The sequence below is a fragment of the Mauremys mutica genome, chromosome 14 (assembly GCF_020497125.1).
Source record: "Mauremys mutica isolate MM-2020 ecotype Southern chromosome 14, ASM2049712v1, whole genome shotgun sequence".
NCBI lineage: Eukaryota > Metazoa > Chordata > Testudines > Geoemydidae > Mauremys > Mauremys mutica.
Genome location: NC_059085.1, coordinates 17,610,470 through 17,898,827, shown reverse-complemented (window position 1 = coordinate 17,898,827; position 288,358 = coordinate 17,610,470). Strand labels below are relative to the sequence as shown.

Sequence of the window (288,358 nt, the reverse complement as noted above, 5' to 3'; positions counted from 1 at the left end):
GCGGTCACAGTGGTGCACTGTGGGATACCTCCCGGAGGCCAATACAGTCGATTTGTGGCCCTAATCCGATATGGTAATACCGATATTAGCGCTACTCCTCTCGTTGGGGAGGAGTACAGAAACCAGTTTAAAGAGCCCTTTATATCGATATAAAGGGCCTCATAGAGTGAATGGGTGCGGCGTTAAATCGATTTAACGCTCCTAAAATCGGTTTAAATGCGTAGTGTAGACCAGGCCTGAGTCTGAGATGATGAGATTCTCATCCAATAAGGCACTTAGCTGACAGTCCTTTTCTTAAGTCTTGTATGCACAAAAAAATTGTATTGCTTTTAGTATCCTGGTATAGTTGAAGAGGTCAACGCCATTAACGTGGATACAGTTATATCATTATAAAGGAGCTTTATGCCAGGATAGCTATTCCTTTATGGGAAGAGTAGCAGCAATACAGGTATAAGAGAACTTTATGCCAACATAAAGAAGTGTTCATTAGAGTTTATAACAGAAGAACAATATAGATTAAAATACTCACCTCTAAGTAACAGTTATATCGTTACAACTTTCAAGTGCAGATTAGTCCTTAGGTGTTACTCCTGCTAATGGTCTGAAGCAATTCGGTGACCAAACAGTATTCATTAATGCATGATCAGGTACCCTGCACTTTTTGGGTATGTCTACACTGCAACGTAGGCCCAGGGTTAGTAGAACTTGAGTTAGTAGACCCTGGGTTTGTTAATCTAGGGCTTGAACATCTACTGTCATTTATAACCCCAAGTTAGGAACTGTTGAACCCTGGGTCCCAACCTGGGGCTCCAGTGTGTACACTGCATTACGTGGGCCCGAGTCCAACCACCCATATGCCAAACTTCCTAGCGCTGTCCAAATATGGTGGCTCTTATCCTTTATTCATTGTGTAGTGTGGAAAACCATGACTGTTCACCAAATTTGACTGGCCAGAAGACAAAGTCAGCTTGTGGGATAGTTTGATGGATTTCCAGAGCACAAGTCCAGTGGGACAGCATCTACTACAAAGCAACAGAGTTTGAACCCTGGGTCCCATCTTGACTCAAGCTTGGACCCTCCACCTCCCTGGGGTCCTGAGAACCTGGGCCCAAGTTCTGGGTTAGTGCAATTTCTGTATAGATGGAAGGCGGGGGAGTTAGGCCTGAGCCTGAGCTCAAGCTTACATGATCATCAATTTGAAGAATCAAACTGATTTGGTTGAGAAGTGGTTGCATTTCAGTGCTAAGTGAAATTATACATCTATAAGGTATAAATCAGTTGGTCAAATGCTTTGGGATCCTGAGGGAAGAAAGCTGCTATATAGATGTATATTTTTGTCATTAGCCATTTCACTCACAGATATTTATCTGTTCACAGGGTTCACAACCTAGTTTTTCTGTCAAGCAGAAATAAATGTGTGGGCTACCTTCAGTGATATTCTTCCTATGTTTATTACCCACTGTCAGTGTGGGTGGTATTGGAGGAGCAATGGTGGCTTGCCAGTTTCTGTGGGTCATGTTTTGCACATGGTCAAACTGCAGACTCAGGACTTTCTAAAGAATTACAGCATAATCATCTTCTGTACAGATGCTCACAAAACCTGAGCCATTTTAGTCAGTCAGTAAGGGCCCATTAAATTCTTTGAGAACTGCAGGAGGAGGAAATGCACAAATTGAAACTAAAAATGCCAACTCAATAGAATCAGTGCACAAAAAGTCAGCCATGCATACGCAGGCCATATATCATAGGCCTGAGGTAAGTGATGTGCCACCTCTTCAGTAATAGGGTTTTATGAAGTGTTTGGGTCAACCTTCATTATTCTTTAGGGGTGGTTGCTTGTGATGTCAGAGAAAATTATGCTGGTCTCCTTCAAGTACTGTTTTTCATCAGTCTTCAGGAAAACCTTAGGAAAGAATATCTGCATTGTGATGCCAGGTGGATGATTGAGGTTTAAATTCTCAATCCTAGTTTTAGCCTCCAGTTTGAGATTCAGCCAGGTTAGGGATAGAAGTCTCCATGCGCCCTTGGTTGATTAGGCAGAAACATTGCCTAGGGCTGGGATTTTCAAAGAAGACTAAGGGGATCTGGGCACCTAATTCCCTCAGGCTTCTATGAAAACCCCAGCCTGAGGTGCAAAGTTACATTCCAGATCAGGATCTGAGCTTTTCCAAAAAGACTGAGCATGTTCAGATCTGGAGTTTTAGCTTGGCCCATTACAGCAATAGACATACAGTGAAGTAAAGTTCGACATCATTTGCCTTACGTGGAGGAACTTCAACCAACATTTTTAAAATTTATTAGTATGAGGTGAGCAAAGGTTTTGAACTGACAGCATTTGTATATTCCACACATTATACAAGTTCCTACAAAAAGACTTTTCTTTCTTTAGTTACAAATATTTAGAGTCCTTGTAGGGACTATGAGCTAGCAAAATGTCCCCATGTTGTTTATGCGTGTTATAGTCATTAGCTCCTGATCTGAAACCTTTCAAGTAGCTTTTCGGAAAGCTAACCTTTGTTTTGACTGCATCAGAGGTGCTTTTTCATCACTGAGATCTTGTGGCATTGTAGAACTTATATGTTACATACACATAATACTAAAAGCATTGTATACATGCAAAATATATACTCACATCATATATACGTTAAACAATTAATGTAGAGCCAAACCCTGAATCCCTTAAATCAAGCAAAACTCTCCTTCAGGTGGGAATCTTGACTGAATAGAAATGAATAAAGATTTCAGCATTTGGCTCAGTGAGTTTAATATGAAAATATTCCAAATGCTAACAATTCCCCAATATATTTGTAAATGTTAATGTTCTAACAATTACACTTTATATATAACTAGATGAAAAACACAAATTCTTTACATTAAATGGGTGATTCTTACACCAAATGTATAGGAGAAAATATACTGAATATGGGTTCTTATAGAAAAATATATTTATACCTTGAATTATTTACCATGCTTTCAAGGAAAGACTCCTAAATGATTCCTTTACATTTTAGTTCCCAACCAACCAACCTATGTCAATGTATACAGAAGTAATGGAGATAGTTTGACCATAATACTCATACCGTACTGTATTTTTGCATTACAAGAATTGTCACTTAATGCTAGTCATGTGACACTCTTATTGTAAGTTTGTGACTACACCGGATCTTGGCTGGATCCAAGAAATCTACAAGGTAGAGGAAGAATGGTTAAAGTAACAGTAAGGGGACTAAAACCCTTTCTACAATAGTGTATAATAGGGCAAAAATAAATAGTAAGGATACCATGATTTTGCTACATATAGATGTTGGAGAGACGAGTATTTGGTCACTATTGATAAGTTACTAGAAAGAAATCTATCATTTATATCACTGTTTCCAGATGTATAGTAACATATATATTCATCTTGTCACATTGCTGTATAAATAGATGAGGTAAAACAACGTGGCATTTGTTGTACTTCAATTACTTCCTTGTATAATGTCAAGAAGTAAAAGCTAACAAACCATAACTTTTCCTGACATTTCCTCCCTCCAGTGACCAGTGATGGATTTGCCCTGAAAAAGCATTCATCATTTTACAGAACAGCATAGACTGATTTTTTTAGTTAATGTTTAAATAGAAAAGCTCAGCTCTTATCTACAAAGATATCAACCCTGGCAGAAAGCATTTGGTGCATTTCCAAAGAGGCAGGTGTTGGGAGACACACAGAGTAGACATTGTGTTACCTCTTACCTGCCACAAGTCAGTCTAGCAGGGTGATTATAAAAGTAACAAACATTCCATTAGGACTCAGTCCTGCAAGGTGCTGAGCACTTTTGTGATGTACCGGACACCCTTAACTCTGTTAAAGCCAGTGGGAGTTGACAGCACTCAGCTGCTGAGAGTGCAGGAAAATACCCTATGCAGCAAAGAACATAAGCGTTTCCTTAAGCTTCACTGAGCACGTGGTCAAGTGCTTTGCTAAATAGGGTTGGATTTTTTTTTATTGCTAGTTATTTTTGCTTTTGAAGTTTTCCCATGGAGAAAGTAACTCCCCATACCAAGAAAAACACAGGAACAAAATGGCAGAGTTGTCATGGATACCCCAAGTTTCTCATAGATAAATGAATACACAAAATTGGGAGATGAAATGCTGAATATACCTTCTCCCTGCACTAGTCTTTTCTGATAACTACCCCTTTTTGTCTCAGACACACATATCATCAATGGGTACCACAGGGTATTTGCTAAATTACACAGAAGGAGATGAAAATACCCTTTATATGGTCTGTGCTTTTTTGGGGGGGGGGTGTAGAGTCCAGAGAAAAGCCACAGCATTAAGAGATTTTATAAACCCTTCATTTTCCCTTACATAGTTTATATCTCCACAAAAGAACTGTGTGTTCCATCCATTTAAAATTAAGCAACTCATTTAAGAGTTAGGTAGTAGGTTGTGTACTAGCAATTATATGGGTGAAATGCAGTGCATTGGACAGAATTAATGTTATCATTAGCTTCTCTTGCAGCTGCTAGTAGCACGTCATGTGCATGATGCATTCAGAGATTGTGACTAGGACATAAACAGGAAAAAATCTAAACAAACATTATGAATGTCACCCATTTTTCTTGTCCAGATCAAAGGAATATGTCATTCCTATTGCAGTGAATACAGCAGGCACAGTCAGTATATTTGCTATTGGCAAACACAATGATCTCCAGAATGCAAATTTGCTACAAATCTCAAGATGAAAACCTCTCACCAACATATTGGTTTGAATGTACAAAAAATCATTTAAAAAGGTGGGTTATTTGAATTTACATTTAAAGATACAAAGACAAAGCAAACCACAGGAATACTTTGTCTCTCTACTAATTTTAACTTTTAGGTCAATGGCTGGTCAATAGAATCAGCACCGTGAACTCATACTTCCAAGGCCAGATTAAGGCAATCTGGTGCCTCCATGTAACCCACTGGTTAACTTACATTGTGACCCCCTTCTCTACACTCAATGCAAAGGGAATGCAAGGGAATGCAAAGGCAATGCAAACTTACTGTTCCCACATATATAGTCTCCACAGCATGAGCCAGACAACTTTCTATTCTGGATGTTCAGCCTAGACTGTTGGCTATGACATAGCTCCTCTGTGACCCTGCCTCTGCTCTATGGCTCCTCTCCCAGAGTGGCTGGCACCGTGGCAGCAAGACCCCTGGTGACATGGGAACTGCAAGAGTAGCAGCAGAATCTCCTCCCACAGAGACAACAGTGGTGCCTCATTATGTAACCCAGCCGCTACCATGTATTTGCTTGAGGAAGTTGGTGGGCTCTCTGGGACTGCTGCACTCTTCTCCTCCTGCCAAACACAGAGGAGTTGGATGGTATTGGTGCAGCTCCTCCAAAGCTCTGCATCTTGGAGTACATGGGGGCGAGTCTCCATGGTTCTTGAAGCATACATGGAGCTGTTCGCTCCTGTAAGAGTATCACTTCAGGCTGTCTACAGACTCAAGCAGATATCATTGCACCAGTTACACTTGGGTCATGGTTCAACCTGTAGTAGAAAGAGAGCCTGAAACATGAGGCTTGGTATAAGAGGCCCAATATGAGGCTTGAGGCATGAACTAAAGTAGTGGTCAAGCCTTGCTAATATAAAGCCAACTGAGCAAAAGTCAGGTGGTGCGCAGAAGGCAGGCCCTGTTATAAAACATGCCAGCTTGCAAGTTCACAGAAACTGGCAAGAACAGGGCTGGTATTGCAAAACCACACACATTCCTGAGAAGTACTAGGCAAAGGACACTCACACAAACAATCCAGAAGGGTGGTACCAGAACACCCTGATACCAAGTATGGTACAAACACACTCCCTGAAGATGAATCAAGGACACACTGACCCCCTTGTAAAGATAAGATCAGATAACAGCATGATGGAGAGAGACGTTTTGATGAAATCAACATGTACAATGTAAAGGGTGGTAACTACATCAGAGGGGCAATACGGAAATTGTTTCTATCGATGTATAAGGGGGGGTCTCAGTGGGAATGTCTTTGGCCAGCCAAGGGGGCAACGGAAAGTCCCGCCATTCACTGAGCTGAATCCATTGTCATGGGCATACACATATTAAGTGTACTTGTAGCACGTATAGGGTGCTAATACCATGCTTTGTCGACAAAAAAACTGGCCAGGTGCCTTCACTACTAAAACAAGTCTTGTGGTCTTATTGGGTGGTTCCATTGGAGCCTGCTGTATGAGCTATCCAGCCAGAGTCAATGAAGCATGCAGAGCGAACACACACACACACACAGCCAATGACTAACTACACAACCTATTCTTTGCATCCATGAGAACACTTTTTAAAATGATTGCTGAGTTTCTGATGGAATCACATGACTTCAGGAGCTAAGCCCATAGTGCAGATCCCTTAATTATCCACCTCCTTTTTGTCTATTTACTTCACAAGATACAGAAATCTGTCAATGAATCAATTCAGTTTCCATAAATTAAATGATCATACTACGATCTAAAGTTACTGTATTATGATATGTCTGAGCAATGGAATTGAAAAGATAGGTTGTGACCAGAACACTGCAAAATATTCATAATGCAATGAAAGATTTGAAGGTTACTTGAAAATTCTGATGTGTACATATTGTTTTGAATTTTTTAAAAAGTGACATTTTCACTGAAAATTTCTTTGAATTACCTATTTCTAGGAGAAAATAAGCCTATTTTTGGGTTTGCATGATTTTGATGTAAAGCTATTTAACACTGAAAAGAAAGTTAAATTTGACCACATGGAAACTAAAACAGAATCATAAATAGCATTGTGAATTTTGCACAATTCTAGTTAGAATGTTTTCAATACAAATATACATTCTCAAACAAGTTTTGCCTTCTCCACACTATGAACAGCTATAGAAACTAATGCTAGAATTATAATTAACTAAAAAGTAATCCTACATGGAATTAAACAAAAGTCAACTTCCCAAGAGCTGTAGAATTGACTAGATGCTTGCTTAAAATACAAAGTATCAAGCTGAAATCAGTACAACACTGTTGACTATTTAAATTTAAGGCGGGGGTGGTGAATGAATTAAAAACATGTTTTCTACAATATATCTTTCAACGCTTGTTAAAGACGAAGAAATGAAAGATGTAAAAAGTATTCCAGACATCCAGCTGATCTTGACAAGCTAGGAAGCATTAAAATATTATCCTTTTTATTAATATAGCCACAACTAGATTGAAATAAAATGAAGAGCTTTCAGAAGAGAAGGGGTGGGGAACCCATCCTGGGATTGGAAAGCCAAGAGGAGATTACTTACTTCTATTGATTCTAGTATTACAAAAAAGATTTATTTTTGCCTATGCTACCCTTTTTAGTGTCCCTGTGAGCTCAGTCTATTATCAATTACATGAAAATACAGATGTTATGAAACTGCTTTAAGGAGGAGAGTTTTCAGAGCTACAGAAAGAATTTTAAAAGTCTTCAAATCTCATATTTACTTCACAGACAAGGTCAGCTCCCAGACTGCTGCACTGGGCAACACAGTATGGGGAGGAGGTGAGCAGCCCTCAGTGGTGAAAGAATAGGTTAAGGACTATTTAGAAAAGCTGGACATGCACAAGTGCATGGGTCCAGATCTAATGCATCCAAGGGTGCTGAGGGAATTGGATGATGTGATTGCAGAGCCATTGGCCATTATCTTTGAAAATTTGTGGTGATCAGAGGAGGTCCCGGATGACTGGAAAAAGGCAAATATAGTGCCCATATTTTAAAAAGGGAAGAGAACCTGAGGAACTACAGACCGGTCAGCCTCATTTCAGTCCTTGGCAAAATCATGGAGCAGGTCCTCAAGGAATCCATTTTGAAGCACTTGGAGGAGAGGAAGGTGACCAGGAACAGTCAACATAGATTCACCAAGGGCAAGTCATGCCTGACCAACCTGATTGCCTTCTATGATGAGATAACTGGCTCTGTGGATATGGGGAAAGCACTGGATGTGATATATCTTGACTTTAGCAAAGCTTTTTGTACAGTCTCCCACAGCGTGAATGCAATGTTTTCTCCAAGCTCACCAAGGAGCTATGGGAGATTGAGAAACAGTTTTGACTGGAGAATAAGTTGCTGGCTATGTGCAGAGTACATCAAGAACAGCAGGAAAAAAAATCCTTCCCATTTGGAGCAGAAAGTGGAATGCAGCAGCTCAAACATCATCAAGCCTCAGACAGGTAATAGACAGCTAGCTCAGGTTTTGACCACAATAAGTGAGAAGTAGCTGGGAAAATACTTCAGTCACCTAGCAAATGCCATGACTGCCTCACTGGTCAAGAGTGCCCATTAGTCCTCAGAGCAATGCACAGTTCTATACTTGGATGCCCATGTTAAAGCAAAGCCCGAAATCATTTATTCCATCTTCAGCTGGCAAGAGATTTGTGTCTACTCCTTTTGGACACAGCCCTGGCTATAGTAATCCACGTCTGCAGAATACTGTAACACCGTCTACGTAGGGCTAGCAGTGAGAGCTGCAGCCAGTCACACCATAGCTTGTTTTCCAAGAGCAATAGATAGAGAGCATAAGATCCCTAGAGTGCATGTGCATCTACACGACACTAGCTCCCCATTCAGCTTCAACCCTATGGGTGACACAGACAATCAATAATTCAAGGCCCTAGATACCATAATAGTGCCCTAGCAATACAAATATACAGGGCCGATGCAACCATTAAGGTGACCTAGGCGGTCACCTAGGGCGCTAGGATTTGGGGGGCGCCTTTTTCTTCGGCAGCGACCACGGCGGACGTATCTTCATCTGCCCCGGTTGCCACCGGGGGGCACCTCAGGGCGGAGGGGGGAGCTGGCGTGGGGGGGGCACAAGGTGGAAGTTTCGCCTAGGGCCTGCACCGGCCCTGCAAATATACACGTATAAAGAAAACATAGAAACAATACTCAATCACACGTTCTTTCTTTCTGAGTCTTGGAAACAGTGTCCCAGCTGGGGAAAAGTGATAAATTGAGGGTTATTAGTATTTATTATTTGTATTACCATAACACTGAGCCCTAGTCAAGAACCAGGATTCCATTGTGCTGGCCATTAAGTATCATTATTCTTTTAACTCTTTGCTCCCTATTTTAAACATCTACAGTTTAACAGCAATACTCATGCTGGTTAATTCTTTATTCAGGCCTCTCCATCTCACCATTCTGCAACTATGCTGCCACAGAAAAGTTTAGCTCCCAAGACAGAGAAGAGTTCTGACTCTCTAAAACGGTATTGTTCACACTGAAGACTTTTGGAATGGATAAAGCAGTTTGGAAGGGGAAAAAAACATAAAGAGCAAAATTCTGTTCTCACCTACACTTGTATAGTACCCAGAGTAATTGAATCAATGTCACTGGACTTATTCAAAATATTCAACAGGCTAATTCATTATGTGATTGTAATATGGATGCTAATAAAACAGAACCATTTCTCTTCTCACATCAGTGTTATGTGCATACCCATGCCCAAACTGTCTACATTACAAGACCCTTGCTTATTGCTTGGGCACAGACTTCATGAATTTGTGGTATTTTAAACAAACTAGAGAGAAAAATAATTTTGTTTCAGACGTTCATGGCAGCTGGACATTTATATCCTATTGACATTTTGTTCCAATATGGCACTATATTAAAATAAAGACATTCACAAACAAAACCCAGACTGTTTTAGCGGGTGTCTATTGTTCCTAGAACATCCTTATTCTGAGTTCAAGTAAAAAATGTCTTATTTTGCCTTCTGATAAGCTTAGATTTGTTTATGAGGCTAATTATGATCAGATTAAACAGTTGGCAAAAAAACCATAAACTTTAAATATTTAACAGTGATGCTGTTTTTGTTAGTGGACTAAAGACAGAGGACCTGCCTCACTGGGTGATAAACCTGCAGCACACTTGCTGTAATAAAGTCAATATTAGAGCTATAGCATTCTCAGTTTGAGTAAAAATTTATGAATTTACTTCGACTATATTCACAAACCTTCATATTCATCATTTATGAACATTTGTACAAATGATTTTCTGCAATACATGGCTGAATAAAAGTTTGCCTAAGGGGTTATATTAAGCATTCAGGCACCCATCTTGAAATCTTGCTAGTTTGTTTTAAATTTCCATCACTCCTGTTTATAAAAACTTAATTTGCCTAATCAGGGACCTGCACGTGGTTGATGTGACTAAAAGTCAAATGCTACATAGTCAACATGAATAGTTTACAAACACCTTGAGTTTGAAACATGCTTACTGAAATATTTCTCAAGACAATTCCGGGCACCTAACATGTTCATTAAAACAAGCCTGTTAGAAGGTAGTTCACAAACGAAAGGGCAACATTAGCGCTAGTGGCAGTCTAAGGCGATAGTAAAGTTCACTTATTTTAAATTAAATGTTAAAACATTTCTGAAATTACTTAAAATAGCCATAACAGTAAACAAGTGCCTTATAGCCTTATAATAACTGAATTTTCAAACATGTTAAACTGGAGCGAAGATTAAGAATACTCACTGGTAATTTAAGGTAACATTACAGGAAATTTAAAATTATCCCAGAAATAAACATAATAAACAGAAGAATCTCAGTGTTAAGGTTGAACTTAAAAGAAACAAACATCTTAAAGGCAGAGAAATTCATAGGTAGGGCATCCAAACAACCTTAACTCCTATCTGTAGTTATACTGCTGGGGTTTGTGTGTGTGCATGCCTGCGTGCATGTGTGTGATGAATCTGATGTTTCTTTAAAAAAAAATTATCTACATCAGAAATGTAAGGTAAAACCACAATATTAAAATGCCTAAACACTGGGATGTTTATTGGATGATATCTACAAAGCCAGGTTAAAATTGTTTGGTTACCTAAATGTGCATTTCTATACCTTCATGTTTGGATTTCTTGTAAGTTTATCCTTAACTGAATTTCCTGGGTTTACAATGCCTCTTTCAGAGAAAATGTCAACTTCCATGGAATGTATTTGATCCTAATTTATTAATATATATTCAGTCTTAATTCCATTTTAATGCTGTTTTTGTCTGGGAATTCCTGGTTTTTTAAACAATTTCACACTGGAATACTAACCAAGAAAGTCAAAGAATGTTACCATGTGATAGTTCTCATTTGAACATGGGAAGACTCAAACTTTAACTTCTAAATCCAGATTCACTGGTATCCTCTGGCTGCCCAACTCCATTCTGAAACAGAACAAAATAGCCAGACCGTAATGGCCAGTTAAACTGAGTTAACAGCTGCTTTGCATCACCTGAGCACCAAAGTGTACACCCCAGTTTCTATGATTCCTCCTGTTCTGTACATTGCCCTGTGCACACAGTTCTCTCTCTAGCACACAACTATATTCTCCTGCACACATACAAACCCAAATACCTCTCTCCTGGCTCCTACGTTGTCCTGCAGGTACACAGCCTTAATTTTACCCTAAGTAAAAAGGTAAAAATGCCTTCACAGGAGATAGCAATCCCCCTATACTCCTGGGACAGTGTGGATGAGCTCTCTCTGCCAAGGACAGTGTGTGACCTCAGTCCCAAACCCTCTTGAAAATGGGTACATACTCAAATGGCTGAGCATGCCTCCACCGCCCCTGCCCATGGTACCATGAGTTTGGGGGGAGGGGGGAATTCACACTCCTAGCTCACAGCGTAGACATAGTCTATGAGACGTTTGAAAACTACATCAATGTATTAAGATTAGGAGAAAAAAAATGATAGTAGATACTAAATTTCTTGAAGGATCCATTTTAATTCATTTTAACTCAAACTAATTGAAATATTTTGTAAATTCTCAGAATATTCATTCTATACTCAAGAAGTGCATTAATATTGGGCAAGATATGCTATATGTTTCATACATAGCTAAATGTTTACTTTTAGTGCAAAACCCAGCTCAGCTCTATGGCACAACACTTTTGGTAATAGATAACTGTACAGAATTGTAATTGATTGTCACTTATAATGAACCGCAATAATACCATTTACCTTTTTGACAACAATTATTCAGTTTCAAGGATGTTATTTTTTTTAAAGGTTGTCAATATATAGGGTATTTCTGATACTTTACTGAACATGTTCTCATGATCTTCGTGTGAAAACAGAAGAAACAGAAATGGATTTTATAGTGATAAAATTATATATGGATAATAATGCTCAAAGCATATATTTAAATGGCATATAACATGGAAATGAGGATTCAGTCAACTGAACTGAGTGTTCAATCAAAAGTCATATGTAATTATAGTATCTAATTTGAAATTTTTAAAATTTGAGGAACTTGATTTTACCTTACAAAAACATGTGAGAAGCAATGGAAATGTATTGTAAATGTCAGCATCATATTTGATCGTGCGTAGGTGACCTTAAAATGCCATCTTATCCACTTTAATTTAACAAGTGGATTTCCTAAACTATCAAATATTTGATATAAAACAATATATATTGAACCACTGGAACAAATAGCTAAAAAATATTTTAGTTGTCATGCTTGAAAAAAGACTACAATAGATGTAAAGGGGAGAGTGGACTTTTTCCACTAAACTTTATGTCTTGCATGTAAGGAAAATTCTGCCTCACCATTTCATCAGGAAACTTTCAGACTCCTTGAAAAGCTGATTTTTCTGATCAGTGGGCCGGTTTCTATAACAGTGCATAGAGGTCACACACAAAAATCCTGTTAACAATGGAGTCCAACATTCAGCTGAAAATTTTGAGCTGATGATATTATGTATGTTTGCAGGATTGGGGCCAGACAGTGTGCTGGCACAAAAGTTCACTTCCATGGTCAACTGCAGGATCAGGGCACTCATTCCAAACTTTATTAATACTTTGTACTTTTACAGTGCCTTCCATCAATGGGAGATGGCTGTATTGACATAATATCCAGTGCTTCTTTTGGTTTTTACTTCCTTTAAATAGAACCTGAACTCTGAACTACCTGGATTTCAGTCACTGGTGTTTTAAATCTTAAACTTACAGTTAAGGTTTCTTTCTCCCTTAAAAATACTGATTTTATTCACAACTTAAAATGCATCTTAAAGTAGTATTTAAGCATAGAAGTTGCCTTTGGTTTGGGGCCTTTACAATACTAGTCATTCAATTATACCGTCCAATGCCTATTGCTGTCGTACTGTTTTTAAATTAATCAGATTCACTTTTAAACCAGTGAGAATGTGGCCACATACAAATACAGACAGAAACATCAATCATAGATATATTCTGCAATTCTCATCAGCCTTAACACAAAATGTGTGGCCATCTACAGTATTTACATTGTAATAACACAGATTTCCAGCTCACTTGGATGCTGCTTTTTTCTTTAGAAATACAAAGAAAGATGTTTTAGATGATCTGATTGCTCACATGGGTCAATGCTGTCTAATGGTTATGGAGGGGAGGCAGAGCACTCCTTCATTTTTTCCCTTCTGTCTGTCATAAAAATCACATTGTGATGATGGGCAAGTCACTTAAGCTTAGTTCGTGCAATCTGTCATATGTGTATTATACTCACTGGTATACTAATGCTCAGTGCATTAACATTTGCAAAATGCTGCTCTTCAGATTCTTGCATGAAAAGCACTACATAGGTGCAACATATTATTTACCTAGGAATGTACATAGGTTATCTGGTTAAGCAGAAGATCTGGTTAAACAGAAATACAGAGAATATTATGTAGGGGTGTGTAAGGAAGCACATAACATTTATAGTTACAGAAGTTACTTGCACTGTACAGATATAGTGAAACTCATCTTCACATCCTCTCAAGTACTTATTCAGGGTATTCTGAGGCACCAGCTTAAAAAAGAACTTTCCGTAAATAAGGATATTCTCACAAACAGTGTAAGGTATTACCCAGAAGTATAGAAGTAATATTACTAGGGCTTTACTAAATTCAAGGTCCATTTTGGTCAATTTCACGGTTATAGGCTTTTTTAAATTAAAAACTTCATTATCTCAGCTATTTAAATCTGAAATTTCAGCATGTTGTAATTGTAGGACTCCTGACCCAAAGAGTAGTTGTGGGAGGGGCGAGATCATAAGGTTATTGTAGGGGGGTTGCGGTACTGCTACCTTTATTTCTGCGCTGCTGCTGGTGGCTGCAGCGCTGCCTTCAGAGCTGGGCAGCTGGAGAGCACAGAAGTAAGGATGGCATGGTATGGTATTGCCAACCTTACTTCTGTGCTGCTTCATTTTCTTTATGAACGCAGGTATTGAAAAGTGTCTTGGTTGAAGAAATGTGTCGTTTGAGGGCAAATTATATTTAAGATTAGAGGAAAAACATACAATTCCAGACACAAGGCAGAATGCTCAGCTAAGCACTCTCCATATTGTACCTACTCTGTTGCTTCATAATCTCTGAATTTTGTAGACAATACATGCACTGCAGTACAGTGTGTTTGGATAATTACCAATACTACTTGATTGCTATTTAACATCTGATGTTAATTATTCCAGATTATTCCTGATCGCTGGCAAGGGAGTAAAGCCTGAAGATGAGTAAGTCTGCAGAGAAAGAGCATCAAAGGACTTAGATGACAAAACTTCCTTTTTACTGAAAGAGAAGACACCATTCCAAATCCTTAAATTCCTTCTTTCTGATTCACTTTCTAAATATTGAAGGGAAGTACATAAAAGAATAATCTTAAAATAGAAGGTTGAAGACATGCTCACTTTCAAATATTATAAAACTACACAGAAGCATAAGGCCCAATTTTATGCCTCTGGAATTCAGTAGCAAACCTCTCACTGACTTTAATGAGAACAGGATCAAAACACATATTGAGAAGATCCGGAAAGAGTCAGAAGAGCAGCAATCTATAATTTAACATCAGATATTGCTGGAATTACCACTTAGACTTTCAAATGATGCTTACTGCATAAGGCATCCAGGAACTTTACAGACATCCTCATTTTACCTTTTTTATTGGTTCCACAGTTGCTATTTTAAGTATCTCTCTATATCCGCATGAAGTTTTAAACAGGATGAACGAATGGCTACACGCTTTTGCTTTTGTTGCAAAATGAAACACAAGGAACAAGTAGGTGTGTGGAGGGGGAGCAGATTATAAGAAGTGCTGGCCAATATTGTGTATGCCATGCTGAAATGCTATGATATTATCATTTGTCACTCTAGCCTACTTCACACTACCTAGTAACGGGTGAGTCAGTTTGGATAAAACAAAAACTGCTCCAAATTCAAAATACACACTGAGCCTGAGGCTATTTTTTCTAATATTAAATAGGTTCTGTGAATTTTACAGCAAGCAGGGGAGATGGAGAGTTTCATTGGCATGAAACACAGTCACATCCAAGACTAGACTTGGAAGTTCCAAAGTAACACAAACCATGTTGGTTTTCATTACAAATTCTGAGCCAACAGGAAGGAGACAGGACTAGAAATCTCATGAGAAATTAGAGAACTGAAAAATAAATTACTTTTCTCTCTTGTCGTACAGACATGCGATTTTGTGATCATGAAATTCATTTTCATTCATTTTTCACCATTGGCCTTGTTTGACATTGAAGCATGCACACATTCATATTTTTTCATGTTTTATGCTGAAAATTGATGTTTTTCTGTCTGAACAAAATTGCTAAAATGTTGAGATTTTTGTCATCAAAAGCAGAACAATCTCCAAGTCAAATTATATTCATTTTCACTTCAAAAGCCATGCAAGGTTATTCCTAAAAGTTATTCTATTTTCAAAAATTTGAAATGGAATGTGAAAATCCCAAATTTCAAATACTGATGAAAATGTTTTACACAACACACTATGAAAGCCTGTTAGATTTTGAGAGGCTCAAAAATGATAGTTTATATATAAGATATGGAGAGACAGCCAGACTTCTGGGTGCTTAGTTGAATCCAACATTCAACTCTTCTGAGATTTCCTCAACATCCCTTAAAGTGGGTAGCAGAACTGAAACAAAAGTTTAAAGGTGCTTTTCTGAAAAAACACATTCTCTTCTAACTCTGGAGTCTTGTTTAAATATCTTAATAAAAATAATTACATTTGACCTATAATCTACATAGCATCAGCATTCTGTGCAGAAGCATTTCTTTTAATAGTGTTGTGTTGTTTCAAGTCTACAATTTTAATTTTATTTTTCTTTTGGTAGCTATCACGACTATGGAGGGTTTTCAAGAATCCTGAAAGAAACTTGAATTCTGTAAAAATATAAAATATATTACTCTGTACCAACCACAAGAATGATAATAATTTTCAGATCCATTATAATGCTCCATCTAAAATGTTTACAATGTTTTATATGTAGGTTTGCAGATTAAAATTATTTTTAAAAAAATCAATGGGCTATATTGGTTTATTTTTAAGCCTTTATTTTTATGGATTTTCACAGTTGCAAGAAAATATGGAAGTCAGAATTATTTCATGACAGTGGACACCGACATTCAGAAAGTTAAATTTATAACCATTAAAATACAAATTTGTCTATATCACGTCAAAATATAAAAAATAAATATTCTTAAACTAATACATTCTCAAGCAGCATTTTATTACTTTGCCTATCTGTAAATTTCAATCATCTGAGAAAATATTTGTTGATTTGTGTGTGTATGGTGCAATCAACGTTTACTGTTTTTAAAAATAAATTAAATTCTTCCAAGTCTATTGATCTATAGCTATGAGAGACTACAGAATTTAATCTGCCAGTCAAGAATTTTACTGTGGAAAAAAAAATACTCCATGAGTTCTGCTGGATTCCTAGCATTTCCTATTTGGTTAGATTTACTCTTTTGTTAGTAAGCACCAATTTGTCCTGTGTGATTGGAATACTACAGGAGCAACAACATCCCATATTTGCACCTTTATTTATTATTGTGCAGTTCAGAATATGTACTTTTTGTAGCAGTACAATACTTGGAAAAGACACTTCGAGTTTTGAAATTCTGTTGCCTCGCGAACAGAATATGGCAAGAGTTTGAGATAACATTGCACAAGAGTATAGGTCAGGAAATACCTAAATGAAATCAAAAGGGGCAGTTTTAGTTAGAATGTAGTTACTCTAACTGGAATTTGACTAGGACACCCATACTCTTGTGACAAGTATCATGGAAGCTTTAATGGCCACAGGTAGTCGTCATGAGTTGACTTTGGGTTTAGTTAAAAAAAACGGCAACTAGAGCAAACACATTACTAGCTCATTGGATCAGCAAAGTAAATCAGAGGTAATACCAAACCAAATTGAAGTACAAAAAACAAATATTTCTAAGTACCCCAGCATTATACCCTCCATTGCCCTGAATTGGAAAAGGAGCAAGCCACCAGTTCCATAGGTATTTACTCATGCAATGTCCACATAAAATATATGAATATGAAATTTAATCTGAGTACATCAGACTCTTCCACTAGGATTCAAAAGACCTCAATTTAAAAGACAACATACCCCAGTTACAATCTATTAAGGAATTCTTCTATGTCCCATTCTAGCAGATATTAAATAACTGATGTCACCTGTTCTTCAGATGGAAGGTTAACTACAGTTTCCTCTAAATACAAACAAACAAAATGTATCACTAAGAAAGTTGGTCAAAAACTGCAAAAAAAAGTCCATCTTCAGTCACTATAGAAATAGCAGCCACCTTTTACTTTGTATCATTTCACTGGTGTTTTTTTTCTTTTTCAAATGATCATTTTTCCCTTCAATTATTACAACAAAAGCTCCTTTCAAGTTAAAGAAAATTATGCTATTTTCTTCTTGGAGCAAGCAGCACTTTGACAAAAAGTAGCAGTGATACTAAACATTGCCCATGATTGTTATGGAAATACATTTCTCTGTAGCCTGTTGTCATGGCAGCTGAAGATCAAGGCATGAATGCTACATACAGTAATTTATATTGAATAGAAAGAATGTTTGGGGGAAACATTTAAATGTATAATCTGATATTTGAAACCATAGTCTGATTTAGAAGACTGGTTAGAAGAAAAAATTTGAGACATTGTGGATTTCAATCAATATTTAGTTCATTATTTATTTATGTTCACTGAGTTCCTTTTTTAGTGCACTGGTAATTTTATTTCTCAGGCACTCTGAATCTTCCAGTATTTTTTTTACCCTGGCATTAATCCAGCTTCAGCAATGTTCCTGACCACACAAAAGGGAACCACAAGCTGATATTTTGTTTCTTTTTAGTTAACTAGTATTAATTGCATAAGGCTAAAATGTCATTGTACTGCAATTGCCCACTGTTTCATAAAATGGTTCAGCTTTTAGTTCTCACTACGAAACATTACGTTCAGAATGTTTGTTCAGCCATTTGCTTCTAAAACACTATCAACAGAGCAAATACTGTATATCAAAACATTTCATATGATGTTGCATCCCTTGGAGACTTTACAAAGAAACTGTGTGGAAGTAGTGCAACTAGGGTGACCAGACAGCAAATGTGAAAAATTGGGACAGCAGGTGTGTGTGCAGGGGGGGAGGGTGTAATAGGAGTCTATATAAGAAAAAAACCCAAAAATCAGGACTGGCCCTATAAAATTGGGACATCTGGTCACCCTAGGTGCAACAAAATAGTTTCCGCACTTAGGCAATGTTGGTGAAATAAGCGTTCTTGGTGGCATGTAACATTGTTCAGTGTTGTGGAAAACTCTAGAACAGGATCTAATCACGAGCTATCTGTACAAGAAGAATGGATTAAACAGAGACCATCTCAGGACTTCAGATTTTCTTATTTTTGTCTGTGTTTCAGCATTATTATTTTTGTAGTTTGTCCATTTTACTTTATTAATTTAACCAAAACCAGAGTCTGACCCAAATATTTACCCTCAAACATATACAAATTTTGGGTGCTTGGAAATCTGCATCCTGATCCAGATGTTCCCATTTGGGGCCCATTTTTGTTTTATAAGCATAACTATGAATTTGCACTGAATTAGTTTTGCCTTGCAACATAAGATCATAATGAAGGATGGACATTCTTTTTCAGATAAACAAGAAAGAAGTCTGAAGAAAACGGTTGGTGGGGAAGACAGAGCAGAGGAGGTAAAGGAGCCTTTGAACTTGGCAAGATCAGCTGGGAAGTGGAGTCCAGAGTGAAGGATACTCCATTGCAAAAGCTCAGCGACCAAATGATGCAATAGTGTTTGCCATGTTTGTATCATGGAGTTATGATTATGCAATAAAGGACAAGAAGCAAACATGACAGAAAGGAAGTAACGTTCCAATTATTATGGGCTCTACAATCCATTTAAGGACAAAGTGGCCTTCCAGCACTTCAAAGTTACTTATCAGTGCATTATTCTATTCTTATGGTGACCTCATCACCTTAGTATCTCAGCCCTTTCCAGTAAAGTACCAAAAGAGTGAATAATGGGTGTCACATGTGGTTTGTGCTCTCTCCTCTTCTCACCGGGGGGAAAACTGTGTGCGGTATAGTGTTTTTTCTTTTGATGAGTTGGTCTATCTTTTTAATATAAAAGATATATAGAACATGTTTTGTGTTTATATTATTGAAAGCAAAGCCAAAGAAGTGGACTTTGCACTTGGAATGAGGAATGGTGAGGTTTATGATTGTCTTGAGTTACTACAGGAGTTTGTTCTACAATCTTGGACCAGTCCCCTAAAAAGTTCTGCCTTCTGCACAGACAAGCTTCACCTCTGCGATGGGCATCTCCATTGTGCCCACAGAGCAGAACTGTGGGCCACCATCATCCTGGACTTTTAGGTGACATCCTGGCCCAAGCCATTCAGTGCCTTGAAAATAAGGACCAAAGACCCTGAACTAAACTTGATATGCTATGGGAACCCAGTGTAGAGGGTGAAAGACAGATTTGATGTGCTCACAGCAACCTGTATGGAGGAGATGTTAGATACTAGTAGAAGTTTCCTTAGGGCTCACAAGTTCATATGCAGATACACAGCACTGCCATAGTCCAGCTGAGAGGTGATGTAGGCATGTAGCACGTTGGCCAAGTGTGATGTTTCCTATCCAACCAAAGACAATAGAAAGCATTAGCTCATATAGCTGCATCAATGAGTATGTGAGAGTTTGATATCAATGAGGAATCCAAGAGCACTTCTAAAACTGCAGACTGAATTGATCAATTGGAGGTGTGTCTTCAAACAAAGGAGAGTCACCATGGTTGTGAATTCCTCAAAGTGCTTTCCTCTCTGAACCAGCACAAACCTGTCTTGTTTGGGTTCATCTTCAACAACCTGCTCTTCATCCATGAGCTAAACTCTTCCAAGCACTGGGTCATTTTGGTAGCAAGAGTGATGAAGGATAGACAGAGCAATGCATCTGCAATACTTTTGGCACCTGAGTGCATTATCTTACCAGGTCTCCTAGTGTCTATATGCAGATATTCAATAGGACAAGATAAAGAACTGATCCTTAATAGACTCCACAAGTGAAAGTTCCACTGGAGAAGATGCAGTTTCCCATTACTATATTTTGGGTAAATCCTTCCAAGAAAAACTCAAACCATTTTAAAGCAGTCCTCTGGACCCTGTACCTCCCTTGACCAGTCTCTTATTGTTTGTTGTATTGGTGTAGATGGAATCAATGGGCCCCAACAGTAAAAGGTGTTACTATGTCCCTGTCACCGTCCAACATTAAACAGCTTTGAACAAGGTCCAAGGTTTGGTATACAGAAACCTGAGGCCTGCTTAGTACCATGACAAACACCACTAAAAATTGTTTTAACCTTTTATTACAGACACAGAAAAGAAGGAAAAAAACAGAAATGGCATTTTAAACAAGATTAAAGTATGGCTTTGATGTTAACAAGTGAGAGTTCTACTGTCGCAAAACTCTTTCCCATGTGCCCCCAGACACCACCAACACACTCTTATCAACCTCCTAGCTCCAGTCTGTACCCACTGCATTCCACTCCTCCCCCGTCCCTGTCCAGCCCTGGGGGCTCCCAGTACCCACGGCACTCCACACCCGTCCCTCTGCAGTTTAGTCCTGCTGAAGTACAGTACCCGCTGCACTGTACTCCAAAGGAGAAGGTTGGATAGGATACCTGCACATACACAAATCTTTAACCATCCTGGGATCCTACCCCTTCCTGGGACACTCCCTTCCCCCATCCCCCTCAGTGCTGTTTGTTTTTTGTTTTGTTTTTTGGTCTCTCTCCTCCTATTGTTGTCTTTTAATAAAATAATTGTTTTGGTTTGAAAGCAATCTTTATTCCATTAACTGAAAGCAAACAGAGCCCTGCAAAGCAATAGGCAATTTTCTTAAACCTTCATAGTGCATCATCTGCACCAATCACAATCACCTCCTAGCATTACAAGCACTGCACTCCTGAGCGTAGCAACAAATATTAGTGGCTTTCAGCTTCAAATTGCTGCCTCAAGGCATCCCTGATCTTTATGGCCCTGTGCTGCACCCCTCTAATAGCCCCAGTCTCTGGCAGTTCAAATGCAGCCTTCAGGTGCTGAGCCTCAGCAGTTCAGCCCTGAGTGAAGCTTTCACCCTTCCCTTCACAAATATGGAGCATACAGCATGCTGCTGTAAGCATAGGAATATTGTCATTGGCCAGGTCCAGCCTCCCATATAGGCAGTGCCAGCGGCCCTGAAACGGCCAAAAGCACACACAAGAGTCATTTTGCACTTGCTCAGCCTGTTGAACCGGTCGGTGCCGATGTCAAGGTTCCCAGTCTATGGCTTCTTAAGCCACGGCATTAAGAGATAGGCAGGGTCTCTCAGGATCACAATGGGCATTTCGACTTCCCCTATGGTAATCTTCTGGTCTGGGAAGAAAGCCCCTGCTTGCAGCTTCCTGAACAGGCCAGTGTTCCAAAAGATGCGTGTGTCATGCACCTTTCCAGACCAGCCTGCGTTAATGTCTGTGAAACGCCCCTGGTGATCCACAAGCGCCTGGAGAACCATTGAAAAATACCCTTTCCAATTAATGGACTTGGTTGCTAGGTGGTCTGGTGCGAGAATTGGAATATGCGTGCCATCTATCGTCCCTCCGCAGTTAGGGAAGCCCTTTTGCCATCCACAATGTCACACACGTTGCTCAGAGTCAGTCTTTCAGAGCTGGATGCGATTAATTGCCCTGCATACTTCTGTCAACATGAGTCCAACAGTCAACTTTCCCACTCTGAACTGGTTAGCAACCGATCAGTAGCAGTCTGGAGTAGCCAGCTTCCATAGTGCAATTGCCATGCACTTCTCCAACGGCAGAGCAGCTCTCATTCTTGTGTCCTTGTGCCACAGGGCTGGGGTGAGCTCATCACACCGTCCCATGAATGTGGTTTTCCTCATCCAAAAGTTCTGCAGCCACTGCTCGTCATCTCAGGTGTGCATGACAATGTGATCCCACCACTCAGTGCTTGTTTTCCCGAGCCCAAAAGCGGTGTTCCACTGTGGTCAGCACCTCCGTGAATGCCACAAGCAATCTCGTGTCATAGCTACTACGCGTGGCGAGATCAATGTCAAACTGCTCTTGCCTTTGTAGTTTAAGGAATAACTCCACTGCCATTCATGACGTGTTAGTGAGAGCAAGTAGCATATTGGTCAACAGTGCAGGATCCATTCCTGCAGCCCAAAGAAGAAGAGCAGAGCACGCAGTACACAAACCGTTGAAAGATGGCAACAAATGCAGACAGAAGCACAGGGATTGCTGGGATGCAAAGCAATGCATCTTGAAACATTGGGACACGACCCAGGATGCCCCATGACCCCCCTCCGCCTTCCCACAACTCTTAGCGGCAGAAGAGGAAGACATGCTCTGTGGGATAGCTGCTCAGAGTGCACCGCTCCGAATCCCGCTGCAAGTGCAAACACACAACAGTGGTTTCCCTTCAGCACTCTCTGAGCAGCACTGTAACTCTGCCAGTGTAGACATACCCTAAGGAAAGAAAGAACTTTGACACCAAGAGACACTTTCTGGCAGCTGAAAAGTAGCATGGCAACACGGGAATTATTAAAGAGAAAGTTCTTAGGATAGAAACTGAAGAAAAGGTGTTCAGGATGAGACAGTTTGGGCCTGAAAGCAGAGAGGGAAAGATGTCTGAAGAATTATAGCCAAGACCAAATGAAACTCACCTGCTCTAGGATCTTTAGGAGGAAAAAAACATTTTTATTTTTTTAAGCTTTATTGTGTTCTTCCTGGCTAAAAGATACACCAAAGAAGGTTTTGAGAGTATTTAATTAAAGCAAAAATATATAGTATTAAAAGCAAGATTTTTTAAATAGGGATGATCTTAAATCTTTGTGTAGAATGCACAGAGTATCTTACTAGTGCATTAAAGAAAAATAGCATACAGTAGTTAGTCAAAACAATGCAATAAAACAGCTGCTTCTTTTTACTGGAAAATTATTGACAATGTTTTTCAAAACCACTACATTTGCAAACATTTTCAAATTCTCCCAATCCATGGTAAAAATCACCCATGCTCATAAATATGGCACTTAGTATACCATAACGTTTATATAAACTTTATTAAACTCTTATTCATGTGGCATTTCTGGCAATCAAACTGGGTCCCTGAAGAGATATGCACATATTTTGTCATGGTGGTTTGTTACAATCCTGGATGAGCTCTTCCTGTGGGACGCTCACCAGACTGATGTCCTAGACCCAAACATTGAGTCCCATGTACTCTTGGTTTTCCAGGGCTGGGCAATTTAGACACTCTCTCTCTGGTTCTGGGCATCTAGATACACAGAGTGTCTGGCCTCCCTCTTGGCTGTGAGGACCATGTAGTCCAATTACCTGGGTCCTAAACAAGCACCAGATCTCGCAAGCCTCCCCATCCCCAGTACCTGTTGCATGCACTGAGTTCCACCGGAGCGGTGGATATTCTGGTTTACTATTTGTCCTCTCAGGGACTACATGAGAGCGTAAGTAACATATGCATGCTTTACTTTTAGCCAGCACATGAGATATACAAATCTATGGAAAAACAACAAAACCTGTATACAAATCCCTGCCTCAGTTTCCTTACCACTTCAAAAGTCTTTTCAGATTCAGTCTGTGTCTTTTCAGGGGCTCTAGGAATCCTCCTGCACAGTTTTGTCTGCTTCTGGTCCACTTCCCACCTCCATCCCACTTGCCAGAGCAAGTCATTTTTATAAAACTGCAGACCCCTTTGTAAGGTGACCACCTCAGTGACTTCGAGTCCTTTCTCAGGTGTTCCTTGGTTATCAATCCACCTGGAGGAACAGTTTCCCTGGGTGTTAGGCAGCTCATTGTCCCACCAAAGCAAGTTATTTAATTGTTGATGGTCCTTTTCCATTCAGTGGCAGAGACCCAGGTGCCAATCCCCCACCCCTTAACACAAGAGGTATGAAGCAAGGATATAATGAAAGAAAACCATAAGGGCAAAAACATACACAGAGTTCATAAAATCAGACTGGAATTTGTAATTTAACTTAGATTCCCAAACTCTCATAAAGGTGACATAGATATCACAAGATGTCCATTGCAATGAGCTTGTTTGGCACTGTAATTTGCTCTAGTAATTGTTTCATATTACCATTAAAAATTGACTCCATGGAATAAAAAAAATATTACTTAGACATTAGAATCTCACATAATTCTGGCATCACCACAACATGTTTTCCATGGACTTGCATTAGAATGGCATATTCAAAGACATGAATTAATATTGATTTGTCATTGTAACCTCACATAATAATGGTATGGTAATGGCATTATAATTAGTAGATCATAAAATTACATTAAAATCATTTTGGCATTGTTAATTCACATTGTAATGGCATCAAAGTGGCACTGCAATAGATTCCATTCTGCATACAGTTCAACTGAAACTGTTTTGGCATTGTAATATCAAACACTAATGGCATGGTAATGGGATCATATTATAGTCTCTATAGGCCTGCTCTGAAATTCTTCTGCAATTATAATTTTACATTGTAATGCCATCATAACAGGGTTTCACAGCACCTTGCATCAGAGCAGCCTTGAACCTAGATTGAACCTATTACTGCCATAATGGATATGTCTAAGTGACTTCCTTCAAGTCAAGAAAAAAGTTTAGCATGGTTCTTTGTAGCTCAGGCTTTTGGGGCAAACAGTACCTGTGGACCACAAGCCTATTTCTCAGCTCAGGAGACATAAACAAAAGTGTGCCCATGCTTATGAACAGTTACCGCAAATGTGAAAGTTGGCGGCTAGCTAGGGCACTTAGCCATGTTTGTATGCATGTTTAATTGCATGTTAAAAATTGCATCCTATAGCAGCTGCACTTTTTCCCCACAGACAGACTGTGGCCTCTACTTTTTGGCCAATAATAAATTTAAGTACCAAACAAGGGGATCTGTTAATTGGCTAGGTATGTTTGGATTGTCAGACTCCTCATTATAGATACATTGGCAATGGAAGTAGGCAAATCTAGACATTGGTGGCATGTATTTCACATAAACAGGAAGTGCAGCGACTAGACTGGTCTATTTACTTACGTCTAACAACGGGCCAAGGAGACTGTCTACACATTTCAATTTAGATTTTATTTAGGCTCAAGTTTGGGTTTGGCCTTAGGTTTGATTGCACTAAAATCTTATCTGTATTGAATGATATCAGCCCAAACTGGTAGGAATCTCATAAGGATTCGCTGATTTTATGGTTAAGGCCCTTTGTAAATTACGAGTTTTGTGGAGTTTTTAAATCATGGCAGCATCTCGGGTAAATTCTACCCTCACCATTGAGGCCACAGCTACTCATAAGGGAGAGTCAGTAGACTGGTCCTATTCCAAGAAGTGGGTGGGGAGGCGGCAGGCTAGTCTCCATCTCAGGGAAGGGGGGGTGGGGGTCACTATATGGCATTGGCCACCTGGATGACCTCCATCCCAAACTGCTGCTGCAGCCGCCAACCCCACCTCACAGCAGCTCCCAGCAGGCCTGGGCTAGACACTGCAGGAGCTGAAATTGGCATCTACCACTTGAGCACAAGAAGGTGGGTGGGGGTGCCCAGCCCCAACACGGGGATTGCAGTGAGACACCCCATCCCCCTCATACACTCACCTGTGCGCCAAACCATCAAATTAAAAATATTTACAAATGCAATTAAAAAACCCAACCATGTCAGACTAAAGAAAGGAACCATAAAAATAAGTCAGATTCCTCATTTTTCTCTAAACTTCACTGTGAGCAAACACCTCTCTCTTCCTTAGTCTTTCAGCTTCTCCTCTTGCATTCATCTGCTGCAGCCTGGTAGCTGCACAACGCATTGGGAGCAGACAACCGTCCATGGCCACTAGAGTCTGAAGTGGTTTGGGGTGTTGGTCCCAAAATTCTTTACCTTTCAACATTTCTCCTTAGAGGTTATGGTTTTTTTTTAAACGGATGTCTGTATAAAACTATACACACAAAAGTAAGATTGACCAAGACTAAAAACAGAGACACCATGGAATTAAAAATAAATGGATTGTTTATGATATCTAGATTTACACTTACAAGCTAAACTATAAGATATGCACATAGAAAAATATGCGTGTACAAAAGGCTGAAGGTCAGCCAAAAGTCTGGCCTCTTTTATACAAGTGTAAGCACTTCAAGGCCTTTTACCCATACCTTTTTCACTCATTCAATTTACAGCGTATATTAGGTCATGATTGTTAAGTCTGTTTAAATTGCAGTGATCTCCCCACTGAACAGGCTTTTCCCTGATATGATAATAAATGGTCACACAAACATATTCAACACTCAACATTTTCTCTTTATAATGAGAATGTATTAATGGCAAAATGCCAGTCAAAGGAAAATAATTCTTCCCTTTAGACTAAATAAATGTATTTTAAAAGGTACTAAGACAGCAAAATTAATTTTGAAGTGATCAATTCCTGAATTTTAAATGAATACAATTATGTAATCATTAAATTATTTAATGGGCTTCATTAGGCTTATTTCTGGTTTTGATGTCACATTTTTCATTCCAATTAACTCAGCAGTTAAGATTAATTTCCTATTACTAGTAAAAGTAAAGATCAGAGCCAAGATTCACACTGCCTGACTTTGCATAATACCATGCAGTGTTTAAATTGATCCTTTCATCAGCATGAATACTGATTCACTGTGTCAATACTACTATTGCAAGTTCTAGGTAATAACATTACCATCTACTGTGTTTAAAAGAGTCAAACTATGTGGCAAACCTTGTCTGGCAGCAATGCACTAAGATGTCCTAGCTTCAAAAGCATGTTTGGTATTCTGCAGGCAGGCAGATGACAGAGGGCTTCTTTATAGAGACAATGTGTTGTCTCTAAGAAATTCATAGACCACCTTTATGCTGGTGTATCTGTCATATTATTTCTGAATATTACCAACCGCTCACTAATCCTTTCCTGTCACAGAGTAGGTGCCAGTATGCTGGTTCACACTAAGGTAAGAATTAACAAGAAAATGTAAATAAGACAACATTTTGGGAAGGGGAGCAAGTTTCATTATAGATAGTGAGCAAGGTGACTAGTGCCATGAATTCTGAGCATCTAACAGCTTTATCCACTGTAATATTCAACATGGCAATAGAAACAGTCTTCGTATAGTAATCTGTTTTGTGTGTCTAATGTGAAAAAAAGATTGCCAGAAACCATCAAAATTAAATAAAACAGAATCATTTTGTCATCTAAATTCTACACATAGTTTTAAAGAGATGCAATCTGAAATCTGTTATGAAACACAGATTAGATCTATAAACAATGCAGGGTCCCTAAATCAAATAATCCACTTCAGCAGAATACAAACTTTGACAGACGCTTCCCATATGCATATTTTAGATAAATGTTATTACTGCACAGAGATTGCCTATTATACACATATCCAAGCTGTACACTTATTTCATCTCTTATCTAGTAAAGTGAATTATCCTTGTCTTCTTCTGTTTGAAAAGGTAGCCACCTGTTGTCAACAGTATAACACAAGTGAGAACACCAGAAAACTGAGTTTTTACATGAAAGGCTTGTTTAACCCCACTCTTGGGGCCTGAACCTGCAAGGTGCTGAGCCCCTTCAGCTCACATTTAAGTCACATTTGGTTGATTTCAAAAGGGCCAAACTCAGAAGCAATGTATAGGAAATCTTAAATGGAGCCATCCTAAGAGTGACTCCTATCCACATACACGCATCCTCTTAATAGGTAAGAGACTTTAAGTGGGCCTATGTTACTGTTAGTTATTCTTCCATCACCCTACATATCACTTATGAATTTGGTCCAAAAGAATCATAGCGTGACAGAAATGTAGGGCTGAAAGGGACCTCGAGGGGTCATCTAGTCCAGCTCACTGCATGGAGGCAGGACCAAGTCAACCTAGACTATCCCTGACAGGTGTCTATCTAACCTGTTCTTAAAACGTTCCAGGGATGGGGATTCCACAACATCCCTTAGAGACTTATTCCAGTGTTTAACTATCCGTATAGTTAGAAAGTTTTTCCTAATATCTAACCTAAAATCACCCTTGCTACAGATTAAGCCAATTACTTCTTAGCTGACCTTCAGTGGCCATGGAGAACAATTGATCACCATCTTCTTTATAACAGTCCTCAATCTATTTGAGGACTGTTATTGGTTCCCTCCACAGTCTTCTTTTCTGAAGTGTTCTTTTAAACCTTTCCATATGTCAGGTTTTCTGCATCTTATCCTTTTCATTGCTCTTCTCTGGACTCTCTCCAGTTTGTCCAGATCTTTCTTAAAATGTGATGCCCCAAAATGGAAACGGTACTGCAACTGGGGCCTCACTAGTGCCAGACAAAGATAGACAAGTCTTACATAAGATACTCCTGTTAATACACCCCAGAATCATATTACCCTTTTTAGCACCTGCCTCAACTGACTCGTATTCAATTTGTGGTCCACTATAAACCACCCCCGCATAGTTTTCAGCAGTACTACCACCTAGCCAGTTATTCCCCATTTTGTAGTTGTGCGTTTGATTTTTCCTTCTTAAGTGCAGTAGTTTGCCCTTGTTTTTATTGATTTTCATCTTGTTGGATTCAGACCAAATTCTCTAATATGTCAACAGTGTTATGAATTCTAATCCTATCCTCCAAATTGCTTGCAACCCCTCCCAGTTGGTGTCATCCTGAAATTTTAGAAGCATACTCTCCACTCCATTATCCAACTCATTCATGAAAATATTGACTAGTATTGGACCCAGCACTAACCCCTGTGAGACCTCACTAGATACATCCCCCAGTTTGACAGCAAAACCATTTATAACTACTCTGAGTATGGTCTTTCAATTAGTTTTGTACACATCTTATAATAATTTTATCTAGACCACATTTCCCTAGTTTACTTATGAGAATGTTGTGTGGGATTGAGTCAAAAGTCTTCCTAAAAATCAAGAATTTGAGGTGCCCAATCTCTCTCTGGAAGCACATTGCATCTGGCTAAGGAAGTAAGATATTAATACTGAACCAAGCTGTTCAATAACTAATTCCTGTTTCCACTGTGTTGGTATTTGACATAGAGTAATAGCTTTCCATTTGTTTTCCTGCAGTGTTAAGAACATCATTGCAACACTGTTTATAAAATCAGTGGAAAATAGTTGTACTGAAAAATTCTTACACAGCATGGTTTCGGTATCTGAGATATTTGAACAACATCTTCCATGAGTTTTGAAGAATATGGAAGGTGAGAAATAAAATTCACAATAAATTGAAATACCTCCAATCCTATCCCTATCCACAGATACAACCCCTTATCTATCATTCTGACACTAGTATAAATTCTCCTCTCAAGAGCCCAAACTCCATCCTCAGATACACCAATATAACTCCACTCCAAGTTATGGGGTTGCACAAGTATAATCTAGGACAGGAGTTGCTCCAGAGACTGAAGAATTCTAGAATACCAGCTGCACCCAAGTAAAAGGGGCATGATGCTGCTGCCATGATGCTGCAGTTGTGCCCTCTGTCCCTGCCATCCTGTCCAAAGGAGAAGGCCTAAAGACAGTACAGGACAGTAGTGCTACAAACCTTATGGAAAGGAAATACTGTCTGCACTGAGAAATGTCAAGAAGGCAACATGTTCAAGAGGCTGAGATTGGGAGGAAGAGCAGAAACAATGGGAGAGGATACCCCTTTCTGATTGTTAGTGTGATGACTGGTGCTTGATGGAAGCATTGCCTAGTGATTAGGGGGTCAGTTTCTCTTTAATTCAGAGGGGGGTTGGTAGAGGAGCCTGGGCCCTCCCACTCCACCGGGCTCCAGCCCAGGGCCCTGCAAGGGTTACTGAAGGCCACACGCCCAAGAGCGCATTATAGCTGCACTCCCTGGGCCACTTCGTCTCCCCCCACTCTATAGCCCAAGCTCTGCAGCGTGTAGTCAAAGTTACTGAAGAAAAGGTATTAACTGCACCGTTAGTCTTTCTGGGCCTAGCAGGTATGTTCCTCTTCCCAAAGGAGCTGCCAGTGTCCCTTCACAGGAGCTTCCAGGGCAGGTCCTTGTCCCGGCCTTGTCAGCCCTCTTTGAGCTGTCTGGCTTCCTTTTAAGCCCCACCTCCACCCAGAGCATGCTTTGTATGTGCGGCTAGGTGGGGTTGTCTGTGCTCAGAGTTTCTCTAACCCTTTCAGTCCTAGTGTGGGGTTTATACACCCGGTCACAGTTAGTATGACTTTTCTTCACTGTCACTAGACCCAACTCGAAATACCACCAATCTTCAGTACCAATCCTGACTCAGGGTGAACGCTACACAGTTCAATTTTGATCCAGCCCAGACAATGAAGTCCTTTACACATCTGCACTAGACAGATACTGGCCGGCATAGATCATGCACACTAATTAGAGCTGACTGAAAAACAGAAAAGTCCCAAGTAGTAGGACATTTGTTTTTGCCCTGAATTGGGACATAAAAGGAGAAGTATAAACTTTTCTTGGAACAAAATGTTCAGAAAAATTGTAGATTTGGAAGATATTTTGTTTTAACATTTTGGATCAAAACGTCTCAACATTCCTGAAATGAAACCTTTCAGGTTAGAAGATTAAACTCTGCATCTGCCTGAGCCACCCCACTGCCTAATGGGAGATGTTGTTTCAAATCCCTCATTACTATGTTCTCCTCTCCTCTATGAGATGTACTGCCAAGCCAGACTACCTCTCCCAGGATGCATTGCACAGCCTTTGTGGCCAAGTTTCTGTCACGCTTCATGAGGATTTGTAGACCACAAATAACAAAAGGAAAGGTTCTATAGTCATTAAGCCATCTGGACACTATATTTGTTCTTCTCTAGTGGTCCAGTGATGTGTTCTGCACCCTTTCCTACCACACCATGCTGGCTTGACAATATGTTCTGTGCTTCCCCAAAAACCTCTGTAGCTTCCTCCTCAGGTGTTTGTTGGTTCTCTTGAAGCCTCCCTGATGACCCAGCGATGTGTCCAGGTCCTCTTAACCAGTCCATTTATAGCATGCATCTCTTTCAGATCATCAGTTCCACCCTTTCTGTTTGGAAAGGGCATTGGATAAGAGGACAATGAACATTTGAGGATTTATTTTTAGCCAACATGCAGTAATAGCGGTGGTATAGGATTGGAAAACTTAAAAACGTATGAAATCTAACAGTCTAATAACTGTTGCCCCTAGAAGCAGCAAAGAATCCTGTGGCACCTTATAGACTAACAGACGTTTTGGAGCATGAGCTTTCGTGGGTGAATACCCACTTCATCGGATGCAAGTTGCCCCTAGCTAATTGCTGCTTTTTGCTGCTGCTATTTTTACCAGGATTTTTTTGTGCTTTTAGTTGTTCTGATAACTCTTTTTTGTTTTATGAGAGGTACTGAACCTGACTGGATTTTATTGGAAGAGGAAGAAGTGGTAAATATATAGACAGTAACATGTCCCTTACACTCTAATAAATATTTTACTAAATTGACAGATCAGCGATATTTAAAAAAAATATTTGTACCCATTGATTTGTTCAAATATAATCCCTGTTTAAGGGCCTGGCCTTATTCTGGTGTCAGTCCTTCTGATGGGCTGGTTTGTTCCTGTTGATCCAGATATGGCCACATAGTGATAGGGGATGGATGTTGCTACTAATTTTGTTGCACTTTATTCTTTGGCAGCTGCCAAGACTGCCAAACCAACTGTTCTTTTCAGACAGGTTGGTGCTATTTTAGTTCTGACTAACACCAAATACACACGTAAAGAAGGATGGCTGACTTGGTTAGATTTGTTTATACTGTACAGCACCATGGCATGCAGCACTGTTGCTGGACCAAAACAGAACATGTAAAAAATAAATTTGACAGCCATGATATTTTCTAACTGTAGTTCACATGAAGCCTAATAAATCATCATGCAGAGTTTGTTGTATAATAACTTCTATTTCTCAAACTAGCTGATCTGGAGCACTGCTAAATAGGCTCAATTCAAATATGCTCTTTAGAGCTACAAATAAAGGGCATCCAAAAGGAAAAGGACCATGCACAGGCAGGTGATGAATTATCAAGTAAAGATGTCTCATCTCCATGTTTTTCAGCTATAGTAATTGAGCTTTTCAAAAATGTTATTTTATAGTCATTTGGGGCCTGATCCTCAGAGGTGACAAGCATCTCAATGCAACTACTTTAAAGACAGTCGGAAGATGCAGCTTCTCAGCATGCCTTAGAAGCAGGCCCTAAAATTAAAGGTGACCAGAAACTAATAGGATGAATACATGATGTCCATTTCTCTAGTAATTCTATCACCTTTATATGAAGGATAGTGGATAGAGATGCATCATCCACAATATTCAATTCATTGTAAAGAGAAGTAAATTCAGGGGGAGTGAAAACTCCCTGTTGCTGGGAGATTACTCCTATGCTTTTTTCATTCTCTCTCTTCGGACTCCTAAAGACAAATATGAAAGGCATACTACATGTGAAAGAGGGAAGGAAAATGAGCTGTAAACCCATAAGCAGCCACGTGGTTTTCCAACAAGAAAATATTTTTTTCTGGCTATTTAGTATTAGTTTTGGGCAGGAGGGTGATTAAATGTATACCCTGCAGTCTAAGGGCTAATGTAGAATCCACGGGAGTGCAACTCCCTCTTCCCTGCTAAAAGAAAGGGCAGGTCTCAGGGTTCCCAAAAAACAAGAAAAACAAAGTTTATGGGAGAAATGGGAGAAGGAGATGGGGGAGACAGAGCTAGATAGACAAAATGGAAAAGGAGCATATTTGGCTGCAAAATAGGAGGTCAAAAATCTAGCAAATATCCAACTGCCACTGTCACTTCCGAGCACTCCAAGATTTAAGTTGACTATCACAAACTTCCAAAATATCACTGATTCATTTTAACATCAATTGTTTTTTCTAGAGCTGTTGAAAGTAGTTTTTTGTCAACATCAGTATGTTACATGCATGTCAAAGTCGCCTGACTCCTCTCTGTCTTCTTATGATTCAACAACTGCATAGGACATATGCAGTATGGTGCGCATACACATATACACAGTGCCTGAGAGCTGCATACAAAAAGAAGTATGTCCTCCTCTCTTCTTTTGAAATCAGCCACATATCCCAAATAACTAGCAAGAAGCAAATAGCTGAGTAAACAATAAAGATGTATGCAATTGTGTTTTCCATATCTTTCCCATCTCTAGCATCCTCCCCCTCACCCCCAAATATACCAATGACTTTAATTAAGGTGGGTGGAACAAAGAGAAAGATCTATCCATGGCACAGTTTTTTGGTTTAAAACGAAAACAGAGATGAGATTATCTCCACTCTTTCTTGTATCCCTGCTTGTCTCCTTCACTCTAATGAATTGTGTTAAACACAAGTGAAAATGCTTCCTTTCAACCCAGCAAGTCACTTTATGCAGCTAGTGAGCATCCCATTCAATAATTTTTATAAATCAAGCATCCCAAAACATTTTCCCCTTGGGGTCCCCATAGGGTTTCAGACTGTAGTTTATTCCTACTACCATTATTATATATACCATGAAAGAAAGAAAAAGGGGGTGACACACATGCAGTATGTGGTGTGCACTGATTAAGCTGTCTTCTAAATGTCAACTGCATGTGATTTTGGGTATCATGAATTCACACTTGTTAAGTCCAGAAAAAAATCTTTGTTGAGCTGCAATGGGTCAATAGCTGGCAGCAATATACACTGGAACCTGTTTTTGCAATTCTCCTTAGTATACCTGATATGATTCTGAAATACTGTATGTTCCCAGTTAAATCTAATGCTAAAAGGGGGGAGGAGGAAAACAGTGCCTCTCTCTTTCAATTACTTACAAAACTTTGGGTGTCAAACAGCCAGAATGAATGTTGTATAGGTTGGGAATCATCTCTGTGGCTGCATTTTCAGAATGTGTACCTTTTAAAGTTTCTTATCTCACATGTCATGTTGTTTTTGCCAGTCATGTCATGTTACATTACACAACATAAAATGATGTGGCTGATGCAACCTGATGTGATGTGTCATAATACAAACTAGCACCAAGAAGTCTGAAAAGGCACTTTCAGGAGACGTGCTCTCAAAATCTTGATTACAGATAGCACCGATTGCAGGGAGAAAGGGGGAGATTCTTTTTCAGAGTTTATACCTGAAAAAAGGCCAATAATTAACATTATGTATTCACAGCTCTGATCAGTACGTGGCTCATTAGGTCAAAAGGTTTGCTGGCAATTGCAATTAAAAGCAGGCACCTCATAACTGTCTAGCTTACAATACATTTCAGAAGGTGTTGAACAGAGACAGAAGAGTACTGGGGAAACATGGCAGATGTTGTACTGATCACTCTGATCCAGAGACCATAGTGCTGCCCATATTACACCTTAGCATACACAGGTGCCTAAACATACTGAACATTTGACAAATGAATAGGTCACAGATCAGTCAATTACTGCCTCAAGACAGGTATTTGGAAAAAAATTAAAGAAATAAATGTAAAGTACCTTAGGAAAGTGAAACAAGGAATGCTGCAGTCTCAGTGATATTAGGCTCCACTTCAAAGCTTCACAATTGAAAGATATGTGAAATATTCAAAGGTGTAAAATTGGCTTTGGCAAATTTGTTCAGTCAGGATGTATAAGGAAGCAAAATGTACTATTATATCCCTAACTTCTTCCCATCAAGGATTTCCCTTGAGTGTCCGTGTACTTAGTTCTGCAGATAGCATTTGTGAAATTATTGGACTTTCACATCCCTAGAGATAAATTACTAGTGTATGTTCAATGATATTTCCTTCACATTTCTAAAGTAGAGGAGTCACATTACAAAAGCTACTCAGGAACTCCAGATGAATCTCAAAGATCTCACTCACTGCTGTCTTCCTGAAGAGAGAAAATGTCTTACTAGACAAACAAGGATAATTTTTTTCCTGCCTTGGTTTTGTATCAATAATGGATTCCATTATTCCTGCCACACGTAAAGTAAGGCAATTTAAAGGGGATTTCTGACAATGAAAGAATGGAATAGAACAAACACCATAAAATGTCCAAAATAGTACCTAAGGTCAGCAGTTAGTACCGCTGCCCACCTACTGCAAGACTGAGCAGAGCTATCATGTCACTCTCATATTTGGATTAAATTATGGGGATTATGGGGTAAAGTGAAATTTTAATCTGTACTTAGAAATGATTCCACATATTGTAGACTAATGACACTTCAATAATTGGCAGAGGATCTTTTTACTAAAGGCCAGGCAGCTAGCATGGGACTAAAACATTCAGCAGTACAGAGTGACAATATAACAAGTGCTTGTGTCATTCACAATAAGGGAAATTAGAAGTACAAGCACAAATGTTCTGTGGGAGGGTCACAGTCAGATAAAAGATGCATTTCTTAGTCCAGTTGACAAAATAGCCAGGATACCAAGGGTCAGAGTAAACATGACAGTACTCCAAAGGTCAGCCACCCCAATAAAATTAAGCCATGACTTTGAGTGTAGAAATATTTCGTTTTCTCTAATGAATGTTCAATACAAAAATGAGATGTGGGGAATCTGAGATCAATAACTGTATTTTATAATATAGAAGCTGGAAAGACAATTTGCATTTGAGAGGATAACAATCCCTTTAACTATATGAGTATCTTCCCCTGGGGGATGGTCCCTAGAAAGGGTTTTAATTGAGTTTACACTTTTACACCGCCTACTCTATCCATGGAGGGAGTCTACTAATGATTGTTTGGACCCTTTGCAGTGGTTAGTGTCTTATGCCTCACAAGTTTAGATAAATTAGATAATTAGGGTTTGTGGGGAAAGCTTGCTAATGACTGAAGCAGCTATTGAACCAGCTATTTATTACTCTTACATCCAGCTCAGTTTCACCTGCATGTCTTTAAATCTGAAATTAAGTGTATGTAGATCATTGTATGCCAATGGGCATTTTGGTTTCGCTGTGCTGTTTGCAGTTTCCATGCATGGGAACAATGATTAATGCCAAACCTGGAGGTTCAGGAGGTACTGGGTACAATGCCAAATGGAGATTGTTGAGTTTGTAACTCATTAAATCTATGTCTCTAAGCAGAAGTGGGTATGTTTTATAGCCAAACACAAAAGCACTTGAAAGAGGCAAGAGAGCACATTGACACATAAGATTATAAGCTGTAAAGGCTAGAAAGCAGCCTGTGCTAAATCAACTCTTCTTTGGACAGTGCAGAATCTGTCTGTCTGTCTCTCTTTCATACCTTGCAGGCTACTGCCTTCCAGAAGAGTTCCTTCTGTTGACCGAAGGAGGGGAGCAGCTCCTTTAGGGCACAAGGCAAAGGACTGGGTTTTTTGAGTGGATAGCCAGAGAATGGGTTACCTAGGGAGGTGGTGGGATCTCCTTCCTTAGAGGTTTGTCAGGCTTGACAAAGCCCTGGCTGGGGATGATTTAGTTGGGAATTGGTCCTGCTTTGAGCAGGGGGTTGAACTAGATGACTTCCTGAGGTCCCTTCCAACCCTGATATTCTATGAGTCTATGATTTTTTTTATTGTTCCGTGGGCAGCATTTATGAAGTTTGGAGACAACTGTAATAACTATCTATGCAGCCTTCCACCTTGTTAGCCACAGAGAGGTAGTAGGCTGTAAAGGGCTTAGGAAGGTAAATCCCCCTTTTTTCAAAATAGGATCTCCCATATTATGTATCATGATTGACCAAGAAAATGGCTGATATGCCCCCAAACCTTATCACAAAGACACACATTCAGCACAAGAGATGGATTTAAGAGCAGGAAGGAATTAATGGACAGATGAGGAACAAGTGCTCCGTTAAACTTAGAGATGGTAAATAATTTTTTTGGAGCCAAAATATTGATTCATCAAAACAAACTCTTCTTGGGAAATTTGACAAATTTTGTTTTAAAAAAAATTTCGAGCTATTTTCTTAATGAAAAATTCCATTTTTTGTTTTGAAGCAACTTTGTTTTGAAATGTAAGTTAATTTTTTTAATAGCACAAAAACTGGTCACAATCTTAACAAAATATTTTGCTTGACCCAATCATCAAAAGGGTTTCCTGGATTTTCAATTCATAAAAATTTGAGATTTCAACTTTATCATAATTTGGGATGGGAAAATTAAAAAAAATCTAACAATGTTCACAGGACAAGAACATCATATCCTGTTCTGCTCTAGTTAAATCATTTACATGGAGAGGCCCTTTGAAGAAAGCTCATGTTGAAACCTATTTCTTGATTTTGAGGAAAATACTTCTGGTGCAGGAGGGTTCTTGCTGGCCATTGCCTGTTACTGGAAGAACTCGATGAGGTGAGGAACTCTGGGGTGGCTAAGCTTATTTAGTAAACATTTGCTCTTTGACAAGATCGGATAAGCCTCTTTTTAATTTCAGTGTCAAATGCTTGCTGGTAACCTGAAAATGGGCAGGAAAGGGTGCTGGGCCGGGGGGGGATCATGCCCAGGAGCTTAGATAGATACTTAATAAGACCAACCTGTATGACTAAGCACTTCTATGAGAATAGGAACTGTATGTAAAGACAATCTCTATTAAAGTCACCTTATGGTGGAAGAAACCTAGAATCCAGTAAGAGTAGTGATAGCATAATGATCTCAGGAGCCGGTTCTTAGAAATGATGCAAGGTAGAGCAAAATAAGGAGTGAGCAGTATATTGAGAAATTGGCTATTCTTTCCTGCTCTAAGGCTAGTACAATTGTCGGACAAGAACACCAGCAGTAAGGTTTTGGCACTATGTCAGGTTTTCTATGGGTTGAGTATGTGTATATAACCTGTCCTTCCCTAGGGTCTGCACCTTCATGTAGTGGAAAGGCTTGTGTGTTCCAATGACTATGAGAGTTATGGAAGGTCCACCCAAACAAGATTAGTCATGGGGCAGGGACTAGATCTGGTTGGAAGTCTTCCAAATGAACTAGTTTTTAACAATTTGAGGCCAGATTCTGGTTCTATTCAGCATGAGTGATGGTATAAGAATACAGCTCTAGATTCTTATGACATAAAAGTTAAAAACATAATACCCATTTGGTAACTGGACTCACCACTAGAAGTATCAGCATTCAGGGTTCAGAACCTGAATAGGTTGATTAATAGATTTTAAGGTCAAAAGGGATCATGGACCTCCTGGATAGTACAGGCCATAGAGCTTCCCTGAAATAATTTCTATTTGAGGCCCAGGGGATCTCGAACTTCATTGCACTGTGATGCCCTTCTGACAACAAAAATTACTACATGACCCAGGAGACGGGGACAAAGCCTGAGACCCACCGCCCTGCGCAGGGGAGCCAAAGCCTGAGAACTGCCGCCCTGGGCCAAAGCCCTTAGGCTTTAACCCAGGAGGTGGGGCTCGGGCTTCAGCTTCAGCTCTGGGCCATAGCAAGTCTAACACCAGCCCTGGCAAGCCCGTTAAAACAGGGTGACGACCCACTTTGGGGTCCTCAACCACAGTCTGAGACCTGCTGAGCATACCTTTTAGAAAAGCATCCAATCTTGATTTTAAAATTGCCAGTGATAGAGATTCCACCACAATTCTTCAAAAATTGTTCCAATGATTAGTTACCCTCTCTGCCTTATTTCTAATCTCAATTTGTCTAGCTTCAACTTCCAAGCATTTGATCTTTGTCTGCTAGATTTAATCCATAAACCTAATCTACCATAACATTTGAGAGAGTTAAGATTGCTACACACATTAGACACAAAACCAAGGATATTAGAAGTTAAACCACCTTCCTTACCCCCTCAACCTACCTTTCAAGACACACCTTTACCAAACTGCCTCCTCCCAATGCAATTAGTTAAAGATGTTTGCTGAGACACTTGTGCTGGGAGGGTGTAACAGAAGGCTGGCATTCCTGGAGAGCACAGTTTAGGCTATGGTGTGCAATAGAAGTGGCAGAGTCTGGATGACAGTTTGCACAATTAGGGGTCTTAACTTCTCTTTACTTCTGTATCAGGTATGTTTTATGTAGCTACCTTGAGTGTTTCACAGTGAAGTTCATGTGTTCAGTTCCTCTGGGTTTTTTTGGTTTGGTTTTTATATATATGCAGGTAAGGTGGATTGGCTGAAGGACGCAATTCCTAGAAGCGAGCCACAAGTGCAACAGCTGACAGAGAAGGTTTTCTCCTATGGATACCCACTGTACATATATTGTTAGTTATGAGGGAAAAAAAGCTAAAAGTGACCCTCAATCCTATTTTTTATTTTTGTGTGTATATGTATTTTAGACTCAAATTCACCAATATGTAGATTTTTTTTTAAATAAAAAGATATCCATGACAAATTTCAACCATGGCACAATTTCAAGTAGTACTTGTTAAACATTCATGAAAATAAAACTACACATAGCATTCAAAGGACATACAAATTGTGATCGTTTGGGGCTACAATCCATAGAATTTATTAATTCTGATTGATATTGTGAACTTGTATAGTTTGTTGTGAGTGCATATGTGTATGTGGATCCCCCACTGCTGACAGGTTCTGTAGCAGACAAAGATACAATGGGAATTACTTAAGGTTAACTTGGTACTTAAACCTCACAAAAGGTTATGTTAAAAAAGCAGCTCATGCCTTGGAAATCCAGTTTAGCTGAAGGGGCGTGGAGGAAGCAGGAGCAATGGAAAGTTAACCAAAAGACAGAAGAAAGGAAGCCAGGCAGGTTTAAATAATAGGACACACAGGAACAGGGAAGACAGACAGGAAGATGAAGCATGGAGTAGGAGACAGAAAGGTCATAGAAGCTGAATAAGAGGCTCCATGAGGGAGAGAGACCAGCTAACATTGCAACAGCCTGTATGGGGATGGGACACCCTGCCTACTTGCCTTCTAGGGCCCAGATGGTTCCCCAAGGACACAAAAGGGAAGGATGAGCTAGAAAGGGACATTTTCAGTTTCAGACGTTTATTGTTTTGTATGATCTGTACTCTCATGTGACTTACATACATGTTACATAAAACACCAATAAGGTCTTAGAATGTTCAAAGAATAAGTATGTTGACTATTTCACAGCTACGGCATGCCCTTGAGAAACTGCAAACCAGAAACTTCACATGTTCTGGGTGGAATTCTGGGACGGGGTGTGTTTAAGTAACAGGGAGTCTGAAGGGTCAGCGCTGAACCCAGCAGTGCCGGGCAGCTGGACAGCGAGTTCCTACATTCAAAGTGGGGGGTGCCAGATAGAAGGTCTATGTGCTGAGAGTGTGCCTAGGCATCCTGAGATTGGGGTAGTGTCTAGGCTCTCTTTAAGCTCCAGAAGCTTGAAACATCTTGGATCCAGAGCAATCGAGGCTTAGATCACAGTGCTCCTAATGGGTGGCCATGAAGGGACACAAACTAACACGGACATTTCGCAGTGAAAGGCCACCTACATTGAGAAAAATAAATAGAAGTTTAGGCCTCATTTTAAGCCCATTTCAGAATTCAGCCTCAGCTATGGAGTGTGACAGTACCTCCATAATATTGTGATTAATTGGGGCTATAAATAGAAAATAAAAGCTATTGGACTGAATGGGGTTCTCTAAAGAGGGAACAAATCCTACTTTACTCATACTTATCACTTTGTACAATGCCTGCCATTTTCACCTGGTCACCACCTTTTCTTGCTGTTACAACTATAGCTCTCATTGTAGCTTGAACCAACTCAAATTAGGTATTGTTTATGGGTTGATACATGTCAGAATCTAAAAGGAAACTGTTCACAGAGCAGAGAGATGCACATACACCATTTGAACATCCTTGTCCCAGCCAGCCTCTTGCTCTCTCCTTTTCCATGGAACAAGTTTTCCACTCATCCCAGCCTCCCTTTTATACCCCCAATAGTCCTCTGTAGGTTTTTCAGCAATCAATGGCTGCCTGTTCCCGCATTTTACATCATCAGGGAGTCACCAGACTGCTATAAGAGAAAGTTTATCATTTCCAATCCTTGCCCCCAGAAGTCAGTAGAACTGTGGGTGCTTGGGCCTACTCCTAAATAGTGTTTAGAGGGCATACATTGGAGATGAAACATATTGCTCACCAGGAATGTCAAAACAGATTTTAGCCCCAGAATACTAGGATCTCCAGAGCCAACATGATATATAGTTGAGTTTTTCCACTACTGACTGGGGAATTTTTTAATATTCCAAAAAAAGTGACTTTTTAAAATTTTTTAAAAAGTATAGAGAGTTTACACACACAATTTGCAGATTTACTCACCTCACTCATGTCACTTTCATATAATGTAAAATGGATTCTTATTTGAAGCAGGTGACCATTCAAGTTGCAGAAATATTGAAAAGATTTTAGATCCTGCACAGAACTACTCTGATCCCCTCCCCCCCAGCTGACCTCATTTAGCAGAGTGGAAGCCTGCTTTTCCTAGTCTATTAACACTTCAATAAAATCCTCCATTTATAGTTAACTGAAATAGTATTCACATTTAGACCTGAATATTAATTGACTGATAATGAGATGATAAAGCTGCTTTTCTCTTCAGGTGTACCAATCAATTTCAATGGAACCGAAAAAGTGTGTTTTTTTTCTTATTGCATCCAAAATTAAAAAGTGATTTATATTTTCTAATAAAGTGCTTTTCATTGATCTCCTTCAAAAATGTATGGTTTCTTTTGCACCCATTTAAATTATAATAGTTTCCATTTATATAAGAATGATTTTCCAATATATTTTTCGCTCAAATTGATTAGCTGTAATATGGCTTTGTAGGATAAAAACCTTACTGAAGGATTCTCTTTACTTTTAATAAACTAAAATATCCAGACAGCAAAATGATTCATTTTCAACACAATGGTGTCAGAGTAAATTTTTTAAGTTTTCTTAAGCTTTTGCATTTGCACAAATAGTTTTCCATTATTTGCCAACATAGCTGCAGGTTATTGTGAACAAGTTTTTTTGGGGTGGCACCAGTAACAAATTCCAGCTTGGGACAGCTCATAGAATACTGTTACCTACTGAAATCTTCTGGCAGATATTTGAGTTAGTTGAGCAATTAGATTTCACTTTAATTTAGTATTTTTCATGATTACTTATCACTTGGAAGGGAAGCTATATTTTGAATGTGTTCAGAGTTAGGAATAGGTGTTGTGAGATCAGGGGAGCGGTTGTTCATCTCTATGCCGGAAGACCCCAAGTTTTCTGTGAAGATGAGAAATTGAAGAATCTCCATCTAAGAGATGGATAGTGGTTATTTGTATTAATTACCTTTTTGAAACAGACCATATGCTTGTTTTCCTATCCAGAGGTTAAATTGTAGGCTGTGTTATTTTGTTCAGCTATGGATTGTGCTCATACCATGGTTTTGAATTTTAGTTCTTTACCACTTATTAGGATCTTGATTCTGCAGTCCCTCAGTGGAGATTATTATTTGCATTACTGTCAGGCCTGGGAGCCCTAGTGATGGAAAGGAACCCCATTGTGCTAAAACTCTTTACAAACAACAAAAAGACAACCCCCACCCTACAAAGCTTACAATATAAGTATAAGAGAAGATGATATCTCTTGCAATTTTATCGCAAGTCTTATGATATTTGGTGTTTTTCATAAAGCTCTACCTCCTTCGGTATTGTGATATGAGAGGGCCAAATTCAATCTCGGTGTAAGTTTAGAGCAGCGCTGAATCTGGCCCAGCTTCCATAGTGTGTTGAAAGAATAAGAGCAAACTTTAGCTCAGTAGAAAGTAAGCATTCAGCCTGATGTTCAAAGCATTTGTTGCACAACTACCACAAACATTAATAGTCGTTAGACATTTAAGTCACAACATCGAAAGCATTCCACCAAATGCCAGAATAGATAAGGACTGGAATCCTTAATCTGTCTCTCTTATGAGAATTGGAGAGGTGTGTACAACTGAGCTATGAGGACCGAATGACAGCAGGTACACAAAGTCTAATAATGACTTCTGTAGAATTACCTTAGAAATAATTTTCCTATTATGGTAGCCCCTAGGAAACCATGGATCAGGGGCCTATGTCTTATTTATGGTTTTCAACCTTTTTTCATTTGCAGACCTTTAAAAGATTTCAAATGGAAGTGTGGATCCCTTTGGAAATTTTAGACATAGCATGTGGACCCCAGGTTGAAAACCACTGATCTATGTGCTGCATTGGAAAACATCCTAAAACAAACAAAAAAAACCCTCTGAACAAGGACCCTGCTCTTAAGACAGTTCTCTAAATTGTTTCCAATGAATACAAATACATTGTGAGTAGTTGACCTCCTAAGTCTAACTTCACTGAGTTTCTGTGGACTTTTCTAAGTTCTTAATGAAGACAGTGGATAGAATAAAAAGTGACTATCCAATAACATTGATTGATAGTTCATTAAGAACTGGATGGACAAGAAAGAAGTGACTATTATAGAGACCAGCAATGTATGGATAAAACAAAAATATTCTAAACACTTAAATTCAACATTACAACTTTCATTTAATAGGGATGTAAGATATAGTAAATGATTAGTGCTGCTTCCTGCTAGACAGAAAGCAAGTCTGCCTTTAAGGTTTCATGACTTTTAGAGTTCTCTAGCTGTACTTAAACACACTTATGAATAAGTCATCAGTATTTTTCCTCTGTGGTATACATTTATTTCATGAGAGGAATTTTTAGCTTCTTGATGATATCGTCTAGCCATACCATATTACCGTATATTTAGAAGTAATTAGTTTTCTGACTGCAGTACAAGAGGGTGTGATGCATTTAAGTTAAAATTGATTTTTTAAAATCTACTGTATGTTTCCACTGTTGGAAATAAAGTTACTTTTCTTCAAACTTGTTAAGGATATTCTTTAAGTCAGAAAAAGATCTTATTATGGATGATGTTTGACATAATTTGGAACTTTTTTTTTATGCCAGAACAGAGCACTCTCTGCTAGATATGACTACATAGAAAGCTAAAGGTATGCAATATAGACAAAAACAACTATGAGTGCTTGTGGCATCTTAAGTGGGCTTTAGCCCACGAAAGCTTATGTCCAAATAAATTTATTAGTCTAAGGTGCCACAAGCACTCCTCATTGTTTTTGCTGATACAGACTAACACGGCTGCTACTCTGAAATATAGACAAAGGCAACCTAAATCTTTGGCCTTCTGTGCACTCCCAGGAGTGCTACGACCAAAAGGCAATGCTGTACTTCCTGAAGAGACAGCACAACTGCAAATCCCCATCTTAAAACATTATAGCATTATTGATTAAGTTTCCACAAACTGCAGTGGTTCTTTTAGATTAGACAGAGGGAGAAAACGGAGCAACCCACTGATTTTAGAGATAGCCTGTATCTTGCTGAAGGGCTCTAAACAGGGTGCCACTGTCAAGGCCAGTTCAGTGCATCTTACCTTTGATTAGGATCTATTGTACTTGTTTCTGTTATTCCTGAGAGTCAGTGGTGCCCTCTTGCAATCTTTCAGGTATTAAGATTTAAAACTGCTGTTTTAAATCATTATCCAAGAGCTCAGTGATTAGAGATGGATTCCCACCCCACCCCAAACACACCCCAAATCCTGTAGGTCTAAATACATCCCTCTAACATTTGGAGCTATAAAATGTGGCCCAAATTAGGCAATAAAGATTAGAAAACAGAAAATATTATGTAATACAAATACTGGAATAATGTTAAATGGTTGGGATAATCAACTTAAAAATGCTGCATTTTCTAACTTCATAATTCACATTAATAAAAAAACCAAAACTATTTTACTTTGCATAAGAGTATAGACTTGATTTTAAATGTACAGGTAGAGCTGGAATAATCGTGTAAGAATACCTTTTCTATTTGGTACTAGTACAAAGGTGTCTCCACATTTTCTAGTCGATCTTCGGTCTCTTAATTCCTTTTACATCACTGCCCTCTAGTGTTACCTTAAGTTATAGAGAAAATTTTTCTTATACAATTGATGCATTGTTTTGCTTCAGTGACTAAACACATTCCTAAAATTGCAACATTTATTTGCTCTCTGTAAATAGCTTTGTATGCATAAAACATTCCATGGATAAAGGAGACAGTGATGCAGATTTCTCCTTCATACACTCCATGTTTATTTGGTATTATACTTAATTACAAAATATTTGTAACTGTAGATGGGAAGAATTGTTCCTAATTTCAAAATTATGATACATCAAATCACACAAATTCCAATCCAGATCACTGATTTACATCATTCATTCTCCACTCTTGCCATCTATATGGATGTCAGAATGTGAGATTTGTGTACAAAATAGGCAGTTTTGTTTCCATGATCTGCAGGAACACACCATTTCTTCTGCCATGGAATGAAAACTTTAAAAAAAAAAAATGCGTAGTGTGAGGGTATCACTTAACTTAGATTCTAGATAAATGGCTTGTAGTGAACTATATGCCAGTAATGAAGGATCAGAATAGTGGTCTCATATGAGAGAGTGCATATGACACTGCATTTGATAAACTTAGATTTAAAAGATATGTCAAAAATATCAAGAGAGCATTCAGTAAATATTTCTGTCGGTGAAAAAGAGCAGATCAAGGAACAATCAGTATGTAAGGCAGATTGTCCACAGTGATACAGGCCAGACCATTTTTAGGATCATTTATGGTCTTCATACTTATGTTCTTTAACATCCATGACTATGCCCTCACAACAATTCAGTGACGTGGGAGAAGCAATTTGCTCAAGAATGGCAGTACAAATAACTCAAGTCTTCACAATCTCTTCATCCAAGTAATGACTAACAATGATTTAAAAAGCCCCCCCACACACACTCTAAGAAAACAGCATGTTACCAGGCAATGAAGCAAGTTCTTTGCTACACATCTGCTCTGTCATTTTATCAAGAAATGGTAAGTTAGACACTGACTGGATAGCTGAAACTATTTTAAAAATTAATGTTATAATTGCCAGCTTTAATAGGACTGGAACTAAACAAGCAACTCAAAAGTAAAAGTAGTGTATTATAAATGGAGAGTGCGTGGGCATGATGTTGGAGAACAGGTTACTGGCCAGCAATTGCACAATAGCTCTTTGACGTCACTGTGCATGAGAGCTTTTGAATCTGAAGATCTCTGTTCAGAAGTTTATGCACACCCATTGACTTATGAGATTCTAACGTCAATGTAATGTCCCATTATTTTTGTATTTGCTACAAAGTATTTGGAAAAACATACACACACACACCCTAGACATTCTAGTCAACTGTGTTTTCAGTGTTTCCATGAGCTAATCTAACATTGTCTGCTAGAAACATCTAGGTTTAAATGAACTATTCAATAAGCTATAGGTTCATACTTGGATAAGAGAAAACATTGTTTATCTGCTATCTCTCATTCACTGGCAATAAAGCACTTTGCAAGGTGCTCTGCATAAATGGCCAAATCCTCAGTTAGCATAGTGAGAGGAGATGCATTATGTACTCCTGACTGAGTCTTCCCACTTAAACCAAGACATGTAAATTCACCACTACTAGTGTTATTTGGCCAAAATAAGGCTCAGTAACAGATTGCTGAATTATGGTTTTATCCTGCCAGCACTTAGCACCTCCAAAGAGTGCCAAGCCCCTCCAGTATCTATTGCCTGCACTGGTATTTGAGGGTGGGCTGAATTAAGCAGATGCTCAACAAATCTTTTGGATCCTTGGGATTTTTTGTTGTTGCTGTTTTGATGTAATAAAATCATCTACGTCCAAGACTGCTCTAAAGCAACAATTCTACCATCTACTGAGCTCCTAGAGTGGTTAACTGCTGATACACAAAACAGCTCAGTGCTAATCCTAAAGTACTGGAGGCAGATGCCCAAGTCACCACATGGTATAGCCAGGGAGGTCTTTCAGGAGAGGTCTTCTCCTGCTATTTCTTCTTCACCTCAGGGTTAATACAGTCAGTTTAGACAGCAGGGTCACAGTTTAATAGGAGACTTAACAAAAGTTTTAGTGTTACACATCTTTAACTAAGCATGGAGAGCACAGAGCACATTTGGGAAAGGGCAGTTAGGTTTTGTTCTGGTCCAGCAAGAGCTCTCTCCTATTCTAGATGTTCTATGTGTGCAGTTGGTTAATTACAATTGTGTCTGCAACACTGTGGCAGCAGTCAGGAAAGCTGGCAGGGCCTGGAGCCATTATTAAGACTGCTAAGCTGTAGGCTTTTTGATTGCATTAAAAAGAATGTGAAATTCTCACTGTGTGGTAGTACAGTAGCATTGCCACATCATTCATTCTAAATGATCAGTGTGCCATACCATCTCTTACAGATAAAGTACAAAGTGCAGCACTGTATTGTTTAGGGGTACAACATGTGACTTAGGAGAAGGGGTCAATTAGGTGGGAATGGGCTGTACAAGCAATAGTGGTGTGTACATGCAATATATACAGAATATTTTCATCTCAAGGTGCACTATAACTTACGCAGTTAATTTAATAACTATTTTATTTTTGCCTTGTGACTTTGTGCTTAAGAAAAAAAGCTAGGCTGACAGCCCAGGTGACTGCAGTGATATTTAACTAGAGAAAATTTCTTAGAAGAGCTTGCACAACTATTGCCATCCACTTCATCCGTTCCCTCAGGAAACCATCCAGAAGAGTAAAAGTGTGTAAGAGCTTGGAACACCTATGCAGTCCTCGCACACACTGCAAAGACTGTGAATAAGGGCACCAATCAGTATCACTAGCGAAGGAAATTCTGAGGTGAGGATATCCTTCCAGTAGAAATTACACCAACAGCAGACGGCTTTCAGGTGATCAAATTCAATCCAAGTTACCAGTGAACTTGTGACATAGCATTACTAATGCCCTGAACCATCAAGGCAGCCTGCTTCAGGAGAGGGAGAAATGTGCTCACTGTGAATAAGGTATATAAACAAATATTCTTAAGGCACTGGATTGGAATTCAGGAAATCAGAATTCTTGTTCTAACAGACTTCTTGGGTGAGCTTGGGAAAGTCATTTAATCTCTGTGCCTCTGTTTTCCATTAGTAAAATGGGGACAATATTTCCTCACTTGCAGGAACGTTGTGAGGAGTCACTCTATCAATACTGGGAGAGGTGCTTAGATACACTGTGATGATGTTACCAGAAGTACCCAAATAAATGAAGAGTAAAATTCACATTCCTAGTGTGAAAGAATTCAATTCTGCAGTTCTACTGACTTTAAATTTTCCACATTTTATCTATTTTACAAAGTTATCTTGCTGCTTAGTGAAGCCCTAATCCAAGTAAATCAAGTTTATTAAGGGGAAGTTGAATCAAGCCCTCGGTCAGCATACTGCTAATTACACTGGGTATGACTATACTACCCCTGATTTTTAAATGGTTTAAAAGTTAATTTAGCAGTAAAATATTGCCCCTAGGGGACAGGATTTACTGCATCAGTTCAAAAGTGGTCCTATATTTCAAGGAAATTGTAACCAGGACCAAAAAAAGTGGATCATACATGATATCTATTTTTCCATCTAATTAAAAACCTATTTCAATTAAGATTCGCAAATTCTTTTGTAACAGTTTGAATTGCTACATACATCTGACATGAACCCAGAACAGCAAGGTCATGAAGTTAAGCTGCATAACAGAACATACCTTGTACTTCTCCACTCACATACACCACTTCAACTATTATATACTGTAGCCCACATATTAATCTTAACTCTGACCCTCCACTTCCAGATTATCCTGCTCCCACTAATAATTGTGGACACATGATTTAATAGTTGGCTGTGTTAGGAGGGATATTTTGATAAAGGATTGAGGATGGAAGAGGGGTGAAAGGTTGGCATTCTGGGAGAATAGGAGGCGAGGGTAGGCAGATGTAAGATTGAGGCTTGTTGTCTATAGCATGCACTCAGAACGGTCATCAGGAAATCAGGACTAGAAGCAGAGGGGCAAGTAAGCCGGTACGGCGTACCAGTAACAAAGTGGCCACGGGTACAGGTACAAAGCTGATGTTAAAGCGCTGCCAGCAGGGCCACTGGGGGTGTGCGGGGGAGGAGCACAGCAAAAGGGGCAGCTGCCCCAGGGCCCAACAATTTAAAAGGCCCAGGGCTCCCAGCAGCAGCCAGAGCCCCGGGCCCTATAAATCACTGCCAGAGCCCCAGGTGGCACAGGCTCAGCAGCAGTGAAGGGCTGGCTGGGGGGGGCTGGCTGGGGGAGGCTGGCCTCAGCCCCACCCCTGCCATCTGAGCCCTTCCCCCACCCCCACACCTTGCCCAAGACCCCAGCCTCTGTGTTATTCACCCCTGACTGGAAGGGACCTCGAGAGATCTTCTAGTCCAGTCCCCTGCACTCTAGGCAGGACTAAGTATTACCTAGACCAGCTCTGACAGTTGTTTGTCTGTCCCACTCATAAAAATCTCCAGTGACGGAGATTCCACAATCTCCCTAAGCGATTTATTCCAGTGGTTAACTACCCTGACAGTTAGGAAGTTTTTCTTAATGTCTAACCTAAACTGTCTTTGCTGCAATTTAAGCCAATTGCTTTATGTCCTATCCTCAGCAGTTAAAGAGAACAGTTTTTCTCCCTCCTCCTTGTAACAAACTATAATGTACTTGAAAATTTATATCCCCTCAATCTTGTCTTATCCAGACTAAACAAACCCAATTTTTCCCCAATCTTCCTTTATAAATCATGTTTTCTAGACCTTTAATCATTTGTGTTGCTCTTCTCTGGACTTTCTCCAATTTGTCCACATCTTTCCTGAAATGTGGCACCCAGAACTGGACACAATATTCCAGTGGAGACCTAATCAGCGTGGAATAGAGCTGAAAAATTACTTTTCATATCTTACTTACAACACTCCTGCTAAAGATCCCAGAATGAGGTTTGTTTTTTTGGTTGGTTTTTTTTGGGCAACAGTGTTACACCATTGCCTCATATTTAGCTTGTGATCCACTATGATCCCCACATCCCTTTCTGCAGTACTTCTTCCTAGGCAGTCATGGGTAAGTCCATGTTTCTGAATGAAACATGAGGGCATATGAAATGTTTAAGCCTCTTAATATTATATCTCATTTTTGTGTGGATTTGTGTCAGCTATAGTGCATGTGTACCAGCTAGAATGGCTTCACAACTGAAGTTTAATGCATTTTTGGGGTAGAGGCAGACTTGTTGGGAGTAGAAGTGCTATTACGATGAATACGTTACCATGGACCCTTCTCTACTGTATCAAATTTGACACAAAAGATTAGTTCCTGATGCAGAAGGCTCTGTGTGCCCCTACCTCTTCATCAACTGAGGATTATGTTTACCCAGCCTCCCCTCCCAGGTTTGTAAATTCATGTACTATGCCCACCATTACAATATGAATAGCAGCTACCAATAACCCTAAGGCCACAAGAAGAGTTGAGGGACTTCTCCAGGTCAAGAAGTTTCTCTATTTCAGATGACAGAGCATTAACCCAAGTTGGTTTGGGTGCTTTTTTGTATTTTATGACAGTACCCCTTATATCAGCAGTGAAAGAGATTTGACCCAGGCACTCTCCAAACTGAACTTTTAGGGTTAGATCTGTCAGTTACGTAACTTGATAAAACATCCAGGAAACAAACAAATCATGTTGTAATCTTGCCATTTGAGTGAGTATTATTTAAATGAGATCTTATAGCACAGTAAGAACAGAATTGCTCCTGTTTGTGGTTTAACTCAGAGTTAATTTTTTGTAGCCTCTGAGTGTTGTGTAAGAAACCTGGTGGATTTAAGTTAAAAGTTAACATAGTGGCATGTTGGAGCTTGCATGGCCTTAGTGGGGGGTTGAGAAAGAATCTACTGATAAGCGTAAAAGAGCTTGCATGTATTTCCATACATTTTGGACATTCTCCCCTCATAGCAAACAAATTCAATCTCTTTCAGAAAGGATTCCAACTTGCATCTGAAGAAGTGGGTATTCACCCACGAAAGCTCATGCTGCAAAACGTCTGTTAGTCTATAAGGTGCCACAGGATTCTTTGATGCCTAACTTTGCAGTCTTCACTCAGTCGAATACCTGTAACTTTAACTAAAAGGCTAAGGGGGAATTTTGCTTAAGTGAGGCCTGTAGGATTGGTCCACATTTATCAACATGATTTCAGAAAGTTTCTAGACCAGCTGCTAAATTTGAACAGTTATTTGGAATCCAGAATGCCTCTGTTTCATTACTGTTTGTCACCAGCACCAAAGCAGAAAGGGGAAGAATTATCTGTTGCTAGCATGAAAAACTTAAACTTCACTAATTCAACCCCTCCCTTTTGCATCTTTTAATGGACTTGATTACTCAGCATAACATTAATTAAAACAAATAAGATTTTCAGCAGAAAATAATTTTCTGTTTTGGGAAAACACATCTTTCCTTGTACTATTTCTGATTGAGAATGCTACATTTCCTATTCTTTAAGAATAGAGTGTAAAATATTTTCCTCCTTTAGAGAATTCATGTGCAACAAAGCTCATGCTCTTGCCAAAGAATCATGCTGTTTGCACCAATGTAAAAAACAACTCAGGCAGTACTTGCTTAAAATCTAGAGCTAACCCACTTTTACATAGCTCAAAACAATGGACCTGACCTCCTTGGCTTCACCAGCTTTATGAAAGTAACTACAGTGCAACCATGCTAATGCATGTAAGACTGGACTTAACACTGAGGCCCCAAATGCTTTTATTTACCACAATGTTTGTTGGTACGTAATATGGTCTTTCCATGACTGCAGGTTACCAACTTGCATAAGTCACCCATGTGGTCCGATTTTTCTCCCACTTATGTCAGGGAAAACTAGGAGTCAAATGAAGTTACGCATAAGTGAGATCAGTTTCAAAATACATAAATCATAGATTTTAAGGCCAGATGGGACTATTAGATCAAGACAGAAATCTGATCTTTAAGACATTACTACTGTACAGTAAAACAATTTTAAATTCAGTACCCTATGCATTTTTACACCATTTGTTTTCTACCTCCATATATGGCAGGGCTTATGCCACTTGCTATTCACTCTTACAGAGAGTAGATCCCACTTCAGAATGAGGGGGAAAATAATAAAAAAGATAAAATAAAAAACACACACACACACCGCTATTCTATCGGAGCTATGACTCTCCCAAAGTGAGATATTTCATTACTAAGGACACTGCAGTTGAATCTCTTCTAATGATGTTCCAAACTGAGATAAATATTTTTCAAACCTTAGTGCTGGCCTTTGAGTGTTTAAACAGCAAGTAGCCAAGCATACATGTATCTCTTCTGGAGCGTTAAGAGATTTCTTCATTTGCAATGGACTAAATTTGGTGTGCAAATCCTACTCCAACTAGAATTTGTTCAGGATCACCAGAAAGCTAGGTTTCCTCACTGCCCAATAATTTCTTTCAAGAAATTAAAGGATTAATTTCTTTGCTGAAACCAATGATTATGTCCCCCCCATAAAATTTTATTTTAAAAGCATTTATATGAGCTAGTCACCTTTTAATAGATTTTTGTTCTTGAGTTATTAGCATTACAAATATACATAGCAATCAAGCAACAAAGTGAAGGCCTATCATCATCACAAAAGTAGTCATCCAGGTGTGTAGGTGTATGAATTTTGCAGAGTACAACCAAAAATCTGTTATCCCAACTCTGCTGGGTCCGGTTACAAAAGCTTTAGATAAACGTTTTCAGCAGAAATTCTAACTATTGAATGACTACTTATATAAATGCTTGAATTTCATGCAAATACTACAGAAAAGATATCCTGAATCCTTAACATAAAAACCTGAATTTGAGCCAGAGTTACACCTCTCCATGCAACAGAACGGAATCTTACAAGTACCTTTACATGCCCAGACAAAACAAATGTCTTTTCAGGTACCGAATACATGAATTTCTCAAATGATCCAGAGACCAAGAATTATTCTCAAGAATTTCTTTTCAAATTATGAATAAGAAAACTGCAGTTTATGGACAATTCCTAAACAGAAGAGGAAAATTTGTTTAAAGGTTACTATAAAAGAAAAAAATCATGTTACTCAAGTTAACAGTTACAGTACAAGTGCTAAGGAACGGCAATATGCTATTTAATCTATAGATTAATTTTTAACTGTCATCCTTCCCCCTCAGCCAAATACAGAGATAGTTAACATGGCTGGAAAAAGCTTTTCTTCTGTAGTTAAACAGTCTTGCTGAAAAACACAAATAAAGTTTTGAGAATTTGGATGCATTTCAAATATAGAAAAGCATTCAAATGCAGGAGACTACGAAATTATACTCCATTTTTTTAACTAGTGAAAGCAGAATCAGATACCATCAGTTATAAAAATGAGTTGTAAATAGCCGCATGTGCCAGCTTGATAAATTGTTATTGCTTTGAAATGTGATTAAAATTTCATATAATCCACCAAATACTGTTAGAATTAGTTAACATTTCCAAGACATCATGTCTGAATTTTTCCAAATAAAATCAGAGGCATTGTTTCATATACAATACAATCATATTATAAACTAATAAAATTGCTATTTAAACTGAAAATAGTCATGTGAAACAAACTATTTCATAAACATAGGATTTGAATGTGGAATGGTTTTGATCAGTTGGAGTCTATTGATGTCAATGTGAATTTGCTTCAGACCTGCCAGTCTCCAGAAAGTGCCATTGATTGTTGATTAGTTCCTATCCCATAGAAGTACGCAGTTTTCCTTGAGTATTCATGAGGGAAGAGCTCTATTTTCTCAGTATTTAATCTAGTTAGATGACAGAATTTTACATCCATTAGTGATGCACAGTGGGTATTTCCAGGAAGATTCCTTGAGGTTCTTTACGAAAGATTTTATCCAGAAGAAATCCTCTTCCCCCGTCCTCCTCCATCGACCCCTCAGTTTGTAGGGAAATAAGATGACAGAATCTGTGTGCTCCAGCCAGAAAAATCAGTAAATAAATTGCTTACTTCATAGTTACGTTCTGTGTGTGGAGCACAGTACTTTCCAATTTCAGCTTGTTATATCAGAAGCACCATCCTTAACAGATGAGTTATGGAGGTCATTTGCAGTTGTTTCAGAACCTGTGTCCTGATTCTTATCTTCCCCTTCAGGTTGTTCTCCTGGCTTCTGAGCAGATTCCACCACTGTTGTACTCTTACTGGTATTGCAGCCCATCTTGGTATTATGTTCCCAAAGCAAGTTAAGTAAGTGATGTTTCTGTATGAAAGTCTGTAGCCGAGATCTTATACAATCCCTGTGCTGTAGGGCTGAAGAAGGAAGAGAACTCAAAGCTAAATAGCCCTTCCTATTGCATTGTTAAGAGCAAGAATGTTTGGTTTCTGTGACAACCTACCAGTTCTGCCAATCAAGCACTGTATAATAAAGGCCTATAGCATATTGCAGCCAGCAGAACACAGGTTTGCAAGCTAAGAAGCTCTTTCATTAGCTCTTGTTCTAGCCCAGTAACTCACGTTTATCTTGCCCAAAGAATTCGGTTTAATTTTAACTTTAAAAATACCCTGGAGCTTAGTTGCCAGGAAATATTGGCAGGTTGCAGGAAAGAAACCTATGCTGTCACAGCAACAGATTTGTCCTACCTAGTAAATATTTACAGCTTTATATTCTGATATTATCTGTAGTCTGCCACATTATTATGAGGTGTTTATTTTGTACACAGTATGTGTCTAATGTTGAATCAACAAAAAGCCTATTCAGAGATGTGATTTAACAGTCTGAATACAAGACTTGGAACTAGGAATTATTGAGTTCCACTCCTACCATTGATTCAGACTTTATCCCCTTGGAGAAACTAGCAAGAAGTGTACCCCAAACTGGTAAATTAGGATACTACTTATATTCATGGAGTGTTATAGAAATAATTCACCATTTGCAAAGCACTTTTAGAATAAATATAACTATAAATAAGGGTTCAATATTGTGATTCATTGAGTGCCCTCACCTCTTGTTTGTCTGTCTAGAGATTTGGCCTTCAGGGGCTTGAGTGGATACCTTGGATGAAATCCTACCACTACTGAATCCAATGGGACTTTTTGCCATTGATTTCAATGAACCAGGGTTGAGTGGATAGGGCACTCATTCAAAGACCTCCTGGAAGCAATAGGTACATCTGGGTGGGGAGGAATAGCTCAGTGGTTTGAGCATTGGCCTGCTAAACCCAGGGTTGTGAGTTCAATCCTTGAGGGATCTGGGGTTTAAAAAAAAAAAAAAAAAAGTCTGTCAGGGGATTTGTGCTGCTTTGAGCAGCGAGGGGACTAAATCTCCTGGAGGTCCCTTCCAAACCTGAGACTCTATGATTACACTACTGCTGTAGTGCAGACACTTACTACAGTGATAGATGGGGTTTTTCCATTGCTGTAGTAAATCCATCGTTTCGAGATGCAGGAGAGGTGCCTCTTCCGGGGGCTTAGGTCAGCTTAACAACATCTCTCAGCCACACCTGGAGTCATAGGCCTGGTCTACACTGAAAAGTTATATTGTCATAGTTATGTCAGTCAGGGGTGTGAAAAACCACATCCCTAATCAACATATCTACATTGGGGGATTTGTCAGTGGAAGATAGGTTCCATCAAAACAGCTAATTTCATTTGTGGAGGTGGCATTCCTGCACTGACAAAAACCCCATGTCTAGACCAAGGGCGCTACAGTAACTACGCCTCTGTAGCACCATAGTGCAGACACTTCTGACAGTGAAGGAAGGGACTTTTTCGTCCACCTCCATGAGCGACTGTTGTTAGGTCCACAAAAGCAATCTTCCGTCAGCCTAGCTCTGTCTGCACTGGGGTTGGCATAGCTGTAACATTCAGGAGTGAAGTGCTGTAGCTATGCTGACCTAACTTTTAAATGCAGGCAAGGCCTTAGTCTCCAACAGGTGCCAAGGAATGATTCAGTTGTATACAATTTTAAAATGCCAACCAGCATTCTATCCCAGCAGTTCTGAGTAGGCAAGAGTGGCATATAATTAGCTTATAGTAGATGGATGATAGTAATGATCCATCCACTACTAATTACAAGCTAGTAATGCCACAGAGTACATTAAGACATATTTGGTTTGTTTCCTCTAGGAAAAAAGAGGACTTTTGAAACTGTTCAAGTAAATATATAGTGTAGCACTGCAAATAGCTATGCCAAGTACACTAGAGCGTCAAAGTACAGCTGTATAATAGGATAGCATGCAAGAGTAGTAAGTCTCATAATTGTACAAAAGTTCTATAGACTCCCACAGAGGTTCATTTGGTTAAGAATATAGTAAGAGACCGCATCTCTCCTGTACAATGGTTAGCTAGGAATATGGGCGTATTGTGCAACAGTGACAATTCTCAAGAATGTTGGGGATGCAAGGTCTGATGGATAATGTGGAAAAGAGGTGCAGACCTGGCTAGAAGTAGTAGTACATAAGGCAAATTTACATCCCAAAGACAGAAATCCCAGCCAGTGGAACTGCAAGAGGGGAAGTTAGGAGAGGGTTTTCCCTTGTTGATTAGAATCTGACAAGTGCTGATTCTAGGGAGATTAGGAGAAAAAAAACCCAAAACAACAAGCTTAGGAGGAAGGGAGTGAGGAAGTTTCTTTGCCAAGCTCTAGCTCTGAAGGCCCTGGTTTCCTCTCACAAGCAGATTTAAGGCCCTACAACACCCAGAAGCAACAGCAGAGTGCAAGACTGGGGGTCATCACCAGCACACCTAAAAATCACCACCCAAAGCTTTTCTTCCCTAATGAATACAGTCCATGTTTATTGCCACTTTGCCTTGGGAGGACCAGAAGGGAAGGTTTTAGAATAATTATTATCTTCTTTCCCCTGGCATTAGTCAAGATGGGGAGCCTTTTAAAGTAGCTCACTCAGGATAAGCATCACAGGTTCCATATTTCCCAGCCCCTTGTTTGCCAGTCCATGTGTGTGGATTTTAGATCCCTGTCTTCCACAAGACTTGTACTATATGTGGAAATAACTTGACAAGAGATGGGCATGAATCAAAGTTTATGAAAGTATCAGAGGGGTAGCCACGTCTGACGAAGTGGGTGTTCACCCATGAAAGCTTTGTCACTTTTTAAAGTTTATGGAAGTTCAGATTGGGATCCAACAACCTGGGTATCTGGATCGAAGGTTCTGTGCTATATTTTCTCCTCAGTGTAAAACACTCTACTATCTTCAAGCAGAGGCAGTCTGAACCAACTCTGCAACTACCACTCAAAACAATCCCCCTAATAAAGATTTCTCAGCTACAGTGGCAGAGGAAAAGTGAGGTCTCTTGGCCTGTATCACAGTCACAGGATAGGAATGTTAAAAACCATTGCAGCAATAGGTCAGATTTGGAATGCTTTGTCCACTATTGAGCCATATGTATGTTTTAAAAAACTTTTGCACATAGCTGGAATAGTCAGACTTATTTTGAAATATTATCTAGTCAATAGCTATAAATGTCTATGTAATATTTTTAAAGGGCTTAGGAACGAATACACTAAGAATAAAATTACTTGAGAGCAGGCCTCTCCAATATGAATTCTGAATGTTCAGTCCTCCAACTTACAACTTGGCAGCTGGCTAAATTTTCCTCTGCCAGAATTTGCTGCCTAGCATTACTATGACCTACATTGTTTATACTTATTAGAACTCAGCTGTCAGACATGAATACATTTGCACACAACTTCCCTGAGAAGTCTTTATTCCTGAGAATTTTCTCTTTCCCAGGGTGTGTGTGTGTGGGGGGGGGGGGTTTCAAGTGAAACTGTTCTTATGAGATAAATACTCTTCTTAGTTAAGATAGGGAATTTAGTGCATTGCTTTTTGAATATCAGTTAGAATGCAGGAGTCCCATGAAACCACCGACTTCTGTGTAGTCAACAAACTATACAAACAAAGATTTAGTCCTTGGGGATGTTGTACTAGTCATTTAACTAATCAAACTGACCCTCCCTCAGTGCCATGGGAGAAAAAAAAACAACAGATACTCGTAATTATGATGGTACAATATGCTTTGTAACATGCTGCAACACTGAGTATTCTCATCTTTGTTTCTTCTGGTGTTTGTAAAGCACAGTTGCTAAGTAATTTTTCTATCCATTTAAGCACACAAAGGAGATAAACATTCTCTTAGATCTGTAGTCAAATAAAAATGGGGAGGTGGTGTTCTCAACTGACCATGAAATGTGGATTCTCATTTGTTCGACTATTATGCATTTCCTTTCAAAACTGGAACTACAGGATGGAAAATTAGTTATGTTGCTATGGAAACAAGAATTGGCTGAAGCCAACCAGAGCCTGGCTGTTGCTGAGAGAGTTGTTGGTAACACATCAATAGATGAAAGGCTGTTTCTGTAATATGCAGCAGGAGCAGGGGAAAAGAAGCCAAAAGCTTTAGGTTAGTGAAACAAAAACACATTCAGATAACAAAAAAAATAACCAAAACTTCAGAAAATTCCTGACAGAAGGGCAATAAACATCAGTGGGACAGACAGCAAATATCATTTTAGGTCACTTACATAAAACAGGATAATGCTGCTTTCTTTAGTGGAAAGGTTTAACAAAAAAGTCATCTCCTCCAAAAAGGGACTGCAATGGAACAAGTAAAACATCTTTTCCCTATCCCCACGTTGGACCCACAAGAGACGATAAGGAATTTCAGGTGCTAGGGAAGAATCCTTAAGTGCTAACTTTCTCAAGTGAGAGACTTTAGAATATGGGTGAGAAAGGAGTAATCCTTGTAAGAATGGTCATCTATGAAGTCCTAACCTGCAAAAAGGAAGGAATAAAACATGCTAGCAATGAGAAATTAAAGGAGATATTCCCAAGGAGTACTGTGTGCTAAAAAGTTGCCAAAGTCAGATTTGCTGATCATAAACGTTGCAGAAACAGTGTGTGGTCAGACAAAGATACTCTTTTAGAAAATTGCCTTAGGAAGCAGAATACTGCAGACATCTTGGGGTCTTTTATCTCAATATGCTATTTTTTCCCCACTCCTGTTTCAATAGACCCCTCCAGCCAACCCACCCTCTTATTTTAGTGCTGCAGAGTATGTATAAGAATTGAGACCCAAACTTTTAAAGAGACCTCTGATTCTGAGTGCCCCATTTCCTGGGTGCCCGATTTCAAACAACAAAACATGATCATCAGTTGCTGAGGTTTCAAAATGCACCAAAATATGTCTAAAGTCAAAGGGAATTGCACACACTGTAGAGAGGGCAAATCTTAGTCTTGCTGAAAGTGCCTGCACCTCTCATAGCCAATCTTATAGTAATATGGAAGTTATCATTATGTGGAATTTGAATTTTCTGAAGTAACTTCAATTTCCCTAAATCCAGTAATCTCTAACTATTCTACTTCATGCCTCAAAGAACTGAGATCAAAAGGTCTCTAAAGGGTGGGAGAGAAGAAGAAGAATGGAAATGCATGCTGAAGCTAGATTTCAAAGCAACATAGGCCTATTCTTTCCCTGCAAGGGGAATGGAGCTCTGCCTAGAAGATGGATCTGAGGGTCTAGCTTGTAGGGCCTCCATCATTAGGAAGGCTTGGAGCCAGGTGTGCCTCACTTCTAGGGTGACCAGATGTTCCAATGTTATCCAGACCCTCCCAATATTAGGGGTTTTGTCTTATGTAGGACTATCACCCTCCCCCTTCCCATCCCAATTTTTCACACTTGCTATCTGGTCACCCTATTCTCTTCAGGCCTAATATGTAATATGCTAAGTGGTTATCTGGGAAGTAGCTTTCTCCATGGCACAAACATTATGTGCCTTCAGCTCCAGGAAGATGTTGCACAAAATACACAACTTTATCCAGATCTCTTGATCAGAACTGGGTCAGAGGCAGGGCAGCAATCTTAATACAATGGCACATGCACTACCTAAACTACAGCAAGTTTATATAGGAATGGAGCAAAAGGTTTTACTTGCTACAGCTAAGCATGGAAAAAGAAGAATTGAGGTAGCTGGAAGTGACATAGCCTCTTATAACCTTTGCTCTGAGTGTTCAATGCCATGATGGAGTGTTCATGCAGTCCAAATGGGTTTTTCTATTCATCCTGAAACTTAGAAGCCTGAGAAGTCTCTCCTCCCCTCCTCACCTAACCACTGCTCCCAGAGAAGGAATATGTTGAGGACAGTTTGAAGGATGTATTTTTTTAAAATTAATTAAAACAAAGTAATTTTAAAAGACTCAGTAAGAACAATTCCTGCATAAACCATTTATACTAATATTTTAATCTAGAAGTTCCATGAAATACAATGGGGACAATTTTTTTTTTTATAATGGCTAAAAGTTTTGGACTCTGGCTTCAAAATTCTGCTGAAGTGTAAATGTAAACAATGGCAAGTGAGAACTAAGATCAGTGTCATCTCAAGGAAGGACCTAGAAACCTGTATTTTCTATTATCTAGAGATTAAAACTAAGTAGTTATGTTTTCTCACTTTTTTTTTTAATAAAGATTACTGATGGCTAAGCAAGGAGTATCGTACAACACTGAAGTATTAATGTTGTTAAAGGAAGAACTAGTGTTCAGTCACCACCTAGTGGGGAGCCTTGGGAGAGCATTCCACAAATCCTGAAGTGACTGGAAAAACATACCCAAACCATAATTCACCTACAAGCCAACCTAGTCACATCTTTCAGCTTGTAGCTAGAAGTCAAATATCAGCACTTATGAAATAGTCATGAGGGGAAAGGTCATTTTTGATATGAACATGTCGTCAAATGCAAAGGAGGCAGCCTGGCTAAGTGGATAGGGCACTGGTCTGGGAGTCCAGAAACCCGGATTCTATTTCTGGTTCCACTGTTGATTTATCACGTGACATTGGGCAAGTTGCAACATGCGTGCCTGCATTTCCCTACCTCTGTCCCAATACAAGACCTCTAGCAACAGATATAAATAGGAAAAATTCCTTACATAAGGTCAGTCTGCTAGCTTGAGGACACAAGTTGCAGACTAGCCAGCTTGTAAAGTGCAGTCAGTACCTAGGCAGCTAAATCCTAATGCTTACACCTACAAGTGTAGGTATAAAACTGATAAAATTGGAGGTAATTTTTCAAAAATCAGACCCATTATAGATGAATATGCACTGCAGGGAAGTGAAGTGATATATTCATTGCTTTGTTTTATAATTCAGCCAATGGATCTCAACCAATTGGATGAGTTAATTGGCTGAGCATTAACTTGACATCACTGTCACCTTCCACTTAACTATAAACAAAATTTTCTTCCACTTAAACAGGAGAAACAGTGAAAGCTCCACAAAGGAAACAAGTCTGATATGTGTTGATATCATGTATGTGTTCCTACTAAATGCAAGATAATTACATGCAATATTACTGGCAGTGAGACAGGAGCACTTACTATTTTGATTGTGGCCTTTTGCTGAGTCAATGTGGTAATGGTGCTGCTTTGATTCCCTTTCCAACATACAAATTAGTGCTCCTCTAATTTACACAAAAGGGGTGCTGCGTCTAGAGAATTTTAAAGCCCTAACTACATAACAAGTATAATACTCTTTCTTCCGCCTCCCTCAAAAGGATAGATAACTAGACAGGAATAAGAGCAAACTGACTACTGAGGGCCTTTCAAGGGCAACCTATGACCTTGGTATCTACAACACAACATTCTGAACCACAGAGAAGGAACCAGGAGACGGCTCGATATCTAGTTGGCAGCCGGTATCAAGTGGAATGCCCCAGAGGTCGGTCCTGGGGCCGGTTTTGTTCAACATCTTTATTAATGATCTGGATGATGAGATGAACTGCACCCTCAGCAAGTTTGCTGATGACACTAAGCTGTGGGGAGAGGTAGATATGCTGGAGGGTAGGGATAGGGTCCAGCGTGACCTAGACAAATTGGAGGATTGGGCCAAAAGAAGTCTTATTCGGTTCAACAAGGACTAGTGCAGAGTCCTGCACTTAGGACAGAACAATCCCATGCACCGCTACAGGCTGGGGACCGACTGGCTAAGCAGCAGTTCTGCAGAAAAGGACCTGGGGATTACAGTGGACGAGAAGCTGCATACGAGTCAGCAGTGTGCCCTTGTTGCCAAGAAGGCTAATGGCATATTGGGCTGCATTAGTAGGAGCATTGCCAGCAGATTGAGGGAAGTGATTATTCCCCTCTATTCGGCACTGGTGAGGCCACATCTGGAGTATTGTGTCCAGTTTTGGCCCCCCCACTACAGAAAGGTTGTGGACAAATTGGAGAGAGTCCAGGAGAGGGCAACAAAAATGATCAGGGGGCTGGGGCCCAACTTATGAGGAGAGGCTGAGGGAGTTGGGCTTGTTTAGTCTCCAGAAGAGAAGAGAGGGGGGATTTGATAGCAGCCTTCAACTACCTGAAGGGAGGGTGCAAAGAAGATGGATCTAGACTGTCATCTGGCACCACTGAGAACAGAACAGGAAGCAGTGGTCTCAAGTTGCAGTGGGGAAGGTCTAGGTTGAATATTAGGAAACACTATTTCACTAGGAGGGTGGTGAAGCACTGGAATGGGTTACCTAGGGAGGTGGTGGAATCTCCTTCCTTAGAGGTTTTTAAAGTCTGGCTTGACAAAGCCCTGGCTGGGATGATTTACTTGGGGTTGGTCCTGCTTTGAGCAGGGGATTGGACTAGATGACCTCCTGAGGTCTCTTCCACCCCTAATCTTCTATGAGTCTGTGACATTAAAGGTTCAAAGGAGGTGGTGTTAATGAGTGCAGGAAGAAAAACAAGGCATGAAACATCTAGTGAGAGCGGACTATAGGAGCACTCACCCCTGGAATGGGCAGTGCTCAATTTGTAGTGAGAAAGGTGCCACGGCTCAAGCGATAACTGATGCAGCAAGCCCAGAGGTGCCGGGGCTCATCTCTGGCACAAATTAAGCATAGGAAGGGGTATAAATCGGGGAACAAGCCAGTCAGCAAGGCCAATAAAGGGTTAAGTTGGTGAACACCACAGTTGCAGCCCGGGCACTGATGTCTAGGGCCACAACCAAAATGTCACGAGGGGAGGGGAGGCTAGTGCCCCCAAAATGGAAATATTGGGGGGGGGTCTGATCCGTTTCCACTCCTGTGTGTCATTCTGTGTAAGCTGCCCACATACACAGAGGATGAAATTAAAGCGCAGGTTGGAGTGGCGGCCACAATGCCTGGCAGCCCATGGAACACTTGACACCCAGCTGCCCTCCATAGTAAAGAACCTAGCACAACAGGGCTTCTAGATCCTCTTTTACTGAAACAGGGAACTCAAGGCTCACCCTGTGATAGCAATATTCTATTAAGCATTCGCACAAACGTAGCAAAATAAAAGCATAGAGAAGGATTCAAGAGTAGCAAGAACCCTAAGTTGCATCTGATGGATAATTAGTAAGGGACAGCATCTCAGTTAGACCACCAGGTATACAGTTTTGGGTAGTGTTGCTTAAGATGCCTAAAACATTCTGCTAAAACCCTATTTCATTTCCAAAATTATCTTGTGAGCAACATTTTCACAGAGGCCTCAGCCCAGCATTCAATCTTGCATCTGCACTCAACTACATACTCACTTTTGTAGCTGCACTCAACTAGGTTACAAAAGACAAGCAACTAGTTTAAAAGATAAGTATGTGCACCTTCAAATGAGGTATCCTTTCACCAACAATTGAATGGAGGTGCAATATCATTTGTGTCTGGGTCTACTGGAGCGTATCAGTGAGAGTTAAAGAAGTATTAAAGTAATGTGTAGTTCAGTACAATAGATGCAGCTCTGAGGACTTGCTGGAATGCTTCATGTGTTGTTTCTACTTTCTGTATGTTCAGCCATACCACCTTACGGTATAATGACAACACTTTCTACAGTGTTTCTTGCTGCAGTTTCATAACTATTTTACATAAACTGGTCTTTGACCATATCTGTGTGGCTCCTACTATTAATATCAGCATGCATTGCAGAGTCAGTTGAAGGCTCTGCGCACACCCTGTACGTCCTTATGCTCCCCACCTGTAGGTATAAAGGGATGCATGGTCCCAGCTGTCGCTCAGTTCCTTCTTGGTTGCCAGTGGCAACCAACTGGAAATCTGTGCTGCCCTGCTCCTTCTTGTCAGACTTTAGTTTAATACAATCCCTTATCCCAGTCACCCACCCCCTTAATTTAGGATACTTAGGTACATCATTTATTGGGTCTTTTCAATGACGAGAGAAAACTTACTCAGTAAAACACCAGAGCATCCCTGCCTCATACCCAGCCCAAAAGGCTCAGGCTTCAAGCACTATGCGGCTTGTAACAGAAGGATTATAAAAAATGAACAGGTCAGACGGCTCTCTCCTAGACAGTGGCACATCCTTTATGGTTGCCTGCTGAATGATGTCTATATAAAATGAAGTGGAAATCTTTTTCACAAGGACCTTACAAGAGAGGCTAGACCCTTTGGAAGTTTCTGGCCCAAATATCTTGAACCATTAAACAGCAACTAAAACATTTTATCAGGTCTGCCATAGTGAACTTAACAATCTTAAACAGGGGGCTAGTGTTCTAAAACTATTTATTTGTTCATTTTTCTCACCCTACAATTAAAGTTTTAGAAGACTGATGCATGTTTGTCCACTGGTGAGAGTACTGCCTCCCGCTGGAGACATAAACATACTGCTGACTGACCTTATGGGATGCCTGTTTGACCTTATGGATAATTGTTCTCATGCCATTTTCCTTCAAGCCTGCATTTTTAATGACCATTTCCAGAAGAATTGCTGAAATACGGGCCTTAATGGCACATTCACTTTGTCTAGTGTTCTATAGGGATAAAGTGGTGCTAAGACATCACCCTATAGTCACTTCAATAACGGTCACTCATCCATCTGAGCCATTCCCCAACCTCCAATCTCCCCTCTAACCTTGGAGAGCAACACTGACATTCCCAGTGTCCTTTATTGTTTACACAGAACCAAAACCTTGAAGCAATCACCCCAAGTATTTTTAACTTATGACAGTAAGGCTCCATGCAGAGGTTAAGTGGATCAGATAGTGCATTCATGAGTTTTTACACAGTAGCAGGGCTACTCTCTCCAGTAGGAATTAGGGCCCATTAAACTAAGGCTAAAGTTGCTTCCTCAGCATGCCTGAGAAACATTCCCATAAGAGATACACAAAAAGCAGCTATGTTGACCTCCAGCTCCATGCTTACTCAGCACTACTCCCTTGAATTAGCTGCAAGAGCTGATAGATTCAGGAGAACAATCCTCTAATCTTTATTTAGATAAAGCCCTTCAACTCTCCTGTTGGTCACAAACTGCTAGTCATCAGCTGTGGGATCTTCATGGGCAAATACTCTAAGGAAGATTTATTGCCCACCTTGTACAGCAACTATAGTTCAAAATGGTTTTGATTGTGTGGGTGCTATAGCCTGCCTTCCTTTCTCACTATTTCAGAGTAATCGGCTTTGCAAGTCTGAATCAGTTATGCCTGAGGGGATTCTGCACCAAAAAAATTTAAATTCTGCACACAATATTTTAAAATGCTGCAAGTTTTATTTTTGTCAATAAATAAATGCAGAGACTCCAGCACGGCAGTGAGGAGCAATGGCCACTGGCTACACAAAGATGAGAGATCACCCTGCAGCCTCCCCACTTCCCAGGACATGGACTCAGTGGTAAGGCTACACCTGACCTGACACAGCACAAGGCCCGAAATACCCTAGGGCCCTGCCCCTTTGCACCAGGTGTGGACCAGGCAGGATCCAAGGGGCTCATTGGGCAGGGGGGGGGGAATCCAGGTGTGGGGTGAGAGGATTCTGTGTGGGACAGTCTGGATGCAGGCAGCTCAGTGGGAGGTCTAGGTGTGTGTGTGGGGGGGCGGAATCTGGATGCACAGAGGCTCATTGGGTGCAAGGGCAATAGGATGCTGCAGGGGCTTCCAGGTGAAAGTGGTTGGGGCTCAGTGGAGGGGTCTGGGTGCTGGGGCTTGGTAGGGAGGGGATCTGGATGCAGCTACCTGGGGGGCTCAGTGGCATGGGGCAACTTGCTGGGGGTCAGGGGTTGGGAGGCTGGATGTGGGGGCTCAGGAGGGTGGGGCACATCAGGATGTGGGTTTGAGTGCAGGGAGCTTAGTGGGGGTGGTCTGAGTGCCGAGGGCTCTAGATGCAGGGGTTGAGATTCAGTGGGGTGGGATTTGGGTATGGAAGTCTAGGGGGCTCTGGCTGTATGGGGTGAGGCTTGGTGGGTGTGTCTGGGAGGTCTGGATGCATGGGGTTTGGGCAGATGGGAAAGCAGCTCCCTGTATAGTGGACCCCTCCTCCCTCAGCTGAGGAGCAATGGGGGCAGGAAGCAGGGGGAAGATGCTGAGGGGAGGTTTCTGGGTGTGGGTCTGATAGCCCCAGCCACTCCTTGCAGGGGAAGAGGAAATCCCATTCTCTCCTGCCTCCAGCCCCCTAGAACTGGCAGCTGATTCTGGCTCAGGTTGGAGCCATTGGCTGGGGTATCCCCCGCCTTGCAGTGATTTACTTCTCTGCTGTTGCTCCAGGTGCCTGAAACGATGTACCTGCATGGCTAGGAAGTGGTGCATAACAGCTCCTGCTGCTTCCCTGTCAGAATGTCATTTTTCTGCAGGGAAGCAAAGAAATCTGATGGGGACATGAATTCTGCACACACACAGTGGCACAGAATTCCCCCCCCCCCGGCATAATCAGTAAGGAAACAGAGTGGTGTTCAGGCTATTTCTCCCTTTATACTCTTGGCTGGGAAGCATGAGGGCATACAGGAGGTATGCATGCCTACCCCTACAGAGATTTCTTGACAGAACTCCAAATTTGCATGCATGAACACCAACTTCTTTGGCTATCCCTCAATGCCAGGATGATATCTGCCAAGGAGGTTCATTGGTGAATTTAAGTGGCTGAGTAACCCAATTCTTGCCCTGCAGATTTTCCTACAAAAGTGACAAGAGTAATCTTGAAGACAACAGTTGTTGGCTAGAGTGTTGTGCCCTTTCTTTCCTCGCTTCTCTCTCATGAGAGCATCTGTTTTCCTCAAAGTGAGCTGTGGCTTGGTGTATGGTGGGGAATCAGTATGTTCTGTACTAAATCCTCCCAGGTTGTTCAGTTGATGCCTCCTTTTTAAAAAAAAAAAGGTACATTCAGTATGTCTTTGAAATGCTTCCGCTGCCCTCCACGAGCCCTTCTTCCCTGACTTAACTAAGAGCAGAGTACTTGCTTTGGGAGGCAAGTGTCAGGCCTATATACACGGTGGCCAGCCTAGAAGAGTTGATATTTCAAGACCTGTGCTTCTATGCTGCTGATGTTGGCTGCAGAGAGAATGCGGATGTTAGTGCTTGAACACCAACAGTGTTCTCCCCAAATGAGATTAATAGGCAGCAGGTTTAAAACAAGCAAAAAGTATTTTTCCACACACAATGCACAGTCATCCTGTGGAACTCCTTGCCAGAGGATGTTGTGAAGGCCAGGATTATAACAGGGTTCAAAAAAGAACTAGATAAATTCATGGAGGATAGCTTTATCAATGGCTAGTAGCCAGGTTGGGCAGGGATGCTATCCCTACCCTCTGTTTGCCAGAAGCTAGGAATGGGTGACAGGGGATGCATCACTTGATGATTACCTGTTCTGTTCATTCCCTCTGGGGCATTTGACATTGACCACTGTTGGAAGACAGGATACTGGGCTAGGTGGACCTTTGGTCTGACCCAATATTGCCGTTCTTATGCAAGATGGATAAAACATCTCACAGAACCATAACAATTGTACAAGGGAAGCAGCCATTCTTTCCCCAGTTTGTTGTGTTAAGTTTCAAGTCCTTATGTGAAAACTTGTTTAATTTAATAATGTTCACACTCCTTGTAGCAGGCTGAAAAAAGAAAGCCTTTGTTCCTCTCATTTTTGGATAGGAGATGGTCAGGGTTAATTTGGACACTAGTAGGTTGCAATTTATGAACTTAACAAAATAAGATGGTGAACAGCCAAACAGGAAGTATCCAACCATCTAAGCAAGTCTTTGTATCCTCACTTTAGCAACAGAATGCTGCACTATCAAATATGTCTGTTTCTATACACTAGGGAAATGGAACCACAACAATCTGTTCTAACTTTAGAAACACAAGCTGTGTTTTACCACCTAAAAAAATAAATCTATCAAATTGATAAATACAATATGGTGCTTCACAAACATGCTTACCCCCTATTAGTTTGAAAGGTTTAGATTTTAATTAAAATATATGTATATGTTCAAAGCCCAGTACAGACATTAGCTAATAGTCAGACCTCCCTCACAGAATTTATCAATCAACACCATTTTATGAATTGGAAACTGAGGCAGAAAGATGCAGTGTCTTACCCCAAGCCACAGAGCAAGTCAGTGAGAGCATAGTTAGAAATAAGGAACTCCTGAATCCCAATCTTGTTCTCATTCCTCCAGACCACAAGGAATATGGTCAGATATCTAGTGCGTAAATATGCAGTGTAGATACTCAATAGTTTGAACTGAGACTGATAAACATTTTCTGTTGCATTAAATTTCTCCTTAAAATGGCCCTTAAGGTCTCAATGAGCTGTTTGTCTGAAAGATAAGTTACATCCAGGGATCTCTCTATGCTCTATAATCCATGCTCCAATAAGAAAATAGCATTAGACTCAAGGCCAGCTCCAGGTACCAGCACAGCAAGCGCTTGGGGTGGCCAAGGGTAAGGGGCAGCATGTCGGGATCTTCGGCAGCAATTTGCCAGCGGGTCCCTCTCAGAGGGAAGGACCTGCCACTGAATTGCCACCGATCGCAACCATGGCTTTTCCCTCCTCCTCCCTTCATTGCTTGAGGCAGCAAAAACCCTGGAGCCAGCCCTGATTAGGGATATATTACCAACTACCTGACCAGGATGGTGATTGTGACTGAAATGCTCAGCGAGATTAGAGAAGCTATTAAAATAAAACAACCTCAATAATAAAGGGGGATTTCAACTTCATGTCACCTCAGGACAGGATGCAGGAATAAAGTTTCTTCACACCTTAAATGACTACTTCTTGGAGCAGTTAGCCCTGGAACCCACAAGAGGAGAGGCAATTCCTGATTTAGTCCTACGTGGAGCACAGGATCTGGTCCAAGAGGTGAATATAACTGGACCACTTGGTAATAGTGACTGTAATATAATTAAGTTTACCATCTCTGTGGCAGGAAAAACACCACAGCAGCCCAACACTGTAGCATTTAATTTCAGAAAGGGGGACTACACAAAAATGAGGCGGTTAGTCAAACCGAAATTAAAAGATACAGTGCCAAAAGTGAAATCCCTGCAAGCTGAATGGAAACTTTTAAAAAGACATCATAAGATGCTAAACTTAAATGTATACCCCAAATTAAAAAAAACATAGTAATAAACTCTGGCAAACCTATCATTTAAATCAGCTTCTGTACCAAATGACTGGAGGATAGCTAGTGTGATGCCAATTTTTAAAAGGGCTCCAGAGGTGATCCTAGCAATTACAGGCCAGTAAGCCTGACTTCACTACTGGGCAAACTGGTTGAAATGATAGTAAAGAACAAAATTGTCAGACAGATTAACATAATTTGTTGGGGGAAGAGTCAACATGTTTTTTGTAAAGGGAAATCATGCCTCACCAGTCTATAGAATTCTTTGAGAGGGTCAACAAGCATGTGAACAAGGGGGATCCAGTGGATATAGTGTACTTAGATTTTCAGAAAGCTTTTGACAAGGTCCCTCAAAGGCTCTTAAAGTAAGTGGTCACGGGATAGAGGAAAGGTCCTTTCATTGATTGGTAACTGGTTAAAAAGATAGGAAACAGAGTAGGAGTAAGTGATCAGTTTTCAGAAGGGAGAGAGGTAAATAATGGCATCCCCCAGGGGTCTGTACTGGGCCCAGTCCTATTCAACATATCATAAATGAACTGGAAAAAAGGGGTAAAACAGTGAGGAGGCAAAACTGGCAGATGATAGAAACTACTGAAGAAAATAAAGTCTCAAGCAGACTGCGAAGAGCTACGAAAGGATCTCAAAACTGGGTGATGGGCAACAAAATGGCATACAAAATTCAATGTTAATAAATGCAAAGTAATGCACATTGGAAAACATAATCCCAACTATACATATAAAATGATGGGTCTAAATTATCTGTTACTAACAAAGAAAGATCTTTGAGTCATTGTGACTAGTTCTCTGGGAAAAAAAATCCATTCAATGTGCAGCAGCAGTCAAAAAACCAACAGAATGTGGGGAATCATTAAGAAAGGGATAAAGACGACAGAAAATATCATATTGCTGCTATTCAAGTCCATGGCATGCCCACATCTAGAATACTGCATGCAGATATGGTCACCCCATCTCAAAAAAGATATGTTGGCATTGGAAAATGTTTAGAAAAGGGCAACAAAAGTGATTAGGGATATGGAATGTCTGCCATGTGAGGAGAGATTAAGACTGGTACTTTTCAGCTCGGAAGAGAGACAGCTAATGGGGGATATGATAGAGGTCTATAAAATCATGACTGGTGTGGAGAAAGTAAATAAGGAGGTGTTATTTTCTCCTCCTAACATAAGAGCTAGGGGGGGGTCACCAAATGAAATTAATAAGCAGCAGGTTTAAAACAGGAAGTATTTTTCCCACATAATGCAGTCAACCTGTGGAACTCCTTCCCAGAGTATGTTGTCAAGGCCAAGAGTAACAGGGTTCAAAAAAGAACTAGATACGTTCATGGAGGATTGCTCCATTAATGGCTATTAGCCAGGATGGACAGGGATGGTGTCCCTAGCCTCCATTTGCCAGAAGCTGGGAATGGGCAACAGGGGATGGATCACTTGATTATTACCTGTTCCATTCATTCCTTCTGGGGCACCTGAAACTGGCCACTCTCGGAAGACTGGATACTGGGCTAGATCAGTGGCTCCCAAACTTTAATCACCTGTGAACCCCTTTCACTGAGGTGTCACATGTTGCAAACCCCCTCCTAAAAAAAAAATTAATATTTCCAGGGATTTTCTTCTTCACCTGAGTAAAAATTATAAAAGCAGTGATCTTGGAAATATAAAATTTGTTTTTAGGACATGCTTATTACACACTATTTATCATTACATTATGAAAACAGCAACTCTTCCAAGATCTCACTTTTGTAGCTTGTATCACTTTGAATAAGTCTGTTATAAGACAAGGCTCCTATGTTTCATCAAGGATTATCAGATGTGAAACAGAATGAAGGTATTTAAGAAGCCAACTCAAAGAGTTCCTCCTACACAAGCATTCATGTTTTAAGGCAAAAAAAAATGTTACAACAAAGCTTAAACTTGTTCTTAATTTTTAAGACAATACTAGCTGCCTATTTATTTAATAACAGCAAAAAATATCCACCTCCCTTTCCTATAAGGGAGTCTTCCTGTAGCTGTCTACTCCCTTATGTTGTAGCTTGACATATCATGTATTCAGGCTGGGCTGGGCTGCAAGGCCAGAACTGTTTCTCACTGATCCAGTGCAAGGCGAGTTCTACAAGCCTGCTGCACCTTTCAGTAGCTCAGAGAGACGTTCCCTCTAAAATATGCCTACTAGAAGGCACTGCACAAAGCTCAAATGGTGTTCATTAGGGAACAGCATGCTTGATCAGTCCTCCTTCCTGATGCTTATGAGTGAGACAGCAGGAGGCCCTGAGCAGCCTCCCCTATCCACCCAGCTGCCTATATTATGGGGATGTAGCACTCAAGTGGTTAGAGAAGGGATCTTGGAATCAAAATGTAATTTTAATACATCTATAAAACAGCACTGTAAGCACCACTGGTATAGGGCTATCCAACTGGATTCTACCCATCTTGTCTCTCACAAACAAGAAGAAAGATCCATAAATTAACTTGCTACTGTTCTGTTGTAGATCCTGAAGGCAGAATCTACTTATTCCATACATTAAAGGAAAAGTACTATTTTGGTCTGTAAATTTGGTTTGAAAGATATGAGCAGTAACAAAGGGCTACCTACTTGCAGTCAGAGTGTACACCAGCTTCTCCACGTAGATAAGTCCTTGAAGTGATGCTGTCCGGTCAGCTCTACAGATTTTCAGACATCTATGGGTCTACAGAGAAGACCCTGAGTCTATGGGGGAAACCCTCTGTCCTCTCATTCCCACCACTCCTGGGGATAGCAAGCCAATCAGAGCTGCTACAGGCTGACAAACCCTCAGGCTGTATAGTGTACAGAGCTCTATCCCCTCTCCCCACCCCAACATAAACAAAAGACTGAGGCTAGTGAATAGCTCAGCCTGTTGCTACCTACTGGCTCTGCAGCTCTTTGTGGGCTCCACGCCCCTCCTCCCCCCCCCACCCTTTTGCCCCTAAGGCAGAGCTCTCCATCTTACCTTGGGAGTCTTCTAGGAAAGGCCTTGACGGCCTATTCTACATACCAGTTTCAAGATCCTCTCTTCCTTCCTGGATTTAAGGGGTATGTAGTTGCTCTCTCCCCCACCAATGTCCAATATTCAAAAGGTTGGAGGCCTAACATTCCCCAGCTCCAGAGAGATGGCTCTAGGATCATCAGGGAATGTGCACTGCTCCTTCACCCAGAAAGGCCCAGCCCCATAGGCAGATTGAGCTCAGTGACCTATTATAATGCTGCTGGCCTAGAGTAACACCTACCAACTGGGGAAAGGCCCTATCAGCAGAGACCCTGCCCATAGGATGCAGCTTCCCCAGGGCCAGCTAGGCAGGAGCTGGCTGAGCTCAGTTTGTCCTCCAATCCTACAGAAAGGATGCCGAGATGTTCAAGACAAGGGGACACAGCCCCATCACGGCCATCTCCCTGCTACCAATCCTCCAAACACTGGAGATGGAGGGGCAGCTGGGCATCCTCTGAGGACAGAATGAAAAAGGGAAAGGCAATCGGGGCTTTCCTCAGATTCTTAAGGTAAGAGAAATAACTGGGTCTGGGGGTTCAGTACCACCAGCACATGAGGGAGGAAAGGGAGGCAACAGAAGACAACTGGGGTTCCTCCACAGCAGCCTATTCAGGGGAAGCTGAGGACGCTGGGAGCCTCAGCTTCTGATATGGGCCTTATATGCCCTCCTGGGTGTGTGCAGTGGGGGGCTTCTGTCTGATGTGGGTGGAGATAGTGACAGGAGCAGACATAAGCGCAGGATGTTTATTGGAGAGATGGGGCTCATTAATATATGCAAACCCCATCCTTTCTTTGGGGTTTGCCTATAAACAGTAGGGCCTGTGATGTGTATTCCCTTTGCTCATGCATCTTGAACTATTGCTGTAGGTGATGGGAGGTGTGTATTGAATGACTAGTGTAAAAAGAGATGTGATCAGAATGGGTACATGTAGAAGCAAGTGTGAACATGGGGTGTATAGAATGAGTGGCTACATGTTTTCAGTGTCTGATGCAGAATAGGATCAGTGGAGTAGGCTTTGTTTGGGGGAATGTGTGTAATGACCATTAGTAGAGAGACAGATGAGTGGAAGTGGGTGTGGAATGAATGCTAGTTCAGATGCATGTAATGGGTGTAAGTAGGACAAATAGGCAATGAGTGTAAACTTGGGTGTATATGCAAATGTAAGTAACTTAGATCATACTGCAGCTCCCCCCCCACACACTTTGTGAATGTTGGCAGGTGTGGTGATGGATTGACTTTAATCTTGAAGACAACCTCCTCCCCCTCCAAAACAAACAAAACCAACAAAAAAACACAACTTGTGCCTTCTATGGACAAGCCTTTGATTCCAGATTAGTTTTTGGAAGTTATTCCCAATTCACATTTTTCCCCACTGAATTTTAATGCATATGTTACAAGGATAATAACTAGGGCTGGTATTAAGCATTCAAAATCTGCATAGTTTTTTTTAAGTAATAAATTTGATTGTACTTAAAATCTCTCTTTAAATAACTTTGCCATAGTATTCCCTATATTTAGTCTAAAGAATATCAAATTATATAGTTCCAATTTGCTCTTTTGCAAGAGACTTGTTTTAGGTTGCTTTTCTTCAAGTATTTTTGGTGTGGTCTCCAAAAGGAATCTGTATTTTGTCCAGAAGATTGCACTGGGTTTGTTTAGTCTGGAGACAAGAACACTGAGGGGGAAACAGGATAACAGTTTTCAAGTGCATAAAAGGTTACAAGGAGGAGGGTGAAAAATGATTCTCTTTAATCTGAGGATGGGACAAGAAGCAATGGGCTTAAATTGTAGCCAGGGAGGATTAGGTTGGACATTAGGAAAATCTTCTTAACAGTCAGGGTAGCTAAACATTGGAACAAGTTGCCTAGGGAGGTTGTGGAATTGCTGTCATTAGACGTTTAAGATCAAGTTAGACAAACATCAGGAACAGTCTAGTCCAATGGTTCTCAAACTGGGGTCTGCGAGGGTACTCCAGGGGGTCTGAGAGTCATATCTGGGGCCACTACTCTTGTAGTGAATTAGACTTTCATACTTGGAAATGCTTCTCTCCTGACTGTGGAGAGTTACAGTTTTAAAGCCAACACAAATAGTACCTTATAATATTTGTATCCCATGTTATAAGTGAAATTAATATATACAACAACTTGCAAGCATTTCATAGAGTCTTAAAATAGTTATTAGATTTATAAAAATGTTTTAATAGTTACACAGGTGAGCCAGACTGGTTTCCAGCTATGAATTTATCAGCATTCAATGAGGCCTTGGGGGACTTGGCATGAGCTGGCACCTGGTTTGCCAGCATCATAGCATTATTTTGCTACACAGGAGATAACTTTCATACTAGCAGAAATATGAAGTAGTTTGGCAACTGATTGTCTCAACTCATCTTCATTATACTTGCTTTACATACGTGTAAAACAATGGACAATTCTGTCCTAAACATAAGCTGAATCAAAGGGGAAGGGCTCCACTGACAAAATTGTGAGAAAGCTTGCTCCTATTGCTGCAGTACCCATATGTAAATGGAATTTGATAAAGCAAAAACTAAGTCAGTACATAATTATGTTTTTCAGTTGCAGATGAAAGTAACCTTGGACAACACTAAGGCAAGTGTGTTTTGGTAATATCTATTAGTCTTCCTGATAATGCCGCTAAACAAGAGCATTGAATGCATACAAAGCATCCAGAAATTGTTATATTAGGACATATTTCAGCATCTATTTAATACTATATTTGATATATAGTAGCAAGGGTGGCACCTGAGCCATCAAACTCAGAAAAGAAAACCAGAAACAGAAAACTGTTTTAAGTATGGATTGCTAGGATTTTATGACTTTCCTGCTAGCAGGGACTGTCCTTCGACAGAATCTAGAAACACAGTCTCGCTCCAAATTTTGCTAATAGCCAGGAAAATATGAAGGGGAAAGAAACGCTCTTAAACATTTTCAATATATATTGTTTAAATTGTACAGTAACTTTTCAGCATCAGCTCCAACCCATTAAATGCAATGCACGGGAGCATACTCCCTTCAGATAATCACTTCATTTCTTATTTTGATATAGAAAATCTAAATAGTAACATACTAGAGTTTGACAGGCCAAGCTTAACAATATGCCTGGATAGGCTAACTGGAGACTACACCTGGGACCTTTGGATCTAGAAGCACGAGCTCTACTTCTTGATCAAGAAAACCCCAAGACCAGAACCATGAACCAGCTACCTTTTAGTCAGCACAGGAAATGCCCCTGCTCTCACATCATGCAGAATGGCCTGCAAGTCCAGTTATCACTTAGATGAGTTACCAGAACAATTACAGGATCAGGCTCATCCAAATGAATTTTGGAATATACATTTGAAAATAAAAAAATCTACATCTTACACATGCATTAAACATGAAATATAAACAGTTCAACCTAAATACCTAATTATTCTTTCATGAGTCAGGCCTTGAGGAAGAACAATGCTATCATGTGTAAAGACAAACCTATTCCTCCAGTTGTTTGTCATGCTTATTGGACATAATAAACTTGGTGTGCTGCAGGCTATAATTAATCTCTACTAAATCAACACCCCTCCTATGATAGCTTGTCTACTGAGCTGTCTAGTGACTCTTAAGTCTTTGGTAGATAAATAGTGATTTGTTATAATCAGGCAGCTTGTCTTTCCATCTCATTTTCAATAAGATAGAGTAGCTTTTCTATATATCTTGTCCTAGTCTCACAGTCTTTATCACCACCCACTGTCCCATAACATTGGCTTACTGTCACTGCTCTGTAACAGAGTTCTGCAATCAACTTCCTGCATGGGTTTGAACAATTTTAGATTCTTCTGAATCCGATTATTCTGTTCTGTCTGGATTGCTCAGTGTGTTTTTAACTAGAGGAGGCTAGGTAATGGCAATGCTCCTTAGCTCTCCATTGTGAGATCTTAATAAGAGAGGATTTGGAGTGGGGGGGGAAGAGATGGAGGAGCACAGAAGTAGTCTTATGACCAGTCTATAATCTCAGTTTCTGTAATTTTTTTTTTTAAAAAGGGATGTTATTGAATAATGTATTGTAGTTGTTTCTCCTCCAGTGAGAGGAATTGGTCAAGAAGAATTTGATATTTTTCCAGGAGTATATTATACCTATTAAACTTTATAAAATAAAACATACTAAGTTGAAACTTTAGCAATGAACTATTGGTGAACCCTTCTTTAGGCTGTATAAGCCTCTCAATATTATTTGTATTCTGATATGGCCTAGAAGCCCTAGTCACGATTCAGGACTAAAATACCCACAAGGAGCTTACATTCTAACTACCAGACAAGGTACAATAGGTTGATACACACAGATGTAAAACAATGAAACTACACTGTCAATATGTATCAGAGAGGTAGCCGTGTTAGTCTGGTTCTTTAAAAGCAGCAAAGAATCCTGTGGCACCTTATAGACTAACAGACGTTTTGCAGCATGAGCTTTCGTGGGTGAATGCTCACTTCGTCGGATGCAAGACGATAAACAGATGATAAACAGAGACCTCAGTTCACCAGCAGCCTAACCATTGGCAAACTTTTTGGAGGCATTGTAACAGGGTTTACTTACCAGTAGAGATCCCCTTCTTGCTATGACTAGGGATTAGGTCTGTCTAGACTGATACCCTCTTCTGTCAGTCACTTACACCATAGCCCCTCTTGTTCACAAGTTGCAATGCTGCTGCTGCTTCTTCATGTTGTTCCTCCAGCCAGATCACTATATGCATTTCCCTGCTAGGGTACCAAAAAAACCTCACAAGATCTGCTGTCCTGGTGAGCCTTCTTAGTCAAGACAGTGCAGTTTATCCAATGATTAGTAGGGGAACCCAAGCCCATGTACTACTCCAGGTTCCAGCCCAAGGACTCTACAATCAGCATCCAAAATCTATATGGTTTTAACCCTAACAGCCATTTCCTTGACTTTCTTCCTACTGTTCTCTGCAGGTGCTCTTCACAACCATCCATTCAGGTAAACAGCTACTCTTTATACCAGTCTCCCAGGTCTTCTAACTTGCCCTGATTTCCTCTTTCTCTCCTGATTTTCACATAGCAGTTCACGGTGCTCCCTTCCTGACTTTATACAAGCCCTGCCTGCTTTTGACCAGATGGGCTCCATCTTCAATTAGTGCTTCTCCCTTCCCGGATGCAGACTACCAGGTTAATTAGCCTATTCTGAGTCACCTTCACACATTCGGGATGACATGGAGTAAACAGCCCATCACAGGCAGGATGGAAAAGGAAAGCTTAATTTGAAAGAGGATAATGGAGTAGGTGTAAATATGTTTACAGGGAGCACCTATCAAGTGTGAGGGGCAGCGTGGGAGAAAGCACAAATCTAACAAGTGGACGATACATCAGCATTCTGGGCAAGACTGCATTTGTCAAAGCCAGAGAAAAGTATGTTGAAGTAATCAAGACATGAGATGATGAAAACCTTGGAGGAGAGTTGTGGCTGGATAAGAAAGGCCTTATCTTAGAGATGTTATGCAGAAAAATCAGCAAGATTTAGATATAGCCTGGATGTGAGGATCTTTCCTGGTGAGAGGTCTGAGTTGAAAATGATGCTCAGGTTATGGCCATGAATGAAAGGCAAGATGTTGTTGTTGTCCACAGGGACCAAGAAAGGAGGTAAGAGGGAGGGGAAATGCAGAGCTCTGTTTTAACCACATTGATCTTGACCTGGGCGCTAAACGTCCACAAAGAAACATTAGAGCTGAGAGAAGAGTTGAGGGAGGGGGCTGTCCATGAATATTCATTCAAATTTAAGAAATAATTTCTATTTGTCTGGAGAGAGTATCTTGTTAGATTTCCATGACACTCCAGTGGTCAAGCTTTACTAGCATGAAAATTCACAAAATGCAAGATGAATGCTAAAACATCCGCCAAAATCAAATTTTAAATTATGGATTTGACTGCAATATTCTAAATTTGTTCAGTGCTGGCTAGTTACATAAGTCACACATTCAGGAAACAGAAACAATAGCATGTAACTTATGCAAGTAACCAATAAAGCACACATTTAAAAGTTCAGATATTGAAGGTTTGCAATGTACTGTTTGCTAGCTAACAGATAAATTTGGGAATTTGCTCATGAATATTTTGCAAAGAGAAAAAGTGATTTTCAGTGTCTAATTTATTCTTTATTAAGAATATTGATATGTCATATATATTTCTCACCAATCCACTAGCAAACACATTTCAAATATTTGCTATCAGCAAATCAAGATTCAAAAGATACTTTAATTTATTCAGTGCATAAGGAATCAGTTTGAGGAATTCATAATTTCCTAGATTGTTAACTTCAGTGCAGAAACTATGGGTAAAATCCTGGTGTCACTGAAGTCATTAGGAGTTTTTCCATTTATTTCAGCAGGATCAGGAGTTCACCCTGTGTCTTTACATAGCATCTGGCATAATAGAACCCCAACCATAATTGGAGTGCCTGGGTGCCACTATAATATAAATCTTTAATAATCTGCTCGTGGTTAGTTTATCAGCAGAAAGTGAGGCTATATTTTTTAAATAGTCTCTTCAAATTATTCACTCAGGTGAATAAAATATTCTCAGGTTTACTATTATTATATGAAATATAATAAAAGCTACAATCAAAATAACTGAATAAAATACATATGCACCTTATTTTTTTAATTATGGTTGTTTGCCAACTCTCTAATTCACACTGGGTCTCCTCATCATTAGTGAGAAATAAGCACAGTTCCATGTATGTAGTTTTCTTGGTATGTCACAGTGTATTATATTTGTGTTTATTACTAAATGTGGCCCGTAAGCTACACAAGAGGCCAGATCTTTTGCTATGTCTAATGGGGGTGGAGAGGTAGGAAAGGAACTGGCTTTGAGACACTTTTCTGCTCCTCCGATGCTGGGGTTAGTTCAGTCTTGGTATAACTTAAAACTGCCTAATGGCTAGACTAACAGTTCCCTAAAATTCCTCAATTTTGTTAAATCAGTATAACTTTTGTTTAGACAAAAGCCTGTAGCAGAGTAGCTGCCCCACTCTGTGTAGAAGGGATTAAAAAAAGCCAGAGAGGCTGTGCAGAGCCCTAGCCAATCATGGAAGGGCTTATTGGGAGCCAATCAGGTGGAGGCTTGAAAACAGCCTATTAGGGCCAGGCTGAGCCCTATAAGAGGGCTGCAGGGCAGAAAAGAATTTAGTTGTTCTGCCACCCTGAGAAGTGGCTTTTATAGAAACACTTAAGACAGAGCAGTGCTGGGCAGGGTTAGCAGAGGCTGGAAGAATTCAGGGCTGATGACTGCCAGACTGGGGCTCTGACACAAAAGGGGTGGGGGCTATGGGGAAGTGGCCTGCTGAAGTAGGCAGTAGAGAAGAGTTGGAGAATGGCAGTAAGCAGCTGCAGCTAGAACAGCAGTGTGCAAATTTTTTGGCCCGAAGGCCACATCTGGCAATAGAAGTTGTATAGCAGGCCATGAATGCTCACAAAATTGTGGTGTGGGAGGGAGCAAGAGTTCTGGCTGGGGCCAGCAATGAGGAGTTCAGGGTATGGGAGAGGGCTCTGACTGGGGGTGTGGGCTCTATGGAGGGACTGGGGATGAGGTGTTTGGGATGTAAGATAGTGCTCTGGGCTGGCACTGAGGGGTTTGGTGGGAGGGGGATGAGGCAGCGATGCAGGCTCTGGCTGAGGATGAGGGGTTTGGGGTGCAGGTGCATACTCTGGGCTGGGATCAAGGGGTTTGGGGGATGGGTGAGGGATCAGGGATGTGGGGGGAGGCTTAGGGGTGCAAAATCTGGGTGGTGCTTACCTGAACCGGTGAGATTATAGCCCTTACTCTTTAACCTCAAGCAGTGGCATGTCCCTCCTATGTGGAGGCATGGCTAGGCAGTTCTGCTGCTACCCTGTCTGCAGGCACTGCCCTCACAGCTCCCCCTGGCTGCAGTTCCTGACCACTGGGAGCTATAGGGATGGTGCTTGAGGTGGGGGCAGCATGCAGAGTGGAGGCCCCTGGCTGCCCTTACGCATAGGAGCTGGAGGGGGGGGGGCATGCTGCTGCTTCCAGGAGCTGCATGGAGTGGCCCCAGAGCCTGTTCCCGGGTGGGACCTTGAGGGCTGGATTAAAATGGTTGTGCTAGAGGGTTCCTGGGCTGGGGCCCAGTGTAGTGGGCAGGCCTGTGCTCTCTCTTCTACCCCCTTGCCAGTGGTGAGAATGACTAAGCCAGACTGCAGTTTGCCCTTGGAGGAAGGGGCTAGACTGAGGACTGCAGTGAGCCACTGAGGCAAGCGATAGACCCACAAGCTGCTGATTCCCTATAAGGGTGGGGAGAGCCAGCGGACTGGGCACAGCCAGAGGGCTTTGTCCAGAAGCAGATGTCGCAGTCTGGGAGTGACGGGGGTCCGACAGTGGAGACTGAGAGTAACGCTGGGCGAGACACCACTAGTGAAGGTGCTCTGCTGAAAGAGCTAATTCCTAAACCAACCAGCAGGAGGCGCCGCTGTGGTAAGTCTGCACCCCGTTCCAAAGCCTTACACGTTTTTTTGACTTTTCAGAGTTATTTGAAAGTTTCCTTTAGATAATACTATCTGCTTAGTCCCAGTTAGGTTGTTAAATTCATTGAGGTGAATAGGCTAGGAGAAGAGCTCACACCTCAGATTAGGAGGACCAACACCTATGCCACCAGCTATTACTTTGCCAAAAACTGTCTTTGGCCACACTGGATTAACAATACATCTATTTACACTGACAACTGTTTCTTATTGTAGCCAATCTTGATCCAATCTAATGTCAAGTTAAATTAAATATTTATTAAACTACATGTTTTATTTAAGTAGTTTCTTGTCTTTATTATGGAAGGCATATTACTGGCTCATCTCAAGGTGAATGGCCACGACTATGTGCAGTTAAGTTTCCATGTAATATATAGTCGCACTTATGATATTTCATGGTGTGTGCAAAACTTGATTTCTTTCCTTTTCTTAATTGCTGGGCATGGAAAATGTGCTGCAAGAGTCTCTGTGCACTAAAACTGCTTGGCACCTTCCTGGTATATACTACACTTAAACTACAAGTCTTAACTTGTTTCTGAAATGGTACTGAACAAGGTTTGTCTCCACCTACACAGTTATAATGAAACTGTCTAGCACTATTGCTGACACCAGGTATGAGCAAGGGGAGATCTTCCTACTTTAGGCAGGACCAAAGATGTTAAGTGACTGGCCCAAAGTTAGTCAGCTAGTCAATATCAGAGCCAGGATTGGACAATAGGAGTTCCTTCCCTTAGTCCTGTGCTTAATTCACAAGAATGCACTTGATCAGTTCTCATATTTGCATCAATGTAAATCAGAAGCTTCACTGAAGTCAGCTAAGTATCGGTGTAAGACTGACATGAAAGCACAATCAGATCCGCTACAGCGCATAAGAACCAAATTCTTAATAAAATGATTCTATATATGAAAAACAAAGTGCATGAATTTAAATATTTAAGGGCCAGATTTTCAATGGATTTCTTAGTGAGTAAATGATACAAAAAACCTATTTATCAATCCAAATGGAAGTGACCACATTTGGATGTACAGACACCAAACTGGATACAGCCACTACTTGCATATGTAAATTTGGGATCAGGATTTTAGTACAATGGGAGCTAGTTTTGCAGATTTTTTTTTGAAGCTTTGGTTTGAAAGGTTTGACCAATATCCAAATAAAGAAAATACATTAAAAAGCTACGTTTTTAACACACTTTCGTTCTGTGTATGTATCACAAGGGTTTCATCAAAGAGCAAAACCATTTTATTTGTATGGCTAGTTTTTGCTATATATACCTATTTTTAATTGCAGAATATCTGGGAGATTATAGCCCTTACTCTTGAACCCTGAAACAACTTCACAATTATTTTTAAAAGCAAAAGTTTCATATTCATTCAATCTATCGAGTATGTTGACTGATGCATACTCTTGCAGGAAAGAGTAATGTGATAGTTTATCCACTTAAATACCACAAGGGGGCAGCAAGAGCTCTTAAGTATTCAGCAGTTGAAGCAGCAAAAAGTTAAGAGGAACCTTATGTTTCAGATTCTGAGGGTTGAGTCATGCAGTGCTTAATTTGTGCCAGGGCTTGCAAGGGCTGAGCCCCAGCATCTCTGGGCTTGGCAGTTCATAGCCCCAGCCCCTCTGGGCTTGCCATATCAGTTATGAAAGTACAAAAATTGCTTGAGCCTCATCACCAAATTGTTTGAGCCCTAGCACCTCTTTCATTACAAATTAAGCACTGGAATCATGATGATTACTACTCAATCATGATCTAGTATATGAAATAGCATCAGATAAATGGTTCTCTTTCTGTAGAAAGTAATCCCAAACCTTCACATTTATACTTGGAGTGACAAGCTTGTTGTATTAGAATATATGACATTGCATCAACAATTTTCAGAATGTTGATTTCACTGTTAAAGTCTAATAGAAGGATTAATGGGAATGAAGAAACATTATTATAATTGAATAGACAATTATGCAGCAAGCTTTATGTCAGTATGTCTGTGATCATAAGGCAAAACAGGAAAATCCTTACCTGAGACCATTTTAACTGACTTATGTGCTGAGGGCTGTACCCACTTGTGGTTATGCCACTTATAATAGATGATGCTACCCCCATTAACAGGAATATCACTGTTTTCAGTCCCAGGGTCAGTTTTGTCCCATTTTTTGTGAACTCCAGTCTAGCCACCTAGAAGAGCCATCCAACCTGGTGAAATTGATAGTTGGCTAAGTATATTTGCATTTCAAGAATCTGCCCCCTCCAGGCTTGTCCCACACTGACACCTTGTCCTACCTGCCTGAGCTTCTAGACCCTGATCCAGCAAACCACTTACGCACATGCTTAAAGTTAAGCATGGCCAATGCGGCTAGCAGCAAATATCTTCTCTAGGTAACTGGGCTGGAGTTACAAAAACTAAACCAAAAATCAGTGTTCTGTCCTAAAATGTAAGTCAATGGAGTTTATACTTCTGCTTAGATTTAACCATGTGCTTATTCATTTACTGAATGAAGGCCACAGCAAGACTATACCCTTTCTATGAGCCCTCTCCCTATTAAAATCACACCATTCATTCTATTTTTAATATAATGAAAGCTTCTGGCCCTTATGGTTACTGAGAAGTTTGAAAACATGACCCAATTGTACTGTAAAGCTTCAAAAACCAGAAGATAAATAAGCCTAGAAGGTATAGGGTTTTTTATTCTCAAGTCATGATTGTAGGGGGTGGGCTTGATTAATCATTTTTGCTTGAATTTAGCAATATTGCATTAAAATCAACAGGAGTATTTTGATTTGGCCATGTACCGATCCTCTGCACGGGGTGATTTTCACCATATAGGAGTAATGTCCTAAGAATCTCACTTTCTATAAGGGTCTGATCCAAAGCCCATTGGATTACTTCAGTCTACTTTAAAGTTCTTTAAAAAAGAGACTTTGCTAGCTTTATGTGGTTCAAAATTTAGCCAATAAAATGTTAATGTAACTTTTAATGCATCAAGGAAGATAGGGTTGTCTTCAAAGAAATACATTTCCCGACTGTCTTGTTTAAAAAGCAAATATTGTAGCACAAAAACTGACTCTAAACAAAAGTGAAATTGACTTTATTTTCACATTTCAGTTGGGAGAATGAAAATAAACAGTGGGCATAAATATTGAAAAGTTAGATTTTTAAAGAGTATTCCCTTTAGTAGTGTAAGATACAATTAGCAATATAGGCAAGACATCTGTTTGCTTTGGTAATAAGAATTTGAAGAATAAGTCATAAGAAGGTCATCTTTTGATATACCACTGAAATGTTTAAATTATTGATTGAAGGCACAAAAATTTAAAATAGGATTATAGTTACTAGCTAAAAGATGGTAAAATTACCCATTTTGCCTGTGTGCAACAATAGGGTCAGAGAAAACTTGTGTCTAGGTGCCTACAGCTCTGGTTGCCAAAAATAGTTGCTAGCACTATTTATTTTCTCAGGGTCAAGTTATTAAGGTCATAATATACATTTGAGTTACACTAGTAGTGATCTAATTTCACTACATGCAATTAAATTAAATCCATCTAATCTGCTCCAATATATTTATGCCTTAGGAAGCAAGAATTTATTAAATTGGTTCTGTGGCATATAATTTCCTTTCTGTAATGTCATATTTTCCTAATTTATATAATCAGGAAATTATACATTTATGTCCATCTCTATAATTTGCTCATCTCTTAGGCACAGTAAATCAACAATTATTCATTAATTAAATAATGCTTATACTGGCATATGTGGTAGAGTGTGACAGCAAATAGTAGATGAGTTCTGAATATGAAATTACAAAATTACAAAAAAAAAAAGTTGGGATTTTCAGGAGAGATTAAGAGTTGCAGCTGTAGAGAATGGCAATGCTGATGAGTTTATGAAGTTATTTGTAATGCCACATTTTCAAAAAGGTACAGGTGATTTTTCACCTATAGTTTGGGTGCAAGTGATATAGTTTTGGAGCCAGATAGTCACCTGGAAGTCAGTGGAACTACACAGACTAATACCAGCCAAGCTCCAGCCATTGATGTTTAAATACCATATTTGTAGACACATGTGTTCTTCATTATATCCAGATTTGTCATTTCCCTCAGTGGGGCTTCCCTCTGCTTGCAGCTCCAGGAGCCTGGACTTGTCAGTCATCAAGAGGTTTGGACTCTCCTGGGAAAATTCCCAGTTCAGTATATCTCCTGGCAGTTTCAAGAGTGTGCAGACCTCCTGCTGTCTGGAGTTACAGCTAGGAAAGCATTTAGTTACTTGAAGCTTTGCCACTCCAATCCCAGGCATTTTTCTTGGCGGTTTCTGGCCTTTTAGAAATACTTGGCTCCCTAGCCTGCAGTAGCTCTCAACACGTGCTGGGATTCAAATGACAATTCAGTCAATCAAGAGAGAGACAGAAAAGACCTCCTGCTTAATTGCCCTCACTCTTACTCTTACGTGCCTGCGGATGCTCCACCGAAGCCGCGGGACCAGCGGACCCTCCGCAGGCATGCCTGCGGGAGGTCCACCGGAGCCGCCTGCCACCCTCCCGGCGACCGGCAGAGCGCCCCTGGCGGCATGCCGCCCCAAGCACACGCTTGGTGTGCTGGGGCCTGGAGCCGCCCCTGACTCTTACTTAGAAAGAAACCTTATGACTGCTACTGCTCCAAGTAAGCTCTCACATCCATGAGAAACTCTTTTCAGCAATCCCTTTGCTAGTTCCTGCTTAAAGCTAAAGTGCAGCAGCTCCCTAGCATGAGGTAGAATGGAAGGCATAGCTAGGGCAGAGGGTAGCAGCCAGAATGCAATTCCAGCAGAAGGTCCCTCCATCATTTAATTTCCATTTATAAGCCTATCTCCAGATAATCTTTTACCACCTTTTGCACCTTCAGCCACAGTTTGCTGGTCAGCTCTCTTCCTAATCCCATCCCCTTCCACAACTATTACATGCTCTTCAGACACCATGATTTTTAACCAGAGAGTACTCTATATGGCCACTAATGGACTCTAGGGACTGATCCAAAGCCCAGTGACTACTGGGAACCTTTCTCTTGACTTCAGACCAAGACAGTGGTCCTCTTTAACACATGACTTCAAATGATGGTGAGCCAGTGGTTCCTGGAAATCATAGTACATTGGTTCTACCATAAAATGTGATATCAAACCTTTGAACCAATGTTATACAAATTTGTCCACCTCCAACCCATACAAAAAAGGAAGGGATTCAAAACACCCTGAACTACCAGTTGAAGACTGAAACCATTGTCTAAGTCCTAGAGGACCAGAATTGTAGGTTCCTTCATCAAGAAAATAACAAAGCATTTTTAGCGTTTATGAAGATGAACTTCCTATTCAGAGCATCAAGCTTCCAAATGGGGGTATTTGTAGTTCATCATCCAGGCAATGAGTGAGCAAAATAGAAAGTCACTATTTCCGTGTTCCTAATCTTCAATTGCACTAGTGACTCATATGTTATGCCATTCTGGGCCAGTATTTTTAGTTTAAGGCTCTACCATTCTGCCTGGCTACAGTTCTGAGAGCATTTACCAAAATTATAATGATGCTGACGGCCACATTACAGAAATGGGACAACTGGCTGACTAATAGCAATTTGAAATTATAAAATAATACATGCTTTCTCTCCCTATGTAAGTTTGTTCATCTATCTATTTTGCTTTGAGGGATGGGTGAGTGGAGTGCTGGTTCATTTCTTTTGAGAGATAAGAAATCATTGGAAAAACTTGCTGTGTTATTTCCCAAAATATTGTATGGAAGGAGCAGCTGATATTGTGGGAGTGGGATTAGGAAGTAAATAGGGGAAATTCATCAGGACTAGTAAATAGCAGAGAGTTTACAAGCTTAGAAACTTTACTGATTATTAGCAGTGCTCTTTTTGGACATAGGATTAAAACCTTGGGGCCCAGGTACCAAATGAAAAAGAACTACTGAAGTAGGGGTATCCAAGTATCACATTTAAAATTTGTCATAAATTAACACACAAACAAGTATCTTTCTTAGTTTAAAATGAAGTGGAAACAGGAGTGCAATTTTCTTACTGAACCTAAAAGTCAGGCCCAGCCCCAGCGCACCCCTGCTGCGGGGAAGTAACGGTTAACGGAGAGCGCCTCTGAGCCGCGCCACAGAATTGCAGCGTCACGCAGGAAGGGTTTGCTCCGCCGCACGCAGCCTGTCTCCGCTGCAGCTGAATTCCTCAGGCAGCGGGGTGCCCCGGGCTTTCTAGCCACGGGAGAGTTTTATGAGGAAAACTGGGCGGAGGGGGGGTCGGTATTTAACGGGCCTGCACGTGAGCCGAAGGGGTCCTTCCCCCAGGGGATAACCCCGTCCCCTCTCCCCGCACGCTGGCACAGCAGGTGCGAGCCACGGCAGCCGGGCTGGGACCGGCGGGTGGAAAGGAGGCCGCGGCTGCAAGAGGGCGCCACTGCCCGCCGGAGCGCTCCGCGCGCCCCTTAGCTTTCCCCAGCAGCGGGGCCTGCCCAGCATCCAGGTCTCTGCGGGAAGCGCCAGAGTAAACGCGCCCGGGATTGGCTTCTGTCAGAGAAGGGGGCCATATTGGATCAGCTCATCGCTGCTCTCACGCACCATTTTATCAGCCGCTGATTCTTTCATCGGCCTGGACGCTCCCGCCCCGCCCCCTCCCCGCCCAGGGCGGCTCCCCCCCGCCCCTGCGGGCTGTAGACGCGTGAGGAGAAGGTGCCTCGAGGCAGGAGCCTCGCGCGCTCCTCCCAGCCCCACGCCGCCTCTCGCGCACACTCCTCCCCTCCTCACACCCCTCGCTCGCTCACGCCTCCCCGGCTCGCAGACCCGCTCTCCTCCCTGCCCCCCCCTCCCGCCCCGGCCGAGGCACCGTGTCAGCCGGCGGAGGCGGCCCTGGCCGGGCGGCCAATCAGCGAGTGGGTGACAAATATGCAAATGTGCCCCCCCCAGCCCGTCCCCTCGGGTTCGCTGGGGCTGGTGGGGTCGCGGCGCGGAGCTAGTGAAACTTCGCCAATCGCCCTCCTGTTTCCCTGCCCGGGCGGGGGAAGAGCAAATCACGCCGCGCCGCCTCCTCCCGCTCCTCCTCCCGGGCCTGTGCCAGCCGCCCGGTAAGTGGTGCCCCCAGCCAGCGGTTTCCTGCGCGCCCCGCGGGGCCAGGGCGGCAGGGGGATTCCCCGAGGGGGGAGGGGAGCCGCCGCCGCCCCGTTGCCCCGGAGCCTGGCCGAGGCAGGGAGCTGTCAGGCGCGGGGCAGCTCTCCCCACGCGTGCCGGCCGGGCGGCCGCTGCCGCGTAATGGCGAACCCGGCGGTGAGTGCGTGCGAGGGGACTGGCTGCTCCCCGCCGCCCCCGGAGCAGGCCGCGCTTCAGGTGCCGGAGACACGGGCTGGCCCTGGCTCCCCGCCGCCCACGCGAGGGGACGGCGCGGCTGGGCCTGCTCTCGCCCTGCCTCGGCTGAGCCTGCTTCCGCCCCTCGCACCCACCAGGCGCCCCCGGCCGCGCCTGGGCCGGAGCGGGGTGGGTTGGAGCCGGGCCCCAGCATACGGGAGGTCGGCGGGGGCTGGTTCCCCAGCGGGCAGGAAGGCGGCGGCGGAGGAGGGCGAGGGATTGGCGCTGGCTGCCCATCCGGCAAGTGGGCGAGGCGGCTGGGGGGAGACTGGCGAGGTTGGCGCTGCTGCCCGCCGAGAGGGCGGGGGCGGGGCGGTGCAGGCAGAGAGGGAGGCTGAGGTTGGAGCTGGCTGCCCCCTGGGCCGGGGAGGGGAAGCGAGCGGAACGGAGCTGGCTGCATGTTGGCCAAGGGGGCGTGTTGGAGCTGGCTGCCTATGAGGCAGAGAAGGGGGTGTGCGTTGGGGTGCGGGCCGCGGACCTGGCTTCTCCACCAGGCAGGGAGGCCAGGGCGGGGACGGGGACGAGGGGGACGGGAAGCTGCTTTTCCCCTTGGCAGATTAAAAGGGGTTTGGACTGCAGATTGGGGGGGGGTTGCTAATAGGCAAGGTGGGGGTGTAAGCTGGGTTCCTGGGATGGCAGGGTCAGGGTGGTCGTCTTGAGGCTGTCTCCCTCCTGGGTGTGTTAGATGGATTGGAACAATATATGTCAGGAGAGTGTCTCTCTGCTGAAGGCAAGAGGCTTGTGACAGCTTTCTGCTGAGGCAAAGGGACCTACTGCAAGCAGCATGGTGTGGAAGAAAACCTATTTTCCCAGACAGGTTGGTGGGAGGGGAGGAGAGAAAGAGAACATTCAAGAAGTCTCTCTTTGCAAAGGTGACATCAAGGCCTTCATCTCTTAGGAAGGTTTTCACCCTCCTTATTCACTTTTGCATGCAGAAGACCATATCCACATTAACTAAAAACTTTAATGAAAGCTATATCACCTCACCATGAGGAGATACAGACAGATCTGGTGTCTCCTGCAGAGGAGAGACTGAAGAGCCTTGGGCCAGCAGGCATGGTTGCTGGGGAGAAAATGGAGACTGGACTGAAAAAAGGGAAGGATTAATAAATATAATGCTGCAACAGCCATGATAGTGCTAGAAAGGGTTCTGACCTCCTCTGCCCCTTTTCTTTGAGGTCTTGTGACATTGCTTTTAAAAGTAGTTGTCTCTGAGCCTCCACCACAAGAAAAGTAGGCTTGTCTGTCATAGGAGGTTTCTGTACCTCATTTCACTTCTGTGCCAGTCCAGAAACACCAGTTTGTTAGGTGCAAGCTTTATCCCCCCTATTTAATTTAATGTAATAGTAGTCACAACTGAAAACTTCTGAGCAGAAAGACTATGTTGGACTTCGTAGGTAAATAGTTTCTACTTCCTTTAATATCTTTGAGCAGTTACAGAGTTTCTATCTAGCAAGGGTTGTGAATTTTGGTTTATAGCTATAGGTGAAATAGCCTATATTATATTTGTGCTGACTTCCTTCAAGTGGTAAACAAAATATTACAACCTATGTGTTTTACTTCAGACTTTGATAATTACCTAAGTGGGAGAGCAAAATAATATCCTGCTTATTTCCTGATAGTCATATGGTCTCCACCCAAAAAGGCAACCTGATATGTTCCTGCTTGTAGACATCTGCTAATTCTTTAACTGTCCAGACACACCTGCTTGATGGGGCTGCAAAACACCACTGACTTAAATTCCTTTTTTAACACATGAAGAACATAAAAAATAAATTCTTACTCTGACACAAGCAATTCACAGAGCTGTGCTTTTGACAGTCATGGATATCATAACAATTAACCATCCACAGGAAAAATACTTCTTCATAGTGAAACTATTACTTATAGGATATCTTCAACAAAAGCTTGTCAGCAACAATCAATATTTTGCCATTCCAGGAACATCACAATATGCGGTTTGCCAATTGTGCATTGCATGATGTTGGAAACAAATTGGAAAATAGTATGCCAAACTTACCTTCATTAATTTGAGTATAAAGATATACTCAAAGGTGCTAAGATCATTAAGTTAGTCAGTGTTGCTTAAGTTGTTAGTATTCAGTCACATATATAGTATGTCAGCAAATGGTTTGGTATGTAAGCTCCTAATAGATCTTCACAGTGGAGAGTAGCCCAGCTTGCCTCCCAAAGACCTGTTGGACTCCTGTCCATCATTATTATGACTAAAGAGATCTGATTTTTAAAAGATGCTGAGTAGCTTCAGCTCCCACTGACTTCAACATGAGCAGTGGATGCTGAGGGCTTCTGAAAATCAAGCCATGAGTTCCTAGTCATTTTTGATTAGGTAAATGATGAAAGCTCAGAGTGGGGGAAAATATGTTTTTAGTGATTGTTTCTGTAAAGTGCTCTGATTTGGACCATCACACAGGGATTATGAAAGCCTTAAAGCAGACCTTGTTCATGTGTTTCCTTTCTATAAGATAGACAAGAGCCAGTGACTGAGAGAGATTAAAAATGAAACTGACACAATTTTATTATACTGCTCTACTCCTGTGACATTAGGAAATAGGTATGTTTTAATTTCAGCATGCTTCCAGCCCTCCACCCCAGTGTGCACTAACAATTTTTTATTTTGTATTATTCATTTAACATTTTGCTACAAACTTCATTTAATGTAAACTACAATTCATACTTAAAATATTATAAAATGAATAGGTCAGCCACACAACTTTTGCAGAGCTTATCAGGTAGGATTCCTTAATGTGTTGCCTTGTCTCCCATATATCAGGCCTGCTGTATAAGTCCTTGTGTCTATCTCAAGTAAATGTTTAGACTCTGGAGTACTGCATTATTTTGGAAGGAACGATGAACAGAAGTTAGAGCAGAGGGACGAGAATGCAGTGTTCTAGTTTGGTCCTGCACAGTTCTGGGTCACAGTAATAGTTGTGCTTCCTATGCTACCCACAAACTGAGTAGTGAGTAAATTTTCTTTGCTCTTCTTACTTTTTATAGATTGTTTCATTCAGTTTATTTCTCTGATCATTCCTGTTACAGTCACAGTCCCTTTCAGACTAAGGAGCAGACTACTCAATAAACTCAAGGAAATCTCATTCTCTTTCAGGCTCAGATTTCATTCTGTTTTCCCCTTTCTCCCAATCAGCCTCTTTCCTGGACTAGAGGCAGGGCTTTCAGGAACTTGAAGGAACTGAAGTCACCTTAATGGATGTACCTACCCAAAGCCCACTCGTGGGATTTTGTGAGTCCAGAGTTTCTAAGACCTGACAGCTGGATTCCTACTGTCATTTGAACTCCCTGAGGGGCATCTCTCTTGTTCAGCAAGAGGAAGGAGTGAAGACTTTTCTTTACCTTCACCATGTTGAATTTGCGGGGATGCAATAATCACAATATGGGTTGCTAGCACTTAATTCAAATATGATCAGAGTGTGCTGATCATTTTTTATTTCTCTGGCCAGTTCTCATATAGGCAAGAGAGAACTTGTTTGGCCATTGGCCATCTTAATGTAGAGACTCTTCTTTTTAATGTAAATTCTGGGTATTTCTCTTTTTGTGCAACATTCTGATAACAAATACATAAAAAAGCTAGATGCTTTTGCCATCTAAAAAGATCACATGTTGGAGGAACTTGTAGAATATTGAACTGTAAAACACAAACAAAAATAAATTGTGGTATTAGAGCAATGTGGCAAATGAAAGCACACATTAGGCATTTAAGCATTTTAATCTAGAACATACACAGAGAGATGTAAATGTTTAGAAATGCTGAGTTTATTTTATTGTATTTGTATACTTTCAGCACGGTGCATGTGCAGCTAGATACACAACTACATTTAGTGAGAGCTCATTTAAGGTGTTGCAGCATTTGAGACTAAAGTTCTCGTTTTCATGTTGCGCTGCCGCCATGCTTCATTTATGAAACTGGAGGGAACATACTTGGGGTGAGAAGGTGGTTCTGTCCTCAGTTTCACTCAGTTCTTGGCTTGTTTGACAACAAAGGTGCCAGCGTGATGTGGACAACAGTTATACTGAGACCTCCAACTTGATTCAGCCTGCACAACAAACAGATGTCTGATACTAATATCTTAGGCTACTATGTATAACTTTGCGTGAATTTGTAGATCGTAACTTTGATATGCATTGATTTAGTTTTATTTTGTTTTAAAGGCCAGAAGGGATGTTGGTGATCATCTAGTTTGACCTCAAAAACACTGACACTTGCGGACTGTTAATTTATTAAATTAACCATTTCAAAGTTTGTACCTACATAAAAAATAGCAGAGTCTATCACAAGATGAGGCCATCCCATTCACTTCTTGTGGCCAAATACCAACTTTGACTGTGCTTTATCTAGCTAATAGAAAATTTACTAACAATGAGTACCAATTTGATCTCCTCCTTCAATGTGGTGTTAACTACTCTCCTTTATGTAACATGAGGAATAAAAACAGTTTTCTGTCCTTAATATATTAGAAGTTTAGATAGTCTTCCAAAGTTCATTCTAAAAAATTGCATAGGCTTTTACTAGTAAATAAACTTTAAAATAATTATATGAGATTATTAAATTTAAACACATTACTGAACGTCATAAGAGAAAAAGCCTCTGAAGACTTTCTGTTACATATAATGGCACAATAGGCTACCCCTTTAATAATATGAATAATGTGAACTTGCTGTCATTTCTGTACGGGGTGGGTTGATTTACATTGCCAATTTGAATCAATTTAAATGAACATGCAGAAAACCTTGATTTAAATAATCAATTTTAATCATGTTTCGCATGCACTTTTTCATTATTTCCCTGAAGAAAGGTTGATTCTCACTGGCCGGCAACCATTAAAACATGTTGATTGCAACTAAATGTAGCCTTTACACTAAATTTAATGCTGCTTTTTGCCAACCAGGGATACACTATATCTATATACATTTATTTAAACAATTACATAGCTTAACTTACATTTATTTAGGTTCTTCATTCTTACCTTTTAATTCTTAGAAAATAGTGAATGATGCATTTCTTATTTACTAGATTTAATTTTTTACTTGCAATTTGTGTCATGCTCTAATTGGATGGAAATTCAAATTCAATTTTAAATGCACAGAAATGGCATTTTAAATGCAATACTACTTTAAGTGTGCTGCATACATAAGGGAAAAACAGTTTATCAAAATGTGTTTTGCCTTGAAAACAAATTGATTTATTAAACAAAGGAAGTATTTTCTGTAGTTACTGAATTTAACTGACCGTGGCTGATCACCATGTCCTTAAGATTTTAGAACTAGTAGATCTCATGTTCTCGTATGTTTTCAACTCCCAGTTGGCTTCTCAGCTTTGAAGGAGGTAGTCATTGAACTAAACTAGTTGAATAAAATGAAATAAAGTATTCTCTCTGCACCTTCAGAAGAGGCTATTGCTATCCAAAAACTGGTTTAGCACTTCTGCAAACTCTTGTTCCAGGTGCTAAATCAGTGACTTACACCAGTTCAGTGGTTTGACTTTCTTTAAAATTTAGCAGCAAACATATCACATATTTTGTATTTAGTTTAAATTATTTTAGTAGATTATAGTGAGTTAAGGCCTTATTAATATAAGTTGTCAATTTAAAATTACATTTTAAATTGGTAATTTAAAAAAAATCTAATTTAAATTAAAACTTTTTTTTAAATCATTAGACATTTTTAACCACTATATTATTGAAAATGAATTTAGGCCTGGTTCTCTTCTCATATTGTAGTACCTTAGGGTTAATGCCATTGAAGTCAGTGGAATTAAACTGTAGGTAAAACCAGGGTAAAGGTGAAAAGCATCAGGCATTGGGTCTGTGTTTCTTGATGTCTGCAATGTACAGTCTTTCAAAATATTTATCACCACTTTTCGGAAGTCACAAAATTTAGTCCCTAATCTAGATCTTTTGTCTTCTGAGAAATTTGCAATTATAATCCTCAGAACCCACTTGTGAAATAGGTATGTGTTGCCAGTTTAGGGTGACCAGATGAAAATTCCAAAATATCGGGACCGCCGCAGGGGGAGCGCCTTTTCAATTGTTACACTCACCCGTCCGAGTCGTCGATCTTCGGCGGCACTTCAGCGGAGGGTCCTTCAGTTGCCAATGGTGTTTGGCGGCATTTCGGTGGCGGGTAATAAACCTTGCTGCCAAAGAAGGAAGTACTTGCTGCCGAAATGCCGCCGAAGATTGTCGGCGACTGAGGGACCCGCCGCCAAAGTGAGTGTAACAATTGAAAAGGCACTTCCCCTGCCAGTCACTGCCGCCTAAGCAACGGGGGGGGGGTTCCCAAAACAAAATATCAGGACACATGGCGTCCTGACTGTGCTTCAGTTGGGACGCAGGACAAACTGCTCGATATCGGGACAGTCCCGATTTTATCGGGCTGTCTGGTCACCCTATGCCAGTTTACTGATGGGTGGCAGTGAAACAGGTTGTGACAAAAGGTGTTGATGCTGAAATGGGATAAGAGCTCAAGTGTTCCTATCTTTTCACTGATGTGCTCAGATGACTAGAATTCAAGAAAGCATTCTGAATCCACTGTCTCTGCTGAAACTATAATTGTGAAAGATAATAAAATTCTCAATAAGATACTTGCAGCTTAAGATACTGTCACTTTGAATTTATTTTGTTTTTAAGTTAGAAAAGAGCCAATCTCTTAAGGAAGCCTAAAACTTTTCTGCAATGCATTGTTTGGGACTCATGTATGTCACATCTGTATTAGAGCACTATTATAATGTTGGAGAAGTTTTATGTGCTCTTCATCTCAAAGATGTGGGACTTTCCTTGTGAATAAATGTAATGATGAGAGGGAAGCCTGAAACTGCACTTGTTCTGCACATTATATAGGGTAATATCTGGAGGAATATCTGTGGCACCTTAATTTGAGCTTCATTGAGGCTTGAAATTCTGTTTTTTTTCTGAATTTGCACAGAAAATTACTTACGCTTATGTGCAAACAGTTTTCAGTGCTGTCAGTCTTTGTTCAAATCAGCCTTAGTCAACAGCAAAATAAATATGGCCTCTGCTTTGAGCTTTGTTTACACCCTTGTGCACGTAATAAAATTATCACAGCTTAGAAAACCACCACACAACCTGGTGGCTGGCAGTGGCTCACCAGGACAGTCATGAAACTGGAATACCAGAGTTATTGAAGGTCAAGATTAATGTGTATTAGTAGAGTTGTATGATGAAAGAAGGTTAGATTGTGAAATGGGTTAGTAGCTCATTATTTTATCTCTGGAGATCTGTAATGAAATCTTGTTTTAGGCCACAAGAGAAAATGAGAGAGTGCTTTTACCTGGTTCTTAGTGAATATTTGTCCATATCACACAGCTTCCACGTAATTGTTCAGGAAAAATCTTGGACTGCAGAAATGGGGGTACTGCAGGTCAGGTTTGAGGTGCATTGGCAGAACTTGTGACAAAACTTGAATGATGCTTTGAATCTGTTTCGGGTGTAGCAAAGCTTCTGTAGCTGTCTCCTAAGTTATCACTTATTTTTATAAATACTAAAAACTTACGGAAAGCATTTTATATTTAATCCTAAATAAAAGCAAATGAACCTTTTACCTCCTTCCCCAAATTAAAATGTTTTCCTAATCTTATGATAGGTCTTGGTTTCCACACAGGTCACTTAAAGAATATATTTCATTCTGATCTTCCAAGGGAAAAGCATATTCTTCATATTGGCATGTTAAGATAAGCTATATTTGGGTGAGGAAATGAAGAACTTTGGTTCACTTTCAGTTGTAAAGTGAACCAGGATTCACTATATGGAGTCCTGAAACTTGTCATAATGACTACAGAACCCTTCATAGATAATTTTTGGAAACGCCAGATAAAAGTAATCTTGAAAGAGCAGAATGAGATAATATTTTGCTCCCTTTTCCAGTAATCTTTCCATTGAAATTTTGGACCCCGACAATCTTTCTCCCATGGAGAAGTTTTGGAGTAGCATGTTTCCTTGTTCTCAGAGCAGAATATTCAAGACTGTGTAACTTCTTCTTTCTCAACTTGCCAAAATCAACTTTGCTGATAAGGTGCAACACACACCTGTGTTGGTACCAGTGCTTTCAAAGAAATATTCCAATCCAGCAAGTTTTTTCTACAACGTTGGGGTAGTCTCATTTGAAATCAAACCTTCTGTTGTATACAAGAAGCTCTTGGTCATACACACATACAAGTAAATAGTGTAACTCACCAGTTTTCTATTATCAGGGGTTTTATGTGATATCACAATTTGTTACAATTGGAGCAGAGTGGTTATCCCAAATAAACTGAAATAAATAGTGTATTCCATTTTTTACTAATGTATATGGAGAGTCTAAATTGAATAAAGGTAGATTATTTTTGTTTATGGTTCCAAAGGATTTTTTTGAAATGGTGATACTTTGGCTCCATCAAGAGTGAGTTAGGGATTTTCAGAGTTATACAGTTTGTAATATAGGTATGTGTACATATATGCAGAGGAAGATTTTTTTTTTATTTTTGATATTTTACAAAATACTGGTCTCCTTGTTTGGGTAATAGCAGATCATTTTTTAAAGGTGTTGCCTCTAGGATAGCTTTGTTCAAACCAGCCATGTTTGGAAAAAATCTTCATTCCAGTTCATGTTGATAAAATTGGTCCTTACAATTTATATACAACATATTAACCCCATCCACACATTTCAGGGCAAACAGTAGAAACCACAGAAGCTTTACTGAACCACTTTTGAGTTGATGCATCATGTAACTACTTATAAGTTTGGCAAAATAACTAATTGACATCACAAAGTAAAGAAATACTGCTTAAATAAATGAGAAATACGAGAACGGGCAGCATCCCATTTTTTCTTTGACTGTGACTAAGCTGTGTGCATGCAACTTTCTGTAGTTTTGCATAGATATTTTATTTTTATGAACGTATTGGTGTAATTGTCATTGAGCTATCTGTTTGCATGGGTAACACTTTTTAATGCATTAATAATGCCTTATTTTTCTCATTACTTCATCTTTTATGTTTCTTTTTTCTTTTTAACACAAGATTCTTCAAAGCTACAAATACTCCATCGTTGTCTTAATATCGGAGGCTGGTCAAGCAAGTGGTCTCTCTTGGCTTGAGGAGTGAGAATCCTCTTTTTCTGGGTCTGAGTTATTGACAGAATCAGTTTGAGGAAGAATTTGTGATTGACAGCTATGTTTCAGATAACAAAACATTTAAGCAAGCTGATGTTTGCCACAGTTGGTAAGTGCAGAAATCAGTTTTCTGTAATTGTGATATTTTTAATTTGTAAACTAGTGGGACAGGCAGTGTTTGATTCCAAGATCATAATTTATTTTTTCCAGATTAAATTAAATAACGTTGAAAATAAAATACCATTAATCTGTGTATTGCAAAACCTTATGCTATAATTTAGCCTGTTTGTAGTACTACTTAACCAATTAACTCTTCATTATTCAGAAAAGTTGTTTGTATATTTAGTAATAGTTGACTGTTAAATTCTAGAAGTATGGGTTCTCAACTTGATTGACAGATTAGAAGAGAGGTTTTTGAATCTCTGAGGGGATCTCAGATTTTTTTCTGTTGTGATATGAAATCGCAGTATAAGAAGAAAATCTAAAGGAAACTTTTGTGGATATTTCTGTACAAAATTCATACATATCACCTAAGACAGTAGAGGACAGGTTAGAGGATGTTTCAGACGGGTGTCAAACTGTTTTAGACACAACCAATTTCTCTTTTTGCATCAATTAGAAATCAATTTTTAGGGTTCAAGAATTCCTAATGTAGAACAGCCTGTAAGTAGGCTAGGCATACTTCAGTCTACCAACTTTAGAATGAGTTTACAAGTTATTAAATGAGAAAAGAAGGGCAGATATTGCAGCATGTATCTCAAGAGTGTGTACTAAATATACTTTTAACATGAAGTTACCAGCTTATGGCAAACAGTTATCCTGATAACTGTGTTGTGCATTGTTTGGAAGAAACAACTCATTTTCCATGTATCCTGATTAAAACACTGTGAAGTTTCAAAAAATAAAATGATGTAAAATTAAGAACACTACTTCACTAATAAATTTGTGAGGGTACGTTAATGAAAGATCTCCTGAGAAACTTTCCTGAGAAGGCTTGTATTTAACAGAATTTAAGGCTGCTCTATCTGCCTACGAAAAGGATCATGTTTTTGTATGGGGAAATCTATCTATAAAAGCATATTGATATAGAATGCAAATCCACTTATTTCCCCCCTTTTCCTTCCCACGCAGCATTGGGGAAGGGGGATGGTATGCTTCATTGTGTTTTCTCTCTTCCAGGGATCCCAGAAGCTTTTACTTCTCCCCTCACCCCTCCCCTTCCCTGCAGTGTGTTTGCACATTTGGTGCCTCTTCTAGGCTCTGTGGGCTCCACTCCCCGCTATGTCCAATGGGGGATTGGAGCATGACTGTCGAGTAAGTGCACTTCCCCCAATTCAGCAATATTACTTCATATTGGCAAATACATCTGTTAAGCCCTGGTGTGTAATCACAGCAACCTTCGGCTTCCCCTTCTGCTCTCAGCTGAATATTTTAATGTATAAGTATTGGCAAGTTTAAACACGTTTTATTCAGTCTTGAAAATTATCATACTTTTTATATTCAGTACTTATAAATAGTTATAAACATTTTAAAATTCCAGCACGAAATCTGTCTACATCTCTATTGCAGTGATGGTCCTTCTCCCTTTCAATTTGTCCTTTTCCAGTCATGCTAAAAAAATAAAATAAAAACAAACAAACTAACTAACTTATCTTAGGTAAGTGAGCAAACAGAAATTTGCAAAATTGCTTTAAAAATCTTCCTTATTTATGAATACGTGGAGATTCTCATGTTTCCCAAGTGATCTGTGCCATAGATGTACTCAGTAGCTGAATTATCGGATGCTAAGATATGACTTTGAAGTGTGATTGTGATTGGTCTTTTGTTACTGTGTTTTACTTTCAGATCGCTAATGATAATGAGCTACCTGTTTTGGGGTAGGCATCACCCTGAGTTACTTGACCCTTCACAAAGGATATGCACTCTTAATTCATGGGTAAGGGTTCTTTTGATTTTTGACTTTTGTCATTTTGTCAAGTATCTTACAGAATGAAAAAAATTCAGTAAGAACATTTCACTTTCAACAATTTATTTTTCAGATTCTTCTGGGTTAATCAGAGAGTTTACATCATAGCGTCATCTAAGAGTTTGTATTAGCTTGTAATTTTGAAGCTATTTTGACTAATAAAAGCACATTTTAGGAACAGAATAATCTCTTAACAAGTATCAGTATCTTAACCCGGCCACTCCATGTTGATGATTTTTAGAGCTAGAGGAACTGAATGATTACGTTTATGTATATATTCAAAAGTTGATTATAAGACTACTTTTATGGAGTATAAAATAAACCTATTTTTACTCTGGGAAAATAGTGTGCATTTTCAATGTAGAGTTTTCAGGTGGATGGATATTCTGTTCAACAGAAGAGGTTTTTTATACACTTTCATCCTCCAGGCAAAGAGGGAAAGACTGAGAACTTCATGAGTCTTTCTGTTTTTATTTTGATACACTCTTTAATGCTTTGAACAAATATCATCTGAAACATACTGCATGCATATTTTCATTCACTTATTAAGCAGCGTATACCTGCATATAATAGTAAAATATCCGACTTTAGAGAGAATCTGAGATGCTTTTCAAATGGATACCCATATTCAAGTTTTGTTGTTTTTCTCTAAACAAACATCCACCATTTTCATATGTAAGAGACTGGTCATACTATGCTGGATTTAAAAAAAAACCACACAACTTTTCAGCATATTATGAAGGCACCATTTGCAGCTCCATGTTTGAGGTTGAATTAAGTAGCAGTGATTCTACCTACCCCTTAGTGTATATATAATACAGTGTATCCACCCCAAAATTTCAGCACTTTTTGAATATACAATAATTTTCTGATAATTTACAAATAAATCCATTAATTTGAGTTAAAATTTATTTTAAAATAGGTCCTTTAAGAACTGTAGCAACTGGCCTCAAAGCTCTTTTGTCCCTAATGATATTAGTAACACATCTTCAGCTTCCCTTCTAGCTAAAACTAAAATGTGTGTATGCTTCATAGATTGCATTTGAAGGAATAGCTTTTGGATTAATAGTAATTTTTTGCCATACTCTTCATAACTGAAAGTTTCTTGTTCAGCAGAGGCTGACAAATGATCTGCTACAGAGAATTCCATGAAGTGCCCTCTTGAAATTGCTGCCATGTCTGATTGTTCTCAGTTGGACTGAGGCCAAGCTGCACTCATCAGAAAAGATAGTGGCCCTCTCTGCTATTAGGGGCCACTATCTTCCCTGTTTTGGGAAGCTTAGCTTTACTCACATTGAGAGTAATAGAAGATGTGTCCTCTTTCCAAATGGCCATTTTTTGTGTAATTACCTGAAGTAGGATATCATCTGTCAGTCTCTGCGGACTGAAACTAAGTTATGAAGAATGTCAAACATTTACCATTAATCCTAAATTTTGCTGTCAAAAACCTATCTGTTGCACCAGATGATGTCAGCAGAGAAATTAGGGCAGAAGGGAAAAACTAGGGCTTCAGAGTACAGGGGGTTGTGGGGAGTGCAGGATGGAGCAGTGACTTTGGGCGTGATGTGCAGGAGGGAGAGAGAAACGGGGGGTATGCTTTGTGCTGCAGGGAGTTGTAAATCCATCTCAACTAGCCAGCACACACTGACTGCTTTGTGCTGCTCCGTAGAAGCATAAAGCAGCCAAGGCATCCTGGTGAATATGTTCCTAAAAGTTACTTTTTTTTTTTCCTTTTTTTCTTAATGAATTAATTTATTTTAAAGCATTAAGGTTGATTCTTCCATTCTTCATATTACAGGAAATATCCCATGTAAACATTTTCTTTTGGGGTTTGAATTCAGTGTTCATGTCTGAAATTTTTAATTAAAAAGTAAATTCCCAAGCACAAATTGTATATTAACTTAATCTTAGTATATGTGATATAAGGATGATTTAATATTCCAAAATAAGCATTATAAATGCAGAAAAATCCATATTAATGTATATCTGGACTTTTTCAATTTAATCTTAAAGTATGGAAATGCACAGGTGGGATAACCAAGTAACCTAACTTTGGCCTGTAATTATGCCATTAAGGGGGAAAAAATCAGTTGAATCTGTCTGACTACAGATGATAAAATGCTTTAGTCATAATATATGGTTATTGCATGGTGGTGTGGCAGGGCAGAGTTTATCTAACAGTGGGGTAACCTAACTGCATTTCTGTATCTTAACACATCAACAACATATTAAAAAATCTTAGCATAAGATTTCATTTTAACTATGAATTTCCATGGTGTGGAATATGTTTCAGGGACAGTTATACCATCCCGGTTGTTTTTTTGTAACTGTACAATACCTATATATACACTCAACTTTCAGTCCATGTTAGTATAATTTTTCTCTGGAAACAAAGGAGCAATAACTTTTACATTATCATTCTAGTTCTTCAAATGAAGAGAACCTTAACTAAGATGAAAATAACACAAAAAATAAGAATGTGAATGGGCTCAGATCCTGGAGAGAGAATGTCTGGATTTAGTTCTATTATGCAAGAGAAAACTACAAAAGCTTTTAAAATATCAGTTTATTCCTGCACATATAATTTAGGTTCATCTTTGCTATTGTCTACATCTCTGGTATTGTATACTTTTTTTGTCCAACCAGTGACTAAGGCAGTGGTTCTCAACCTTCATTCATTTGCGGACCCCCTAAAAAATTTCTAATGGAGATGCTGACCTGTGTGGAAATCTTAGATATAGCTTTCTGACTCCCAGAGTCTGGGGACCACAGGTTGAGAACCACTGAACAAAGGGATTTGATAATCAAGAACGTACATAGCACATGAAAATGTGTCATTTAACTTAGTAAGATGTAACAAGAATACCTCTGCACTTTCTTTGGCAAACCTCTGCCCAGTTAGAAGCAAGTCTCTTCTACTGTTTTGTAGGACAATTCTTAAGTCTAAGAAAATTAACTTTTATTCCTCCCTCCCGCCCCTCCCCCCCCAAGTCCCACCCCCAAACTTCAGCTCTTCCTTCCTGGCTATAGTTCCCAGTGCTTTACATCAGATACTACTGCTATCTTGCTTTCTGCCCGGTTTCCACTGCTGTCACATTTGCTCATCACAATGAAATGCATTTTTTTCTATATGCAGAAAGACTTTCTCTGAATTTAGAGCTAGAAGCATTTTTTGTAAAAACTTTCAAGAGTTGAATGGATCAGGGTCAAATTTCTTTGCAATTAGAATAGAATGAGTCAAGAAGTTCCCTCCCTGCTAGACAGGTAAAGGTACATATGTATTTTGTGTATAATATATAAACTTTTCCTTTAATTTGATCTTTTATAGTCTTAGAGAAATAAACAAACTCCCATCTTTTACAAGCATTTTGAATTTTGTTGCATCATGTCCGTAACTGAGCTTTCTTTTTTTAACCCTCTTTGGCCTTCTGAATGGACACTAACCCTAAAGTGGATGATGATGTCTCAAATTTCCACATGAAAGCAGTCACTGATGACTGAGGTTTTATCACTTCTGGCAGGAAGTGGTTGTACTTTTCAACAATCTGCCCTCTCAGTGTGGAGCAGTGATTTATTTACAATAGGCAAAAGTGATGACATTGTGTTTGGATATTGAGCTGCATGTTTACTTGACATCTACTAGCCGAAGGACTGAGCCTACTAGTCAGGAAGAATAATAGCTCCTTTGTCCCCAAAACCCACTGTCTCTTCAATTAAAGAAATCTAACTGTTCCGTAGTCTGTATAGTGTCCTGTATTTAATTGTGACGCTGTCCATCAACTTTCCATTTAATAAATTTTTAAAAGCATAACTTGCTGTCTCTTGCCTTTTTACACTCTTTTCCTTCTTGGTTTCACTCTTTTTTTCATTCCCCCGCCCCCCACCTGCCCCCCCATCTTTCCTCTTTTTTTCTTTTTCCCCATATTTCACCACTGTTTTCCTCTTCATTCTATTTCCTGCCACCGCGCCTTCCCCCAACAACCTCTCTAGCTTTTATGTCTATTTCTTTGCTAATTCATTCCATTAATCCTTAATCCCATCCTTTCTCACACACTTTCTTACAGAATCTACAGGACACTTAAATCAGAGAGCTACACATACCAACCAAAGACTGATCAGGGGCAATGCCAGGTAAAAAGCCAAGCTTCCACAACTGCTGGGAAAATGGTAGTTACTGTTTTCCTACCAGGTTTCTAGCCATCCATATACCCCGCTTAGGATGTCTAGCTTTTCATAGCTTCTGACTAGTTGGGGTATGATTCATTTGAATCCTAACCACTAACCCCTCTGACTGATGTAATGAAGAAAGTGTACCCTCTCTCTGTGTTAGCCCTTCCTTCTCTTCTCTGTGAGGTATGCGTGTGAAAAAGTTACTTTACCTCAACTTCAGTCCAGTCTGGATCCTCCTGCTTCGTTTTGATAATTTTCCACCTCTTACTGCGCACAGCTTTTTTTACAAGCAGCAGACTGAAACTGTCCTCCTCATTACCAGTTTTATTACTGCTCAAATGGTTCTGAAAATCAGCAGTGAAAACTAACCTAAACTGCAGTGAAAATATGGCCAAGTGCTGCAGAGGGATTGTGGGCAGGCTGAGAGGAACAGCACTGCATTGCTTTATACCCTGTTTTTAATGGGAAAATTTTGTAGTGGTTTTATTTTCTTGACAACTAAGTGTTAACACACTCATTTGATTTTAAATGGAAGCTCAGGTTGTGCAGAAATTTATGGCATCGCCACCCCCACCTAAGACATTTTTCTGCTCGCTTTAGGACCTATTTGAAGGATTCATATTTTTTTTAATCTGAGGGTTTAATTTCTGATTTGAAGTAGATCTCTTATGCATTACTAAAACCTGAATAGATTAAAGGTTAGGTACTTTGTTGAATGACCAGTGATTGAGACAAAAAAGTAAGGGTGGGAGGTGGTTCCTATCACAAAGAATTTACATATTACATTTTAGGTGTGATGTCATGACTGAAGATGTCCAATCATAGAATCATAGCATGTTTCAACTGAGAAAAGACAAGGGTTATTGCAGATAGTGTCCTGGTTATTCATTTTAGGCAAAGCGGAGTAATTCTGGAATAAAGTTGCATTTGTTTCAGATCAGAGTATCCACTTAGAATTATTCTGGAATGGCTGTGCTGGTCAGTTTCCCCATGGAGCTAAGTCCTAAATACCAAGCTTGTGAGATTGCAAGAAATGAGAGAAATAAAGTAAGAACAGGACACACATTGCTCATTGTATTTGTATTGTATTGCTTACACTGAAAAAAATTCTGGAACTATTGTAGATTAATTTGAGTTAAAATGCCACTTCTTGATTTAAAAAATGAAACATAGTTGAGAGAAACCTGAAATGATGAATTTATCAAATGTAGATTATACTAGCTAGTAAGAGGTAATGACCTCTTAAAAAAAACTAACAAGAATGTATTCATCTTCTTGGCTGGTCACCACTTGTATCAGTGGCTTCATACAGGCAGTTCATTAATGTTTAAGTGTCCAAAACAGAAAAACCTCAACTTTATAAAAGGACCTTGCCATCTGAAACTTGTGATAAGATTTGGGTTTTTTCTTCAAATTAACATTAAACCTTGTGCAATAATGCACCATTATGGATAAGAATTAAAACCTATAAAGTCATGGAATTCAGTGAGGCTTCCAGATAAAATTTTACTTTGTCACAAAATTTTACGTCTGAATATACATAAGGGTGGCAAATTAGATTTGATCTGGAAGCCTCACTGAATTCAAGTTGCCTTAAATCTGGAAGTTAAGTTTTCTTTCAAAACACTGAGTGATCATATGGTGCAGTAAACATATAGTTTTGGAAGAAAAAATGGAAGAAAAAGTTAAAGTAAAGGAACTTGGAGATAAAAGAACAGGTACCAATTCATTCTAACTGTATCTTACACATTCTGCCTGTTCAAGCTATTACTGCAGTTTCAATCATTTGACATGCTGAAGGCTAGACTCCCTACTCTGTTTAAAATGGGGGTATGCTAGAAGGACATCTTCCATGAGGGCTACTTGGCTATGAAACTTGCGTCCCACTTGATCTTGCAGAATCTCTATTTGTTAACCCAGGCATGCAGCCCTAAATATGAGGATTAGATTTCTAAACTCCTTCCTTTTACAATTTCCATGTAACTTATCTGTAACAGGTCGGCAGTGTTTCCTAACACACTACCTTGTTAGCAGGGAGGGAAACAGACAGCTAAAAAAGGCTAAGTAGTGCTAACACAGTGTTGCAGTTGCATCACTAGCCACATGTTTCTGACAGAGCAGGAGGTTGGCAAAACAGTTTGGTTTGCACAAACACCAAAACAAGTTTGGAAAATGTCTTAGTGTGAATGGTAGTGTTCCAAAGCAGAATATCATTAAACTTTCCAAACAAATTTGCATTTGTGCTAAATTGAACATGGTGGATGGTAGATTTTTTTTATATATTTAGTACAAACCATGGCTAGCTTTATCTAACTACAGTTACACACAGCTTTTTGTGGGCTCTACCATGGAGTCTTACACAGTTTCTTCCTCAAGGGTGCATAGTGTTTAAGCATTCAGGTAGACAAAATATTGGTGTAGATGGAGAACATCAGAACTGTCAACTACGTATGTGACCTGGGGGGACAATTTGTGCCCACTCATCCAATTGATGAAAGATGGTGGTTTGAGATCTGTGGAAATACAAAAGGACTATGTATGTGCAAGTAATACTTATTACAGTATTTTGTATTTTCACTCTAATCTGTGGTCTGACATTCATTTGTAAACAATGGACTTCGCTTTTTTCTTCACTCCCTGCCTTTGAAGGGGAATTTAGTACTTGCTTTAGATAATAATTGGAAATCAGAAGGATATATTTTCATTTAAAACATTTTCAATTGTGCAGGCATTTAAAACTGATTTTTATTTTTTTTTAAACATAGGGGTCCTTGATGGACAGACAGCTAATAAAATATAGTAAACCTGCCCATTGATTTAATGGGTCTCCTCTGAACCAGACCTATTTACCACTAGCTACAGTACTTGTACGTTATATTTAATCAAACTTGATTATGTTCTCCTGCTTTAGTTTCTTCTACTCCTCCTTGATCAAAGGGGATGATACAATTTGTTTTATGCTATATGCCTATGAAAGTGGGAAATATGACTACTAGCAATGCTTTTTAAAAATATGCTGTTTATTACACATTTTGCTTATCACAAATGAAGAGAAATATCAGTCTTCATAATTTTTCACTTCAAAATACTGAAGTGTGTGCTATATTTTTCTGTTAGCATAAGTGATGTGAAATCTGGTAGAGCAGGGGTAGGCAACGTATGGCACGTGTGCCGAAGGCAGCACGCAAGTTGATTTTCAGTGGCACTCTCACTGCCCGGTTTCTGGCCACCAGTCTGGGGGCTCTGCATTTTAATTTATTTTAAATGAAGCTTCTTAAACATTTTAAAAACCTTATTTACTTTACATACGAAAATACTTTAGTTATATATTATAGACTTAGAGACCTTCTAAAAACGTTAAAATGTACTACTGGCATGCAAAACCTTAAATAGAGTGAATGAATGAAGACTCGGCACACCACTTCTGAAAGGTTGCCGACCCCTATGGTAGAGGAAAGTATATTTAGCTTTTCTTCCAAAGCACAACTGATTAGAATGATGAAGAGAATATACTCTGGTCTTCTGGGGCATTTAGATAGTCCCACCTTTATTTCCCTTTTCCTTTCCACTTATTTTCTGAAGATGTTCTGGTTCCTTGCATGTTCTTTTTATTTATGTGGGGAAATGCATGATTAGGGCTTGCTGATGTTGACATTGCCTAAAGAAGTAGACCAACTAGAAATAGTGAAGTACCTCAGATGTGTAAGGTTCATGTATCAGTACAAACCCTAATTTACAAAATAATTGTGGGTTGAACAGTTTATAACCTCGAACACCTCAAAATCATAATTTAATTTGCAGAACGGTGCACTGCCTCATTTTCTTCTTGTCCTTCAAAACACTGCAGAGCGATTTTTAATGTATTGAACACATCAGAATTTGAAGGGATGTCAACTTTTTCTTTGTTAGCATCACTTTGTGATAAAGAAAAAATCCAAAATCAAGAAAACTCCAAAATATGTCTTGATCTGGCTCCAAATGTTGGCTGCCATATCACTAAAAGAGAGCTGTTTGATATTGACAACACCATCAGAATTGTCTTGTCTTATGGTTTTAATCCTGTCAAATGGACAGATCTGTCTGATTAACCAGCATTAGAGCAGAACAATGACCAGTATATGATTGCAATTATTGACAAATATTTCTGGCAACTTGGAAGTTTAAATAACCTGATTTTAAATCGGGTGGGCAATAATTTTCGCAGGGGGGCCACTCCATGAATTTTGGTAAGTCGTCATGGGCTGCACATTTCTACTATATTAATGGAGGGCGTGTGGGGTCTGGGAGGGAGTTTGGGTGCAGGAGGGGGTTCTGAACTGAGGTTGGGGTGCAGGAGGGGGTGCGAAGTGCAGGCTCTGGCCGGAAGGTGCTTACCACAGGCGGCTTCTGGCCGGCTGCTGCTGGCATGTCTCTGTGTGCCCCTTGGGGGGAGGGATGCAGCAGGTCTCTGCGCTGCCCCTGCAGCTCCCATTGGCCGGAAACTGTGAGGACAGTGCTTGCGGGTGCAGGCAGCGCATGGAGCTGTCTCCTCCTCCTCCTCTCCCCCCCCCCTCCGCCAGGGACTTGCAGAGACATGCCAGCAGCAGCTGGCTGCTTCCGGGAGTGGCGTGGAGCCACGGCAGGCAGGCAGCCTGCCTGAGTGCCCTGCTGCGCCACGGGACTTTTAGCGGCCCGGAGGTCATGAGGGGGCAGAGGATGCCAGACAGAAATGTTAGACAGGCTGGATCCGGCTCATGGGCCATATTTAAATTGTAAACAAAATACATATACAGTTTGGAATGGATGGGGGAGAAGCCTTTTATGACTCATTTCCATCACTTCGCGTATTTGGTATCAGTTCCTGTTCAGACTTCTTTCATACCTACACACAATATAGGGCTCTGTCCAGAAGGAAAAATTTTTCAACCTTCTAGGATGTCCCTAGGAAGACCACAAAACTTGCTATGCAGAGGTCATATCCAGGGAGTCGGTCACTAGAGGGGAGAGCTTTGGAGGAGCATGCATAAGTTTTAGCAATGGTGGATTTCAAGAGTTAAAATTTTTTCTTCCATCTGAATGTTATTGTTTGTTGTGTATGAGACAGGAAAGACTGTTAGAAGACCAATGCATATTTTAAAGTGATTTCTTCAGTATTCTTGAAGACTAAGTTTTCTGATTATCTAGGAAGTCAAACTATCACATATAGCAGTAATAGAACATATTTTCATTCAAGCTTGCATATTGGATGTTGTGTTGAACAGAAATATGAATGTTGTATTTCAGGGGCCTTGTGACTAGCTCAGTTTTGCCAATTAATTTCTAGCCAATTCTGTTCTAAAGCTTGATGAGTTGCTCTTTTTCCTTTGGTATATACATACTCTCTCCCCAAGATTTTCTTTGAGTTCTATCCTGCCAGTGGTGATTGCCCTCTGTATTTGTTGATTTCAGTGGGAATTTGACCTCATGAAAAGAAAGTTTTCATTCCAAATACAGTAAAAGTTGTTTAATAGTTATGCCTTTGTGGATTCTACTGTGTCTTGGTTAAGTGGGTTTAAATGAAATTAATCTAAACATAACTTAATGTTTCTTGTAACTTGTTCTGTTCAGCTGAATAATAATTACCATTTACCCACCTCTTATTTATATACAAAGGAACAGGTTTTCACAATTGCTTACACACAGTTTGCATGTGTAAGTGCAGTAATTGTGCATATTATGCATGTGTTCACTTCTAAAAATTGTACAGTTTTCTATTTCTTTAAAGTCAAAATGAGTCTAATTGCTCACTTCTGTTTATATAAATATAGAGTAAAATTGACAAACTAATACCAAGAGGAGGAGGAAATGAAAACTAAATAAAACAAAACTCCAGAAAAGTAAGTTTAAAGTCATTGCTCTTCTTTTTTCCCTAGGATATTTGTACAGTTTAAGACATACATTTCTTCAGAAGCACTAATGGATGTTGACATGTATTGGATAAGGTGGTGACCACTGGAAGTAATCTGTTGCTGCTCACTGCAGAGAGGCTAAATTGACTCCATTTGGAGTTCAGAGACGAAGCAGTGTGGACGTATCAAGATGACTGATCCTATGATGGATTTTTTTGATGATGCCAACCTTTTTAGCGAGACGTTGGAAGGTTTGTCCGATGATGCTTTTGTACAACCTGGACCTGTTTCACTTGTTGATGAATTGAACTTGGGTGCAGAATTTGAGCCTTTGCACATAGACTCATTGAACCATGTGCAAGATACTCAAACTCAACAAAAGATGAGTGAATTTGAGCAGTTAAATCAGTATGATTCACTGAAACTTCAAGTCAATCAGGCTTTCAGCAGCCCAGCTGACAGTGTTTTATCGCCACGCTCTCAATTTAATTGCTCACCAATCCATCCACAAAACCAATCCAACGGAATGTTTCCTGATGTGGCTGATGGTAGTCCTATGTGGGGTCATCAAACTACCACAACTGTTCCAAATCAAAATGGGTCCCCTTTTCACCAAGGACATTCTCAGTCTATGCAGCAAACTAAAAGTTTTGTAGCACACCATGACTTTGCCTTATTTCAGGCCAACGAACAACAGCATCAGTGTGCCTCACTACAGTCGCAACAAAGCAGAAACAACATTAACGCAGGGCAAGATGCTCTGAATCCGCCAACAAACTTTATGGAGGTTAACGTATCTGCTTCACGCAGAGTCAGTGTTACCCATCCACCTCAAATTGCTAATCCATCAACTTCACAGCAGCCTCTTTCTGTTCAACAGTTTTCTCAAAATGCCAGTGCTTCAATACGTTTTTGTGGGAATCAAGAAGGAAACTTTGATGGACAATCTCCAACTATGACTCCTTGCTCTGTTAATAATACACAGCAGTTTTCTTCTCCATATTCTTACTCTAATAACCACATTTCTCCTACAAGCCTTCTACAGTCTTCTACCGCTCTTTCTACTAGCCAACAAACACATCCTTTATCTGATTATACTGGAAGTGATGCCTTTACATCTCAAACAGGGACCAAGCAAGAAACCACCGAGCACCTCTTGAATCCTAACACACCTTTGAATTCAAATAGTTTCCAAATGTTGCATTCAGCACATCCTCAGGGCAGCTTCAGTAGTTCAAAACTCTCTCCTGTGAACATTAATTTTCCAGCCTCTGCGGGTTCTGCTTCTCAGATAAGCCATTTCGGTGATCCTATAGAAAGCAATGGTTTTTCATCTTTGGATGAGAACTTACTTCATCAAGTTGAGTCTCAAGCTGAACCATTTACAGGACTTGATCCAGAGGACCTCCTTCAGGAAGACCTCCTACCCCAATTTGATGACTCAGCATTTGTTCAGGACACTTCAAGCCACATATTAGACCATGACCTAAACCACCATATTACCCCACAGCAAATAACACAGTCATCCGATAATGCTCGGACACAGTCTCAAAGTCAGATGCATCCCTGGCATTCTACAGTTTCTAATCGGCATCTACAAGACAGAAATCGTATAGTCTTGCAAGGGCAGGTATGTAGCCCTTTTTTGGGAGGGTGTGGCGTAATTGCTCCAGTGAACTTAATCATGTTGGTAAGTATTCATTCTTTGTCCACAGGTAACTCTAAAATCTCTGATCTGTTGTTGGTCATTTGTTAGTAAAGAAAAAGTAACTCTTCTATCCTTGAAAAGAAATTACAGCCTGTATCTCTAAAAAAGATACTCCTGTCTAAATGGATAAATATCTCTAATTTAGATTTCTTAAGTACTAAAATGGTTAATACAGAATTAGTTTTAGAAATACTACTACAGTATTCGCCTGGAACTAAGAACCTTATGTGTAACTGCTGCGGTCTACATCTTATTTTTGCTGCGGTAAGAATTTACTAATGTGTACTAGGTACAAATACACTTTAAGAAGTTATATGTAGTTTAGTTTTCATAAGAGATTGAAGTATAGCTTTAAGAGTCTGAGGGACTATTTTTCTCACAGTATAATGCAGGTTTTTACTTTTACTACCTGCAGTGTAACCAGAGTTGTATATGTTCCCTACTAGGTAAGTTTTTCACTATGTTGAGTGAGTAGAAAGACAAGGAGCTGTCCTTAAAGCTGTAATGCTTGTTGAATTTTAGGGGAATGGAAAAAAATGCTGCTTCATTAAAAGCCTGAAGAACTAAGAAAAAAAACTTTGTTTTACCTAACCTTTCAATACCAGAAATGCTAAATCCTGTGTTATTGCCTTTTGTTGATAGTTTCTGTGGAGGACACGAGAAGTGGATTAGCTTTCTTAGCCCTTAATTGAACGAGTGGCTGTGTTGAGTCTTTTTTAAAGTGATCTTCATTTTCACCTGTTTGTCAGTTGTGTGCTTATGTTAAATAGGTATTTGATGAAAATTACTGAGTAAAAATCACTTCCATTTTTTATTTTAGTCAGCTTGTTCTTGTGATTTCATACATTTACTAGTTCTCAAGTTATCCATTCCAGTAAAACAAACACAGAAAACCAGGATAAGAAAGATCTGAATTCATGTAAATCAGTGCAATGCGTCCTGTTAACCCAACGTTTTAGAAAACTCCACTCTCTAGCTTGTAGCACCAAAGGTGTGCACTCACCTCACCCCACTGAACTCAGAGGTGTGATCTTGAAAGGCTGTGAGCCATTTAAACTCAGATTTGTAAGGTCAGAATGGACCACTATGATCTAGTCTGAACTCCTGGATAACACAGGCCTACACCACACCCAGTAACTTCTGCATCAAGCCCACAAGTTCTCTTTGAGCTACTGCATGCCTTTTAGAAAGATATTCAGTCTTGGTGGTGGTGAACCACCGCCTCACCATGTATGTTGTTCCAAAAGTTAATTATCGTCACTGGGTTTTTTTGTGTGTTCTTATTTCTAGTTTGAATTTATCTAGGACTACGTTCAGCTTGCAACTGTTTAATCTCCTGATGCCTTTCTCTGTACTATCAGAAATCCCTGCCTCCTGTAGCTGCTCGTAGACTATGATCAAGTCACCTCTGAACCTTCTCTTGGATATACACTATAGATTGAGCTTTAGTTTCTCCATATAAGGCATGTTTTCCAGACCTTAAATCATTCTTGTAGCTCTCTTCTGAAAGCTTTCCAATTTAATATCTTTTTTTTTGAACATTTAACATCCTTTTTCATTCCAGTAATGGTTTCACTAATGCCAGATATACAAGTGATACCACTTCCTTAATCCTACTTGATATTCCCCTACTTATACATTCAAGAATCCCATTTGCTCTTTTAGCTACAGCATTGCACTGGGAGCTTATGTTCAACTGGTTACCTACCATAATCCCTTACCCCTCTTCTCAAGTCCTTTTAAGAACCCCTGTTTTTCCAGGATATAGTTCTCCATCTTATAAGTGTGACCTACATTCTTTGGTTTTTAAACGTTTGACCTTGCTTTTGGCTATATTAAAAGGTATGTTGTTCAAATGAGTTCACCTTACCAAGCAGTCCAAGTCAGTCTATGTAACTGACCTGTCCTTATCATTTACCACTTCATCAAGTTTTGTATCTTCTGCAGATTTTACCATAATATTTTATATTCAAGATGTTGACTAGTATAAGGCTGAGAACAGATCCCTGCAAGACTCTAGTAGAAACACCCACTTTGAATGATGATTCCCCATTTACAGTAACTTTTTTGCAATCTTTCAGTTAACAAATTCTTAATCCATTGAATATGTGCTGCATTGATTTTGTGCATAATGTAATGTTATCAGAATGGCATGTAGCGTTAACACAGTTACCGTGATCAACCAAACTTGTGATCCCTTAAAAAAAAGTTTGACACTCACTTTCCATAAAACCATGGTGATTGGCATTCAGAATACTACCATCCTTTTAATTCTTTGCTGATTGTCAATGTAAGAATGGCCATACTTGGTCAGACCAATGGTCCATCTAGCCCAGTGTCCTGTCATCCAGGAGTGGCCAATGCCAGATGCTTCATACGGAATTAACAGAACAAGCAATCATTGAGCAATCCATCCCCTGTTGTCCACTTCCAGCTTCTGGCAATGAGAGGCTAGGGACACCCAGAGCATCGGATTGCATCCCTGACCATCTTGGCTTATAGTCATTGATGATCTATCCTCCATGAACTTACTTAATTTTGTTTTTGAACACCATTATAGTTTTGACTTCCACAACATCCCCTGGCAATGAGTTCCACAAGTCAATTGTGCATTGGGTAAAGAAGTACTTTCCTATGTTTCTTTTAAACCTGCTGCCTATTAATTTCATTTGATGACCCCTGGTTCTTGTGTTATGTGAAGGAGTAAATAATACTACTTTGTTCACTTTCTCCACGTTCATGATTTTATAGACCTATATTCTATCCCCTCTCTTTTCCAAGCTGAAATGTCTGTCTTTTTAATTTCTCCTCATATGGAAGCTGTTCCATACTCTGTCATTTTTGTTGCCCTTATCTATAGCTTTTCCAGTTCTAATTGATCTTTTTTGAGAAGGGGTGACCAGAACTGCATGCAGTATTGGAGCTGTGGGTTTATTATGGATTGCTATAGTGGCATCATTATATTTTTTTCTTTTGATTCCTTTTCTAATGGTTCCTAACCTTCTGTTAGCTTTTTTTTTTTTTTTGACTGCCGTTGCACATTGAGCGGATATTTTCAGAGAACTATCCACAGTGACTCCAAGATCTTTCTTGAGTGGTAACAGTAGTGGGGATTATGTTTTCCAATGTGCATAGAAAACATAATCCCTACTACTTTGCATTTATCAGCATTAAATTTCATGTGCTGTTTTGTTGCTAATCACCCAGTTTCATGAGATCCCCTGGTAACTCTTTGAAGTCTGGTTTGGATTTAACTATCTTGAGTAAGTTTGTATAGGCTTCCAATTTTGCCATCTTGTTGTTTACCCCTTTTTCCAGATCATTTATGAATATGTGGAACCGCACTGGTGCCAGTACAGATTCGTAGGGGGGCACTTCTCCCCAGCCACTATTTACCTTTGACCATATCAGCCTGAGGCATCTTTGTTTGAAAATTTTGGTTAACGTTATTAGCCATAAGCAATCTTTTTTTCCTCTTTAAAAAGAGAGAAAATAAATTAAATGTTTAAAAAACCCTACATTCCAGCACTGTTATGAAATTAAATCAGAAAAGTAAGGAAGTGAAAAATCCTAAGCCAATTTTAACTTGTCTGGACATAAAAATATGATGCGTGTACAATATAAGTAGTCAAGCAAATTAGCATGGCTTGATTTGGGAACATAGGAAAGTGCTATACTCGAACAGACCTGTGATCTGTTTAGTCAGCTATGTGGTTTCCCAATGATGGCCAGAACTTCAGAAGAAGGAGCAAGTCTACATAACAGACAACTATGCAGTGACATGCCCGTAAGGGAAGTTTTGTTTTTTAACCTCAGGAGCTTAGTGACTGATGGGCATGAAGTTTGTCGTATAACACTTTCAGTTCCTTACTTTGTTGTGTTAAATGCATTATCTTAACACAGGTTTTTTTTGCATTTAATTATTTAACATGGAAGGAGGAAAATATATTTACTTAAGGAATGCATATACATCTCTTGTAATTTACTCTTTGTGGGAGCTCCCACAATAAAACACTAATTTACTTCAAGATTATTAGCTTGACGCTTAAAATAAAACTACACGTTAAACTGTGGGGGTTTCTGTGTCTTATTTTGGTTACTGCTGTCTGTACTGCTTGGAAAGAGGGACTGCACAAGAGCAGTCGTAAGGCTGAATGGTGATCCTTCTTCACTACTGGGTATTTGAGAGGGAGCGGTGTTTTAATTGGTGCCGAGAGAGTTTTGTTACAGTAGTGTAGACTGTATTAACTAAGCAGTTCCACGGCATTTTACCTTGAAATCACAACAGTATCTGACAGGTCCATAGAACTTGAAATAAGCAAGCTTTATGTGGATTTAGTAAAGGAGAGTTGGAAAGTGAAGTCCATTCCCTGTCCTCATCTAGACATAAGGCTCTGACCCTAGCCCTCTCCTAAGCCACTATTACAACTTGTAAATTAGAATAACCACTTTGTGCAATTGTAGTGGGTTTTGGGGTCACTGAAATTCTTTAACTACAGATTCCTTGGCTTGTCCTCTAGTCTACCCCCTTGTAGTCTCTCTCTGCCACCCTAACAGAAACCCTCTTTGCGGTGTGCAGGAAGTACACAGATTCCTGTGCATAGTAGGCCTGGGCTATCTCCCATGTAGCCCTCAAGTACAGATTAAGTCATCGAGATTGCCATATGCTGGCCCTCTTTACCATGTGTGAATTTTACCCTATAAGGTTAGACACTTGTGGGGCTTCTCTGTACCACTAGGATTGAGAGGGATTTTGAAAAATACTGATGTAGTACTTACCTATTTTAGGTATTTACAAGGCACCTACTGCCTTGATATCTAATCCGCTGTTCTCATATTAGAGGAACTCAGTGAGCTGAAGCCTTCCAGTTACAGGGAATCTCTTTGGTAGGGGGAAAAGGTGCTCTCAGTGGCCTCTGAAAATACCCAAATCAATTAAAAGATAGAGCATGCAGTTTAACTCTTTACCTGATTGCCTGCAGTTGAGGGACAGAGACCTTGCACAGATAATCTCTTTTTGTGTGAACAGGAATTTCCAACTCAAACTACTACAACAAAATTTTGCATCCTGTATGCCCTTTTAATCCTGCGATCCCACGTTCACAGTGATACCCTCTGTGCATTAATGTGTTCCTTCCTGTTGACCGTATTCAAAGTGTAAAAAATTAGACATGAAGTATTGTCATGCCATGGAATTGCTTTTTATGTGTAGGAGATTCTGGTTCCTTTTTTCTTTAAAAAAAATCTAATTTACTTTATAAAAATAAGGAACCTCCTCTCGCACTTTTTTAGGGGCAAGAACACACCAAAAACACTGAGGTTCTCTCTTGCACAGTTTGGGATGGATATGAGTGACCGGTGTTACAGGTCCCTGTGTGCCATGGAGTCTAACTAGAGGATTTTGAGAGTGGGTCAGACCAAGAAAAAGTGAGGGGTAAGGGTTGTTGGATTCTTTAGGGGGGAGGGATAGCTCAGTGGTTTGAGCATTGGCCTGTTAAACCCAGGGTTGTGAGTTCAATCCTTGAGGAGGCCACTTAGGGATCTGGGGCAAAAATTGGTCCTGCTAGTGAAGGCAGGGGGCTGGACTCGATGACCTTTCAAGGTCCCTTTCAGTTCTAGGAGATTGGTATATCTCCAATTATTACCTTTTATTACCTTCAGTTACCTTTCATACTTTGCAGAAGAAAGCGTTTACCTGTTATACTGCATCCATGAGAATAATGCTTGGGGCAGTATCTGTACTGGAAAAAAGAATAGTGTTAGAAAATATGTTCAATAACATGATGTTAAAAAATTGTGGATGAAGGACAATTGTATTAAATAATATGGTTAACCACCATCAGCTGATGCATTTTTAAACATGGCTTTCCTTGTCCATAAATTCAAAATTGTGTTTACCACATTGTTTAACGTGTTTCAAGCACAATATCTTTTCCCAAATCGATGAGGTCTCGAAAAATCAATTTGATCTTGCCATATTGGCAGCTGTGACCCTCCTCAATGCACAGCCTATTTACTGTGCATCAAGAAAAATATTTGAACCACAATAAATAAACTGGTGAACAAAAAATCGTGTTCAGCAGTCTTCAGGCTGTTTTTTAGTGTAAAGAAATGTGCTACATTAAACTCCCAATGCAATAAAACAGTTTATGAAAATAAGATTTATTTAGTCTAGCTTCAAGTGTTTCATTGTTTGTCCTGATTAAGCAGTCAAGTAGGAAGTCAACTACAATAAAAGCTCTGTTATCCGACATGTTGGGGAAATGGGGAGTACCAGTTAATTGAATATTCTGGTTAACTGAGAGTTAGTTATTTTTTTATATTTTTTTTACCAATGGAATACTAATTTTCAAGGAACTAGAATACAATAAAATGAATCAAGTACAAAATAGTGTACAGGTACTCACCAATCCAATAGTAGTAGTACTGCACTGCAGAGTGGTTGGTCTCTTGAAGCACTTAGGTGTATGAAGTTTTCCATACAGTAGGTTATCTTATGACACTACATATCACTATGGGCAGTGCATGGTGTACACCCAGATCACTAAAAATACACTTCACACTAAAACTATACTGAACATAATTTAATCTTTGATTCAGAAGACACTTCAGGATCTTGGGGTGCCTCGGTGTTGTTATTATCAACACCAATTATCATAGTAGATGTAGAAGGTGTAGGAGATTGGACTGAATTTGTAATGACCCTGTGACACACACTGGAAGCTGCTTTTTTGAATAAATCCCTGATACCAGCTTGCTTGCTTGTCTTCTGCCTCTTTTGCATAAAAGTAGAATGCAGAATGTGCAGTTGAATAACATGCTGGGCAGTATACTAGTCCCCAGGGCTGGCTCCAGGGGTTTTGCTGCCCCAAGCAGGCCCCCCCCTCAAAAAAAAAAAAAAAAAAAAAAAAGGGCAATCTGCGGCAATTCAGCTGGAGGTCCTTCGCTCCAAGCGGAAGCAAGGGACCCTCCGCCGAATACCTGGACGTGCCGCCCCTTTCCAGAGTGGCTGCCCCAAGCACGTGCTTGCTAAGCTGGTGCCTGGAGCCGGCCCTGCTAGTCCTGGTTACTAGACTGAAGATTAGTATTCAGAGATATCAGAAATACTGGTTAATTGAGTGCTGGATAATAGAGCCTTTACTGTATCATTTCAAACTATTCTGTATCCATCTGACAATCTGTATTATCTATTGATTGGAAGAAGTCAACAGATTTTAATAGACAGATGACCAATTTGCTATTGTGGCAATAACTACAATAGTATTCACATTTTGTTATGTTTAAAATTTATTTTTTTTAATTTAATAGTTTCTATAGATACCCTATTGAGAATCCTGTGGACTTGAGTCCCTTTTAATAATGCATATAATAGCTACCTAAGGGTAATATTCCTTTAAGTTATAGAGAGACCACCTCTAGTTCCAACTTCATGTGTGCTAAATCCAGCAGGGGTGCCAGTAGTGACTATGGCTTTTTTTAATGTGTACATCTATCCACCAAGAACTGGGACTGAAGCAACCAAACCTTTTCAGATAGGCTACCAAATGGGCTTCAAAGAGAAGTGTTTTAAATCAGTGGTTCTCAACCTGGGGGCCCATGAGCAGATTTCAAGGGGTCCACCAACCAGGGCCAGCATTAGACTCTCTGGGGCCCGGGGCAGAAAGCTGAAGCCCCACTGCATGGCGCTGAAGCCCAGGGCCCTGAGCCCCGCCACCCGGGGCTGAAGCCAAAGCCTGAGCATGGGGCCCCAGTCAATTGCCATTCTTGCTACTCACTAATGTTAGCCCTGGCTTTTATATATAGAAAAACAGTTGTGACGCAGGTGGGCAGTGGGGTTTTTATAGCATGTTGGGGGGTCCTCGGAAAGAAGAAGGTTGAGAACCTCTGCTTTAAATCATTGTTTAGAGAGGTTCAAGACACCCACCCTATTAGTGAAAAAGTCCATATGCTGCTATCAGTCCTCTGAGTTAGAAAGTCCTTGTCTTTTGTGTAAGTTTTTAATTGCAGACTTACATTTTCACATGCAGAACAATTAACCCTAAGGAACTGTCTTAATAAAGTGTGAGTGTGTGTATTTGCTTGTGTTTCTGAGCTACCTCTGTAAAACAACAGTTGCCTGTTTTAGAACTTCTATGCCTGAGGATAAATAGTTTTTTAAAAACTGTTTCTTATGGACTTATAAAGTGCTCCTTTGGCAATGCTGCACAGCCAGCAAACTCTGGTTTTATCACAAGTTTGGAAATATTTGGTGTTTTTCTTAGTCTAGCTACTGCAGTCCTGTGATTTATGTGAGAATCTCTGATTTTGTTTTTAAAGCAAGTTTTTAGTTCCCTCAGTTGAGAAGAAAATCTTGAAAACATTGTGAGTGTACTCTCAAAAGGCAAATAAAAAAGCCGCCAACATTTATTGCTTTTTAACATTCTCATAGGTTTTTAATTCAGTCCCATGATTTGTTGGGACCTGAGTCATGAATTTAATAGTTTGGGGTTTGCAAAACTGTATGCAGTATGTATCAACTGATATTTTTACCTTGTCACATTTTGGTCTTTGTAGACGAGCCAAGGGTTGATTTTAAATGAGAATGGATTAAATACCCTCTCTGCACACAGAGGTGGTTAGTCCAAATTGAGTTTTGCAGTGTAATGAGGTGTCACAAATCTCCTCCCCTACCCCTACCCCACCGGTGTATAGTCTATCAAGGGCACCCCTCTCAGGCTTCTGGCTCCCTGTCTGTCACCTCGCTTGGGCAGAGTCTCACATTTGTCTCCCTCCTGACCAGGGTATTTCCAGGTTGCACAGCTCCCTGATGATGCTATGAACTCTCCAGAAAAGTCAATCTGTTTAAGAAGGTCTGCTTCACCTTTTCCCCCTCAGCAGTGGCACACAGTGCTATTGCCAATAGTTATAAGTTACCCTACAGCACTTCCTGTGGAAGCCTGTTTATTCTTAAGGTAAAAGCATTATAGAAAACACATCAAAAACAATAAAAGAACCTATATGGCTGCTAATACATTTTTACCAAAGATCACCCCCATTTTCTTCAACATGGGATCTGGCATGTCAGTCCTTCCAACCTTTCCCTAAGGTTTGGGGCCCTCTGTCAACTGGAAGTCCTGACCATTTGCTGGGGATCAGAACAAAAAGCCCTGATCCTGGTTAAAGCCAGGCTATATATCTAAAAATCCTTTCTTTGGATTCTCCAGGGACCAACAGACAGATTGGGTCTTTCAGCTGTCCTGTTGTAACAGGTTATCAACAGACAAACGGTCCCCCTCTCAGGGCAAAGCTTAAAAGGCTGAGACCATTGCGGTTTGCAGTCCCCTCCTCCCTAGTACTTCCTATGAATTCCACTTAACCCATTTTGTTCCAAAAGTTCAATTGTTGGCTATATTGTTCAGTCTAGTCCTTTGAAGTTCACATTATCTCCCTGAGATTGCATTAATCCTTGTTCCTCCTAATGAATCATAGAATATTAGGGTTGGAAGAGACTTCAGAAGGTCATCTAGTCCAACCCCTGCTCAAAGCAGGACCAATACCAACTAAATCATCCCAACCAGGGCTTTGTCAAGCCAGGCCTTAAATACCTCTAAGGATGGAGATTCCACCACCTCCCTAGGTAACCCATTCCAGTGCTTCACCGCCCTCCTAATGAAATAGTTTTTCCTAAGCTCCATCCTCTTTGGAACCCCCCTTCAGGTAGTTGAAGGCTGCTATCAAATCCCCCCTCACTCTCTCTCCTGTAGAATAAACAAGCCCAATTCCCTCAGCCTCTCCTCATAAGTCATGTGCCACAGCCCCCTGATCATTTTTATTGCCCTCTGCTGGACTCTCTCCAATTTGTCCAAATCCTTTCTGTAGTGGGGGGCCCGAAACTGGATGCAGTACTCCAGATGTGGCCTCACCAGTGCCAAATAGAGGGGAATAATCACTTCCCTCGATTTGCTGGCAATGCTCCTACTCATCAAGATCCATACAATCCCACAGTAGTACACAAATATTTGTGTTTTCAATACAATGGACACTAAAGGCATTAAACTTTAATTCAGTAAAGTTTAACTTAATTCTGTAAGGTTTACCCAGAATAGTGCAGGATACTATCATATCTGTCATGAGGAAACTGGCATTGCTACCGATTGTGGCATACTGTTCTATTGATAAATAGAGGAATTCAGTTGCTAGTGTTGCAAAAGTATGAAACTTCTTTTTTTAAAAATAAAAATGAAACACTTTCCAGAGCTGCGATACCATCTGGTAAGCCTGGTATGTAAACAAGACAAGTAATATAAATGGTCATGCTACTTTTAAGTGGAAATTTAATTTAGAGGGTGTGGCAGGCGGAAAATAGGTGAGCAATCTATTCTCTAATTGTCAACTTTGTATTTCAAAATTGAAGTAACCAGTGTCAAATATATGCCTATATAAGCATTATAAATGTTAGAAGACATATGGCTAAATGTACAGTCACTATTATTTTGCCATTTTAGATTCCTCTTACCGATGCACTTTTTTTTTAATAGACTCTTTAATTTGAGGCAACAAGCCGAACAGTGTCTATGAGGAAAGTGACAAATTGTTTTTCATGTTAGGGAAAAATGTTTTACAAAATTGTGCTTCACTTTGTCCTTCACCTTACTTACCATTTCCATTTGTGACATGATATTAAAAAATGAAAGTATTTTTGGTGCAGCATAGTTCATTTTTGTGTTTTTGTTTGCTACTTCATTATTTCATTCTCTGCTTATGTTTGTTCGCATTTCTTTTACCACAACATTCTTTAAAAAAAAAATCTTGCTGTTCGTAAATGTTGTTATAGATCCGATACATACTGTATGTGCACATGTCTAGGCTACGTAGTGGTTTGATCAGCTAAGATGAAATATAGGTATTTTCTTAAGATTTTGATCATTTTTGGTAAACATACTAGTTTAAAAGTGGCTGTTTTTTGGTCGCTTCCGTCAGTTCTGTCTTAGCAAAAAGCCTCTATAACCTGGAGATGCATGGAATGGCAGTCAGCGGTGAAATATGATCCTAGTTATTACTCTGCATACTGTACTGCAAAGGAAGTAGAGCTCTGAGCTCCCTGCCAGGAGAATGAGTAACAGAAACCAGAGTTGTTAACAGTAGCTTTCAGGCTATTGGCCTCCAGTGTGCATACTTAAGGTGAAGGGTGAACAGGAAGTGGATTCCAGGAAAAGGGGGGTGGAGTTGCGAGAAATTCATGGATTAGTCCAGAATGTGAGGAGCATGTAGGATCCAAGCCAAACTGAACAGTAGGTCTAACGAAATTCTTCCTGCTGCTAAGTCTTATTACTGTTGTATGCTTCAGACTCTTAAGAATACTCAATCTTTGAATGAGACATCAGTTACAATACAGTGTTTTGAAACGGACATAATTAGAGCAAAGGTTTTGAGGCCTACTGAACATTTAGCTCATTTTCATTGAGAACAAAGCACTTCACCTCACGTATACCTTGTCAGCCTTGCCCTGAACTTTGGAATGAAACTAGCAAAACCAAATGTTATGAAAATATTTTTACACAATATACAGTGTATGTGCAATCTGAACATAGATGCATAATACTGATTCTGACTTTTCTTTAACAGGGCAGACTTTTGTTTTCTTCAAAAATAAACTGGTTATCTAATATTCATTGCAAAAGAACCACGAGACATATTCTGACAGAAAGATAACCATTTACAGTTCTTTTAAAATAAATATCTAATAAAATTTTCCCTTATCGAATAGTGAGTGAAATTTATGAAGATACTTCAGGTTTTCTGTTGTCAGATATTACAATATACTATATTAAAACTAATAAGATTGTAGCTGAAATGCCCAATGTTTAATTCTTTATTTTATAGTTACGTAGAATGTATTGTCCAAGAGAAGCTTGTTTTATGAGTTTCTCTTGATATCCTGCTCTCAGAAGACCATTTCTCTTTGGAATTGGAGTAGATTTGGGTAGGGGGTCTGTTGTGTGCCTCCTTATATATTATTTAAATGAGTTATGGAATGCCAAAGTATTTTTTCCAGAGACTTTTTTCCATAGGTGGTGAGTGAATATGCTAATTTTGAATATTGAGAAAACTACCAGTTGGCTTGATTATTTTCACAAGTTTTAATAGTTTTGTGAAGGTGGGTGGAAAAAATACCATGTCAGACTGATTTTTTTTTTTAATAAAGCATTTTATTAACTGTAGCTATTAGATGAAGCCTGTAATTTAGGGGAAAAAACCTTATTAAGTAGGTATAGGTTTGGATTTAGCTTTTAAAATTGATTTTTAAATTAGGGAAAATAGAGGAACTTAATGTGGTTTATCATTTGAAAATGCTCATTTCAAATGAAATATGTTCACAGCAGTGTTACTTGCGTATATTTTATTTCAATACACATTAGTTCTTAAAACATGCCATGGTCACTAGAACTTAGTCATGTGCAGTTTAAAAGCTGGTATAATCTAGAATGTTTTATGGTCGTGATATTTTCTGTAGGTGCTATAATTTAATCGCAGCAAGAACAATGCAATATTATCTTTAACCATAAATTTTATAGTCTTCAATTGTGCATATTTTATTATAGGTCAAACAGTTTTTCCACAATCATCAATCAATATCACTTTGTATTTTCTTCTTATTGCATTGGAGTGCTTTAACTGAGTTAGTGCAAATTTTGTTGAATTCTCCCACTGCATTACTTTTGTAATGTTTTAGGAGTTCATAAGATGGTGTAACATCTGTTGTAATAAGTTCAGCCTGACAACTGGAGAATGAATTTGTGGCATTTTAGTCCATGAATGCAAGAGATCATCTTGGAATTTCAGAACATTTGTATCTTAAAAACTTAAAATGTAAGGCTCAAAACTTCATTTTCATAATTTTAAATATATCTGCAAAGGTGTTGCAAAATATTAAACATTGGAATTACCACAGTGTACCTTAATAACAAAGAGCATTAAATCCTCTAGAAAGTTTTGGTTTGCTAATATCCTTTTTCTTAACTTTGAAAATATTTACACAAATGGAATTGAACTATGGATTTTCAAACCTATCCACTGTAGTCTGAGATGCTGGAAATGTATGAGGAATCGTATGTTTTTTACCTTTTAGGGAAATTTTTTTTTTACGAAAGTATACTAGAATTTGATAAAAAGAACTTTTAGTTTTGACTTAAATAATTTTCCATTTCATAATTTTAGGATCTCAGATTGCCTAATATTTATTAAGCTATTTTGGTGGTCTTGTTGATTTTATTAACTAACAAAACAGAAAAGGTTTTAATATATTTAGATTTCATATTAATTTTTAAGCACTGTCAGTCTAAAGAAAAGTAGGCTTGCACTATTGTAATTGTGTTCCACATAAAAACAAATGTAGACAGATACTGTAAAATACACATTTTTCAGTGAGCATATGGCCATTGCACACTTAATTTTATACTTGTAAGCATTTTCATGGAAGTATGCTGCCACCGCTATTGTTAATGGACTGATTACATGTGTTAAAGGAGGGGAATACAGACGTAGTAGCAAAGGAAGGTTTTTATCTAATCAGCAGTATTGATACACATGGATGAAATAGAATAAAGTGGTGGTAGTTTTAACTTCAGATTTTTTCTTTTCTGGCTAAAAGTCAGATACTCTAAGTTTACTGTTGTAACTAATATATTCAGTGAATTAAAAATCTCATTGCAATTTTGAGACTGGCTAGGAAACTAAAATTGTATTTGTGCTGGTGAGCACAAGATCTTAACTGTACTTGCTTGCTCTCTTGTTACTAAGCAACAGATGACACTGCATTTGTAAAATGAATTTGTCATGCCCTTATTGAAAAAAGTGAATGAAATTCCAAGATTTGTAGACCCTGCTTTTGGTGAGGTATACATTAGTGCATGCATATATATATATAATGTTAATATCAAAGAGTGACATCCATTCCATCTGCATAAAACCTAAGAAATTGGGCTTTATACAGCAGGGTTACAGAGGTGTCATCTACACACACAGCAATCCAGAGCACAGAACTTGAGTCTTGTTCTGGGATAGCAGCTACAACCCCTTAGTATTAGTTCCTTGGAGTCTTGGGGCCAGTGGATTCAAGTAAATGTAGCTCCACCATTTGCTCTTATCCATGGTGCACAGCTATTCCTGTATGGCTATTCCATTCATAGACCCCCTGCATAGTACCAGTCTATGGATGGAGGAGTTCAGAACTCGTTTTGTTCTTCTTAACCATAGGTGATATCCACCCTGAAGAGCTCAGACAAGAGAATAATATACGGCAATGGTGTAATACCTGTGGTAGGCCAGTGAGCTGCTCCTTTGATGAGCACAAATGTTGAAGATATGGCCAAAAGCTAGTGTGATCCTGGGATATAAATATGAAGGGGAATATCAAGTAGGAGTAGGGAGGATATATTACTGCTGTGTTTGACACTGGTTGAACTGGTTAATTCTGTGCCCAGTTCTGGTGCCCACAATTCAAGAAGGATGTTGATAAATTACAGAGAGCTCAGAAGAGCTATGAAAATCATTAAAGGATTAGAAAACATGCCTTATAGTGATAGACTTAATGAGCACAACCTAGTTAGTGTAACAAAGAAGGTTAAGGGGTGACTTGATTATAGACTATAAGCACCTATCTATATGGAGAAACAACTCTTTAATAATGGGCTCTTCAGTCAAAGCAGAGGGGTATAACATGATCTAATGGTTGGAAGCTGGTGCTAGACAAATTCAGAATGGACATGAGGTGTAAATTATTAACAGTTGGGGAAATTAATCCTTGGGACAATTTACCATCACTAATAGTTCTCCATCACTGACCATTTTTAAATCAAGATTGGATTTTTTAAAAAAGATTCTCTATGAATTACTGTATATACTCGTTGATAAGCCGAACATTTTTTGTAAAAAATGTGATGCATCAAGGAGCGGGGGTCAGCTTATAAACGGGTCTACACCAAAATTTGATGATTTTAAACTCTATGGAATCATTGAATTGAATATCTAATACATTGTTGTTTTGTTTACTTGGAGCTCCCTGTGGCTGCGGTTCGCTGTTCCCAGCCAGTGGGAGCTGTGGGAAGCCACTTCCCACAGCTCCCATTGTCTGGGAATGGCGAACTACGGCCACAGGGAGCTGAGGAGCTCCATGACTGCAGACGCTCCAAGTAAACAAGTCATCCCGACCCACCAGTGGCTTACACTGACGGGCCAGGAGCCAAAGTTTTCCAACCCCTGAAATATAGGGTTGGCTTATGAAAGTGTCATACAGTTTTTGCTATTTTTACCTATCAATTTTGGGGGGGGGGTCGGCTTATAAATGGACGGGCTAATGAACGAGTATGTATGGTATGTTGGGAAAGTTCAATGGCCTGTGTGATATAGGAGGCCAGACTAGATGATCACAATGGTCCCATCTGATCTTGGAATCTATACAGTAAGTGCTGTCAAATATCCAAAATACACAAATGAGGGGGGGGGAAGTGAGACATTTTCTAATATTATTAATTATATATAGTACACTTTTAGTCCGTATATTCAGCCCATACTCTGTCACAGAAATATCAATAACTTGAAATCATCCTTACAGGGTAGGTGAAACAAGTATCTTTCTATAGTTTTTATGTGGAACATAGTTACAATAGTGCAAGCCTTCTATTATTCAATTTATGAAGCTCTGATAATTCTGCAAGCATCAGAGGGGTAGCCGTGTTAGTCTGGATCTGTAAGAAGCGACAAAGAGTCCTGTGGCACCTTATAGACTAACAGAAGTATTGTAGCATAAGCTGCTCCAATACTTCTGTTAGTCTATAAGGTGCCACAGGACTTTGTCGCTTTAAAATTCAGAAACATTTTGAAATCATGAAATGCCTGGAAAAAAAAGAAAAAATTAATAATACTGCAGACAGTTAGAATCTATGTGGTATACTGTGTATTTCATGTGTCCCTAATTCATCTGCTATTGTATTTATGTAGTTTCCTTTTCTGCCTTAGTATTTTATATGGAAAATGTTGTTTGCTATTGTGCAGTGTTCGTCAGGGAAGTGGCAAAGACCGTTGGAGTTGTAATATCTTTCTATGAGGATCATTCTTTATAGCATCTCCTTTAGTGTTAGATTTATGCAGTTGGCACTATATTACTGTTGCTACTTATCCATCTTTGGATAGAATTAAGGTGTTTGAATCAGTCCTTTATTATTTTTGTTTAATTTTAACTAGCAGTAATGGTTGATTGTAATGATTATCTAAGTCCTTTTGAGATTGTTCTGGTTGTCAAACATGATTAGGTTATTCTGTTTTGATTTTGTAAATTGGTGTATTTTTTTCTCAAAATATTTTCTGGTTTAGGTTTATTTTGAATATCTTTGTTTCTTGGGTAATTGCAAGATCCGTTAGCTGTATTTAGAATTCATGTATACCAAATACAATAGTGAAACAAACTCAAGAATTAATTAGCAGATGGCAGGCATGGAAGGAGTCTTTTGTCAAGACATGTTTGCAGAGTTATCACATATGCCAGTGAGCGTAGACCAATTGCCCAAAAAGAATAATTTAGAAAATAGCCTTTAATTGTTGTTGCAGAAGAGAGCCACAAAGGTACAACTGAATGTATAAATATTATTAGATGCAACAGATGTCTGGCTAACAACATTCAGAAAAATATCAAGTAATTCAGTTATCTGAAAAGTGCTAACCTAGTGATAAAATCATGTGCTAATTATGCAAGTTCAGTAGCTGGAAGAAGAGCTGTCTAGCTAGAGAAGAAACAAAGACAAGCATATCTTGGATTTTTATCTAAATGGAGCGACCCATTGAATGTGGTGTCCATTTGACCCATCTGTGTGTCAGTCCACTCAGATGCAAAAAGGACAGAAGTAGAATGAGTAGGAATCTGAATCAGGTGCCCACTAAACTATTTTCTGCAACATTACTTCTGAGACTTCAAGTCTACAAGCAGCTTCCACTTAATTCCTCCTTTCCTCCCCATCGCTCCTCCTTCCCTCTCCCCCCCCCCCCCACTTGCTAGGGAAGTATGTCTTCTATTTTACAAAATGTGGAATTTTCCTTTTAAACATTCAACTGTTCCAACACTCAGGTGGGAAATATTCACTCCTGAGCAAGTCACTAATTTAGAAGTCTGATACACCTCCACTTCGATATAACACGAACCGATATAACACAAATTCGGATAGAACGCGGTAAAGCAGTGCTCCAGGGGGCGGGGGCTGTGCACTCCGGTGGATCAAAGCAAGTTCAATATAACGTGGTTTCACCTATAACACAATAAGATTTTTTGGCTCACAAGGACAGCATTATATCGAGGTAGAGTTGTATTTCAAGACATGCAAGAAGGCTAGAAACCAGAACATTGTATTAAAAAAGGAAGATTCTGAATCTCTTATGGTATTTGATTCTTGCTCTGAAAGTTTCTGTGATATGACGTAAAAATCAGATCATTAAGTACAGAAAAACTACTTGAGGGCACTTGCAGGCTTCTAAAATGTACTTGTTACAATTTTTCTTTCCCTCTAAAGTTTATAGTTTGACTCATGATAGCTGAGACACATCGCCTTTCAGGTGGAGGGATATGAAAAATACAAACATTTCAAACTCTAAAATTTTTCCATTTATAAAAATAATCTGTGGCATATTCAGAATTACATGACTCTATGGTGTAGTTCATACAGTGTAGTTTCTGGCAGTTGTATTGGATAACCTGCATACATCATTGTTTCACTGTGTGTGTCAAGGTTTCCTCCCCCACTCTGAACTTTAGGGTACAGATGTGGGGACCTGCATGGACCCTTCTAAACTTAATTCCTAGCTTAGATCTGGTAACACTGCCACCAGCCAGAAATCAGTGTCTGGCACACTTTCTGTCCCCCCAAAACCTTCCCTGGGGAACACAGATCCAAACCCCTTAGATCTTAACACAAGGAGAAATTAACCATTTCCCCCTCCTTTTCCTCCCACCAGCTCCTGGTGAGTCCAGACCCAATTCCCTGGATCTTACAACAAAGAAAAATCAATCAGGTTCTTAAAAAAGAAAGGTAAAAATCATCTCTGTAAAATCAGGATGGAAAATACTTTACAGGGTACTTAAATTTATATAGCCCAGAGAAAACCCCCTCTAGCCTCAGGTACAAAGTTACAGCAAACAGAGGTAAAATCCTCTCAGCAAAAAGGAACATTTACAGGTTGAGAAAACAAACACAAGACTAACACGCCTTGCCTGTGCTACTTACAAGTTTGAAACGTAAGACTGATTCAGAAAGATTTGGAGAGCCTGGATTGATGTCTGGTCCCTCTCAGTCCCGAGAACGAACAACCCCCAAAACAAAGAGTACAAAACAAAGAACTCCCTCCACCAAGATTTGAAAGTATCTTGTCCCCCTATTGGTCCTCTGGTGAGGTGTCAGCCAGATTTACTGAGCTTCTTAACCCTTTACAGGTAAAAAAGACATTAACCCTTAACTATCTGTTTATGACCATGTGAGAGTAAGATGGCTGTTCCAAGCTCATGTCAATAAAATTATACCATATATACACATCTGTATGTAGGGAGATAATTAACTACAAAATTACCCTCATCGCAAAATCTGTCCTTGTGCGCTAGCGCTCTTGGTTTTTCTTAAACAAGATAACTTGTGATTTTCTGTGCTTCAGGTCTTGACTCAACTCTTAAGTGTTTTTACAAGAAATTGAGGCAAAAAGATATTTTTTGGGGATCATTGTACAAGTCTAGGGAACAAAGAAGTGACTGGATGTTAAGTGTCTTTCTTCCAAAGCAAATATTTTCTTGATTAAGCAGTCAGCAACTTTCTGTCTGAGATTATATAGGGAATTTAAGGGGACCATAAGCCGCTACAGATCTTGGGCATGCTCCATGTACCCCACTGAGTGACATCTAAAATTTCTGGATAGCAGATCACCAGGCTATAGGGTTATATCCTTATGTTCAGTATAGGTAATTCAAGTCTTCCTTAGTAGCACCTTGGATTCAAAGTGCTCACCACCTTTTAATAGAAGAACAAAGTAATTGTGGAAACAACAGCTTGTTAAAATCCTGCTATGAAAGGAAAGACTTGTACACTGAAAATTCAGAACTCTCATACACAGAACAGTGCCCAAAAAACTTAAAGATGAAGGTCATCTAGCAACGGCCTTCTCTGAAATGTTTTTCAAAACTCAAGAATGTGACTGCTGCTTTCCCCTATACGAAGCACTGTCACTCTCAGCTATCACGCTCAGCCAGCAAACAGGATCTTGCAAGTCAGGGGTCATAGGATCCTTTTGTTCAAGGATGAATCTGGGGCCATTGTTCCTCGAAACCACAAATTTATGGCGCATGTTCCTGTTAGTTTAAAATGAGAGTCACACAGAGGCGAAACAGATGTTTCTTCTTCAAGTGCTTGCTCATATCGATTCCAATTAGGTGTGTGCGTGCCGCGTGCACGTTCGTCGGAAGATTTTTACCCTAGCAACACTCGGTGGGTCGGCTGGGTCGCCCCCTGGAGTGGTGCCGTTATGACGCCGGATATATACCCCTGCCGACCCAACGGCCCTTCAGTTCCTTCTTACCACCTGTGTCGGTCGTTGGAACAGTGGAGCTGATCTCCACTTCCCTAGCTACTCATAGTTTTCTTACTAATTGTTGTGTATATAGTTATAATCTCTATAGTTGTAGTTAGTTTTAGTAGTTCTATAATATAGTTAGTGTATATAGTTACGAGGGGTTCGGGGATTAGCCCCTTCCCTGCACCCGGTACCGGGGCTCATGCCCGGTTCACCGGGCTTAAACCGTGCTTGGCCTACCACAAGCCGATGCCAACGGGAGATCCCCACGACTCCTGCCTTAAGTGCCTCGGGGAATCCCATGTCTCAGATAAGTGCCGGATCTGTAAGGCCTTTAAGCCGAGGACGAAGAAGGGGCAGGACTTTCGTCTCAAACAGCTCCTGATGGAGGCAGCTCTTACTGAACCGCCCTCGGCACCGAGCACTGGACAGTCCACATCAGGGAGAAGTGCTCTTTCGGCTCCGGATTGCCCCGGTACCGCTAAGGCCCCTCGGCACTGACCGTCGCCGGCACCATTCCCTCTCCCCGCGGGTCAAGAAACATAAGACTCCTGCTGCTTTGGTGCCGCCTGCACCACAGTCGGAGCACCTGCCTAAATCGGACCGCCCAGCACCGACGCCTGCCGCGGCACCGCCAGCTTTGGCACCGTCAATTCCAGTCCCGCAAGGGCCGTCGATACCGGTGCCTGAAGGCTCCCCGGCGCACGCCGTGGTCGAGCTCACTATTCCCTCCACGCTGGAGACCTTTTCCACGGCGAGGGAGCTAATCGCGCTGACAGAGTCTGCACTGCCTCAACCCCCGGCACTGCCGGTGCGGGTCATACAGTCAATTGGCAAGCCTGCCCTGCTGAGGCCACCCTCTCTCGGCACCGCTGAGAGGCACCGATCATGATCTCGGTCCCACCAGCGTTCTCGGTCCCGTCGCTGATCCAGGAATGTAACTTAGATGTTTCTTAGAAACAACTGACACATACTTTGCATCCCTTAAAGTTGTTGGCATTCTTCCTACTTTAAAAGAAAATAATCAATTTCTATTACAAAAAGTGGCAGCTGTTGACTTGTGACTTTGCATTTGTTTGTGGTATTTTCCCTTCATGTTTTGCAGATTGAAATATCAGTCTTCAAAATAAACTCAGTATTCAAGACCTTTTTTCACAAACAACCTACATTGATTTAGTTGGGGATTGGTCCTGTTTTGAGCAGGGGGTGGGACTAGATGACCTCCTGAGGTCCCTTCCAACCCTGATATTCTATGATTGGTAGTGACAAGAGCCTCTGCCTGTAGTTGTTGGGGTGGGTGGAAGAAAGGGAATTCTAACCATAGCTAGCATATGGTTATTGAAACAAACCTGAAATGATTTTGTACATAAGCACTCTCTTACTGGAGAAGTAGAACATTATCTTTGAATTTGAGCATTGTTTTTATGCTTATATGTTCAGAACATCATGCTGTAAAACAGGGAATACTTGTTCTTATCTACAATTTAAAAAAAAACCTTTAAGAACTGCTTTAGAATATGGCACCAGTTGTTTCAGGCAATGGAATATATTTAAGTATAATTCAAATATTCAGAAAAAGATAATTCAACTTATTGTAAATAATCTCACTAGAAAAAACAGTTGTCATGCTTTCCATGACTTACTCCATACTCTCTTTGGCTTAGATTGTCACTGGTCTAAAAGGAATAAGAACATAGTTCTAAAAGAGATTTTGCACCTTCTTAGTTGGGTTCCTTTTTCTTTACTAGATTGTGGAAGCTACAGCTACTGTGGGTTACATTGCTCTGTCAACTTGCTTTAGAAATTCTATTAAATCACTGAAATAGGTGGTGAAGAGTAACCTTAGTACTTATGAGCCTTGAAAGCAGCTGCCAGCTGCTGCAGCTAAAGAACACCTACTGTCAAAGAGGAGGCAGGTAAACTAAGGTAGAGGAATGCGTAAATAATCATTATAATTATGTTAAACTGGATGAAGGTAAAGGAGAAGGGGTTTGAAGTCCTCCCTTCCTGGCAGTCTAAGAGCTGAACCCAAGACAATTGGATGGTTTTTGCTTCCTAGATAGGCCCATGCTTTAAGAACTGTGCACACTTTCCTACTTGCAAAACACCCAGTATATGCTTGCAATTCAGGATTGTCATATGCAATAGTGTATGGAAATACATTGCAGGTGCGTGCCACTCCATTACACAGAGTTTGTGCAGTTTTCAGTATGTGCATATATGTGAAACTCATTCTTGTGAGAATGTTTTGTGTTTCTAAATATTTAGGCCATCATTTTTTCACCCAAATACTTTTTCCTGACTGAACCATAGATCTGAATGCTTTGAGGTTGGAGGTAAGGAATTCTCAGAGTTCCTTTACCACTTGCTCCTCTTGTTTGTCTAACAGAGCCCAGGTCTGCTGACCTTCATGGCACTGTGAAGGATTGTGGAGGGAAAGAAAATTCAATGGCCTCAGTCCAGTGCTTAGTAAAGGTATTGGTCCTGAAAATATTTATTTTGGTCTGTCAGTGTCTGACAGGGTGGACTAGGCTCAGAGGCCCTCCTCCTCAGAGGCCTCAGGATCCTGCCACATGCATCCCAGGAAAGGAGCAGTGGAGCTAAGTCTTCCGAGTAGCCTAGAGAGGCTGTGAAGGGCTAGCCAATCGTGGCCCAATAGGTCCATATGAAAAGGAGCTGCAGTGCCAGTGACAGGCAGTTCCCCGCTGGAGCCACAGGAGTGAAAATGGTGCTCCTGGCTGGACAAAGGGAACTGCAGCAGCACCACAGACACTCCGTGCTGGCAGAGACCAGGGGAGTGAGGAAAGAGCTTCTGGCTGGCTGCTGGGTGAAGCAGGGTGCAGGCTGGGGCCATAGGGAAATGGCCCAGGGAACTGAAAACAGTTTTGTTAAAGGGACATGATGGTGCATAGCTGCTATTCTTAGGATCCCTGGGCTGAGACCTGGAGTAGTGGGTGGGCCTGGGTCCCCTCCACAGGTCACTGGGGAATTGGCCTACAGTTGGACAGCAGTAAACCCCCAGAAAGGGATCTGAACTACTTAGTGGCCCAGCTGGAGAGCTAGGGCTGTCAGGGCCCGGAGAGGATGAAACCATTACCTCCAGGGAGGAAGTCCTGGGGATATGGCCCAATACCACAGTTGGGACTGTTTTTAAAGATTTTAGACGCACCCGACCAGAAGGGGGCACTCGTGAAAGGTGTGTGCTACCCCATTACACAATGTTTCTAGTGTTGGTAGGCCATGGGATGTGTATTCTGCATTTCAATTCTGGGATGCTTTTAGAAGAAAGCGTTAGAGTGAAAGATTTATACTCTTGTCATGCCAACAGCTTAGCATACTCAGAGGCAATTTAGCACATTACTTTCTAGTTTGGGTGGGTTATCCAGATAAAGGATGCTAAAATTACATTCTTCTTTGAGTGCCGGTCCCTATGGATATTCACTTTGTGGATACTCCTGTGCTCTGTGTCCGCAAATTTTTCAATAGCAGTGTCTGCTGGTTCCAAGCCTTCACCCGGCGCTGCCTCATACTTTCAACCAAGGAGTAGTGTGGACCGATCACCCTTCCAGCTGCTTACAGCTGCTTGCGGTCTGAGTTAATGCCCCTCTGAGTCTGTAGCTTTATAGCTCTACTTATTCTACCTGTACTATATTGTAAATAGTTTATTATTTTAGTAGGTAATATATAGCTTATAGTTAGTGGGACACTTGGTATGCTCAAGGCCCCAGGCTTCAAGCCCTGCCTGGTGGGTCTTTCTGGTAAGTGACCCACACAAGAGCTGCCTGCGCTGCTCAGGAAATTACACAGTCTGTTGAAGTGTGAGATTTGCCATTCCTTTCCCTCATGTACTAGGCAGTCATGGGAGGTCAGATTCCATAGGTACCTGATGGAGATCTCCATGAAGCCCTGGTCTGATCTGGAACCCTCCTGCTCTTTTTTGTTAGCTGGAGCCTTTGGGCAGTGCTCTTCCAACACAGGCACCTTTGAGCTTGGGACCCTAAGAACCAAGGACTCCATGAAACGAAAACACGAAGAGATGGTGAAACATCCTCGGGAGAGAGACACCCTCATAAGGAGAGACAACAGTCACTTCTTACATCCTGAAAGAAAAGGACTGCCTTGCCAACTCCCTTGGTACTGGGTGAGACTCCATGCCCCGGAGCAGGTGCCTCTGTAGCTCATGGGGAACTTGGACTGACAAAGATGATACTGGGAGATTCCAGTGCTCTGAAAATGTCCACAAAGGTGCAAAGGGACAGGAAGACGCATTCACCTTCCCCACTGGTGGTATAAGCCTGCACCAGCAGACTACCTGAAGACTCCTGTTAGCTCTCCTTCAGCCAGATCTCATTACACCCTTCTCAGGAACCTGATGATCTACACTGCTCCAGAGTCAATGATCCTGTTAGGCCAGGTTCTAGTGACACGTCATTATGCCATTTGTATATCATTCACCAGGACTGACCACTAGCCAGAGTGTGGATGCCCCAGGATCATTGGAACACTATTCGTCAAGGCACGCCTTTGGCCACACTACCTCAAGACAAACCATACTGATGGGTTCTGCCTATATAGTCAGGTAACTCTTACTCTGTGGATGAACAGAAGGTCCCCATGGTCTTGAGAAGGAACATTAACGTGGACAGTGCTTCCAGAGTCTCCTGGACACCCTGGGTCCATACTGTGGAGCTAGAGACCACTGGTATTCCCCTGCCCTTGGGGCCCACTTCGATACAGTGTGATCCCACTGGCCATACTGGAGTTCTTGAAATCCAAACTCTCGAGCCCCAGACTAAGAAACCTGGATCACCGCTTCAGACAGAAGTTGCCTCCAAGAGAGGAGCCTCAGCCTCCTGAGAGCAGAAATGGTCAGCACCGCTGGATCTGCCAACAAAGTCATCTTCAGTTCTGGATGAGGTGGTAGCGCTGGCCTCCCCGCTCCTCTCCAGAGAGGTATAGGTAGCAATCCCCTTCTTACTAGACCAGTGCCGCTCCTTGAGACTTCAGGTAAACAGTTTCCCCTCACTAGGATAGAGTAGAATTTACACCTGCAACATCTATAGAGTTGATTGGAGCCAGTGTAGACATGAGTGCAGCCAGAGCCTAATTAGTGAAGATTCCTTGTGATGAGATCTCATATTTGACTTCATTTCAATCCTCAGTCGACAGTCTGATCCTGCTTGTTTTTGCTATGTCACATGGCCACATATGACTGTGTGACCCCTTTGCAAGACTCCACCCTTACGATCTCTAAGCTTGGCTGAGGAAGGTATGCGCTCAGAGCAGAGACTCCCTGAACAAAAGAGTTTTACGTTCTCACAGTGTCCTCATGTCACTTATCTGGTGGGAGAACAGGGACAAGGTTTGTGTAAGGGTTCCCTTTATTCCTGTCCCTCCCACAAAGACACTCGTTACAGATCTCTGTCTCCTGGGCTGGGATGCGCACCTGCAGAGCCACCTGGACTCTGCAAGAGTTCACATTCCACATCAACCTACTCAAAGTTCAGTTAACTCATGAAACATGCTGGAGGTTCTTGTCCTTCATTTGTTCCAAGTCAAGTTAGACAACATGACCACTGTTTATTATATAAACAAACAGTAGGAAGCAAGGTATGCCTCATTTTGCAGGGAAGAGATCAAGTTTGTTTACCTGCCGCATCCGCAGGTTTGGCCGATCGTAGCGCCCACCAGCCGCGGTTTGCTGCTGCAGGCCAATAGGGGCTGCGGGAAGCGACGCGGGCTGAGGGACGTGCTGGCCACCCTTCCCGCAGCCCCCATTGGCCTGAAGCCACGATCGGCCAAACCTGCAGATGCGACAGGTAAACAGCCCAGCCCACCAGGGGCTTTCCCTGAACAAGTGGCGAACCAGCTTAGAGAACCACTGCTTTAGATGATCTCCAAAGTTGTTTGACTCCATTGCTGAGAGAATGAAGGCACAGAAAATATCTTCCCAAAGACTCTTGAAATGGATTTCCAGTTGTGTCCTCTTTGGCTTTGAGTTTATGGAAGCCTTTCCTCCTCAATCTGTCAGCGCCCAAGCTGCCTTGGTGGCTTCCCTGCAAGGAATCCCACTCTCGTAGATCTGTAGAGAGGCTGCTTTGGGTTCTATTCACACATCAACTAGGCACTATGCCTTGATTCAAGCCACGGCTGGGGATGCAGTGGTGTGCAAGCTGTGGTGCAGAGCACGTCCTTGCACCCACCTGCTCAATTAACACTGCTTGGGAGTCACCCACAGTGAATACCCTTGGGGACCAGCACTCAAAGGAAAGTTACTTACCTTATAGTTACAGTTACTTACCTTATAGTAACTGAAGTTCTTAGAGATATGTGGTCTCTATGGGTATACGTGTCCTGCCTTCCTTGCCTTATGCTTGGATCCTTTTGGATTTGCAGTAGAGTAGGAACTGGAGAGGCGGTAGGTCTGCACTGCCTGTTATGCCGTCTGCCTTCAGTTGAAAGCACAAGGAGGCGAAGGGCAAAGGTGTGGACCAACAGACACTGCTACTGAAAAGTTTCTGGTCCCCTGAAAACAGAGTGTATGTGCACCCCCAGTGAATACCCAAAAGGACCACACATCTCAAAGAACTCCAGTTACTAGATCCTCTAAAGAAGGGTTAGTTACCTTTATATCTTAACAATCACAGTAAAATATATTAGAATTAATTTTCTGGTTGTGGGAGGGATGCAAGATAATCAGAATGTGATTTTAATATCTGAGATGTCATGACCTGTCGTGATTTGAAATAAATGATGCATGCTGTTGGTATGCTGGGAAATGCCATTTTTCTAGCAATATCCAACAATACTTTTGTAATTCTAATGGTTCAGAGAGATTAGACTTTACGATTCAGTGGTCCCATGGTCTAGCAATGCTTTCTTGGCTCCAATCCAGGATTAATTGTAGCAAATCCTATATTTCAGACTAGAGTAAAAATTATCCATTTACTCTACATTTTACTTAAACTGCTGATTGTAGAGATGTGGTGGTGATCGGACAAATCTGTGACTCACTTAATTTGCTCAAAAAATGAATAGGAAAATTAAGTGATGAGGGAGAAGAGAGATAGACGGTATGTCTATGTAGCACCTGGCCTGTGCCAGCTATCTTGGGCTTGGGCTGTGGGGCCGTTTCATTGCTGTGTAGCCTTCCACAGGAGTCCCAGAGCTTGGGCTGTAGCCCACGCCCAGAAATATACACAGCAATGAAACAGTCCTGAGCCCTGCCATCTGTGGGTGTCTATACCACACAGACTGTACTTGTTGTGTAGACATACCCAGAGAATTAAAATGTGTATTTCTAAAGTGCTTTTTACAGTAATAAAATCAGAACTGGTTTTAATCTGTTTTTCATTCTAATAAGTATACCCTTGGAAAACACCCTATTTCATAACATCCATTTCATGAGAGTGGGGTTCTAATGTAGATTTCCTTTCTCTCTCTGGAAATAAGTCAACTAACCAATCATTTCCCTACAAATTCAGTAAAACGTATTTAGTTTTCTACTGTGAATCTTGTCTACACTAGGGAACTTATATGTTACAGATATGGGTGTTGGCAACATGTGCTGCTCACTCGTGCTGAAAATGGGTTAACTACAAATGTAGACACGCTTAAACTAAACTTAGAACAGTTTCAGAAACCATAGTTGAACCTTGCTTATAGCATGCTTATAGAAGGCAGAGGCATATATGTCCATGTACTTTTTGCTCTGCCTAAAACCTAATTGGCAATCTGTTGCTGACTCGTTAGCTATTCTGTCATCTTGCCACCTGTTGGTAACAATACGTGTTGACCCATAGGACTCCACAGCCAACATGATGAAAGCACTGACTCTGGTCTTGCTTCTTACGTTATCAGCCTGATGCAATTCAGATTGCCTTATTAGTGCAGCATGGAGATTAATTTATGCTAAGCCCTTCTCCCTTTGCTTCCAAGACATGCCTCCCGAACACATTTCTGTTGATCCCTCCCCTGAATCCACTTTGAGTCCTTCACCATACTTCCTTTGATACCTGTTATTGTTCCTGAAGTCCTTGGATGCCTCCTACTTCCATGGGCTTTTCCTGCAGTCCAGAGGTCTCAAACCTTCATGAGGCTTTACAAGAGATCTTGGTGTAATCCCCTCCTGTATTGACTCTCATCCCTACTGCTGCCACCTCTAGTTCCAGACCAGTCCCTTTTTGCTGGATTTTAATGATCCTCAATTCTCTTCCTTAGGCCTCTGGCCCACCTCCCACACACCATGCCCTCTGGTAGGAAAGTGGTGGACAGGGAGTGGGGGAATCTCTCATGTTCCTTGGGGTATATTTGTTACAAATAAGAAAATTCTAGTGTCCTATGGAAAGGTAGGTTTGATAGAAATATTTTTAAAATGCTTAAAATTATTCAGTACCCATGGAAATTTCATTACCTCTGCTTATGGATGGCTTTCAGTTCAGTTCCTGGCAGACTGTCGTCATCTTGGAAAAGAGGCACAAGTTTGAATGAAATGAAGTGGAACAAGTTTTTCCTGTTAATTTTAAATGGAAAAAGCAGTGTTCTGTGCAAGCTGCTTTTAAGTGTAGTACCTATTTAATAGTTGTTTGGAACATGGGGTAAATAAAAGTTTTGTTTTAAACTCATTTGCTTTTCCTTCCCAGTTTATTATGTAGAAAGGCTATGTTATGTGTTCATGAAGGTAGTAATCTGCTCTCTTGTTATCCAAGATTGCTGAAATTCAAATCGTGAATTCTGGCTGTGACCATTGGTTTTAAGGAATACAGTAGAACCTCAGAGTTACAAACTGACCAGTCATCCACAATCTCATTTGGAACTGGAAGTACGCAATCAGACAGCAGCAGAAACAGGGGAAAAAGCAAATACAGTACAGTACTGTGTTAAATGTAAACTACTAAAAAATAAAATAAAGGGACAATTAAAAAAAGATTTGACAAGGTAAGGAAACTTTCTGTGCTTGTTTCATTTAAATTAAGATGGTTAAAAGTAGCATTTTTCTTCTGCATAGTAAAGTTTTCAAAGCTGTATTAAGTCAATGTTCAGTTGTAAACTTTTGAAAGAACAACTGTAATGTTTTGTTCAGAGTTACGAACATTTCAGGGTTACCAACATTTACTTCCATTTCCAAGGTGTTCCTAACTCTGAGATTCTACTGTATAAAGAAAAGGCTACCACACCTGCCTTTAATTCAAAGGCAGATTAAGTAGCCTCTTTGTTATATGTGTAGTTAACATATAAAAATAGCTTTTCTGGGACAGTTCTCCAACTAAGAAGGCTTCCAGCCCATAGACACCCAAATGTTTTGTGCATTTTGTTGAATGTAAGGTTATTCTTGATAAGCATTTATTCATTATAAAGGCTTCAACATAGGTAGCTTTCATGATAGCTGTCTTCTGTTGGCGGGGGGGGGATCCACCAAACCCTATATTCTTAACATTTATTATTCTCTGACACAAGTTGTACAAACACTTGTGAGAAACAACAATGGATATTAACATTCAGGCATGCATACTGTCCAGTTTTGGGTGAGACTGCCTCAGCTGTATCACACTGTTCTTGGATATTTTGCAATCCTAAATAACTGATTCACTTTAAGGAATGATTCCATCTTCCAAAACTTTTTTTTAAAATACATTATCAGTTCTGTTTGTGTCTTTGTTTTCCAAGTCAGATGGATGTGGCTGTTTTTATAAGTGTAGATCATGCAAACTTAGCCTGAGATCTGAATGTCAAGCTAAGTTCTTTGATTCTCAAAGTGTCATCACGTGCCCTAAATTTTTTCCCAATTATGCTGTAATGATTCCTGGGCAATCCAGTTGCCTTCAATGGAATTTTATAGGTAGAAGTTGTTAAACAATATTGTTCACAAAGTAGTTCATCAAACAGAATTTAGCTCTCACTCTCAGCTCTGGTGTCCTGCAGCCATACTGTAAGTAAAAAAAAGAAATAAAATCTTATTTTTGTCAGTAAAATCGACAGCGGTGACTGAGTGCATTTAAGGTACTGCCTGTGTCAGTAGTATCACTTCTACAGGCCTGTCCCAGTTGTTCTTTGCATGCAAGTGCACACACACAGTTGCAGAGGGGAGATGCGGCGGCAGAGCGAGGCAAGCTTTTGCTGATTCTGCACTGCATGGAGGTACTTACCCTTGCATGCATTGCTACAGCAGCAGAATTTGCTCCCCCTTCCATAGCAGTTGGAGAGAACAGACAGTAGGGGGCCAACACGAAAGGGAGAACAGAGTAGGCAGTGTAGTTTAGTCCCTTCCATGACTGTGGGCCAGGCCATCACTTAGAGTCCGTATGTGTTGACACTAGGAAGCACAGGCTGTTTGGTTGGGATGTAGAGTGAAGTAAAGGGGGTAGCGGGGTTTATTTGTTGTGTTCAGTTTTGGTGGTGGTGGGGGAGTTGTTTTGTATTTTGGTGGTTTTTTTCCTCAACGGCCTCAATTAGGGTTACCAGATAGCAACTGTGGGGAAAAAAGGGACAGAGGGTGGGGGATAATAGGCATCTATATTAAAAAAAAAAAAAGTCCCAGAAAATGGGGCTGTCCCTTTAAAAACGGGACATCTGGTCACCCTAGCCTTAATACAGAAATCCCCCTTTACGCTCATTACCTATGACCTTTGTTGTAGAAGAGTACAGAAATGAAGGAGAAAGGAATAGGAGGATTTTAGTAACCAGAGAAAATGGGGGAACTCCAGTGGAGGGGAGAGAGTAAAGGTCCTGTTGCCTCTCTGATGTCGAGAAGTGGGGTATTAGGCGAAACCTGGTATTCTGTCAGGGAGGGGGGAACTCTGCTGGTTCTCCCCTTACCACTGCTCTTAAGGAAAATATTGGAAAACATTGGCCTAGTTGATAGAGCACTAGATTGGGACTCATGAGAGGTGGGTTATATTCCGAGTTTTGCTACTGGCCTGCTTTGAGATCTTAAGCAAGTCACTTAACTGCTGGATGCCTCAGTTTCCCTATTTGTAAAATAAGAGTAGTGGGGCGTACCTCCTTTGTTAAAATGCTTTGAGGTCTGCAGATGAAAAATATAAGCTAGTTTGTATTTATTCACCTCCACTGAATGCAGAGGATCGGCTTTCTCCTCACCCCCCACCCCCTCAATGCTACTCTCCCTTTTCCTACCAAGAAGCCCAATAACACAAGTGCACACAAGAAATCCTGTTCAGGGATGGGTAGCCTTTTTATGCCCCAAATTTAGATATTCAAGTTCCATTATGCTGTGATTCACCAGAATATATACATAACGTGCCCGGCAGCTGACAGTGTACAAATCCTTAGGACTCTTGTGGAGTTTTCCCAATAATCCTGACAATATTTTTAAAATACTAGTAGCTATGGTCAACATTGTTTAAAATAACATGCTTTCCTCCCTCCCTCCCACCCTCCAAAAAAACCTTTGTGTATTAAATCAGTGATGGCTAAAACACCAGGGGTCGTGAGAAATCATCCAGGTTGGCAGAGAACCGACAACATGCCCTGTAAACCTCTCAAACTCGTAATTTCGTACCCATCTACGTGGGCCTCCAACTCTCTACCCAATCCTGTTGGGGGGACAAAGGTGTGTGTCCCATGTGCGTTGCTACTTGCTTCCCATATGAGTGGAAGCCAGTAATAGGTCTGTTTCCCTTTCTCTTCCCTTCCTTAAGTTCCCTATTCCACACTTGGAATGTCTTCCAGTGGGGGTGCTGAAGTGGTTCTTTGTGAGTGGTGGGTTGGATGAGAGTGAATCCGGCTGCGTTCTTCTATTCCATGATCACCCTAAAGCTAAGCGCCCAAAATGGAGTGAGAACACTAGCAGGTGGAACAATAAAGAATGGGATTAAAGGCCACCTCTGTTAGCCACAGCAGTGGTAGCCAAAAGCATGAATGACAGGGAACTAGCTGGAGACCTGGGAGAAGGCGGGGTGGGGGGAGTTCTTTTCTGCTTAATATGGGGCTATTTCCAAGTAGGATTGTATCCATTCAATACTTGTTCTTGCAGCCTGTCCATTTAAAATTATTTAGAAATTAATCAGCTCTTTCAGTGGGACTGTCTTCCTTGCTCTTCCTTCCTTCCTTCATTGGTAAAGCAGAGTGTCCTTTATTCATTTCACTTTGCATTCTATTTGAAATCTGATTTCTTCTTTGTTTTGGGTCATAGTTGTAAGAATTTATAATTGGTTAACATTTAGGGTGTTGCTAGTGTTCCAGGCTTGGAGGCAAACAGAGGCCCTGTGTTCTGTTTGGGCCTTTGTTTTTTTTCTTCATCTCTGTGGTTCTGGAAGTAAGTGCTAATACTTGGCTTCCTTTTGACTCAGACACTTAAAGGTAACAGAGCTTGTTCCTTTCCACTTTGGCCTTCTGAATTAATCTTTTTGTCTTTAGAGAAACAAGGTGGGTGAGGTAAAATCTTTTATGGGACCAACTTCTGTTGGTGAAAGAGACAAGCTGTCGAGCTTACACAGAGCTCTTTCTCGGGCGTTGGAACTTGCACCTAGCTCTTCTTCAGGTCAGACCTGGGAAAGAGCTCTGTGTAATCTCGACAGCTTGTCTCTTTCACCAACAGAAGTTGGTCCAAGAAAAGCTGTTACCTCACCCACCTTGTGTTTCTTATATCCTGGGAGTAACATGACTACAACAACTCAGCCTTTACAGGCAGACTTCTTTTGTTTGAGGTTGGTAGGAAATATTACTTTAAAGAAGTCTTAGGGGCCTAACTTAGGCCCTCGTGTTGCAGAGACACGCATGTACTTCACATTGGGCACATAAGTAGTCCGGTTGAGTTAATACAATTAAAGTTAGGCATCTCCGTTATTTTTTTTTTTTCAGGATTAGGGCCCTAGAATGTTGACATTGGAAGCAGTAGTAGCTGGAACTGACACATTTAGAACTGTGTACTACCACTGCAGTATTATAAATTAATTTTTGTAATTTGCCCCGAGTCCTTAGACAAGCTCTGGAGAAATACAAATACAAATATTAACCACACACAGAACTCTCATTAGCAACGAATAAAGGTTGTGTATAGTCCCAGGTCTGAGTGTGTGGGTACAAGACTTTCTGAAATAGAAAAGACGATGGCCAACACAAGTGTTTCTGGAGGGGCACAATTTAATTACAAAAGAGCTATCATAGTATGCGGTCTGAATTTGCACATAGAAAAGGCAGTCTCCATACTTCTCTGCAATAATTTAATATCAGAACAATATGGTGATATCTTTTATTGCTTCATTTTTTTAAAAAATTAGTCAGCCATTGAAATATTACAATAAACTAAATTGCACTCGTCATAAGTGAGCAAAGGACAGTGTGCAATTTATTACCAACGTGTTTTGTGTGTGTGTTCACACTAATATACAAAATTTAGTAAATTTCCATGGTTCTCTAAGACATTGGTGCAAATTAGTGAGTCTCCAATGTGCAGGAAAGATGGAGAGAAATAAAGGGCAGAAAGCAAAGTTGGAATCTACTGAGAATGAGCTGAAGAACAAGGATATTAAAATGTAGTGCTACTAAGTGATGCTGATATTTTAGCCACTTAGTCAAAATAACGTACTGGAGAAATGTTGGCGCTTAATACTTTACTGCTCCTTTGTTTATGATGCAGTTAAATTGCTTTTTGTCAAGACTATAAGCAAACTATTGGATAAAAATCAAGCAGCACAGTTTGATCACTTGTATGTCAGCGCACAATAATATCTTGAGAGCTGAAACAGCAATTTAGGAGATTTCATACTTGAAAATTCAAGTTCTCTCTTTGTATAAGCCCTATTGTACTTTAGAGCCAAGGAACTTATGGCTATCAAAGGTTGGCTTAGAAATATGGCATTTGTTTGCCTTGCCTATCCAGGTTGATACCATTGCTTGTTTTGTTGTTGTTTTTTGATTTTTTATTATTTATTCAGTGGATTGAATATAAAGATGAACATAGGAAGAGGAATAGAAATAAGTTCAGCCACCGTAAGCCCAATTGTTATGTATAGGGGTGGTGACTTGCATTTTCATGTCATAGGATCATGACTTATATCAGAGAAGATAAAAATTATTTAAGTTGATTTTTATTAGAATCAGATTTTTTTAATTTAAATACATTTTTCTTTTTAGAAATAAGCCCATTTAAAATTAAATTAACCTATATTCCATGTAAATTTACCATAATCTATATGTCAAACCAACTCTCGTTCCAGGTGTTTAGCCAGTAACTTCTACCAGTTCAGTGAGGTAGTAAACCAGCTTTTGACCACAGCAGGTTCTTTTGCAACTGCAGAGAGGGATTTTCTTCTTTTCAGTTTATTCAGCTAGTTCAGGTCAATGACTAGTTCATTCAAAGTTGAGAAACCTATCGGGAATTGAAAAAACAGGAACGCTTATTTTCCTCTTCCAATCAGTGAATAAAAACTGAGATATATATACTTGTCCTAAAATCTCGAAGGACATGGTGACCAGAAACAATCTGCAATTCACTAATTACAGATAATACTTCGTTTGTTTAATAAATCAGTTAGTTTTAAATGCAAAACCTGTTTGATAAACTTACATAAGAAAAAAGTATCCAAAATATTTAAGTAGTTTTATTTAACCAATAAAAAAAATTAAATGTTGTTATTGTGCATTTTAATTGTATTCCAATTTTTACCCAGTTGTAGTTTGACACAAATCACATGTAAAACAGTATCATCTAGTAAATAAGAAATGTCATTCACTATTTTCTAACGTAATTTAAGAAGTAAAAATTAAGAATCTGAATAAATGTATGTGTAACACAAGTCTTCTCTCTAGTCAGGCAAGTGCTCACCTCTTGCCTGGGTGCCTAATATTCTTGAAGATAATGGAAATCCTGTGAACGTCCTAACAGTGGTCTTGGTTAGGTGAGAATTTTTTATCCACCCATTCACAGCAGCTCTCTGCTCTTAAGAAGAATGACAGTTTGTGGTGCCTCTACGGGGATAAGCACTATATACCTCTGTTAGGATATCTTGGTAACTTCCAGGAACAATTCTGGCCTAAATCATTCAGCAGCCCTAGCAGATAAGGGCAACTTTATATGATTGCTCTAAAGAAGCACTAAACACTCAAGTTGAAGCAAGGAACAACTTTACTTAAAAGTAATTTAGCGAACTACAATGACAATGCAATAGACTAAAATAGAATACCTACTGTAATGACTGCAACAAATCAATAAGGTGGCATTGCAATAGGTTCAGCTAATGGTGGCAACTTACAAACATTAAAGTAAACTTATGCCTGTGCTGTAGGATGTAGTGCTTTATGTAAAAACAAAACTTAAATTTACACAAGAATATTCACCATTAATATTATACAAACTCATCCCCTCCTGCAGTGTGCACTCCCCTTTAATTTTAAAATCCCAGGTACTTCCTTGCGATGGCATACTTGATGAATGGGAGTTCAATGGAAAGCACTAGGAGTTTCTGCCATAGCAGAGAGAGTCCAGGTAACTGGGGTGAGACATTTTTGTTTAGAGCAGGTTAAAATTGACACAGTGGTAGCTGGTAATCATCAAGTTATAAAACAGCCACCATCTCTATCACCAGTTGCTTTTCTTATAAGCTCCTTGCTCTTTACCTCCGGTGCCCTGGAAAGAGGTACTTTCCCTAGCACAAGAACTTTCACATCAGATCACCAAGGTCTCCCTAAACAAGGATAATCTCTGGGGTGCTCGTACTTTCCACAGTTGCCTGGGTTGCACAGTTCAGGATCTGCCGGTATGATCACTTCCTGGCTCAGCTGCTGAGAAGGAATAAATGTGCTAGAGCTCGATGCTAGCAGGCATGCAGGTGCAGCGTGGCCTTAATACTGGTCGTGTAGTCTCAGCTGGAACGTCTGGGCAGCCTAGTCTCCCAAATCTCTTGATCTAAACACAGACAACTAGATCCTATCCCGCCGGACCTCTAAATTTGGTGAAGTAGCACCGCTGGCTCCAGGCCTAGCCTCCCCTTCTCATGAACCTCCAGCTCCTCTTTTTCAGTCACTTCGTCTTTCTCAGCTTTCTTGCCCCTCCAGCTTCCTTTAGCCAGCCCTCCAGGCTACCAGTAGGATCTCCTGTCTTTCAACTTCGGCCCAGATACAGGATCACAGAGCCAACGTCAAAATGTCCCAGAGAGTGCCAAATACTACATCATGGGATGTATAGTCCTTTCAGTGCATAGCCCTTCTGATTGAACTGGAAGTTTTGTACTCCTTTGGAGGTAATACACAGTGCAAAGAGGACTAATCAGAACAACCCTGGTCAGGTTCAGAAGTCCCCATATGGGAAGGGCCTACATATGTTAAGCTATATATATAATTGCCTAAATAAATGTGTAGATATAGTGTATCTGCCTAGTTAACAAAAAGAAGGTACCAAATTGAGTGTAAAGACTATATTTAGTTGTAAATCAAAATGTTTGTTTGATTAAAACCATCAACTGTTTCTATTTTAGCAGACTTCAAAAGCCACTTAACTTTAGATTACAAATTCTTCAGAATTTAATTTCTGAATAAAATTTTACAATTCATATTATCTAAATATATATTCCCTTAAGAAAATCTACTATTGGAACTGCAACTGTAAAGTCCCCTGAATCATATCACGTGTAATACTAATACTTGGGAATATTAAAAAAAAAAAAAAAAAGCCACACTTTGTTACATATTTTGGTTGACCCCACAGATTTTTAGTGTCTTCACCAGTACTAGATTATAAAGAGATGATTATTCTGGTGATTGTAATGTAAAAAAAATGTTTTGGTACATTCTCATGCATAAAATTCCCTAGTAGTATCTTCTCAAAGATGCACATACTTCCACTACTATTGGAAGGAATTATATAAAACATTGAGAAGCAAATATGTAACCCCATAGTCTCCTTTCCTCTAGAGTGGATAGGATTATAATAAGGTTGTTATTTGGACATGTTAATCCATAAGTGAAGATTCATTTTGGGTACTTAGTAGGGGGAGGTTTATACAATGAAGCCATTGACACACAATTCACTAGGTCAGTAGCCAGAAGACTCATTACCAGCACTTGAAGTGCATGTAGGTTGTTGGTTAGTCAGGAGATGGATATATGAAGTCTTGAATTTACACACATGCAGACTTCGGAATTACACCACACTGAGGCTATGTCTACCACTTATGTTGGTATAACTGATTCACACCCTGAATGACATAAGTGTGGTGTGGACAGCGCTGTGGCAGGAGAGCTACCATCACTCATCGGAGGTGGATTAATTAAGTCGACGGCAGAGCTCTCTAGTTGGCTTTGAGCAGCTACAGGAGAGAGATTGAGCAGCACAGCTGCAGCAATGCAGCTTTGTCACTTAAGCTGTCTAGTGTAGCAACAGCCTTAGATAAATGGCAGCAGCTCATATGTCTCAAGTGCAAGTCCTGACTGTCTCTAAATGACATGGAAGAGGCTTTTATAATATAATTAGTGTGGTTCTGTTTCTGGAGCAGGTAGGGCAGAATTTGGGGAGCAAGTTCCGGGAAATGCACACTCACTGTGGCAAACCCATCTCATTATGGGGCTGTGTCTGTGTTGCTGTGCAGTGTAGGTTTGGGTAGGGGATTCATTGCTACATAATTCCACTAGCTGCTGTTCTCCACATAGTGGGGACACAAACAGTGTGGAGACTATTCAAGCTATGAATTTGGAGTAGTGACCATTGAATATTTCCTCTTCCATCATAGGGGGAAATTCCTCCATCCCCAAGTCCAGATGAACTCCCCAGTTTAGACTGTGCTGGGGCTAGGATTTGGGCCTTAGAGTAGTTCTTACTGTTCTTGTTTCAGAATGCCTTCCAGTTACTCCTGGGGAATTCTGCACAGTGCAGAATTTGTGCAGAATTAATGTTCTGTGCAGAACTTCATGTTTCCCTGCAGAATTGGGTTTGCACAGGTGCTGGTGGCTTTTAGGGGCTGCTGGACTCTACAGAGCCTAGCTCTCCAGCTCGCAGTGAGTGCAGCACCCAGCAAATGGTTATAATACAAAACAATAAAATTCTTTACCTGGGTCTACTCTTACTAATACTTATCTTTTCTATCTAATAAAGTAGGTTTCTTCCTCCTGATCCCCACCCCCAAGTTCAGTCTGTTCCAGACCTGGCTGGCTTCTTGGCAACCAAGACCCCATTTTTCTTGAGAGGACATTGCTCTTTGAGATGTCGTCTCCAGTGAAAGGATACAGAGGGTCTTTCTCCTTCTATTATATTGAAATAGTCATAGGGGTTTGCCCTATCTATGAATGGAAACCAGTCCTGTAATATTCCTTTTTTTTTTTTATTTTTATTCAAGGGTTTTGGATTGTTTGGTGGTTTTCCATTGAAAGATTTGGGATTGAGCAAGGCTCAGCAATTGAGCCTTGCATTGCATCCCCAGCTAGACAAGACAGTATGAGAACTCTCCTGCCTGAATGGGCCACCACTGATGTATACTATCCCCGATGATCAATTTTTACCCCAAGTCCATAAAGCATAGGTTCAATATAAATACATTATTGTACATACATCTCACAATGATTGAGTCTCGACAAATTATGAGCTTTCTGTAGATGTCTTACATGTTACTCTTTATGGATAAACATCTTTTCAGATGTGTTTGGTGTGGTGAGTCCAGTCTGACTTGAGAGCTGTTTGCAAACAACGAGGGGGAGCTCTTTCCTTAGGGATTGCTGTGTCATAGAGAAAAACAAAACAAACCAAAAAATACCCACAGATACCTACCGCTAGTGTGGTCAAGGGGCAGTGTCTTGGTGAGGCTTGCTGCCAACACAGTGCTACTGGGAAGGAAGAGATTTGTATCACAGTACTGGTCCCTGGACTGTATTCAGGAAGTTGGTTGCTCTTGCGTTAGTTTGGTATCTTGTAAGATGTTTAGTGTGGTGAGTTTGTCCAGTCTGAGTTGAGAGCTGTTTGTAAACAACAAGGCTCTTTGCCTAGGAGTCTGGTGTCATAAACGTAATTTATGTCATAATTGACGTAAAGTCTAGTAGCTCAGGGACAGCATGCCAGAGCTTCTTGGCCACTTCAGAGGGCTGATGTTCACTGCCTCTCTTCTGAAGGCTGTGAGGTGGATCATAGGAAAGGAAGTCTTCACTCCACCCTCAACTTTGTTCTGCCCTGTGAATAGTTACTCTCGCTGAGTCTGCTGCTGCTAAAGGCTTTCCCACGCAGCTGCAGCAGTATGAAATTGTCATGATTCTTGACAATTTCATTGCTGTTCACAGGATCTTGAATAGCAGCAGGGGAACTGACTAGAGCCTTGTTAATTTCACACTGCTGCTGCTTGGCAAAGCTATTAGCACCAGCAGATAACCTGGAGCTGTCTTTTTGCAGACTCAAGAAGACAATGCTGCTTCAGTTTGGAAGATTATTTTTGCAACTTTAAGAGCTGGAAAGGTATTTTTCAAATAAATCATAAGTTCTAAATACATCCCCTCTCCCTTGCACATTTGCAAGAGAAATCTTTCTCTCTGACCACTGGAAAGTCAAGGAGTAACATTTTAAGCCTTGGACAAAGAGAGATCCCCATCTAGAGTGCTATTATCAGCCACAAAAGTAGTAGTAAATTTTTGGTTTGTCACAAAGCCTTATAAGTGCTGGATAATTTTTTCAAGTTCTGTGTATTATGTTCATTGAATTCAAAGTAGTTAAAAGCTGCAATATTGAAATTACAGAAAATTAAATGGCTAATAGGATGAATACATAAAAAATGTAACTAGTTTTGCTTTTGAGTTTGTTTTATTTATATTTTCTTTTATTTTTAAATTTGGTTGCAAAGTTCATGCAAACTTTTTTTTATTTTGGGGAGTGAGGGTGTGTGTTTGTGGTGTTGTCACCATCACTCCCATGCCCCCTCTCGCCCCCTGGCAATATATTTCAGTATTCATCTTTTTTTGATTTTGGTGTCCATCAGAGTGATGACTCTCTCAATGAAGGCTTATATTCTGATTTATTGTGACCTTTATTTAACTGAGGAGAACTGACTGGTGTTTTTCTTCATTCTCATAATGCCTGTTCCAGATTGGCCAGAGATGTTGCCCTAGAACAGTAAAGTGTTCCTACTGTTCTCTAGCTACTACGCTTGCTGCTTGTGTAGTGTTCTTAGGGTGACCAGATGTCCCGATTATATAGGGACAGTCCCGATTTTTGGGTCTTTTTCTTATATAGGCTCCTATTACCCCCCACCCCCGTCCCGATTTTTCATACTTGCTGTCTGGTCACCCTAAGTGTTTTCTACAAGCCTGGGATGCAAGAAACACTCCGTGATAAAATACACATTGAACTGCCATCAACATCAGTAGCCAACTTCATTGGATCAAATCCTAAAATTTTACTGAGAACCCAGTAGCAAGAATGTTGTGCCAAGACAATTAAAAATAGACTGAAAAACATATTTGGTACAATGTATTTTACCTAATTTGTAAAATAACATACCTTTATTAATGTTAAATTCATTGTAATTTGTATTACTGTATGTATTACAACTATAATGCACAAGCACTTTGTAATTTTATTTATTTAAAACCTCCAAATAATTTAAGACTCAAGGGAAGGTATTAGATTTAAACAACAAGCACACAGAGACATTTTATTTAAATCAAAATAATATTGTTGACAAAAGCAGTAACTTACTTATGTCTATACCACTTGTATTCTCAACAGATAGGGAAGTTAATTCTGAAGTAAATAACCCATTTGTGAATTAAAGTATACTATTAATAAAATTGAAGGCCTAAGCAATGTAAACTCTTAAAAGCTCAGTCATTGTAGTATCATGGGGGTTTTTCATTTAAATGTTCACTATAAAGTGTGATTGTCATTTACTGTTTTCATGATAAATAGTGTTTGGAAAAATGACAACCCCGCCTGATATGATTTGGGGGGGGTTGAGGGAGGGAGATTTTTTTTGACTGTGAAAAGAACAGAATTGCCAGGGGACAGGGAGTAATTATCATGTTCTATATTTTAAATAACCTTTACAAAAATCAATGTACCTACTCACCTAGTTTGGCGGAAATGAGGCTAAATATTAGAAAGATACAAGATGCCTTAGTGTGGCATTTTAATTTTGAATGCTAAAATCAAAATGTAAAATATTCCATCTATGTTAAACAAAATTATAAACCTTTGAGTAAATAGGAGTACATTATAGCATATGTTCCATCTAACTGGAGACTCTCCAGCTCAAAATATTCTTTATTTCTCCATGGGGGGGGGGAAAGAAACAGCAGCAAGAAAAGGAATGCTTCCATTTTGTGATGTAGTGATTTGTTCTGTATGAAATCTCGGTAGTAAAATACTCTCAATGTCTAAAATAAGGCTTAGTGCACAGTCTACTTTGCCTATGTTTTATCCTCTGGGCTAAATTTGTTACAACGTCTTGATATTGAGCTCTGTAAAATATTTTGTTCTCCAGACTTATTTAAGATTTTGATTATTTCAGATAACGTTGACAGAAATATAAAATTGCAGCCGTGGCCTTGGAAGTGATAGTTTACAAGATTGTTTCTACCTATGTAAAATACAATCTTTTCATTACTGTAGGAGGTGGAAGAGTAAGAGTTAACTACTGTACCACATGTAGGGAAGAGCAGTCCATTGGGGGTTAAATTGCAGAGTCTAATGGAATAATAACTGGTAGCACCATCTGCTGGCCTACTTCCGCAGAAGGAGTCAGTATTTTTAACGACATCTCTAATATTCATGCTGATGCATTTTGATGCTTTGTGCATTCATTTCTTTCTGTGCTTTGTTGGAATCTGGCTATCTGCTTACAGCTGTTGTTGAAATTCTGCTCTTTAGGGGAGATGGTAGTCTTTATCATACCTGAGTAGGATGAACAGTGGATGTATACTTCTCAAGGAAGAAATATGTTGATAAATCACAATGTGTATTTGTGGAGGGTTGTGCATATCTTGGCTGCAGCTTGCTAAATAGGCCATTTAGCAATCTTCTTTCAATGCTTTTTTCTTGAGCCCTGCCTGGGGTGGTGAAAAAGCAGAGGGCAAGCCTTTGTCTGACGCCAAAAATGTCTTCAGTGAAGAGGCCAAGAGGAAGGGTAAGTGAAAGCCTGAATGAGTGGGAGGAGGAGGGGTTCTTTGGGCTAAAAGGCTAATGGGATTGAATAACCTTCCTTATTACTGGCTGCTGCTGCGGGAGTCGTGCTGCATCGCCATCTTGAGCTTGTTGCTGTTTTCTCGGGTCTTGGTTATTTGTTATAGCCTGTAGGCCTTAAGGTGGCATTTTAGCGAGCGATCCTAAACCCTGTGTCCTTCTCAGTGCTGCAGCACTGCTATTAAGCCTTTGATGAGGCACGTATAGAAAAATTATTCAGTGAAGCGCACTGGATTTGGCCTGAAAATGTGTTTGGAAATTCCTGGTGTCTTTTCCCCATGCTGTAGTGAGAGGCACATTTACGGGTGAGAACATAACAGAACTGTTATCTGCTATTTTTTGTCTGTTTGAATAGGAAATTCTTTACATTCCTTAAGGTTAAACAACATGCCTTCTAGTTGATTTCAAATAGACTGCTAATTTGAATGTAGAATTCCTAGTTCTAGCATAAACAATTCTGCATAGATATAACAGTGACAAAGGGGGAAAAAAGTGAAAGTTAACTCCTTCAAGTAACAGTATAACATGTAATTTTAAATAAATTAAATATATGCTTCCTAAATACTTTACTGATATAGAAAACTGCATAATCTGTGTTTGTTCTTTTTGAAAGCCTTGATTTGTTCAAATATCTGTTCTTGTTGGTCGTAAAATAGTGCTGTTGATTTTATATTTAACTGTAGGATAATTATTCCTGTTTTGATACTACTTTCAGAGGTATATTGATGCTATACCTTTATTAGTTGCTTACTCTTTCAAGTTTTGTGAAGCAAATAGCTAGGGAAAATCTCTTCTAAATCCATAAAATGTTTTCAAAGGCTACGAACTGGAGCATCTAATTACAGAGGTTGCTAAGGAAGGCTGTGAGAACTTTAGAAAATCTGTTTCTCATTGATTTTTCTGTACGTAGAACCAGCTTAAATGTAACAATTGATGTACTTTATTCTGGAACCCACGCTATAGTGGAGTAATACGCAATCATTTTTCTTGTTTGTTGCATTTATATGTATTCTTGACTGCTGTAGAACTCAGTGAACAATATTTGCAAATTTATTTTGAAATATGTTTATTTTCTTAAAATAATGTTTTTATTCTTCCAGCCTCCCTCCTCCAAGAAGACTGATGTTTCAGGGACATATACTAAATTGCAGAATACCCAGGTGAGGGCAATGTCTGAAAAGAAACAGAAGAAAAAAATAGAATCGGAAAGTAAGCAGGAGAAGGCTAATCGCATAATATCGGAGGCAATCGCAAAAGCAAAAGAGAGAGGGGAGAGAAACATTCCACGAGTAATGAGCCCTGAAAACTTCCCCAGTGTTTCGGCTGAAGGAAGAGAGGAAAAGAAAGGTAGAAAAATTAAATCGAAACCAAAGGACAAGGAGAGCAAAAAAACTAAAACTGGTTCCTCATCCAAAATTAAAGACAAAACAAAAATTGGGTAAGTAGGCTAAAATTTCCTTTTAACTCCCTTCAAATTGCAAACATTTGACTGGAACAGAAACTGCTTATTAATCATAGATATTCATCTTCTAAATATCTTGAACCCATCTGTTTTTGTTTATTAAGTTGCCTTTTGGTTTGAGTTTTAAAAGTTTATTTGATGTATTATCAATGCTATTTTTTATCAGTCTCAGTATTTCTTTTGAGATGAGAGCCATGATACTATATAGAGAGAAACGGGACATCTAATTAGCATATTAGCAAACAATCATTAATGCAGATGCCTGAGAAACTGTGGTGTAGACAAGAAGAGGCCACAACGTAACAGAGAATTTGCGATCATATTTTGATTTTTTTTTTAATTACTATGTATTCTACATCCATGCAAACTTGTTCTGTCATCCCTTGAAATTTTGCAAGTTTAGCAGGGTCAATATGTGTCAATACTTTGATGGGAAGACTGCACGGGACATTTAAGGTGTTGTTGAAAGTGCTGCTAGGGCTTCAGTAGGTGGCACTCCTCCCTCTGATTTACTACTGACCCAGTTCTCCATTATGGTCTTAAAAGACAATGTATAATTTGAGGTATTAACTTTCAAACAAAGCTTAAACAGAAGTCATGACCATTTGTGTTTTTTCCCCAAAAATATGCTCTTTTTTTGTAAGAATGGTGATATTAAATCAACGTCTTTATCTGTGCTTGAATACTCAGATGATAGATATGGAAATGTCTTTTTTAGGTCATCCAGTTAATCTCCCTGAAAATGTAAAGTTAATCCCTGTTGTACATTTTCTAGAATTTTGTGCCATCTAGTTCTTAAATGTTCCAGTTACCTTGGGAGGCTATTCCACAACATAATGAATAACATTCTGATGAAACTTTACCTGATTTTTTTCAACCTAAATTTTCTTGGGCTTAATCTCTTCCCCGAATTTCTTGGTGAACCGCACTGAATAATTCCCTTTCTTTTTGATGCCCACTATTACCCTGGTCTCTTTCGGCATCATTGCTTTCCAGGTTTCTCCCATCTGTTCAATAACTTGTGTGTTGAATCATTTTTTCAGGCTGTATGAACTCTCAGCTTTCCAAGTTGAATCACATTCTGTTGTGTTTTGCCCTTATTTTTAATCTCTTGGTAGCTTTTTCTGTAGTTCTCTTTTCACTAGTATTAGCAACTCCTTCCAGTTTAATATTATCAGTGAATATCATTAGCATGCTGTTGGTTTAATGATCCAAAAGGGGGAGTAATGTATTTAATAAGACCTTATCTAAAACTAATCCGTATGGTATACCACACTAGACTTATTGTATAAATCAAAATAAATAAATGTTGTCATTACCCTTTGTTTACAGTTCTTCAGTCAGTTTTCAGTTCACGTAATATTGTTCTATCCATGACAATATGGATTCATTTTCAAGTAAGCGTTCATGACAAGTAAAATACAAATATACAGTACTTTTCATGAACTACAATATGTAGTACTCAAAATTATAATACATTTAATTTGGTCATTTTGGGTCCAATTCAGAGAATATTGAAGTCATCAGACTCCCATTTACTCCAGTAGGCTTTTAGTAATTGGGCATTTAAAAATGAAAAAGCAATTTGTCTAACTACGCTTTACAGTTTAGAAACTTTCTCTTTATCATTAAGGAATCTGGTAGCCTCAGCATGTTTATTAATTGCAGCCACAAATAGTTTAATTATTTTATGGAGCTAGTTAGTTTCCTATATTATTCTGTTGTGTAGCATTACCGTGTGCTGTTAAAGACCTGTGTTGTACTCCGAAGATGGCTGTGTTTTACTGGTGGATGGAGTGATGTCTGTATAATTTGCTTGTGGAGCACTTTCTGATCCTTCTGGGTGAAATGAAAGTTGCTGTTGTATGAAGACTAACTTAATGTGAATAAAGTAAAAACATTCAGAATTAAAACTAAACCATGGATACAGTTTCATCTTGTTAAAATTTCAGCCTTTTTTTTTTTTTTTTGGTCTTTACTTTGAGCAGTTTCTCATACTTCTGTTCTTCCCAGCTGGCTTTTGATATTTGGCAGTGGGGTAGACTTCAGGCTACAGAAGTGTCATTTCTTTATCTCATGAATTCCATGTTGATTTTGCTGAGATATAAAATGTTAAAAATCATCATTCTTCTTTGAGTAGTGTCCCTATGGATGCTCCACTGTAAGTGCGCTTGCGTCCCTATGCTGCTGATTGGAGAATTTTGGTAGCAACACATGTGCGGGACGAACGGACACTTATCTCCCCTTGTGTCCCGCCACAAGGCTAACTAGTGTGTGTGGGCTAACCCCCCTCAGTTCCTTCCTGCTGGTCGGGAAGAGCCAGGTTGTTCTCCCTTTGCGCAGAAGCACTTAAGTTACAGAACTGGTGCGTTTTCCCACAAGATCACACTATCAGCAGCCTACCTTCCCAGAATTTAAAACTTGGTAGTTGACTGTCTCACTCGCAAGTTCCCTTGTGACCATGAATGGGAGATAAACCTAGAAGTACTTTACAACCCATTCATGCAGTGGGGGCCATTTACCTGAACAAGAAATGTCCATGCAACTGCTGCAGAGCAGAGATAGGACAGCACTCTCTGGGCGACAGCCTCCTTCTTCCATGGCACAAGAATTTCTCTGTGCCTTTCCCCCGCTTCTCCTTCTGTTGAAAGTCTTTTTAATAATAAAAAGAGAAGGTGCTCATGTCATACTGATTTCTCCCACCTGTCCGAGACAGACCTGATTCCCTTACTTGTCACAAGTTGTGACGTGCCTGCTGATCTTCCTTCAACCCACTCCATTTATCTTATCGCAGAACAAAGGACTTACTCTGTATCCCAACCTGGGAATACTCTGCCTCAAGACTTGGCTCCAGCGCATAGAAAGCTCCTGCTTGGAGGAGGTACAGGAAGTGTTACTAAACAGTAGAAAATCCACGGCACGTCGTACTTGCCAGCAAAAGTGGTTGAGGTTTCAGATTTGGTGCAATTCCTGACACATTTCCCCAACATCTGCGACTCTGCCAGGGGTCCTAGGCTATGTACTGACTCTCAAAAAATCAGGACTATCTCTTCACTCGCTCAGAGTTCAGCTATAGCAGCCTTCCATCAACAAGTAGAGGGATACCCAGTGCTCTCACACCCAACCACAAAGGGGTATAGTAAACCTTTTTCCCCAACCCTGACATCTCACCCTACATGGGACCTAAACCTAGTGTTGAAAAGCCTGACTAGACCCTCCTTTTGAACCAATGGCTACTTGTTCGTTCACACACCTGCCAGTGAAAATGGCCTTCCTGGTGGCAATCACCTTGGCGAGGAGAATAAGGGAAATAGCGGCTCTAGTGACACCTCTTCCCTATACAATATTCTTTCAGGACAAGGTCACACTCAGACTGCACCTGACGTTCATTCTCAAGGTGATGTTTCCTTTTCACATAAACCAACTGATTCACCTTCTGACTCTTTTTACCCCTGGCCTCACCGTGATAACAGGGAGGCTATACTGTACATATGCTAGACGTCAGGAGAGCCCTGGCCTTTTACCTGAATAGGACAAAGGCTTTTAGGAAGTCTCCTAAACTTTTCCTTTCTGTTGCGGAGTGATCCAGGAGCTCAGCAATATCATCTCCAAATGGGTCTCTAATTGTATTAAACAATGTTATCAGGTTTGCAACGTGACACCTCCAGCTGATATTCACACTCACTCCATGAGATTGGTCCCCTGCCACCTTCCTCAAGAATGTCCCTATCTCAAAAATCTGCAGAGTGGCAACCTGAGCGTCAGTCCATACCTTTGCAGACCGTTATGTGATTACTGGGGACTCTGAGTCAGATGCCATCTCTGGCTCCACATTATTGTCATCTGTAACTGATTTGACACTGAAGCCCCAGCCCTCCAGTGGGGATACTGCTCGGGAGTCACCTACAGTGGAGCACCCACAGGGACACTACTCGAAGAAGAAATTACTCATCTTCATCAGTAACAATGGTTCTTCAAGACGTGTGTCCCTATGGGAGCGTCACAACCCACCCTCCTCCCCTCTACTTCAGAATTCTTGACAAGGACTCTGCGGTAGAGAAGGCACGGAGGGGAATTACCCCGTGCATGGTGGTTTAACCTGGTGGCGAGGCATGAGGGGATACACAGCATGTGTGGGCCGAATGGACACTGCTGCGAAAGTTTTCTGGCAGCATTGCAGGGATACAAGGGCACCTGCAGTGGAGCAGCTATAGGGACACACATCTCAAAGAATCATCGGTACTGCACAAGGTGAGTAACTTCTTTCCCTTCTCTCACTTGTACTCCTCAGAAAAAATATTGGCAGTGCTCCAAAATAACACACAAATTTCAAGGCTGGGATTTTGCTGCTGCTGCTGCAGCAGAAGCACATTCTATACTGGGAAAACCTGGGAGCAGCTGCATCAGGGGCAGTGGTGGGCGGAGAAGAGAGCTGGGTTAGATTCCCCAGCACTGCATCTAGCATGTGCATGCCACCTGAGGCAGGAGCCCCCCAGTTCCTGCAAAGAGAGAGCCTGCGCCTCAGTAGCACACCCTCCCCCCACTCCCATCCCACTCCCACCCAGATGCTGCATATTGCCTTACTGGCGGTTTCCACTCTGTGATAAGTTTCTCCTGCTGCTAATAAATGTCTAATAACTGAAATGGTAGCATTGTATGCTGCAACGATGAAGGTTTAAGGTTCAAGCCTGTTGATAATAGATGATGAGGGATTGTTACAGTTACATGTATAGTATTTGTAGATTTGCACAGGCAGATGTAAATATGGCTTTTCCTAACTTTGAAGTGCTTAATTTTGCAACCAAAATTGTGTTCTTTTAACATATTTTATAATATGTAATATATAAATAAAATATAAAATAAAAATAGTGATAAATGTTTGGCAAAGATCTGACGTGGCAATTTTAAACACGGGGAATTTTTAAGTGAATCATAATTCCCTAAATTATATGGGTTCATAATGGAAATCCTGATTAGGTCCCTTGTCAGCAGTGGAACAATTGTTCCTATTATCATAAAAAAAATAGTATCTAGCATAGAGCTAATAAAATGACTATTCTTAAAATATTTTCCTAAAAGCAGTTAGTTATAGGACCAAAATTCTGTTTCTAATGTAATTCAAATTTTTATTAGATGAAAAGTGAGGCTGGAGAGTAGATAATAACTTCATGTTGATAGTATTATCTATTTTTAACTTTATTTTAATCTTATTAAAAAATTAAATCCTGTAATTAACAAAATCGTGCTTGAAAAGTTTAATCAACATAGGGACATTTAAGAATCAGGAGGGTTTGTTAGCAAAACATACAATTTTTTTAAAAAAAAAATCATGTTCCATTAAAGCCAACTCAAGCTCATGCACTATCCCATGTAAGATCTTCAGGGCAGGATTGGTGTCTTCCTGTGTTTTTGTACAGTGATGAGCACATTATAGGCATTCCTACAAAATAAACAGAAGGATGGGATTTGCAGAGTGGCCCCAGTTAGAGGAAAGTCCAGTGGGAGCTGGGCACCTAATTCCTGTAAGCCCGTTTTGAAATTTCCAGCTAAATAATAATAATATAATTAATAATCAGGCTTCATAGGACTACTCACTGTATTAAGTACTATGGTGTCATGTGATATGTTTGGAGAGGTAGGTGCATAGTTGGGGGAAAAAGAAGCCTGAAATATTATGAAAACTTTTGGTTTTCTCTTAGGAATAAAGATTTTCCTAATATATCCAGATCTTCCAAAAATTGGGAGAGAACATTGATATTAAATTTCTCTCACTGGGATTTCAAACTTCATTATTTTTGGGGGAACTTGGGAGACAAAAATACATGTTTTCTGTGACAAGGCCCTCACCCCCCCTAAAATCCAAACATACTAAATAAAGACTTACAATGTGAAGAAACCAAGAAATAAAATAATTTATCTCCTGGGGTAGGGGCGGTCTGCCATCTACTATGGGATGCACTGGAGACTACTCCCCTAACAAATAAACATAAATAAATAAAAATGCAATTGACATTTTAATGTCAATAAAGGTAAATAGCAGTGGCAGGAACTGACTGGGTCATGTGTATTTAATAAGTTGTAATTGTTTTTTTTAAAAAGCAGTTCCACTTTGAAAAATCGTTCCCAAAAAAAGACATTGTGAGGATCCCATGTTTGTTTCTCAATTATTTCTAGATCAAATAGTCTCAATTTACAAATAAAAAATATTTTTATCGAACTACCGGAGATGCAAATTCAGTGTGTCAAACTGGGTCTGTTTTTCCTAATACTGAGTGGCTCATAAAAAGTTCTGAGGGTCATATTCTGTCTTGAGTGACTCTTGTGCAATGCCATGATGGTTAATGAGTTTCCCCAGGTATAACTAATGGGAATTTACTAATCATTGTGATGTGCAAAAAGGAATAAGCTCCAGGTCACGCTTTCTCCAGATTTGGGGAACAGTCTGTTTTTCTTTTTAAATATTAAACATACACCTCTACCTCGATATAACGTAACCTGATAATAACATGAATTCGGATATAACGTGGTAAAGCAGTGCTCCGGGGGGGGGAGGGGGAGGGAGGGAGCTGCGCGCTCCGGCGGATCAAAGCAAGTTCGATATAACATGGTTTCACCTATAACGCGGTAAGATTTTTTGGCTCCTGAGGACAGTGTTATATCGGGGTAGAGGTGTAATTTGGGATGTCATTTGAGGCTTAATGTAGACATTATAAATCTTTCTTAACAGCCTCTGGAACAGCTTCAGAGTTCAACAGTGTGAATTTTTCTAACTTTAAAGCCTTTTTACCAGTGTTGGATATATATATTTTAAGGATCTACCTGTAGACCAGCGGTTCTCAGACTGTGGGTTTGTAACCTCAAAGTGGGCCGTGACCTCATTTTAATGGGGCTACCAGGGCTGGCGTGGCCCCTCCCCTTCCCCCCCACACACGGGTGGTGGGACTTGGGCAGGCTCAGGCTTCTATACGACCCTCCTGGGGTTGTATAGCAATTTTTATTGTTAGAAGGGGGTCACAGTACAATGAAGTTTGAGAACCCCTGCTCCTAGGCTGATTATATCCCCTTTAAAGTAGGGGAATAAAGAGCCTGATCCAGTGCCCACATTGAAGTCAGTGGAAGGACTCCCATTAAGTTCAGTGGGCATTGAATCAGGTTCTAAATCAATTACATTCTGTGTCTAGTTAATTGGATAAATGTTACTTGAGTAAGTAACATTTGTTACTGTAATACAGTATCCACAGGAGTACATGAGAGTTTACTAATTTAGGATAACCAAATTAATTTGGTTGATGATCTTCAAATAAATTGTTTTATGGCTTGGTTATGGAAGCTAATTAATTAGCACTGAATTGACATGCTTATTTTACAGTAACAATCTGATGACTGCAAAACCATTTCCGTATACTAGGTTTTCAGCAAGGTGTTTGATAAGGATTTAATTAAATTTCCCTTTTGCTCTGACTTCACATCTATTTATTATGGGCTTCCCTGCTGATTAAATGTGGAATTCCAATATGGAGACAATAAACATTAATGTCAATAAGTGCATTTTAAAGAATCCTTGATGATCGTCTAGATTTCGGTCAGAGATGTAGTGAATTCCACGCATTATTTGCTTTTAAAAAAAGACCTGACGCTTAGATTTTGTAACTCCATTACAGATAGGCACTCATACATATAGTTAAAGTTTAGATAGCATGGGAGGCTAATGAAAAGCTCTTCAATGATGATGTGATGAGGTACAGGGCAAGACCATTAAGTTAAATTCCTCCAAAAATGTTGAAGTTCCCTTCATCATCATATTGTACATGTAATTTTGTACAGTTCTTTTTAACTGTCACATCCAGCACAGTAATTCTTATCTTCAAAATTTCCCTCTGTTATAATAAATTGTGCATTGTTGTGTGCCCTAAAAAGAACTAATGGGGATTTTGCCTTATTCATTATTAACCCTTCAAATATATCATAAATTATACAGCCATTCCTATGTGGTCCAACCCAAACGTAAAACATTATCACCCCATAAAAGTAAAAGAAAAAAAATTATGTTTGTCACCTGGAGGGATGCCATAGATGTATTCTGACTTCACTGGTAGAACATTCCTGAATCACAGACCTTTGACAGAAAATCTTAGGTCTTTCATTCTCTGGATATAATACTATATGAGTTGTTAGTTTTAGTCTTGTTTAAGCTGGTATATCAAAATGGGATGTGAAGAAACACATGGTCGTTCTAATACTCTGATCCAATATTTAAGGGTTTAAATACTAATAAGAATTTGAAGTGGATATGCTGGATAACTGGCAGCCATTGTGGAGTTCCTGGAGTATGGACATGTGTAAGCATGCCTTCTGTATTCTGCTACAGTTGCCACTTGGGATGATATTCATTAGCAGTCTCACATAAAGTATGTTACAGTTATCCGGCCAAATTGTCCCCATATAAGGTCCATGTACAACAGAAGAGATCACAATTGCTCATGTGTCTGCTAAATCCTGACATTCCATTTTTGGCTCATGGTCAGAAATGGCCCTCAAGTTTCATCCTTCTTGTACAGTGGTCTCCAAAGTGGGAGCAGCGCCGCTTCAGCAGTTCAGGATTCTTCTTCTTTGGCAGTTCGGGGCTGAGTCAGAGTGGCTTTTTTTTTTCTTTTCTTGGGGTGGCAAAAATGGTAGAGCCGGCCCTGTGGCGTGGCAGGGGGTGTGTGCTCAAATTTTTTTGATGGGATGCACGATCAAAAAAAGTTTGGAGACCACTGTTCCAGAAGAACCTTCCTGCCACACTTACTGAGTCATCTCCCTCCACCCAGACCACTAGTTCTTTCAGCAGTAGGCAGGGGATGAGGAACCTTTGACCGCCTCTGCCAAGTATGGGTTGGAGAAAGAGACCATACCTTTGTTGAACAACAAGCAACTCCCAAAATAAACAAATAACCAAAGCAGGACGTGAACCACAGGCATGGTGTTATAAAATCCAAGTGACTTAGGACTTGTTTCTAGCAAGCTCTCTGACAGTCATCCCACATAGTAGCTGCACTGCTCATTTTACAGGAGAGTTAATGCGCATGTGAAGGAATGCCATGCTAGAAGATGTTTCTTCTATGTGTTTAGTCATTTCTTTAGAAAATTTACTGGAGTTTGTAGGATTCCTGTTTTTCAACCAATGCCTAGGCTTCTGACTGCCACCAGGGCAAACTGATTGTTTATGAATTCGAGCCTGCATCCCTTACTACTCTTCTCTTCTTCTATCCCAAATGTTTCTATATGAAAATGGTGAACAAGAGCAAATCATCTCTGTGTCACTTCTGTGAAGAGAAAAGAAACAAGTGATTAAAATTAGTTGCAGAATGTTAGGTTTCCATGGAAGTACAAAAATATAATGTTCTTATATCTAAGAGTCTGCTGAAAAACATGATGTGGCTACAAAATAAGAGTGGTTGTTAAGACTATGTAGATAAATGTATAAAAATATTAAATCTGTTTTGACACTGCTCTGTGATGTGTGTGTTATCCTATGTGCTACTAGCCCAATTACACACACAATTTAAATGGCCCCCAAAGCCCTGGCAGATGCTGACGGATTCACAAAGAAAAACACTTCTGTGTTTTTGAACCAGATCTGGCCCCCACCTGGCTCCTTCCTTCTTGGTGGTTTGGCAGCACAACTCCAATAGAGCTTCACTATCCAGGGATCCCCATGGTTGCTGCTTCCCAGACCACTCCAACATCTCACTGTACAAACAAAACCCATCCGCACTCCCAGTCTCCTCATCTATCCACAGAGAGGTCTCCTTGGAGTCTATATGCGATGGGGGGACAGTGTCCAGGTGACAGTTGTCACACATCCCATTTCAGCACAGCATCGGGAGATCAGCGTGCGGAGTGTCTCTTCCACGTGTAAATCTAAAGGGGAAAATCTGGGTTATTGAAATTGATGGGATTATTTGTGGAGCAAGGTGCCACTCAACATGAGGCTGGCAGAATTAGATGTTTATACTGTTCTGACCTCATGGATTTCCCCAGCTACTGTTACATTCTTTACAATCCTAGATCATCTAGACTAGGAGACTAGGATTTAAAGGAGTGATGTTGCCCCATGTTATAACATATTTTAGAAGTCTAATGTGGACAAGCCTGCCTTCAGCATGATAAAATGGTCTAGTTAAAGCCTGGGGAGGGGAGGGGGGAGTCGAGGCTTTAACTCAGTGGCTCTTAACCTTTCCAGACTACTGTACCCCCTTCAGGAGTCTGATTTGTCTTGCATACCCCCAAGTTTCAGCTAACTTAAAAACTACTTGCTTACAAAATCAGACATAAAAATACAAAAGTATCGCAGCACACTGTTACTGAAAAATTTCTTAATTTATCATTTTTACTATATAATTATAAATCAATAGAATATAAATATTGTACTTACATGATGTGTATAGTATATAGAGCAGTTTAAAGAAGTAATTGTATGACATTTTAGTTTGTACTGCCTTCACTAGTGCTTTTTAAGTAGCTTGTTGTAAAACTAGGCAAATATCTAGATGAATAGATGTACCCTTGGAAGACCTTTGTCTACCCCCAGGGGTATATGTACCCCTGATTGAGAACCACTGCTTTAACTTAACCAGTTAAGCAGTGTGACTTGTCTACACTATACTTCTAAAACATGCTAGTTAACGTGCCAATATCATACCTTTAAGTTCTAGTCTAGACTAGGCCATACGTTGCAGTGATCAAGTCAAACACTTTTCCATAAAACAGACACCATTAGGCAATCAACCAGGAAACCTGAATAAACAAGTTTGGGTGATCCATGGAGGTCTGAAGGATTGTGCTTGAAGGGAAAATGAAGCTGGAATACAGTGGAAAAGTCAGTTCATCATAGGATGAAAGTACCTTGTTCAGCTTCTCAAGTTTGAATAAATGCTAATAGACAATCGTTTGCTTTCTTCTCCCTTTGTGAATACTAACTACTTTTGAAGACAGAATATGAAAATCAGTGTGTTCATTCTTTAAAATGTATTCCTTGTGATAATGAAAAACAACATTTTTTGGACATAAGAATTAACAGAGAGAATATATGACGGGGCAGCGGTGTGAGGAAGCCATGAGCCAATTTCTGTCCCACAGACATGTGCAAGCAATTCCCCGTGAACTTAGAATTGCCCAGCCTATGTTTACTGCCACTTAATTTAAGCGTACGTTTCAGTTTCTACTAGAAATCAAAATTGTATAGCAGAAAGAAAACTTCTTGTTAAAAGACCTTTTTCCCCCTCCCAGTAAGCATACTTGCTTTTGTTGGTTGGATGTTAATAATTGGTGAAAAATGGTGGCCTCTTTTTGAAATGCAATAGTGCTATATATTTTGGGAACTATTGCATTGTCATTAACAGTAGTAGTGAATTGGTAGTTCATGATTTCGGGGTTTGTATTTTCTCTGTGGACCATTGGAGATGTAATGTATTTGCTATGATCAGCCTGTCTTATTTTGCACTTTTCCTAGGAGGAAACTTGAGGCTGAAGACTAGTCAGTCAGTCCTTTTTCTTATTACTTTTTACTTTCTTCAGGTGCACATTCTGTCAGGCTGCTTTGATGTAAAATAATTGTACTGGCTGTAAAGAAAGGCCAAAGTCTTATCTTTAGTTAGAGCCATGAAGTGGGAGAAGATATTTGTATGCTAAAGCAATTTTCTCACTATTAACATAGTATGCAATTATCAAATCTATATTATGTAAAGTATATATTTAAGGACATCATTTTATCCATGATTCTTTGATTGTAATCACTCTGTGATTATTCCTCTGAATACACTTGAAGAGTAGCACTTGTCAGATTTCAAAGATGAAATAAAACCATGTATTTTGTCACCCTATCATTAAAAACAAATAATGATATTAATGATATTGCCCCTCTCAGTGTGACTTCAGAATTTGAACTAAGAAATAATTAGTATTTTTCCTGTAGAATTATAATTTGCCCCACAGCTCTGGTCCTCAGCCGTGTTTACTGATGAAACCATTGTTGATAAACCTAGGCTTCACTAATTTTTGCTTTTGTGAAATTGCAAAAAGTCAAAGTTTGCAGTTTTATATTTTTACCATCTAATAATTTACTTGAAGCTATGAATTTTGCATAATATATGATTGGCTTTTAAATTATGTAATGTATAACTATTGTTGTCAAACTAAAGTTTCTTGTATGAGTAAATATATCAGAAGTTCCATGTTTCACAGAGAGAGAGAAATTATTGCATCTAGGGGGTACTGTAATTTGGAGGAGATAGGTATGGTAAATTGTATCTCTGCATGCATAGTTAAAAGGACCCTGTCAACTCAGCCCCACATTTTCCTATCATAAATTTATTTTTAAACATTTAAATTAAAATATTAACACTGTTGAGGAATGCATGAGAGATTTGCCTTGTAGCGAGAAATACAGATGTTTCCACTAGGCTTTTGGGGATTTAATCAGTAGTAGTCTAACTATTATAAAGTTGCATCCTTGTTATTTAGTGATAACGAAGAGTCCAGTCCTGTGCTCCCACTGAAGTCAGTGGCAAAATCAGTAGAATTATGCCTATGTCTCTGCTTCTTGTTTGTGATATGGTGGAACTCTATGGTACTGGTAGTAAAAAGAGTAAGGAAATTAAAGTTGTTTTGTCCTGGACAGTGTCCCAGACATTAAATACAAAATGCACAATAGTGTACAAACATGTATGCCCAATCTTAACATTGTCTTACTTTTGTTTTGAAACAGCAAGCTTATAATCACATTGGGTAAAAAGCAGAAGAGAAAGAATGAGTCTTCAGATGAAATGTCTGATACTAAGCAGACTCCACAGCGGTCATTTAAAGATGAGGACTCTCAGGTCAGTATTCATAATTTTTCTTTTTTTCCTTTTGAAGATTTTTCTGCACCATTATAGATTTAAACTCCAAAATATTAAACATTTTTACATTAGTGATACTTATTCGTGAAGGCAGAGGGTTTTTTATTGCTATTGAGTTTATATAAATTGATGTTTGACTCTGTGGTTTCTGCTCTTAAATGAGTAGAACGTGGGACCAAATGTCTGCAAACCAATGATTCAGATACTCTTCCTTGCACAAGAGATAAATTGCTCATTATGGCAAAAGTGTTATAATACACTAAGCTGTGTTGAGGTAGTGATTATAGTTATATGATGTCTAAATTTCAACACAAATGTGTAGAAACGTTTATATAAATATAATTAACTTATTCTAGTCTTCTATTATCAGGTCATTGTAAACATCAGCATAAAATTTGTGATGATGCCAAGCATCACACTTCATCTTAGGAATACAAAGATACCAGATAGCTTTTAACAAGAAACACAACACCAAACTTCAGATTGTAAGGTTGCTGTGAGGTTTATGGATATAAGGTGGCATAAAAATGATTATCATTACAAATTTATTAATGTTATTTATTAGGGCTGATGATTAATTGAAATTCACTCACGTGATTAACTCAAAAAATTAATAGCAATTAAAAAAATTAATCGCAGTTTTACTCGCACTGTTAAACAGTAGAATACCAATTGAAATGTATTAAATATTTGTGGATGTTTTTCTACATTTTCAAATATATTGATTTCAATTACAACACAGAATACAAAGTGTACACTGCTCACTTTATATTATTGTTTTAATACAAATATTTGCACTGTAAATATGGCAAACAAAAGAAATAGTATTTTTCATTCACCTCATACAAGTACTGTATTACAATCTCTTTATCACATAAGTGCAGTTGACAAATGTAGATTTATTTTTTTGTTACATAACTGCACTCAAAAACAAAACAATTTAAATCTTTAGAGCCTACAAGTCCACTCAGGCCTACTTCTTGTTCAGCCAATTGTTAAGACAGACAAGTTTGTTTCCATTTGCGGGAGATAATCCTGTCCACTTCTTATTTACAGTGTCACCTGAAAGTGAGAACAGGAGTTCGCATGGCACTTATGCTAAACTTCCATATGCCCCTTCATGCTTCAACCACCATTCCAGACTACATGCTTCCATGCTGATGATGCTCGTTAAAAAAATAATGCATTAATTAAATTTGTGACTGAACTCCTTGGGGGAGAATTGTATGTCTCCTACTCTGTTTTACCTGCATTCTGCCATATATTTCATGTTATAGCAGTCTCAGACGATGACCCAGCACATGTTTTTCATTTTAAGAACACTTTTCACTGCAGATTTAACAAAACACAAAGAAGGTACCAATGTGAGATTTCCAAAAATAGCTACATCACTCGATCCAAGGTTTAAGAATCTGAAGTGCCTTTCAAAATCTGAGAGGAACGAGATGTGGCGCATGCTTTCAGAAGTCTTAAAAGACCAACACTCCAATATGGAAACTACAGAACCCGAACCACCAAAAAAAGAAAATCAACCTTTCTGCTGGTGGCATCTGACTCATGATGATGAAAATGAACATGCCTTGGTCCGCACTGCTTTGGATGTTTATCGAGCAGAACCCGTCATCAGCATGTTTTCTGGAATTGTGGTTGGAGCATGAAGAGACGTGAATCTTTAGTGCATCTGGCACGTAAATATCTTGCAATGCTGGCTACAACAGTGCTGTGCGTATGCCTGTTCTCACTGTCAAATGATATTGTAAACAAGAAGCAGGCAGCATTATCTCCTGCAAATGTAAACAAACTTGTTTGTCTGAGCAATTGGCTGAACAAGAAGTAGGACTGAGTGAACTTTTAGGCTCTAAAGTTTTACATGGTTTGTTTTATTTTTGAATGCAGGTTTTTTGTACATAATTGTACTTTTGTAAGTTCATGATAAAGAGATTGCACTACAGTACTTTTATCAGGTGAATTCAAAAATATTTGCACTGTAAAAATCAAAATAAAGTGTCAAAGAATCAAAAATTCTGTGTTGTAATTGAAATCAATGTATTACAAAATGTTGAAAATGTCCCAGACTAATTGAATAAATGGTATTCTATGATTGTTTAACAGGGTGATTAATTACGATTAATTTTCTTAATCATTTGCCAGCCTTATTATTTATATACCTTGACTGGCAAGGTCTAGCAAAACTTTTGCAGGCATGCTGCAGAAGAGTATAAACACCTCCTAACAAAAGGAAGTTAAAAACAACATAGGCTTGTGTGAAACCATAGATGTAGCAATCCTAAGGTGATGAGTCCTTATCTAGATCAAAATTCTCACTGGTGTTAGTTTTAAGAAGAAAAAATGTTGTACAGGATGGCATATATTGAGCTGATGATAGTCTGTTTAGTTTTAATATTAAGATAATAAGACTACTATTCTAAATAGTACCTATGATCAATAAAATTAATTCTCTACCAGCTTTTCAGATATTTTAATATTCCAAGTAGTGATGTCATCATTTTTTATTAATTTGTAGCTCTTTATTTTACACTAAATGCCATTTTCTTTTCTTGGTCTGTGGACATTAATTGTTGTCACAGAACAGTCAGTCACCAGGTGTAAATTAAGCAATATGTTAAATATTCTGTGCTGGGAGGTCCTTCAGATCCTAAGCATTGATCTTCTGCCTAGGCTATGCATTTTTGTCCTGAAGACTTCACTGCTAGGAGTTGATCCTTTTCATTGAGTTGCTGCAAGACCACAAATTGCACAGGAATGTCAGGCAAACCCAGAAAAAGTAGAAGGCAGAAGTATACTCCTCTTGGTAATCCTCCATCATTGAATGCAATGATAGAGGTTTCTTCAGCAACCTACAGTGAAGTATATCTACAAAGTAGCCACAGGCCATGCAAGGAAATGCCCAAGCTTTTCTCATCCATGGAAGAACAGAACTTACTGGGCTTTCATTATCTAGGTGATGCTGGAGGAGAATTAGCTAGTAGTGCTTCCAAAACTTTGCCTGGAGTGGAAGAATAGGAGAATGAGGAAGCAGACAAACTAGGGAAGTGTTAAACTATCTGGAGTTGTCAGGAGTTAAATGTGTGCTGTGCTGTACAAAAGAAGCAAATTTTTCTCTTTCTGACTATCTGTTTCTGCCTCATAAGCCAGTTGGGCAAAATTTTGGACAAGAGCTCAGACTGATAGGAGCCTGTGAGGTATCCTCCCATCAACAACCAGCCTTGATCCAGTTTTCCCTGTAGCAGTCCCTTTTAGCCATTTCTGCCTACTTCCTTTCCCTCCCTGTCTGTGATTACCGTTAGGTCTAAAGCCATCTTACGTTCATGGTACAAACTGCATCATAGTAAATAAAAATGTCCATATCTGCTGATGGTTTTCTGTGGTAGATTTTACACACTGGTGTAATCATGCCCCAGAATGCAGAGAGGCTCTAACCAGGCATCTTCAGTTAACAAGTATAGGACAGGAATATTCTTCAGTTCTGGAAGTTCTCCACTGAGAGAAATTTTTCTGCCTCCCAGACATGAAGGACTAGCTGGGGAAGAAAAAACAACAACAACAACAAAAATCTAGCCCCAGATAAGCTGCGACTTGACAGATGAGAGAAGTTGCACCCCATTTGAACCTACCTTCCCTGAGGTGTATCCTAAGGAAGAGACCCTAGGAACCAGTTGACAACTGATCTGACAACCTCCATGGCAGGAATACCTTCAGAACTCCTTCTCCTTCCCTTATGGCCCACCACAGTGGGCCTTCTGGAATCTAAGGTCCTGTATGGAGACTATTCCTTTAGTAGGTATCCTCACAAAAGAGGAACTGCCAAGAGGTGCAGTCACCTGTACCTCAAGACCACCTTCCTCAAGAGGACCCTCAAAAGTTGAGGAAAAGGCAGTGCCATCTAACAAGTTCCTCTTCCTCACCAGACAAGGCAGGTAGCCTCTTCCCCCGTCCTTTGCAATTGATGTCAGTCTTCCAAGAGCTCTTGAAGGTGATAGTCAAATCCTTATAAATCTCCTTGGAAGAGGCCCAGGAACCACAACATGTCCTGGCAGATCTCCTACACACTTCTCCCAAAGGCGAGATAGCCTTATCTAGAAATGATGTTCTTCTGTTACTATCCCAAATAATATTGCAGACACCAGACACTATACTGCTTACTTGCAAGAGGGTGGACAAGAAGTACTGTGTACCTGCCAGTGGCTCTGAATATCTTTTTTTCCACCTCATCCTGAATTCCTTAGTGGTTGATGTCGCAAATGAGAGAAACAGAGTTTGAGTGTCTCGACCTTTCTGAAAAAAGCTGTTCTTTGGCAGTGTTACAATTCATGGTAGCTAAATATGACTACGCAGATTTCAGCAAGTTCTCTTTTATTAATTATTTGCCGTAAAACCAGAAGGACCTAGTTCCAGGCTCTTGTCACTGAAGATCAGAGGATTGCCAAACCGTCTTTGCAAGCTTCTTTGGATGCAGCTGATATAGCTATGTACCATGCTTCATGACTACAGTCCTCCTTCCCCAGGGAAGTCCAGAATATAGTGGAAGAACTTCCATTCAAAGACCCCAAGCTCTTCAGTGACAACACGGATGAACCATTTCATTCATTAAGAATTCTAGAGCAACCCGCTGATCGCTGGGCAACCAGGAAAAAATTTAGCAGGTCACACAGCCCAATCGTCTTAGACGATCCCCTGCCAAACTTGCCAGAGAACTGTAGAACCACCCAAGAAGAGGCCCAGATGCCACAAGAAAGGACCTTCTGTTGTCACCTCTCAGTTGGCAACTTATTCTGAACAACCATTTTGATCCTTCTTTCCAGTCGTGCACCACTCCACCAGACATCCTACAAGACATCATCTTTATTTCAGTCTTTCTTGAAGCATATCACAACAGACACAGGGATTCCAGAAGTCATGACATCAGGCTGTGCCATTCATTTCAGCTCCATCCCCTTTACCCACTATCTCTCCTTGCTCTATCTTTTCAGGGACCCTTCTCATGAGGCTCTCCTAAGGCAGGACGTACAACCCTCCTGCTCTTGGGGGCAACTGAATCAGTTTCCCTCTTTTTTCTTCTGGATAGTTCTCCAGATATTTCTACTTCAGGTACTTTGTGGTACCTAAGAAAAAAGGAGGATGGAGACGAATCCTGGACTCTCAACACATTTATTCAAATACAGAGGTTCAAGATGGTAACTATAGCACAATAATATAATCATTCGATCCAGGAGAGTGATTTGTGGCCCTTGGCCTTCATATTTACATATGGTAGTGCATATTTATATATGGTAGTGCATCCGGCTCACAGATGCTTTCTACAGTTCATCATCGGCAACAACCACTATCAGTATTGAGTACTTTCCTTCAGCCATCTGGCCACCTGGAGTCTTTACAAAGGTCGTCTTGGTTGTCACAGTCAATCTGCGGCAAATAGGAATAGTCATCTTCCCCCTCAGGATGACTGGTTCTTCAATGGTCATTCCTTCCCTGAGGTTGTCTGAAACCAACAAAGTCCTAGTCATCATCCACTCCTTGCGCCTTTGACTCAGTGCATAAAAGTCTACCTGTCAGTAGCAGTTGGTCTTAAAACTGACTGTATTAGGGCTACTGTGGTATCATTTCAATTGTAGCAGGTAATAGCATAGTAATAGTAGTTAGCTACCTGGAGTTCTGTTTTATGCAGCAGTAATCTCTTCACCTTGTCATTCCCAGTGAGTACCGGTACTTCAGTTCTTGTGGAATGGGAACTCTTCAGCCCACCTTCTTGGATGTGGAACTGCTAGCTAAATGCAAACACATGCAGGAAAATGCAGATGCCACCTGAAAGAATACATAGAGATTACCTGCTAGTAAATGTGGCTTTTTAAGAATGTTGCCGCTGCATACTCTCACTGCTTATCCACCTTTCTTCTTTTCTCTGTGTTCTACTTTGATAAGGACTTGGACTTTACAGAAAAATGGAAGCAGTTGGAGACCACATGGCCTCTTATAACATTGGTTCTAAATGTTTGGCAATCTGAGGTTACATGAGAGTTTCCAATTGGCATTGCGTTTTTACTGTTGGAGTAGGCTTTCTCTTTCTTCTTTAGATCCTTTGAAGTGTTTCAGTGATGTATCTTGTAGTAGTTCAGCTCATTGTTTCTGTACAGTTGGTTGCTTCCAAAATAGATGAAATCTTCTTAAGAGGTGGTTTTCAGTGTATGTGCATATCTGGAATAAAAATTATAACTCCTTTGCTTTAAGACTTATTTATTATATAAAAAAAAATCTCTCCTTGGAGATATGCATCATTTGTGTCTTAGGGCAGTTTCATCTGCAAAGGTTCAGTCAATGATCATAAAGTGTCATCCAGTGAAATGTAATCTCTGTGTATCCAAAGGTATTTTTTTTTCATGATTTGATTATAGTGTCAGAAAATAGCAATAAAAAAGAGTTGACCCCTTCTAGTATTTTGCAAATATTCTTTATGACCCTTATATATATATATATATATATATATATAATATATATATATATATATATATATATATATATATATATATATATATATATATATATATATATATATGTATATATTGTGTGTGTGTGTATGTATATATATGTGTGTGTGTATGTATATATACACACACTAGAGAAACCAAATAGCTTCAGTTTCCCAGAATGGCTCCCTATAGGTTTAGTTGAAAGCCTGTCTTAAATAACGCTCACCGGTAATGAGTGATTGAATGAACCTTTTCTCAGTGATTTGTCACAATGTGGAAATCTGATCAGTACAATCTCTAGTTTTTGGAAAGCCTGAATACACCTGCCTTATTAACTGTATCCTTTAACTACAGAAAGATAAACCCAAGGGAAACATTACTTGTACTGGACAGGAAGTTGACTCTTCTGTAGTTACTTATATTCGCTGAGATCTCCTTTTGAAATATCATTAAATGTTTATTAGTCTGCTGCTATCCTGTCACTACCCCATGCAAACCTGCAAGGCTGTTCAGCCTCATTTTTTCATTTAGCTTTCAGATTTTAACATGTGATTTTTGTCTTGCAGATGGTTTTCTGTTGTTACATTCTGGGATGATTTTTTTTGAATCATGTTGTTTAATTCAGTTGACATGTTTAGTTTCCCAGCTGACTTCTGTATTAACTGTGTCCAACAAAGAAGACAACACTACATTAGCTAAAATGTGCCACATTTTTTTTTAAATTTAAGACAGACTAATGATTTAAGACTAATTATATACACACATTTCTCAGTCCATGTATCTTAAACATACATGGTTTGTCTCTGAAAAGCCCACTGTTACTAATACATTTTTAGGAAACTTATGTCACCCTATGATGCTTCCTGTGACCTGTCCGTAACTTTGCTTAAAAAAAAACAACTTTGTCATTGACTAGATCAGTTTTTTGTTAAATTCTAGCTAATATTTTCTGATTGAAGACTAGGATCTGTGTTTTTAATCCATCTTTTTTTCTTATTCATATGGCCCTTCACTTTTTTTCTTATCTCTAAGCCTGTGCTCTGATCCACTGTGGTTTGCATTTAGTCAGCAGTTGCCCTTGCCTTCATCTGTTCCTTTATATTGCAAGTGTTCTAGGATTTGAAATGTCTGACTGAATGGTTGACCTTTTATCTAGCTCTCTTAACTTCTTTAAATCCCCCTCCAGTTTCTTTTTTCATACCGATAAGCTGACATTTTTTCTATAACTGCCTACATTTTCTCCTGAAATGCCCTCCTTTCAGAGAGAGCTGACTACTGTGTTTTATTAATTATGATGTAGCATTTGGATATTTTGACAAGGACCACCTAATATAGAGAGAGAGCGCCATTCCAATAGGCTTGTGTATAATTATTTTCACTTATATGCTCTCCCTGTTTAGCAAAGTCTGTGATAATTATATTCATTTTTATTGTGTGTGTTCATGCTGATGATGATTTCTGTTCGATAACTTTCCAAAGCAGTGCAGACCGACGCATGTTCGTTTTCATCTTCTGAGTCATATATCACCAGCAGAAGGATTTTCTTTTTTTGGTGGTTTGAGTTCTGTAGTTTCCTCATCAGTGTGTTGCTCTTTTAAGACCTCTGAAAGCATACTCCACATCCTGTCCTTCTCAGATTTTGGAAGGCACTTCAGATTCTTAAATCTGCGGTCGAGTGCTGTAGCTATCTTTAGAAATCTCACATTGGTACCTTCTTTGCGTTTTGTCAAATCTGCATTGAAAGTGTTCTTAAAACGAACAATGAGCTGGGTCATCATCCAAGATTGCTGTAACATGAAATATATGGCAGAATGCAGGTAAAACACAAAGCAGGAGACGTACAATTCTCCCCCAACGAGTTCAGTCACAAATTTAATTAATACATTATTTTTTTAATGAGTGTCATCAGCATGGACGCATGTCCTCTGGAATGGTGGCCAAAGGATGAAGGGGCATACGAATCTTTTGCATATCATGTAAATAGCTTGCAGTGCCGGCTACAAAAGTGCCATGCGAATGTCTGTTCTCACTTTCAGGTGACATTGTAAATAAGAAGAGGGTAGCATTATCTCCCGTAAATGTAAACAAACTTGTTCTCTTAGTGATTGGCTGCACAAGAAGTAGGCCTGAGTGGACTTGTAGGCTGTAAAGATTTACATTGTTTTGTTTTTGAGTGCAATTATGTAACAAAAAGTAATCTACATGTGTAAAGTGCGCTTTTACGATAGAGATTGCACAACAGTACTTGTATAAGGTGAATTGAGGTGAATTTTATAGTTTTTGCAATATTTGTAATAAAAATAATATGAAGTGAGCACTGTACACTTGTATTCTGTGTTGTAATTAAAATCAATATATTTGAAAATGTAGAAAAACATCCAAAATATTTACTAGATTTCAGTTGGTATTCTATTTTTTAACAATGCGATTAAAACTGCGATTAGTCATGATTAATTTTTTTGAGTTAATCGCGTGAGTTAACTGCTATTAATCAACAGCTCTAATAGCAACACTGTTGATCAAATTGATAATTTTTAGAAAATACAGTTTGTCTCATGTTTACTATACCTGTCTTGTCTTAGCGTTACTTCATTTTTCTTTTCTGTTTCAGAGTGGTAGCCATGTTAGTCTGTATCAGCAAAAAGAACGAGAAGTACTTGTGGCACCTTAGAGACTAACAGATTTATTTGGGCATAAGCTTTCGTGGGCTAGAACCCACTCCTAGCCCAGAAAAGCTTATGCCCAAATAAATTTGTTAGTCTCTAAAGTGCCACCGAGGACTCCTCATTGTTTTTGCTGATACAGACTAACACGTCTGAAATCATTCATTTGTCTAGGGTCTTTCTTAATTTCTGAGAGTCTTTGTGATACTGGTTTATACAAAAATGACTTTTTATTTCATAGAGGAGTCACTTTAGCATATTGTGTAAATCTTCACTTTATAGGTTATTGATTTAGATAGATTAATAGCACACAGTGGTCTTTTGTAGTTATCCTTATGAAATTGCTGTGGGAAAAATTACAGTGCATTCATGAAACAAAATAGCTGTCACTTGAATTTTGTTCCTAAATACCCAGAAAACATTACTCCAGTTTGGCTTCTGAGCTGTAAATACAGACAAAGCCACTTAATTACTTTTATATTTTATTTTATATATAGTGTAAAGAAACATTAACAAGATTTATAGGTCCAAAATGTGGCCTAGCATCTCCACACCCTGTTATTTTTATACAGTTAATTTTTTCTTTAAATGTGTACATTTATCAAAATTACTGCTCACTAAGTTTTCTCTAGTAATATATACTGTAGCTGAATGATTGTTTTTAACAAATGTTCAATATAAGCAGTTCTTGCTAGAAAGAATTATCAGTAAAAATATTATTTTGATATTACTGTATTGCAGAAGAGAAGATCAAATCGTCAGGTTAAAAGAAAAAAGTATGCTGAAGAAGGAGAAGGAAAACAGTCAGAGGAAGAGGCTAAAGTTTCTGTGAAAATCAAAAAGAGTTCTGCTCCTTTGCCTGCTGAGCAACCCTTACAGTTATTTGTGGTAAGTAAAAATCCAGACCTGTGAGTAGTGTGACTCTTCCAACTAACTTTACTATATCACGGGTAAAGCTCATTACTATATCACGGGTTAGCCTTATTTGGCAGACTTAGGTCAGTTACCCAGTAATTATGATGCACAGTAGCAGTTGCCCAGGTTCCACACAGTTATCCTCTCCTTTCCAATTTTCAGGTCATCTGGTGTCTGACATAAATGCTACTTTTTTGGAAGGCTGCAGCAAAAACAGTTCGTCCATTATTGAGAACGGGGTTAGAGAAAATTAAATTGTTTTGCCAGTGTTACAAAATTATTGTAACTGTTTCATTGAGAAGTTATGGCACCTCATGCTTTTGAGTAGGGCCTTGAAACATGGTAGGTGGTGTATCCTATGGTCAGAGAAATGCCTTTACCTGTTCTTTTGAAAATCCACCCCAATTTAGCCAAATTATAAGCCTCTGAAAATTACCATTTCCACATGCTCCAAAGAGGTTTGTTAGAAAATGGCAGCAAAATTCTCTGGACAGTGCATCTCCACTGAGCATGCTCCACATGTACAGAACTGCCATGTTCCAGCCCAGAGCTGAATTGGACTTTTCCTCCAGTTGCTCCTTCTGGCTGTTGATGACTTCTGTGACTGTGGGCACCAGAGCTGAGAATAAGGAGACTTTCTCTCTTGTGTTCTCAATACTCCCCCTGTTGGAACCTAGGCAGCAAGGAAGAGACAGAAACCAACTTTCATGCTTTCATTGGGTTCAGTAATGGGGGAGGGGCAAGGAGGGAGGGAAGAGCTGTCCATTGGTGGACAGGTACAAGGGACAAGAGAAGGAAAATAGCAACATATTTGTGGGATGGACAGGGAGTAGAGGGAAGAATGGTACAATCTGGGCCAGGGTTTCTGAACCTGGGGAGTCACGACCCAAAATGGGGTTGCATGTGTGTCAAAGGGTCGCATAGGAGGCCTGGGGAATGGGTATCTGGGGGCAGGTCCCCTCTTTGGGGAGGGAGTTGCAGAGCCTACCCCTCATTCATTCCGCAGTGGCAGTTCCCGACATGAGGGGCTGGCTGGGCTCTGCTCCCCACTTAGGGAATTTTGCAATATGGTGCATGGGGTTGCAGTGCTGCTCAGGTTTGGCTCAGATGTCCTGCTGGCATGATGTAGAGTGAGGGAGAAAATTAGAGTAAGTGGTGCTGAGTCAGAGGGGCCCCTCCAAACCTGAGGGGTGCTGCAACCCCAGAGGTCACAGTGCCTGGAACAGGGAGGTGAACCCAGGTAGCCCCAATGGACAGGAGCTGCCGCTACAGTGTGCAAGTTGTAGTTATGTAGTACTTGTTACATTAATGTGGATATTATATATTGTGGATAAGAAATATTTAGTAAGCCACAAGTGTTTTGCACTAAAGCTATTTAATGCATCGTGACAGGCCATCGAGGTTTACAAATGAATCCTGAGCCCAAAAGGATTGAGAACCTGTGGCCTAGGCAGGGACAGGAGCAGAGTGGGACTGTTATATGCAAAGAGTAATAGAAGAGGGAGTGACAAGAACTGAAGGGAATATGCTGTTGAGGGACATTCCTGGAGACAGGCAGAAGGTGTCAGACAGGTAGGCTAAGAGGATCTGTAACAACTAGATACATCATTCCCTCCCAAAACCTGGAATAGAGTCCCAGTGTGCCTTTGATGTCAGCAAATATCCTTGAAACTCATTGATCAAGTGTGTGTTTATCTTCCCTCCCTGGCAGGCCTACATAGACTTTAATAGCCCACTTTTCCACTAGATCAAATGGTATAGAGGTCTTTGCTGTGGTTAAAGGACACGAGTACAAGAATGGCCTACGGGGTAAGACCAATGGTCCCTCTATCCCAGTATCCTGTCTCCGATAGTGGCTGCCGTCAGATGCTTCAGAGGGAATGAATTAGAACAGGGCAATTTTGAGTGATTTGTCACCTGTCATCCAGACCCAACTTATGACAGCTGGAAATCTAGGGACACCTGGAGCATTGGGTTACATCTCTGACCATCTTGTATAGCCATTGATGGACCTGGTCTCCATGAACATATCTAATTCTTTGTTGAACCCAATTATACTTCTCGCCTTCACAACATCCCTTGGCAACATGTTCCACAGGTTGACTGTGCATTGTGTGAAGTACTTCCTTATGTTTGTTTTAAACCTACTGCTTATTAATTTTATTGAGTGGCCCATGATTCTTGTGAAAGGGTAAATAACACTTCCCTAGTCACTTTCTCCATACCATTCATGATTTTATAGAGCTCTATAGTACAGCCCCTTAGTCATCTCTTGACTAAGATGAACAGACCTAGTCTTTTTAATCTCTCCTTGTATGGAAGCTGTTCCATATCCCGAACCATTTTTGTTGCCCTTTTCTGTACCTTTTCCAATTGTAATATATCTTTTTTTGAGATGGGGTGACAAGAACTGCATGAAGTATTCAAGGTGTGGGCATACCATGCATTTATATAGTGGCATTATGATATTTTCTGTTTTATTGTATATCCCTTCATTATTTTATTATCTATCCCTTCTGTTTTATTATCTATCTACCTAATGGTTCCTAACATTCTGTTAGCTTTTTTTAATTGCCGATGCACATTGAGCAGATGTTTGTAGGGAACTATCTACAATGACTCCAAGGTCTTTAAGTGGTAACAGCTAATTTAGACCCCATCATATTGTATGTATAGTGGAGATTATTTTTCCAGTGTGCACTACTTTGCACTTAGTGACATTGAATTTCTTCTGCCATTTTGTCACCCAGTTTAGTGAGATACCTTTGTAACTCTTTGAAGTCAGCTTTAGACTTAACTTTCTTGAGTAATTTTATATCGTCTGCCCTTACTGTTCACCTCTTTTTCTAGATCATTTATGAAGATGTTGAACAGCACAGATCCCAATATCGATTAGTGGGGGACCACACTATTTATCTTTCTCCCTTACGAATACTAACCGTTTATTCCTACCCTTCATTTCCTGCCAGTTCCAGTTCTGCTGATGGCCCATGTTGGGGTCAGTCTGATACCATATTATGGAATTTTTGTTTTTTGAATTTGCTTAAAAAAAACAAACCCACTCTTTGGCAAGGGGTTGTGTGGAAAAAAATATGTGTTCATTAAATTAAAAATTGTCTTATGCATTTGCACAAGGGGGCAGAATTATGGCAACCTTTGTTCTGATCTTGCTGAACTTCTGAGTGGTGGACTTTGAAACCTTAACTTTGTTTTAACATTGTTTTTTTTGTTTATATGTGTTTTTGTTTTGTATGTAATAACTTAAGGCTTGAGATATGGAATATTTTTCTACAAATTGGGGCAATTGCAAGACATTTTTCCTTTGTCTTTTATAAACTGCACACACCCACACACTTACGCCTGTCTCCCACCTTTTTTTCTCTTTTTGTACCTTTTTTGCCTTTTCTCCCTTTTCTTTCCCTTGCCAAGTTTCATAGCTTTTTTTTTAAACTTTGTTTTCACTTCTTTATGCTTGTTTTTGTCCCTGGTTTTCTATTTCACCGACTTGGCAGAGTTGGCAGAACTGCAGCGCTTTTACACATGACTGATTGAAGAGGAAAACTGACTAGCATCCTAACCACTTTTTCCTGTCAGTCCTCTTACTGTCCATGTAAAGACTCTTTTCAGCTACCAAGAGCAGGCTGCTAAGGAAAATGGTGTGTATGTTCACCATAACAGATTAACTTTTGTCAAAGTTAGACTCAGGACTCACAGTTTGTCAGACCACTCTGTTTTATTAGCACAGCGCTTCTGCTAATAACACCCAGATAATGTGAGCCCCATGCAAGACACAAACTATCTTATTTATACAGATAAAAGGATGAGAAACTTAACAAGATAACAAAGGAAGCAGAATCAGATAAGTTTACCTGGGTTAGGCATGCATATTTTATTCCCTTACTAACTACTACCCATCTTCTGTTAATGTTTTGCCATTAGCACCATTGTTTATGCCTAATGTTTCTTTTCCTGGCACCTGTATTTCAACATTTCTTATTTCTGCTTAAAGGTACATACAACATTTCTTTAATCCATTCTTATTTTTACAATATAATTTATTCTACTTTCACAATCCCTCCTTTTGGTCAAGCTTACGCCATGACCAAAATTTTACTGGGTTTTACACATTAACCGTTTTTTTTTTAATCTCTTTGTTCATTAGCAATATTTAAAATTATTGTATTAGCACTCTGTTCTGGGGCAGTTACCTGAGTAGCATGCCTTATACAATTTTGGGTACAACAGGAGACTAACTGAAAACATACAAAAATTATTAGGATTTCAAACAGGATAGTTAGGGCTTCCTGAAACAACCAGTTTCCTATACCACAGAATACTTAGCCACTTCCATAAAGAACTTGGCTTTTTATGGGGAATATATGCGATTTGTTCTAAGTGGCTAGCGTGATCTATTACCTTATTGGTATCGTCAGGTATAAACACACAACATTGTTTTTTTTTAATGAGAGCACAGGTCCCTCCTTTGGCCGCCAGCACTATGTACAATGCCTGACGTTTTTGGAGGGCCACCTGTCGGACCGCCCCTGTTTCTTTGGCCAGGGCTCTTAAAACTTTCTCCAGTTTTATTTGCCATTATTTTAACTACTTCTTTTAACCTCAGGAGCCTTTTTGCCCGGTGTATTACTCCCCCAAGTGGGTTAAAGGAACTGCCAATAGTCTCTTCCCAGGTGTCATTACTGTTCCATATTGTATTAAACGGACGAGGTCCTCCAGTGAAGTCTGGGGAATTGAGTGGGATAGCCAGGACAGGAACATCAGTTTGACAGTGGGCTGGGATGTGGCTGCAGACCCAGCATTTAGAAATATTAAGGGTCTGAGCTATCCACACTTGCTGCTGGATAAAAGAATTGTCATTGTGGACTCCCCCGACCTTCAGACACCAACAGCCGAGGAACAGGCACCACATGTTGGAGGCAGGGCCCTTCTGGTTCTGACAACCTCAACTGAGGGAACTGTAGTCAGTTTTATGTCCACCAGGCAGCAGGCGCTAGGCTCACTACTGCTTTTTCTTGGGCCTTGCTTTAGGTAGTCGTCTGCTTCTGGCAACCCTTACGAGAACGTAGATTGTAAGGTATTGCAGGCTGTTCCTCTACGTCATCTTCTGGAGTCAAAATTGACTCTGCGTGGTCCTGAGGTGATGATTGGTTCGCTGGGGTGGTGCATTCTTACACGGCAAAGCATGTATTCATGCTGCAGATGCCAGACAGTTTAACAGCAGTTTGGGTAGTAAGCAGTGCCTGATGATTCTTTGATACTCTTTAAGTCTTTTTGCTTCTTTTCTTGACTCTGGCTATAACAATGGCCTTCACACCTTATCTTTTCCTGATGCATTCATTCCTCATTCACACAAACAGATTGAGAATACAAACAGTAGTATTTTATATTGAGCAAAAAGGCATTGCAAATTAAACCTTGCTAAGTTTTACAATTAACCAAGACAATTTACATTGAGACCCAGGCCTTCAATGTTTCTCTAATTTACTTAACATAGACACAATAGAGAATCCTGTCTCTTACTACCTAAATCTTAAAACAAAGAGTTAGAGAGGGCCCAATTTGTAATGCATATGGGAAAACAGAATCTTATAGTCCCAGAGGGTCATTTCTTTCTGCTATTCAAAAAGGGTGGCTGGTAGGATGAAATCAAATTATACATTATAAAGTCCAGCTCCTACATATCCCCCTTTTGACACTAAGATTATCAATCGCCAGTGTCACTTCTTATGTAGTAAAATACTGGGAGGTGATTTGGGCCTGTGGCTTTAGCTTTGCATACATTTGTTTTATTTACCAGCATATTTTAAACATTTTAATTAAACACATACAATTTAAAACCAAAAACAATTAGGGGTAGTAACATTAGTATGCCAGTAGTTGTGGGAGACCATCCAGATAATATGAATGGTTCTGTTTCCCACATTGTTTTGTTTGTTTGTTTTTAGGAACTATGTTACCTTTTTAAACAGATAATGGGTAACTGTTTGCCATTGAATGCCAAGACTGATAGAGAACTCAGCTAAATTAGTGCTTACAGTAAGCTGAGACTTTTTGGTTGTGGCAAATAGTAAATGTGATTATTGGTAAACACAGTACTTACATTACATGTACATTTGTCTACTGGTGGGTTGCTAACACTTTTATTCTTTTAAAACACTTCTTTCCAAGAATTAACACACACATTGCCCGTTATACAATACTTTGGCCTAATTATTAATTGTATCCCACATACAGGATCCTAGTGAGATGCCTTTACTACAGGGCTTTGGAGCAACAGGCATGGATAAGCATACCCACTTTTGAGGAGTTCACTTGGTACAACCTCTAGTGTCCAATAGTTTCCCTTCCTCCCCAGCCCACTGGCTTGAGGTTTGAGGTAGCCAGAAGGATCCCAGGTGCAATCTGTGGAGTGGGCTAACTTTTCATTTTTTTTGCTTCCAGAGCCTGTTGGTGTGCAATTTTAACAACAATTTCTTCACTTAACAAATTTTGTCTTACCGTACTGGAGACATACTGCATCCAGTTATATTGATAGGTATTAAACAATAATCTTTTCCTTTGATTTAACAGATGCATCAAAACCTTAATATTTTCTGATATTACCCAAAACATCTTATGTTCTAAATATCTGCATTTTAGTACATTTCATAGCTATTGCAGTATTTTTTTTTTTTTATTTTAACTTATTTGTTTTTGTAATAGGTTGTTCTGTAGCTGGTATTAGCTTTTTCTGATTTTCTGAAAGACAAAAATAACATTTTTCTACCCCTTTCAGGGTGGCATTGATTGTTGCTTAAAATATTCCTTTCTTTTACAAATACCCTTGCTGATTGCAGGCAAAACAGAGGAATTACCCCCATATTTTCCTGTGGTTTTTTTGTTCTATAGGCAGGCCAGGTTTTAATGGGTTCTACTTTTTAAGAGTTATGGGGAAATTATTCCACTGTTGAGGTATACCACCTCATGAATTTAATAACTAAAGTTTTTCTTCTTATATAGCAGACCAAGTTTGTAATGTTTTTCCTGCTGTGTTAAGCTTTAAGTTTATTCACAGGTAATAGCTGAGAAGCATTATTACCATATTACCTTCAAGGTTTTTTTCAAAAATCATACACACTATACGTTGTTACAGGGGTACTTACTAACATTAAATTTATTTCAATGTTTAATATTCACAATAACATTTAGCATCAAATCTCTTAAAGGGATCTTGTTATACCATGTCTTTTATTTAGGCAATTTCTTCTGTGCTGGGAGTTTTTACCTTCCTTTATCAGTTAGGTAATTTGCATTAACACAGGCTTGGCTTGTGGATTCAAAGCCATTAGCAGAGCTCAGAGACTTTGTCTTAAAAGGGACACAATTAACTTCCACCAGAGTTTTAATTTCTTTCCACTTTCAACTCCTGCTTACAAAACACACAGAGATCTGAAAAAGAAAACAGTCTATTGCGGCTCTTTTTGGAGCCCTAATAGGATTTTAATTCAGTAGCATATTTCATTTGTATTTCTTTTACCCCTTTTTACAATATACACTGCACATGTCCTAGGGAAAAAGCACATTCCTTCTATATTACAACTTTTTTTTTAAACATTAGCCATATCAATTTTTACATACGATGTAACTGTTTTTTTTTTCTTACAGAGTTTTCATGTACCCTTATCAAAAGTGACAGTCTGATTACACAGAGCCATTTTAAGGCTCAGTGTTTTTAACATTGCTTCTTTTTGTTTTGTGCACCTCACCTCTGCTGTTGCTTCAGAGGGGCACTGTTAAAATATTTTTTTTTTAATTCTTTCACTACAGCTCTTATCTGCTATTGTTACCAAAAAAAAACAAAAACAACCAACCAAACAAAAAGACTCCAGAATCTCTCCCTATTCTCCTGATTTTGACTGCCCTATTGCAGCCATGACTTGGTTTTTATTTAAAAAACATTTTAAATTTTATAAAGAATCAAGTTACCCCTTAAGGGTTAAATGCTAAATCCCAAAGCCAAACAACACTAATTACCTGTGTCTTGCAAAAAGGTCTGTCGGTTTTGCAACTTTGAATTAAGAGTCAAATGAATTTTTAGTGGCATTAAAAACAAAAACAAAACTAATTTATCTTACACCTACAAAACAGGAGTTTTACAAACCAGATGTGCTGGTTTAGATTCTTAGAACTTTACATATTTTCACAGACAACTAGATACATACACATTTTCTTTTCCTTAACATTCCTTTGCACTGCTTTGTTTTTACATAGCTCTATATATATTTGGATTATTTACAGGCATTCTTTTGGAAAAGGACCCATTTTCCCTTCAGAATGGCTGCAAAGAAACCAAGAATTCTCTCTCTTTAACGTGGTCCTTTTTAACATTTTCACAAAGTTTAACTGCTTAATTCTCTCCAGCCCTTGTAGAGTTAACTTTTCACTCTCTTTCCTTAAATCACTCGTTTATCTCCCAAAATAACACCTTTATCACCTCAGATTTCACCATTTTAAGTATTGTTCCAGGGGTTCATGCCTGCACTTACTGCTTTTCTTACTCCTTACACTATGCCCTTAGGGCTTCCAACCTGTTTTTCAGTTTTTTTTTTTATCTGTTGCTTGCCTGCTTTTCTGGGCCCGATCCTGCTTTTTGTCCTTTTTACAATGAGATGGGAGTATTAAGGGGGTTGGATCGATCCGGGGTGGGTTTTTTTGAGAACGGGGTAAAGGGGAGCGCTCGGTCTGGTGGTGGGAGAGGAGGCTTTTAATAAAGCTTTCAACTTATTATTTGAATATTTGAGAGAGGCGAGTTTTTTATTTTGTCCAGCTACGATTTGCCTCTTCCCACCACTGAATGAAACAATTAACCTCTTCTTTAGCCAATTTAGTTTTAGGTTGGCCGAGTTTGTCCTTTAAGACGTCCACTCGGTCTTTGTTCCAAGATTTTAACAGTGGCCACTGAGTTTTGGGATCCCCCTGAGTTAGCCTAGACCATTTTTCCAGAAATTTACAGGAGTCCGGACCCTTCTTACAGGAGTCTGGACCCATCCTAAATACATAAAATGAGCCGGCGTTCGTTTAGGGAACTGTCCCTACTTAGACATCTGGTTACCCATACAGGAGGACTTCACACACCAATCGCACAAGAAGGAAATTCGGGTTTGTCAGAGCAATGCCCAGTGCAACACACAAAAGGAGCCCACAGGCTACTGCCTCAATTGCCCTTGCTTTCACACCCAGGGATTTACCCAAAGTGTGGTGCGGCTGCAATTGTGCAGATTCCATTCACTCAGACCGCAGGGACAGGAACCCCTTGGTTGGCCGATCCCCGGACGGAGATGGCACCCAGACTCAAACACTCCACAGGAAGACGGATAGACACAGAGACAGAACAGTCCTCAGTCCGGACAAAACACAGAAATAATTACCTGACCAGATTCCTGATGTCAGATCCCGGGATCCCTACCAGAACAGAGTGGGAACCAACAGGTTCAATGGCGTAGACTTCACTGTGGTCGTGCACCTTTCCGTTCTGGTGGAGGACCGCTCGGGCCAAATGCCCAGGTGCCGGCTTCCACGGTCGTCCTACAAAAACAGTCAGGAATCACACAGCCCCAGTGAAGACGGTTGCCATCTCGGTGGAACCTCCAAATTGTCAAAGTTAGACTCAGGACTCACAGTTTGTCAGACTACTCTGTTTTATTAGCACAGCGCTTCTGCTAATAACACCCAGATAATGTGAGCCCCATGCAAGACACAAACTATCTTATTTATACAGATAAAAGGATGAGAAACTTAACAAGATAACAAAGGAAGCAGAATCAGATAAGTTTACCTGGGTTAGGCATGCATATTTTATTCCCTTACTAACTACTACCCATCTTCTGTTAATGTTTTGCCATTAGCACCATTGTTTATGCCTAATGTTTCTTTTCCTGGCACCTGTATTTCAACATTTCTTATTTCTGCTTAAAGGTACATACAACATTTCTTTAATCCATTCTTATTTTTACAATATAATTTATTCTACTTTCACACTTTCCATCTCACTATATATAAATTTTGCTGTACAAGCAACCTGAGAAAGATAAGTTACCTTTCCTCTTCAGATGCTGTGGAGTAAGCCGCAAAGGTAACAAGTAACAGCTAGTTCCACGTGCAAAGTGATGAAGTGCTGCTACTTCTGTTTCTTGCAGGTTTGTCAGTCCTGGCTTACTGAGGGCTTGATCTGACGCCCATTGAAGCCAATGGAAATATCCCAATTGACTTCAGTTGGCTTTCTATCAGGACTTCAGTGTTCTTGGAGTAATTGTTCCTATAGGTGCTCCACATGTCTGTGTGCCTCTGATCAGAGATGTTGGATAGCAGCGTCCATATAGCCCATGTCTGCACTTTGTATACCCTCATACCCCAATCTGAGAGCATATTAAGCAAGGCTAACCCACTGCTGCTCCTGTTCCTTCTTCACTGCAAAATCCAGCCTAATGCAAGGACTCCAAAGTAGAGGAGAAGGAGGGCAGGTAGTAGAGTACTTGTAGGGACAAAACATCTTGAAGAACTCCAGTTACTGTACAAGTAAGTAGTCTTTCCTTCGAGTAATTGTCCCTAAGGGTGCTCCATTTAAGGTAGCTCCTATACAGTGTCTGTCAGGGGTAGGCAACCTATGGCACAGGTGCCGAAGTTGGCATGCGAGCTGATTTTCAGTTGCACTCACACTGCCTGGGTCCTGGCCACCAGTCCGGGGGGCTCTGCATTTTAATTTAATTTTAAATGAAGCTTCTTAAACATTTTAAAAGCCTTATTTACTTTACATACAACAATAGTTTAGTTATATATTATAGACTTATAGAAAGATGCCTTCTAAAATCATTAAAATGTATGACTGGCACACAAAACCTTAAATTAGAATGAATAAATGAAGACTCGGCACAGCACTTCTGAAAGGTTGCTGACCCCTGGTCTATGTTAAGGGGGCAGGTGCTGAGGAAGCCTGTCTAGTACAGACTAGAGAAAGGCCATCACGAAGGCTGCATCTGACGTATAAGCATTATGCTAGGGCGGAGTGCTGAGAAAAGCTGTGTTTCTAGCTCTTATGATTCACAAGGCATAGGACCTTAAACCTGTCACTGTTCCAAGCACTTTGCCTATCCAGATCTTCAGAGCAATGTAACTATGGAGGGAATTTGCCTATCAAGCACTTCAGACCAGTGTAACTATGAAGGAAAATTCCATGGTTTGAGGGGAAGGAAGGACATTTTTGTGGAAAGGGGTTTTTAAAAAAAACTGAACTGTTCAAAAGATGAAGCAGTTTGGAGTCCAGCAACTCCTCACTTAGTCATCCCGGTTAACATTGTTTTGTTGTTACGTTGTTGATCAATTAGAGAACTTGCTCGTTTAAAGTTGTGCAATGCTCCCTTATAACGTTGTTTGGCAGCTGCCTGCTTTGTCCACTGCTTGGAGAAAGAGCAGCCAGTTGCAGCTAGCTGGTGGGGCTTGGAACCAGGTTGGACCGGCAGTCCTCCTATCAGCTCCCCGCTCCCCTAAGTTCCCTGGTCAGCAGCCGCCCAGCAGGCTACTATTTGCCAGCAGTTCAGCTGTCCCTCCCCGCACTGCCATGTGCTGCTCCTACATTAACAACAATGTGTTTACCCTTGAGGGCTCAGCCGAGTACTAGTTCATCATTTAGCAGTAAGGCATTCTCTGGGAAATATCCCACCCTCTTCCACCCTCTAACTTCACCCCCTCTACCAAGCTTCACAATCGTCATTGCTGTGCACAGTATTAAATTGTTTGTTTAAAACTTATTGTGTGTGTGTGTGTGTGTGTGTGTGTGTAATATAGGTTTTATGTCCAGTGAAAAAAAATTCCTTGGAACCTAACCCCCTTATTTACATTAATTCTTATGGGGAAATTGGATTTGCTTAACAGCATTTTGCTTAAAGTCGCATTTTTCAGGAACATAACTACAGTGTTAAGCGAGGAGTTACTGTATTAGAAGTAGTCCTGGCAGAAATGAATTTGTGGGTGGGACTGCAGGTGGAGGTGCAGGATGATAGCAATTTGCAGCATAATCCTGCAATTTATTTATATAGGTTTAATTCTTGTTAATGTGTGGTGATATTGAACTATCAAAGTAAATTCAGAGTTTTTTGACAGTGTGAACACTGCCTGTTAATGGGCTGTTCAATTTCTAAAATATTTTCTTTTGAAATTTAAAAATAAAAAGTATATCAAATGAGAGGTTATACGTGTTCACTTAAGATACAAGTATGTAGAAGTCATTATCAATGTATGTATTTTTTGTTATGGGATATTCCCTATATATTTGTAATTAATTATTATCTTTTCTTAAATTGAGAGAGTTTTTTGTAAAGATTGATGTCTGGGGAGCCTCAGTTGGCAAATTGTGGATGGAAAACTTGACACCTTAATACAAGATGTTTGTTAATGAAAAATATGTGCCTGCTGCTTATTCTGTGTCAGAAAACATCCTCTATGTGATATACTGGGATCGCAGAAATCTGTTTGCCATGGAAAATATGGAATTTGCGTTTTTACAGTAAATCTTTAGTTTTTACATTTTGTGAAAAAATAAAAATGTATACAGTAGAAACCTGTTTTATCTGAACCTCCGTTATCCGGCTGTCCATATTAACCGAACCAGGGCTGTCAGCCTGAGCCCGGGGCTGCAGACTTGGGCTTGAGCTCCGGACAGTGTCTGAGCCTTGCTGCCGGGCGGACAGCCCAAGCCATGTTAGCTGAAAATACAGCATGGAGACATAGAAGTATTTGGTATATATAAGAAATACAAATCACAATTCTGTTAATTTTATTTTATTATAATGATAGATGGCACTGGTAGGCTTCAGACTTGCTTAAAAATTTAAATATATCAATAACACATTATGTTCAACTGATACCTGTATGAATTGTGGCTGGGAAATTCAAGTTCAGCATTTCATTTTAGTCATGGAAAAACATGGATTTTTATGGGTTTTTTATAGGCAATTTTTTTTATATATATAATGGAAAACTAGGATCCCTGGTGATATCAGTTTGATGTTGAAATAATAATTTTGATGACTCAAAGAGAGGGGTATGATTTTAGAAAGTAAACAGTAGAAAAGACCTCATGCCCTATTTTCATTCTCAGATTCTAAAAAAGCTAAGGAAGAAAAGACAAACATTCTAGAGATAATTCTGCCTTCTGTACTACCATGATTTTTAACTCTCCATGAGACGTCAACATATGCTTATGTGGTCTCTAATACTCAAACATTGTTGCTTCCAGATGACCTTTCTATGAGGATAAGAAGTAACCCAACAAATACTTATTGAGATGTTTTTGAAAAAATTGCTTTATAAGATATCTTATGTAGGATATATTGTGCTGAATAATGCCACATCTCACCTATAATAAAGTAATATTATAAACCAAACCATCTTAACCTTCAAGCAAAACAATTAGAAATTAAAATATGGTTATTATTAAAATACACTTTATATAAATGCAGTTGGCATCTTGCTAAGCTTTCATGAATGCTATCAGCTAAATGGCCAACTAACACTTATCCTTCTTTGACAAAAATATTAGCCATCATAATTAAGTTACAGTTAAAGATTAGTACCTATTAAAAATTGTGACATCTTACATACTGTGTAGAAAGGAAGTTTATTAAAAGGTTCTGTATTCAGTTCAATCTAGCATTTTCATGAATATATAGAACCCAGAGGGGCTTTGGTTACTGTTTTTGAGCTTCACAGAAATAGGCATTTGAAACTATTTTATACTTCAACTGAAAGAAAAAATAGTGTGATGGATCAGCAAAATGCTAGACATGTTGGAACTTTAGCATTACATCCTTAAATTTTTGACCAACAAAGCACCACTGCAGGCAGAGCTTCAGAGTCTCAATGAATGGATGAGATGATGGTGTAGAGAGGAAGGGTTTAGATTTATTAGGAACTGGGAAAACTGTTGGGATGGGGGAGCCTATACAGGAAGGATGGGCTCCACCTAAACCAAAGTGGATCCAGACTACTGGCACTTAACATTAAAAAGATTGCAGAGCAGTTTTTAAACTAACAAATGGGGAAAAGTCAATTGCTGCAGCGCAGCACGTGGATTGGACAGAGACATCTCTTAGAGGAGAGTCTATTGATAGATATTCTCTAGATTCTAGTCAGAAGGAGAGGATGGAAGAGGATAAAGTATGGGCCCAATCAGACAAGAAACATACACGTAAAAAAGAATCTGGCACATCAGAAAAGGGCAGACAAATAAACAGTGACAAGTTTTTAAAGTGCTTGTACACAAATGCTAGAAGTCTAAATAATAAGATGGGTGAACTAGAGTGCCTCCTGTTAAAGGAGGATATTGATATAATAGACATCACAGAAACCTGATGGAGTGGGGACAGTCAATGGGACACAATCATTCCGGGGTACAAAATATATCGGAAGGACAGAACAGGTTCTCTGGGGGTGTGGGGGGAGAGTGGCACTATATGTGAAAGAAAATGTAGAATCAAATGAAGTAAAAATCTTAAATGAATCCACATGTTCCATAGAATCTCTATGGATAGTAATTCCATGCTCTAATAAGAATATAACAGTAGGGATCTATTATCGACCACCTGACCAGGACAGTGATAGTGATGATGAAATGCTAAGGGAGATTAGAGAGGCTATCAAAATAAAGAACTCGATAATAGTGGGGGATTTCAATTATCCCCGTATTGACTGCCTACATGTCACCTCAGGATGAAATGCAGAGACAAAATTTCTCAGTACTTTAAATGACTGCTTCTTGGAGCAGCTGGTACACAAGGCACGTCTCCCACAAGGGGAGAGGCAATTCTCGATTTAGTCCTGAGTGGAGCTCAGGATCTGGTCCAAGAGGTAATTATATCAGGACCACTTGGAAATAGTGACCATAAAATAATAACATTTAACATTCCTGTGGTGGGAAGAAGACCTCAACAGCCTAACACTGTGGCATTTAATTTCAGAAAGGGGAACTATGCAAAAATGAGGAGATTAGTTAAATAGAAATTAAAAGGTACAGTGACTAAAGTGAAATCCCTGCAAGCAGCATGGACACTTTTCAAAGACACCATAATAGAGGCCCAGCTTAAATGTATACCTTAAATTAGAAAACACAGTAAAAGAACTAAAAAAGAGCCATTGTGGCTTAACAACCATGTAAAAGAAGCAGTGAGAGATAAAAAGGCATCTTTTAAAAAGTGGAGGTCAGATCCTGGTGAGGTAAATAGAAAGGAGTATAGACACTGCCAAATTGAGTGTAAAAATGAAATAAGAAATGCCAAAAAGGAGTTTGAAGAACAGCTAGACAAAAACTCAAAAGGTAATAACAAAATGTTTTTTAAATACATCAGAAGCAGGAAGCCTGCTAAACAACCAGCGGGGCCCCTGGACGATCGAGATACAAAAGGAGCACTTAAAGACGATAAAGTCATTGCAGAGAAACTAAACAAATTCTTTGCTTCAGTCTTCACGGCTGAGGATGTTAGGGAGATTCCCAAACCTGAGCCGTCCTTTGTAGATGACAAATCTGAGGAATTGTCTCAGATTGAAGTGTCACTAGAGGAGGTTTTGGAATTAATTGATAAACTTAACAGTAAAAAGTCATCGGGACCAGATGGCATTCACCCAAGAGTTCTGAAAGAACTCAAATGTGAAAATGCGGAACTGTGAACTATCGTTTGTAACCTATCCTTTAAATCAGCCTCTGTACCCAATGACTGGAAGATAGCTAATGTAACACCAATATTTAAAAAGATGTCTAGAGGTGATCCTGGCAGTTACAGTCCGGTAAGTCTAATGTCAGTACCGGGCAAATTAGTTGAAACAATAGTAAAGAATAAAATTATCAGACACATAGAAGAACATAACTTGTTGGGCAAAAGTCAACATGGTTTCTGTAAAGGGAAATCATGTCTTACTAATCTATTAGATTTCTTTGAAGGGGTCAACAAACGTGTACAAGGGGGATCCAGTGGACATAGTGTACTTAGATTTCCAGATAGCCTTTGACAAGGTCCCTCACCAAAGTCTCTTACGTAAGTTAAGTTATCATGGGATAAGAGGGAAGATCCTTTCATGGATTGAGAACTGGTTAAAAGACAGGGAACAAAGGGTAGGAATAAATGGTAAATTTTCAGAATGGAGAGGGGTAACTAGTGGTGTTCCCCAAGGGTCAGTCCTAGGACCAATCCTATTCAACTTATTCAGAAATGATCTGGAGAAAGGAGTAAACAATGAGGTGACAAAGTTTGCAGATGATACTAAACTGCTCAAGATAGTTAAGACCAAAGCAGACTGTGAAGAACTTCAAAAAGATCTCACAAAACTAAGTGATTGGGCAACAAAATGGCAAATGAAATTTAATGTGGATAAATATAAAGTAATGCACATTGGAAAAAATAACCCCAACTATACATACAATATGATGGGGGCTAATTTAGCTACAACAAATCAGAAAAGAGATCTTGGAGTCATTGTGGATAGTTCTCTGAAGATGTCCACGCAGTGTGCAGTGGCAGTCAAAAAAAGTAAACAGGATGTTAGGAATCAAAAAGGGATAGAGAATAAGACGGAGAATATTTTATTGCCCTTATATAAATCCATGGTATGCCCACATCTTGAGTACTGCGTACAGACGTGGTCTCCTCATCTCAAAAAAGATATACTGGCATTAGAAAAAGTTCAGAGATGGGCAACTGAAATGATTAGGGGTTTGGAGAGGGTCCGATATGAGGAGAGATTAAAGAAGTTAGGACTTTTCAGCTTGGAAAAGAGGAGACTAAGGGTGGATATGATAGAAGGATATAAAATCATGAGTGATGTGGAGAAAGTGAATAAGGAAAAGTTATTTACTTTTTTCTATAGTATAAGAACTAGGGGCCACCAAATGAAATTAATGGGCAGCAGATTTAAAACAAATAAAAGGAAGTTCTTTCTCACACAGCACACAGTCAACCTGTGGAACTCCTTGCCTGAGGAGGCTGTGAAGGCTAGGACTATAACAGGGTTTAAAAGAGAACTAGAGAAATTCATGGAGGTTAAGTCCATTAATGGCTATTAGCCAGGATAGGTAACGAATGGTGTCCCTAGCCTTTGTTTGTCAAAGGGTGGAGATGGATGGCAGGAGAGATGGCAGGGGCACCTGGCATTGGCCACTGTCGGTAGACAGGATACTGGGCTGGATGCACCTTTGGTCTGACCCAGTATGGCCATTCTTATGTTCTTATGCTCTGATTATACATGGTACAGAAAATGGATTGAATTTACCTCACCAAAGTAAAAGGTACAAGGATTACTTTAGAATACATTTTTTAAAAATACTCATTTTGTGTTCATCTGGATTTTTTTTTTTAAATAAACAAAGTGACAAGTTAATAACCAGTCAAGGGAAAGATTTATTGAAAGATTTTTGTCACTGGCTGAAAGGAAACAGAAGGTTTATATACATTAAAGACAAGAGAAAAAGAAACTGTTTTTGCAGTACATGCTGGCCTTTTAACATACCACTGCATTCCCCAGGCTTTTTCAGCCTTCCACGTCTCTAAAGAGATTGCCTAGTACTGAGTGTAATCATTTAATTATTTTTCCACATTTTTTAGGAGAACCCAAGTGAAGAAGATGCAGCAATTGTAGATAAAATTTTATCCTCCAGGATAGTGAAGAAAGAAGTGAGTAATTGTGACTAAAATGAGGGTGGTGTGTGCACGAGGGAGTTATTTATTCTAAGATGTGCTTTAAATGTCCATGAGTCTAAAAAATCTTGAATTTATTTTCTTAGATATCTGCTGGAATGACAATGGAAGAAGAAGAATTTTTTGTAAAATACAAGAACTAGTAAGTATTATAGTTGTTTGTACAAGTTGGCTATTTAAAAAGCAAAAGAAGTCTTCTAGTTAGATATTATCCCATTTATGTATTATAGGTTGCATCAGTTAGAAACATTTTAAAAAACATTTAGGGCCAGATTTTGCCACTTTCCCTCATGTTGAGTTGTTTTTTTTTCTTTGCAAGTACTCCCATTCATTTAAAAAAATGTAAATTGCTATGTTTTATTCAGTTCTTACATTAACTGTCTATGCACAAATTATAAGTAGTGCTTGTACCTATAATATAACCAGCTTAGTAGTAGTGGTAATGTTGTCTAGAAATGACAACTTTTAAAAGATAATTATTTTTAAAAATTTCAATCTCTGACGACAGAGTGAGTTTTCATATATGTCAGATTTAGCAAGAGGTGCTTACCTGATGTTAAATTTAATTTAGTTGGTTTTATATTAAGTAAATCTGAAGCTATTTGTCCTCCCAAAACCCATCTGTCTTTGTCGCTCAGCACTTGACAATTGGTAAGAATTTTATTCAGAGATATTAAGTAACTGCTAAGAGTATAGATTGGATTCATAGAGGCACAATGAACATCATTTTGTTTGCTTTTTTCAAATTCAGATAAAATGGCATTCTTAGTTATTTAAATAAAAAAATGAAAATTTAAATATTCATTAAGTGCCAAGTATTCCTGAATATCAGCTTTCATTAAGAAAAATGTTTCTAGCTCTTCTAGTTGTGGAGAAGACATAAATATGTGAACAGAAGGTATACCACAAGAGTGTTGTCTTCCTGAGTTTGTAGGAAGCCTGAAATAAGCTTTAGGATATGTGAAGTGCTGCATCATGTTAAATAAGGCCTTTCTGTACTACATATTTTTGCTCCCACAGAATTTGGGAATTCAGGGAATTCAGCATTTTTGCTGCAGAAGTTCCCACAGTGTGTTTACCTGTGGCTTTGCCCTGCTGAGTCCTGTCAGCAGTTGCCTGTTGATTTCCAGCTTTCCCTGTAACAGGTTGTTAATTGGATACAGTGTATATTCCTTACCCGTTTCCTTGGAGCCATGCAACAAGGAGTTGGGGAACCCTGTCTGAACTTCAGCTTGCAGCCATAGAACAAAGGTTTACCAGAAGTGTAGACTAGTGAGGTGTAGGCTGCCACTAGGGAAAACAAAGAGAGGAGCAACTGAAGCTAGCTACAAGCTCCCCCTTTTCCTGGCACACTTGAGGTGGGGAGGATGTTCTGAACTGGATCACCTGGATGCCATCACAATTGTTGAGGCCCGTGGAGACAGGTTGCCGAGAAAACTTGGGGGAAAGTATTATAAAACATAATAATTGCTAAAAATAGTAACTGATAAATTCTACATTAGTATTTTCAACTATGAATCAGAAGGGTGTGTTAGGAGTGGGAGTACAGGAATGAAAGGCAATTCCTGGACATAGAATAAATTAACATTGCCATCAAATCTACGGGTCTTGTGGTAGAATTTATGCAGGCTTGCCACGGAGTTTGTTCTTGTAACAAAGTAAAAGGAGTTCTGCCCATAGGAAACAAAATCATATAACAGAGTAGCAGCCGTGTTAGTCAGTATCCACAAAAAGAACAGGAGTACTTGTGGCACCTTAGAGACTAACAAATTTATTTGAGCATAAGCTTTCGTGGGCTACAGCCCACTTCATCGGATGTATGGACTGGAACATGCAGCAAGAAGATATCTATACATACAGAGAACATATTTCCCCATGTTAAGTATCCTCACACCTTCTATGGATCATCTCGATTATCACTTCAAAAGTTTTTTTGTTTGTTTGTTTTTTCTCCTGCTGCTGATAGCTCATCTCAGTTGATTGGCCTCTTACAGTTGGTATGGCTACTTCCACCTTTTCATGTTCTCTGTATGTATAAATGTCTTCTTGCTGTATGTTCCAGTCTATGCAGCCGATGAAGTGTTTATGCTCAAATAAATTTGTTAGTCTCTATGGTGCCACAAGTAAAATCATATAAAGTGTACAAAAGTTTATCCAGCACGATCAACTTGAATCCAAAATGGAAAATAGTAGACGTTGATGATGAAAAAAAGCCTTCTTTCATATATTCCCCTTTCCTCTCATCACTAAGATCTTTAAGTTGTAAAGACTTAAGCGCCCGTTTAATTTTATCCATATGAATAATCTCGTCATATTGTTACTCCTCAGTATAAAACTCCAGAATTGGGGCCCAGATGTTCTGCGGTTTAAAAGTTTTCTCATTAAAAGAACTGAAACTTACTCAGCGAGATCTTTTTTATTAATAAGCTATTATCTTATCGCTGTATGAACAAAGGCCCTGATCTTGCAATGTGAGGCATGTGGGTGAACTGCTGCAGCTGTATGGAGCCCCGTTAACTTCACTGGGATTCCATGCGCTTGCTGAGATCAGTCCATATGCAACACATTACAGAATTAGGGCCTAAAATGTCTTTTGAGCTCTATAGCAGTGGTCTCCAAACTTTTTTGATCGTGCACCCCTATCAGTAAAAAATTTTTGAGCACACACCCACTACCGTGCCGCAGGGCCGGTTCTACCATTTTTGCTGCCCCAAGCAACAACAACAACAAAAAAAAGCCACTCAGACTTACCACCGAACTGCCAAAGCGCAAAAAAAAAAAAATGCCATCCGAACTGCCGAAGCGGCACTCCTCCTGCCGTGCACCCTGAAGGATTCTCTTGCACACCCCATGGGGTGCCGCATCCCACTTTGGAGACTACTCCTCTAGAGAGGGAAAAGGTGTTTGATATGTTATTCATTAAGGGTACTGTAACCACATGGGGTCAATCTAAAGTGCATGTATGTCGAAGGAAGGGGAATAAACTTATTGAACAAAATGGTAGAACATATTGTGCACATAAAAATGTATGGAAAGACACATGGCTGTCCTCTTTCAATGATTGCATATTGTGGGAACTGTAGGATAAAATAAGTATAAAAACTTTTCTTGTAATAATATATTAACTTAATGTTTTGTAATTTTAGCTCCTATCTTCACTGTGAATGGGCCACAGAACAGCAGCTTTTGAAAGATAAAAGAATCCAGCAGAAAATTAAACGGTTCAAGCTGAGGCAAGCACAGAGAGCCCACTTTTTTGCAGATGTAAGAAAAATACACAGTAAATTAGACTTTTGCTTGCCAAAAGCTTTGCAAATTCATTCTTTGCATTTATTTTGAATTACGTGATTGAATTTTAATGCTAAATGAAAAGAGGGTCTTGGATTTTTCTCTCTTTTTAAATTTATTTGATGCAAAAGAATGTCATCTGTAGTTATTTGAGTACTTGTGTCTTTTAAAGTCAGGATTAATTGTGTAACTTTGTGATCATGAGACAGTGATACTGTTGATGACTGACTGACAGACAGGCAGAGTATGGATAGGACTGTATAGTGCAAACTTCCTGACAGTTATGTCAGTGTACTTCAATCCTAAATTACAACACTTCTGTTCTTGAGCTAGGTCTCTTTGTGGCATCAGTTGTCTATCTAATTGTTGGTTGATGTTGTTTTTATTGTTGTTTTCGTTATTGTAGGGCCTGGGAGTCTAGTCATGGACCAGAACTCCATGGTCCTGGCTAGGCTCTGTACAGACACAGAACAAAAAGACAGTTACTACCCCAAAGGGCTTACAATCTAAGTATAAGATAAGAGACAACAGATGGATGTAGACAGACTGAGGGAGAACAAGGAAAGAGACTAAATTGGTCAGCATGATAGGCTGTGCTCTCTGCAGACCAGCAGCCTACCCATTGTCAAGTTTTCAGTAGGTATCACAGCAGAGCAGTGGTTTTGAGGTGGATAATGTGGACAAAAGCTCACGGGCATTAGATTGAGACTGCTTACTCATATTTATACCTAAAGAGGTAAAAGCTGGTGTATTAAATCACAGCAGCACTGGTCTCCTCTCCACATAACCCCAGACTACTATTTATATTACTCTTGAATTGCAGATGGAAGAAGAACCTTTTAATCCTGACTATGTTGAAGTGGACCGGGTGCTAGAAGTCTCCTTTTGTGAAGATAAGGACACTGGTGAGGTAAATATTTGACCAAACGTAACTTGGAGTAAGCCATGAACACAAATTCTCTGTGTTTTGTGGTTGTATCACCTGTTTTTGTTTTAGTGGAGTGCAGAATAAAATCTTAATGATGTGAGTTTCGTCAGTGGTTTTGATTGAAATATTGGTGTGTGTGTCACTCCTTTTGTTCAATATGTATTTTGAGCCCTCTGAGGAAAATAGGAACTCTACAGAATTCAGTGTCTTTTCATTTTTGTAGTATTAATAAAAATAATAATAGAAACCTAGGTATACTAGATATTTAGAGAAGAATAAAAGACAAAATTAATGTCCTAAAAACTTAGTCAAAATAGAAGCATGAGATGACAAAAACAGAGAAGTGTGTAAAGGGAATGGAGGACATTAAATTGAGCTATAAGAGTCACATATTCATAGTTTGTTTGTTTTTTTAAGGCCAGAGAAGACATTATCACCATCTAGTCTGACCTCCTGCAAAACTCAAGACATAAAATTCACCCAATAATTTCTGCATCAAGTCCGTAGTACACAAATTGCTAATATTAAGGATTTCTTTTCCTGCAGCCTGTTATTTACTACCTAGTAAAATGGTGTTCATTGCCATATGAAGACAGCACCTGGGAGTTAAAAGAAGATGTAGATCAGGCAAAAATAGAAGAATTTGAACAACTGCAAGCTTCCAGGCCTGACTCAAGGAGATTGGTAAAAATATACCTAATTTGTCAAATAGGATTTTTCCCTTCCAGCTTTGAAGCTTCGCCTGTTTGTATTAAAATATAGTACAAGTTTAACTGAAAATCTGTAAGGTGTACTGAAAATACTCTAACGAGTTTATGCAGTAAACTCTTTGCAGCACAGCTCTCTCTTTTATATGTTATGGTCACAGATGTGGTATATTCGGCATCAGGGAGAGTCTAGAACTGTCTGCCTGCACTTAAGGAGGCAGAACTAAAACTGGCTGGGTCATCAAGGACTGGTCCATCCACTTCCTGCCAGTGACAGACATTTCTTTTTCTGCCTCCAAAGCTGCAGATAGGGCGAAGACCTACTGTAATAGGTCTGTGAACCTTATTACCCGAAGAAGACATTCTCAGTTAATTATGGATACAGTAGATCCTCAGAGTTAAGAACACCTCGGGAATGGAGGTTGTTCATAACTTTGAAATGTCCTTAACTCTGAACAAAACATTATGGTTATTCTTTCAAAAGTTTACAATTGAACATTGACTTAATACAACTTTGAAACTTTACTGTGCAGAAGAATGCTGCTTTCCTTTTATTTTTGTAGTAGTTTACGTTAAACAGGACCATTCTGTATTTGCTTTTTTGCCAGAGGGGGGAGGGAGGTGTCTTGCTGCTGCCTGATAGCGTACTTCTGGTTCTAAATGAAGTGTGTGGTTGACTGGTCAGTTCATAACTCTGGTATTTGTAACTCTGAGGTTCTACTGTAAATATTCCTATTCTCATTTACTGTCTGCATATATAGCTGTTAGTAAAATACTTAACTTTATTAATCAGAAGAAATTACAGAAGTATTCTGATAATTTTCTGCAAAGCTTTAAAATAAGAGATGAGTAATACAAAGTAAATTACCATTGTAGAACTTACAAAGGTGAGTAAACTTACAAACTTACAAAGATTAAACACTTTTGTAGCGAAATTCACTACTAAAATGAACAGAGAGATAATTAGGTTTTGCATTTCCACGCCAGAGCAAATATGCAAGCATAACTGTCACAATATACTCCATAGCTATTTCCTGACTTATTTTCTCCTCTTGATAATAATTGAACAAATGAAAAACTTAATAGAAAATTATGTACAACAAATAAATTACTTTTGTTGAAAGAGAAGCCATATATGTCATTGTCACAATGTACCATAAAAAGCATATATAGTAAAACTCTGGTGGTATTTTATGGCAAAATAAATAATCAGCAGGTGGGAAGGGCGCATGACTTTTTGTACAATCAGGTTTTTTGTTGCTTAATGTGCAGGCTTTGCATTTTGTTTCTTTATTTCTGAAGGCCATCTTAGCCTCCTTTTGCTAGTATCCTGCTCAGTTCTTCTGGTACTTGTTTAAAATGTCACCATTTTCCAGAAGTGTTTTATGTATCTGTTACCTAATTATTTTGGGAGGTAGGATGGGGAGACAGAGCAAACTTATGGAAGTGGCACCTGAACAAACATTTAGTAGGCCTTTTCAGTCTGCCAAGACTGTATCTTTTTTCCTTCCTGTAACATTCAAAGCAATCTTTTTACCATTAGCATTTATTTCTAAAAAGTCAGTTACATTTGATTTTAATTTATATGCTTTTCAAATTATTAATAAAGCATTTCTCATGATCTCTAGGCATATGTGTAATAAATAAATGTAAATTCACGTTCATGAACTAATGTAATCAGCAGAGAGTAACAATAACAAGAAACTTCACAACCACAGAAAAACAAGCAAACTCAGAATCCAGCCATGTTTTGGAAACAGGAAAATATTTATGCTTAGTTAAAATATTTTTGTTTTTCCTTTAAGGACCGACCTCCTCCTAATTCCTGGAAGAAGATAGAACAGTCCAGAGAATATAAAAATGGCAACCAGCTCAGGGAATACCAACTGGAAGGACTCAACTGGCTCCTTTTCAACTGGTACAATAGGTAAGGGCACTAAACATTTTGATGTAAATTTCAACATGTGTTATAGGTAAAATGGATTGTAATATTATAGTGAAGAAATAGTGCCTTAGTTTCATTTGCATTGACTTTTCTGTATTTAAATGAAAAGGTTAAACCTAGAAAAATACTTAAGGGGGCTTTTGATTGAAATTTGGTATACAGGTTGTCAGCCTGGATATGTGCATCCTTTTGCAAGTCTTTGAGATTTTATTTTAACTAAAAATCAAACAAACAAAAAGTTCTATTAATATTCTTTTGCTTAACTAAACCCCAGACACAGCACTTTACTGGAAGCTGGATCCTGAAAGACAGAGAAGTGCAAAGGTCACCAGTGCATCATTTATGCAGGGAAGACAAAAGGGTCAGACCTTTGCTTATTGGAGTACCAGAGAAAGGGGAAGTAAAAACCATTAGAAGGGGGAGGAGGTTGGGGGCAAGCCAAGACTGATCCAGAAATAAGTCACTAGCAGGATTTTGAACATTTATAGCACAGAATGGACCAGAAGGGAGCCGTGGAAGGAACATGTGGGGGTCTCTATACTGCTGGCTTCTGCGCCTCAAAAAAAATAAAGCACACATAAGGACAAACAGGTTGAAGAAAGAACATAAGGAAATGCATATATTTATAGCATTCCAGGAGCTTAGACATAGGGATGTTACACATATTAATAAGCTAGCACTGGGGGGGGGGGGGGGCTTAAACCTGTTGTTTTGGTTGTAGTGGCCAAAATTTGGAGATGGGGATATCATAGGTCCAATATCTGGGTGCAGATGGGATCTTCCAAGCATGGCACTCACCCCTCCCACATGTGCTGGGTCCTCCACAGAATATGCACAGAGCCAGGAGCTGATGTAGAATCACAGGACCTCACCTCCAGTAGATCCAGGGAGTCTGTGGTTTGTACCCCAAATCCCTACTCCTACTGGGAGGACGGTGGTTAGGCTGACACTGCCATGAGAGAGAAAATTGGAGAAAACTCTGCAAGAGGAATCTTGTGGAGTTTTCCTCCTCCCTAACTGCCTCTTGGGTTTTTACATCAAAAGGTACAGTTGGACCTCTGGGTGGGTACCCAGTTTCGTGCTTTTATTACATTTGGAGGAATACCATTGAGCCTATTCTGTACTATCTCCGTTTTGATTATATGTTTTAGACTTATATTTTTATTAACTTTTAATTGTTTTCAGATATTGTCCTTTTGAGTAAAAGAGCAACATTTATGGTTCCCTCTAGCCTAATAAATATATTTGTAATTTCAGACGAAACTGCATTTTAGCAGATGAAATGGGTCTTGGCAAAACCATCCAGTCAATTACATTCCTCTATGAAATCCTCCTGACTGGTATACGAGGGCCTTTCCTGATCATAGCTCCACTTTCCACTATAACCAATTGGGAAAGAGAATTTCGCACGTGGACTGATCTTAATGTCGTGGTATATCATGGGAGCATGGTTAGCAGGCAGATGATACAGCAGTATGAGATGTACTTCAGGGACTCACAGGTACTGTAGTGATGTGTTTGTACACTAGCTCATCTGTAACCCAGTTCAGATAACTAGGAAAAGCACACTGTAAAGATCAGTGGCATGTGTCTTAGTAAAAGCCATTTTACATAAGAGTATATATTTTTAATTACTATTTATCAATTTTTAGTGTGTGCTAATAGGTGAGTTTAATATATGTGGTAAAATTGGTATTGCAGGATCTGGGCCTGAATTTGCAGAGTAGACAGAAAAGAAAGTGAAGTTCTCCAAGCTTTACACAGTCTCAAAGAAAATGAATTTACTTGCCTTGTGTAAGGCTATTAATTCCCTTTCAGGATTTAAATGAACATTCCTGAGATCCCAATTGTATATGTTAAAAAAGTTTACACGTATTACTAACAACTTTTGTGTTTTATTGAAATAACTTAAAAAAAAATTGATTTCATTTTCATCATTTACTGTCTTTCTTTTTGCATAAGCCTTGTCTTAGACTAAACTGTTTCTGATTCTTGTGTGCTATTTCCAGCATTACAAAGGCCATTATTTTACTTCCTGAAAAAGGGATTTTTTTCATTTAAAAATATTATTTAAATTTACATTAATATTTGGTTTTATAGTTTTTTCAAAATTGTAAACATTAAATGTTATATGGAAAAGATATTTTTAAATTGACTTGTGTCCTATTTTACTTTTTCATAGTGTGTAAAGAAGGTCTGAGAAGATTTTCCCCCCACCTTTCTGTTTACTTCATTTTCAAAATTATAAGTGAAACTAAACTGAGCAGTTATAGATCCCAGACCCCAAAGAAACAATAATCTGATGGCCTATGTAGTTATCAGTAATTCACTGATGTATTTTATTTGTTGCCATATGTATGATATGAACTCATCCTTAACGGTGGAGTCAGGACCAGTGCCTACATAACATGAGTGATCATTTTATTTGTACATAAATAATTATTCCAAGAGCAAATACATAATAATTTTATTAAAGGTGCTCTGAGATATAAACAATATGGCAGTCTTAGCAAAATAAGTAATCCAGGATTCTGATCTAGGCCACAGTGTTGAAAGTAGTTCATTTGGGCTCTTCCCAGGTGGAACCCGTGCTTGAACAGAGCCGATTGAACAACTTGCAGTATTGGGGCCTGTAGTAGGAAGGATGTAATGTCAATGGAACTGTTACAGGGTAATACAGTAACTCCTCACTTAATGTCGTCCCAGTTAATGTTGTTTCGTGGATGCGTTGCTGATCAGTTAGAGAACATAGTCATTTAAAGTTGCACAGTACTCCCTTATAACATTGTTTGGCAGCTGCCTGCTTTGTCCACTGCTTGTAGAAAGAGCAGCCTGTTGGAGCTAGCTGGTGGGGACTTGAAGCCAGGGTGGACCGGCATCCCGCCCATCAGCTCCGCACTCCCCTAAGTTCCCTGTGCGGCTGCAACCTAGCAGGCTATCAATTGCCAGGCAGTTCCGCTGTCCCTCCCCCCACTGCTATATGCTGCTCCTACCCTCTGCCTTGGAGCTGCTCCCAGGAGCTTCCTGCTTGCTGTGCGAGGAGGAGAAGAGAGGTGCTAATGTCAGGGTGTCCCTCTCCCCGCTTACCCCCCACTCCTTTACCCCATCTCCACAGAGCGGGGGGGGGGGGAAGTGGGAATAACAGGGCTCAGGATGGAGAGAGCTTGCTGGCGGCAGCCGTTGCTGCTCTACTTTAAAAGGCAGTGTACAAAGGATATGTCCACACTACCCGCCGAATCGGCGGGTAGCGATAGATCTATCGGGGATCGATATATTGCGTCTCATCTAGACGCGATAAATCGATCCCCGAACGCGCTTGCCTTTGACTCTGGAACTCCACCAGAGTGAGAGGCGGAAGCGAAGTCGACGTGGGAGCCGTGGCCATCGATCCCGCGCTGTGAGGACAGGAGGTAAGTCGAAATAAGATGCGTCGACTTCAGCTACGCTATTCTCGTAGCTGAAGTTGCGTATCTTACATCGACCCCCCACCCAGTGTAGACCAGGCCTTAGAGTGGGGTCAGCGTACTTAAAGGGGCAATGCACGTCTCTCTCACACACACACACACGGTGTGTGTCTCCCACGCAGTCTCTCTCTACCATGCTGTCTCCCCTCCCTCCATTCTTGTAGAGCGTGAAGCTACATTAACAACAATGTGTTAACTCTTGAGGGCTCAGCCGAGTGCTAGTTCATCATTTGGCAGTAAGGCATTCCCTGGGAAATATCCAACCCTCTTCCACCCTCTGACTTCAGTACCTCAACCAAGCTTCAAAATCATCATTGCTGTATACAGTATTGTTTGTTTAAAATGTATTGTGTGTGTGTGTGTGTGTGTATAAAAATATATAAAAAGTCTTTTGTCTGGTGAAAAAGATGTCCCTGGAACCTACCCCTCCCCTCCCCCATTTACATTAATTCTTGTGGGGAAATTGGATTCACCTAACATTGTTTTGCTTAAAGTAGCATTTTTCAGAAACATAACTATAATGTTAAGCAAGGAGTTACTGTACCCTTTTTGCTTCTGTATAAAGATCAAGGTTTTGCGGAATATAAAAGTATAAAGGAAACATTTGTTTTCAAAACCAAAACATTGATCCAAAACAGGAAAACCATGTTGTTTCAGCTTTCTTTTAGACAACAGTCTAAATTGAAAATGTTTTTTGTTGTATTGAATGGTACAAAGTGTATGACTGAGATTTGTTGTAATAGGGTGTGATAGTGATAGTTGCTCATTGTACTGTTTGAGCTATTGTATTCTGCCTTTCTGTGGAACTGACTTATATATTGCTAAAATTATAGGATTTTTTAATGTTGATTTTTTATGAATAAGTTGAATCTGAGTGGCTGATGTGCAATTTTCACAATTTACTAGTGCATAATGGTGTCCCATCCAGTATTATGATTGATTGGCTAGATTCCATTTTGTGGACGGTTAAGATAGCCTTTTGACTTTTGTTCAGATAAGAGTATGCTATTATCTAAATGCATCTATTTGATAGGACACTTAATGATTGGAAAGCAATGCAAATTGGTTAGAAATTTATTGTCCATGAAACAACACAGCATTATTGAAAATGGACAATTATTCACTTAGTATTAATTATAGAATTGCACAATCGTAGTGAGTCTCTAGTAAGATTAAAAGGATTTATATCTCAAGATTTAAAGCACTACTGGATAATATTTCAGTAGCATGACTGGCAACTTGAGAATGAAAAATGAGAAGATTCAAGATAATGTGAGAAACTGTTATGTTTGTTAATAAATCTCTAGGGACGTATCATTCGAGGTACTTACCGGTTCCAAGCTATTATCACCACTTTTGAAATGATTCTTGGTGGCTGTCCAGAACTCAATGCAATTGAATGGCGGTGTGTTATTATTGATGAAGCACACAGGCTGAAGAATAAAAATTGCAAACTCCTGGAGGGACTCAAACTCATGAATCTTGTGAGTGGCTGCATTTCATTTACTTGGTTTAATGAGATTTCTTTCCTGTTAGGGAGAATACTACAATAAGTTATAAGGCTGTTTAATTGTTAGACTTAAAGAGAGTGTTTTTATATGAGGGCAGTCTATGAAAGTTCTATTATTCCACTACTGATAGTTTTCACAGCTTAAGGTATACAATTTTCAGAAACCTTTTCAGTGTATTTTTGTGGGATTGAAATGCAATTTGCATAAACTGTAAGCAGAATCCATTTTTACTAGAGCTGTTTCTGATAGCCTACTTTATTTTGAATGAGAGTTTTAACTGCAGTCATATTTCTCATTTATATACTATTTTTCAACTTCTTTGTGTTCACAAATATTGATACCTTTAAAAGGAACTGGATGATGATTGCTTATATGTTTGCAGCTTACTTGCTTAAGATTTAAGGGTTATCAAACCTTATGCCTGAGGCCATTGCCTGGTCTCCTGCAAGGTTCTAAAAGGAATTTATTGCCACTGATTACTCATGTATTATAATGCACAAATGACTAGATGCATTATGGGGTCTTTTGAGTTTATAATTTTTTACTTTACACTGAAGCATTAGATATTGCCTGCTGTCGGAAGCACTGTACTAGACTAAATGTATCAATTGTCTAATTTAATATTCAAATTTCTACTATAAACTTCAGTAATTATTGAGAGAGAAGTGTATGTGAATATTAGAAAGAGGGAAATAAAGTGTATAACCATTTCTTTATTACTTGGCTGTAACAAGAGTTTTTTATCACAGATTAATAATGTAGTTTGAAGTTTATTAAAATAGTATGTTAGCCATGGACCATTGGGCACATAATATTAATATAAAGTTTAGAGAAATTCTGGCTCTCAAATAGTTTGCTTACTGATGCTCTTTCTTTTGCTAATAAACCATCAGATCTGTAGTGCTTGTGTACTGAAATCAGTTAGATGTTAGTGCTCAGAAATTAAAAAAAAACAAACCTTTTTGCTAACTGTGCACATAAGAATTTCATGTGACATCTGTGTCTTTATATAGGAGCACAAAGTGCTGTTGACAGGCACACCACTGCAGAACACAGTAGAAGAACTGTTTAGCCTCCTTCATTTTCTTGAACCTTTGCGTTTTCCTGCTGAATCTTCATTCATGCAGGAATTTGGGGACCTTAAAACAGAGGAGCAGGTACTACATATAAACGACTTCTTAACTTTCTACTTGCAAAATAGCAATTTGGTTGAATAATTTGAGGATGTTTTTTGTTTTGTTTTTCTCTTTAATACCATGGTTTGTAAATGGATTATATTTAAATCCTTTCTGCCTCCACTGCCCTTTCAGTCAGCGCCAAAGTAATTTAGGTGACTAACTTACTATCAAGCGTCACACAAATCAACTCTTCAGATATGTAATTTCACTTCATGACACAAGACGGTAAAGAGGGGGCTCACCCTCTCAAATTTTTAAGCAAGCCAAGAAAGTGTGCTTGGCATCACAGATTTGATGTACAGAACAAACATTTCTAAATGAAATACAACTTGTAAATATTTGGTATTTATTTGATGTTAAATAATTAATTTTTTCCTATTAAATTACAAGTTATGTGCCTATGATGAATAAAGGAGTGAGATTAATGGAAATCCAAGTTTTTCCTCTTTGAAGCCAAGTTATCTGCTGACAAATGCTAAAAGCTTCCTTTCTGTAATCAGAGCACCTGAAAAATTACTTTGGTAACTTGTCTCTGAAAGTGAGACTACGTCTCTTCCGGGCAAATATTTCACGTAAATCTGGCAAATAGGTAATGTAGATTGTAAAATGTTAAATTAAGCTTCTTTTTTTACCTTTGCATACATTCCAGTTTTTTTTATATATATATTATTCAGGTGCAAAAGTTACAAGCTATCCTGAAACCAATGATGCTGAGACGGTTGAAGGAAGATGTAGAGAAAAAGTTAGCTCCCAAGGAAGAAACTATAATTGAAGTAGAACTAACTAATATCCAGAAGAAATATTATCGGGCAATTTTGGAGAAGAACTTTGCATTCTTGTCGAAAGGAGCTGGCCAAGCTAATGTACCCAATCTAGTTAACACTATGATGGAACTCAGAAAGTGCTGCAACCATCCTTATCTTATCAAAGGTAAAACATTATAAATTAAAAGATTGACTTTTTCAGTTGATATACTTCCATCCTTGGTGTCACAGTTCAGGGCAACTGCACCTGTACTTCCCCTCTATAGTCTAGCAAGGGCATGCACGCTTAATTTTCTGGCTTCCCAATATTGCCTCTCTTAGCAGAGACGTGTCTCTCTCCCTCCTGACCATGACGTTTCCAGTCTGCACAGCTCCCTGCCTAGACTGGGAATTCCCCAGCAAAATCAGACTGCCTAAGCAGGCCTGCTTTTCTTTTTTCCACAGAGCAAGTAAACAGTGCAGTTGCCACAGTTCAGTTACAACACGGCTCTTTCTAAGCAAGCATATTTATTCTTAAGGTAAAAGCATTGTAGAGAAAATATATTTCAAACAATAAAAATACATACTAATAAGCTTACTAGAGATCACCTCAACTCCAACAAGGACTCTGGCCAGTGAACAGTCCTTCAGACCCCACTAAGGGGTTTTTCTGGGGTTACAAGTTCATAACCCTTATATAAATCCATGGTACGCCCACATCTCGAATACTGTGTACAGATGTGGTCTCCTCACCTCAAAAAAGATATTCTAGCACTAGAAAAGGTTCAGAAAAGAGCATCTAAAATGATTAGGGGTTTAGAGAGGGTCCCATATGAGGAAAGATTAAAGAGGCTAGGACTCTTCAGTTTGGAAAAGAGAAGACTAAGGGGGGACATGATAGAGGTATATAAAATCATGAGTGATGTTGAGAAAGTGGATAAGGAAAAGTTATTTACTTATTCCCATAATACAAGAACTAGGGGTCACCAAATGAAATTAATAGGCAGCAGGTTTAAAACAAATAAAAGGAAGTTCTTCTTCACGCAGCGCACAGTCAACTTGTGGAACTCCTTACCTGAGGAGGTTGTGAAGGCTAGGACTATAACAATGTTTGAAAGGGGACTGGATAAATTCATGGTGGCTAAGTCCATAAATGGCTATTAGCCAGGATGGGTAAGAATGGTGTCCCTAGCCTCTGTTCGTCAGAGGATGGAGATGGATGGCAGGAGAGAGATCACTTGATCATTGCCTGTTAGGTTCACTCCCTCAGGGGCACCTAGCATTGGCCACTGTCGGTAGACAGGTACTGGGCTAGATGGACCTTTGGTCTGACCCGGTACGGCCTTTCTTATGTTCTTATAACTTCTTTTTCTCAGAACAAGATCACTTGTTAATCTGAGAGTTACTTCTTTACATAGTTTTTGGGTCTCTGATCTGTCCTCATGTAACAGGGGGTCAGCAGACAAAAGTTTCCTTCCTGTAGGTGAAGCTTCAAAGGCAGAGTTCTTGCATAAGCAGAGTAGGTGCATTTGCTTGCCCCTCCTCCTAGAGAGTTCATTCTTATCTTAGCCCATTGTTGAAAAGAGTCCTTTGATGCACATAGCACTTCCCAAGGTTTACATTAGTCATGTCTCCTAGACTAGTTACATATGATCCTGCAATAACACACAACCATTTGTACTTCTAATACAGTGAGCTCCTAAAATACTTAAAATCAATTCAATAAGGTTTAACTTAATTCAGTAGGGTTTGTTCAGGATATTGCAGGAAATTGCTGTTCCTGTCACATTTGGTAGAATGGTTTCTAAGTATTTTTTTTTCTTCAAATCTTATCACATTTTGATAAAAACTGTAATGTTTGGTCTTGCTTTGAAATGTACCCTGATAAAATTAAAAGTAAAACATTATTTAAAGTTGTGCTGTAGCTGCAGACTACATGTGGTTTGAACTTGGAACTTCTAGCTTTAAATAGTATGCACATAATATTCTGAGAATATTTTCCAAAATGGAGTTTTGATTAAAAATCTTACATCTCTTTAAAATTTAGCCATACTGAGAGAGAATAGAAATTTTACTTCTAAACTTTGAGCGGTTCTTGCAACCGAATATGTAATATAGCTTAATGTACCAACAATGTCCCTCTGCCATGTACATTGGCCAAACCGGACAGTCTCTACGTAAAAGAATAAATGGACACAAATCAGATGTCAAGAATTATAATATTTAAAAACCAGTCAGAGAACACTTCAATCTCCCATGTCACTCGATTACAGACCTAAAAGTCACAATATTACAACAAAAAACTTCAAAAACAGACTCCAATGAGAGACTTCTGAATTTGAATTAATTTGCAAAATGGACACCATTAAATTGGGCTTAAATAAAGACTGGGAGTGGATGGGTCATTACACAATGTAAAACTATTTCCCTGGGTTTATTCCGCCCCCTCCCCCCCTCACAACTTCTTGTCAACTGCTGCAAATGGACCATTTTGATTACCACATTTTTTTTCTTTCTTGCTGGTAATAGCTCACCTTAACTGATCACTCTTGTTAGAGTGTGTATGGTAACACCCATTGTTTCATGTTCTCTGTGTATATATATTTATCTTCCTACTGTATTTTCCACTGCATGCATCCAATGAAATGGGCTGTAGCCTACGAAAGCTTATGCTTGAATACGTTTGTTAGTCTCTAAGGTGCCACAATTACTCCTGTTCTTAATGTTCATGTGGTTTGTAGTCCTATTCGTAAATCTCTTCAGTTAATTATTTTCTGTACTCGTAAGAAAATACACTCTGTACACTCAAAGCCAGTTCTACAGTAAGTGAAGGAAAGGTATTTAAAATGTTTTTACAATCCTCAAATCCAGTTTCAAGTATCAGAATAACATAGTTTGGGGGTTTTTTTAGTTTGTTACAACATACTTTGAAAAAAATATAATTAACCCCCCCCCCTCCAAAAAAAAAAGAAGTTTCATAGAATCATAGAATATTAGGACTGGAAGGGACCTAACAAGAAGGCTTTCCTAATGTCCTGCCTAAACTGCCCTTGCTGCAATTTAAGCCCATTGCTTCTTGCTCTATCCTCGGACGTTAAGGAGAACATTTTTTCTTGCTCCTTATAACAGCCTTTTGTGTACTTGAAAATGATTATCACTCTTCCCTTCTCCAAACTGAACCAACCCAGTTTTTTTCAGTCTTCCCTCATAGGTCATGTTTTATAGCTCTTCAATCATTTTTGTTGCTCTTCTCTGGACTTTCTCTAATTTGTCCACGTCATTGCTGAAATGTGATGCCTACAACTGAATACAATACTGCAGTTGAGGCCTAATCAGCGCGAAGTAGAACGGAAGAATTACTTCTCGTATCATTTTTACAACACTCCCAGAATGATGTTTGCTTTTTTTGCAACAGTGTTACACTGGTAACTCTCATTTAGCTTGTGATCCACTATGACCCTTCTGCAGTACTCCTTTCTAGGCTGTCATTTCCCATTTTGTATGTGTGCAATTGATTGTTTCTTCCTAAGTGGAGGACTTTGCATTTGTCCTTATTGAATTTCATCTTGTTTACTTCAGCCCATTTCTTCAGTTTGTCCAGATTATTTTGAATTTTAATCCTATCTCCCAAGGTACTTGCAACCCCATCCAGCTTAGTATTGTCCGCACACTTTATAAGTGTACTCTCTATGCCATTATCTAAATCATTGTTGATGAAAATATTGAACAGAACTGGACCCAGAACTGATCCCTTGTCTTCTTCAAGTAGTGTCCTTATGGGTGGTCCTCTTCAGATGCTCTCATATACCTCTCGAGCCCTTGATCAGAGATTTGCAATTAGCAGTGTCCTTTCGACTCCATACCTCCTTGGGGTGGATACCTCCTCATGCTGGATACGAAAGCTATGGGGAGGGTCTCTTCTTGCCAGATGCCAAGGCTATTCAGGAGTGAGCAGGTGATCCATCCTCAGTTCCTTCTCAACCGCCTCAGCCTGAGATGGAGCCCTAGCATGTCCATCTTGAGTGTGCCTTGGCTTTTCTAATATTTCTGTAGTGGTTAAAATAAGTTTTTATAGCTAATTTTTAGTTGTTAATATAGTTATATTTAATTAGATCAGTAGTGAGAGGATTGTTTTACTTTGCTCTTTCCCCTTGGGGAGGCTTATTCTTTTCCTAGTAGGGCATGCCTGGCTCACCATGTTTTAAAGATTACCTCTCCTGTCAAGAAGCTATATCTGTGAACAGTGGCCACTCTGTGTCCTTTGCTTGGGGAAGTCCCATGTCTTACAGAAGTGCAACTTCTGCCTGGCCCTCAGGTCCAGGGCAAGGAAAAATAGGGAGATGAAACTTAGATGGCTGATATGGAATGCTCCTTTTGGCCAGTTTCTGAGTCAGGTCAGGAAACACACACACACCATCCCCTCCCCTGGTACATTTGTCTCCAGACACAACCAGTGCCCCTTCTACCTCTGTGCAGTCTTCCACTAAAAGAGGGAAGACTTTGGAGGCTTCATAAAAGAGGAGCGCAAACTCTCTCCTTAAGGAATCAGCTCTGAAAAAATCCAGGCCTCCAGCAAGATCTACTGTCTCTGAAGTTCAATCTCTTCACTCGATACCATTGATTCAAAGGTCTCTTCCAGTACCAGTCAGGTCGTAAAGTCTAGGAGCATGGAGAAGAGAGATGGCTCCGACAGGGCTTGGTACCTTCTCTCAACAAAGAGAGCAAGCATAGACACTCTGGACTGGCACTGTTGAGTTCAGCCCAGATGTTGGTACCACTGTATGAGGCACCCCTGGCACCAAGCAAGCAACGGTATCAGATACCATCGGCATCAACTTCAGTATGCCCACCATCATCGGTACTCTTGGATTTGGCAGTTGTGGCCTTGGCTACTGCTTCAGTACCAATCCTCTATTTGGTACCACAGGAGTTCAGATATACAAGGACCTCTTGATAATGGATGAACTGGAGTCCCCATTTCTCATTGGTACTGAATGTCTCTTTGTACCAAACCCTGACCTCTGGACTACCACCCTCAGTATTTCAGGGCTCTCCGCTTTTTTTCAGCAGGTGCCCCTCCTTTGGATGAGATGGAGGAGGATGAGGGAGGCTTCCAGTTGGTCTCCTCTGTTTCTGTTCAGGGTTCTGCAACATATCCCTTCAGGAAACCACACTCTGAAAGTTATTTGGAAGATTGGCTTCATTATCAAGGTGGGGAACCAACCTTGTATACCATTCCCATTTCTGTATGGCCCACCCCTATGGCCATACTGGGGCACTAGGCGGTCTATCAACAGCAATTTGCCAGACCACCACTGTCTCATAGGAAGGCCAGAGTTGTACAGCCCTCTCCTCCTCAACCTGCTCCTCCACAGGAACAGATGTTTGAGGAGCAGGAAGCTAGAGCAGTTAAGAACCTTCAAGAACCTATTTCATTCTCATCTCTGGGTGAGGTGATTATGCCTCCACCACAATCCATGGATGATGATTTTTGGCAATTTCAAGACCTCACAAAGACAGTAGCTGACATTCTTCAAATTCCTCTTGAAGAGCTCAAGAATTCATAGCACAAACTGTTTGATATCTTGCAGTGAGCAACATCCTCCAAGGTGGTGTTGCCCATCAATGAGGGCTGCTAGATCTGGCGAAGATGGTGTGGCAGACTCCTGACATCCACATGTTAGCAGGCGGACAAGAGGTGGTATGTTCTCCTTAAGTATTTGGATCTTTTGTTCTCCTACTCTCCGCCTAACTCCCTAGTGGTGGATGCAGTCGGCAGGCAGCACTTCTCTAAGTCTACCCCATGTGACAAGGACTAGAAAAGGCTGGATCTCTTTGTGTGAAAGTCCTGTTCGTCAGCAACCTTGCAATTCAGGATCATGAATATGAAGTGGTCATGGCCAAATATAATTTTACAAATTATAACACATTAATAGCTTTTATTGAACATCTGCCTCAAGAACATAAGGAGCAATTCCAGTCCATCATCTCAGAGGACCGATTGGTGGCCAGAACTGCTCTTCAAGCATCCTTAAGTGCTGTGGATACTGCTGCCGGTGTCTATCTCCATGGCGGTGGTTATGCGCAGGGTATCGTGGCTCCATATTTTGGGGTTTCTGAGAGAAGTACAGAAAACCCTGGAGGACTTTCCCTTCAACAGTCATAAGCTGTTCTTAGAAAACATGAGTCATTGAGAATCTAAAGGACTGTAGGGCTACTTTACAATCCCTGGACAAATATACATCTACAAATAATAAAGGGCTTAATAGGTCACAGACTACCCAAAGATCGCATCCTGCTCAGTTTTCCAGATTCCATAAATCCACTGAACCACCCAGAAAGAGACATAGATTTCAGAGAAAGGGGGATGCCCAACCACCCTCTGTGACCACCTATCCACAGTTTGAATCCTCCTGCACCTCCAGCTCTGCCCATTAGCCCACCTCTCCCACTTTGGAGACTGCCTTGCTGGTGAAGACCACTGTTAGATCTAAGACTTCTAAACAAGTTTGTAAAGTCTGAAAAGTTCAGGATGGTAACTCTAGCAGCTATAATTCTTTCACTAGAGAAAGGGGATTGGTTTTTGGCCCTCCACCTATAAGATGCCTATTTTCATATAAAGATTCACCCATTGCACAGGAAATACCAACGTTTCACTGTAGGCCAAGATCATTTCGAATACTGAGTGCTGCCCTTTCCTTGGTCTCAATGGTGTTCTCAAAAGTCCTGGCAGTAGTGGCTGCTTTCCTCCAACAAGAAGCGGTCCTAGTCTTCCTGTACTTTCGCAACCATTCCTACAAAGCAGTGCTATCTTCCATCCAGAGGGCCCTTGCTCTGTACCAGGAGTTGGGTCTGCAGCTTAATGTAAAAAAAGTCCATATTAACCCCTGTATGGAAGATACAGTTTATAGAGGCATATTTGGATTTGTTGACAGCTAGAGACTACCTTCCTTAGTCAGATTCGTAACCTTGTCAGGTCTGGAATGAGCAATTCAGGGGACCGTTGAACCACAATAGGAATTCAGTTCCTGGGACACATGGCAGCTTGTACCTTTGGACCAATCATGCAGGCCTGCTGCTTCCAGGGTGGGCTCAGAATGACCGATGTTCCAGTGAGAGACCCAATGGATAGACAGGTGACGGTTTCTCTATGTGTGAGAAACTCCTTAGACTGGTGGAAGGATCAACTCAATGTCTTTGCGGCGTCCTTTTCCATCGCCCAGCCCGTTGAGTGTCTGATGCATCACTGTTGGAATGGGGAACTCACTTCAATTTGTTGGAGCTCAGGGCTGTCAGGAATGCTTTCCTTCATTTCCTACCCCTCATCAGGGCAAATCAGTTAGGATCACAGGAGACAACATATCCTGCATGTTCTATATCAACAAGCTTGGAGGAGCAAGATCCTCCTTCAGCGTGCCAAACCCATGAAGCTATGGAATTGGTACATAGCTCATCAGATCCAAATTTCAGATCTACCTCCCAGGTATTCAGAACAACACAGCTGATGTCTTCAGCAGACACTTCTCACAGAAGTATAAATGGGAACTAGACACCCAGTTTCTCCTCCTCATATTCATAAGATGGGGACTACCAGAGGTGTATCTCTTCACGACCTATAGGAAAAGGAAGTGTTCTCTTTTCTGCTCAAGAGGGGATCTGGGCAACCACTCTTTGGAAGAAGGGTCTGTTCTATGCATTTCCTCCAATGCTGCTGATACTAAGGGTGATGAAAATGATCAGACAGGACACAGACAGAGTTATCCTTATAGTGCTGACCTGGCTGAGACAAATTTGGTACCCGTTTCACCTATGTATCCAACTATTGTTTGAGTTTCCGTCCATTCCTCATCTCCTGCTATAGGATGTGGGTCATGTGCTTCATCCCAGCCTAGCAATTCTCTGCCTCGAGGTGTGGCTCTGCAATGGTTCATGGGGTTAGAATCCTCCTGATCTACAGAAGTACAACATGTGTTACTGAATAATAGAAACAGATCAACCCGCACTACTTACCTGCAGAAATGGAAGAGATTCTTCCATTGGTGGTGTCGTTGTTGCCTCCTGCTTGATTCAGTGCCACTTTCAGTCATTGTGGATTATCTGTAGGATCTAAAGAAACCAGGGTTATAAATTAGTCTGATTAAGGTCCATTTGGCCACAATATCAGCCTTTCATCCTCTGGTAGAAGGATTCTCTGTATTTGCTCATCCAGTATTGTGTAGGTTTATTAAGGGTTTGGGGAATCTCTGTCCGCAGACTAGAAACCCTGCTTTAACCCGGGACCTCAACCTTGTATTCAGTGACCTTATAAGACCTCCATTTGAACCACTGGCAACCTGTTCTCTGTTGCATTTATCTATGAAGTTGGCCTTTTTAGTAGGTATCATGTAGGCTGTTGGATCAGGGAGATTGGAGCCTTGATGGCAGAACCCCCCATTTATAGTGTTCTTTAAGTACATGGTGTCTTTACGTCCATACCCTAAATTCTTACCTAAGGTTCTATCAGAGTTCCACCTTAATCAATCCATTCATTTTCCAGTGTTTTTCCCAAAGCCACATAGTTCTCTACATGAATTTTGTTTACATGCCCTGACTGTTAGAAGAGTGTTGGCCTTCTACTTAGATAGGATGGAGAAATTTTTAGGAAGTCATATAGGCTCTTCATTTCCTTTGCAGATAGATCAACAGGGTCCTTGATCTCTGCTCAGAGATGTGTATTTGGATATATTATTGCTTGTTATGATGTTGTGGGTGCTCATTCCCTCCCAAAGGGTGTTAGCATATTCAGCCAGATCTCAAGCACGATCTACAGCATTATAAAAGAATGTACTAATATCTGAAATATATGGAGCCGCTACATGGGTTTCAGTATATACGTTTTCAAAACATTATGCCTTGATCCATTCCACCAGATCTGATTTGGCACTTGATTCTGCAGTACTGTCTTCAGTTCTGAACTATTCTGAAGCTGCCTCCTCCATCTGGGAATATTGTCCCAAGTCACCTGAGGTAGAGCACTCATCGGAATGCTATTCGAAGAAGAAGTTGTTACTCAGTTTGTGTACTAATTGTGTTTCTTTAAGATGTGTCCACCTGTGGGTGCTCCACTACCAGTCCTCCTTCGCCCTCAGCTTCGGACTGTTTCTTATGGGTAGTTTGGGTGGACAAAGAATTGAGGGGGTTTTCCCACACGCTATATAGCCTCGGTATCTGGCAAGAGGAGGCACAGGGCCCATGCATGGTCTGAACAGACACAGCTAACTGAAAATTTCCAATCAAGGGTTTAAGAGGTGCATGTGCACCTGAAGTGGAGCACCCATAGGAGGACACATCTCAAAGAACCTCATTTACTCCACAAGGTGAGTAATTTCTTCTTTTCCATGGTCTCCTGATTTTTAAAAAACAAAATTCTTAGCTACCAGTGGCTTTGTTTTAATCAGTAATTACAATTGTATTGTATCAGAGGGGTAGCTGTGTTAGTCTGGATCTGTAAAAGCAGCAAAGAGTCCTGTGGCACCTTATAGACTAACAGACGTATTGGAGCATGTATTGGATGCATCCGACGAAGTGGATATTCACCCATGAAAGCTCATACTCCAGTACGTCTGTTAGTCTATAAGGTGCCACAGGACTCTTCGCTGCTTTTACAATTGTATTGGTTATGAATGTTGTAGCTGTAAACCTATAGTGTGAAAAGCTAGTTTTGTGTTAATACTACGTTTCTGAAACCTTCAGATTTCCTATGGGAGGAGACCAACTGCTGTTCCTTAAATTCCATTGTCTGAAACAGTGTGCCCAAATATTGTTTCTTTTTTGGTCAGAACTAACTTTAAAATGAATGACTCCATTCAGCCCAGGTGTAACTTATTTGAAATCTGTAGCCATCAGAGGAGGTACATAAAATGTGAATTTGGCCTGAAGAATTTAGGGCCACTCAGAAAGATAAATCGACAGGTGTGATTATGTGCTCTGTCTCTTTAAGCCGTCTTTGTGTCGTCTTGATTTTGGGCTGTTCTGAAGGCCCCTCCCCTCAGCTTAGACAGCCCATCCCTGGCTACGTATGGGTGTCTCCTCTCCTAGAATTTCTGCAGCACACATCTCCTGACCCTAAATATGCCCTTACTGCCCCCAGCATGCCTCCTACAACAGGGTTTTCATGCCTTACTAGGGTTGCCAACTGTCTAATTGCACAAACTCAAACACCCCTGCCCTGTTGCTTCCCCAAGGCCATGTCCCTGTCCCACCCTTTCCCCAAGGCCACCCGCCCACTCACTCCATCCCCCCTCCCTCCGTTGCTCACTCTCCCCCCCCCCCTCACTTTCACCGGGCTGGAGAAGGGGGGTGAGTTGTGGGAGGGGTGCGGGCTCTGTGCTGGGGGGTGGGGCCGAGGGGTTTGCAGTGTGGGAGGGGGCTCCAGGCTGAGCTTGGAGCAGGGGGTTGGGGTGCACAAGGGGGGTGCAGGGTGTGGGCTCTGGGAGGGAGTTTGGGTGCGGGAGGGGGCTCAGGGTTGGGGCAGGGAGTTGGGATGTGGGAGGGAGTTCGGGGTGTGGGTTCCAAGCTGGTAATCAAGCTGTGTGATCATTAACTTGTTGTGTGGGTAAAAAAAAACATCCATTTCTTTTGAGATTAGTCATACATTTTTATTGTTTGACAGGTGCTGAAGAGAAAATCCTTGGGGAGTTTAGGGAAACACATATCCCAACTGCTCCTGATTTTCATCTACAAGCAATGATCCAGTCTGCTGGTAAATTGGTCCTCATTGATAAACTTCTTCCAAAAATGAAAGCAGGAGGCCATAAGGTGCTTATCTTCTCTCAAATGGTGCGCTGTCTTGACATCCTTGAGGACTACCTTATACATAAAAGGTAGAATGCTACATATTTCATAAACTCTGTGTGCTGTTCTCAACAGGGATATCTTTTTGATAAATGATTGCAACCTACTGAAATAAAAATAAAAATAAGCAAAGTTGGTACCATTCTTATATAGACTTTGCATTTCATATATTTAATAACCTTTATGATGCCAATTTTATTTAGGACCATAGTTGTATGTTGGTTTTTTCCATGCTTGCTGTACAAATTTGCAATTACTCACAACTAGGAATTCAGTATCTTGTGTCAGTAGCTTGATTTCAATTCACATGACTTTGTAATATTGTTTAAAAATGTGTATAAAAAGATGTTTGTTGTTCTGTAAGCAAATAATATATAGACTAGTGCAGCATCTGAACAGGTTGACTCTTCTTTTGAATGCCATAGAGGTATGAACTTGTTTGGCTTTGCTCCTTGGTTAGAACTGTCAGAATTAATACATGACAAAATGCATGACACCAGGAGCATGGCTGACTGACACAATGCCTGTAGATTATCTGCTGTGCCATTTTATGTCTGATCAGCAAGGAGGAAAAATGCTTGTGAAGCTTTCTACTGACAATTAAATACAAATTTTGCAGCTTACTCCACTTACCACGTGCAGAGAAATGTTTCTACAGTTTAAGGTGTGGGAGCAAAGCACATATATTTTGATATTACAGCAAGAGTACAAGAGTCTTTGTAATTATAAAAGTTAAGAAAGGAGCAATAATTTAACTAGGTTTAGGTTTAAGGAAAACATAGTTTCACTGGTGCCTCTTTAAAGACTTTTTTGGGGAGTGTGGTGACTTTATTCTTGTTCCGGTTTGCTTGGTCTTGAGAGATAGATGGAACAGAATTATCAGTTTAATTACAGTGAGGCTAATGTTCAACACTTTGCACACTTGCGCACACACACACACACACACACACAAAAGTAAGCTAATCAAATATTAACTAGGCTAAAATGTAAAGAAAGACTAATTTATTTTTAGAAGGAATACTTGTTCACAATCCAAATACTGGTTTGTCAAGTGACAGTTATGTAAACATTGCTTTATACTGATTACCCAATAATCCCATATGTGATGAGACAATTTAGCATATTACAATACGAAATCAAAGTATGTTATAATTTGCACTCGCTTTCCGAGCCCTGTTAAAGACTTGAAATGTGGTAGACAGCTCCAGAGGGAGGGTGGAGCACATGCATGGAAATTTGGGGATGGAGCCCCACTGCCTCCTATTGGCCAGCCAGAGCAAAATGGGAGCTGACTAACTCATTGTCCTCCCCCTCATTAATTTAAATGTCTGCCTGCATCTTTTGGAGCCTCCTGTCCCGTTTCGCTACTCTACCCTCCGTCCCTATAATTGTTGCATAGGATCCGTGTTTTTAGGATGATCACACATTTCGTTGTGAAGGGAGTTTTTCCTGTTGGGGCCAAATTGTCAGAGGCCTGATGGGTTTTTTCACCTTCCTTGCAGCATCATGGAGGTACAGTTTAATTAAATAGACACAGGATTTAGAAATCAATACTAGTCATTTGTAGGAATGTTTAATTTGTCGCAACTTGCAACCAGTATCTGGTATGGCTAAAGGCCAAGTGGCCAGCTCCCACTAGTAAAAGAGACATGAGATTTCATTGGTGGACCTCAGGCCTATGGGAGAAGGAAAGACCTGAAGGCTTTGCAGACCGAGATTTCACTTTTGATACCCTCTCTGGGAGTATGAGAGATGATTCAGAAGTGTGGGCTGAGTTACGGTTTATATGGTGGGAGCCCTGTAATCCGCTTGTTGGATCCAATTAAATGCCTGGTGCATGCAAGTTGGGACAGATAGCACAGTTCCCCAGTGTTAAGGTAAGAAAGTTGCAGCCAGCCATATAAATCCATCCCTGTGTTTATCTTCATTCACCTGTGTATCCTGATCAGTGCTGTTCATGAGAGGTAAGTAGAAAGCAAAGATAACTTTTTTCCATTGTAGATAACAGATAGGTAACTGTGCTTTTGTAAATTTTGTTTATCTAAATAAGGGGTTTCTTTTGCATTTTCTAGGTACTTATATGAAAGAATTGATGGGAGAGTGAGAGGAAATCTGAGGCAAGCTGCTATTGATCGGTTTAGCAAACCAGACTCTGATCGGTTTGTGTTTCTTCTGTGTACCAGAGCTGGTGGATTGGGCATTAATTTGACTGCAGCTGATACATGTATAATTTTTGATTCTGACTGGAATCCTCAGAATGATCTCCAGGTAAATTCATTTGAGGTTATAACTGGAGCATAAAAAACACCATGCTGTATATTTCAGTAACAGTATAACAGAACTTTTTTTAACAATAGGATTACAGTATACAAACAGAAGTTGAAGTGTATTTGGCTGAGCTGTCTCTTCGATAATCACAGCTATGTTTTTCCACCCCTCTTTCTGTAATTGTCTTGAAATCCGAATACAAATGTAAATTTTGTAAGGCTTTTTCCTTTAACTTTTCCTGTTTCTCCCCCAAAAATGTTCAAAATAGACTTTTTCTGTTTTATTTAATAAAATTATTTCTTTGCTTAAATCATAATAAATTTGCAATATATAAAGTGCAACACAGGTAAACTATTAGTGAGATTATAAAACTCTGACGGTTTTGAGGATATCACAGGACACAGTGGGGACAGATTTTACACTCTCATACACTAATTGAATAAACGTTAATGGAATTGCTCTGGATTTATAACAGTAGAACTAGAGAAGAATTTGGGCCTATGCTAAGGTTCAGTTACTTTTGTGGGATGCTCATAGTGTTAGAAGGAATGGGAATGACTTTCAGAAACTGTCCGTACACAAAAATTGCAGTGGAAAGCCAGTGGCTATTCATTATCAGTGCAGAAAAATTGCCTAGTGTAAATAATAGAGAAAAGTTAATAATGTATATGAAGTGCAGAAATAGATACAATCATGGAATTTTAATTAGAGGTATCGCATGTAAGAATGGGAACAAAGTGTCTCCTTAGTACATGATGCTCTTTAGATTACAGCTGGGATTTGGCATACAGTTGTGGACACTCTACTGCGTATCATATAGAATAACTGAAGATTGCATCAAGAGGATTATTTAGTATATAAAAAGGAATTGTAGGGGGTAAACAGAAGAGAGATTTGAAATATGTACAAGTTCAGAAAACTGAGGTTATCCATTAAGGACATAGGGGAAGAAAGAGAGGACTCTGTTAATACAAGTAGATAAAAGAATAATGCAAAGATGGAGAGATTTCTCATCATTTATTAAAACTAGAAATAATTGATTAAAATTGAAAGTAGAAACCTTCAGCTTAGAGTAGCACAAAAATGTTTCAATTGTAAGATCACCTAGAAAATGGACTGAATTTAAGAAAGAGGAAGTGGAATCAAAATCTCAGAAATCCTCAAGTGACTTTTTGTCTAGCATCTGTGGAGAGATCAGTACTGTGAAAAAAATATACATAGGATTCATTTATGAGATAAATAACATATCATGCAACTTAGACCACTTCACCTGCATTCTGCCTACTAATCTATCTTTCCAATACTACTTCTAACTTTCCAGACCTCTTCTATATTTGTACAACTTCCATTTAAAAACATTGATTGTTTTCAAGTTGACTGTGTCCCTTTAAGATTACTTTATAGCAGAGCAGGTTTCTTAGAAGAAGGAATATATCTTGCTCTTAGGCAGAAATCTAATTTTATTTTTGTTCCCTCTTTCAAAGGCCCAAGCCCGTTGTCACAGGATTGGTCAGAACAAAGCAGTAAAGGTCTACAGATTGATAACTCGGAACTCATATGAGAGAGAGATGTTTGACAGAGCAAGTCTGAAATTGGGTCTGGATAAAGCGGTTTTACAGAGCATGAGTGGAAGAGAAAATAGTGTTGGTGGTGTATGTAGACTTTTTGCTTTTGGTCAGAATAACTACCATTTTTAAAGCTACTTTTGTAATTGCAAGGGAACAGCTTAATTAATTTTAACTTTTTTTCTTAGACTTTTTTTTTTTAATTGTGTGCATAGCTATGTGATGTTTCCTGATGAAGGCAAAGATGAACATTTGGAAATGTCTTCTAAAGCTTATCCCTAAATTTGCTTTGAACTCTTAAACAGACTACTTCCTCCATCTTTCCTTGTTAAACCGCAGGGTAGATAATTGCCTTGGTGATGTATCTGAAAGAGTGACATATTTTGCTTACCATATTTTTTTTAAATGGTGTAGGCTTTATTTATTTATGTTATTTGTAGAGATTATACCAAACCACGAACATTGTTTGGTATTTTTTACTCCACCTACATTATATTGCATGGGATTTTTTTAAAAATAAAACTTTCCTCCACTTTATTTTTATATCCTTCTTTATGAGTATAAGCTGTATCCTTAATACGGGAAGAGTTAATTGAGTTATACTGGTGATGATATACATCTTTAGATATTGATTAAACTAGTGCACAAAGCTATTTTTCCCCGAAGTCCCCCATTAGTCATTACATTGAATAAGGCCCTGATTCATCAAGGTACTCACTAGGTGCCCAAATGTAGAAGCAAGGGTACACGAAATATGTTATAATGATATTTATATATATTTAATATAATTGTATTTATAATTTTAATTGTTTTTAATTATAAAAAGGTAGATACTAAATCTACAAATCTGGAAAGCTAACTTGATTATAAAAATATTGGTTATGGAAGTAGGTAGAAAAAATACTGCACATATGCTAATGAGAATTTTTCATCAATTTTTACAACAAATTAAAACAAAAACACCTTCAATAATTTGTACAGATCCAACAGCTTTCCAAAAAAGAAATAGAAGACCTGCTTCGAAGAGGTGCCTATGGTGCTATTATGGATGAAGAGGATGAGGGCTCTAAATTCTGTGAAGAAGACATAGACCAAATCTTGCAGCGCCGTACAAAAACTATCACAATTGAATCAGAAGGAAGGGGTTCAACGTTTGCCAAGGTACAGTAGCAGCAACTTGTTCTCCATTTGATCATGCTACTCTGCCCTTTATTTAAGAAAGTTCTTCTTGTTGCTTAGATTCAGAATGTAAGATTTGTAGAACTTTGTGTCAGTGAAGAATTTCATGGGACTGTTTGTTTTTAAAATATGAAGCCCACGTTGCATCTGTTCTTTTGCATGCACACACTTGACTACTTTACCTTTTGTGCATGTACCCAAGAGAGATTTTGCATGCTGATCTTGTTATAGAGCAGGGGTCGGCAACCTTTCAGAAGTGGTGTGCCGAGTCTTCATTTATTAACTCTAATTTAAGGTTTTGCGTGCCAGTATTACATTTTAATGTTTTTAGAAGGTGTCTTTCTATAAGTCTATAATATATAACTAAACTATTGTATGTAAAGTAAATAAGGTTTTTAAAATGTTTAAGAAGCTTCATTTAAAATTAAATTAAAATGCAGAGCCTCCCCGACTGGTGGCCAGGACCTGGGCAGTGTGAGTGCCACTGAAAATCAGCTTGTGTGCTGCCTTCAGCATGCGTGCCATAGGTTGCCTACTCCTGCTATAGAGAAACCTTTATGGACATGTGCACATAGAAAAATCTCTGATTGGCATGGTATACATTGAGTAAATTGCATGCTCAAAAGTATGAGACCACGTGCTGGCAAAACAATAGCTGTGTACTCCTGGTGTTGCTTTTTTTTTTTTTTTTTTGTAATGAATACTGATATATTTTTGATATAGAGGATGTACAGTTACTGAGAATACTATAACTTTGCTTTGCTTTATTCATACACTCAGTACATAAACTAAGACAGTCATTGCAGGTGTGAAGCACATATGAGCAAATAAACATTGAATGGGATTAAAGGATAACTGTCAGGTTTATACTGGAAATACAGGAGCAAATCTTTATCCATATTGTTTTCTTGTTAGGTGTTTGAAAAGCAAAGCAAGGATGGTTGTATAGGAGAGGAAATGAAGAGCTATAAAACGTCAGAAAAGAAAATGAGGGTGTGGGACGAGGATAGAATTGGGGAAAATATTTCCATACTAATTTCTTACTGGTGCTAGAGACGGCTTTTACATCTAAGACAGAAAATAGAATATACTCTATGCTGGTTATTGGCAAGGGCCATGCTTGCGCTATTTTATGGCTATTTCTAATTGTATTAATTTAAACCTCTTTGTTTAAAATGATTCCCTTGAAAATAATTTTAAAGCATTTTTTTATTGCAGGAATGAATACAAACAATGTGAATTATGGGGAGTTATAAACTTTCTCAAACTGATTAGGCTACTGACATCTAACACTCACTATAGCAGACAGAAGTGGCAGAAATAAAACGAACGAAAAAGGGTGAGGGGGACAGAAGAACTTAGCTTTCTATATCTCTCAGACTATGCATGTAGTTACATTGATTGAGGATCCATTTAATCTTATTGATTGTGGAATTAGGTTTCTCTTGTGAAAACTAATCTTAGGAAAGAAGAATCAGGAAGCTTAATGCTATCATATCTTCTTTATGAGAACAACCAAAAAGTATTTTTATACTTATTCACCTTTTCTTCCCATGCCAGTGTTATTTGCATGTCTGTCTTTGGCATTAAACTGCCCCCAGGCTCCTAATATAAATGACATGGGGCTGGAAATCAGAACATTCCCTTAAAGTATTCCACTTAAATGAAACCTGAATGACCATGTCTACACTTACCGGGGATAGACACTGCTGCTATCAATACTGCTTCGATCGATTTAGCGGGGCTAGTGAAGACCCCCTAAATTGACCGCAGAGTTCTCTCTGGTCGACTCTGGTACTCCTCCCAAATGAGAAGATTAAGGTAAATCAACAGGAGAGCATCTCCCATCGATGCAACGTGGTGTAGATACCGCATTAAGTTGACCTAAGTTACGTTGACTCCAGCTACATTATTCATGAATGTAGCTGGAGTGGTGTAACTTAGGTTGACTTACCCCGGTAGTGTAGACAAGACCTATGTAAGATGAAATCCGTTTGGTGATGTGGCCTTTTCAGAGAGTTCTTCTCTCCGTTATACTAAATTAGTCATAGGAATTAAAAGCAGCAAAGACTTCCTATGGTCATCTAGTCCTTCCTCCCTACCACTGCTGAGTAGTTCCTTATGTTAAAATGTTTACTGCTCTGCCTTTCCTGCTTTAAACGTTATGAGGGAAATACACTTATGAAAATTCCACTCCAGGTCTCTTCTGAAGATTCAGGTGATATATTGAGGGATGATTGTGGAGTCATAGCCATGTAGTCTTTTTACAAAATTGACAAGTTACAAACATTACTGACTCATTCACTTTACATACAAATATAAAGGTTTAGGTCCCGATCCTGCAGTGAGCTCAATTCAGGTGAAACCCTGTGCCGAAATGGAGCTAAATGTAAAATCAGGGCCTTAGTTGGATTTTGTCTACGTGTTCAGAATTCTTTGTATCCTGCCTGTAATTTTTCCTTTGCTATAATATGCATAGCAGTGAGACCTTGCTGTTTGTCTTGTGTATCCTAAGTTACGATACGTAGAATAAATAAGATCTCTAGACACTCCATCCAACTTTTTTTTTTTTAATAACACTAGTCTGCCTCTCATCTGGAACATTTCAAATGACTGCACCTTTAAGTTTTCCAGGCTTTCGAAAGAAAGGTAGCAGTGTTTTATGGCTTAGGGGGTGGTGGTTGGGGAGAGTAGGTCAGAAACTTCTGCAAAAGGGAAGGCTTTAATGGTGCATTATGTGAAGGCACATTACAGTTATTATGTGTTAAAGTAGCCTATTCTCTGTGTTGTTGCCTCAAGATCTCTTTGGCAGTCACATGGAGATCTATATAATTTTTACCAAACATAAATCTTAATTAGACGCATGATTGTAGGACAGGTCTGGATTCAAATTGTCTTTGTGAGATTTCTTTTCAAAATGAAAGGTCCAGCTCTTGTTTTCTTTCCTCTGATCTTATGGCCTGTTTTTGGTCAAGGATATACTGCAGTTGGTTATTTTAAATAGTTTCCTCTTTGTAATGTCTTTTAGAGGATGCTGTCCATCTCTTTTCTGTGCATGGGAATATTTTTGCTGCTGCTGTTCTGCCAGTATTATGTATTTAGTTAAATGTTCTATCCCTTTAAGGAACTGGGAGTATCTTCTAAATAGAGAAACCCTTCTAACTCTGCAAGCTCAGTCGGCATGTACATGTTTTAGCAACATGTTAGAGCACAAATCAGTAATAATCCTGAAATATTGTTCTCAGCAGTTTATATCTTGTCCACCAGCCAGCTCCTGGCAGTCAGGATGTACTCGCTTAGTGCTTTTAGTCAGTACCAAATTGATCAAAGCTACAATGTTTTTTTAGCAGCTCCTCTCTTAGTTAGCTGCTGCCTTAATTTTCTATAAATTTATATGACTTTGAAGCATTTTTGATGCACACATCGAACATGAGGGGCTTAATATTTAAAAAGAATAATTTGGTGTATGTTTAACATAATCATTCTGTATTACAGTGTTATGCCATTAATGAAATATGATGATGTTTACTGCAGGCTAGTTTTGTTGCATCCGGAAATAGGACTGATATTTCATTAGATGATCCCAACTTCTGGCAGAAATGGGCCAAAAAAGCAGAAATAGATATAGATACCATCAGTGGTAGAGTAAGTATTTTTTGTGTGTGAATATTTTCATTTGTGTACATGCTTTTTAATGGTCCTTTTTGTCTTTCTCACAATCATGTTGCTCATGTGGATTGAATATTCAGCAGATTGAACTATCAAGTTACCACTTTGGGAATTAATATTAAAACCTTTTGGCCTTTAAGGAGAGCAGTGTTGGATTTATGAAACTTTTTCTACCAACACCTAAACTAATCATCACACTTGTTGTTTTAAATTGACTTCTTTGGTTAATCGGCAGCTTCAGGGCTTTTCTAATGTAAATCTGGTTCCCAAATGACCCAGGAGACCATTTTAGCACCTTAGAATGGCTGGAACACAAGAGGCAGTCTGACTGCTTTGTTTCCATTGGCCACAACCCCTACCATGTGCATTTTGGAGTGCGAGAGAGAGCCACAATCTCGATGGTTCTTCTAGTGGAATTGACATGAGCAAGCACTCAAAGAAGAAAAAATGTACAGTTGCCTACCTACCTTTCGTAACTGTTCTTCAAGATGTGTTGCTCATGTCCATTTCCCACCCTCCTACCCCTCTGTCGGAGTTGCCGGCAAGAAGGAACTGAGAGGGCGCAGGGCCGGCGGCACCTGATACACCGCCGTATGGGAGTGCCACTCCAGGGGGCACCACAGCCAACCCAACGGATACTGCTAAGGCAGAAATCTCCGACAACTGTGCACGTGGGAACGTGCACACCTAAAATGGAATAGACGTGAGCAACACATCTTGAAGTACAACAGTTACAAAAGGTAGGTAACCGTTTTTTTTCTGCACAGTCCTAACGCTATCCCTGTGCTGAAGGAATCCCTAGGTAGTCAGTTTTAAAATGGCTTTATATCTCCTTTGCATTGCCCAGAGCATAGGGAAGAAACTGGTTCCCAATACCTAGTACAAATAAAATACCGTATTACATCTAGTTTGTAAGTAATGTATTGGTCTCATTGAAGGAGTAAATAATGAAGAATGTCTGTTTTTGTTGCATAAGAATATTATAATTGGTTTACAGCTAGTAATTTCTTTGATTTTTGTGTAAACGTTAATGGAATTTAAATAGAAATTGCCCTCTCAAAATTATGTCCGGTACTTTTAGAAAATGTTACCAACCATGTCTTAGATAATATTTGTTAAAATTTTACAGAACAGCCTGGTTATTGATACTCCAAGAATTAGGAAGCAAACAAGACCCTTTAGTGCCACAAAAGATGAGCTGGCTGAGTTATCAGAAGCAGAGAGTGAAGGGGATGATAAACCAAAACTCCGCAGGCCCTGTGACCGTTCCAGTGGATATGGAAGAACAGAGTGCTTTCGAGTGGAGAAAAACTTATTAGTCTATGGGTAAAATATGCTCTATTTTGTTAAAGTGAAACTCACAACATAGTGTTGATTTCTAAATATACTAAATCCTACTTATGGAATATACTTTTAGTTTTATAAACAAGAATGAATTACAGATCTTAAGATAAAATTCTTATGTGATTTTTTAAATGTTGCCAAGTGTTGAGACTTATAAACTAGTAAAGTACGAGGTACATTGGCAGCATAACTCCTTTACTTTTTCTTCAATATTTAAAGTCATTTTTCTAATATACTCTTAATGTACTATTTTTAATTTTCATTCTCCCTGACTGTTAAGAGGAGTGCTTTCAGGAGCTCAGATGAACTGCAGCTCACAAATAATGCTGTCAAAATATAGCAGTTCTTAAATCAGAGTCATATGCATCAGACATGTTGGGGGAATCTGTTTGGGATGGGAGTTCTGTACCCTGTGTAAGTATTTAATCAAAATGTGAGAAACTTGTTAATCCACAGATTATACATAAATTATAAGTGTTCAGTGGAAAGAACTATGCATAGTTAGAAATTGCATAATATAATTCACATGCAGTTTGTGTTCATTTTAAAATCAGTCTGGAAAAGTAGGACACAATTTTCAATAAGAGATACCATAAGTTAGGCTTATAAATCCATAATTAGGTGCGTAAGCAACCTGATTTTCAAAAATACTAAGCACCCTGCAGTTCCAGTTGGCTTGAATAGGAACTTGCAGATGCTCAGCAGTTTTGAAAATCAAGCCTACTATTGATGAGCCTAATATTTGGGAACAAAAATCCTGGCCATATTTTACATAAAAAGAGAGTGAGAGTATGTGCATTTAGCAGTATTGTAATAACCATTTTTGAAAAATCTAAACCAGTTATCCATATTTGAGATATACAGTCTACAGAATTTCATTTGAAACAGTTATTTTGATATTTACATCATGTATCTGAAACCTGAGTAATTAACAGTCCTTTGCACTCTGGTAGCTTAAGCTATCGAAGATACCAAAAAAAGTGAAAACCACAAAATCTTAAGAAGTTGTTCCTTTTGCAATAATACTCACGTACAGATTGCCTGAGTATTGTATTTTAAAAACTCTGCTGGGTGTGTTACTTTGGATCAGGTGGGGTCGTTGGAGAGAGATTTTATCACACGGTCGCTTCAAGAGGCAACTAAATGAACAGGATGTGGAGATAATTTGCCGAGCACTCCTAGCATATTGCCTTGTTCACTACAGAGGAGATGAAAAGATAAAAAGTTTTATATGGGATCTCATCACCCCAACAGAGGATGGGCAAACACGAGAGCTACAGAATCACCTAGGTAAGGAACTAAGTGTTTCTGTAATTAGACAACTTGTTGTATGTAAGTTTGTGACATTTTCTAAGTATGTTTAAAGAAGAATGTAATGTAATAACTAAAGTAAATGGATTTTGCTGAGGGTATCTCAAAAGGTTCATTGGAAAAGAAAATTCTCCTCCTTTTTCCCATTCTTTGCTATTGCTGGCTTTCCACAATGGGTTGGTATACTGTATGTAAACTTAACTTTCCCACTGGTTCCTGCTCATTGAAACCTAGTACACTGTGTGCTACCAGTGACAACATGCAGTCTCTCCTTTATCTTTCTGTCCTAATGGTGAAATACACCTCTTAGAGATTCCCTTTCTGGCAGAGCAAGGAGCTATAATGAGCCTGGTATCCCATATGGCATTTGAGGTCACCACACCAGGGTTTACCTCTCTTTTAGAATATATTAATTTAAAAAACACTGCAAAGCATCTGCCAGTTGTACATTACTGTCCATTGCTTTGTATTTTCATTTTGTGTAGGTTTGTCAGCGCCTGTACCCAGGGGTAGAAAAGGAAAGAAAGTGAAGACTCAGGCTAGCACATTTGATATACATAAAGCAGAATGGCTTCGAAAATATAATCCGGAACATCTACTGCAAGATGAAGGATATAAAAAACACATAAAGCATCACTGCAATAAGTACGTACTAATATAAATATGTGAATATATTTTTTCAGTTCGTATAAAGGATTTTTTTTTCGTTTAGTTCTTCATTGTTATACTCTTGAAAGATTAAAAAGTATATCTTGAAGAACAAAAAGGCGGGGGGGGCGGCATTCATTTTTCCCCACCAATGATTTTACGAAGCAGAAAGTAACATACCTCTTATTGTAGTAGTAGTAGCCTCTATGGCATCTTATCGTACATTTCCAAAGCATCTTACAAATATTAACTACTACTGTTTGTTTGTTTCTTGTTTGCCAACTTATCATTCTGCGAACAGAGATCTGGGAAGTCTGCTTCTTCTGTAGAACCACAGAATTCACAATTATGGGTGTTGTACAGAATGAGATACTAGCACCTGCTTGTGGAGCAGGCTCATGGAGGGTGGGCCACACATCTCTGGATGATGTTGTCGCATCTGCTGGTCTTTGTGGGCCCTTTCTTATTAAAAATGCACCTACAGTGCCAGACATCTGTAACAAGCATGCTGGGTTTGGATGGCATGGAGCTGTCCATAAATGGAAGGAAGGAGTAGAAGCAGCCCTCTGTCCATCCTCTTTCTGCAAAATCTCAGCTTCTGAAATCTTACCATCGGTTTCCTGTTTTTCTTTCAGTATGGGGGTTTCTGTTGTTGGGTTAAGCTATATGTTGAGGTTACAGGCATTAGAAGACACAGATACATTTCAGTTTCAAAACAGTGGCAAGGCATGGGACCATCTGGACTTTAGAGGTTGTTATGGGTTTGATTTAACTCAGTAAATAGCTAGGCTCAATCAATTTTATTAATCAAAGATTATTAGTCAAAGATTAAAACAGTGTAATACAGAAAGACCAATACATTACCACCAGTCTGGGAGGCAGCAGTGCAGTTTGTAAGCTCTCTCAAAATCTGAGCTTCACTCTGGCTCTATTTATACTAGGGTTGAGGGTTTCATCATTTCTTTGCCTTACTTCTCATCTATTATCTTTGACATGTTTTGAAAGTCTTGCACAGACCCTGCATTAAACAGAGCAAAGTTTGTAACCTTGTTTATTACCTTGTTTTGATCATAATATTCCAGAAATCGGCAAAACTTTAGAGACAGCCTTCACCAGTTATAGCTTGGAACAGAGGGCATGTTAGCTAATCATCTACAAAATTGTTCATCTATTTCTTGTTCTCTGGAATGACTCTATAGCTAACACAGAGATTACACATCTCCTCTTGTTTAAACAGTTTAACATAAGTAAAAAGCATTTGGGGGAAAGTGGAACATAAATAAAATTCATAGCTATACAAAAACACTATAAACCTTACAGACCTTTTCTTACGTGGCTCCATATGTATGCTCCTGTCTGCAGTAGCCAAGCATAGCAGAATGCCTAAAGACTTTTGGGTTGAGTGTATTTCTCAAGCCACCTTGTATTCTACTGTTGTATACAGAGTAACACTGCTGTGCAAAGCTGCAAAAGTTACAGCATGTAACTTTAGATTAATGTTAGTGTTCTAGATTTCAGCATGAATATAAAGCATTGTAAAATATAAGGAATTATACTTATTTATTAGGGCTGTTGATTAATCCCAGTTAACTCACGCGATTAACTCAAAAAAATTTCTTACGATTTTAAAAAATTAGTAGCAGTTTTAATCGCACTGTTAAATAATAGAATACCAATTGAAATTTATTAAATATTTTGGATGTTTATCTACATTTTCAAATATATTGATTCTTCTTTGAGTGCTTGCTCATGTCGATTCCATTCTAGGTGTGTGCGCACGCCCACGTGTGTGGCCATCAGAGATCTTTGCCTTAGTGGTACCCGGAGGGCCGACTGTAGCACCCGCTAGTGTACCGCACCCATGCCGTGGTATATTAGGCGCTGCCTCTTAGTTCCCTCTTACTGCCCATGGTGGTCAGTCGGAGTGCCTCTCTTGCTTGTCTGAGCTAACGGTTTTCTTCCATTGGACTTCAGGCCTTTGTTTAATTGTAGTTAGTGTTAAGTAGTGTAGTTAGCTGTTAGCTAAGGTCCCGGCTGGGATAATAGGGCTCAAAACCAAAACAATGTAAAACTTTAGAGCCTAAAGTCCACTCAGTCTTATTTCTTGGGCAAGAGAAACAAGTTTGTTTACATTTATGGGAGATAATGTATTTGCAATGTCACCTGAAAGTGAGAACAGACATTTTTGTAGCCAGCACTGTGAGGTATCTACGTGCCAGATACGCTAAACATTTGTATGCCCCTTTGTGCTTTGGCCACCATTCCAGAGGACATGCTTCCATGCTGATGATGCTCATTAAAAAAAATAATTTGTTAATTAAATTTGTGACTGAACTCAGGGAAGAATTGTATGTCTCCTGCTCTTTGTTTTCCCGCATTCTGCCAAATATTTCATGTTGTAGCCATTTCGGATGATGACCCAGCATGTTGTTCGTTTTAAGAACACTTTCACTGCAGTTTTGACAAAACGCAAAGAAGGTACCAAAGTGAGATTTCTAAAGATAGCTACAGCACTCAACCCAAGATTTAAGAATCTGAAGTGCCTTCCAAAATCTCATCAGGACAGGGTGTGGAGCATGCTTTCAGAAGTCTTAAAAGAGGAGCACTCTGATGCGGAAACTACAGAACCTGAATCACCAAAAAAGAAAATCAGCCTCCTTCTTCGAGTGATTGCTCATGTCCATTCAACCTAGATGTGTGTGTGCTCACCACATGCAGCAGTGCCGGAAGTTTTTCCATCAGCAGTATCCACAGCAGTATTCACACACACCTAAGTTGAATGGACATGAGTAACGCATTTCGAAGAACACGAGTTATGGAAAAGGTAACTGTCTTTTCTGCTGGTGACATGACTCAGATGATGAAATGATCATGCGTTGGTCTGCATCGCTTTGGATCGTTATCGGGCAGAACCCATCATCAGTATGGATGCATGTCCCTGGAATGGTGGTTGAAGCATTAAGGGACATATGAATCTTTAGCACATCTGGCATGTAAATATCTTGCGACACCAGCTACAACAGTGCCATGCCCACACTTGTTCTCACTTTCAGGTGACATTGTAAACAGGAAGCGGGCAGCAGTATCTCCTGCAAATGTAAACAAACTTGTTTGTCTGAGTGATTGGCTGAACAAGAAGTAGGACTGAGTGGACTTGAAGGCTCTAAAGTTTTACATCATTTTATTTTTGAATGAAGTTATTTTTTGTACATAACTCTACATTTGTAAGTTCAACATTCATGATAAAGAAATTGCACTACAGTACTTGTATTAAGTGAATTGAAAAATACTATTTCTTTTATTTTTACAGTGCAAGTATTTATAATAAAAAATAAATACAAAATGAGCACTGTATATTTTGTATGCTATGTTGTAATTGAAATCAATATTTTTTAGAATGTAGAAAACATCCAAAAATATTTACACAAATGGTATTCTATTATTGTTTAACAGTGCGATTAATAGCGATTATTTTTTTAATCACGCGATTAATCACAATTTTTTTAATCACTTGACAGCTCTGTCATCTGTTTGTGAGAGCTGTTTTCCCAATATATTCTCTTTTACAAGAGTCAGCTTCACAAACACTGATAAAAGTCCACTCCTTATTTGATATTTGTCCCTACGGCATTTAGCAAGGTATGTGACTAAAACATTGCAAGCTGGGCTTTTCCAACATATGGCTTGGCTGCAATTACCATGGGGCCTTGGCTTAGTTCAGTAAAGGGTGAAATCCTGGCCAGATGAAGTTAATGGGAAAAATCACACTGATGTCAGGATTTTCACTGTGGAGATACACCGGACCCTCGCTAGAACGCGGGATTTGGGATTCATGTGCGGTACCGCATTAACACGGGGACCACATTAAAATGAATTGCAATTAAAGTAATTAAATTTGGGATCCATGGCTGCGACTGCATTATATGTGAATTCACACTATATAGATGCGCGTTCTAGCAAGGGTCCGATGGACTGTGTAGATTTGCTTGGCAGTTACATTTGGACTTGGAAACAAATGAGTGAGCTTCTGGTGAGATATGTGGATGAGGTAATATCTTTTATTGGACCAATTTCTGTTGGTGAGAGAGAGAGAGAAGCTTTTGAGCCACACAGAGCTCTTCTTCAGGTTTGGTGGCATATAGTCAGTTTAGAAATAATATAGTGGGTTTTGTGACACACTTTAAATTGTTTGTTTCACAGTATTGCAACTTCTGTGGTCTAAAATATTTGTTTCTCAGTAAGCAAATTTTAAGAGAAATTTGGTTGAAAAACCACAGGTATTAGAGTAATCTTAATTGTACTATACAGTATATAAATATTACATTAACATTAAACTATTTTAAGCTAGCATTTTAGGTTGCAAAATGAAGCATTTGAAAGTTATGATATGCCTGGTCCATATAGCCTTAATTCAGCCTCCTTGTGAGTCCATTATGTATGCGGTGGATGAACAGCATTTCCTGTGGGGGGAAAAATAGTAACTAATGACTTCCATAATGCATACATGCAGAGGAGGTTGAACTAAGGCTACACGAGCCTCCATAAGTATAGAGAGACAACATGGGTGAATTAATATGAAGCCCCTTTGTTTCAGTTTTAAAAGATTTTTATTGAAAAATTCCCAGTTTTACAAAAAGTATTACTTGATTTTTCTGATTTTGTATCATTGAAATATATAAAAAATAACTTTTTATTAGGAAAATACAATACATTTCATGAAATATATGTATTACAAAAATACACTAGTCTGTGTGTATATGCAAAGCTGCCTGTTGAAGTAAGGCTATGTATTAGTCTAGAACAGGGGTAGGCAACTTATGGCACGTATGCCGAAGGCGGCACACGAGCTCATTTTCAGTGGCACTCACACTGCCTGGGTCCTGGCCACTGGTCTGGGGGGCTCTGCATTTTAATTTAATTGTAAATGAAGCTTCTTAAACATTTTAAAAACCTTATTTACTTTACATACAACAGTAGTTTAGTTATATATTATAGACTTATAGAAAGAGACCTTCTAAAAACGTTAAAATGTATTACGGGCACACAAAACCTTAAATTAGAGTGAATAAATGAAGACTCAGTACAGCACTTCTGCAAGGTTGCCGACCCCTGGTCTAGAAGATACACACAATAAACAAACAGGCGTGCATCTGAACATACTGATGAAACCCATTCCCATCACTTACACATTTCAAGCTGTTAGCAAATAATGGTTTAAAGATTTGACACATTAAAATGGGGGGGGGGGGACAACCAAAAATCTGTATCTGAATGAGTTTCAGAACACAAGGTAAGTTTGTTTGTTTTTTAAAAACAAAAACAGGAGAAAAAGATGAAGTTGAGTGTATGCGCTGCAAACTGTGTGGCCCAATTATTAAATGTAAATATTTATAGGCTAGTAGTTCTAAGTCTACAACAGTAAACTGTTTATTCAAATGAATGGTTTTATTTGGGGATTAGAGATCTATTGTTTTCTTAAACTTAAAGGGGCATTGTGTTCTGAGTCCTGTTTTAATTCTGCAGCACACCACATTAATGCATTGAATTCTGTTAATCAATCTACTGAATACTTTTTGCCCATCTTTCCATCCACCAAAATAAACCCCGATATTTACCCAGAAAAAAATAATTTTTTGCACTGATTTTCCCTTGTTTTTTTTGTTGTGGTAATAAACACTGATAAATTCCTGGGGAAAAATTAAATAAAATAAAAAACAAAGAGCGCTAAGTAATAGCTTTTATTAGACGAGCGCCTGTTGGTGAGAGAGACAAGCTTTTGAGCTTACACAGTGTTCTTCAGGTCTGGGAAACGTGCTCAGAGTGACAGAGCTAAATATAAGGTAGAACAGATTGTTTAGTATTAATATTTAACACACATTTCAAGGGACCATTCAAGGTGAAGTTAACATCTCTCCAGTCATAGAGGGGGGAAAAAAAGCTGAGTGGGAGGTTTGGGGGTTAAATGACTTATACAGGGGCAGCGGGTGAACTGCCGGCTGTGGGGAGGCCCCTAGCTAGCCCCGCCCCCTCCCCCCATCCGAAGACTTGCCCCCTTCCTCAAGCCGCCCCTAACGCAGCCCCCCCCAACCTCGCATGCAGAGCGGGTGCACCCTTTCCCCCCCACCCCCCGAGCGCAGGGCAGTCACCCTCCCCCAAGCACAGGGCAGGCAGCCCCAGTGCCTCCTGCCCCAAGTGCTGAGTGGTGTGGCCCCAGTGCCGGGCAGCCCCAGCCCTCCCCCCCAAGTCCCAGCTGCCCTAGCCACAGCACGCTGCCCTGAAAGAGGAGCAGCGTGCCTGGGCTGGGGCCAAGGGAGAAGGGCAAGCCAGGAGGGGGTTCAGGGAGGAGCGTGGGTGGGGCCACACTGGGCTGTTTGGGGAGGCACAGCCTTCCCCAGCCTATGTGACATGCAGCCCATGGGCTTATAGATGGTAGTAATAAGCAATAAATTCAATGTCTCTGGTCAGTCCATTGTTAGTATGTAGCAAAGTTATGAATTTAAGCTACCAAGTTCTTCTTTTGAGGGTGTTCCTCCCTCTCCCTCTTGAGTTTGAGGAGTTCCTGTTGCATGTAGTTCCCTCAAAGGGGCAGATGGGCCATTTGCTGAATGCTGGAGGGTTCTTGCAGGAGGCTTGTCCAGCCTGGCTCTTGTTCTCCCTGCTGCTCTGGCAGCTTCCGGTAGAGTGTATGACCGTGGTGCTGCTGCTGCTTTGCTATTGGCCTGTCTTTCTAGAATGTTATGTGGGTGAGCTGCCAACATTTTTCCTGAGGAATGCAAGTGAGGGAAGGGAAATGGCAATTTTTAACAGTTTATAACTCAGCCAAACCTGAACAGAATTTCAGGAGACAAGAAGGCTAGAGACGTGCCTTGACTTTCAAAGGGTTGTTGAAAAGAATGGAGGTCTTAGAGGTTCTCAGGTAAAGGTTGTACGAATCTTAAATGTTAGGCAGTCTAAATATAGGATCACTACCAGTTCCCCCTGTATTTCAGGAAAAAGCAACATTGCAAAAAAACCAATAACTAGTTAATTTCACAAAAAAACCTTCCAAACATAAATCTTGATAGAGTTCTAATGTCTGTTTCTTATATGTGTTTGTTTTTAGGGTCTTGCTTCGAGTACGAATGCTGTATTACTTAAAACAAGAAGTCATTGGTAATGAATGCCAAAAAGTGTTTGATGGAGTTGATGCCAGGTGAACTATACTGAAGTTTTTTTGCTTGTTTTTTAAATGTAAACTATTAAGTAAGAATACCTCACAAGGAAAAACAACAAATAACATTTACAATTTTTCCCATGAAAAAACTGTTTCTGTTGTATTTACTTTTTTTTATCATTAACAATTCTAAGTTTTAGGAAATATAAATATATTTAGGACAAATACAAATTCACTTGATTTATACTCTGTCAGCAGGATTCCCATGCTGCTTAGTGATAGAATTCAGATAATGGGTCTCTTTTTACTCTCATTGAAGGTAATGACAAAAATTTCATTGGTTTTAGTGCTATCAAAAGCAATTTATATGCTTTAATTTAGCTGCAAATTACCAAAGCTCTCAGTCCTCAGTGGAAAAATTGTCATTTTCATTGATGTTGCACTGTTTACGATTTATGCATCTGTCAGTGCTTTTTTTTTTTTTAATTTCTTGGAATGCCAGCTTACAGATATTTTTGTAAAAGAGAATGTGGCCTGTATACTCTGAGTCTTTTAACCAACAAGGAAGCTGTGAATAAAATGATGTTTAGCTTGTTGATCAGAGGCTAGTTTTTGTATGTTTGGACATGTAAAATTATTGCTGCTTTCTATTAAAAATTGAAGTATAAAATGTGGAATAACAAAGACAAATTAAATTTCATCCTTCCTTGTGTAGATTTACGTTTGTTTTATTGGTGAATTTTTCAGTGAAGTTGATGTTTGGGTCCCTGAGCCAGAGCATTCTGAGGTCCCTGCAGAATGGTGGGATGCAGATGCAGATAAATCCCTCCTAATTGGAGTTTTTAAGCATGGTAAGTAATAAGGATGACTGGATGACTAAATATATATATATTTCCCCTGACACAAACCTTTCCTTTTATGCCTTCTTTTAAAAATCACTTGTATGTTATTGCTTCTTCCCATTCAGGCTATGAAAAGTACAACACTATTAGAGCGGATCCTGCACTCTGTTTCTTGGAAAGGGTGGGCAAACCAGATGAGAAAGCAGTCGCTGCTGAACAAAGAGCAAACGATTACATTGATGGGTATGAATGTTTCAGTTTTGTTACAAGCTGTTTGATGAAAACCGAACTAAACTTATACACTGGGCCTGATTCTCTTCTCACACTATTTTTACACTAGTGTAAGTTGATTGATGTAAATGGCATTATTTCTGGTGTATTCCAGTGTAAGTGAAAAGAAAATCAGGCCCAGTGTATTTATAGCCCAATATTTAGACAGGGGAATTCATTGGTAACATAAAAACTTAGGTTATCCATGTGGCAGAGATAGTGCTTTGCATTGCTATGTGAGAGATGTGACTTTGATTCCTCAGTACAAAAGCCAGGAGAGATTGGGAGTGCTACCACGTTAGTCAACTTTTCCTCTAGAGGCCAGAAATGTCTAGTGTTGCTAAACAGCAACCACTTTAAATCAATTTGAGTAGCACTGATAACTTCCAAAGAGGAGGAGTTGTTCATTTTTCATGAGACAGAGGGTTGATGGCCACAGATAGAAGGACCTCTTGGAAAGAGGGACAATGTTGAAGCCATAGTTCCTGTTGTAATGTTTTTTCCCCTCCAAAGTACAGTGACTGAGATTTCCCAGTAGAAAATTAACCAGAGAATAAATCCTTTTTGGTTTAGAATTGTTTCGCATAATATAAACAGAAGAGGTCCTTTTAAAGGAGTATTAAAATAGATTATTTTGCTATGTTGAACTTTTAACAGGGATGTAGAAGATCCAGAATATAAACCAGCCCCAGCAATGTTTAAAGATGATATGGAGGTATGGTATGCATCTGTTCTTAGTTCTTTCTATCATAATGAAAAGTTACTTCTAACTTCATGGAGCTAGTTGTTTTAACATTTTTAATATTTCTTATAAGTCTCATAGAAGTATTTTTGTGTGATCCCTTCATATTAAAGATGCCTTAATAGCCAATTGTCTAAAATATAACATACTATTATTCTTATTTTACTTTTATTAGTTATCTACCTAAGGTGTGTGTTGTTTAACTACGTCTCTGATGGATTCATATTTTTGATTTATTTCAAATCTTGGGTTTTTTAGGATGATGCTTCATCGCCAGGAGATCTAGTAATAGCTGACGGAGGTAAAGTAAATTAAATTTCATATATGATTGTTGTTATTAATGTATAGTATCCTATCATGCTGGACTACATTATATCTTGATGCACCCCTGCTTTGGGGGTAATGCAGAACCTGAGGCGCCATCAATACTTGACTTGTTTCTTTGATTTTGTTTGATTTTCTTTTAATGTAGATGGTCAGATGATGGAAGGAGACAAAATTTATTGGCCCACTCAGTCTGCTTTAACAACACGTCTGCGCCGCCTAATAACAGCCTACCAACGGACTAGTAAGAACAGGCAGGCCCAGCAAATCCAACCAACGTTTCCAGTTCAGGCAACTGTGATGCAGCCTCCATATGAAGAAGCTGCTCTAAATCCAAAAATGGCAGCCAAGATTGAAAGGCAACAAAGGTTTGTGCAAAGTAAAAGTATTCAGTTTAAATGCATGAGCCTATAGAAACTCAAAAAGACTTCAAATTTTTTAAAAGCTGTGGTCTCTAATTGTCACAGGTGATAATATTAAGAACATTACTAAATGTCCAAACTTGATTAATATGTTTTTTTTTCTTTCTATTACCAACCAAGATGGACAAGAAGAGAAGAAGCTGATTTTTACAGGGTTGTATCCACATTTGGAGTGGTGTTTGATCCTGACGGGGGTCGATTTGACTGGACAAAATTTAGAGCCATGGCTAGGCTTCATAAGAAAACTGATGAGAGTTTAGAGAAGTACTTGTATGCATTTATGTCTATGTGCAGGAGAGTCTGTCGCCTTCCCTCAAAAGAAGGTATGTATCATAGGAAAATAGAGTACAGTATGTTTTAACAATATTTTTTGAGTCATGTAGTCGATACTGATCAGACAAAATATTGTTTGTTTCCTCTTTCCGAAAAGCTACAACTCTGTCTGCTTCCCAAAATTTTATTAGGGGAGAAGAAAATGGGGAAAGTCTAATGTGGAACATGAGGTCAATGTTTTGTGGGACTTGGGTGTTAACTGGTTAGTGTCACCTGCTTCTAATCTGCATTACAAGGTTTTGTTTGCCAGATACTCCCATTTGTTTTATTTTTATACAGAACTTGTAGACCCAACCATTTTTATCCAACCAATTACAGAGGAGCGTGCTTCTCGGACCTTATATCGCATTGAACTCCTGAGGAAGGTACGAGAACAGGCCCTCCGACATCCACAGCTGTTTGAACGCTTGAAACTTTGTCAGCCAAATCCAGACTTGCCAGTCTGGTGGGAGTGTGGGACTCATGACAGGGATTTACTTATTGGAGCTGCTAAACATGGGGTTAGCAGAACAGACTATCACATTCTTCGTGATCCTGAACTCTCGTTTATGTCTGCCCAGAGGAATTACAGTCAGAATAAAGTGGCGCTATCAAGGACTTCTACTCCACTTTTACATCAGTATCAGATGGCATTGTCTGCGTCTCCTCTTACACCTCAGTCAAGATTGCCAGATACTAAAGGGAATGCTCTTGAGGATACAAAAGTTAAAAATGAAAACCTTAAAGAGGACCCTCAGTCATCTGAAGAGGAATCTATGTCTACTGAGGAAACACGGACAATGATGAAATCTGAACCTTTGAGCCCCAAAAATGGCACGCCATTACAGACTACAGACCACAAACCTGGTGTGAAGAGTGAAAATGACAGGCGTATGGTTGCAGCAAGGACAGAGCCCCTTACGCCAAACCCTGCTTCCAAAAAACAGAGAGTCAACAAAAGAGGGTCAGACTCTAGTTCTGATTCTGACTCTGATTCAGACAGATCATCCTGTTCTTCCAGGTCATCTTCATCATCCTCTTCCTCTTCCTCTTCTTGTTCACATTCCCGATCAGGATCCAGCTCTTCATCCTCCTCCTCTTGTTCTTCAGCATCCTCCTCCTCTTCATCATCATCATCTTCATCATCGTCGTCGTCATCTTCGTCATCTGAAGAGAGTGACAGTGATGATGAAGAGGCACAAAAGCGAGGTAAGTGGCAAAAGTCTTATTGCTACGTCATAATTTAAAAAGTAAAAATACTGAATTTTGAAAAACATATAAAAGACGTAGGAATAGGAGAATACATAGTAAAAGCAAATATTCTACACTTCCCATCACTTCCTACCAAGGCCTCTGTCGATTCAGTGAGTCATGTTGACTGATTCCATAGAGAACTGTGTTCAGCATTCAACTCAGGTGTAGGAGGAAGGATGAATTGTCAGAATTTCTGCAAAAATGTTTTTTTCCCTCTTCCCCATTTCTTTTCTTTCCTCCCATATTTAGGTTCTTTTGGTGCCTCTTCTGTTTTTCCCTCCTCATTCATCCCTTGTCACACATTACTGCACCACTCCTAGGTATCTCTTGGAAACTCATAGACCTACAATCTGCCAAAGATCATTAAGAGTAATTTGAGGTACTGTCTTAGCACCCACCTACAGGCATGAGGGGACCAGTCTTGGTTACCAAACTTAGATATCTAGAGCAACAGATCCTCCTTTTATAAAATCTCCCTTTTGTTTCTGTGCCTCCTGTCCCTTCCTTTTGTTTTCCCAACACTCTATTTGTCTCTTCTTTACCTCATCTTAAAGTATTTCCTGAAGCAGCAAAGTATCATGCCACATAGTGCTTTCCCAACTGCAGAAAGAATTGCGACAATAAGAACCGTATTCTGCCAAAGTGTTAGCTCAAAGATTGTCATGACAGGAATTAGACAATGGAGGGAGCATGATTCTCAATGTCTTGAACTCAATTCAACTGTTTTACTGTTAAGAATATAACCCTCTGCTCTGTTTTATGTGATGGAGAGAAAAATACATTAAAAGTGCTAATATTCAAGATCTGCTTTAGATTGGTTTCCACTATGAGTTCAACGAATGTTATATAATGGTGATCATTAACTTTCTGGCAGTAGAGTTGGGTTGTGTGGGTTAGGAGAGATTTCCCACCACTAAAGGTAAGGTTTTAGGCTGCAACATCAAGGGTCAGTTATGAAGTTAGGTTCAAATATGTGATTTGTTACTATGGTATATTAGCATATTATATAAGTGGTGTATGCTCATTAATTTCATAGACTTTAGGACTGGAAGGGACCTCGAGAGGTCATCGCGTCCAGTCCCCTGCCCTCATGGCAGGACCAAATACTGTCTAGACCATCCCTGATAGACATTTATCTAACCTACTCTTAAATATCTCCAGAGATGGAGATTCCACAACCTCCCTGGGCAGGCTATTCCAGTATTTAACCACCCTGACAGTTAGGAACTTTTTCCTAATGTCCTACCTAAACCTCCCTTGCTGCAGTTTAAGCCCCTTGCTTCTTGTTCTATCCTTAGAGGCTAAGGTGAACAAGTTTTCTCCCTCCTCCTTATGACACCCTTTTAGATGCCTGAAAACTGCTATCATGTCCCCTCTCAGTCTTCTCTTTTCCAAACTAAACAAACCCAATTCTTTCAGCCTTCCTTCATAGGTCATGTTCTCTAGACCTTTAATCATTCTTGTTGCTCTTCTCTGGACCCTCTCCAATTTCTCCACATCTTTCTTGAAATGCAGTGCCCAGAGATGGACACACTATTCCAGTTGAGGCCTAACCAGCGCAGAGTAGAGCGAAAGAATGACTTCTTGTGTCTTGCTCACAACACACCTGTTAATGCATCCCAGAATCATGTTTGCGTTTTTCGCAAGAGTATCACACTGTTGACTCATATTTAGCTTGTGGTCCACTATAACCCCTAGATCCCTTTCTGCCACACTCCTTCCTAGACAGTCTCTTCCCATTCTGTATGTGTGAAACTGATTGTTCTTTCCTAAGTGGAGCACTTTGCATTTGTCTTTATTAAACTTCATCCTGTTTACCTCAGACCATTTCTCCAATTTGAATTACCCTATCCTCCAAAGCAGTTGCAATCCCTCCCAGTTTGGTATCATCTGCAAACTTAATAAGCGTACTTTCTATGCCAGTATCTAAGTCGTTGATGAAGATATTGAACAGAGCCGGTCTCAAAACAGACCCCTGCGGAACCCCACTTGTTACACCTTTCCAGCAGGATTGGGAACCATTAATAACTACTCTCTGAGTATGGTTATCCAGCCAGTTATGCACCCACCTTATAGTAGCCCCATCTAAGTTGTGTTTGCCTAGTTTATTGATAAGAATATCATGCGAGACCGTATCAAATGCCTTACTAAAGTCTAAGTATACCACATCCACTGCTTCTCCCTTATCCACAAGGCTCGTTATCCTATCAAAGAAAGCTATCAGATTGGTTTGAAATGACTTGTTCTTTACAAATCCATGCTGGCTATTCCCTATCACCTTACCACCTTCCAAGTGTTTGCAGATGATTTCCTTAATTACTTGCTCCAGTATCTTCTCTGGCACAGAAGTTAAACTAACTGGTCTGTAGTTTCCTGGGTTGTTTTTATTTCCTTTTTTATAGATGGGCACAATATTTGCCCTTTTCCAGTCTTCTCGAATCTCTCCCGTCTCCCATGATTTTCCAAAGATAATAGCTAGAGGCTCAGATACCTCCTCTATTAGCTCCTTGAGTATTCTAGGATGCATTTCATCAGGCCCTGGTGACTTGCAGGCAACTAACTTTTCTTAAATGATTTTTAACTTGTTCTTTTTTTATTTTATCTTCCAAACCTACCCCCTTCCCATTAGCATTCACTATGTTAAGCATTCCTTCAGACTTCTCAGTGAAGACAGAAACAAAGAAGTCATGGAGCATCTCTGCCATTTCCAAGTTTCCTGTTGCTGTTTCTCCCTCCTCACTGAGCAGTGGGCCTACCCTGTCCTTGGTCTTCCTCTTGCTTCTAATGTATTGATAAGGATGGGTTCTCTCAAAGCCGTATTGGAGGGAGGCTCTACACAAGCCGCAGGGAACCAGGAATTTTCATGGTGTTATACAAACATCAGCCCACAAAAGCCATCTGGCTCACCTGGCAGGAGTGCTGCATATTTGCTGTCTATCGCTCTGACCCAGAAAAATGACCTGTACCTGCTGAAGCAATGTTTTGAATGACAAAGATCGTAATCTCTTGGTCAGAACTTCCCCAGACTTTCCAAACATGAATCCCTGAGAAGGGAGAATGGGAAATAAAACAGTTGAATTGTATGTGCTGGGCTGTACAGTCATATATAGAACAACCTGATGTAAATGTGGTGATATTTCAACTGTTCAGCCACACAGTTTACAGAACCTACACAGTGTTTTGGGATATGGTTTCACATGTTAGTTTAAAGCTGGTGAAAGGTACTACACACATTCCTGGAAACTGAAGTTTCATCGTATTGCCCCACGCACATGGTTCTGCAGCCAGCTGCAGAGGTCAGTAGTGGAGTCACCTTCCCTGCTTACTCATTCCTTAGCCACACTACTCGCTCTACTATCTAACACAATGCCTACTGTGCCGGTGTTTTTTGTAACGTACACACCAGTGTAGTGGAACTGGGCTGTGCCCAAACGCATTCCCCATAGGAGACAGAACGGTCATCAGCACCTTTCAGGCATTGCAGCCCAGGGCTGCTTTGTAACTGGCAATCTGGAAGAGTAAGGCTCTGTATTCCATACCAGCCACTTGAGTCATTCAGTGGCTTGGCTCTGGAAGAGTTTATAAGAAACATAGTGAATACAAAGTTGCATTATGTCCCCAATATAGCCTCTCAATGAGATCTGAAAATCTTGACCTTATTTATGTGACCAGATACTCAGCTTTGACTTTTCAATGTAGTGAAGTTTACCTGGATTATGTGTGTTACTAAGCTGATCACTGCCAGTACAAGAAATATTAGAGAAAGCAATGTGGTGTTTTTGCTCCCTTTTTTTTTTTTTTTGCATTCATTGACAAATTTTCAAGCATTTTTGCACCGCTATTCAGACGTCAAAACTATTCAGAAAATATAAACAAGATTGTGGATTAGTGTAGGACCTAGGAACAAATAAGATAGAATTTTCAAAATCAGCTATGTGGCTTGGGAGCGCTAGGTCCATGGTGGGTTTTTTCCATAGGATTTGTGTTCCTGTGTTATTTAGGTACCTTTTGAAAATCTCACCCATAGCAAATCTATTGATACATTTCATGTGGTAAAAATCTTGACTATAGTATGTATTTGGCTTAGCAACATGAGGCCTAATAGTCAACTAGATGGCATGGCTCTGAAGCATTGTGACATCAGAAGTAAATCAGCTAGTCATCACTCTCACCCTCACCCTCCAGTTCATTTGCATACTCAATTCTGTTGGTCAAAATGAATCAGCAAATGAAACTGGCAGTCAGAACTAAGAGAGTTGGGGTGGCATAGGAGCTCAGGACTGGAATAGAGGGGCTGTTTTAGATCAGTGGTTCTCAAACTTATTTATTGCACACCCCTTCTTTGTGTCTGTAGCAGTTTATCTTCCCTCGGACCCCATCGCTCTCTAGCCACTCAGCTCTGAAGGCAGAGCGTAGAGCAGCAGCTGCTGGTCAGGCATCCAGCTCTGAAGGCAGCGCCCCCACCAGCAGCAGTTGAGACGTAAGGGTGGCTTGGTATGATATTGTCATTCTTATTTCTCTGCTGTTGCTGGTGGCAATGCTGCCTGGCAGGCATCCGCAGCTCTCTGGCCACCCAGCTCTGAATGAGTGCAGTCATTTTTTCCCCCTCTACAGCTTCTCATGTCCTCCCCGCCACCCCCCCGTATACATTCCGTGCTCTCATCCCAGTTTGAGAACCTCTGTTCTAAATCAGGAGCTATATTGGCTGAGTAGGAATGAGATGAGATTTGCACTGTGGCTCTCTCCACACTATGCCTAGCTCAGGCAAGATCATTTACCTTTGCCTACTTACAACTGTTTTAGTAGAATCTCTCTGCCTTGGCTGTCAGGGAGGGAGATGACTAAGGTAAAGAGGTTAGTGTTCAGGTTTAAGGCTAGGGTTAGAGTTACTGACTGAGTAACCTCTGATGTTGCAATGCTCCTCTGCCTGCAGGACCAAATGGGCATTGTCAAGGGGATGCTGTTGATAAGAAACTGATAAAGGAGATGAGGAGGAGTGGCGTAGACAATTTAACAATAAAATTTAGGTTTAGTGGCAGTATCCTGTAAAATTGCTGCAGGTTCAGGTAATAGGAACTGTATTCCTGCCCTTTCCACCTCCGGCCAGTTTAGCCTATGTGACCAATGATGTGTCTGACCCTCTAGTTGTAAAATGTTAGCTAGGGAGTGTAAATCAATCTGTCTGACTTTCTGTTGCTGTTTAATTAGAAATTTCCATTTTAAAGATTTGGTAACTGCTGGAAGGTTCTCTTAACTTCAGTGCAATTCATTATGCACCATCTCTTTAATATGTAAGGTTTTTTTATGTGTAGTACACCATTTATAGCACCTTTTGTGCAGCTGTCCTATATATTGCACTCTTGACAAACTAGTATTTTAGACCTATCTGTTGTTCAGACTGTTTTTGAGAAGACAGTATTTGTAACAAATGCCTTTAGTGATTTTAGTCTTGGTTACTAAACCATTGTTAATACTTCCATTATTTCTATAATCCCAGGATTTTCATGCTTAGCAACTGCACCATTCTGCATGAAAACAATACTTCAGTTGATGGAAGGGATAGCCAAGACACTTCTACCTCCACGCTACTTACAGGGCTCTCTAGAGCAGTGCTCCTCTCAGCCTTTTTGATACCCGGGACCTTTCTGCTGCCTTCCTAAACTGTGTCAGGGAGATCTGAGTGACTGGTGCTGGTCCACAGACAGGTCATTGAGAAACACTGCTCTAGGGGAAGAAAGTTTTCAGCAGGCTCTACATTTTGGACCTGCATGGAAGGGGCGGAGGGAATACAGGAAAAATGGGTTACATATCTGTTTGAAATAGAGAGGTTTTTGATGGTCCCAAGCATTCAAAATCCATTTCAGTTTTTGAAGTATTAATATTTAGGAGCTGACATTTGACATGGCTGTTAGGAGTTATCTTTTGTTATCTAGGGCATTCTCATCCTTGTATTGTGGCTGCTTGGTGCTGTGCCACAAGCAGATTCTGGGTGCAAAGCCAGTTTAGGCACCATGAGATGATATCCCCTCAGTCTCCCTTGCACAGAGGGATCGTGTGGTGTTGTGGAGCTAGGTTAGTCATTAATTGTGTTTAGAGAAAGGAGACTTTGCTAGGACTGAACTACACCCGGCTGATTCCAAGCTACCTTATCAGTCCATTGGTACTATTGGCAGGTGGTACAATTTACAGCGTCTTTCGGACCATCCTGATGCACATCTGGCCCAGGATCAGAGAGTGGCAGGGGGAAGGGGTCAGCAGAGAGGCAAACTGTGGTCCTCTACCACAGAAAACTTGTAATATTTTGGCAAATAAGTGGGGTAGCATTTTTTATCAATATTTTATTATTAGATTGATAATGGAAACACTTTTTTGTAGAAAGTAGTGTGTTGTGACACACATGCTTTTTCTACAAAAATAAAAAACCACACCCATCAATCCTCCATAACTTAACCACACAATGCATAGCTAAAATATATGATATTAACTGATTTAAAGCAATGAAAATTTCCATCTTTCGCTTTCACTTATGTACACAATTGTAATCTTGCATTTTTTGTTACACATAAGTTTGAGTCTTGCAGAATTATCTGACATTGCTCTTGCATCTGTACTCTTTCTTACACAGCATTGGCTGTTAGTTTAAAAATATGTCTGGCCTTGCTACAAGGAAATTTATACTGTGCAAACAGAGACATAATATCCCTGATTTTCTTCTTCTGTTGGAGATGGTCTGGAGAGGAAAGAAATGAAAAAATGGAGGTTGGAATGTGGGGAAAATAGGTGAGGGTTGGGGAGAAGAAGAAACAATGGAATGTTAGTTGAAAAGAAACTCAGATTTTAAAAAAGCATGTTTAAAATTGTAATATTATGTAGACACATCATTTTAAAAAAATGTTGGGGAGGCAAATGGAGCCTTCTACACCCCATCCAATAAGTGAAATGGACCACATATAAAAAGTAATATCCCCTCAATAGACTTACCACACTCTGGTGACAACCACTTTGCTTTCCATGCTTACTTTTCTATTTAAAAATGGAATTGATTTATTGTCTTGAACTCACATTTCGTTTCACTTCAAAATGAAATGTGTGTTCTAAAAAGTACACAAGGGATTTCATATTAGACTTTAGCAAGTAACCTGTTTTGAAATATCTGAATACTTCACATGTTAAGCTCTAGAAAAGAGAATAGGAATATAGTTATGTGCAGAGTAATAGTAGTTCACAATTTACATAGAAGAGCCTCAGCACTCCTAATTTAAAAATCAGCCTTGCATATGCCCAGAGTAAAAATTTCATTTTTTATTAGTATTCAAATTTTTCTTTCCAAACCTTTACATACTTTGTATGAGCATCCTAAAAAAAATTAGCTATATTTTTCTATACAGCTTCAAGTTATATGTAGTACTTTTATTTAGCAGAAGGAACCCCTCACATCAAAGCATATGACGAAGAGAGCGTAGCCTCTCTGAGCACCACACAAGATGAGACCCAGGACTGTTTCCAGTTGAACAACGGGATGCCAAATTCTAACTATCTCTTGCAAGGTGGATATATGTTGGCTGCATCATATTGGCCAAAGGTAAGTTTGTAATACCATTTTCAAGCTCAAATGTGATAGCTGGATCATTTTTCTTGGGGGTTGATGAGTTAAAATAGCAAGCTGGGGGTAAATCCTATTGTGACTATGCCAACATTTTGGGTTTTGACTCAGACCAGTCAGGTTGTGTCACTGCCTGGTCCGGAACTCTGGATGTCTTAAATGCTATGCTGCTGTGGCTTATAGCCCTGATGCCAACAACCGGCATACACAGGGTGACGCCAAGACCCTCCCTGTCCTGTATTTTCTACAAAACGTCTGCCATGTAGTGCCCAGCCCTCTCGCCAAAAACTTACAGAAGTTAAGTTTGCTGCTCCCTTCAAGAGACAGTACCCGGAAGCTTTTTACCTTAACTGGGGTTAACACTCTGAGTTGGTGTATAGTATAAATAAAACAAGTTTATTAAACAAGTAAACAAAAGTAAAAATATGCTTCTAAGATTAAAACTTAATTTCAACAAGTTGCAATCTTTGCTTAAGCAGTTTTCTCATCTATATTCAGTTCCCAGAGACTTCAAACTGCTTGGTTAAAGGATCCACCATGCTGTGATTTCAAGAGCTTTGGCCCCTTTAGTCTCTCATGTGACAGAAGGCAAAATGGCTTTCTCTCTTTATATCTTCCCAAAGTTCAGTGATGCTGCTTCATGAGGCAGGAAGGCTTCGGGAGTGGGGGGTGCACTCTCCATACCCCATCGAGATTAAGTGGTCATCTTTCCCCACTTGCTCTCCTGATGGCTTTGTTTACCATGCATGTAAATGTGCTTTTCTTTGTCTTTGGTCACAACTTGCTTAATTTACACCAGAAAAACATTCAAGTTAAACACACTCAGTTAAAGCTCAGGCGCAACATCTGTAGCTTCCCTTAAAGATATCCCTGTTACTGAAATCTGCAGAGCAGCACCCTGGCACTTCGTACACGCCTTCTCTAGACACTGTGTACAGGGTGTGAACAACTGTGTCTGATGCAAACCTACCCTGCCTAGAGAAGCAATAGGTTATGTCATAGGTTTCTAGGCACCTGCCTCCTTAGAGAGACAGCTTGTGAATCACCAGTTGTGCACTACACATAGGGACAATCCCTGGAAGGAGGAGGATGGGTAGTAACAGGAGTTCTTTGAGATATCTTTTCCCTATATATAGTGCACTACCTGCCCTTTTTCCCTGCTCCCTAGTCTCCTACTGGGAACTGGCGGTAGAGAAGGAGCTGAGATGCTGGCAGTCTGGCAATCCCCCCCCCCACCTTTTATTCCCTTGATGCGGTGCACAAGGAGAGCAGAGGCACATGGGTGGATCAGATGGACAGTTCTAGGTAAAAATCTATAGTGTTTGGAGTGCTTGCTCATGTCCATTCCATATTAGGCGTGTGTGCTTGCTATATGCACCAGTGCCGGAAGTTTTTCCCTTAGCAGTATCTGTAGGGGACCGGCTCTGGTGCCCTCTGCAGTGGCGCCCGCATAGCGTGGTATAAGGGGCACTGCTGGCTCCCCCCACCCTGAGTTCCTTCTTACTGCCAGTTACGGTGCTGGAACTTCTGCTTCTTCAGCTAGCTTTCACTTAGTTCAGTGTGTCTCATGAACGTTTCTTTTTAAAATAGCTGTACATGGTTTAGTATTTACCCTTAGTATTAGTTCTCGTTAGTTGATCCCAGACGGGACTCAGCCTAGGGACTGATCACCAGGCTTTAAACCATGCGATCGTTGTAAGTGGGCCCATGCCCATCAGCGACCCGCACGTTAGCTGTTAAGGTGTCTAGGAGAAGGACACACAAGTGACAAGTGTTGCATCTGTAAGTCGTTCAAACCCAAAACGAAAAAGAGACAAATCCATCTCGGCACTGCTGATGGAGTCAGCGCTGACCCCGGCACCGGAGCAGAGGTCCAACTTGGCCCGAGCACCGCAGCATCGGTATGGAGCACCCCGCCAATGCCATCTACGAGCCGGCACCGATACCCCTCTTCAGCCAAGAAGCCCAAGAGGTCCATGAGAGGAAGATCTCCCACTTTCCGTAGGGAAAGGAGAGGGCCGGAGGAAAGCCAAGACCCATGTTGGGTGGCTCAACACCTCCATCAGGGAGTTGGGCCCCTGCTAATGTTGAGCAATCAAGCCCCTCCCATACTATGCCTGCCACACCGGACAGTGACGAGGGCCTCCGCCAATTCGAAGTCCCATCAGCGCCCGATCCAGGCAGTGCAGGAGATCCTGACACTACTGGTGCCGCCCACACCGGCTCTGACGGTACCCAAGCCCAGGAGTAAACCTGCCTCATTCTGAGCGTCCCAGCCTCAGCAGTGCCACTCCCCATTGCAGGGGACATCCTGCCAGCACTTGCCTGCACGGAGTCGTCATGCCTCGGACTTGGGGCAGGCTCAGAGAAGCCCTCTTCGGTCTCCAGACCCTGGACACTGACAGCGGGATTCGAGGTGCGCCTCGCCAGTCAGCTGACACAGATCTATGGAGACACACGTCCCTTGGCATGAGTGTCGATACCGACCCATCGGGTGTCCCAGTGACTCGGCCACCAGTCCTGCAACCAATCAGGAATGGAATGGGGTCACCGGTCACCCGCCCACTGGCACCTGTCACCGAGATGTGAATCTCCTCGATTGGGGAGATTCTATTGATGACCGGGCCACTCCAACTCCCTGTCCCACTCTAGATCCCAGTACAGGTCAAGTAGCGTGAGGCGTAGATCGCTGGTCTACCAACGCAGATCCGCTGAACAGCGAAGATCCCTGGGGTCCTGTGGGAGGAACTCGTCCCGACTGAACAGGTCGGCGTTGAAGCACAGTAGCAGGCATGGCGAGGAGGAGGGCCAGCCAGTCATGGTCACTCCGCAGTGTCTGCTCCACTTACGACTCTGGTGCTGATCGGGAGTCCCTGGTAACACAGTCTTAGAGTAAAATTTCATTGTATTTGTTAAAGGCATGTACTATATTACAAAAAATAGCTATTGGTTTCTTAATTTGCAGTGGTAAAGATCTCATTCACTGGAGGCAGGCATGGATTGGATTGAGGCTTGAAAATACGCAGTCAGATTGGAAGCTTCTGATCAGGCATTGCTTTCAGAAGTCAGGCGGTTTAGGGAGAGCCTGAAAGGGAGCTTCATGACAAAGGAAGAGACAAAAAGGGTGGGGGAGCTCAGAAGAGAGAGATTAGTATTAGTATCTGAAATTCAGGAGCTTTTAATCTCCACTACATTAACATCATGAATATTTTTCTTTAAAAAACTTTGATTTCAATGTTCATGATTTTCAATTTTTAAGAGCGCCACTTGAGCTCTTAAATGATCTAACTTTAATAGGGAAGGTGGAAGGCCCATTTATGGACACCCACAAATAGAGGCATAACAAAACAACTAATCATTTTTGAAAATGTAGGCCCTTGTTCTGAGTATAGTGGTGCAGAGCACAATCAAGATTAGGAGAGAACTGTAAAGAGCATTTTATATATTGGGCAGTTTTAATGTTCACATATCTTGGACAAATGTGTGTGCTCTAACAGTATCAGTAAACTTTATGGATTTGATTTTATTTTTATATTACAGATCTTCTAAAAGTGCCCCCTACATTTTATTTGGGGAATTCAGCATGTATTGCTTAAGGTCTAAGTACATTCTTGACTTTCCAGTGGGACTATTTGTGTGTTTAAAATTAAATATGTGCTTAGTGCTCTGCCAGCTTGGGACCTAAGGTATTTGAATCTGGAATGGAACAGATTCAAACATGACAAGAGGAATTGTGAATAAGAGCATGCACATTTATTTTTATATTTGTGGTTGTTTAATATATTATTGTAGCACCTACATGCCGCAGCCTAAATAGGATCCCATTAAGCTAGGCACTGCACAAACATATGTTAGGTGATAGCCCAAATGGTCATGGCCAAAAATCTGCAAACACTTCTGCACTGTTTCATTTTACTGTCCACAATATTCCCATTAAAATTAATGGGACTACTCATGTGAGTAAAGCAAAGCATGGGCTTAAGTATTTGCAGGAGCAGGACCTAGATAGACAAGATACACAAAGAGTGGAAGAAAGGAAGTATCATTGTCCACATTTTGCAAATGGTTATGTGAGGTATATAGAGATTATGTGATTTATCTAAAGTCACATAGGAAAATGTGTTGTAGAGCCAGGAATTGAACCCAAATCCTGAGTACAAGTCCAGTGACTTAACCATAAGATCATCCTTTCTCTTCTTTGTAGAAGAGGAAGATTTGCTTTCTGAATGGCATAATGTATAGATTTGGTAAGCAGTTCCTTTGTTAAAAAAAAAAAAAAAATTCTTGTTTTTTCTAGGATCGAGTTATGATTAACCGACTAGACAGTATTTGTCAAACAGTGTTGAAAGGTAAATGGCCTTCAGCAAGAAGAAGTTATGACAGCAATACAGTAGCATCTTTCTACACAACCAAACTTCTGGACAGCCCGGGTGCAGCTGCAGACTACAGTGAACCTAGTGCACCAACACCCCCACCTGCAGGTGTTAAGGAAGAACATGATCAATCGCCACAGATGCCAAAGGTGAAGAAGCATGTACGAGAAAAGGAGTTTACAGTGAAAATCAATGACGTATGTTTATTTTTATTGCCCTAGGACCTGATTGCGATTGCGGTGTGCGGCATGCTTTACCTGCAAGTGGCTGCCTGCTCTCACTCTTACTTCCTTTGCACATTAGTTTACGGGTATTTGGATATGTTTCTTTTGGGCATTGAGCAATTTTAAATTTGCATATCCTACGAGAGGATCCTACGAGAGGATCCCTCTTGAAACTTCTGAAATCCTGCTGTTCAGATGCTTCCTCAAATGGCCTGTTTTATGCAGTTTCTAATAATCTGGTTAGTTGCATAAATAATAGGTCTTTCCAGTGAGTTTGGCTTTTTTTGAACATTTTAGCATGCCCTACTCAAATTAGCACTTTATAATTTCATGTGCTTTTAAAAAGATTACAAATAAATTCTGAGTTTCACATACATACTAGAGGTATCTAAAATACCCATTTCCTATATTTGTAATTTGAGAGTTGTTGGTAGTAAACACAAATGGATGCGAAACCTGTTCTAGTAATTGGATTTGCATAGGATGAGATTAAGGAAGTAGATAGATGTTCAGTGTCTGAAATTTTCATTTAAGATATTAATTTATTCACAATTTGTATTCATAAAGGTGGTCCTGTAAAATTTCTGGTTAGATTGGTTACTTGGAAGAAAAGCAAGGCTTGATTAAAGTCTTGTGTGATCTCATTTTCTCTCAACTCTTCTGGAATAGATGTGTTTTATGCAAGAATCCTGAACTTCTAACCCTGGCATTTGTTTAACAGGAAGGTGGTTTGAAATTGACTTTTCAGAAGCAGGGGTTTTCTCAGAAAAGGCTATTTGAAAGTGAAGAAGGCACGTTAGGACAGCAGCAATACCTGGCTCGGCTACGTGAGCTCCAGAATGCTTCAGAGACCAGCCTTGTCAATTTTCCAAAATCCTTACCAGAATCAGGTAAACATTATGACTTATAATAGTGTCAGTTTACATAATGCTCCCTGGTCACACGAATCTCTTTGACACTGTACATTGTAGGGAAATAGACAAAGAGCCATTATACTTTGTCTGCCATTTTCTATCTGTGTTAATTTTCTGTGCATTCTTTGTAATCTGTCTCCTATGTCTGAGGCAATCAAACAGTCAAGTATAGTAGTATACAGATCTGTCTCATCTTACGCTGGGGTTACGTTCCACGGTCAGCGTGTAAAGCAAAAACTGCATATAGTCAAAATGACCCTTGAAAATCCCTTAAATCACCCATAAAGTACAATTTTGTGTATACAACCCTGTACAGTACTATGTATTGTATACAGCAATGTACAGTACAGTATATAATAAAGACTACATATGCAAAATATAATTTTACAGTATTTTTAATAACATAGAGAGTCAGAAAAATGACAGAATAAAAAATGAAAACAGTGCAGTACTGTAAACCTGAACAGTCACCAGTCATCCTGGATATCTTGCTAGTCTTGTACTGTACACACTCCAATGATTAGTCTTCCTCTTCGATCCAGGAGATGGTGGGCCAGGCTTGGTGACGGAGAGCGAGTCGTAGATGAAGTGGTTGGCTCTGGTTCAGCTCAAGAAGTTGATCGTGTAGGCTCTGCTGCTTCTGGTTGTTTTTTCTTTAAAAACATGGTGATTGGCAACTGTCGCTGTTGTCTCTTGAGCTCCTCAAACATTTCTTGGTACGGTCTCAAATCATCCGTAATACTACGTGTGATTTTGAGGCTTCGTTCCATAGAAGGATCATATTCAGAAATTAAATCATTCAAAGTGTTTCACTGCTTGGAACACTTGAGAAAATTTATGAAGATTCCAAGTTACTGGCTCTTCCTGTTCATCATTATCTTCGTCTTTTGTAAACGATTTTATCAGTTCCTCTAACTCTTCGTTAGTCAATGTTTCTCTATGGCCCTCAATTAATTCCTCAATATCTTCCTTGAGGATGTCGATGAAGCCATCACCACCCACTTTCCTGGCCACCTGAACAATGAGTTGCACTTCTTAGTCAATGGTCGGGAAACCCTTTAAATCATTCACACAGTCTTCCCATAGGTTTCACCAACATGCATTGACTGTTTCAGGCTTGATTGCATCCATTGCCTGTTTAATATAAGTGATACAGGCAGCAATGTTGAAGGACTTCCAGCACGCCATCACATTAACATTGGGATCAGCATCCACAGCGGTAAGGATCCGTGAAAATGTAAACCTCTTGTACGTGGCCTTGAAACAGCTAATGACACCTTGGTCGAGAGGATGGAGGTGGTATTGGGGGGGAGAAAGACAACTTCAGCGTCGTTATGCGCAAACTGGAGTGCCACAGGATGGCCAGAAGCATTGTCTACGATCAGCAAGACTTTAAAGTCAAGTCCTTTCTCTTCAAGGTACTGCTTGACCTCCAGAATGAAACACTTGTGGAACCAATCCAGAAATAATGCTGCCGTCACCCAAGCCTTTTTATTTGATTGCCAGAACACAGGCAGGCGATTTTTGTTCTTGCCTGTTAGGGCACGGGGATTTGCAACCCTGTAGAGCAGTGCCCAGCCGCATTGACACAAAGCAACACAGTCAGACGGTCTTTAGTTACTTTGAAGCCAGGGGCTTGTCTTTCTGATTTCGAAATGTAAGTGCGGGTGGGCATTTTTTCCCAGAAGAGCCCAGTCTCGTCAGCATTAAAAACTTGTTCTGAAAGATAGCCCCTTTCCTCTATGATTTTCTTTAATTGTTCATAAGAACATAAGAATGGCCGTACCGGGTCAGACCAAAGGTCCATCTAGCCCAGTATCTGTCTACCGACAGTGGCCAATGCCAGGTGCCCCAGAGGGAGTGAACCTAACAAGCAATGATCAAGTGATCTCTCTCCTGCCATCCTTCTCCATCCTCTGCCGAACAGAGGCTAGGGACACCATTCTTTACCCATCCTGGCTAATAGCCATTTATGGACTTAGCCATCATGCATTTATCCAGTTCCCTTTTAAACATTGTTATAGTCCTAGCCTTCACAACCTCCTCAGGTAAGGAGTTCCACAAGTTGACTGTGCACTGTGTGAAGAAGAACTTCCTTTTATTTGTTTTAAACCTGCTGCCTATTAATTTCATTTGGTGACCCCTAGTTCTTGTATTATGGGAATAAGTAAATAACTTTTCCTTATCCACTTTCTCCACATCACTCCTGATTTTATATACCTCTATCATATCCCCCCTTAGTCTCCTCTTTTCCAAGCTGAAGAGTCCTAGCCTCTTTAATCTTTCCTCGTATGGGACCCTCTCCAAACCCCTAATCATTTTAGTTGCCCTTTTCTGAACCTTTTCTAGTGCTAGAATATCTTTTTTGAGGTGAGGAGACCACATCTGTACACAGTATTCAAGATGTGGGCGTACCATGGATTTGTATAAGGGCAATAATATATTCTCAGTCTTATTCTCTGTCCCCTTTTTAATGATTCCTAACATCCTGTTTGCTTTTTTGACCGCCTCTGCACACTGCGTGGACATCTTCAGAGAACTATCCACAATGACTCCAAGATCTTTTTCCTTACTCGTTGTAGCTAAATTAGCCCCCATCATATTGGGGGTTATTTTTTCCAATGTGCATTACTTTACATTTATCTACATTAAATTTCATTTGCCATTTTGTTGCCCATTCACTTAGTTTTGTGAGATCTTTTTGAAGTTCTTCACAATCTGCTTTGGTCTTTGGTTCAGGGTAGGCTTTTGTTGCGTTCTCATTGGCAGATGCAGCTTCACCAGTAGTCTGCACGTTTTTGAGGTTGAAGCGGTTTCTAAAACTGTTAAGCCAACCTTGGCTGGCTTTGAATTCCTTCTTATCAGAAGGCTGTCCCTCTTCGGCGGGAGGTTTGAACAGCGCATAGATGCTAAGAGCCTTTTCTCGCAACATGTTGCCATTGATACGCACACGTTTATGATTCATGTCTTCCAGCCATAAGTTTAATGCCTTTTCAGTCTTCACTAAAGTCTTATCACGCACTTGGCTCGTCACCTTAGCAATTACTAGAGCACTTGATTCCACGGCTTGACGAATTTCTGTGTCTCAAATCTTGATGGCACAGATGCTAGGTTCGTTGCGGCCGTATTTACGCGCCACGTTGGCGATGGACATACCGTCTCTCTAAGTCCAACACAACCAGTTTTTCCTCCAGCGTTGGAACACATCGCTGTTTCTTCAGTTGAGTACTAGATGAAGTAAGTGCCTTGCATTTAGGGGCCATGTTATACAGTATGAAAAATACGTACTGTCACAGTACAGGCACAGTAGAATCTCACTCAGCACGGCAACATGCACACAGTATGAGAGGCACAGGGGGACTGAGTACTGTAGTGGGAATAGCAGATTCGGTTCTCCCATCTCACACTCACTCCAGGGCAGACACACTATTTAAACTGTTGTGGGTTTTTTGGTTTTTTTGGCCAACTCTCCAGGGTTATTATAGGGGAGAACCTTATCACAGGCCTAAAGGCATGCTGTTGCTGTCAAGTCCCCCCCCCCAAAATATTTTAGTGGGAACAGCAGATTCGCGTCTCATGCTGGTGGAATCGCCCACGCTTCCCCCCCCCCCCCCGACTGTGCAAACTGAAATTGCGCATGTTAAATGCGTGTAAGATGTGACAGACCTGTAGAGACAGTTTTGTGCTTTACTACTGTGATCCTTAATAATATTCTGAACAAAACTGTATTATAGTTCAATCAGAAGTATGTATTACAGCTAGAAAGTAGCCTCTGATCTGGATCCTCAATTTTTTGTAACAAGGAATGTTTAGATTTAGGTATTTGTTTTGGATCTATTTCTAATTATAGCTATGAAAGTCATTAAGTTCCAGAGGTTAATTACACGGGGAGCGGGGGGAGGGCATTCCTTTTATACTTTTGAAATTTACCTCTCCATTTCATTGGATGCCTTCTAGTTCTTGTGATGGTGTCATGATTTCTTTGGTGCTACTATGGTCTCGTGGTAAACTTATATTTAGATTTTTCTATGGATGTTTAGCCTAGTAATTGTCAATAGCTTTATTATATAAATATGTATTCAGAAAAAGTCTAAAAGGGATATTTATTTACCCTGTACATTACAATATCTTCTTAAGAGGTAGGGGGTGTGTGTGTGTGTGTGTGTAATAGTAACCCAGTAGACCATAATGTCTTATGGAGACATTATAATCTCTCATGTATACCTGAGTTATGCATGTGAGTAACCTTTATGAAAAGTAATGTCTGTGAACATGAAGTAGACACAATATTTAAGATGGTCATAATATTGACCAATTCTTTACAACGTTTTTAAAATCTAAGCTCGAGTTACAGCAATTCCAAAATATATCTTTAATTTTGAAAAATGTACACATTTTTCATTTATGTAGAATAGAAGTTTATTGAAATCATTTTGTTGAATACAAGCTACATAAAAATACAGAAGTAGAAACTTGGTATGTCAAGTTTCAACTTAAAACAGGATAATACATCTAAGAGCCTTAAGCCTATTAAATATGTATGACAGTGTTGTCAACTTGTGCAATATTTGGGATCTTTAAGGGTTCTCATTAATGTCTTATTTTTTCTTCAATCTTGCAAATTTTTGCCCTCATCTAAAATGTCTGCCATATCCCATTACCATCTGGATCTGAAGGCAAAAGCTTCCCTTAGCAAGATGGATTATATATCCATTTGACCTTATCAGATGAAAGTGAGGCTGTCTTTAACAAAGATAGATACCATCCTATTGGTTTCCAATGACTCTGAAGCCAGGCTACTCTCAGGGAAGATAGTGTCCCATTAGTCACTGAGGGCCAGGCAAATATAGAGGTGTTAGGAATGGGATTGTAGGGACTATGAGGGAATGGAGTAGGTTAGGGAACTGGACAGGGCACTATGAATCAAAGGAGTGTGAGAAGCAGAATACAGATGGGATGGGCTACTAGGGAATGTTGGGATCAGGAGGCCATCTGAGGGGTGGCAGGAGGATATGAAGGCAAAGTGAGAGGAGCTGAAAGAGTGCAGAGGAATGTGGTGTGAAAGAGAATGTGATGGGTAAGAAACTGTGAGGGAGGGCGAAATATGAGTGGGGGTGAATGTAGGTGACAGTAGATTGTGGGGAAACATGGAGAAAGAATGTGATTGGAGCAGCTACCTATCCTGTTTAGCTAAGGACTGGATAGAATGGAAGTGCCACATGCCCTCCAAGAGGACAATAGAAGGTAAGCGGAGTTCCCTCTAATCAGTGAAAAAAGATGCTGCATTTTTGTGTGTATTTAAGGTTGCATTTTGATCCTAAGATGATCCCATACACAGTGTGCATGGGCAGCTCCCCCGTAAAGGTGAAAAATCAAGACAGGTGAAAAACAGTAGTTTAAAACAAACACACACACAAAAAAACCCCCAAACCCACCATGTTTTTAAATCAATCTTAAGACATTATTTTGGAAGATGGTGTAGTCTCTCATATTTTGAATGTTGAGCTTGTCAATAGCTTGATGGAGATTCTTAAATGGGTACAACTTTCTAGGAATTTAAGTCCAAAACATGTTACCTTAAAATTGGTTCAGTATGTTGGTGAATGATATTTATGTATAGAATACTGATTTAAGAACACTTGCTTTCCTTTTTTCAACATCACTAATTTGGGTGATACTTCACAAATGGTTGTCTTTCCTGCTGGCTTTGGAGCGGTTGTCTGCTAAAAACACTGTTCTGAGCTAATCATGGTCAGGCTAACAGCACTGAATAATGTTGGTTCGCAAATAAAGAAATAAAATGCACCGATAGTTTCTTCTATACTAGAAAATTAAATTTAATCATTTGGAGTTAAAAGATCTTTCCCTTATACAATGGAGATGGAAAAATAGTTGATAGTTTTATTTTAATAGTACTAGCAGCTGCAACTATGATGTATTGATCCTTTTTGTTTTTCTGTACTTGTTACAGCGTCTCTTTAGCAGTTAGATCAATGGTCCCCAACGCGGTGCCCGCGGGCACCATGGGCATTTATGTGCGCCCGCCTACTGCCCAGCAGGGGAGAGAAGCCAGGGCCCCGCGCCTGCCGGTGACAAAGAACTCCAGGGCTGCAGGTTGCGGGCGCCGGCGTTCTCGGTCCCCAGCAGGTGCGGGGCCTGCCTAGTGCCCAGCATGGGAGAGAAGCCAACCGTGCCTGCCGAGGACAAAGAACTCCGGGGCTGCAGATTGCGGGCGCCGGTGTTCTCGGTCCCAAACAGGTGCGGGGCCGCGACTTAAACCGGAGAGAAACCACGGCCCCGCACCTGTCAGGGACAGAGAACTCTGGGGCTGCAGGCTTCAATCTATGTTAAAGTAAGAATAATAAATATATTTGGACCAGCAGTTCAACAATGTTTTACTTTTTTAAAATAAGTAAGATGAAAACTGTTTATGATATTTATTTTGTAAAAACTCCTTAATTTTTCTTACAAGTAGATAAAAAAGAGCAAATTTACATGGTCTGGTGAAAGTAATTGCCGAATAATTTAATTAATACCTTTTACATGTAAAATTACCCTTTTTATCTTATGGATTCATATATTATGTAATAGTAAATATGATTTTTTTGTATTATTTAACGTACAAATACAAAATAAGCCTTGAAAAATTGTTGGCGACCGCCACACTCTTCTGAAAACATGAATGTGCTACTGGCCACAAAAAGGTTGGGGACCACTGAGTTAGATGATTTTTTGTTTATATGTGGGAATTATCTTTAAACTACTCTATTTCAAATTATGGAACTTTTTTATTGAATGTTTTCTGGATTATAAACGGAACACACCTTTGACTCATTAATTATATTGAATTATTAATTTGATAGGTGCTTCCAATCAGTTAACAGCTAATGCTAATGGAGTGATAGTCGACAGCCAACCTGTAGTCAAAAAGAGGAGAGGACGGAGGAAGAATGTAGAAGGAGTTGACATCCTCTTTATAAATAGAAATAAACCACCTAATCATGTAAGTAAATGTGATTCTGTATCCAAAATATAAGATCCATTTTACTTCATTGAGCATATTGTGCTGTGAACAAATAATTGCTAAACTTTAGCATTCAAAATATTTAATCTGGAATTACTCAGTATAAGCTTATAATTAAGGTCCTACTTAACTTGCAATATTGTGAAAATTGCAGATTCTGCAATATTACACTTCCACTGCAATTTTGACAGTGGGAGCCCCGGCTTCTTCTGTCAGCCCCAGGCAGACGACAGCGGGAGCCACCACTCTAAGCCATGGGTGGCTGAAAGTGGAAAATCGTAGAAAAGTAATAATGGACTTTATTACTGCATATAATAAGGTCCATTATTACTTTTCTGCAATTTTCCATGGCTTGTTCACAATTTTTTGATAATCATCTCACAATTCAAGTATTGCCTTACTTATAATCTTTTAAATGTGAACTGGAAAGGTTTTTTATTAAAAACAAACAAAAAGCCACATCTATAATATTGCTTAATTACAATATGGAAAATTACATATAGATCTCTTTCAGAATGTAATTGGCTGTGTATTTAACTAAATTGGAGACCACCTACAAATTCTTTGTGACATTCATTTTCCAATGTATTGCATATTTCTCAGAACATTTTGTCTTTCTACAGGTTAGTCCAGGCATTAACACCTCGCAAGTTGCTCCAGTAATAAACCCAACACTTCCTTATGCTCAGTCCCAAGGTCTACTTGATGCAGAAAGCCCAGTTCCTGTTATTAACCTGAAAGATGGAACAAGACTTGCAGGGGATGATGCACCAAAAAGGAAGGATTTAGAAAAATGGCTTAAGGAACATCCTGGTTATGTTGAAGATTTGGGAGCTTTTATTCCTGTGAGTATTCTTTTGAACTCTGCTTTACCTAAATAGTGAGTCTCATTCTGCCTCTGCATACTGTATTTAAATTTATAATATATGCCACATGGGATTCCTTATTCTCTTCTCTTTTTTTTTCTTCTTCTTCTCCTTCTTTATTTTCACTTTATTTGAAGAGGAGGTAGATGGGATGGTCTCTTCATTTCTTTCCATCTTCTTCCCATTTCCATGCAATTTGTACACTAAGGCCAGTCCATGAATATAGCATTTAATCACTAATAAAAAAATAATCAGTAGCAAGATGCGTTATCTGTTGCCATTTTTTATAGAGACTAATCAATTTCAAATATTTCTTTAATGAAAATTAGGAAAAAGTATTCTTGTGATGTTTCATTAGTTATAAATGACACTGAAAATGGATGTGTGCATTTTCACAATTATTTAAGAAGAATAAGTTGGTTACAGTGGGATAAATGTCATAGGGACCTATATTTTAAATGCTTAGTAGTGTCAAATGTGAAATGGATTTGCTATTCCCACCTTGATACTTCTGAGCTTCTGATCTACTGACCCATAAATCTGTACAGAACAAACATTTATGAGATTAAAACCAAAAATGTTCTGTTCTGTAAAAGTGTTTTAATATGCAGTAATATTGGGTAAACTGGTATACCCGGAAGTAAAGTACTTCTGAAAATTGCAACTTTATCAGTACAAAAGGGGAAGCAAGAAATTATGAGCTTGAAATTGAATTGTTTGTGTACCTTTTGTCTTGCACTGGATGTATATAAATTTTTTACATTTTGAACTAAATTCTAATATTTCAGTTTAAGAATAATTTCAAATAACTATTAGAAGCTGAATAACTAAAAGGAAGCATCAGTATTCTCCAGCTACCTGTATCGTAGCCTCTCAGCCACTTTTTCTCCTCCTCTTCTTCGTGATTGGTTTGTGTCCAGCCTGTCCATTCTGTCCGTGCACTGTTGATAAACCTGTCAGGGTATTAGGAGGTTGAGGGTGCTCTTTTTATTCAGAATGACTAAGTATATTAATACAATCTGTTGTAAATATTTCATTTTTATTCCAGTATCTTGCCTGTGCACGTTAAACAATGTGTTCTTTAACTAGCTTAATAGTCAAGTCTTCAGGATGCTGATTGGTTGATAAATAACAAAAGTGCACCTTGATCATCTACATGCCCCTCAGGTGCAGACTCTTCACACTAACAGGGAAAGTCATATCTAACAAATACTTTGTCTTACAAAGTTATGATCTTGACTAACTATGGCATTCTGTTATTGTTAATAATCCTGCTGTATTAGATTAAATATGTATTCTATTTATTCTATACATGTACTTCTGTCATTATTGCTGTAGTCACCAGTCTAATCCAAATTTGACTTCAGCCAAATGCTATTTCCAGGTTTTTTGTTCAAATAGTAAAATTAAGCAGTCAGTACACTCATAAATTAAACATCTTGGCTTATATCATTTTTACAGTAATACTTAAAAACAGTCAGTGACTGTATGGGACAGCAAAGGTAGTAAAAACTCTGCAGGTGTGCCTCCTGTTCTGGTCCCTATATGCTGCTCTGATGAAGTATTTGAACCGGGGAACAATTTCCCCAGCACAGGAGCACCAGAGGTCCAATGTAAGTGTCACTAGCGGTCCCTTGAGCAACTTCCAGCTGGAAGGGGCATCTCAAGCAGGTTGGTGAGAGTCCATAGTGATGATCACTGCAGAGATGTTGTGCTGTGGTGCAGCCTGTAGGCCATCTTGAGGAGTCTGCTACAAGTTAGTACAGAACTTACCAGTCATCTTCAAGTGATGGTCTGTATGTGTATTCCACATGTGGGTATGCATGTGCCTGAGTACAGAATTTTAGTATAGTTAGTTATTTTCTGTTCCCCTCTACCCTTCCCAAAAAGGAATTTTTTCCCCCAAGAAGGCTGAGATTATACCTGGGATTCTGAGGTTCAAAAACTGCATTTCCTGCCCTCGCTCCATTTCTGTGAGCAGTGAACATCGGTATTGTCTCTGCTGCCTGGGTAAGGCTCACATCTCAGCCAAGTGCAGCATCTGCTGCTCCTTTCCCCCCAGAACTCATGAGGGTTGGGAACTGAGACTTAGAAAACACCTGATGGAGAAGCCTATGAGATGCCAATCAGATCCAGGTCAGAGACACCCATCCACCAACAGTACATCAGTCTCATCAAGCATAAGTGCAGGAATGGAGGCGAAGACTTCTAAGCCGCTTCCCATGAAATTAAACGGATAGGGACAAATTGTCTTCTTTGAGGACTGCTTTGAAGAGAAAGGAGCCCTCCCTGACCCTGTCAAAGTCAGAAGAGCCTGCACACATGGGCATCAAGGACTTAAGCTCGAGTAAATCTCAGCAGGAGAAAGTGGCATGCAGGGGTACAGATCTGCTGATTCTAGCATCAGTTCCTATGGCGAAGGCTCAAGACAAACAGAGCAGACATGGTGCCTAAAGCACATGATCCAGGTGAGATCAGACTTCCACTGTAACCAGGGAAACTCCTGTTCCAGTGGCTCCATCATTGAACTCTCCCCACACTTCCTGATGGTCTGGGATCTTTTGTCTCCATGGAGGACATTTTTGCTCTCCCCTATCATCCATCCCTCCTGTTGAGATCATCTTTATCTCAGGACATTGTCACTCCAGACGAAGAGACTATCCCAAGGATACAGAGTAATTCCCCCTTCCCAACCTGCCAGCCTTGGTGCGCAGCCATCAGTATTATCAGTAGTCCAGTCTCTTTCTTACACATACCCCTGATTGAGAACCACTGGTCTAGAGGAACACAGCCATTATTATGAGGAGAGACTTGTGGTTACAATCTTCAGATTTCCCTAGATAGGTACAGACTACCATCCAGGATCTGCCCTTCGATACGATCAATCTGTTTCATGAGGAGACAGATACATCTCTCTGCTTCCTCGAGGACTCCAAGACAACTCTTCGCTCTCTGGCATCTCTGTACCCATGCCCCCAAGAGAGAACATCACAGACAGAGGTATAAGGTGAGACTGCCTCCCCAGCTCTTTTATCATCAATGTCCTCAGGCCACTGAAAGACAGAAGGTTTATAGGTCCAGGAATACAATCTCTGCAACATCTTACTCTAACCCATAGTCCAAGAGTTTCTTTTGATGAGACTGTAGAGACTCCCACATACTTTTATTGTTGCCACATCATTCCCCTCCTCAGATTTTTGGAGGCCACCGTACCCATTTTGCTGGCAACTGGAGGGCCCTAGCTGCCAACAAATGCGTACTGGAAATTATTCACGGCAACTATCTGATTGAGTGTCTGGCTACTCCTATGCACAAATCCCCTTCACAGTTCCTTTTCAGGGACCATTCTCATGAGATGATTCTCGGACAGGAAGTGGACTCACTTCTCCTTTGGTGAGCCAAAGAAGAGGTTCCACCTAAATGTCAAGGGAGGGGACTCTACTCCCCTTACTTTTTGATCCCCAGAAAGAATGAGGGATGGAGGCCCATTCTCAACCTATGACGACTGAACTTATTCATCCAAAAGCTAAAATTCTGCAGGGTTGCCTTGGCATCAATAATTCCATCCCTAGAGGAGGGCACGTGGTTTGTAGCTGTCCTCATGGAAGACTCATACGTTTGCATAGATGTTCTCCCACCGCACAGAAGGTTCCTAAGCTACATTAACAACAATGTGTTAACCCTTGAGGGCTCAGCCGAGTGCTAGTTCATCGTTTAGCAGTAAGGTATTCCCTGGGAAATATCCAACCCTCTTCCACCCTCTAACTTCACCACCTCAACCAAGCTTCACAATCATCATTGCTGTGTACAGTATTAAATTGTTTATTTAAAACTTATACTGTGTGTGTGTCTTTTGTCTGGCGAAAACTTTTACCCTGGAACCTAACTCCCCAATTTACATTAATTCTTATGGGGAAATTGGATTCGCTTAACATTGTTTTACTTAAAGTCGCATTTTTCAGGAGTTACTGTACAAGGTAAGACTGCTTGTGATATTGGAAATATGAAAGGATTTACCTTAAAATGAGCGGGTGGCTTATAAGAATAAATATACAAGTCTACTTTCTCAGCACTTTTGTAAGTAGTTTTATTAGAAAACTAAGATTATTAATTCATTTTTAAATCCCTCTAAAACAGAGAATGCAGCTTCATGATGGGAGGCCCAAACAAAAAAGGCACCGTTGTCGAAACCCTAATAAACTGGATGTTAATAGTCTCACTGGTGAAGAACGTGTTCAGCTGATCAATAGAAGAAATGCTAGAAAGGTAATCCTATTACTGTGTCCACTCGCATTCCTTAATGATTGTGTTGAGAATCACACTTTCAGCAAGTTCACTGTAACTTTCTTAATAAAGGGTTTGCTAACTTCTCCAAAGGAAACACTTGAAAAATGCCCCCTTGAAGTTTTTGCCTTGGTTTACGTACACTTCTTTGGATGACTCTAGTTAAATAGCCACAAACACCAGAAATACTAAACTTCACGCATACCTTCTATTACATTTCAGACATCATCTACTTTCAAGGTTTTGTAAAATTAATTCAATAGGTTATCTTGCACTGAGACTGGCCAATAGACTTGCTCAGATTTGTCAGCTATTTCTGTGTTCAGTCTGTCAACCTGCATTCTGATTCACCAACATACCCATTATGAGTCAGGTTGGCAGGTTTCATAGCAGGGTAAAGGGAGCTGTTCTAGGGGAGAGATGTGGCTTGGGGTAGGGATGTGGAATTGTAGGCAGATGGATCAGGGTTTGGGAAGGGCATGAAGGAATTGAGCTGGGCTTTGGGGAAGGGTAATGTGCAGGGAAATAAAGTGAATAACACTTCCGCATGTCGGAGTGAGTTTGGCGTGGTGGGTGTGAGTGTGGTTTTGAGTCTGAACAGTGTACCCAAAGCAGCATTACTGTAGGGAGCCCTTCAAGTGCTGTTTCATCAATGCACAGACATTCAGCTCTTCTGGTACTTCAGCCTTGGCTGTCCAGCACACCAAACAGCAGTGCCAGGAAAATGGAGGTATGCTGCACATACATCAATATTTATCAATCAAGGGCTCCTAGTGGCTCTGTGCTTCTGTGTAGGAGAATGAGGGAGCAGCACCAGGAAGACTTTCAAGCACCAATTCCTCAAAAGCACTGGTCTCTGAAGCATCTTCTGTGGCCTGAGGACCCCCAGTCATAACAGTTTTCTGCACCTAAAATCCGCAAACCTCCTTGCCCTTGCTAGCCACTCACTCCCCCTTGCCCAATTTTTAGGCCCTCTGATACTGCCAACTCATTCATAAAGCTGCCTGGATGGAGTGCAGGATTCAGGAAGGCCTGGGTATGTGATTTTCTTTTTGTGGGGAGGGGAAAGGGGGGGTCTAAAATGAGGGAATCCCCACGTGTCTATACCAAGGCCTGTACCAGCATTGGAAGGACTCCCCTAAGCTCCCCAGTGCACTGAGGTAGCAGCCCCAAGAGGAGCCAGTGCCGGTGCCTTGACACAAATACACTATGTTCTCTCATGGTGGTATCCCAGGGAGCTGAGCCAACAGCACTAGGGAATCCTATCAAAGGTGGTTGTCCCAGTGCAGAGACATTTGAGCTCCCCCCGCCACAAGCTGCCTGCACAGTGATACTCCCTCTTTGCTGCAAGGAGATTCACCACTGTAGACTGCCTGCCCCATTACCTTCTATGTTCCCAATCACTACCCTGCCTCAACATCCCCGGTCACCTGGCTCATTTCTGCTCTTCTCTTTTTGGTTCTCTCAGTTGTCCATGCGGCAGCCCCATGGGGAGCTAAGGAGCAGAGGCGGATTTCTGTTTTGTGGGGCCCTGGACCAGAACAAGTGCCCCCTTCTTCCCCCCCTCCCCCCCCCCCCTCCAGCATTGCGGGAGAAAGAGTCGGAGCACAGGGGCTTGCCCATCCCCCTGCCCACCCACCCAGCACTCCTGCTGGGGAGCAGAGGAAGCCCCTGCACCCCAACCCCACTCCCCAGCAGGAGTGCTGGGTGGGCTGAGCAGGTTGGAGTGGAGGGATGCCCGAATTGGCCGGGGCCCCTGGGCACAGGCCTTTTTGGCCCAGTGCCTAATCCACCACTGCCAAGGAGGGGTGAAGAGCTGGTTAGAGAAGGTCTGGCAGTTAACAGAGATGTGGAGGACATGGGGAGTGTGAATTAAAAATGAGGCTTGAGCTGAAAGGAGCTTGAGTGGATAAAAACAAAGAGGAAGCGCTTCTCTTCCCTCTCCTTCCTTTCATTCAGCTCTGTCCTAGGTCAAACCCTACTTCTCCCCTTCCATGTCATGATGAGGTGTAAAAAAGGGGAGTTGATGACAGGGATTTTTGATGACTTAACTGCTTATTTCCTTGTTTTTTATGGGTTGCATTGATGGTATATGCTGTTTAGAAAACTTAACTCAGAATTAGTTTGATTTTTGTGTGTGTGGGAAACTATAGGACAATAAATAGATTACCCTGTCAGAAAGCGCAGCTCTTATTAGACAAAAAGGGTGCCTCTTGAAAAGCAGATTCAGGGGTGATAGGTTAGAACTGATTCACCCATCAAAAGGTAAGCAATTTTTAATAAACAAAAGGAGTATGAATTTTCCTTTTAAAACTTTGACACCTGTTTTCATATATTCATTATTAGTGTGACACCATCCCATTTCAGTACATTTCTGAAATGAACCCTGGCATTTATACTAAATCTTACATTACTAATTTTGTCAGATATTGAAGTTGCTACGTATATGCGAGTTTAGTGGCTGCTGATGTCTGGAACAAATTTATAGAGTGCCAATTCTATTCCATCCTGACAGAAACTAATGACAAATCTGGAGTGCTGTTTCGCTTTCTAATGCTGTCAGGTTATATCTGATTTTTTGAAAAAGACATAAATGAAACCAGAGTATCAAATCAGGAAAATCCAAAGTAAACTTTTTATTTCTTAGGTGGGAGGTGCTTTTGCTCCACCACTGAAGGACTTGTGCAGATTCTTGAAAGAAAATCCAGAGTATGGAGTAGCTCCTGAATGGGGAGATGTTGTGAAACAGTCTGTGAGTATTTATAGGATGAACAATGTCATGATCTATGATGTGAAGTCTGCTTTTTTTCTTCTTCTTTTTTTTTTTTTTTTAAAAAGAGGCAGACTGATACTAGCATTGGTTTCAGGTACTAAAGTCAGGCAACTGTTGATTAATGTACCTTTGGATGCTCTTAGGAAAATCTACCTGCCTACCCATGATATCTACTTATCTATCCTTTGCCACAATGATGAAGGTAATTACAAAATTAAAATTTTAATTGGCCATCAAAATAAAATTGCTTGTCCTGGGAAAATGAGCAAGTAGAATTTTTGAAGATTGATTTAATTGTACTAGGTACCTAAATTAAGAGCCAACTATTTATTAAAATAGCTATTATGTTCTGCATTTTATTTTCTAGTTCAGAACTGTACTGTTAGGCATTTCCAGTGGAAGCGAGATTTATATATTGTAAAAGTTCAATTGTTTGGGGTGTCATACATCTCTCCTTGTAGAATAAAAAATGTGTTTAATATTTACAGCTCTACAGTGAGCAGGCTTTTAAAGTAGAGATCATAATCTAGACTTAGAGCAAAATTTTCTGAATTGCTTATGTCTCATGTTCAAATGTGACCTATCTCTTTTGAAAATCGGACTTAGGCTCCTGACTCAGTTGGCACTTTAGAAAATTGTACTCCAGTGTCTTGTGCCCTCTAATTCCCAGGAGCATGGTTTGTGCTGCTCTGGCCTCACCTGTGTTGTTTCTTCTGTTTGGCTCTCCACTCTGTATGTGCTACTAGAATTGTGTGACAGAAGGAACATGCTCCCCACTGGCACGGGAGCAGATTAATGCCAATAGCAAGATGCATCTAATGTGTAGTTTTTCCCAGGTTAGGACTTAGGAATGTAGCTTAAAAAAAAATAATAATTGGCGATATACCAGTCTCCTAGAACTGGAAGGGACCTTGAAAGGTCATTGAGTCCAGCCCCCTGCCTTCACTAGCAGGACCAATTTTTGCCCCAGATCCCTAAGTGGCTCCCTCAAGGATTGAACTCACAACCCTGGGTTTAGCAGGCCAATGCTCAAACCACTGAGCTATCTCTCCCCCCCATAAGAATATATATTTATTGTAAATATTCTGCATTGTAAACCAAATTTTAATATACAGTTTGAAAAATTGAATTTGTAGCTATTTGTGGTCACACAGTTTGCATTCAGATTTGCAGATCAAATAATCATGCATGTGCCGACCTGATTTGCTAAATGTAGACTTTGTGCACATATAGGTGTACGCAAAAATTTGTGACCACAATTTCTGAGGCCACTTACAAATTTTCCTCTTTCTGTAGAACTTGTAGGAAATATCCAAATCTCATGGGACATGTGGTACAGAAGAAGGAAACTACACGGATGTTTTTATTTCTGTAATGAAAAAACAAACCCAAAAAACAAATCCTGTTATCTGTAAAAAGTGACAGTCTGTTATAAGTGCAGTAGATCAGAATAACACAGATGGTTTTATTTGAGGTTTGTACCCCAGTAAGTTGAAAGGGAAAATTTCATTTAATTATTGATGCTGTTTTTTGTCTGCAGGCTTAGCAAAACAGCATGCATATATTTTCATTGTGAAAACTGTATAACTGATTCATCTGTCCTTTGTTTTATTGGGATGAGTACTTTAAAAAAAAAACCAAAAAACCACCCCCCACCTATGGAGAGACAGCTGTAAACCCACCCTCCTTTATCTCCATGCAAATAGAAGTGGCTAGAGGTCCAGGCCTCAAAATGTTGGATAATAAAATCCTGCTCTGGGGAACTTTATTTACCCTTCCACTCCTCATGTCCACATAGAGATGAAGATAATTTCTGGTGGTAATCCTGTGAAGTCTGTATACCCACCTGCCAGAACTGGTAGGCATTGTACTACATTTGCTGTACACAGTCAGCCTCAGGCAGAGGATTGCAGGTTTTTTATTTATTTATTTAACAACATTTTAGGCTTCTGCAGTTAATCATAAGTACTATAGTATTTAAAAATAGTATCTTTTTACTTAACTCATCCTTATGTTTATTGAAAGTTCTGAGCACTTGCTTTAGTGACAAAGTAATTTTTACTATTTTTTTTTCCTGTTGGTATAGCAGGGCCAGTACAGCTAACAGTGAATTAGATTCTATTCTGGTTAATATGCCAACAGAATTGTAAAGTTCCAGTTGCAGGACTAGGTTCTGCCCTCTTTTATACCCAGGTACCTCTATGAAGGGCAATGAAGTATCACAGCAGTAACGAGGAGCAGAACTGGTGACAGTGGTTACGAAGATATAAATGCAGCAAAGAATCCTGTGGCACCTTATAGACTAACAGACGTTTTGCAGCATGAGCTTTCGTGGGTGAATACCCACTTCTTCACCTGCATCCGAAGAAGTGGGTATTAGATATAAATGAGAATAGAATTTGCCCTGTAGATTTTTTTTTTTTTAATGATGATCCTGAAAGCAGAAAGAATAGAGCTTTATTTTCAAATCCTTGGTTGAATAGTAGGGCTGACAGGTTTTTTTGTTTGTTTTTTTGTTTTTTTTTAATTAAGGGATCTTGTATACTGAGCAAATTTTATATTGAGGTATAATAAAAATTGAATCCTGTGGTGCCATTTTTATAGTCAGTTTTCAAGACAGAACTGTACTTCAAAAAGAACACCAGAGCACAATTAGAGTCCTATCTTTACCACTAGATAGGATTTACATAGATAGTAGAACACCACTCCTAGGTTGCAAGAGAAGATTTTAAGTGTCTTGGATTTCAATTTATTTGGACTTTCAGTCTTTAGTAGCTTGTGTGAAATGTGAAGAAACATTAAAATGTTCACAGATCATGGCTCCACATGAAAATGCACAATTACTTTTCCTATTAAATTCGATAGCTCTGTTATCTTTTAGTCACAGTAACTAGGCATTTTAAAAAAAAATCAAATAAATTATTGGAATCTGGAAATTACACTAAAACTGTTGAAAGATCCTAAATCCACACTAGATTTTAAATCTTAAATTCAGATTGCTTAGGCCAAATCCTACAATAAACCCTGTGAGGATGATCCTCTGGGCCTGTGGAGAGCCTCATTAAAAGTAGTAGGGATCAATGTGGGTACAGAGGACCATTCAGGGTTACAGGGCTCATTGCAGGATTGAGGCTTGAATGAGGTACCTTTGGGAAGTGACAGCACAGATCAGTCACAAACTTTCAGGGAGTTGTCTGGTTAATCAAACTACTGTGCTAAATTTAGTTAAACAATGTTTTTTGGAACTATTCTTGAGTATTTAATTTTTAACCAACATAGCTTTAACCTTATTTTCCTGTAATGGCATTCATTTTCATATATTAATATAGAATGTATCTGTTTCAGGGATTTCTTCCTGAAGGTATGTTTGACCGTATTCTCACTGGGCCTGTTGTACGAGAAGAAGTGAGCAGGAGGGGGAGACGGCCTAAAAGTGAGATTGCCAAGGCAACAGCTGCAGCAGCAGCTGCAACAGCAGCAAATGTTTCGGTCAACCCTTTGCTAGCCAATGGAATACTTCCAGGAGTGGATCTATCGACTCTTCAGGCCTTACAACAAAACCTGCAAAACTTGCAATCACTGCAAGTAACAGCAGGATTAATGGGAATGCCTGCTGGACTAACTACTGGAGGAGAAGCTAAGAATATGGCTGCCATGTTCCCCATGCTACTGTCAGGAATGGCTGGATTACCAAACTTGCTGGGTATGGGAGGACTCCTAACAAAGTCTACAGAAGCTGTTTCAGAGGAGAAAAAGGGAAATGACTCAAAAGAGCCAGATGTAAAGAAAGAAAGGACAGAAAACCAACATGCTAATAATGGTGGTGAAGACTCTGTGTCAAGTTCTCCCTCTACGTCCTCTGCTGCCAACCCCTTAGCTCTTAACCCGTTACTTTTGTCTAATATACTTTATCCAGGGATGCTTCTCACTCCAGGCCTTAATCTTCATATCCCAGCATTGTCCCAATCCAATATTTTCGATGTACAGAACACTGAAAACAATGACACAGGCTCAGCCAAGCCTATAGAGGAGAAGGAGGAAAATTCTAGGATTAGAGATCAGGAAGACAAAGGGGGAACAGAGCCAAGTTCTCATAATGAAAACAGCACAGATGAGGGTTCAGAGAAAGCAGATGCTTCATCTGGATCTGACAGTACATCATCTTCATCTGAGGATTCAGATTCTAGTGATGAAGACTGACCCCAGACTATGTACTTAAATTATGAACTCATTTTGAATTTATTCTTTAATTATTTCATTGTAAATAACCCAGTGTTGAGCGCATCAAATGATTTATTGACTGAACTTTCAGTATTTGTTTAGAAGTGCAAACTGCTTTCAGAGATGTTTTGCATGTAATATTTCTTGAAGTTCATAAGTTTCTGAACTTGTATGTACTATCAATACACAATGGTGTAAAATTACAACAAATGGCATAATTTTGTTGGGAGGTTATTTTATGAAAATAATGCTCAGTAAGAGCTGTATATTTAATATATTTGCAGTGAACACAGAATATTTTAGGCATATTATTGATTTAATTTGAATATAGTTTTACAGCCTCCTTGACACTTATAATTTACAGATCAAAACTCAGCAATAATTTGGGCAGCTAATGAATGTCATGAAAGCTGTAGAATCTACATCACCATCCATTGCTTTAATTACATGAAAATGCTGTAGTGTTGCGATGCACTGCTGATGTTTCCAATTCAGGTACAAGTGTGTTTAGAAGGAGGAAAAAATGTTTCCCAATCAGCCAGTTAAACTGGCTATCTGTTACCTCAGCTGAGTTAGTTTAGGAAGTTTACATTGGTTTCTATACTTGTTTTCAGGTTTCGTTTTGTTTTTAAACACACCCACTATGATATCATGTTAATCTGGCAAGAGATAAGACTGTTTTTTCTCATCAGAAGCATTCTCTTTGGTAACAGTAAAGGGAAGTTGGCACAAAATACTCCTATTGAGGAGTAGTATCCCCAAAACTCAGAAAAGGCAAACTCTCATGAAGTGCCACTGAAAAGACCTTTCAACACTGCATACTTCATGTAAAAAAATGTTTGTTTGCTTTGTTTGTGTAGATTTTTATTTGTGTTTTATGTAACAAAGCCTCCTGGGATTACCAGATAATAACGGTAAAGAAGAATATTGATAGTTTAAACTCATTTTGAGTTTAGACTTCTCTACAGGTTTAAATATGACTAATTGTTATGACGAAATGTTACCCAAAATCATTCTTGAGGATTTAGTTTATATATTACGCTGAGTTGCCCAATTTAAAATTTAAAAAAGCACTTTGAATAGTAAAGACAGATAAGTTATTCCTGGAAACAACAATAACAGGGCATAAGACATCTGTTCAAATCCAAATCCTTAGAACCCTTTACTGTATAAAATCAGTCTAATATTTGATGTGTGATATGATTCCTCTTTCTGCTGAAGCTGCTATTACTCTGACATGGTAGAGGCCCAGATTCACACTTACATGTTTGAACTGAGATTTCGATTGACTTTAGTTATCTCGTTTGTGGTCCAAGAATAGAGAAGTGCTCAGAGAGAATAGATACAGGTACTAGTAGAAGTCATTGAAAAAGCTTTTCAAAGGGATAAATTAAAAAAAAATTGTATATTTTGATATAGTTCTGTTGCTTGCTTGTATAGTAAACAAGACTTTGTTTTTTACCAAGAACTTTTCCAATACATTATACGTTTCTATGTGCAAAATAATTAACCCCATGATTAGAAGCAGTATTACATGTAATTACACAATTATACAAGTCCTATTTGGATTGTGCTGGTTACTGTATTTTCCCACAATAGTATTCTGATTTTTGGCCTTTCATACAGTGTCTTAGCAATAGTAAAAATTAAAACCTGCCAAGAGAAGGGTGTAGCAATTCTTCATCATGAAGGGATGTATTGCATATTTAATATTTTTGCCCTTTGTAATATAGCACTTTTGTTTAACTAGGATGCATCTATGAAATAGCCAAAGTTTTTCAAACACAGTTATTAACTTAGTTTGCTGATGGAGTATTTCAACAACATCCGTACCCCACAAAAGAAATACTAAATCTTGTGGCTAAAACCTAATTTATATCAAATTTATTAAATAAAGTATTTTCCTAATTATGGTCAAGTGAGTTTGCTTACCGTTCTAGTGATTCTCTTTCTATGTAATAAGGCAATTACAGTTTAAAATAATTAAGGCTGATAAAGACTTCAACATAATGTATTGGATTTATTTTTAATCATTATCAATTGGAAGAGGAAAAATGTGTCCCACTATCAGCTAAACAATATGCAAGTATGGTTGTATAAAGTTAAGGGTTGTAAGGAAACTTCAGTAGATTTACACTAATACTGAGGTTACAGTTAAAAGGATATCCAAGGTGATGATAAAGTGTGTGTTGGTAGTTACTAAAAGAACTTTAGCTATTACTGCCTTGTATTTCTATCCCTTGTTTCAGGCTTCATGATACAAGTCTTAGTCCAGTTTTTCTTTTGGACATTTGCAATATTTGCCAGTTGTGTTCTGTGTAGTCTGAATTTGCTTTCTGTAGTTGAACAAGCGTCTTAAGTCATTTGTAATTTATTGAATTACTTTCTATGATGTTCTATAGAGGAAATGGAAGTTTAATTATTTTTTATTAAACATATTCTTTGACTACCCATGATGTCAGCCTTGATACATGAAAATAATTTTTAACATGAATACAGATTAAATTTATACCTGTGAACAGTGTAGGTGAAGCTATTAGTAAAATTCCAAGGTGTTAAAACACACATTAAGATGTGTTACAAAATACAAAACTTGAAGATATTCAAAGTTAAGAATTCAAGTCAAGGTCATGTATCTGTTTTGATATAACTACATACAAATTCTGTGAATTAGTTAATGGTAATTTCCTGGTGTTCTTCCCTGGTTTCTGAGAGAATCCATTTCAGCCTATTTCCTGTAGCATTTATATGGGTATTGTGCTGCTTTTACCAATGTTATTCAGATACAGTATTATGACAAGATAACTTGCTAAACCAAAGAACAGTTCAATTTAAAAAATGGTTATTTTACACAAAATAAGGTAATTTTAAAACATGACGGATATATCACATCCTGCACAGCCAGGGGAAGGCACTAGATAACCTTATGAATCTTAATATCTAATTTTTATGAAAATCTGAAGGGAAAATAACAGCCAAATTATACTGAAAATAAATCTCTGATCCTATAAACAAAATAAACCATTACTTGCCACACAATCTTTGAATTTACTTGCTACCTGATAGCTATTGCTAGGAAAGAGGAGATTGTCACGGTTTAGGCCCAAAATTTGATTTGCTTTAAAGTAATTTATTTCTAGTATTTTATCATAGTAAAATATTAGGTCAGAAGGTGGAAATGGCTGGGAGCGCCATAATGCCCATCTAAATCTGTCTATCAATCTGTTTTGCTTTTTATATCCTGTTACCTTTTAAGTGCTTGTCTAAATCTTTTGATTACGTTGGCAGCTGCAACTATTATTGCTACCTTTAGTTTAAGCCACTTAGGATAAATATATTTTTCCTGTACGCTCCCTGGTTGTCTGCGCCTTCTTGTTTCAGTCTGCTACTCACTATTAGTTAAGTGGCATCCATCTTACGTATTCTCATCTGAATCCTATCTTTAGGTCTTGAGTGTGCTTTCTGTTACTCCTTTTTCAGATGAATGTATACCAGATTCACTTAACCTGTCATTGTCCTATTTTAAATTTGGAGATCTGGCAGAATCTCTGATAGCTTTGTTTTTATTTCAAAGGGCTCATTTGAGAAGAAATAGTCATACATTTCAAAGCAGCAGATTACAAACCATATATATAATTTTCTTTGCCATACCATCTTTGGATGTAATCCTTTCAGATCTCTCTCAAGTTAAACTGTAAATGGATCAGTACTTGAAAGAGATTTCAAAGGAATATACAGATTGTGTAGGCCTGGGGTTCTCAAACTGGGGATTGGGACCCCTCAGGGGGTTGCGAGGTTATTACACGGGGGGGCGGGAACGGGATCATGAGCTGTCAGCCTCCGGGCCAAACCCTGCTTTGCCTCCAACATTTATAATGGTGTTAAATGTATATTAAAAAGTGTTTTTAATGTATAAGGGGGGGTCGCACTCAGAGGCTTGCTGTGTGAAAGGGGTCACCAGTACAGAAGTTTGAGAACCGCTGGTGTAAGCAATGGTGTTGGTGACTCAGTGAATACCTCTGCACTGCAGCTAGGACCATGCTTCCCAGCTTGAGTAGACAGACATGTGCCAGCTCTACTTGATCTAGCACAATAAAAATAGCAGTGTAGTCAGGGGTAGCACATGCAGTGGCTTGGGCTAGTTGCCCAAGTATGTACCCAGGAGTTCTGGGTGGTTTTGCACTCGGGTGGCTAGTCTGAACTGCCACCTGTGCTGCTGCACTGCTATTCTTAGCCTGCTAGCTTAAGCAGAGATAGCACGTGTCTATTCAAGCTGGGAAGCATGCTCCCAGCTGCAGTGTATATGTACAGATGAAGTGACAGTCTTGTAAATTGATACTGAACCAATATCCTAGCATGGAGTTAGCACCTCAGGAAGCAAAGTGCACCTGATTAACAAGTCATGAATATCAGTGGTCATTCAAGACTCATAGTGTTTGGTACACCAGGTGAGATTTTAAATCCGTTGTTTTGGGCAAATTCCAGCCCAAGATGTGAATTCTACCTAAACTCTCCCTGCAATTTCAACTGAACATGGTATTCTTCACTTCCTCCTCTAAATTATTACACCACCTCTACACTGTCAAAAAGATGTTTCACCTTAGTATTGGCTGCATTCAAGACGCGGATTAAATGATCTCTGTGTATGGCTTGTATATCTGAGATATTTTATAAAGCATTTGGGGATGTAATGCATAATACGTACTTTGCATTGTAAAGATTTTTAAAGTCTGTCCACACTAGGAATTTTTGCACTGTTTAGCTATACCAGTATTAGTGTAGAGAATCTGCATTGGTGTAAAGTGGGATTTGCACCACTGCAGTTTACACCGTTTTCAACTTGTATACCAGCGACATGCATGTACTTTGAGAGGCAGAGGGGTTGCATCTGTGTAGCTACACCAGTGCAATAATTCCTAATGTAGATGATGGTGCACTGCAGCAAATAGCTTTCTGACTTACTAACTAACATGATCATGTTATTTTAGTAAGCAGAGAACTATTCTTTGTAGCCACCTCAGAGGAAAGGACAATAACAGAGTTTTGATTTCCTGAATTGAATGGTAGCTGCTTAAAATGCATTGTCTGCATTCTGATTCTAGAATGTAATAATCCTGATAATTTTGCTTTAACCACAGGTTTGAAATGCAAATAGTCTAATTCTAGCAAAATTGAGACATCACAGATAAAATGATTTCTGATGTTTCTTCTGAAATTAAAGTTTCAATTAAAATTTTCTTGAGGAAGCAGAAATTGCATATTGCAATTAAGTACTCACCATATTTCAAATAAACACAGCTACAGGTGTAATTCATGCTTACTTTTAAGTACTAAAAGATGTTCTAATGGTAAAATGGAAATGTAAGAATTACAAGGACAAAACATCAGAGAGGTTTGCAAAGGTTTGTTTGTTTGTTTGTTTTCCCCAGGGGAAAGTCTTGGAGTTTAGCGCAAGATTTTTGAGTCAGAAGGAGATAATTCAGATTAGACCAAGTAAACAATTGGGCCAGATTCGAGGGGTAGGTGGAAAGGCAGACAGGTAACTGGTTACCTAAGAACAATACATCAGTTGGAGATTACCAGAGTGCATTGTGCTCTAGACGCACTCCCCCTTCACTGCATGTTGCTGGTTCGGATGGGAGGTGTAGGGAATTGGCTCTGTCAACACTATGCCTTCTGAGGAGACTCCTGTGTGGAGGTATCCCCTGCTGGATATGTGTGGGAGATTTCCACTCAGGTGGAGTAAAAGGATCCAAGTGAAATAGAGAATCTGGCTTAATAACTTAATGTTCCTTCACTGGATCCTGTCTCAGTGCATGAACAAAGGTGGTGGTCTACTCTCTAAAGACAAAATCCTGCTCCATTTGTGATGATGAAACATCTGGTGAAGCACTTGAGAGGTTGTTGACATGAACAAGAACACAGGTGCAGCTCCTCAAATGAGGTAAATTGTCATAGTTCTGATGGAAGTCAGTGAGCTATGACAGTTTATCCCAACTGAGGATCTGCTCTTGTGGAACAATTTTAAATGGCTGGTTTTGAATTTACAAAATTAAAATACACTTGCAGGGAAGAAAAGAGTATTTCCATCAAGAGTTAAAAGTGAATAATTAAGGGTTTGGTTGATGTGATGTGGGTGACCAACAAGGAGAATGGGGAGATGGATGTCTACATTCTGAATAATTTCTTTTCCCTGACAATGCTGTGTTGTTTCTGTAGTATTAATTTTGGATAAAATTCAATATTGTGGACTCTAATTTAAAACAATTTAGAAGATAACTGAAAACAAAATTACCACCATACAAGAGCTTCCTCCTACACGACTTAAAATGAATCCGAGACTGTGGAATGTCCACCTATCAAGAAGAAAATTAATTTAAATAAGGCAGATTGAGACTAATCTCTCCTTGTGTCTTTTTGTCATTGTCCTGGGATCAGGTAGCCTGGGCGTCATTTCTCTGCTTTTCTTCCAGTTCCCCCAGACGGAAGGATGATGGATAAGAAAGAGAAGGAAGGAATACATCAAGGAACAGAAAAGAGTATAAGTCAGAAACTCCAGGTGAAAGGGTCATCCTGAGATTCCTCTGTGAGAGAAAAACTTGCTTCCCTGCCTGCTCTCCAACTCATCTCTGAGCATGTGCTAAGGGTGCAGTGCCCCAGGTAAGATCTGCTTTGGGTATCCCTTTTACTGGCACCTTTATGCATGAGAGATACTTTGGCTGTTTCTTTCCCTGTCTTGTGTCTAAGCTGATGGGGGACAGTTCACCTTGCAACCTCTGCAACTCTACTTTGGGATGTAGGAGATGACACCCTGTTACCTACTCTATTTCCAACAGTTGGGAGTCCTGTTGGATAGGGGCTCTCTTCTACCATGTCTTCCTTACAGTGGCACCTCTCCTCAGACTCTGTCTTGCAGTTCAGCTGTGGCTGCTGCTCTGCCATCTTAGGTGTTTCCTGCTGCTTTGATCACAATTGTGTCTGTTCTGACAAAATGAGTGGCTAGAACTCAGCTTTGCACCTTTCACTGTAGTGAGGAAAGGCTCTGGCAGGGGAGAGGCAGTGGGACATTATACTGCTAAAATCAGTAGTGTAGGTGTGGGAATCACTGCTTACACATGTAGAGAGAGATGTTGCATATCTACTCTTGTGTTCTGACATATTAGTTACCTAATCCAGTGGTTTTCAAACTGTGGGTTGAGACCCAGTACTGGGTCGCAGAATGTAAGGCACTGTGTTGCGGTGGCAGCTCTGGTCAGCATCACTGACTGGGCCATTAAAAGTCCCGTTGGCGGTGCTGCCCAGCTAAGGCAGGCTAGTCCCTACCTGTTCTGATACCGCGTTGCGCTCCAGCAGCAGGTCTAGCTCCTAGGCAGGAGGGCTACGGGGCTCTGATTGCTGCTCCCACCCTGAGCACTGGCACTGCACTGCCATTCGCTGGTTTCTGGCCAATGGGAGCTGGGGGTGGGGAGCAGTGTCTGCGGGCAAGAGCCACGTGGAGCTGCTTGTGCACCTCCGCCTAGGAGCCAGACCTGCTGCTGGCCACTTCCAGGATGCAGCGTGGTCCACGGTGTCAGGCCAGGCAGGAAGCCTGCCTCTGCACCCCTGCTGCACCGCTGCCCAGGAGCCGCCTGAGGTAAGCCCATACCCCAATCCCCTGCTCCAGCCCTGAGCCACCCCAAACCCCTCATCCCCAGCTGCACCCCAGAGCCTGCACCCCCACTCCGCAGCCTTCACCCCTGCACCCCAATCCTCTGCCCCAGTCCTGAGCTCCTCCCACACCCCAAACCCATCATCCCCAGCTCTGCTGGGTCACAGGCATCAACAGTTTTCTTCAACTGGGTTGCCAGAAAAAAGTTTGAAAACTACTGCTCTAATCTACTTGCATAAGCCATGCCTCAAATCTACACTGCTAGCTGGGCATAAAGCCTCTGTACTCTGCACATGGCCATAAAATATAGACATGACTTTGGTTTACCCCACACTTTACCCAACACACATCTTCTAGACCAGGGGTCGGCAACCTACGGCATGTGTGCCAAAGGTGGCATGCAAATTGATTTTTAATGGCACACTGGTGCCAGCCAAGGTCCCAGCCGCCGGTCCCGCTCAGCCCACTGCCAGCCTGGGTGAAAGAAACCCCAGGCTGGCAGCAGGCTGAGCGGGGCCAGTGGCTGGGACGCTGAGCGGCTCAGCCCGCTGCTGGTCTTGGTTCCCGGCCGCCAGCCCCACTCAGCCCGCTGCTCTCCAACAGGGAGTTCCTCCAGGAAGGGCAGGCAGCCACCAACCAGGGATTCTTCCCTGTGGGGCAGCAGAAAAGCCCCTTGATGATCTTAGATGTGAGTTCTGAAGCCCCTGCCCATGGGGCTCGAGGAGCAGCTGTGTTAGGGCTCCCAGATGCTGCATGAGCGGCTTGTGCAAGTCTCTCCTGGCCCCTGGACTTTAAAGGGGGAGCCTGGACTAGTGCAAGGCGCCACGAGTTGCAACTGGCCCCCCTCTTTGCGTTGCCCCGCTACCGTCTCATGCTCCCACTCTCCTCTCCCCTTCTCTGGCACTGCATCAGCCCAGGAGAAGCTGAAACTCCCTTGGGCATTGTCAATAAGAGTATTTGGTGCACAGGTTCATTTGAAAGAACCTCCTAATGTGCCTTTATGTGGTAGCAGTGTCGTCTCCCACCCGGCCCTGTTGCTGGTATAGTCGCTGCTTTTCCTCTTAAATGCACATGCTACTGTCTTCTGAACTTGAAAAGTATCTGGGGTGTTTGCTTGGATCAATATTGCAGGGAGAGATGGGAGCCAGAAAGGGCAAAATCTATATGGACTGTCCATTTAGATCAGTGGTAGGCAACCTATGGCACGCGTGCCAAAGGCAGCACGTGAGCTAATTATCAGTGGCACTTGCACTGCCTGGGTCCTGGCCACCGGTCTGGGGGGCTCTGCATTTTAATTTAATTTTAAATGAAGCTTCTTCAACACTTTTAAAACCTTCTTTACTTTACATACAATAGTTTGGTTATATATTATAGACTTATAGAAAGAGACCTTGTTAAAATGTATTACTGGCTCGCAAAACCTTAAATTAGAGTGAATAAATGAAGACTTGGTACACCACTTCTGAAAGGTTGCCGACCTGTGTTCTAGACTGAAGTAAGGAATTGCCTCTTCTTCCCAAACACACAGAAACCCTTACAGTCATAGTATTGCCAGCCCTGAATATTCAAAACTCATGAGTCAGGCCCCAAGAAATCATGATTGGCTTAAAAAAAGGTGATTTATTTTTTTAAAAAGTTTTTTACTTGTATTCTGTTTTTTGAGCCTTCAGGGTGCACGCTGATCACATTTTTCAAGCTTTTCTCAGCAAACACAAAGGCTAGTAACTTACTGCTTAAAAAAAAAGCTGAAATACTCTTATACTCACTTATGGCTTTAAGTAAAACATCTATTACAAGACTCGCAATAAAACTGTGAGAGTTGGCAACACTGGAAAGGCTAAGAATAATATTTGGGAGAAAAAATTCCTAGGTATGCACTATTTTCCTCATGCACAAATCTCTCCAAGAGTTGGTTGACTTGGACTAGCCTAATCTGGACCAAGCTATGACTGATAAGTATCCTGTCTCCTTTGAGAAGCACTTCTTAGTCCGCAAGGTAGCAGCCATTACTTCAAAATCTGCCCCTAAATTGATTCTCTTGCTACCCTGATGAACAGATTGGGCTCAGTCATCTGCCAGAGCAAAGATGTTGACGTTGTTATCTTGGCCCTCAAGATTGCAACCCATTTGGTTTACATAGCTAGGTCACTGCAATCACTCAGCTAGGTCACCAACCTGGCAGTAGCTAACATAGAATAGAATCACAAAGCAGTGCCATGTATGAAGGATTTTTGAGCTAGCTGTCTTACTTCTCTGCCACACAACTTCTGGTAGAATCACCAGTGAGGTTAGGTGCACTGGTTGCTCTACAGTATTAGACACTTTTGGCTTTGGGGTTTAGAATGCCATTTTGTGAGGGGAAAATTCAATTTATAACTATTGCATTCAAAGAGGTTAAGCTGTTTCAGGAAGTGAAACCCAGGAACAACGTGATATACCTTTACCCCGATATAACGCTGTCCTCAGGAGCCAAAAAATCTTACCACATTATAGGTGAAATTGTATTATATCAAACTTGCTTTGATCCGCCAGAGTGCGCAGCCCCACTCTCCTGGAGCACTGCTTTACTGCGTTATATCCGAATTCGTATTATATCGGGTTGCGTTATATCGGGGTAGAGGTGTACATGTAAAAACCACGTCAGCTCCCAAAGCTCCCTGCACCCACCTGGTGGTCTTGTAAGAAATGTCATTCCCAATCTTTCCCAGGGCCCTTTCCAGGCTGAAAAGTCTATGATTATTTATATTGCAGTAGCATCTAGGAACCCTAATCATGGACCAGAACTCCATTGACGCAATCAGTGTCTACATTAGGGCTGAAAATTTCATGTGGACAGGGCCGTAGATGGCACTGAGAAGTGAGTTAGAGGGACACAATGAGTTGAGTTAAGCAATTAAAATTTTAAATGAGGTTTGTTTTTCCTAATGTTTTTAAGGTGTGTTGATCTGGTTTTGCACAACTGAGCTTTGTGCATATTAGCAGATTAGCCTGCTTTTGCAAGAGCAACAAGATTTCAATACGTAATTTGAAATATCTATAGAAAAGGTAGATTACGGTTGCTAAGTGAAAACAATGTAGTTACCGCATCATTTACAAAACCCAGGCACATAAAAAGGTAGGGAAGTATGCATATTTCATCACCACACAACAACCTTACTTCTGACCCCTGGCTTATTGACCTTTTTATGTGCGTTATTTTTGTTATCTTGATTTCTGTCTCTAAATATTTTCTCTTCAGGGAAAGTCTTCAGTGGAAATGATCAGTTAGTATATTTATCACTAGATAATAAAACGTGATAAAATATTTATAATTGCTTTTTTCTTGAGAGTAATATTGTGTATGTAGCTTAACAGGAAAGCCATAAAACAATTGCCCCGGCATACACCTTTCTGGCTGGCATAGAGCTAGCTATGTAGACTGTGCCTCACTTAAAGTTGCCCCCACACTGGGAGAATGGCTCTGTTTTTAAGTGCTTTTAACTTTCTAACTCGGGTTTGTTTTTATTATTTTTGTAAATAGTTATTGGGTAATTTTCAGTGAAGATTTAGTCATACTGAACATCTAGGCCTTAATCCTGAAAAGAATTATTAATGTGCTTCACTTTATTCATTGTGTGAGTAGTCACATTGACTTCGGTGGGACTGCTCACAGACCCTGATCTTCAACTTGTGTAAGATGCTATAGCTCAGCTGAAATCAACTGAACTATTGTAATTAACACCAGCTGAGGATCTGCAAGATCAGGACCTTAAATTGAAAAGGTTTAGCCATTTTGAGTGATCAGAGCAGAAAGGTGTTTTTAAACACACACACACAGCCCTCAAGTCAGCTTGCTCAAATGGGGGAGGGAGGAGAGTCACCCCAGACTAAAATCAAGCATGGAAAATTTGTTAGAAAGGAGAATTTTTCACGTTCTGAACATGTGAGTATAAGGTCATATGAAAATCTTACCATTCTTTTTTAAAAGGCACTGTTCTTTTCACATTAGTCATATTTTAACGTAAATTTAATTTGTGCTCCCAACTAGTCTATTAACAATTATCATATTAGAGCCCAGTCTTCCAGTCTCATGGCATCATCCAACTCCCATAGAAATGAATGGGACTTTGTCCCTTGACTTCAGGGGGAATTGGGCCCTAAAGTACTATTGAGTTAAATGAAAATGTTGCTACATTAGGAACTGTAGGTTTCACTCACAGTAACTGTTAGCAAAAATTATGTAATCTTTCATGCTCTTTAGATTAATTCTCTGGTGCCATCTAGTGTTTTTAGAGTAGACTAAAAATGTCAAATCCTAGTTCTTGGAAAATAGTTTCAGGTACACCTTTCACTGCTTTTCAATTTCACTTTTATGTATAAAATCATCCCAGCTGTTCTTAATATTTGTGATTTAGACATGAAACTTGACTAATGCAAAACCAAATAGACCTAGTTAAAACACCTTTCACAGCAAGGGTCTAAAATGTTCTTGACTTTCCCTGATTTTCAGTATTAAAACTTCATCGGTACAGAAATTTGAGAGGATTGTTCAATTTCCCCTCCTATTCTTGGTGAAAAGAGCCAACAGTAGTGGATTTACTTTTTTATGTGACCACTTATCCTCTGAAAATGGAGATCTACCAGTTCATTTCAGGTTGACTGACGGATAGTAATGACTTTTGATCACTATCAACAAGTAGTGGGATTGAACCCAGAAAGGAAAGATTGCATACTCCATTAACAATTACTGCCCATAATTGTAGAACCTATTCTTCATAAAAGTCTAAAACTTCGTTGGGGCACCGAATTCCACTGGTTTATTTCATTTGGTATTAGATTGGGGGGGGGGTCAATTTTATATAAATTGGCTTTTTATCTAATTGAATGCCTCACTGAGTCAGAGGGAAAACGATGAATAATTGTATTGTGCCTTCTAACTGCAGACCTCAAAGCACCTAGTGAACATTCATTCACTGCGTGTAACCCTGCAGCAAGGTATGTAAATATTAGTCGCCTCGCTGGTAAAAATGAGATGAAGGAGTCTGTGACTTGCCCCAGGTTACGGAGCAAGGCAGTGCCGGAGCCAGGTGTAACACCCGGCCGTTCTGATTCCCCAGGCCCTGTTCCAATCGCCTCACAGGCCCGCGCCCTCCCGCTCACAAGGACCTGGGGCTGACAGCCAATGGGAATCCAGCCCTTCCGTTTCCAGCGGAGCCTCCCCACGGGCTGGCGCCGCGAGCACAGCGGGCGGGGATTAAACGCCCGTTAGGTGACTCGGCTGGAGACCCACGTGGCTAGTAGAGGGCAGAGCTCCCGGGCGCGGCGGCGGCGGCTGTCGCTGGCCGGCCGGGCCCCAGGGCAGTGACGCGGGCCGCCCTGCTGGAGCCAGCGCGTGAAGCGGCCGCCCTCCCGCCGCCTGAGCCATCGCAGTGCATGCTGGGCGTGGTAGTTTTT

The 288,358-nt window shown here is 39.9% G+C and overlaps 1 protein-coding gene and 2 long non-coding RNA genes across 5 annotated transcripts; 2 read left to right on the top strand and 1 right to left on the bottom strand.

Annotated features, from left to right (window-relative positions):
- The first annotated feature begins 43,103 nt into the window (after positions 1 to 43,103).
- LOC123349622 lies at positions 43,104 to 44,092 on the top strand. Its single transcript, XR_006573602.1, has 2 exons — positions 43,104 to 43,200; positions 43,332 to 44,092. It is a non-coding gene; the product is annotated as an uncharacterized LOC123349622 (long non-coding RNA).
- A 43,879-nt stretch (positions 44,093 to 87,971) lies between these two features.
- On the top strand, positions 87,972 to 277,728 carry CHD9 (chromodomain helicase DNA binding protein 9). 3 transcript variants are annotated; one of them, XM_044986992.1, is made up of 43 exons: positions 87,972 to 88,138; positions 97,466 to 97,666; positions 98,737 to 98,871; positions 99,403 to 99,493; positions 103,588 to 103,654; positions 109,585 to 111,190; positions 154,055 to 154,392; positions 167,165 to 167,276; positions 177,187 to 177,333; positions 195,003 to 195,071; positions 195,182 to 195,237; positions 198,242 to 198,359; positions 199,207 to 199,293; positions 199,858 to 199,995; positions 201,824 to 201,945; positions 203,221 to 203,464; positions 206,735 to 206,911; positions 207,952 to 208,095; positions 208,791 to 209,046; positions 219,511 to 219,721; positions 221,765 to 221,960; positions 223,445 to 223,612; positions 224,507 to 224,686; positions 228,239 to 228,349; positions 229,503 to 229,699; positions 230,808 to 231,007; positions 231,514 to 231,673; positions 238,779 to 238,868; positions 239,577 to 239,680; positions 239,797 to 239,914; positions 240,599 to 240,656; positions 240,942 to 240,984; positions 241,156 to 241,375; positions 241,550 to 241,752; positions 242,042 to 242,950; positions 250,414 to 250,577; positions 254,896 to 255,168; positions 255,917 to 256,085; positions 262,973 to 263,112; positions 263,757 to 263,978; positions 268,137 to 268,265; positions 270,931 to 271,035; positions 274,402 to 277,728. In XM_044986992.1, exons 6-43 carry the CDS (start codon positions 109,751 to 109,753, stop codon positions 275,254 to 275,256), a joined length of 8,673 nt encoding a protein of 2,890 aa, XP_044842927.1. In that variant the 5' UTR covers positions 87,972 to 88,138; positions 97,466 to 97,666; positions 98,737 to 98,871; positions 99,403 to 99,493; positions 103,588 to 103,654; positions 109,585 to 109,750; the 3' UTR covers positions 275,257 to 277,728. The 3 variants fall into 3 exon arrangements, with proteins under 3 accessions (XP_044842927.1, XP_044842929.1, XP_044842928.1); XM_044986994.1 differs by lacking the exons at positions 87,972 to 88,138; positions 97,466 to 97,666; positions 98,737 to 98,871; ... (1 more) ...; positions 103,588 to 103,654; positions 109,585 to 111,190 and adding an exon at positions 152,794 to 152,898 and having other exon boundaries at positions 254,896 to 255,120; XM_044986993.1 differs by lacking the exons at positions 87,972 to 88,138; positions 97,466 to 97,666; positions 98,737 to 98,871; ... (1 more) ...; positions 103,588 to 103,654; positions 109,585 to 111,190 and adding an exon at positions 152,794 to 152,898.
- On the bottom strand, positions 219,594 to 232,624 carry LOC123349169. The gene is made up of 3 exons (XR_006573401.1): positions 232,541 to 232,624; positions 230,748 to 230,915; positions 219,594 to 219,798 (listed from the first exon to the last, which is right to left on the bottom strand). It is a non-coding gene; the product is annotated as an uncharacterized LOC123349169 (long non-coding RNA).
- Positions 277,729 to 288,358: the final 10,630 nt, after the last annotated feature.

Excerpts from the sequence above, each read along its gene's own strand:
- CHD9 (XM_044986992.1), top strand. The coding sequence starts at position 109,751 with ATGACTGATCCTATGATGGATTTTTTTGATGATGCCAACCTTTTTAGC. Across the intron at positions 231,008-231,513 it reads AGAGCTACAGAATCACCTAG|GTTTGTCAGCGCCTGTACCC; the intron begins GTAAGGAACTAA and ends CATTTTGTGTAG. Across the intron at positions 239,915-240,598 it reads GCAAACGATTACATTGATGG|GGATGTAGAAGATCCAGAAT; the intron begins GTATGAATGTTT and ends AACTTTTAACAG.